The following is a 274,196-nucleotide window of genomic DNA, read 5'->3' as shown; positions in this document are numbered from 1 at the left end:
ATCAAAAGCATATTTTCATAAAGAATGTAGAGTATAATGTCACACCCCAGATGTATGTTTGCTGATCTGCAAATAGTAAAGGAGCATGCACCTTTGGGTGCAAATGCTCATGACAGTAGTGCAGAGCCATGCAAGCTCCATGATTCTGTGTGAGATGGCAGACAGTGAGGAGGGCCAGGCAGGTTAGTAGGTTTAGAAAAAAAGGTGTAAACATTATGTATACGTTTATGTATGGGATACAAATAAAATTAGTGGATGGTTAACAATGCGTTATAAGAAGTTGGATCCCATGGCCACAACCACCCCAGTCTGACCTGTTTAGTACCCAGCATATGCTGCCAAACCAAAGCTTCCCAAAATACAGTGGGTGGACAGTAGGATATCTATTCGTGGTGCACCTCACTCTGAATCTATACAAGTGCTTCTGGTGAGTACCCTGACTGCTGAGACAAGGAGTCCAGGAGGCATGCACACAAGTGACATAGTAACCGTAGTGACTCTGTGCTGACATAACTTGAGTTAACCCACACTTAAAGTGTAGATATGGCCTTAGGTATATTAAATGTTTGGGAGTATGAGGGTAGACTAAGATTCATTCAGGTGTTTAGGGTCAAGGCATTGGAACTGGCCTTACTCACCGTACAGGCTCAGGAACAAAGAGACACATAAAAAAATATTTATTTATTAAAATTTCTTGACTCGAGGGTGTATAACTCATGATTTTAGAATTCTTGTGGTTGTAAAGGTATCTTGGAGTTGTAGATGTGTGTTCATTATATTTTGAAAGGCAAAACTATGAATGGGTTGAACAAAGAATTAGATCAGTCCCTCAGGATAAGTACATTGGCTATTAGCCAAGATAATCAAGGGATGCAGGCCCATGCTCTGCATGTCCTTAAACCGTCCTTTGACTGTCAGATGCTGGGAGTGGACAATGGGATGGTTCAATGTGTCATTACCTGGTCTGATCATTCCCTTAGAAGCACCTGACATTGGCCACTGTCACAAGACAGGATACTAGATTAGGCGGACTATTGGTCTGACCCACGATAGCAGTTCTAATTTTCTGCAAAAATTACAATAGATTTTTTTTCCAGGGAGAAAGACATTATAGGAGATAGTATACTGCCTTTATTGAATATTTAAGAATCAAGTTGTACACAATGGCAGACAGAAAAACACTAAGGGCTAGACTGAGAGGCAAAATAACAGTTACAAAAATGCAATCCCCATTGGTGGATTGACTCAAAACAAAGTTTTGACAATAGGCCAGAAATTCAGTCAGAGTGGAAGTCAGATGATCCAACAGAATAAACATCTGCTCTAAAAATGAAAAGAAAAAATTAGAATTAAAATTTCACGGAATTCAGGGAATCCCAGCAGATCAGACAACCTGGGAAACTGCTCGGAGACTCTATACCAGTGGTTCTCAAAGCCGGTCCGCCGCTTGTTCAGGGAAAGCCTCTGGCGCGCCGGACCGGTTTGTTTACCTGCCGCATCCGCAGGTTCATCTGATTGCAGCCCCCACTGGCCGTGGTTTGCCGCTCCAGGCCAATGGGTGTGCTGGCTTTCCCTGAACAAGTAGCGGTCCGGCTTTGAGAACCACTGCTCTATACATTCAGATACAGTGATAAGGGATTCTTTGTTTCCGAGGGGATATATGTAAAATGTTTCACTGAATTAAATCTTAGGGATTATCTACACTGGCAAGTTAAAGCGCTCTAACTTGCTGGTTTAGGGGTGTGAAAAATCACACATACACATACCTGAGCGCAGCAAGTTTGAGCACTTTAAAGCGCTAGTGTAGACAGGCTTGGCTCCCAGTGCTCGGAGTTAATCCCCTCGTCGAGGTGGATTACCAGGAGCACTGGCACCCGCGGCAGCGCTTTGAACTTTGTAGTGTAGACATAGCCTCAGTAGGTTAGATCAGAAAAGAGGAGCTGAATTAAGTAGGATTGGATGTAAGGAGATTGATCACTTTAGATAAGCTATTACCAGCAGGAGAGTGGGGTGGGGGGAGAGAAAACCTTCTGTAGTGGTAAACACCCATTTTTTCATGCTTTGTGTGTATAAAAAGATCTTCTATACTTTCCACAGTATGCATCCGATGAAGTGAGCTGTAGCTCACGAAAGCTTATGCTCAAATAAATTGGTTAGTCTCTAAGGTGCCACAAGTACTCCTTTTCTTTTAACTAGGATTGGGGTGCCTGTGCCTTTAAGAACTCAGCCCTGTGCCTGTACCTTTAAGAACCCAGCCCTGGTAAGCCCGTGCTGAGAGGTGCTCTCTGTGAGAGGGGAAAATAAAAAAGCCCCTTTTCCCCCCCACCATTTTTGCAAACACTGGTGTCTCAATCCCACTGAGCTAACTGCTATCCCCTCTGCCCCTGCCTGTGCTGCGTTTTGCCCTCTGAAACCCTCTGCCAGGGCCTCACTCCTGGGCTTAACTCCTCCTCCTCCCCCCTCATCCCTGATTTTGCCATTTAGCCCCTCTCCTAATGCTGCCTCCAGCTGCTTGACCCCCCTGACCAGTAAATTTCCACCCCCTGCTCAGACCCTGGCCAACCCCCTGCTCCGATTCGTCCCCTTTGCCACTTTTTAATCCCTGTCAAAAGCAGTCCGCAGAATCTTATAGGTAATAAGGGCAGGATGAAGCGCAGTGGCTTCAGCAGATGAACTGAGCATGCTCAGTACACCAGAAGTAGCACATTACTACGCGGGGCAGTATCCTACACCAGCGCACGGCAAGGGGGGGTCCAGCTCGCAGACTAGAACGGGTGGGCGCAGAGGGCCCGGCCCTTCCTCGATCGATGTCCCCCATCTGCTCGCTACACCTGGCCTGGGGGCCGGGGACTGAGAGAGGCCGCCTAGGGCATGAACACAATTTGCAGATATAACTTAAGCGTATATGGACACCATATGCATAAGTGTCCATAAGCACATTTTAGGCACCTGCGATTAAAAGTGTGACCCTTTAAATTATCCTTTGTGGATAATTTATATAGTACCTTTAATCCCCAAAGCACTTTACAGTCAGTCTTCATAGTGGTTTTTACTAACATGAGTAACCATATTTTCTCTGTCAGAGTCCTGATTGAGTTCCCCTGTGCAGACACTCACCAGCCTACTGGGTTTGGACCTGCATGCTGGATCTGTGTGCTTCTAAACTCTCTTGCATTTGGGCAGGCTCCAGCCAGTCTCTGGTCCTGGCCTCTAGGGCACTGATTTTCTGTCTTATGCCACTTCTGTGGAATATGATCCTATGGGCCAGCTGCCCTAGGTCCCAAGACCAATGCAGAACCCTCCCGCCTAACTTAAGAGCATTCTTCCCAAGCTCCATCCTCAAAGGTACACTGGTTTATAGGTTTGAAACAAGTAACAAACAGACTTTACAGAGGAATTCCTAAACCACTTTACTCAAAGACAAATCAGAAGAGATACAAAATTCTAGGCAAAATAAACACCTGCTTGCAATTCCCGGCTCAGAGTCCTCACCACTCCTGAGCATTCTTCTTTGGGTTTTGATCAGTGCTTTCAGGGGTCCCAGGTCTCCTGGATCCCACTCCTCTAGCTCCATTTTGTCTTCCTGATCAGGGAGTCTCTTTTGACTCCTGCAGCAAGCTCCCATTAGCTGGTTCAGGTCTGGTGCTCAAAAGGTTCCCCAACTCAGCGTATGTCCCTTTGTGGTTCCTGAATCACTCAGAGCCTGTGTTTTTAAAAGCTATTCTAACACCTTGTTTCTTTGCTTCTGCTGTGGGTTTTCCATTGTGCCAACACCAAACTCTGCAGACAACTTGCATCCATCTCATTGTTCTAGGTTGCTTCCAACCTGAATGGAAGGCCATTCAGGTTAATGATTTCTTGTTCACCTGTATAGACTTGGTTGGGAGCTACATGACATAAACCCTGTGAGCAAATAGCTAATTCACTATACACTGAGGCATTCAGTGGTACAGCAGTTCCATAAAATCATACGTTTTACACAGAAATTTTTGCAAACTATCACATGTTCTATAGTAAATGTTTGGAAGAGTGGACTCAATCCTGCAAAGTGCTGACCGTTCTGGCTCAATCCAGCAAAGCACTCAAGCACATGCTTCATCCACGTAAGTCAGTCCCATCATCTCCGAGACTACTCACATGTTAAAGTGCTTTCCGAGATCAGGCCAGACTGCTCAATAACTTGTAGATGCAGACTCTAAATGCCCTGACCACTGAAATGCATTCTACTCTATGAGCTGTTAACGGGTATGTTCTCACTGCAAAGTTAGCCCAGGCTCTTACACAGGCGTTGCGCCTCCAGCCCCCTCTAATTCACACATGCACACACCTCGCCTTTCACAGAGTTTAGTGGAGCTTTCAACCTGAGCTAGCTGACACAGCCGTGGGTGTAAGTTAGAGCCTAGGGTCTGCTTTCACTTGCGCCAGTAACGCACCCACTTTACAGTGAGGATGCATGCTAAATCACGCCTGTGCTGATAATCCTTAAATGCCAAGGACAGGCAAGTTTTCTCACAGTTCATGGGGAAAAATCATACTCAGTTTACTGCAGGACAAAGAATGAAGGAACATGCTCCCAGAAGTCCTAGCAAAACACCCCAGGGACTGGAGCACCAGTGAGTACATGAACTTGAATGTGTGTATGGCTTTCCAGTATGGCTGTCCAGCTTTGCAGTATGGCTGTCCACACTCAGGCTAGGCAAACCTGAGTGCTCAGACCTGGGAGCCAGTCACCCAAACTAACTTTGCAGCAAAGGCATTCTTTAAGGTTATATCTACACTATGAGCTAAGGGTGTGATATCCCTGCTCATCTACCCAGGCACTAGCGCTCATCAAGCTAACATGAATATAAATAATAGCGTAGCCACAGTAGTACAGGTAGCAGAGGTATGGCTGGCCTGTGCCGTGCCGAGTATAAACCCACCTGAAATCAGTGAGTATGCGCTCAGCACTCCTGCTACCACGGCTACACTGCTATTTATACTTGTGCTAGCTTAATGAGAGCTAGCACAAGTATGTGTACATGAGCAGGGGATCACACCCCTAGGTCATGGTTTAGATGTAGCCTCAGTGTACAGCAAAACTACACAGCATTTTAGAACATTTAACATTTAATAATAATAATGCTAAACTATGGTCTTTTGCATCTTCAGAGTGCTTCACAAATAATATCAAAATCTAAATTTGAATTTGGCCAGGATACCAGGGTTAACAAACAAAAAGGTGCCACGGTCTAGGTCATAGGCACTGACTCTGTGGGTGCTCCAGCAAGCACCCAGGGACAATAATTAGTGGGTGCTTAGCACCCACCGGCAGCCAAACTCCCCTCCTTCCTCCCCGCACCCCTGCCAGCAACCCCACTGATCAATTCCTCCCTCTCCCTCCCTCCCATCACCTCCTGCCCGCCGCGGATCGGCTGTTCCGTGGCATACAGGAGGCACTGGGAGGGAAGGGGAGGAAGAGGCAGAGCAGGGATTGGAGGGGGCAGGGAGAAGCAGGGCCAGGTTGGAAGCTTGGGGGCTAATGACCAGCAGTGATTATGATCTTGGTTTTGTATCTCATACAGAACACTAACTTTAGCAGCAAAATGCCCTTAGCCCAGTGGGCTTTATTCTCTTCTCTAGCATATCAGTTTGATGGTATAGCCGAGTGGAGATCAGACCCTAGGCTGGGGAATTGGTTCAGTACTCACTCACTTGGAGATATGCCATTTCCTGCAGCATCAATAATTGCTACAGCAATCATGTGCTTTTTTGTAATCTACCACACAAGTACAGCTGGTGAAATTCAACCCCGTGCAGAGGTTGCTGCAACACAAGACCTATGCACCATTTAAGTCCTACCTTAAGGGTTCTGTTCACCCTTTGAAAAGGAATTTTAACTTGACAGGTCCTACTTCTGCTTAGCTTGTGTAAACCAATAAGATCACAGAATAAGGTGGGGTAATTGAATAACTGCAGGGCATAAATATATATGTGTAAATCCCCAAGGTTATCAAACATGACAAATGATTATAAGTGCCTCAATTTTTGAGTGCCCAATTTAGCACCCACCAGCAGCCAAGCTTTCCTCCTTCCCCCCCGCCCCCAGCGCCTCCCGCCCGCCAGCAGCCCTGCCGATCAGCTCCTCCCCTCCCTCCCATAACCTCCCTGGAACCTGGTTTTTGGAGGGTAGAGGAGGAGCATTTTCTGAAAACCAGGCCACCTTGAGGTGCCTCAAGTTGAGCATCCAAAATCATTAGTTATTCTTGAAAATCTTTGTGTGTGTCTATATGCACAGTACTATTAGGGAGAGGCCAAAGACAGTTTATGTAGTTGATATATAGATTGGATTAAGTGTATAATTGTGTCTGATCACACAGCAATACTACAAAGAGACCAGAAAATATAAAGCAGCAGGAATATGAGATAATAGGTAATTAAGAGTTAATAAAAAAAATTGTTTAGTTACAGTTAAACTTGTACCAAGATATATCTCACCAGCCCAGAATCTTACAAATATGGAAATAAAGTGAAAGTGTCCAGCATTCATTGCCACCTTCACATCTCCCACACACTATCAGTAACACACACACAATCTTCAATAGATATTGAAAAGAAATACATACCCCAATTTGCACTCTCACACAAAGTCTTAATAGTGACCTCATAATCTGTTATATTAACAGATTGGCACAGTGGACTGTCACCCAGTCCATTAATTAGGAAAAATTTTCTTCCTTAACATTGTTAAGGTTGCTGTAAAGACCATGTGTGAGAACAAGAGTTGGGTAATATAAATGAAAACCAGTGACTTGTGAGAATAGTTAATAACATTTAATAATTGTTAAGGAAAAGAAAAAATGAACTTTTGGCAGGAAAACTTGTGACTGGCAGCAGAATGCTTCATTTGGAAATGCTCCCAAATCAAACCATTTTAAGAGGACATCTAAAAGGAAATGATTAGATAGCAGTAGCCCCCTATTCTTACATTTCACTGTCAGCAGCCCTGATCCTGAAAACGGGCAGGTGAATAACCTTACACACGAGTCATGTAATTGAACTCAGTAGGACTATTGATGTATAAAGGTAATCATATAAGCATTTGCATGACTGGTGAGTAAGTTTGTATAGTATGCTTTTAGTTTGTGCAATGGCAGGCAATTATTTTTTTACCATATCAAATGGAACATAAAAAATGATTTATCAATGTGTTTGGTTTTGTTAAACACTTTTTTTGCAATTCTAGGGCTTTGTTTGAAGCTAATTAAATGCAGGTGGTATGGCCAGGTCGTGAGCCGCCAAACAACAAGACAGGAGGTGGGAGTCAGCTGGGTCAGGCTACCAGGAGACCAGAAGCAGAAGACAAACTTCAGATCAGAACCACAAGTCAGTAACAAGAAGCAGCCTGTGTCAGGATACCAGGTGGTCAAAGTGGAGATCAGAAACCAGGAGTCAAGCCACAGAAGCAGGACGCAAAAGGCACACAGTCTGGAGCAAGATTGATCCCAGTTGTTCAGACAGCTTACTGGTCTTGCTGCTGGCTAAAGTATGCCTAATGGGCCAACTGGCTGCTCTGGGATTCCACCAATAGGACCTTGGGGTGGAGCCTCAGAGTGGAACTGGACTTTATGGGTTCTGGGTAAGCAGTTGTCAGCAGGCTGCTAAGTGGTGGGTTGGAGCATGGCAGCTCCTGCAGACCTAGATTCAAGGCCTGTGGGTTATGACAACAGGCTTCCATGTTACAGATGAGGCTTTTCCACCAGCCAAAATATTCAAACTGTATGCTTTTTGGGTTGCAGAAACACTTTTTTCCCCAAGCTTCTCAGGCAAGGGATTGTCTTTGTTTACATTTTGAACAGCACTTGGCACATTGTTGGTGCTTAACAAATAATATAATCAGTAGCTGCCTCAGTGGGTAACTGGAAGTTTCAGCATAGTGCTCCTCTCTATGGCTCTGGCAATCTTTCTCTTCCCCTTGAGGATGTCCTCCCTGTGCCTTTTCTACCTCTTGGCTAATGGGCTCATTAGTCTGTTGGGCTCGCCACAGCCCACCCCAATCCAACAGTTAAGCACAGCTGTTTCTAATAGGGCTACTTCAGAGCAACTACGGTAGTTGCAGTGACCAGAGTGCTGCATCGCTACGTTTCCCACACAGAGCTATTGATATAAATCTGCTCATATAATCTATATTCTCATGTAAAGTTCTCCACTAAATTCTGAAATTAAATGCACCCGGTTTTCTGCCAAAGATCATGCATATTAAAAGGAAAGTTGGGAAAAGAAGGGATGACAGGTCTCTAATCCCCAGGAAAATGATATGCTCAAGTGGATATCAGTAATATGATGCATCCACCATATGCTGATATTTTTTCCTTTTGTTTTACAATCATATTGCCCTATTTTTTAAAATGCCCCCCACTCTCAGTGTTTTGTGGGGTGGGAAGGGACCCATACACTTCAAGGGAACTAATAAACCCCCCATACTGGGGAAAGAGGGAAATGGTATACACAAAGTGCTGTCTAAGATATAAGGCAAATAAACTGAAAAAACTGAGACTTTTTTCCTATAATATCTTAGGAGTATCCTGGTAATAACATGGGTACAACATTTTCAGACAGAACTATGATATCTGAGTTGACTTTGTCCCTTAGAAACACGGGATCCACAATAACCCACATTGCTTGAGGTGGGGGGTTACTTTTTAATGCTATGTAATGCTGAGTCGTTAAAACCAACTCATACAATAATAACAGAGGCACATATTTATAAATTATCCAGCTCTGAATCAGAGAAGCAACAGCATATTTTCTCAATTTCATATGTGAGCTCTACACAGATTACCATTTTGATATTCCTGGATGGGAATGCAAACTAATACTTAAAATTGATTCACATACAGGCTCTCTGGCATGTCTTTATTCATGCCCATCTGTTAAAATGGCAGTTAGCCTACTCACAGTGCCAGCTAATAATAGTTGTTCTGATGAACAAATGTGACATCACATGTTTTATTTGCAGTGTTCTTGAAGCTGCGTTGGTCCCAGGAAATGTGAGGCTATATGCTTAATTATAAAATGGATGTTATGTGCCCATTCTTGTTTTCTTTGAAGCCAGTGAAAATTTTGCAGTGACTTCAATAAGAGCAAAACAAAACCATATATCACTGACAAAGTGCCAATATTTTTATTCAATTTCTCTGCAATCCTGTAAATGCTGCATGTGGAGAAGGATAGGTGTAGGAATCTTGTTAGCTAATGTGTTCAGATTGCTTGATCGCAATCTCTTTTTGGGTGGAGTGTTCTTAGGCACTTTTATGGATTATCTTTGGCATTTGATGTCTTCCAAACCTGCAGGGAGTCTAAGGACTTACAGTTGCTTTTATCCTTTTCTGGTCAGAATTTCTTCAGTGTGCTTTTGTGTTCCTTTTTTACTCCTTCTGTATCTTGAGTCAAGAAATGTACTATTGAACTGGCAAAAAAAATTTAGACGCTGGGGGCAGGGAGAGGGTGAGGGGAGAGTGAAAATGTTCCCTGGTAGTGTGTGCAAGATGTTCCCTATGTGTTGCATTCATATTGCAGCTGAGACAAGCATTTCCCTGGCTGCAGGAGATCACCTTGCACAAAAGAAAATGAAAGCCAGCTCCTGTTCCAGTTATTCCTTTCACAATATGAATGTAAGAATAGTAAAGGATAACTGATAGGCTCAACATTTAAATATCTTCTACCCTCCTGCTACTACTAAGCATATTTATTTGTTTAAATATATTTCTTGGTACATAAAAAAGTCATCTTTCTTTCAAATCAAAGTTAAAATCTAACTAAGTTAAAATCTCAGTGAGGCACTGACCTGAGCAAAATTTGGATTCAGGGCATCCATGAGCCTGCCATGCTATCCACTCAGCCGGTAAGCTCTGGTTTTCATGAGTCATCTGAACATATAACCACACACTTATAATACGTGCACATCTTACCCATGTACCAACCTAGATGACAACAACACCACCAAAAAAATGAATAATAATGTTTCCCCTTTGGCATGAGCTGTCAGCTGCACTTCAGACCCCTTTTAATCTGTCTCTAATACATACGCTTTGGTGACCAGTTTCACTAATTTCATCCCTCTCTAGGTGGTACCATGTAGTCCTACCACTCTTAGAATGAGTGTCTGGGCCACAGCCCCCCTGATTAGCAACGGTGATAACGTGACAGGCCCAACAGTGTTTGGCACCTGTAAATCCTTTTCTTCCAGGAGCCTGTGACCAGTGGCTGATTAAAGTGACTCAAAAACAGCTTCTGCAAAACAGTTATTTATTCACCCAAAGGCATATAAACAGAGAAAAAGGATAAAACAATGAAAGTCCTATAAGCTGGGTCTTACCTAAGCATGATTCTTTCCTTGCAAATTTTAGAAAAGTTTCATTCAGCCCAGACACCCCTACTCCTGGCCTGGGAGAGACTGACAGCACCTGGCAGACTTACTTCCAGCCTCTGCTGTCCACTCACCCTCTTCCTCCTGTGCAGGGACCTTGAACAGTTTAGTGTCCCTTTGATATTAGGCTTAGGCCTGGGCAAAACAGACCTGCTCACCTAGTTGGATCCAGGCAGATGGGTATTTCCAAATTAATAGCTGCCCTGCTCGTCCTTTATGGTCCCTGTTCTCATTGGAGTTACGTTATCTCTGACACTTTTTCATTTCCTGTTTGTTTTCCCCTAGCAGCCTCCTTAGATGTAACTCTATGCAGACAGGCAGAGTAATATCAAGCAGGTAAACTGAGGTGCAACAATATTTATACAAAATAATACAGATAACTCCCTCATTCTCTGCAGTTATCAAAATAAATTTAAATTCACATATTAACACACATTCAGGGAGTACAGTAACAGCATGAAGAAACCCATGAGCCCACAAAAACCCTAATACTAGTGCTATACAAGTCCTACAATGTGCTTAATTAAATTATATTAGTGTTCTTTTAATTATTTAATTGGGATTGTGACCTATTGAGTAGAGCAGATGACTATAGATTAGGAGGCCTAGGTACTATTTCTGGCTCTTCCAGTTAATCTTTTTGTAACCCTGGACACATCATTTTAAAACTCTTAAATCTGCACTGCTGAGCTCATCAACATCAAGACCTGAGTTTGGATCTTTGATCTTAGTGTTTAATATCTTTAAATATGCACTCACAACTTTAAAGTTGGAATTTTAAAATATTGTGGCGTTTGAACATATATAAACATCAATTTTACTTTTCATTTTAGACAATGCATAACTCCAATAGCAGAAAGGAAACAATTCCACCAAATTCTGCATTCTCCTAATCATGCTGAGTAGTAGTATCTTACTCCTTGAGTAATCTAATTGATTTCAGAGGGACTATATGTGAAGGAAAGTACTACTCATCATAAATGTAGCAGAATCTGACTTTTGATTTGTGCCTATGGTGGTTTCATTCTTACGCTGTTTCTTTTAAAGTCCAGAAAATTTATAACAGTGTAAAACAGTTAACTTTACATGAAATAAATTTCAAGCCTATCCTGCTCCTGTTGACATTAGCAAGAGTTCTGCCACTGACTTCAGTTTGAGTAGGATTGGTCTAATAAATGGACAAATACAAGATAACTATAACTTTACAATGAAATAAAATGTGTTGCCACTTTTTTTAAAGTGACTTCAACTGAGAATGATGGAGATTTTCTTGAAAGTGAAGATGCTTCTGTATGGAAACCATTTGTCAACATGCTGTTCAACAAGAAAGGCAATCTTATCTGAGTAAGGACATTTAAATGGCTTGATACATAAAATTAATCTGCATTCATCTCCTTTGCAATACAAATAAATTAATCTACCAACTATAAAAAGTAGCCAAATCTTTCTTACATATTTCTTGCTGATGTATTTAAAGTGCTATATTAATTTTGTGTTTTCTTCTTATTTATGGGCAAATTGTGACTTGCCCAATATGCCTGTGAAATGGAGTAAGGGGACATAATGTGCTCTGTTATTCCCTTATGTGGGTTATGTGACAAGCGTAGAGCAGCCTCTGTAAGATTGCTACTTCCCACTCCATTCAGGTGGGTGGGCAGAGCTGGGAAATGACAGAGCCTTGCCTCTGCCTGGGCCAGCTTACAGACCATCACAGCTAAACTAGTGCGAAAGCGGACATAATCTGATACTGAATAAACCAGTAGCAGTTTACTTTCCCCTGGAGCAAAGGGGGAAACCAGAGAGAATTGTAGCTCTCAAGGATTTGTCTTCACGTGGAGTTATACAAGAGTCACAATTCCCTCCTTGGTTTATTCCTGGGGCAGTGCAGCTACTCATTGCTCTTTACTCAGAGCAGACTGTACAATTACAATCTAGCCCTAAATTATCGGAGGTGAGAGGATTGCATGAACTAGCTCAGAAACAAAAACAGATGAAATGGCACTTCAATACATATCAGAATCAAATAGTTATTCAGTGGCTTTACAAACAGCATCATCTTAAATGTTAATGAGATTCTGACATTCTGTCTTCAACTTTCTTGTTATTCAGTGTTCTGAATAGATTTTTCTTTCTGGCAGGCTTGCAGCTTACCTAAACATTAGAGTCACTAATTAAATTGCTTTAATCATACTGAAATATACGACAATAATTATTTCTTGACAACACGTTTATAGTTTCTTGGGCCAATAAGAACTCCTTGAAAGCCCCTTTAACATTGAAACTGAGTGTTACATTATGTGGAATGGCCTAAAATACCATTTTGAAGACTTTCTCCTGGAAAAAAAAATAGCAAATGTCAAAAATTCATACCTTAAAAGGTGACCTAATGCAGCTCTATCCTGTGCAGTTTTCTGTGCTCCCATCCTGGAGTTTGTCCTTGCTTTCACACAGACATCAAGCAGTCTCTTCACACCAGAGGTTCTCAAACTGTGGTCTGCAAGCTCCATTCAGAGGGTCCGCGGATAGTTCTCTCTAAGGCGCGCAACTGGGTGGCTGCACATTGCAGAATGAAAGGCCACCCACCTAATTAGTGGAGCCATGCAGGCATGGCTCCACTAATTAGGTGCCTGGACCCTGGAGAAGACGCACATGTAAGGGGAGGTGGTGGGGTGAGAAGAGGGGGTGGGGGGAATTTGGGATATGCGGCCAGAGAAGGAGGTGACTTTCCCCAGCTCCACGGTTGTGGCTGCCGGGGAAAGACGGCCCTCCTTCCCAGCCTCAGCTCTGTGCCTGCTGTGGCAGGGGAGAGGGGGCACATCCATCTCATTAGAAAGGTAAGACTACTGATATTAAAATATGAGTTGTGTTTTATTTGTAGAACAAAAGTTAATTATTAAGGGTTTTTTTTATATTGCGCTTTTATCCAAAGCGCTTTACAATAGTTAGCTAACAATACAAACAACATTTGGAAAGATCATTAAGTGGTCTGCCAAGAGCCTCAGTAATTTTCAAGTGGTCCGCGAAAAAAAAGGTTTGAGAACCACTGCTCTAGACATAAAGCAACCATTCCCTGCAATCACATACTGTACATAAAGAAAAGGAGTACTTGTGGCACCTTAGAGACTAACAAATTTATTTGAGCATAAGCTTTCATGAACTACAGCTCACTTCATCGGATGCATTCCTCATGAAGTTGATAGATTTCCACTCCATACGGCTAAATTCAGTGCCTTGCATAATGACAGGTTTCAGAGTAGCAGCCGTGTTAGTCTGTATTCGCAAAAAGAAAAGGAGTACTTGTGGCACCTTAGAGACTAACATTTATTTGAGCATAAGCTTTTGTGAGCTACTAGTCTCATTTCTGTACAGTGGCAATAGAAGCGTAGAACAAAGAAGCATTTTAGTAATATTTTGTATTCCAAACATTCAAAATAATGTTTAATGATTATTACGTCTTTGTCTTAAAGCATAATATTGGATAGATAATGCATGTATAAATCATTTAGGAGCTCACACTTAGCTTTTAAGCTATGAATACACTAATGTGCATATTAGAAACATTTAGGGCCACATTTTAGAACCCTTACTCATGTTAGTGAGCACTTACACATGGAGTCCCACTGAAATCCATTGAAGTTGATCATGAGTAAGTGCTTTCCAACATGAGAAAAGGTTCAAAATCTGTTTCTTATTTATATGTTAACTTATTACAGGGATTTGTAACATACAGTCAATTTACAACCATATTTTTTTGGTTCAGATAAAATATATGATAAGAGACCTGATCCAGCATCCCCTACTTATCCAACATTCCTACTGATTTGCAGTTTAGGCCTTACTAAAGCTAAAGAATCAGGTCTCAAAATAGAAATTAATACAAACAATCTTAATATATAGAGAGAATAAAGCTAAATATAACATAAAGAATGCCATTTATCTATACAGTATTAAACAAGCCCCATACCATAATCAAAACAAAGTTAAACAAAAACATCCAGTTACCTAGAAACAAAATTACAAATGACCAAAATCATTTATGGCCCGATTCTCCTATCCTTGCTCTCTCTGAGTAGTATTCACAGGTAATCAATAGGACAATAAGTGATTTAAGATACCATTCACTGTGAATAAGGGCGGCAGAATCTGGTCATTGATTAGGTAAATCAAATTAAGAGTGAGAATCTGTATATTTTAAAATAAATAGAATATAAGTATCTCTGTCCTTCTTAAGACTCCCATAAAAATATATATCTTATTGAACCTGTTGCTATGTAGAAGGTACACCAGCAACCACACACCACACCACAGAACCACTAACCCAGGAACCTATCTTTGCAACAAAGCCCATTGCCAACTGTGTCCACATAGAATCATAGAATATCAGGGTTGGAAGGGACCCCTGAAGGTCATCTAGTCCAACCCCCTGCTCGAAGCAGGACCAATTCCCAGTTAAATCATCCCAGCCAGGGCTTTGTCAAGCCTGACCTTAAAAACCTCTAAGGAAGGAGATTCTACCACCTCCCTAGGTAACGCATTCCAGTGCTTCACCACCCTCTTAGTGAAAAAGTTTTTCCTAATATCCAATCTAAACCTCCCCCACTGCAACTTGAGACCATTACTCCTCTTTCTGTCATCTGCTACCATTGAGAACAGTCTAGAGCCATCCTCTTTGGAACCCCCTTTCAGGTAGTTGAAAGCAGCTATCAAATCCCCCCTCATTCTTCTCTTCTGCAGGCTAAACAATCCCAGCTCCCTCTCCTCATAAGTCATGTGTTCTAGACCCCTAATCATCTTTGTTGCCCTTCGCTGGACTCTCTCCAATTTATCCACATCCTTCTTGTACTGTGGGGCCCAAAACTGGACACAGTACTCCAGATGAGGCCTCACCAATGTCGAATAGAGGGGAACGATCACGTCCCTCGATCTGCTCGCTATGCCCCTACTTATACATCCCAAAATGCCATTGGCCTTCTTGGCAACAAGGGCACACTGCTGACTCATATCCAGCTTCTCGTCCACTGTCACCCCTAGGTCCTTTTCCGCAGAACTGCTGCCTAGCCATTCGGTCCCTAGTCTGTAGCGGTGCATTGGATTCTTCCATCCTAAGTGCAGGACCCTGCACTTATCCTTATTGAACCTCATCAGATTTCTTTTGGCCCAATCCTCCAATTTGTCTAGGTCCTTCTGTATCCTATCCCTCCCCTCCAGCGTATCTACCACTCCTCCCAGTTTAGTATCATCCGCAAATTTGCTGAGAGTGCAATCCACACCATCCTCCAGATCATTTATGAAGATATTGAACAAAACCGGCCCCAGGACCGACCCTTGGGGCACTCCACTTGATACCGGCTGCCAACTAGACATTGATCACTACCCGTTGAGCCCGACAATCTAGCCAGCTTTCTACCCACCTTATAGTGCATTCATCCAGCCCATACTTCCTTAACTTGCTGACAAGAATACTGTGGGAGACCGTGTCAAAAGCTTTGCTAAAGTCAAGAAACAATCTATTCAGGGGATGCCATCATAGGGCCTAATCACATCAGCCACACTATCAGAGGCTCGTTCACCTGCACATCTACCAATGTGATATATGCCATCATGTGCCAGCAATGCCCCTCTGCCATGTACATTGGTCAAACTGGACAGTATCTACGTAAAAGAATAAATGGACACAAATCAGACGTCAAGAATTATAACATTCAAAAACCAGTTGGAGAACACTTCAATCTCTTTGGTCACTCGATTACAGACCTAAAAGTTGCAATTCTTCAACAAAAAAACTTCAGAAACAGACTCCAACGAGAGACTGCTGAATTGGAATTAATTTGCAAACTGGATACAATTAACTTAGGCTTGAATAGAGACTGGGAGTGGATGGGTCATTACACAAAGTAAAACTATTTCCCCAGGTTTATTCCCCACCCCCCCACACCCCTCACTGTTCCTCAGACGTTCCTGTCAACTGCTGGAAATGGCCCACCTTGATTATCACGACAAAAGGTTCCCCCCCACCCCTCCACTCCCCTCCCCCCCCTCGGACTCTCCTGCTGGTAATAGCTCACCTTAAGTGATCACTCACCTTACAGTGTGTATGGTAACACCCATTGTTTCATGTTCTTTATGTATATAACTCTCCCCACTGTATTTTCCATTGAATGCATCCGATGAAGTGAGCTGTAGCTCACGAAAGCTTATGCTCAAATAAATTTGTTCGTCTCTAAGGTGCCACAAGTACTCCTTTTATTTATTCAGGACCAGATCATCAGCTGCTGTAAACATTCACTGCAAAGTTTAGTATCTTGGGCTTTGATTCTGGTCTCAGATATGGGGTGTAAATTCTGAGTAAGTTTAGAGTAACCCTTCCAAAATAATTCCTTTTGACTCTCCTGCAAAGTGTTGTGTTTATCTGTGTGTCTGGTAATTCTGTTCTTTAGTACAGTTTCAGCCAGTTTGCCTGGAACTGAAATTAGGCTTACGAGCCTGGGATTGCTTCTTGAGCCTTTTTAAAAAATTTGGCATTTTGTTTGCTATCTTGTACAGAGGCTGATTTAAGCAATAGGTTACATACCACAATTAGTAGTTCTGCAATTTCATATTTGCATTCCTTCAGAACTCCTAAGTGAATATCATCTGGTCCTGTAACTTATTACTGTTTAATTTATCCATTTGTACCAAAAACTCCGATTGACACCTCAGTCTGGGACAGTTCCTCAGATCTATAATCTAAACAGAATGGTTCGGGTGTGGTATCTCCCTAATATCTTTTACAGTGAAGACCGATGCAAAGTATTCATTTAGCTTCTCTGCTATAGCCTTGTCTTCCTTGAGTTCTCCTTTAGCATCTTGCTCAACCAATGGCCCCACTGATTGTTTCGCAGGCTTCCTGCCTCTGATGTACTGAAAACAATTTATTGTTTACTTTTTGTTGCTCTTCATATTCGTTTTTGGCCTACCTACTTATATGTTTACCCTTGACTTGCCAGAGTTTATGCTCTTTTTATTTTCCTCAGTAGAATTGGACTTCCAATTTTTAAAGGATGTCTTTTTGTCTCTAGCCATCTCTTTTACTCTGTTGTTAAGCCATGGTGGCACTTTTTTGTCCTCTTACTGTTTTGTTTTTTAATTTGGGTTATACGTCTACTTTGGGCCTCTATTATGGTGTTTTAAAAACATTTCCATGCAGGCATTTCACTCTTGTGACTGGTCCTTTTAACTTCCATTTAACTAGCCTCCTCATTTTTGTGTAGTTCTTTTTTTAAAAGTTAAATGCTACAGTTGTTGGTTTTTTGAGTATTCCACACACACACACACACACACACACACAAGGATTTGCAGAACTTCAGAGAGTACTACTACAACCAGATGTGCAAGGAGAAATGATGATGACTGGATGTTTTATTGACACAGCAAATAAAAATGCCAGGTTGCTGCTGGCATTCATGCAGCAGCTCGACATAGTGCATTGCTACTTCTGGGCCTGAGAAATGAGCACTGATTGGTGGGACTGATTTGTAATGCAGGTTTGAGAGGATGAGCCATGACTGCAGAACTTTTGGATGCAAAAGGCCACATTTCTGGATCTGTTTGCTGAGCTCACCCGAGCCCTCCAGCCCAAGAACACCAGAATGAGAGCTACATTGACAGTGCTTTATTCCTTATAAGCATTTTTTTACCTTTTCTTTGCCTGAAACCTCATTTCCTCCCACCTCTACCCCATTTAAAAATGACATCCATCTCATTTGTGTGTTTGGAGAACTATGGCATTGATTCTTGATTGCTCACTTTACTTGTAAAATTTTACAAAATAAAATTTAAAAAATTAGTATGGCACTATGAATTATGCAGTCTACATCAGATCAGTGTCCTGTGCTCAGACAGAGGAAGAAGAAAGAGTTAGATGTGGTATCCGCTCTTCCATTCTTTGACTTATTGGGGGCTATCACTAAGTCCAGCTTCCCTGGGTGACAAGATAGACTGGAAAGTTGAAGGGGACTGTATGACTACATGGTAAGACTGTTATAGTGCTTTAGGAGTTCACACTTGTTACTGGGTTGGTGAAATCTAGTTCTAGAGCAGTGGTTCCCAAACTTGTTCTGCCGCTTGTGCGCAGAAAGCTCCTGGTGGGCCGGGCTGGTTTGTTTACCTGCTGCGTCCACAGGTTCGGCCGATCGTGGCTCCCAGTGGCCGCGGTTCGCTGCTCCAGGCCCATGGGAGCTGCTGGAAGCAGTGCAGGCCGAGGGACGTACTGGCCGCTGCTTCCAGCAGCTCCCATGGGCCTGGAGCATCGAACCGCAGCCACTGGGAGCTGCGATCGGCCGAACCTGCGGACGCGGCAGGTAAACAAACCAGCCCGGCCCACCAGGAGTTTTCCCTGCACAAGCAGCGGAACGAGTTTGGGAACCACTGTTCTAGAGCATACAACCAGTTTGGGATTTCTGCCCTGCTTCTTGTTAGGCAGCCTTGAGGTTGGCACTAATGTCATCATCTGCGCTAGCATGGCAGGACTGGCTTGACTCTGGCAGAGTTTCAGACAGCTCCTGGCTCACTGCATGGTTTGCATTTCCTTCCAGTTCGCCTCATTGCACACTGCCAGGGCCTCTGCATCAGGCTCCCATGAAGTGTCCACACATATGTAGGGTGCAGGTAGAATCTATCCCAATATAGCATCTAGTTCATTGTAGAATCAGCAGGTCTCCCTCTCCCTCTGATACAGCTGCTGAAATTTGTTCATTTTCACACAGCACAGCTGTTCACCTTTGCTGTGCCCCAGGTTCAATGTCCCCTGTGCAATCTGCACAGAGATGTCTGTGCAAGCAAAACTAAGAAACAGACAAAGAAATACAGACTCTTTTCCCTGTAAGCTGAGGAGATCCATGGACTTCTTTCCTGCTCCAGACAGGAGTGTGTCTAGTAGCTCTCTGCATGTGTGGAGCTGGCATGGTTGTATGCTCACACTGGTGGGCCAATAGGTGTGCTCACCAAGGTAGGAAATCAGGAAAAGGCATTTCAAAAACAGAGTAGGAGTATTAAGGTGGAGGCTTCCAGTGGCTATGACCACAGTGCAGTGGAGTTCAAAATTATGATTGGAGCAATCACTGTTGTAGGGAGAGGGACATTATGAGGCAGCTGTTAGAAAACTTATGAGGGTCCCCAGTTAATGCAGTGTCTACACTTGCACTGCATCAACGAGAATAGGTTGACTGTGCATCCCATTCAGGAAAGTGGTGTTACTGTGTCGCTATAACAAGGTGTGTACTTTACAAGCGTTTACACCTAAATATGTTTCCTGCCAAAGTTAAGTCAAAACTAGTTAACTTAGGTTGACCTAACTTAGTAGTGTAGACCAGGCCTGAGAGAGCATATCTGACTGTAAGATTTGGCTGTAAGAACTGAGTTATTGCACTGAATTATAACCACAGCTCTTGGAATTCCAAAGCACTTCGCAAATTCTTGGGATTTAGGAATCTGATTCTCTTTGGTATACTCAGGACTCAATAGCACCCAAAACATATTTCTATCACTATAAGCATGCATTATTCACTTTCTGAGACAGTTCTTTATCCCCCAGAAATCAATGGCAAAATGTTCCATTAGTACCTCCGAGCACAGGATTAAGCCCACTGCTTTTAATTCAAGTACACGTCAAAAATATTACTGCATTTCTGTATGATAAACTCTAGCACACTTTGACATTTCGGGGTTGCCAAGACATTTCTTACAAAGGAAAGCAAACACCGTCACAAAGATTTGTCACTGTATTTTATTATCTGACCCTCACTTAGATTTTGTGGGCACAATACAGCTATCTTTAGTATCTTACATTATATTGTTAAGAAAGGTTCACTTATTTATTTCAAGAACTAAAGACTGTTTTTTGTGTTTCTAAAGCTAAGAAGACATTAAAGAAATCATTATAAATATGTTGTTCATATTGATCCAAGGAATTATGTTTAATTCAGTACTCCTAATAAGTCGCCCTTTGTCCTCTTATATTTTTGGTGTTTGGAAACAATTTGCTACTAACCCAAATGCACAAACTTTTAGCTCTGACAATGAGAGCTTTAAAATTCCCCAACCCACTTTAAACAGATTCTTCTGGCTCAGTACAGAGAGGTCTGGCAGCAAAAGTAGGTGTTAATTGCTACAGTGAAAGAATAACGTAAAGGGATGATTTAAACTGGTTACTAATAAAAGTGATTTTTGCTACAACTACTTGACCTACACATTTGTAAATTAATTTAATTCAGATAATAGCAACAGTAACAAGAGATAGCACGTGTGGAGTCTTCATATCATTTTACAAATATGAACTAAAACTAACAAGTCCCTTAACATGTGTCTATACCAGTGGTTCCCAAACTAGGGGCACCACTTGTTCAGGGAAAGCCCCTAGCAGGCCGGCCTGTTTGTTTAGCTGCTACATCTGCAGGTTCGGCTGATCGCAGCTCCCAGTGGCCGTGGTTTGCCGTTCTCAGCCAATGGGGGCTGCGGGAAGTGGCATGGGCTGAAGGATGTGCTGGCCGCCCTTCCCGCAGCCCCCACTGGCCTGGTGCGGCGGACCCCGGCCAGTGGGAGCCACGATCGGCCAAACCTGCAGATGTGGCAGGTAAACAAACCTGCCTGGCCTGCCAGGGGCTTTCACTGAACAAGCAGCACCCCTAGTTTGGGAACCACTGGTTTATACGGAAGCTGGGAGTGTGCTTCCCAGCCATCTAGACAGATGTGCTAGCTCTGCTTTAGCTAGTCTGCTAAAAATAGGAGTGTGGATGTTGCAGCACTGGCGGCGGCTCAGACAAGTAACAAGCTCAGATACAGGGTGGGCTTGTTCTTGGGTGGCTAGCCTGAGCTGCCACCTATACCACAATATCTAGATTGCTGTGTTCAGTGTCCAAGCTTGAGCAGAGCTAGCACGTGTCTGTACACGGGCTGGGAGGCATGGTCCCAGCTGCAGTGTGTGCATACCTTTATTTTCCCAGTAAGGGCCCAGCAAACTCAGCTTAGAAAGTATATTAACTTAATTGGTTGTACTTGCTTAGACAGACTCCTACAGAAGAGCACTCAAGACAAAACAAAAGCTATAATAAAATAAGAGCTAATCTTGAAATCATTTTAAATAGCAGTATGGGGCACATAAAATCCAAGAGGCCACATAAACCAGCTGGGAACCAAGCTGACCGATTCTTGGCAAAGCTCAGCTTAGTGCATAAGGACGAGGAAGGAACTGCATTTGCTTGATGGGTGAAAATAGGGCAACTGCTTGGAAGAGTGGGGAAATCCTGTAAATTAACTCTTTCCCCCCATGCCTACCTTAAATGACCCAATGCATAGCCCTGACCTCCTCTCTAAAGGTGGGGCTGCAGCATCTGTGTTAGGACTTACAACCTTAAGGTTACAGTGATTCTGGCAGGAGAGACAGACCATTTGGGCAAGTGGTTCTTGCTGTTTTGTTTTACAACTGAAGTCCAAATTGCATGTGTGTGAGATAGAGATGCTTGATCATTGGAGAGATTTGTGTGTTTTCTCTCCCCAGGCAATTGGCAGGGTGGTATCTTTAGTACAATAGGGTCTTTCACCTCTCCAAAGATGAGCTTCATTTCCGAGCTATCAGTCAAGGAGAGGTCTGTCTGTCAGACGGTTTGTCTAGGGAAGAGACCACCACTGTAGGAAGGCTGGGAGGCAATGAACATGATACTGGTGTTATCTCCATGGACTCAACTGTCATATGGCAGCACTAGGTGTAGTCTGAGGGCAAAAGCTTAACTCCATTTAAGTCAAGGCTAAATGTCACTGACTTCAGTGGAGTCAGGGTTTCACCTTGATTGCTCTGGGAAGGATTAGACCTTGGGTCGCCATGTAAAATTGTATGTGTTGGTCTCTGGTGAGACAGGATGGATTCATCAACCTGTCAAATTAATAACCAGCTTCAGAGCTCAGAGACACTTCTAGGCACTGAATCGAGGATAGAGTTGCACTCAGGAGGGCCATAGTGGATTCTCTAATACTGCAAAGGAAGACAAATTCTGCAGTAACCAAATCATGGAAAAGTGGGGATTATGTCTGCAATGTCAGTTGCAGGATTAATAGTGAGATGAGGAATCAATTTTGTTCTCAAGTGGGTCTCTTTTACACGTTACCAATACAAAACTGGAGTTGTTGTTAAGAGCAGGTTCCATAGTAGCAGCCATGTTAGTCTGTATCCACAAAAAGAAAAGGAGTACTTGTGGCACCTCAGAGACTAACAAATTTATTTGAGCATAAGCATGCATCCGACGAAGTGAGCTGTAGCTCACGAAAGCTTATGCTCAAAGAAATTTGTTAGACTCTAAGGTGCCACTAGTACTCCTTTTCTTTTTATTGTTAAGAGCCTAATCTTACTCCCTTTGAAGTAAATTAAATGCCCAAAATCTTCATTAACACAGAGTAAAGGTTGCCAAATGGTGCTTCATGCTCTTTCAGAATATTGAGTTCAGTTACACTCAAACCAAGGGAAACCAGGACATGAAGAATTAAGGTAACAGAAACTTACATTTCTGAGAGCCAGGAAATAGAGTTAAGGTACATCCCATCCCCACAACGCAACCTTCCCTCTAGCCTCTGGAGCATGCAATGGCCATTGGGAATGGTTCAGTACGGGCAGTGCCATAAGTACACAGAGAATGACTAAAAAAAATGGGCCATTGTTTGTATTGTGTTTCATCGATTTGAATTGCAACATTTATCTGCATGCACTCCAGCTGTGTTCATTGTGTTAAGTGTAGCTGTATTGAATAAGAGGGATTAGTTGCAGAAGGTTGTCACAATTGCAACCTCGGCTGTGAAGAGAGGTGCCTGTAGCTGGAAGAATCAAGAATACCTCATTTCAGCACTGAGTTCAGTATGTTGTGTCAGTAGCAGTGCCTGGGGATCTTCTTGTCATGGGGTGGCATACATGACTATGGTCTACAGGGCTTAGTGAGGAGTAAATGAAGGAAATGGCTCAGAGGGACTCCTCAGGACAAAGGATGGTAACATTTTGCATGTCTGAGATGGTTGGTGTGGTGTAGCCTCAGTGTCTGAGTGCAGGCAACTGCTGTTAGCTATTCATTCCCAAAAACTGAAATTTTCATTAGCAAAGAGAAGGTGTTAGATTGTGATGTTTTGGGCCTCAACCAGACCACTAACAGGTTTGGTCACCCCTTGCCCTGTAACTTTGGGTGCTTTTATGCTGTGCAGCTTTGGTTCAGAGCCAGTAGCCTCCCCACAAGCACAAGATCTCACCTTGGCTTTCACCATCCTAGTTACAGCAACCCTTCCAGTTCTGAGTCTCCCTAAATCTGTCCTCCCCAAATTCTTAAGTACCAGACACTCAGACTGATCCCTTCTTGTTTGTCACCCCCAAAGGCATGAACCAGGCCCCCTCCCCCCAGACACAAGCTTAATCTGGCGCACACACTACACAGTTTGCAAACCGGAGCATTACATGGGATAAAAATAAACAAAAGGTTTATTTAATAGAGAAATCCAATTGTGAGATGAAGTCCTAAGGGAGATCAAATACATACCAGTTACACAGAAAACAAACAAAAATGCAACCTCAACTCCCTTTTCTAATACAAGTTACCTATTATCTCTGAACAGCTTCTCAGCGTACCACCTGCTGCACAGCAGTTCCAGTGTTTCATGGACAGCACTTGCCAAGTGACTGTCCCTCAGGTTTTGGTTGAAGACCTCACTTTCAAGCCTAATTTTTAAAGGGGCTTTTTCCTTCTCTCTCCTGGCGTAGTGACTCGTGGTTATTCAGGGTGTAGCCAGGATTGCTCAACATCTTCCCATTAACACTAATTGACCATCATTTTCCTGGATTGTTCAATGTTAGGTGCTTGGAGCTAGTCTCCTGCAGCTGGCAAGGCAGCCCCTCCCTTCCTGTTTGCACCCTTCCCCACTCCTGGGGAGGAAGCATGGGGAGGGTGAAGTTCCTTCCCCTGATCAGGGAGCAGTGGAGGGAAAGGGAGCCCTGAAGTGCACTCCTTTGGACTGGTTGAGTAACGAGGGGGAGGAATTGTGGGAGATGGGGGCTAGTTGTAGGGGAAAGGCCTAGAGGCACCAGTTCCTTTCCCCCTTAGTATGTCACTGGAGGTGAGGTGCCCAACTTTCCCCTCTTATGGGTCAGTTGTCAGTACTTTTGAGATCCCAGAGAGCAAAAGTCTCTTTTTGAGGACAATTCCTTATTTGCTGAGGGGTCATTGAAATACTACTCTTTTGGAAACCAAGTTCTTCGTCAAATCACTAGTCATCAAACTGGGTTTCCAAAAACATAGTTTGAATAATCCCTTAAACAAAGGCCTGTTCTACGCTTAAAATTTAGGTTGTCACAGCTACGGTATTCAGGGGTGTGAAAAATCCAAACCCATGAGTACCACAGCTATGCTGACCTAACCACCAGTGTAGCCACAGCTAGGTTGATACTTGGGGAGGTGGAGTTCCTGCAGCAACGAAAAAACCCTTTTGTCACTGTAAACTGCATCTACACTATGAGGTTATGTCAGCATAGATATGGCACTGTAGTGTTTGTAGTGTAGATGTGACCTAAGAAGCTTCGTTGCCTAGGCTAATGCTGGCTCCTTAGGGTGTGCTCTGGCATAGTTACGAAAGGGTATAAATTGGCCAAGGTACAGAGGCCCCTACGCTGCACCCTCCCAACCCCCACACTGCTCCGACATCCCCCAGTTCCCTCTTCACTGCTCTGACCTTCCCACCCCACATATTCCCTAGCTCTGCACCAAAAAAAGTTATCAGAATCTGAAAAATTTATGAGCAGCTCATTAGGAGGCTGTGTATCAAGAACCCCTAGACCAGGTGACTCAGTGACTTGCTTTCCTTTGGATGACATTCAGTCCTGTTGTTCAGGAGCATGACTGCATTATTCTAGGTGCTTATTAGAGTCTTTTGTTTTCCCATTTAATTAATGATAATTTCCTTGACAGTACTCCTACAGTAAAATCAGAGTCTACATGTGGATTTTAGAGTACTTTAAAATATTGCTCCTAAACCAGAAATTTTAGTCTCAGGGCAACACTCCCACGAGGAGCCCTGAAGGAAGAGACCAAGCAACATTCATAGTACATATTCTCTGAAAACGCAAGCTCAAGCTCCCAATGCATGCTTATAAGTCAGGTTCACTTGAGCCACCCAGCTTCTGTGACAGCAGACTGCCTGCAAACTTTCTGGCTTCAGTAGAGCCCTAGTCATGTTACAAATGCACATTTCACTCTCTTTGGACCAGCAGTTTGGGTTGACCCATGCTGGACTAGTAAACTTTACCCTTAAAAACCTTTTCAGTATTGCTTCCCTAAAGAAGTAATGGGTGCTATGCACTAAGTAAGATAAACCCTGAGTGACTGAGATAAGTTTGGGGAGGATTACAATTTTAGTTTGAGCCACAGCTATATGCAAAAAAATGTTAGAACAGGGTGATTTTGTAAATGCATGATTTTTAAGTGTGTGGGTGTATCTTTGAAAACTTTTGCTCAGATGAATTCACATTTGGACCACTGATCCTAACCCACACCCACATGAGGCTCAGAAAATTTCAAGACAATCTGAGACAGCTTTTTAAACAGTAAGTGACTCTCAATCTTAGCCATAGCAGAATGACATCTCTGCTGTAATATTAACTCTCCCTTGACTTCAAAGGGAGCAAGATCAGGCTACAGTTGTCTTGAAGAAAACAGAAACTGTTGAAAAGTACCTAACTGTATCATTTACAAGTAGCAGTGAAAATATGTTAGTAATTCACCATAACCTTTGGAAAATATTAAAATACCAAAAGTATTTTATAATATTTGTTCTGAAACTAAGCAAAGTCTATTACTTTTAACTAACACCAAAAATGCCTATTTTCTGGAGAGCTGTTGACTGTAGAGACAAATATGGCAGCCATTATGCACTCAGCATTGGTCACACACTTTAATACTTGTTTTGCTAAGAGAGCAAATGCTGCCCAAGACACCAGGGTTATTCCCCTATTCATTTCAAAATATACCATGGAATCTTTAACTTCCAGAGACCTTGGGTCAACAGCTCATTTAAGGGATGTAATCACTAATTGTGTAGCCTCCCCTCTTCTCTGCAGCATCAGGGAATATAAAATCGAGTTCTGCTAAGAGATTTAAACTCATGACCTTTCAGCCCAGAGCAAGAAGTCTGCCAACTCAGTCACACTGATACTTCTCATTATGTATCATGATGGTTGTTTTTCATTTTGTTTTTTTTTTTACCAGCTAACATTCTTTCATTCTTTAGAGTGCAGTAGTGTGATCTTCAAAATACTGTGATGCACTAATTACCACAATCCTCTATGGGCTAGATCCCCCACTCTTTGTGTATCAGGATATGAACTGGTTTGAAGGGCTAATCACTGTTAAGAGCCACTGAAACTAATTAATTAATAACCATATATAGTTAATCAATGCCAAGAAGTCTTTATTGTAACAGGTATAATAGCAAAATAAATTGTTGCTATTACACACAATCTGTCCCATAAACTAGAAACAGTTTTTCTTCTTTTGCTGCCTTCTCCACCCCCAACCAGTTCAAATGAAGCTTTATTAAAGTAATGACAAACTTCCAGAAATGCAGGTGTACTGCTTAATCATGCTGGGTGGGTGACTAAAGGCATTTGTCACCCACATTACATCCAGGGCACCAGAGATTTTTGGCATAACATATGTTGTAATTGGTAATTACTGCTATAGTTAAGGTTGTGAACAGTTTTCATCCTAACCCTCTGTTTTCATGTACTCATAGTTTTCCAGAACATTTACCTGTTTGGGCTGAAATCTTCCACACTTGGTTTTGGGAAATTTTTAGGAAAATCCCTGCATCTAGTTTGGTACAATAAGTGTGTGAAAAAATATATTTTTCCCATAAACAAATTACAATCAGCTCTTTTTTTCCCCCAGGTAGAAAACTCAAAAACAAAAGAAACTGCAAACTTGGAATGTAAATAGACCTTAGCAAGCAGCAAGTGTTTTGATAGGCTTGAAGAAAGAAAATGTGTATAAAAACAAAGTTAGGAATGTTTGAAAATGTGAGACTGAACATCCACAGCAGAAAACCCCATTAAGCTATTAGCTTTGAATTTAGGGGCAAATGCTCGCTGCAGAGCACAGTCTGAGTAAACTGGAGGTCTGCAGGTATCAGCATGGGGATGCAATAATCCCTCAAAGCCGTAGTGTAGCTATTCAATAGACATGGTTACACTCTCAGGACTCTCAGGGGAGGTAAAAAAAAAATTTCTGTCAAAATAGTTTTTTTAACAAACAACATTTTTGTGCAAATCATCCTTTTTTGTTGAAATTTTCAAGTTTTTGTAAAAATAAAATACTGAAAGGTTTAGTGTTTTGGCAAACTCTCAAGAAGTTGAAAGCTATCCAAGATAAATATTGTTTTAAATCAAAAATCATTTCCTGACCAGCTCCCCTTGGCCCTTAGTCACCTTCACATTTGCTGCACGCTGTCTACACAGGGAAGACTGATGTGTAGCTCAGCCATAGTCCTGGAACTAGTTACCTCACACTGACCCTGTTCCCAACACCCAACTCCAGCACTATCAGTGGAGCTGTGTTTCATGGTGGATTAGGCTGTGGTTCCCAATGGGAAGTCTTTTTGTCCACTTTCTGGTTGTCAGTGAGGAGCTGATTGGTCACATGATGCGGGCTCCCCCTCTTTGTTCCACCTGCAAAGTTGCATTAAATCTCTCTTCTTATTTCCCTTGTATGCAAATAACAGGATTGCTACAGAGCACTGCGGTAATGGGAAGGGTGACTGAAATTGGGAAGGGGTCTGGCCCACACTATAAGGTCCTTGGCCCTCTGCTATGCATCTGACTTAGTGTGCAGCCTTTCTCTCTGGACTACAAGTGCTGCAGAGATCCCTCCTGTACATCCACTCCAGCTGTGACCCACTTTCCCCCCAAGGGTACTTGTTGGCCCTTCACCACCGGGTAAAGCCAATGAGGGGGAGAGAAGTACATTGGGGAAGCTATGTTCTTATATAAACAGGTAGCCTGTAACAAATTAAAATGTTCTGAAAAGGTTTTTATGGCAGTTGCAATGCCAGATTCTGGTCTCCCTGGGATGAGCGTAAATCAAGAGTAGCCCTGTTAAAGTCCAGGGAACTTCTCTGGATTTATGCTGGTGGAACGGACAGCAGTATCTGCCCCATTTTTAAAAAATTACATTTCTAACAAATATACATGCACCAAGATATTTCACCACAAAAATGAAATGCAAGTAAAATAATAAAATACTCCCATAGCCCTTCCTTCATGAGCATGCACAGAAGCTTGTTACATATGCAACAAAATGTACTCTTTAGGTTTTGCCACCCTGTTCACTATATTGTAGACCATCCCGGAGCAAGGTCTGAACTACAGTTACTCATTAGTATGATTTGTTTAGAAAAGTGTCATTTAAAATATTCAAATGTACCAGGTCCTGTATGTTTAATTTCATTGTTTAATCGTCACATAGTTTCCCAACGATGTAGGTGCTGGCACAAAGTAGTGGGCTGCACAGTATTTATGTGCTGCTACTTTCCAGAGCATTTCAGCGCTTGCCAGGCACTTCAATTATGTGTTATTCTTTTCTTGCTGTTGAAGATGTATGTCAAAATACATAGGATACCAGCAAACCCTCCTTGTATGGCACATAGTAACAAAGAAGAACCCCCTCTCCAAAGTACACGTGGTACTTCATTTCTAGGAATCACAGCTTTTACAGACAGCAACTAGGAAAATGGTTTCAACGCCCTATGTAGGGAATCAGGCATACAATATATGTATCCTACAGATAACAAGAATTGCATACCTACAGTTTCTCGGCACCTTGCTTCAAGTGTTCTCTGAGGAATCTAAGTAATGTTCATCAGTTCACAGTTACTGTATAAGATATGGAGTAGGCTACAGCAAAAATTCAAAGTTGGTGCCCCGGCTGTCTCTCCATCAGACACACTAATCAATGTTTATAGCAGTGGCTCCCAAACTTTATTGGTTCATGTACCACCTTCTTTAAAAATTGCCAAGACGTGAATAGATGGAATGTCAAGCTCATGTACCGCAGTTTGGGAACCCCAGCTTTACAGCACTACATTCCTTTTTACAAAACGGGCATTCTCCGAAAAGGAATGTCATTGTCTGATAAAGTTTCTGACCATGTTGCTGTCCAGTATAAACGCACATACTATTAACCAACTGTTATAAAAATGGAGAAAAATAGATCTGTGTACTTACTGCTAAGCACTGAGATCATAATAAAGCAATGTCACACATGTGCTTATGATATTTAGAGAATGAAAATAATTCTTTATAAAGAAATCATTAAGTTGGAGGATAGTGAGGGGAGGGCCAAAGATATGGGAGTTAAGGGGGAAAACACCACATGATAGGAGACACAGAAAGGGATGGAGAGATGGACAAAAGTCATAGGGGAAAATGCTGAAAGGCATTGAGGATAGGCACCCACCTGAAAACTTACACCCAGCAATAGGGGTTTGGGATGGTTTCCCCTATTTTGGTTGTCCCTAAAACCCAGTGAGAGACTGGTCTGCAGGCCTTCTCCCACAGAAGCTGTGGTAGATGGGTGTGGGATAAGGATGTGGTGTCAGTCAATGCGACGTGCATATTTTTGCGTGAGTCTCACCTGACCTGGTATGGCCTCTAGGCACAGCTCACTTTCCTTCAGTGCAGATGGCCCTTGCTTCTCGGAGAAATAAACTCAGACTATAAGGCCAGAAGGGACCATTATGATCATCTAGTCTAACCTCCTGCACATTGCAGAACCTCACCCACCTACTCCTGGGATAGATAGACCCATAACCTCTGGCTGAGTTACTGAAGTCAGAGGGACTGTGCTTTGGATGGCTGCTGGTCAGAATACAGGTGCACACTGACTCTGCTTTTGCAGTGTTTGGATGTGCTTATTTTTCAGGTTTTTGACTAATAAAGTGGGAGGGTATCTTGGAAACTACTCAGTTAAAAATGTGTTCTCAAAAAGGTACCTACATTGATGCTGTAATTCCATCTCTGAGGTTCTTTATGTCAGTACAAGAGCCCCTAGATGGAACTGAAACCTTCTTATGTACAGTTCACATAAGGACAAGTCCTGCTCTCCCTTCCTTCCCAGAGAAGCCCTGATTGCAGTAGAACTGATGCAGTTTGCTGCACAGCTTTGCGGAACCTCCCTGGACACAAGCACAGAGTTGGGTAGGGTCAGGGCTTGCCTACATGCAACTTGTGGTTTAGCTAAATTGATAGAAGCCAGATTTCAATTGCTTTAATAGTGCCCATGGAGGAGTCATCACAGGTTTAATTAGATTGATTAAAAAACCCATTATAGTGAAACTGGTGCAAGTTTGTGTGTAGACAGGCCCTCCCCAGGCTCAAAACCCAACACTCTGCATGTGTGCAAGGAGAATCTTAGCAAAGCTGTGCAGACAGACATCTCCCCACTCATCATCTTCAACAGTGTGGACACTCTTACACTGATTTAAATGGGGCTTATAGTTATTACATTGATTAATATTTGGTGTCACATGGATGCAGTGATACGATTGTGACATGTGTCTTTCATACATGTAATTATTAACAACCTTCTACAGATTCCATTTGTAACTAATACACCTTGTGATCCAGCATTAAGCCTCTTTTCTGTCAAAGGGGAAAAAATCAGAGGAAAAACAAAAGTTAAAAAGACAACAGAAGCATAAGATAAGAGAAAAAAATGCACTCCTCTCTCCTGAAGTCAGTAATGATTGTTGCATTAATATAAATGTCTTTTCCCCCTGCTTGAAAAATTAATAAAGAAATACTTTAAAAAAACCCAAACTCAGTGGCAGCTCGTGGCATAGCAACTCCCTAGATCTTTTAAAGAATTGTCCCTTGAAACATTTTTTCAAATGCTGGCAATTCTGATTTAGGTTATATTGCCCAGACCTGGAGTCAATACAATACAAGCGGTATTGAAAACAATTAATAAAATTTGTGCTTATTAGTAACTGTGATTTTATTTAGACAACTGGCCCTCAAATACCTTATATTCACTTGAAAGAGGGAATATATTTTGCTTTCCTTAATATTATGTACTATCCTAGTGCTTTAAAAAGGATTGGAAACCAAATCAAAACTAATAAGTTGTCTAGCAACAAAGAAACAAACATTTCACTGTGTTTCTTCTGTTACAAATTTCTTCCTTCAGGTAAATGAAGCCAGACTAAAAGAACAAGCAAGATATAACCAGTTAGCTGATCAACCTCTCCACCCCAAAGCACCTACTTTATAGTTGGGTTCTGGGTCAGATCCACATAATTTAATTTTTTCTTTTCCAAAAGCATCCGAGACTCATTATATTAGATTTCTTGGAATATGTTTGACCCGGTAATTCCATCTGTTTAATGAAATAATTAACTTACAATGTAGGCTACTATTCTTATCCCCTTTGACTAATTTTTGCTGCTGAACAAACATACTTTTAGCTTTTCAATTTGATGTAAATGGCAGAAGGCAGAAATGCAAATCTCATCCGTAGAGGCATCCCAGTAACTTGTTTTATTCAAGCACATAGTATTTTTTGTGGGTTTTGTATTATATATCTCAGTGATATGCTACCTTGCATAATGAAGCAGCAAAGAAATTATTATTTTTTTATTTTTTTTTAATGCTAGAGTAAATGTTATCTAACATAAGCAGGTGAGCTCTACTGATTTCAAAGGGGACGGATGGTTTATGGTTAGAGAAGGAAAAGAGATGATACTTTTTTTGACAAGCACAAGAACCAATCCAGCTCCACTGAAGTTGATAGAAAAACTTCTATGGATTTCAGTGGGAGTGGGGCTGTGTCCATAGGTTGGAAGTGGTAGCTGTCATTCATGGTTTTCTCTATGTTGTGCCAGCAGGAATGCATACTCGGAAGGTCCTATTACTGTAGCACATTTCCTCTTTATATATAATATAGGCACATTCGGCTTGGATTTGATGTTAGAAGTCAAAGTTGCAACCTTTTCATTTTAGTTCATCATAAATGTTCATACTTCCCCACCTTCCTTTATATATTTCCATGATGTCCATCATACCAACATACTGCCATAGCCTACAGGTCTGAAATCAAACTGAGTTTCAATCTTAAGCATAATTAAAAATATAAAATCATACAAGACCCTAATATGGGATCAATCATCACAGATTCTTACTAAACCCCAGTAAGAAACTCCTACTACTGGATAGTTACATCTGATGTAACTATCCATCTAAAAACTCCTGAGAAAACCAGCATAGTAACAGTATATTGGCCAAGTCTTCCAATCTGAAAAACAAACCACCACCACCAAAGTGATTCTATTAAGATGGCGGAAGTCAAACAGAAGAAGAAACAGACCTTTAGGAAATTCACCTACAGAGGTGTTGATCTGGATCAGCTCCTCGATATGTCTAACGAGCAGCTGATGCAGCTGTACAGTGCTCACCAGTGCAGGCGTCTGAACCGTATCCTGTGTCGTAAGCAGAATTCCCTCCTGAAGCGCCTTTGCAAGGCCATGATGGAGGCCCCCCCCATGGAGAAGCCAGAGGTAGTCAAAACTCACCTGCACGACATGATCATCCTCCCCAAGATGGTGGGCAGCCTGGTTGGCGTATATAACGGCAAAACCTTCAACCAGGTGGAAATCAAGCCTGAGATGATTGGCCACTACCTGGGCAAGTTTTCCATCACTTACAAGCCAGTGAAGCACAGCGGACCTGGTATCAGTGCCACCCACTCATCTAGGTTCATTCCTCTGAAGTAAATGATGCTTCGGGAAAATGTTTTCTATATGTAAATAAAGAAAATGCTCCTGCCCACAGAAAAAACACAAATGATCTGCTTTCTCTTATTCCTCTGCTAAACAATTTGAACAGTCTCAAGTCTTTCTGTAGATATAAGAAGAATCAAGGAAGTCACAAAAGTTTTACACACGGAGAAATTTACCACAAGAAGACGACTTTCCTTTGTAATCTTTGCCGCAAAATTCTCTCATCCATTTCTAGAGACTCCATAAAACCTGATAATGGCTCAATGGCTGAGTTGGAAAGTTAGAGCAAGAGTACAGTTACTGAAGCTGTCAAAGATCGAGTAGCTTCATAAAGTCAGACCCAATAAGAACTCTGAGGATGTCAGTCCAATCCCCTGTTAATTAATTTTTCAGGGCTTGAGGGGCAGAAGGACCCATGGAAATTTTGACTGCATCTGGCCCACTGAGTCCAGTAAGAGAGGAAGACATAGTGAAGGAAGCACAACTTAATTTAGAACCTATGTCTGAGGAGTCTGTGGCTTTGAAGACTGGCAAGATGCAATCCATACCAAGAAGCATATGTGAAAACACACACACACACACACACACACACAGAAAGGAAAGCAAATTCATAGAAGGTGTAGCAATGGAGAAAGGCTCCGTTGTGTCATGAAGGCACCAGCCAGAACTTAGGAGTGGGCTGGAGCTCCCACAACAGGGGCACTGAGCGGCAGTCTTATTGTGTACAATGCCTTTTGGGCCTCCCGAGCACATAGCGGGAGCAAGCCTCTTGCTACATACTTCACCAGGGTGCCGAAAGTTCCCTCCTAAGTGACTGGCCAATGTCACTGGCTCCACCTCCTACTTGGTAACACAATTTCTGAAGAAGATCATATCTAATTTGAATTGCAGCGGAATGCTCTCCTAGGCTAAATGCAATTAGCCAAGTTACAGGGGCCAACCCTTCATCTTTTGCAAAAAAAAGAGTGTCCTGGGGTCTTTAATGACTTATATTAATTATTTCTATTGTAGTAGCTCTTAGGAGCCCCCATCATAGAATATCAGGGTTGGAAGGGACCTCAGGAGGTCATCTAGTCCAACCCCCTGCTCAAAGCAGGGCCAACCCCCAACTAAATCATCCCAGCCAGAGGTTTGTCAAGCCTGACCTTAAAAATATCTAAGGAAGGGAGATTCCACCCTAGGTAACGCATTCCAGTGTTTCACCACCCTTCTAGTGAAAAAGTTTTTCCTAATATCCAACCTAAACCTCCCCCACTGCAATTTGAGACCATTACTCTTTGTTCTGTCATCACCTACCGCTGAGAACAGTCTAGATCCATCCTCTTTGGAACCCCCTTTCAGGTAGTTGAAAGCAGCTATCAAATCCCTCCTCATTCTCCTCTTCCGCAGACTAAACAATCCCAGTTCCCTCAGCCTCTCCTCACAAGTCATGTGCTCCAGTCCCTCATTTTTGTTGCCCTTCGCTGGACTCTTTCCAATTTTTCATAGTCATAAAAAGTCATAGGCCACCCCCCACTGTGCTGCGTGCTGAACACACACAGAACAAAGAGATGGTCCCTGCCCCAGAGAGCTTACACTGGAAAAAAATGTGGGTTTCTGAGATATCACCTTCAGCAGCACTGTACCCCTAAGAAACAGACTTTGGTATTGGATAATTTTTTTATTCAGATTGCTGAGTACCAGCTACACCTCTTCTTGTAGTATCCTAGGTGTTCCCTGGAGGTCTTCCATCCATGTACTCACCTAGTGCAAACCTGCTTTATTTATGAGCTTTTACATTACCACAGTCCATGGTGGAATTGCTGTTGACAAACACTTCTTGTTAGGAATAGGTTATCTACACAGAACTTCATTATTTCTATAAACAAATTTTCACCCTTTGCTGTCACGCTATAGGCCTGTAGCCCAAGGCCTGGTGAAAATGTGATTCTGAATGGTATAACTGCAATTATCTATTAGTTTATAAAGTTCATTTTAAATATATTTAGGTATTTTTATGCCAGTAGATTCAGCAATTTAAGCAGGTTTTGAAAATGTATTACATACAATAATGAAGTGTCATTGGCCACAGCTCCTTTAAAATTCTGTGTCAATCAAAGGCATCTTTATCTGTTATACAGTCACCATAAGAAAAGACTAAATCCGGCAAGCCCCTACCAGATTTAAATCTATAGCAGCAATAACAGATGGTGAAAAAGGTGTTATAGTTATCAAAATGGCAGAAATTAACAGGATTTTGAAGACTTTGATTGAGTAATTCACTCAGGCTGTGAAGGAGGTTGTGCTGCATCTTCTGTTCCCTCAGGAGTGTTTCTGCACTAAGCAAGAAGACTGCATCGGGATTATTAATTACACAAAATAGCGCGTTGCATCTTTTGCATGCCCACACAGCAACGTTGAACAGCACCTTAGAAGACTGGGACTGCAGAACTACTTGCCCAGTGCATTCTGAGACTCCTGAAGTACTTATTCCATAATGCCTAGCACTGTTGCTGGGAGCAGTAATTGTTGGGTCAGATCCACTGAATTCTAGGATGGAGTTAGGAGGACTGGTTGTACCAGTTGTAGACTGCTCTAGTTCACCAGGATCTGAGCTAAAGATCTCTTCCCTAACATTGCAACCAACTGGTGTAACATTTGTAAGGTACCTGAGATAGCTATTGTGCATGGACACAAGGTGCTATATGTGTTTTGCCACACTCGTGTTACAATCAGTGCTTTTTTTACGATACCTTTTTGCTCAGAACAAACAGAATCCTAAAGCTTTAAAATAAATTAGGCCTGGTCTACACTGGCAAGTTTTTCTGCCAAAAGGCAACTTTTGGCGACGAAACAGGAGAGGTGTACACACTGCAAAGCCACTTTTTGTGCTGAAACGCCTCAGTTGCAGCGCTGTAATAAAACTACTCCGACAAGAGTCATAAGACCTTTTGTGTTGAGGCTTTAGCGCCGTAGTGCCAGTGTAGACACTGTGCTTGATTTTAGTGCTGTCATTGGCCTCCGGAAGGTTTGTTCCCCATAGATTCATAGATACTAAGGTCAGAAGGGACCATTATGATCATCTAGTCCGACCTCCTGTACAATGCAGGCCACAGAATCTCACCTACCCTTGCCTGCGAAAAACCTCTCACCTATGTCTGAGCTATTGAAGTCCTCAAATCGTAGTTTAAAGACTTCAAGGAGCAGAGAATCCTCCAGCAAGTGACCCATGCCCCATGCTACAGAGGAAGGCGAAAAACCTCCAGGGCCTCTTCCAATCTGCCCTGCAGGAAAATTCCTTCCCGACCGCAAATATAGCGATCAGCTAAACCCTGAGCATATGGGCAAGATTCACCAGCCAGATACCCAGGAAAGAATTTTCTGTTGTATCTCAGATCCCACCCCATCTAACATCCCATCACAGGCCATTGGGCCTATTTACCATGCATATTTAAAGATCAATTGCCAATTACCATCAATTGCTAATTACCAAAATCATGTTATCCCATCATACCATCTCCTCCATAAACTTATCCACAATTCCCATCCTGACCACTCTGGTCAGCATTTTTAACTCTGCTGCCCTGATGCCAGGTAAATCACCTTCCACACCTCCCCGTTTAAAGCCCCAGGAATTTTGAAATTTCCTTCCTGTTTGCTCGGCATGCAGAGCTCAAATCACATCTTCCCAGCAGACTATGGCTGTTTCACACAGCAAAGGATGTCCTGCTTGGACCACTGCATAGCTACTGGATCTGATAAGTGTTTGGGGAGAGGAGGCTGTCTAGTCCCAGGAATTTCAATACCTACGGCCAGATTGTGCGCAGCCTGCATGAAAAGGGATATGACCGGGACACGCTGCAGTGCAAAGCAAAGGTGAAGGAGCTGAAGAATGCCTACCACAAGGCGAGGGAGACAAACCGTCGCTCCAAGGCTGTGTCCCACACCTGCCATTTTTATAAGGAGTTGGACGCTATGCTAGGTGGTGACCCAACCTCCACTGCAAAGAGCACCGTGGATACTTCGGCAGGTCTGGAGCCACTGGAAAGTGGATCTAACCCAGAGGAGGAAGTCATTGATGAAGAGGTAGAGGCTGAAGAAGCTGTGGAGCCCTGTGATGCATCTAGTCAGGAGCTGTTCTCCACTCCAGAGGTGTCCAGCCAGTCTCTGCACTCGCTCTCTGGTGAGCCACAAGCAGGAGAGGAAACCCCTGGCAAGTGGTTTTAGTGTGTGACTTTCTGAAGCATGTTGAGGGTAGAGAAATGTAGAAGGCTGGCTTTGTTTCTGTGTGCTGGGCATTTCCTCACACAGCTAGGCAGTATGGCAGAACAGGGAGTTGATGCACTCTGAGATTTCACAGGAATCCTCCATACTGCTCTCTAGGAAACTTTCCTGAAGGTATTCAGCAATCAGCTGCCAAAGGTTCCTTGGCCGGGCTGCTTTGTTCCTTGCCCCATTGAGAGACACTTTCCCATGCCACTCTGCAATCACTTGGGCAGGGACCAAAGCTGCACACAGACGAGCAGCATAGGGACCGGGGTGGAAGCTGCAAGTGTGTAGCAGATGCACCCTTGATTCCCTCCTTACCCTCAGAAGTGAGATATCTCCCATAGTGACCACCGCCTGTGGAAAAGGGTAGAGCAGTGGTTCCCAAACTTGTTCCACCACTTGTGCGGGGAAAGCCTCTGGTGGGCCGGTTCGTTTACCTACCGCGTCCGCAGGTTCGGCCGATCGTGGCTCCCAGTGGCCGCAGTTTGCTACTCCAGGCCAATGGGAGCTGGTGGAAGTGGTGCAAGCCGAGAGACTTACTGGCTGCCACTTCCAGTAGCTCCCATTGGCCTGGAGCCGCGATCGACCGAACCTGCGGAGGCGGCAGGTAAACAAACCAGCCTGGCCTGCCAGGGGCTTTCCCCGCACAAGTGGCGGAACAAGTTTGGGAAGCACTGGTTTAGAGTGTTACCCCCCATAAGTGCCCCATGCCCTTTTCAGATTCCTTTTCTGCAATACACAAGGTCCCTGCCCCTGGCTTCACTCACCATTCTTGGGGTCTTTTGCCTTATGTGTGCTTTCCTAGGTTTACTGAGGAAGTGACAGGTATATTACCAGCAGTGTATTAATGTTACTGTTTCAATGCTCTGCATGTAGTTTGACAGTAGCACTTCTGTTTATTGTTAATTATGTCTCTCCAGGCTTGACCTTGAGAACCAAGCCTCCAACAGCAGCAGAGTGCAAGATAAGAAAATGGCTGAGATGATAAGGGAAGATATTTTCAGGGTGGCACTGCAGTAGTTAGATGCAGAAAGCACTGAACCTAAGAAGTGGAGGGAAAGTGAAAAGCAGGAAAAAGAATAGAACAGGGATGCTGCAGGGAGGCTGATTAAAGTTCTGGAGCATCAAACCGACATGCTCCAGACTCTCGTAGCCCTGCAGACCCATGCCGGCCCACACTCCCCTTCAGAACTCTTTCCCATGAACTCCCCAAAAATCCCCCTGCACATTCCTTTCCACCTTCTTGCACTTCATGCTTTCCACTCCACTCCACCCCCCGCAAGTAGCTTTTCAAATGAAAGCTGGACCTATACTCAGCTATGAAATTCAGCCCCCACCCGGTACCTTCTCCCCCACCAACACTGTGTGCGTGTGGTCTATTTATCAATAAAAGCGAACAATTTTGAATCATAAGCAATCTTTATTTGTTTAGTCGCAAGGTATGATACCTCATGGCATCTACAATCAACAGGCATTTTATTTAGTTCCTTTCATTAGATCCTAGGCCTTATCAATCACAACTGCTTCCTAGCCTATAAAATGTAATTAACCATGGCAGTCCCAATTATAGCAGCAAATGTTACTATTTTTCCTCTTCAAAGCGTTGTCTCAAGGCATCCCTGATTCTTATAGCCCATGTTACACCCCCTCTAATAGCCTTGGTGTCTGGCTGCTCAAAATCAGCAGCCAGGCCTTGTGCCTTGGCAGTCCACCCCTGAGTAAACCTTTCGCCCTTCCCTTCACAAATATTATGCAGCGTACAATATGCGGCTATAAGCATGGGTATATTTTCCTCATTCCAGTCTAGCCTGCCATATAGACATCGCCAGCATGCCTTTAATTGGCCAAACACACATTCAACTGTCATTCTGCACTTGCTCAGCCTGTTGTTGAACTACTCCCTACTGCTGCCTAGGTTTCCTGTGTACGGCTTCATGAGCCATGGCATTAAGGGGGTACGCTGGTTCTCCCAGGATCACAATGGTCATTTTGACTTCCCCTATGGTGATCTTCTGGTCTGGAAAGAAAGTCCCTGCTTGCAGCTTTCTGTACAGGCCAGTGTTCCTAAAGATACATGTGTCATGCACCTTTCCAGATCACCCTGTGTTAATGCCAGTGAAAAGCCCGTGGTGATCCACAAGCGCCTGCAAAACCATGGAGAAGTACCCCTTCCAATTGATGTACTTGGTCGCAAGGTGATCTGGCACATGTGCCATTTAAGTAGGGCAGAGGGAGGCTGAAACCCTTCCCCCAAGTTTCATACCATGATGCTACTTCCTCCTCAGCCTCCTCCCCTCACCAGCTGGGAGCGAGAGAGTGACACAGGCTGCTTGCATTGCTTACTCCTCTCCCACCCGTCCCCTCACCAGCCAGGAGCAACGTAGCTCGTTATTCTCCCACCCCTCCCCGGGATGGCTACTCTTTGCTCAGCCAGTAGGAATGCACAAGTGTATCTGGCAGATCCAATAGCAGGGATGCGAGCTTCTGCAGCACTTTTTTCAAAATAATTTTCCTGAAACAAACAGCTTGTCTGAAACACGCTTAGGGAAAGGAAGCTCTGGGCTTAAGTCAGAAGATGCTTGCTACAAATTTCATCATGATCGGCCATTCACCTTCACATGTTGACATGTTACAAAGGTAGGAACAAACCCCTTGAGACACCAGTAGACACTCAACTGCTGAGGAGGGGGAGGTGGCTGCCGCCCCAGGCACATTCAGAGGATAATTATCCCCACAGACAGCCCAGCTTTGGACATTTCAGGCTGCAAGAGCAGTGCTCAAGTATGATTACCTGGCATCTTTCCTTGCTGTCAAGAAACAAATGTGCTGATGTAACCTTTGGGTGGGCTAGAGTTCACTTCATTTCCCATCTCCAGTGCCTTAAACAAACAAACAAACAAACAACTCCCACAGAAAGTAGCTGGAGACCCAAAGTCCAGTCTCGAAGGATTTTCAGCAAGGATTGCACAGGGTCAACCTCCCCACAACCAAATCCCAAAAGAAACTAAAGAATTTAAATTTAATTAAATAACTTTATAAAATCATATGATACAGAAACAAATAATCTAATTTTATAGCATAACATGGCTATTTTATAATCCAGAGACATTACCTTCACAATAAAGCATAAACATAAATAAAGAAAACAAATTAAAATCTGAACAGTTCAGTCCCCGCAGAAATACAGTGAGACGAAACTGAAAGTTCCCAAAGCTTAGGTTTTGTTCACCTAAGTCTCAGTTAGAGTCTTTGATCACCAAGTCTTATAGTCTGCTGAGTCTAAAACAACATCTTCCCTCCACTTGCTTGTAGGAATCTTCAGTTGGAATCCATGCAGACTCTTCCTTGGCTGAAATCACTGCTAGCCAGTCCGCTAACTGATTCACCAATCACTTAGTTAAATGTATAGATTGAAAGAAAACCGCATTACAAGAAAATACAAAACCGAGAACAGCAAAATAGGAATGACTCTTTCCCCATTACTACCTTTAAAGAAAAAGTTGGTAAATCCAACTAGTTGAGACAATTTAACTAGAACAGTTTGGGTAAAATCAAAACATTCAAAGCATACAATTAAAATAGAAGTTATTTTTCCCTCCCACTTTCCCCTTACTATAATTAGCATTTCCCATGCTTCCCTGTTGAAGGGTTAACAAGATCACTGACCTGCTGCAAAATGCTTCAGAGTTAGGGATAACAGCCTGCTTCCTGCTCCTGGCCTCAGCTTCTCCCAACTCACACTTGACACGTGCTCTTCTGCAAAGCAGCTGCCCTAACTGCTTGTCTTCATGGAGTCTGCCTCCAGCTACAGGAAACCTATTGGAGCAGACCCAAAACTACCACATCCAATTCCAGAAGCTTCTGGATGTGGAGTGCTTAATCTGCCTAGCAACAATGACCCAGACACAACTCACTCCTACCTCCCTCCAATGTGCCTCTTAAAGAGATATCTCACTATTAGGCACATCGGTTACACTGTCACATCACAAATATTGTTTAAATAACACTTAAAACTTTCCCTTAATGGCAATATCCCAGTGTGGCCATTTATGTGTGTCTGTGTGTGTCTTTCCTTTGCCTACAATGGGTTTTGGGTCAGGATACTAGGTAGGGCCATATAGGCTGTTACACACAGATGCAGATTCCTCTGTGAATGCCTTGATCTTACCAAATCTCCCCAGGGTTGCATTTTTCTAGGACCGTTTTCCCAGAACACCTTTTGAGGAGCTGCTGCTCCTTTACATGTGCAGATACAAGCAACTACTACCCTTAAGCAGCCATTTTATAGCTGAGTGTCTGCTGTGCTTTATCTCCTTCTCATCCAACTGGTAAGTAATCTTAGCTCCTGTTTACTTACTCTTTAATATTTCTGAGGGTGGCAGAGTCTCACAAAATTGAGTACTATGCATGAATTTCATTGAAGTGATGTTTAGTGTCTCAAATCCTTCCAACTTAATCCTTTGTATTTATCAAAACTATTTGTAAAAACCCTACAGTGCACATAAGCCCAAACCAATCTGAACAATTAGTAATCCAAAATTTATTATAGATCCAACCTGCTAACATCCTTCATTTAATTACACTCTATATATTGACTTTAAGAGATTTTTTTTAAAGTTTGGTAGCTCATCTACTTTTGAGCCATCATTAATTTGATCGTCCCTTCATTTGTTAATTAATTCACATACTTTCTCTGTAATACTACTTTCCCTTTTGACAAACTTTAAATGTTCATCTTAACCCCTGCAGTTTAGCATCAGCTCATTTATGCCAATGGTGAAAGATCAAGTTACAACACAATCAGAAAATCTTTCATGATGAATTAGAAAGATCTCCAAAAATATAATGCCCAAGAATAATCTAGAGATCATGCAACCAGTGTAATGGCACTGTATTTGATGGAAACCAGTTCAAGCCAGAGGGTGCTGCACCCTCAGCACCCCTAGTTCCAGCATCTATATCTTATTATAAAAACCAGCTGTTATAAAACCCTAGACTACAAAAAAGGTTCTGTATCTGACTGAAAATAGTTCTTAGACCAAGATTACCAGGCAGTGTTTGAAACCCAAACATTGGAGCACTAGGTCATTGAATGTAAAATGAATTAAAAGTTGTAGAACTGATTTTTTTCATTGTCTACACTTAGAGAAATGGAGAAAGCAAAGCACAGCCAGGCTGCAAGAGCAGTGCTGCAGAATAGAAAAACCTTTCCCTGCTGTGAAGAAACAGGCATAAACTGCACCACCACCACAAATATTGTTTAAATTACACTTAAAACTTCCTATTTTTTCCAACTCTCTAATTTTGTAGTGAATCGCAGTATCCCAGTGTGGCCATTTTTTCTGCCATTTAATCCCACTTGTCTGTGGGAGTCTTTCCTTTGCCAACAATAGACTTTGGGTCAGGTCCATAGGCTGTGACACAGAAACACCGATTCCTCTGTGAATGCCTGGATTTTACCAAATCTCCCCAGAGTGGGGCTGCACTTTTCTAGGACCTTTTTCCCAGATACCTTTTGAGGAGCGGCTGCCTCTTGACTGCTACCCTCAAGCACCCATTTTGCAGATTTCTGCTGAATCTCCTCTTCCATCTGGAAAATATTCTTATCTCCTGTTGTACTTACTCTTTAACATTTCTGAGGGTGGCAGAGTCTCACAGACTTGAGTACAATCAGTGAATTTCATGGACGTGATGTTTACTCTATCAGATCCTTATAGTAACACACCAGAAACCTCCTTCCAACTTAATCCTTTGTATTTATCATAACTATATGTATAATCTCTTCAGTGAACATAAACCTAAGCCAATATAAACAATTTGTAAGATTTAGCTGCCAAAATTTGTTTGTTATAGATCTGCGCTGCTAACATCCATAATTTAATTATACTGTAGATGGTGATTCTTTTTAAAGGTATAGACAGTTAATAAAAAAAATTAAATAAATAGATTGGGCTATTTTGGGGCTAGTTTTTAAGTGACTGTGGACTATTGATTCAGTAGACAATAGCCCCGGGAATCATGGTTAAAGTTGCTCCCCCCATCAAAATCTGAAATGGTGCGCCTGTGGTCCGGTGCCAGAATTGGAATGTGTGCGCAGTTTATCGCCTCCTCCACAGTTAGGGAAACCCATTTCTGCAAAGCCATCTACAATGTCACGCACACATTGCCAAGAGTCACGGTCTTTCGCAGCAGGATGCAATTAATGGCCTTACACACTTGCGTTAACGCAGCCCCAACGATCAACTTCCCCACTGTTTGGCGATCAACCGGTAGCAGTCTGGAGTTGCCATACTGCGGTTGCCCCGCGCTTCTCCACTGAGAGAGCAACTCTCATTTGGGTCTCCTGGTGCTGCAGGGCTGGGGCGAGCTCAGCATACAGTTCCAGGAAGGTGGCTTTCTTCATCCAAAAGTTCTTCAGCCACTGCTTGTCATCCCAGACTTGCATAACGATGCAATCCCACCACTCTGTGCTACTTTCCCGAGCCCAGAAACAACATTCCACTGTGTTCAGCCCCTCCATGAATGCCAAAAGCAATCTAATATTACTGCTTTCCATGTTGGACATCATGTCAGGCAACTGTGCCTGCCATTGCCTTTGTAACTTCAAGAATAATTCCACTGCCACTTGTGATGTGCTACGGAGAGCTAGCAGAGCAGTGGAGAGCAGTGCAGGATCAATTCCTGCATATAGATGTGGCAGGGAAAGCAGAAAACAAGGGACTTTGAAAAATGCCATGAACTGAAGACGGAAGCATATGGAATGGTGGGACAGAAAGCAGTGCATCACAGGGCATTGAGCCCGGACCCATGACGTGCTGTGATCCCCTCCATCTTCCCACAAGTCCTAGAGGAAGAGGGGGGAGAGCTGCACTGTGGGATAGCTACCCACAGTGTACTATTCTCATTGGCGATGCAAGTGCCATAAGTGTGAACACACTATGTCGCCAATGGAAGACAATATGAACACACAACAGCGGTTTTCTTTAAGTGCTTTTTTATCAGTGACAAAGCCCTTGGCGAAAAAACTTCCAGTGTAGACATACCCTCAAAATGCTACGTTTTGCTCTATATATCAAGAAGTTAGTTGACATGATCAAAGAACTGCAAGCTGGCAAGGTGTAATAAAGCGGCCTTTGGCGGGACACTACTGAAAGTATTAATTCAGGACAAGTTGCTTAGAGCAGGGCTGTCACAGCCTAAGACTGGGGTTTCTTCACTACTAAAGCACACCAAACCAGCCAAACAGAGAGGACTTCAGTTTCACCCCACTGGCTAACCAGAGGTCATACAAACAATTCCCTCAGACACTCCAGTTTCGCAGTATCACCACCAGCGCCACTCCTTATGGGAATGAATGGTTATGAAAACCAATACCCCAGTAAAAGAAAAGAAGTTCTCCTGATCCCAAAGGACTGAACCCCAGACCCAGGTCAATATACCAGTTAGATCTTACCCAGAAATCACGCTGTTGCCAATTGTTTAGAACCTAAAATCTAAAGGTTTATTCGTAAAAAGAAAGAAATATAGATGAAAGTTAAAATTGGTTAAATGGGATTAATTATATACAGTAATGGCAAAGTTCTTCGTTCAGGCTTGTAGCAATGATGGAATAAACTGCTGGCTTAAGTAAGTCTCTGAAATATATCCACAGCCTGGATGGGTCATTCAGTCCATCATTCAGAGATTTAGTTTATAGCAAAGTTCCTCCAGAGGTAAGAAGCAGGATTGAAGACAAGATGGAGAAGATGCAGCTGCCTTTTATAGTCTCTTGCCATGCGGCCTGTGCTTCCTTTGTTTCAAACACAAGCTGCACACCACATGGCTTGAAAGTCTTTAGGGTTCTCTCCATAGGTATGTCTCTGCATGCCTTGCTGAGTCATAAAGTGTATCTGCCTTCTCTTAAGGGGTCAGTTGTATAGCTGATGGTCCTTAATGGGCCATCAAGCAGGCTAGGCAGTGCTGATGCCAAACTGTCTGGGGTGTCACCCAGAAGCATAGCACAAGTTTGAAATACAGACAGTATAGAGCCAATACTTTAAATACAAAAATGATACACACATACAAACAGCATAATCATAACCAACAAATTACAACCTTTTCATAGACACCTTACTTGACCTCCCTTGTACAAGATTTGGTGCAACTATAGGACCTTGGGTGCAACAATGATTTATACAGTCACAGTTCATGTCAGTAATGTCATACAAGGTCCCATGCCCAGATGGCTCATGGGAAACTTCTATAAGCATTTTCTTCTTGCTTCTGTGAACTGATGCTTAGTATATGCAATGTTGCTAGAACAGTGAATTCAGCAATGTCAAATGACAGTGACAACGAACCAGTGAATTCCTCCTTCCGATAATTAACATGTAAAGGTACTGTTTATGCTGATGGCCAGTCATCTTTATTTAGGTCCCCAAACTAAACTGCATGCCATCCTTGCAAGGTAGGCAATTTAACCATGTTTCAGTTCTGTACCCCAATTGTATTAAGGTCTCAGATGTCCTATCTGAATTTAGCAATAGTTGGGGCCAGCTAGAAGTATGCATCTGTTACCTGCATTTGTGATTTTGAGCCTAGGATGTACATGATTTTAACTTTATTTCCATTGTAGTCCTAGAAGCTGAGCAATAATTATTAAAAAGGGAAAGAAGAATGTTATTTTTATCCTGATAATATTATAGAAGAATGGAGAAATTAGGGAAGTGTAAAATACTCTATATTACTATATGCCACATATCCAAAGTCGGATTTGGTTATGCCATTGAAAGGCACAACAGAATGCCCGAGTTTTGAAAAATCCAAAGCTGAGCTATCTCAGTCCATCTCTGTGTATATGCTCAGCAAGGCAAAAATACAGCCCACATGCACTTCCTGTGTAAGAAGAACAGAACTGTTTATAGTAAGGCCTTGAATATATAGCCAAATCATCGTCAGCAGAACATGGCCAATGCTCAAATAGCGTCTGAGTTAACTACTGTAAAACTCAGCAAAGGAAGAAGAAAAGGAAATGAGATCTTCAACCATGTCAGACTTTTAAAAAAATTGTAAAGTAAAAATAGATCTGAAAAGGAAGGCTTATGTCTCTGAGCTTAAAAAGGAGGTGATCTCATTAGACGAATGAGTGACTGATCAGGAGGTGGGCCAGAATGACACTGCCATGAAGAAGGATGAGAGAAAAGAAAAAAATTAAATGGAAACTTGACAGACTCAAAAACTGGGAGAAATGTCAAGGAGACTGGAATGCTGAATGGAGCACATACATTCAAGAAACACCCTGGAAAATGAGCCATGACTATAGTTTGTCTTCCTAGAAAATAGATTGGCCTAGTGTATACGTTCCAGTGAACATGGAATTCTTCAAAGGGATTTTAAAAAATTGAAATTGAAACTAAGCAGACTAAGGCCCCCAGATCTGGCACCAACTGAGGTCAGGCTGAGAAACTGCAGGTGCATTTATTTGTAGGAAAAAGCAGGATCTGTAGTCTTCATAGGCTGTTTTTGCATATTAAATAGGAGGGTGATTATTTTAGAATTGCTTTTGGCCCAGAAGTCACATTTTGTGCACTTCTATACTTCAGAATAGTTCCAGAGGAAGATGCACTTGTTTGTTTAATGAAAGTCATTCTGTGATTGGACAGCGGTTAGGGGAGAAGTTGTAAATTGTTTTTAATGCATTGAATTTTCTTGGTATAAATAGCTCCAGGAAGCGTATGCAGCCAAAACTTTGCTTTGCTATTGCATATTTCTTACATGAGATGATAACCCATCATTATGTCACATTTATCATCATTGGATTAAACAAGGAAATTAAAGTTTTATTTTCTCTCCCTGATCATGAAATCTTAGAAAACAATACAAGTCCTTACAAGCACGTTTTATTCTCCTCGTCCCCTTTTCTCTTTTTAAATGGGTTCCATAATGGCACCTGCTGGTAATGACTAGATTTCAACATTGCTTCAAACTTCACAGTAGAATCAGCCCACTCGGAGTAAGATCTCATTGTTGTAAACTGATTCCGTAGTACAAAGATCATGTCAAGTTGTGTCCTTTTGTTTTTAATTCCCCCCCCCGGGGGGGCAATTTGTTCCAATTAGTGTCTCAGAAAGCAATTATTGCTGTACACTACTCTCATTGTTATTCCAGTCTGGACTAGTTGACTCAAAATCACAGAATCCCGTGTGTAAAGGAACATACATGCTAGTCCAGCGCATTTTCTGTAAAGAATATCTATTGTTAGGGTTCATTTTCCTCTGTTTTTTTAATAAAGTCTTTCTTTGCTCTCAGATTCCTCTTATCTACGGTGTAGAGGAAGTTATTTTAAAAGCTAGCCTTTCCCTGTGAAATTGTGTAGGTACCTAATGTATAGGAGCAAAAATACTCAAAATAATGTATTTGGATGATTTATCTTTCTTTGTTCTCTCTGGGCCAGATTCTACTCGCTTACTAACATTGATGAACACCTCATTCCGCAAGTGGGCCCACTGACTTCAGCTGGACTACTCATGGAGTACTGTATTCTTTAAACATACTCCAGTTGGGTTTTGTCCCCATTTTCTTGAGTAAAGAACACTCCATCACAGGAACTGTCCATATGTCAAATTTTCTCTAGCAATGTAAAAAATGAGAGAAGAATTATGAACTTAGCTGATTCTGTGTCACAACTTTAAAAATCAAGATGTAACACTGAAGAGAGGTTAGCTACTCTGCAAAAAACAGCTTCTGAATGGAAAACCTTAATGATGTTGTTGAGAACAAAAATAATCTCTCTGGAACTTTATTTTTGACGTTTAACTTTGCTGACCATGAACAACTTCTTTCAAGACAGAGGCTGTATATTTTAATGCAGAGTAATGATGGTTAAGAGACTTATGCCTGTTTTCCATATAAATGATTATGAAAAATATGATTGCAGAAATACAGCTGCTTATCTATTATCTGAAACTGTGTAATACTGCAGATTTTAATTGCCTGAAGTTGCATTTGCCCATAATTTCTTTGGCTGATAACAACGTTTAAAGTTATTTTGTACATATCAAGTAATGAGAATTCCACTAACTGAACTACAGTTTATTCATATTGGACCCTTTCCCATAAATACTTACCAGGAAAGATTACTAAAGAAACCACAAACGATGGCATTTCAGAGCAGTCATTTATGAAAAGGTAAACAATATGCGTCTAATGTTCTGTGCATTTTATACCAGTCTGGAGGACCTGGTGTCCTTTCATCAGCAGCTGGGACAGAACCATATTCCCTTTCATTTTCTTTTTCCATTGAAGCTGGAATCTTTCTGTGGAATATTTTCCTTAAATGCAGATTTTAAGTGAGTCATCGGGTTGTCAAACATGCTGCTTCCAGCAGCTTTATTAGTGAAAGGGGTTCCAAACACAGAATGTGATCCGAAATTCATTGAGATCAATGGAAAGATTCGCATTGACTGCAAAGGGCTTTGGATCAGGCCAATAGTGAGTTAGTAGAAAGGACAATTACATGAAACAAAGAGTGTGGTCTTCTGAACAGAGCCAGATTTTGTATATTGACTCCAGAGGAAGAGATTTGGATTCATCAGAGAAGATGTTTCACCTGAGTCATGGATCAAAAATTCATAGGTTCCAAATGTCACAAATGGCATCTGGCAACCCAAAAGTTAACCTCAACAAGGGATTTGGTGATTTATTATTAGGGGACTAATGTGCCCATTATAAGAACATAAGAATGCCCATACTGTGTCAGACCAATGGTCCAGTATCCTGTCTTCCGACAGTGGCCAATGCCAGGTGCTTCAGAGGGAATGAACAAAACAGGTAATCATCAAGTGGTCCATCCCCTTTCGCCCATTCCCAGCTTCTGGCAAACAGAGGCTAGGGACACTTCAGAGCATGGTTTTGCATCCCTGCCCATTCTGGCTAATAGCCATTGATGGACCTATCCTCCATGAACTTATCTAGTTCTTTTTTGAACCTTGTCATAGTCTTGGCCTTCACAACTTCCTCTGGCAAAGAGTTCCACAGGTCGATTGTGCATTGTGTGAAGAAATACTTCCTTTTGTTTGTTTTAAACGTGCTGCCTATCAATTTCATTTGGCGACCTCTAATTCTTGTGTTATGAGAAGGAGTAAATAACACTTCCTTATTTACTTTCTCCATGCCAGTCATGATTTTATAGACCTCTATCTTATCCCCCCTTAGTCGTCTCTTTTCCAAGCTAAAAAATCCCAGTCTCATTAATCTCTCCTCATATGGCAGCCATTCTATACGCCTAATAATTTTTGTCGCCCTTTTCTGAACCTTTTCCGATTCCAATATATCTTTTTTTGAGATGGGGTGACCACATCTGCACGCAGCATTCAAGATGTGGGCATACCATGGCTTTATATAAAGGCAATATGATATTTTCTATCTTATTATCTCTCTCTTTCCTAATGATTCCCAACACTGTTAGCTTTTTTGACTGCTGCAGCACATTGTGTGGATGTTTTTACAGAACTATCCACAATGATTCCAAGATCTCTTCCTTGAGTGGTAATGGCTAATTTAGACCCTATCATTTCATATGTACAGTTGGGATTATGTTTTCCAATGTGCATTACTTTGCATTTATCTACATTTAATTTCATCTGCCTTTTTGTTGCCCAGTCACCCAGTTTGTGTGAGAACTCTTCACAGTCTGCTTTTGGCCTTAACTATCTTGAGAAGTTTTGTATCATCTGCAAATTTAGCTACTTCACTGTTTAACCCTTTTTCCAGATAATTTATGAATATATTGAATAGTACTGGTCCCAGTACATACTCTTGGGAGACACTACTATTTAATGTGTCTGATAATTTTGTTCTTTAGTATAGTTTCAACCAATTTACCTGGTACTAAAGTTAGGCTTACTGGCCTGTAACTGCCGGGATCGCTTCTGGAGTTTTTTTTTAAAAATCAGCATCACCATGGGTGGTGGGTATCTTGGGCAGGGAAAGTCTGAGCCTCCCCAAACAGCCTGGGGTGGCCCTGCCCACGCTCCACCACCAGACCCCCTCCTGCCGGCTGCTGTTCTCTTTGTGGTTCAGAGGCTGAGGCAGGCAGGCTGGATGCCGCAGTGCGCACAAGACCCCCAGGCTGGGGCCACGCCGTGCTGCACTGCGCAACATCCTGGCACTGAGACTGCACTGGCCACCTAGTGCTCCGAGGCTGAGGGTGCTCCAGCCACGCCGCCTCCCTGCCCAGTGCTGTGGTTGCGGGCTCCCTGACCATGCCGCCTGCCTGTCCACCCAGTGCTGGGGCTAGGGGCCCATGGAGGTGTGTGGGGGCTGAAGGGGTGGGGCTGGGGCCTAGCCTCTCCCAAGGGCGCTGTCATAAATATAAAGGGAAGGGTAAACCCCTTTGAAATCCCTCCTGGCCAGGGGAAAGCTCCTCTCACCTGTAAAGGGTTAAGAAGCTAAAGGTAACCTCGCTGGCACCTGACCAAAATGACCAATGAGGAGACAAGATACTTTCAAAAGCTGGGAGGAGGGAGAGAAACAAAGGGTCTGTGTCTGTCTGTATGCTGGGTCTTTGCCGGGGATAGACCAGGAATGGAGTCTTAGAACTTTTAGTAAGTAATCTAGCTAGGTATGTGTTAGATTATGATTTCTTTAAATGGCTGAGAAAAGAATTGTGCTGAATAGAATAACTATTTCTGTCTGTGTATCTTTTTTGTAACTTAAGGTTTTGCCTAGAGGGGTTCTCTATGTTTTTGAATCTAATTACCCTGTAAGATATCTACCATCCTGATTTTACAGGGGGGATTTCTTTATTTCTATTTACTTCTATTTTTTATTAAAAGTCTTCTTGTAAAAAACTGAATGCTTTTTCATTGTTCTCAGATCCAAGGGTTTGGGTCTGTGGTCACCTATGCAAATTGGTGAGGCTTTTTATCCAACATTTCCCAGGAAAGGGGGGGTGCAAGTGTTGGGAGGATTGTTCATTGTTCTTAAGATCCAAGGGTCTGGGTCTGTAGTCACCTAGGCAAATTGGTGAGGCTTTTTACCAAACCTTGTCCAGGAAATGGGGTGCAAGGTTTTGGGAAGTATTTTGGGGGGAAGGACGCGTCCAAACAGCTCTTCCCCAGTAACCAGTATTAGTTTGGTGGTGGTAGCGGCCAGTCCAAGGACAACGGGTGGAATATTTTGTACCTTGGGGAAATTTTGACCTAAGCTGGTAAAGATAAGCTTAGGAGGTTTTTCATGCAGGTCCCCACATCTGTACCCTAGAGTTCAGAGTGGGGGAGGAACCTTGACATGGTGGCATAGCGGTGGGATTAACCTGAAATCATTTTGAGATCCAGTTGAGATTTTTTGAACTAGAAATACAGATTTTAAAAAGGAAATTTTTTTTTCCTTTGGAAAGGAAGTCCAGAAAGCAGCTGAAACTGAAAGCAGCTTGGTTTTTCTCTGCTTTGTGGCCAAGCAGAGACAAAAGGGGATTATCTTTGTGAATTGCAGGTTTTCTTTGCCTGGAGGCAGGGTACTTAACTCCTGCAGGGAAATTCACAGTCTTCCAACCCAGAGTTTTTTTTTTTTTTTTCTTTTCTTCCTAAAAGTAAATAGGGGGTCTGTGTTCTACCCATTTGCCTGGAGACAGAAGTGGCAGGGTTTTTTTTTTAGGATTTTGATTTTTTTGTTTTACAAGGAGCACAGGTTTGAAAAGGAATTTTTTTTTTCCTTTGGGCTGCTGGTAAGCAGGTTTCCAAGTAGTTGGAGGTTTTTTGCTTTGATTTGGGCCCAGAGCAGAGACAAGAGAATTGTCTTTTTCTGTAGGCTGACAATCACTATCAGAGAATAGGTATTCTATTCCAGCACAGCAAAATTTTACAGCCAAGTTTTGTTTGTTTATTTCTAAACCTTGGATGTAAAGTTAGTTAAAAACAGAGAGGTTAGAATGACAAAATCCACGGCTCGACAAAAGCTGGAATTAGCCAGATTTCAGGCTGCGGAAAAACAAAGGGAACATGAAAGACAGATAGAACTCATGCGGCTGAAAATGGAAGCAAGGGCCAAAGAACTGGAGGAGAAGGAAAAAGAGAGGAAGCATGTGGAGGAGGTGGAGAAGATAAAGGCTCAGCGGAATATCCCAACAAACCCTAGCAATCCTTCTCTAAGTACCACTTCCCATCCCAGAAAGTTCCCCACCTACAAGGCAGGTGATGATACTGAGGCCTTCTTAGAAAACTTCGAAAGGGCCTGCCTTGGGTACAACATCTCTACTGACCAATACATGGTAGAGCTGAGGCCGCAGCTCAGTGGACCCTTAGCTGAGGTGGCAGCTGAAATGCCTAAAGAACATATGAACAAGTATGAACTGTTTAAATCCAAGGCGAGAGTCAGAATGGGGATAACACCCGAGCAGTCTCGTCGGAGGTTCAGAGCCCTAAGGTGGAAACCAGACATGTCATTTACCCGACATGCCTACCACATTGTGAAACATTGGGATGCCTGGATATCAGGAGCAAGTGTTGACTCTCCAGTAAATTTGCCCTTCCTAATGCAAATGGAACAATTCTTAGAGGGTGTTCCTGAGGAAATAGAAAGATACATCCTAGATGGGAAACCCAAAACTGTAATCGAGGCAGGAGAGATTGGAGCCAGATGGGTGGAGGTGGCAGAGAAGAAGAAAACTGGTCGCAGTTGGAGCGGAGACCAGAAGGGACCACCCCAGACCACACCCTATTACCGGGGGCCGCCCAAAGCCCCACCTACCTCCCAAAGAACCCTCCAGACCCCTTATCGTCCCACCACCCCGTTCTCCAGCAACCCTCCTCGCCCCAGTGACCCGTCAGCTGGACGATGTTTTAAATGTAACGAGCTGGGGCATGTAAAGGCCAACTGCCCCAAGAACCTCAACAGATTACAGTTCATTGCACCGGAATCACACCAGAGGTCCACAGGCCCAGATACCTCCCAGATACCCTTGGAGCGGAGGGAAACTGTGAGTGTGGGCGGGAAGAAGGTCACCGCGTGGAGGGACACTGGAGCACAAGTGTCAGCTATCCATGCTTCCTTAGTGGACCCCAATTTAATCAACCCAGAGATCCAAGTGACGATTCAATCCTTCAAGTCCAACTCTTTCAATTTGCCTACAGCCAAGTTGCCTGTCCAGTACAAGGGCTGGTCAGGAATGTGGACTTTTGCAGTCTATGATGATTATCCCATCCCCATGCTGTTGGGGGAAGACTTGGACAAGCATGTGAAGCAGGCCAAGAGGGTGGGAACGGTCACCCGCAGCCAGGCTAAACAAGCCGTGAGGCCTAGGTCTGTTCCGGAAACTTCTATCAGGACCCAGTCAGAGGTGATGGACCTGGACCCCAGGCCAATGTCTGCAACAGCAGTAGTGGATCCAGTCCCAGAGACCCAGACGGAACCAGTCCCAGAACCGGAACCAGCCGAACAACCAACACCAGACCCCGTGTCAGCACTGAATCCAGTACTTGCAACCTCAACACCAGAGGGCCCCACCGAACCTGAACTGGCAGCAGCCGATAACCCTACACAAGAGGCTCAGCCGGAGCCTGAATCCCAACATAGTGCACCAGCGGAGAGCGATTCACAGTCAACAGAAACAGCTCCATCCCCTATATCGCTTCCAGAGGGACCAAGCCTAGGTCCCCAATCCAATGAGGAACTGATGTCTCCAGCACCAAGGGAACAGTTCCAGACCGAACAGGAAGCAGATGAAAGCCTCCAGAGAGCTTGGACGGCAGCACGGAGCAACCCACCGCCTCTCAGCTCTTCTAATCGATCCAGGTTTGTTGTAGAAAGAGGACTTTTATACAAGGAAACTCTTTCTGGGGGACACCAGGAAGACTGGCATCCTCAGAGACAGTTGGTAGTTCCAACTAAATACCGGGCCAAGCTCTTGAGCTTAGCCCATGATCACCCTAGTGGCCATGCTGGGGTGAACAGGACCAAAGACCGTTTGGGGGGGTCATTCCACTGGGAGGGAATGGGCAAGGATGTTTCTACCTATGTCCAGTCTTGTGAGGTGTGCCAAAGAGTGGGAAAACCCCAAGACCAGGTCAAAGCCCCTCTCCAGCCACTCCCCATCATTGAAGTTCCATTTCAGCGAGTAGCTGTGGATATTCTGGGTCCTTTTCCGAAAAAGACACCCAGAGGAAAGCAGTACATACTGACTTTCATGGATTTTGCCACCCGATGGCCAGAAGCAGTAGCTCTAAGCAACACCAGGGCTAAAAGTGTGTGCCAGGCACTAGCAGACATTTTTGCCAGGGTAGTTTGGCCCTCCGACATCCTCACAGATGCAGGGACTAATTTCCTGGCAGGAACTATGAAAAACCTTTGGGAAGCTCATGGGGTAAATCACTTGGTTGCCACTCCTTACCACCATCAAACAAATGGCATGGTGGAGAAGTTTAATGGAACTTTGGGGGCCATGATACGTAAATTCGTAAACGAGCACTCCAATGATTGGGACCTACTGTTGCAGCAGTTGCTCTTTGCCTACAGAGCTGTACCACATCCCAGTTTAGGGTTTTCCCCATTTGAACTTGTATATGGCCGTGAAGTTAAGGGGCCATTGCAGTTGGTAAAGCAGCAATGGGAGGGATTTACACCGTCTCCGGGAACTAACATTCTGGACTTTGTAACCAACCTACAAAACACCCTCCGAACCTTTTTAGCCCTTGCTAGAGAAAACTTACAGGATGCTCAAAAAGAGCAAAAAGCCTGGTATGATAAACGTGCCAGAGAGCGTTCCTTCAAAGTAGGAGACCAGGTCATGGTCTTAAAGGCGCTCCAGGCCCATAAAATGGAAGCATCGTGGGAAGGGCCATTCACGGTCCAGGAGCGCCTGGGAGCTGTTAATTATCTCATAGCATTCCCCACCTCCAACCGACAGCCTAAGGTGTACCATATTAATTCTCTAAAGCCCTTTTATTCCAGAGAATTAAAGGTTTGTCAGTTTACAGCCCACGGAGGAGACGACGCTTAGTGGCCTGAAGGTGTCTACTACGAAGGGAAATGTGCTGGTGGTGTGGAAGAGGTGAACCTCTCCATGACCCTTGGGCGTATGCAGCGACAGCAGATCCAGGAGCTGTGCACTAGCTACACGCCAACGTTCTCAGCCACCCCAGGACTGACTGAACGGGCATACCACTCCATTGACACAGGTAGTGCTCACCCAATTAGGGTCCAACCTTACCGGGTGTCTCCTCAAGCTAAAACTGCTATAGAACGGGAGATCCAGGATATGTTACAGATGGGTGTAATCTGCCCCTCTGAAAGTGCATGGGCATCTCCAGTGGTTCTAGTTCCCAAACCAGATGGGGAAATACGTTTTTGCGTGGACTACCGTAAGCTAAATGCTGTAACTCGCCCAGACAACTATCCAATGCCACGCACAGATGAACTATTAGAGAAACTGGGACGGGCCCAGTTCATCTCTACCTTGGACTTAACCAAGGGGTACTGGCAGGTACCGCTAGATGAATCTGCCAAGGAAAGGTCAGCCTTCATCACACATCTCGGGCTGTATGAATTTAATGTACTCCCTTTCGGGCTGCGAAATGCACCCGCCGCTTTCCAAAGACTTGTAGATGGTCTCCTAGCGGGATTAGGAGAATATGCAGTCGCCTACCTTGACGACGTGGCCATATTTTCGGATTCCTGGGCAGACCACCTGGAACATCTATAAAAAGTCCTTGAGCGCATAAGGGAGGCAGGACTAACTGTTAAGGCTAAGAAGTGTCAAATAGGCCTAAACAGAGTGACTTACCTTGGACACCAGGTGGGTCAAGGAACTATCAGCCCCCTACAGGCCAAAGTGGATGCTATCCAAAAGTGGCCTGTCCCAAAGTCAAAGAAACAGGTTCAATCCTTCTTAGGCTTGGCCGGTTATTACAGACGATTTGTACCGCACTACAGCCAAATCGCTGCCCCACTGACAGACCTAACCAAAAAAAAACAGCCAAATGCTGTTCAGTGGACCGAAAAGTGTCAGAAGGCCTTTAACAAGCTTAAAGCGACACTCATGTCTGACCCTGTACTAAGGGCCCCAGACTTTGACAAACCGTTCCTAGTAACCACAGATGCGTCCGAGCGTGGTGTGGGAGCAGTTTTAATGCAGAAAGGACCTGATCAAGAATTCCACCCTGTAGTGTTTCTCAGCAAAAAACTGTCTGAGAGGGAAAGCAACTGGTCAGTCACTGAAAAAGAATGTTATGCCATTGTCTACGCTCTGGAAAAGCTACGCCCATATGTTTGGGGACGGCGTTTCCACCTGCAAACCGACCATGCTGCACTAAAGTGGCTTCACACCGTCAAGGAAACTAACAAAAAACTTCTTCGGTGGAGTTTAGCTCTCCAAGATTTTGATTTCGACATCCAACACATCTCAGGAGCTTCTAACAAAGTGGCTGATGCACTCTCCCGTGAAAGTTTCCCAGAATCAACTGGTTAAAATCGTCCTTGAGATGTGGAAAATATTGTTAGTCTTTATGTACTTGGTAGTATATTTAGAGATGCATGTGTCTTATTAACTCTGTTTTTCCTAGAGCTCCAGGAAGAAATCCCAGCCAGTGTTTCACCCTAGCTGAGATTTGGGGGGCATGTCATAAATATAAAGGGAAGGGTAAACCCCTTTGAAATCCCTCCTGGCCAGGGGAAAGCTCTTCTCACCTGTAAAGGGTTAAGAAGCTAAAGGTAACCTCGCTGGCACCTGACCAAAATGACCAATGAGGAGACAAGATACTTTCAAAAGCTGGGAGGAGGGAGAGAAACAAAGGGTCTGTGTGTCTGTCTATAGTCTGTCTATATGCTGGTTTCTGTCGGGGATAGACCAGGAATGGAGTCTTAGAACTTTTAGTAAGTAATCTAGCTAGGTATGTGTTAGATTATGATTTCTTTAAATGGCTGAGAAAAGAATTGTGCTGAATAGAATAACTATTTCTGTCTGTGTATCTTTTTGTAACTTAAGGTTTTGCCTAGAGGGGTTCTCTATGTTTTTGAATCTAATTACCCTGTAAGATATCTACCATCCTGATTTTACAGGGGGGATTTCTTCATTCTATTTACTTCTATTTTTATTAAAAGTCTTCTTGTAAGAAACTGAATGCTTTTTCATTGTTCTCAGATCCAAGGGTTCGGGTCAGTGGTCACCTATGCAAATTGGTGAGGCTTTTTATCCAACATTTCCCAGGAAAGGGGGGTGCAAGTGTTGGGAGGATTGTTCATTGTTCTTAAGATCCAAGGGTCTGGGTCTGTAGTCACCTAGGCAAATTGGTGAGGCTTTTTACCAAACCTTGTCCAGGAAATGGGGTGCAAGGTTTTGGGAAGTATTTTGGGGGGAAGGACGCGTCCAAACAGCTCTTCCCCAGTAACCAGTATTAGTTTGGTGGTGGTAGCGGCCAGTCCAAGGACAACGGGTGGAATATTTTGTACCTTGGGGAAGTTTTGACCTAAGCTGGTAAAGATAAGCTTAGGAGGTTTTTCATGTAGGTCCCCACATCTGTACCCTAGAGTTCAGAGTGGGGGAGGAACCTTGACAGGCGCATTCACCTGCTGCCCATGGGTGTCACATTAGCTATCCTCCAGTCATCTGGTACAGAAGCGGATTTAAATGATAGGTTACATACCACAGTTGTCAGAGTAGCAGCCGTGTTAGTCTGTATTCTCAAAAAGAAAAGGAATACTTGCGGCACCTTAGAGACTAACAAATTTATTTGAGCATAAGCTTTCGTGAACTACAGCTCACTTCATCGGATGCATCTGGTCCTGGTGACTTACTGCTGTTTAATTTATCAATTTGTTTCAAAATTTCCTCTATTGACACCTCAATCTGGAACAATTCCTCAGATTTATAACTTAAAAAGAATGGCTCAGATTTGGGAATCTTACTCACACCCTCAGCTATGAAGACTCAGGCAAATAATTCATTTAGTTTCTCCACAATGGCCTTATCCTTTAGCATCTCAGTTGTCCAGTGGTCCTACTAGTTGTTTCGCAGGCTTCCTGCTTCTGATGTAGTTAACATTTTTTTTGCTGTTACTTTTTGAGTCTTTGGCTAGCTGTTCTTCTAATTCTTTTGGCCGTCCTAATTATATTTTTACACTTCACTTGCCAGAGGTTGTGCTCCTTTCTATTTTTCTTAATAGGATTGAACTTCCTTTTTAAAGGATGCCCTTTTGCCTGTACCTGCTTCTTTTACTTTGTTGTTTAGCCATAGTGGCACTTTTTTGGTTTTCTTACTATGTTTTTTAATTTGGGGTATGCAGTAACTCCTCACTTAAAGTCGTCCTGGTTAATGTTGTTATGTTGCTGATCGATTAGGGAACATGCTCGTTTAAAGTTGCACAATGTTCCCTTATAACGTTGTTTGGCAGCCGCCTGCTTTGTGCACTGCTTGCAGAAAGAGCAGCCGGTTGGAGCTAGCTGGTGGGGAACCAGGGTGGACCGGCAGCTCCCCACTCCCCTAAGTTCCCTGTGTGGCAGCTGCCCAGCAGGTTATCAATTGCTAGCAGGTCAGCTGTCCCTCCCCCCACTGCTGTTTACTGCTCCTGCCCTCTGTCTTGGAGCTGCTCCCGGGAGCCTCCTGCTTGCTGGGCGGGGGAAGAGAGGTGCTAATGTCAGGGCGTCCCCCTCCCTATCCCCCTGCACCTTATCTCCACAGAGCAGGGGGAGACATGACAGGGCTCAGGACGGAGGGAGCTTGCTGGCAGCAGCTGCTGTCTCAACTTGCTGCTCTACTTAAAAAGGCAATGTACTTACAGTGGGGTCAGGGTACTTAAAGGGGCAATGCTTGTCACACACAAACACACACACACAGTGTCTCTGTCGCTCTCTGCCATGCTGTCTCCCCTCCCTCCATTCGTGCTGCCTTATAGAGTGTGAGGCTACATTAACAATAACATGTTAACCCTTGACGAGTTACTAAACATTAAATTACGGTATCTTTAAAAAGTTTTCATACAACTTGCAGGAATTTCATTTTTGACACTGTATCTTTTAATTTCTGTTTAACCAACTTCCTCATTTTTGTGTAGTTCCCCTTTCTGAAATTAAATGCTACCATAATGGGCTGCTTTGATGTTCTCCCCCATAGAGGGATGTTAAATTTTACTATGTTATGGTCACTATTACCAGCTATATTCACCTCTTAGACCAGATCCTGTGCTCCACTTAGGCCTAAATCAAGAATTGCCTCTCCTCTTGTGGGTTCAGGACTAGCTGCACCAAGAAGCAGTCATTTAAGGTGTCAAGAAACTTTATCTCTGCATCCCATCCTGAGGTGACTTGTCAATATGGGGGTAGTTGAAATCCTGTATTATTACTGAGTTTTTTATTTTTATAGCCTCTCTAATCTCCCTGAGCATTTCAGTCACTATCACCGTCCTGGTCAGGTGGTCAGTAATGTATCCCTACTGCTATATTCTTATTATTCGAGCATGGAATTACTATCCATAGAGATTCTATGGTACAGTTTGGTTTATTTAAGATTTTTACTTCATTTGACACTATGCTTTTTCATATATAGTGCCACTCCCCCACCGGTAAGACCTATTCTGCCCTTCCAATATATTTTGTACCCTGATATTACTGTGAACTATCTAAACTGTGCAATATATCAACTATGGTAACGTATACCTTCAAGGAAGCAGAATGAAAGGTTCTGTGGGTGTCAGGCTCTGGGTTCTAGGTGGTCAGTCTGGCAGTTGGAGCGGTGGCTGAGGCCAGACAGAGTCAGGACCAAGCTGAGCACAGTGCTGAAACCAGGGTCTGGAGACAAGCTGTGAGTCAGAACCCTGGTCAGAGTCCATAGACAAGCCAAATCAGGATTATAGTCAAGAGTCTGGATGCAGGCTGAAAGTTGAAGCCAGGTTGGAGTTGGTCCAAGGGTCTGGAGGGTCAAGAAAGAGGTGCAGGACTGGAACTAGTCACAAATAGGGTGGGAGCAGGGTCAGAACAGGGTACAGAGGAGGCTGAAGCAGGTTGGAACAAGACTCAGCCAGGGCTGGGGTAGAAACAGGGACAGGATCAAGGGCAGACTGGAAGTCTAGGGAATCTGGAACACCGTGAGGTAGCACGAGGGTTCCTAGCTGAGTGGAGCTGTTTCACAGACTAACTTGTGGCTCTGGTGGTTAGGGTGAAATATCTGTGCCCTGGGTCATCTGACTCAGGCTTTGACCTGAGTAGCATGCAGCATGCCTGAGGGTTGAGTCACTGCAGGTTTTGCTGGAGGGGTGAGTCACTGTAGCTCAGTGAGCAGCGCTGGTCCATCTGCGGGCTTGCTTCACCATAGGAATCTTGTCTGAGTTTCCTTACTTTTGAGCAATTATCTCAAGTGTACTTGGAGGTAACAATTTTTGTCTATAATTATTGCATTGCACACATGGGTTATGATAAGGTGCATGGGATTCATAGCAATTACAATTAGATGGGATAAGGCTGTCTAATCCAAAACATTCTCAGGGTGGTTATAGCTGTGCTTATTATCACTTAAGGATTAATTATATTTAAAGCTACAGGTTAGTTTTTTAAATTTTAAAAAGTAAATTTTCTAATGAGGAATCACCTCACCCACCACTTAAATTTAACTGTCTCTGGGGTAGAATGTGGCAGCTGTCTAACAGTGTGTACTAAGAATACACAACAGATCAGATCAAGAAATGAATACTGTATCCATTTGAAAAGACAGCATCTTGAATAGTGCAGTGCTTCCTAGCAACCTGCTGGAGGATTTGTCTGATGACTCATAGGGAAGAGTGCAACCTATTGAGTCACCAACGCCACTCTCTGCAGCCCTCTGTTTTCCTTGGAGGGTTCCCAACTAAGTACTGAACAGGCTCAACCCCGCTTATTTTAGAAGATCTGATAAGTTCATAGGCCAATGTGGTATGGATTTAGAATACATTTCTGAAAATATGCTATCTTTATGTCCTATTTATCCTCAGTCAAATAGCTCCACTGCAATCACTGACGTTCTTTATTATTGCCTAGATTAGAGCCAGGGATTAACAGACAGAAAATATTCTCAGCATTTTAACCTGGTACTGTGGGTGGGTTATGGGAGATGATTAAAGGGCAGTAAAAGAATTGAAACCAAATAACAGTTTGGAAAAAACAAAGATTTCTAGAACTTGATCACTGAAAGCTGCCCAAATTTTGCTTCTGCAAATTAAAAATTTGAAAGATCTCATCAAGAAAGGAAAATTTTCAGTGATCTTAGTACACAACAGTTACAGAATTAAAGTGGTTTTGTTTTTTATTCACTTGCCCCTAGATTTCCACCAAGTGCTTGTATCGGGAATCCGATTTATGCATCACTAGAATTTTACATTATGTGTTATACTCATGACAGTGTTTTCATATGGGCTGGTTTGATCAGCAGCTTTTTCTATTATATTAATAAAGTACAGAAGTAAATATTTTCCTGTACATTGTTAAAAGTTTGGAAACATCAATCCACTGTATGTTGCAGACTGCGGGGAACAACAGTGTTTGAATATTTCAATGCCTAATAGATAATACTGTCTTTGATGCTGAAAATATTTACCAGTAAATACATTAAAAAATGTTAAGCTTTCCTGACCAACACATCACTGCGGACCTTGGACAACTCTGCCAGCGCACACCCTAGCTGCCTTGCTTTTCTGGAATGTTTCAGCTGCGTTTCTTTTAAGATATAACAATTTTTGCTTGCAAATGGTATTTTCCTAACTTGGTCAGTCTACATACACTGGCTACATCACAAGAGGAAACTTCTCTAGCTTGAGTACTGACTTTCCCCTTACAGTCACTACCATGGAGAAAAATATTTAAGCAATAGAAGGTGAGAGATGCATATGAAACAAAATATCGTGCCTAGAAAGAATAAATAAAAGGAAAAGGACCAGACTTGTCAGATCCATTGCAAGATACCCCCATCTGGATACCAGGGAGAGGCAAACTAATAGAAGGTGACACTACTCACTAGTAAACAACATGCTTCATCAACCTACCTACTAGATCAGGGATGGGCAACTTTTTTGCCCGAGGGCTACATCTGCGTATGGAAATTGTATGGGGGCCATGAATGCTCATGAAACTGGGGGTTGGGATGCAGGAGGGGGTGAGAGCTCTGGCAGGGGCTTGGGGTGTGGGTGGGTGTGTATGTGAGGTCTCCGGCTGGGGGTGCAAGCTCTGGGGTAGGGATCAGGGGTTGGGGGTGCACAAGGGTACTCCAGGCTGGGCCCAAAGGGTTCAAAGGGCAGGAGGGGGATTAGGACTGCGGCAGGGGTGCAGGAGGGGCTCAGGGGTGCAGGCTCCAGGCGGCACTTTCCACAAGCAGCTCCAGGAAGCAGCGGCATGTCCCCCCTTCATCTCCTCCATGGAGGCGTGGCCAGGCAGCTATATGCCCTGCCCCATCCGCAGGCGCCACTCCTGCAGCTCCCATTGGCCATGGTTCCTGGCCAGTGGGAGCTGCAGGGGTGGTACTTGGGGCAGGGGCAGCGTGCAGCGCCCCCTGGCTGCCCCTATGTGTAGGAGCCAGAGGGAGAACATGCCGCTGCTTCCAGGAGCCATACAGAGCCATAGCATACACTGAGCAGGTCAAGCCCCCAACCCCGCTCCCCAGCTGAAGCACTGGAGCAGGGAAAGCCCCGGATTCTGCTTCCTGGCAGGAGCTCGAGGGCCAGATTAAAACAACTGAAGGGCTGGATGCAGCCCCCAGGCTGTAGTTTGCACACCCCTGTACTAGATGGTTTAAACTTCTTGCTAAAGTCAGGCAAGTCTAAGGACAAGTAGCTATTTTTCCACTCACAGAAACAGGAGACTGAAGTCTGTGACTCTTGAGGCCCCATGCTGTGTCTGTTCAGAGAAAGGTACTACACCTGAATTGTCTGCATGAGGTTGGTAGTCATTATTTGCAGCCACCATATGTCTGACATACTTTAGAGCTTAGAAAACAGCTTCCCCTAATAGTGGTACTGTGAGCGACGAGCATTGCAGGGTGACCAGATGTCCCGTTTTTAAAAGGGACAGTCCCGTTTTTGAGGACTTTTTCTTATATAGCACCTATTACCTCTCACCCCCTGTCCCGTTTTTTCACAGTTGCTATCTGGTAATCCTAGAGCACTGTCAGGTACAGCTCAGAGCTCAAAATAAATTCAGTGAATGATCCTGATGCAGGACACCAGGCCTGGATCTACAAAAGTGTTTAGTGAAATAAATGGGTGTTAGGTACCTAATCCCTTTTGGAGATTTGGACCCAGAAGGCTAAAGAGGGGAAGCAATGCTCGGACAAGAAGTCTTTGACTTTTGTGGTCCTCTTGGCCAAGAAAAAGTTGTGTTTGGTCTGGCAATGCTCTCTAAGATTGAGACTCCGAGTCAGCGTCACAAGTCTAATTGCTGGAACAATTTGCTGGGGTTTTGCCACAGCCAGCTGCCCTTTCAGAGGAAGGAGCCCTAGCGGTTCAAGAGAGGAATTGCTGCCACTCCTCATTCCTCAAGTGGGCAGCCACCACCAACATTAATTTTGTGAAGATCCTGGTGGGGGTCAAAGTTAATCAAAGAGACGGGCACGTTACAGTAGGTGTAGATTCCTGAGGCAAAACTTGAGGAATTTTTGGTGCTGATACATTATTAAAATAGTCAGATCTGCTAAGACTAGATAAATCCCCCAGGCTGACAAAGGTGCTAATCACATCTTGGAATGCATGAAGACAATTTACTAGTTTAACCATTTCAGGACCAGAAGGGTGGAGTATCATCCTGCCTCTCGTGGTCAATGGAATAAGGGTCTGAGAATCTCTAATCGGAGAGGACATCAGTTATAGCATATTAGTGTTTCTTAGGTGACTGGCAGTCTCTGTGGGTTTTTTTTCCAGAACATCCTGAGAATGGAGAGAGGTCAACCTGAGGCAGAAAATATTCACAGAACTTGATTAAGTCTCTGGGAAATTGCTGGTTGCCTGCAGCGGCCTCCTGTGCTTTGGCTCTTCCACTCTCTGGATTGAGCAGGTCCACCTCGATAACTCTGCCCATACCCAAATCTTGTGTTAATTAGCAAAAGGACGAGCTAAAGGAAAAATGAGACCTATACGTGCTGGAAGTAAAATGTTTAGGGATTATTTATTTATTTATTTTTTTTGGAAAGCTGGTATAATTGTGTTCTCAGCTAAGGACTAGTCTGAATCAGCCCATTGGAAAGGGTTAATATAGAAAGGGACAGAAACAAAAGGTTTTTAAAGACAGTGATTGGCATTAAACCCAAGAAGGACTTTATCATTATAACAATGTATTTTAAAAATGGTTCCTTTTGGGCATTCACTAACTCTTTTAAAGCTGAAATACTATATAAAAGCTTTTAAAATTAAACTAAATGATATATACTCAGTTTTCTGAACACTGTTAAAAATCAAAATGCATGGTACTGTTCTTAAAATATTCAGCAAGGATTACAGGACCATTTTAGCTGTCTGTATTAAGTATGATATCAATCACTCAACTCTTTGGTCTTACTTAATTGGGTGGTGCAGCTTATGGCAGTACAGCAAAAGCACTAAATAAAAAGGGCCTTAAGTAGTCAATTATACGGAGCATTAAAATCAAATGTATACAGAACATAAAAACTTTAAACAAATATAATAATCTCTCAAATGCAACAAACAATAGCTAGGACAGGAGGTTCAGGCTACATTATTTGGCTCAATTAGATTATATACTATAGCAGTTTTATATATCTTAAAATTAATTACAAAGGCAACAATATTATGTGCTGGCTTTGCTGCTATCTCAGTTTATTTTTGTAGGCTTACTTTTATTTTGCTTTATCAACACAAATTAAGCTGAAACAAGTAATTTCTGCATACAAATACAGCGTGTAGAAGAAAAAGTGATCAAAATTCAAAGTTCATGGTAAAGTTGCATTAATTATTAATATTCACCAGCATTTATGTTTGTTTTCCTGGTGTCAAACTGTATGCAACAAATAAAAGATAAGTGTTATTATGAAAAGTTAGAAACCTTTTATTATTTAATAATAAACTAGATCTTAAATAGTTTTGGCAGGAGAGGTAACCTCCTGTTCAATGGAAAGGACACTATTTGTGATTATTTTCTTCTATAATCCTATTATAAAATAATTTAGATTTTTGGTTTGTCAGTGTGAATAAAGGACAAAAATACTTGCTAAGAAAAGTGCAGACTCATCAGCAAATAACAGTTACTGTTAAAACCTGACTGCTTCATAGATACCAGTCCTTACAATGCTGGCCATCCCTTTCCAGCTTCACACTGGGCGGTACAACATGTGTTGGTAAATGCCAAAGGGTGCACGTACACTGGAGCTTCAGGTGTGATTCTCAGCTCAGGTAGACATACCTGGGGTAGCTCGGATTGAGCTTGTGTTCTAAAAATACAAGTTTTGCCATGGTGATGCTGCGGGGCTAGCAGCTCTGAGTATGATCCTGTCTAAAATCCTAGCTATGTACTAATCTAAACAGAAAAAAACCACAAAAGCCTTGAATTGTCTGGAAACGAAGATTGTCTGTTGGAAAAGCTGCACTGGTTTAACTAAAATAATTTAAAATCAATCTTGTTAAACTGGTGCAAATGCCTAATGTAGATGCACTTAGTTATTTAAATTTTGCTTAAATTTGTTTAGCTTGCATTGGTAAATTACCATGTTAAATTAAACTGATTATGTGCAGATTAAACTGGTTTAAATGCATCTAAATTTTTTTTATTGTGCTTGTGCCTACGAGCCCCAGTCATAGAACAAGCCCCCATTGTGAAAGACGCTGTACAATCACAGACTAAAAGACGCTCCTACATTAGGAATTTGCACTGGTTTAGATCTGTTTAAATCGGTTTAGTTAAACAGTCAACTTTTCTCATGTAGACAAGGCCTAAATGGCAAAAAACTATACGTCCTAAAAAAATAATGCTAACCAGTCATGTCCCTTTCAGGAATTAAAGTGTAAACAGTGTAATTCATTGGATAAACCATGGGACCAAGCTGAAAAGGTCAGATCCAGCTCCACATTCAAGTTTCTCAAGTTCAGCTGTGTTTGGATCCAGGGTTTGCTTTGGCCCTTTATAAACGTAAAGGCTGGCTGCAAAGTTCAGGTCTGGATATGTGCTTTCTAAAATTTGGGGGTGTCTTTATCTGCAATTTGGTTCAGGCCCCCACTTCTATCTAAGATCACGCAAGGAATACTCTGTTAAATGGAAAAGTGAAACACTCTTCTTAGTTGGGCAAGATACAGTTAGGAAGCAATCCAGATGCACACACATGGGGTAAACTTCTGTAAACATGATTTGCACTCCAGCAAAGAAGTAAATGTCAAGGTAAGATTGGCAAGCAACAAGTAAGGATGAGTCATATTCCTCCAATGTAATTTCAAAGATGCTACCTTTTACCCTCCTCAGTACTGTGGTCACAAGACTGACACTGCTTCTGCTCCTTTTTGGGAAACAGGATTCAAACACTCCAGAGAAATGGTTTACAGGAGCCCAAAGTCATTTTTCGCCTATACTTAGTTTTCATTACCAAAATCTGGACGGAGTAAGTTTCCATATGAAGCAATCGATGTAAAATTGTCTAGCCAAAATGTTACACATGGGTATGTGAAAAACAAACAACTTCCCTCCCACCATTCTCAGCCAATATACAGTATTTAAATTAAAATATATAAAGTTAAACAGTTTTGTAAGACACCCTCTTGTTCAGCACTTATGGGCATCTACAACAACCTAAGGGCCAAATTCAGTGCTGTTGATTTGGAGGTAGGGAAATATCTCCATTTTGTAAAGGGGCTGAGGCTCTAAGGCCAAGGTTTTCATAAATGACCACTGATTTTAGGTGACTTAATTTTTGGGTAGGCAAAATGAGATATCTTGAAAACTGACTTTCAGAAATACTGGGTACCTGCAGCTCTGATTGAAATTCTTGGGTGCTGTGGGTGCCCAGCACCCCTGAAAATCAGGCTGTGCACCCATTCTCAGGCAGGTGCCCAGAAATTGTGGCCACTTGTGAAAAGACTTGCACAAATTCCCACATGATGTCTCCAACAGAGCCAAGAATAAAATCCAGGTCTTCTGGCTCCCATTCCTGTTCTTTTACTATGTAATTATCATTCCTCCCTGATGCTAGCAATTAGTGAGTATTTTCCTGCCACCTACAGGTAAAAGGTGTGTAACATATTTTTGTTGTCCAGCTCCTCCCTACTTCCTTCTTGATTGCTAATTTGACTGTAACCTTATTTTATATTTTTCAGGCATGACTAGTTGTTCTACACTGATATGAAGTCCATATATGACAGAGGTGGGCAAACTACGGCCCGCGAGACCGTCCTGCCCGGCCCCATAGCTCCTGGCCTGGGAAGCTAGCCCCCGGCCTCTCCCCCATTGTCCCCTCTCCCCCGCAGCCTCAGCGTGCTGCGCCGCCAAAACTCTGGTCTGCCGCTCCTGCCAGACAGCGTGGCAGCATGGCTGGCTCCGACACGGTAAGGGGGCGGGGGTCCTGGGGGGCAATCGGAACAGGGAGCAGGGGGCGGTTGGATGGGGTGGAGATTCTGTGGAGGCGGTCAGGGAACGGGGGGGCTGGATAGGTGTGGGAGTCCTGGGGGGCATGTTAGGGGGCAGGGGTGTGGATAGGGGTCAGGGCAGTCAGGGGACAGGTGGTTGGATAGGTGTGGGAGTCCCAGGGGGCCTGTCAAGGGGCAGGGGTGTGGATAGGGGTCGGGGCAGTCAGGGGACAGGGAGAAGGGGCGGTTGAGTAGGGTCCCGGGGGGTGGTTAGGAGTGGTCAGAGGACAAGGACCAGGGAGGGTTGGATGGGTCAGGGGTTCTGAGGGGGGCAGTCAGGGGGTGGGAAGTGGGAGGGGGCAGATAGGGCCAGGGGCCAGACTGTTTGGGGAGGCACAGCCTTCCCTTCCCGGCCCTCCATATAGTTTTTCAACGCCAACGTGGCCCTCGGGCCAAAAAGTTTGCCCACCCCTATTATATGATGTGCTCAAGAGGGCAGAACAATAATTCTAATAGTTTACAAATGTTTCAGATGAGTCCATCAATGGTTTATGTAACTTGAATCACCATAATTGAGAGGTAGGGTGATGGTTTCCTTTTGTCTAATTAACAGACTCTGCACTTTCTGTTTCTGAATGAAATATTAGAAAGGACCAAAGATGCAGTGCATTTAAAAGTACAGTAAGCAATTCAGTTGCAAGTTTACACTCCTAATTTATCAGGCTCGTAGAACTTTTCTACTTTTCATTTAGGATTTTTATGGAGATGGGTTTCAGTCTGGTAGATACTAAATTAATTTTATGCTCTTGGCCTGATTGTGCAACCCTTACTCATGCATCTGCGAACATCTGCGAACTCAGTGTAACCGCTTCTATGATTAAGTGCTGTCCTGAATGAGTAAGCACTGCAGAATCTCTCTGTGTGTGTTGTTGTTTTTGTTTGTTTTCCTTTTATGTAGAAAGTTTCTACCTATTCCACATGATATACTCTATATTATGAGACCATTTGCTGTCTGTAGGACTCATCATTAACCTGAGGATTTTTAAAGCATCCCAGCTACAGACAATAGAAGTATGAATAAAACTGATAACTTATATAAAGGGACATATTCCAGCTAGCTCTTGATTATTTATTTATATATTACCATTGATGTGCATGGTAGTACAGATAGGTCACTTATTTCACTTATTGTCCACAAAATACCAGGCCTGTTTTGAATAGAAAAATCACTGCCTTTTCATTCTGTTCTACAGCCTGCCATACTTAAATACAAGAAAGATTTACACAGAACACCCCCATTTTGAAACCTTACGACAACAACCTTTAAACTAGTGATGGGAACGTTTCAGATATGCATCTCAGTGTCGGCTACCTTACTGTTTTGGAAATCTCTCCAGGTCAGGTTTGTTTGTTTCTTTGTTTGTTTTGAGAGATTTCTGGTGCCTGTTGGTTTTGAAGGAACCAGAAATAATCTTAGAACATTGATTCTTGGAGGATTTCAGTTCTCCGACCTGCAGGCAAAACCAGGAGGTGCAAAGGCTGGAAAATAATATTCAAAGCAAGAGAAATTCAGGTTTGGTTATATTCTCCAATTTGGTTCACTCATCTTCACTTTAAAAACCCTAAGCCAAATTGTGCCCTCAGTTAGTCTTGTGCAATGTCACTAAAGTCACTGGGGTTCTATGGGTGTAACTCAGTAGAATATGGCCCATGGTGTGAAGAGCAACATCAGTAGATATCTTTGGTAGTAGTAGGAAAGGCTGCATTGCAGAAGATGCTCTTCAGAAAAACACGGTTGCTTTGCCAGTGTCCACTTTCCACAGACCTGTTGCCTGCACTGACTTTTCTCAGATTTTTAAAAACATAATTGTACTTTTAAGATGTCCTTCAGCAGTCACAGCCACATTCAGTTGTGAGACTAAAGATTTGGTCTCTTTTGGTTATGTGTCTACCAGTAAACATCTTTTCTATGATTTTCACAAATGTATGGCTGCTCTATATCCTTCCAGCTCTTCCTGCTCTAGCACTTCCCACCAAGTCTTACTCTGAAAAGCAAGTCTCCAAGGGGCATTGGCATTTTCACCCTCCTACCGTTTTCGATACTATTGACTACAAATGGAATAGCTTGAATAGGAGAGACTGGGAGAGCGAGCCCCACATCAGAATATCTCATAGCTCAGAACACTCTCCTAAGAGGAGAGAGAAACCTGTTCAAATCCTTTCTTCCAATCAAGCAGAGGAGTGAGCGGAACCTGGCTCACCCAGCTGCCAGGAGAGAACTCTAATCACTGGACTAGAAGTTAAAAGGTCACCACTACCAATGGCTGTTTTGTGTGGAGTGAGGCAGGTGCTTCGCTCCAGGAAAAGGGTTCCTGGCTCTTGATTGCCAGTAGAACTAGGTGCCAATCTCTAAGGAAGAGATGGGACTTAGGACACACCCCACACATTGTCCTCTCCCATTGGCTAGCTTACCCAAATCCTAGCATGCTGCCTTTTGTGGATCGCATTCTTAGGCACCTATTTCTCCCCATTCTTTCTATAGGGAGTCGAAGTTCCCAGCACAGGCTTTCTTGATTGCAGTGCTGTTCCAGTGACTTGTCTATGCCCCTAAAAGTTAGATGCTGTGAAGCAGAGCACTGCAATGCTTAAATCCCATTGCAGAGCTAGGCCTCAGTGTCTGAGGAGAGTAATATGGGAAGGTGGGGTTTTCTTGACTTTTTGGCTATCTGGATTTAGCTGGTTGTTGCTGGGATACAATGGAGTTGGCAGCTGGATTTATGTCTTATGTTTCAATTTGTCTTTTAAAAAAATGTCAAAGTTGTTGAGAGCCAGGACTCCACTACAGTCGCCATGGACCAAACATGAGTGTGTATGTGGGGGGGAACTCTCTACAAGCAACTTACCCTCTCAGCCAGATGTACAAGAGAGACAGAGACAGTGCCCAGGAACAGCAGGGACTTCCCCAGTAACAAAGAGCGGAGGCAACAGCAGGAGGGCAGGGGATGAGGCCCTTCAATGTAACAGAGAAAGGTATAACGCGATCCACTGGCTGGGAGCTGAAACGAGATAAATTCGGAATGGTAATAAGGTGTAAATTTTTAACAGTGAGAGTAATTAACCATTGGAACAATTTATCAAAGGCCGTGGCAGATTCTCCATCACTGACATCTTTTAATTCAAGATTCAATGTTTTTCTAAAAGATATGAATTATTTTGGGGAATTGCAGTGGCCTGTGTTATACAGGCAGTCAGACTAGATGATCACAATGGTCCCTTCTGGCCTTGGACTCCATGAACTTGTGAGGTACCTTCAGAACCCAAGGCATCCTGTTGTCAGAAGACTACATTCTAAAAACTGTACTGTGGACATATTTTTTCCTCTCTGCTGCTTGAACTTTGTTTAACTTTGTTCTGCCCTTTTTCCTCATGCTCCTCCTTTGCTGATCTAAACCCCCTGCCCTCCATGTTCCTCTTAATCTGCAAGATAAAATCATTTACCTTCAGAATTGACTGACATAGCTATTTTAGAATACTTATCCAAAGTGGACTAAGCTAACTCAGAAGAAGGTACTCTATTCTTCTTCCTCTCAGTGCCCCACTTCTGTTTCTTTTTTGTGCTCTCATGCTATTAGCTCATTGCCTCCCTCCATTCCCCCACTTGCCATCTCTTCTCTCATTTTTAAATGTAACAGGAAAAAAGGTAGAAACACCAAGTTATGTGCATAACTACCCTCTAACCATGTGATCGGATTACTGTTAACTCTGTGTGTGTTCGTTCGTTCGTTCTCTCTCTCTCTCTCTCTCTCTCTCTCTCTCTCTCTCTCTCCACCTTGTCTCCTACTGTTTATTACTCCCATTTGTAATGTCTCGTCTTTAATTAAACTTGTCTTTAATTAAAGCAATCTGGGTGGGGCTGTTGTTTACTCTGTGTTCACACAGCACCTGACAAAATGGGGCTTCAATCCTTGGGGAACTAATGCAATATAATTAATGCTCCTTATAAAGCCAATGCAATACTTGCATAATAATCATAAATGAATAATTTACAACTTTGATTTCCTAGTTTTATAAGGGTGTTTTTTCACTGCCCGTCACAGTAGCTCCTCCCTCCTCTAATCTCTTTGTACTCTTCCTTGTCTTATTTTCTGAAGTTGTTAGTTTCCCCATCCTTCCAAATGCACTAGTTCTTAGTGAGATCAGGTGGGTGCGGTAATATCTTTTATTGGACCAACTTCTGTTGGTGAAAGAGACAAGCTTTTGAGCTAATACAGAGCTCTTCTTCTGGTCTGAGAAAGGTACTCAGAGTGTCACAGCTAAATAGAAGGTGAAACAAGTTAAGCATAAAGAGTTAACACATGTTGCAAGAGACCATTCAAGGTGAAGAGGCCAGTTAACGTCTCTACAGCCATAGGACAAAGGAGGGTTAGTGGGTTACATATTGTTGTAATGAGCCATAAATCCAGTGTCTCTTTTGAGTCCATGATTTTGAGTGTCTAGCAAAGTGATGAATTTAAGCACCCAGGCTTGTCTTTTGAAGGTGTTATGCATGTTTCCTTTGAAAATGAGGACTAAAAGATTAGATATGGAGTGATCATTTTGTGAAAAGTATTCACCCAGGGGTGATATACTAATTTTTGTCTTTTATCATTTTTCTGTGTGAGTTCATTTGAGAGTATAGTGATTGATTTGTTTCACCCACATAGTTGCTCTGGAGCATTTAGTGCACTGATGAAGTATACCACATATTATGATAGACATATGTAGACCCGCTGGATCTTGAAAGGTGTGTTGGGGGCGAGGTATTGATCATTGTAGCAGTAGAGATATGTCTGCAGGTTTTGCATCTATTGTAATGGTGGGTCTCATGTTGCTTTGAGTTGATGTGTTTTGGTCTGTGTGGACCTTGCTTTGATGATGAGCTTGGCAAGGTTGGGGGTTATTTGAAGGCCAGAAGAGAGGGTTGGGGAAAGATTTCTTTCAGGAGGTGGTCCCCATTGAGTATGGGTTGTAATTGTTTGATGATACCATGTATGGATTCCGAGGTGGGGTGGCAGGTGACAAGAAGGGGTGTGTGGTTGGTGGGTTTTTTTCCCCTGTATTGAAGCAGGTTTTCTCAGGGTATTTGGATGTCGTGTTCCATGATGCAAGCTACTTCTCTGGTGGACTCTGCTTGTTTGGTAAAGGTGGTTTTAAGAGCATATTCTGTGGTATCTGAGGGCGTGGCTGTGGTTAACAGATTTCTTGGTGTGTTTGGGATGTTTACTGTATCTGTGAATATAGGTATAGTATTTTATTTCCTGTAAATAGTTGTCTGTAGGGTTCCATTTTTCTTAATATCACTTATCTTGTCTCATTCATTCTACAGCTCTTCATCAAGCCTGGTCTCAAACCAATTCTAGTTAATTCTAATTATTCCTGTTGTCCTGGCCAAAAAGAACTGATCTTTCTCTCTATTAAGGTGCTCACACTACAGTTGGGATGCAGCTATTTCTTTCTGTACTCTTCTCTCTCTTTTTCTCTGGCTCTGTGCTTTTTCTTGGTTATGACAGGCATGCAGCTTTTAAAGGTATATTAGGCCCTAAGCAGCACTGTATGTCTTTGCAGCTAGAAAGAGTCATAGAAGTTAAATAATACAAGACATGCATCCGACAAAGTGAGTATTCACCCACGAAAGCTTACGCTCCAATACGTCTGTTAGTCTATAAGGTGCAACAGGACTTTTTGCCACTTTTACAGATCCAGACTAACACAGCTACCCCTCTGATACTTAATACAGGACAGATTATGTCATCTAGGCCAGTCAGCTGTTAGAACAGGTTATTTCCTACAGTATATACCAAAAGGGGGGCTATTTGGCACTGGAATCCATATAAAATTCAGCTTTCTCCATCCTCTTGCTCCTAGAGGTGCCTTCCAATGACTTTTTCTACCCATCATGTACTTCAGATGAGTGATTTTTAACAGTAACCTTACGAGCTAGTAGATTGATTCATCCACAAACTACTCTACTATTGCTCTCTTCTCACAAAGACTTTAGATGGACACTTGTAAGTTATTTGCACTTCTGAGGGACAGGATGCCTCAGGGCATTGCTGACAGGCTACAGAGCCTTTGTCCTCTAGGTCATAAGTTTGAATACAGCCCACCTCAGCAGCGATTAAAAGTTGATCCCCCTCTATAGGATGTTTGGTAGCTTCTCTATGAGAAAACTTGTGGGGGAGGGAGTTCCATTTCTGGCTCCCACAAACTCACGACTCTGCTTTGCTGTAAGCTGTTCAGTGTAGGGACTCCCTCTGACTCTGTGTTTGTACAATGGGGCCCTGATCCTGGTTGAGTCCTCTAAAAAGAGCTCCAGCAGCAGGGACCAAAATCATGTTATGATCAATTTGAGAGAGCCAGCACCATTTAAATTGTCACATGCACAGTAGGAGTAGGCAGGTGGCAAAATCAGACGAAACCACAAACATCAAATCATCATCTTTTTAAAATACATTTTATGATTTGTCAGACAGGCTCTTGGCATTATGGAATAAGTATGTAAATACTGGAAGAATTGCTGTCTGGGCAGCTGGCCTCTAAGTCAGAGCTACACATGCTCTATATAGAACTAATCTTTATTTAAAAAAAAAAAAAATCAAGAACAGACATTCCCACATTAATCAGACCTAGTATGACAAACTGTTTTTACTTGAGATGTGGCTTGTAGGCTTAGCTATTACAGCTGTTCAGTTTTCATCGGGTCTCTAAACACTGTAAAGATTTGGGGCATGGTCCTGCAAGCAGCAGGTGAGAAATCTCCTTTGTGTGTGGAATCCCACTGAGATAAATGGGTAGTAGTGTGCATAAGATCAAGCCCTAAATCATAATTTTCTCCATCGTGTCATTCAAGCACAATAGATTGGCATCCGGGTAATACGTTTTTGTTTCAATAGAAAAACACCTTGTATGTGTAAATCTCTGACCAGGAAACCCACAGGTTACCTTTAAATTAATAAGTGGTTCAGGTTGTTTTCTTAAGAGCTATAATATTTTCCATCATCCCTCCCTCTTTGATTAGACAATGGCAAGTAGGTATTATTCACATATTTTGTTTTTTGGCATGCAGATGAGTCATGAAGTGCACATTACCATGATAAATATTTCATCTCTGTTTCCTTTTACTGTTAACTTAGCTGCATGATTCATGCCATAACACTATTTTACTTGTTCCATTCTATGTTTATGTCAAATCTTGACTTTATGAACATTAATAAGGTTGCTGCAATCACCTGTTCTTACTTAAAAGTCAGCATGAAGTTATCTGCTTTACATAATATTATAAATTCAACCTGGTGTAATTCTTCATGCCATTAAGTCAGTTACTCACATGTAACCAAGAATAATGTTGTATTATGAGCTGCAGAAACAAAAGGGGTTTTCTGCATGATTCTGTCATTGATCTATTGGAATATTTTGAAAGGATTTTTACCAGTCTTTTTATTTTTTTAAGGTAATGCTGTTGCAGGGCACGATTTCAGGCTCTGCAGTGGCCCCTTACAATGTCACTGTAATGGAGCCTGTTATGGCCACACTCACCATTAGAAGTGCTGCCTTATGCCTGCAGGCAGCATTGTAGGAATCTGTCTCTTGCATGTTTCTTTGCTGCTTCATCCACTTTGTGATGGCCTGTCTCTGTCTCCCTGGGTACACCTACACTGCCATAAAAGACTGGTAGCACGGCCATGGCTTGCCTGGGTCAGCTGACTTCGGTTCATGGGGCTCAGGCTGCGGGGCTATAAAATTGCACTGTAGATGTTGAGGACCGGGCTGGAGCTCAGGATCAGAGACCCTCATCCCTCAGAGGGTCTCAGAGCCTACACTCCAGCCCTGCAGACCTGAGCCCTGAGTTGAATTCTGTTCAGTCAGTTTTCAGTTTAAGACTTCTATGGCAGGAGTCCACGGATCACAGGTTGAATTTCCAAAGCTCCATTCAAAAATTTTTAGGAGTCTGCAAATGGAAAAAAAAGGTTGAAAACCATTGACTTACCTGGATAACTGCAGTCATCAGCCCAGAATCATATGGTATGTACTTTGATTCTCTGGTTTTATGTTCATAGAACATGTGCTGTCATATTTTATGCCAGCCTAATATTTGATGGTCCTGACTGAATGCATCCATACTTTTCCATATAGGGCTGGTGTGGATGTGGAGCTGCTGTGTAATAATGTAAGAATACCCAATATGAAATAATTTTATGAGTACTATTTGTGAGCTGGTCAGTGAGGTGAAGTTACTATATATGTGTTATTAGACTTTCCTGTATGAATGAGTCGGTCTTGCTTAATGTAGAGCTGTTGGGAAAACAAGCAGGAAAACACATGGTTATAGGTTAATAGTTTCCCAATAAATATTTGTGGGGCAATTACAAGACCATGGTCTACTGTCAAGGCTGGGAGCCTAGGCATCAAAGGGATAGTAAACACTTACAAGTACTGTCTGGAGAGGGGGTGGAGTTGTTCCTGGAGAGTACAGACCCACAAGGAACCCATACACAAGTCATGTAGGAGTGTCTGAATATACTTAGGGCATTTCCCAGCTTCCAGGGAATGGTGAGCCTTAGTGAAAGACAGGCATGCACATAGACTATTTATTGTTTCATACTGTTTTCTCTGAAATCTTTTGGTTCTAAATAAAATTAATCCTTTGCTTTAAGAAGGCTGTCTGGTTTCTGGATTCCACTGTCATAGCTCATGGAGGGAACAAAACCTAAGTCAGACCTACTGAGGGAATCCCAGTGAGCACCTGGAGATTGTAGGCCAAAACCTGGTCTGAGAGTGGGCGAATCACGATTTCACTCTGACATAGATAATGGCCCAAGGCCTGAGAGCTGAGGGGGTGTGCTCTGAGAGATCAGGATGGGTCAGAGGTCCCTGATTATCAGAGGTGCTGAACGTGTACTGCTCCCATTGAAGTCAGTGGGAGCTGCAGGTGCTCAGCCCCTCTGAAAGACAGGATCAAAATCTATAGAGTAGAGTATGGATGAAATCCTAGCCCCATTGAAATCAACTGGAATTTTGCCCCTGACTTCAGCTGGGATCAGGATTTCATCCTATGCATATTGCATAAGGCAGCCTATATGAAATATCATTTATATTCATTTCATGTAGCCATATATCTGAATACCCTCAATGTTCTTTTCTATCCTTATAGACCAAACCACTAAATAGGATAAAACCTCAGGTTTCTACTTTCACTCAAGGACACCACTTTCTCTTTCTGAGTAATGACTAACTCGACCAATTTATGGCATAATTAAGATTTTTTCTATGTGTAATTGTGATCAATTTTAAAAACATAAGCAAATTTCATAACACTTGAAAAGCTCCCTCTTAAAAATATAGTAGTATTTTTAAAAGGCGAATGGATTATCTGATAGCGTGCTATATTTTAGTATTGTCAATCAGCTGGGAACTAGTATAAGAGTATTGCTACATGGTTAATTGTACTAGGGTAGCTTTAATGCTGGGCCTTTGTTCCACCTTTAACCATGACCACTTAATAACCAATCTATTCACTTTTCCCTCAGCGTGATATTGAATGTAGCATGAGTATGTGCCATGGTTACAGAGAAAATGCACATTTGACCCCTCTTCAGTCTCTCCTGAGTGCATCTTTTGCAGTGCCAGGCCCTGAGCCTTCACTCCTTTCTGGAGCAAATCCCATGTTTCTCCCACTCATAGACTAGGTCCCTGGGCTGCAGCACCTCTGATTATCATGTTTGTTCTACAGATCCAGCTGGGTTTGGCCCTTGCAAGAGACTTCCTTTCAGGAGCTGTGACCAGTAGGTTATGCAGTGACTCAGAACAGCTTCTTCAAAACAAAAGTATATATTTATCCATGGAATATAACAATCAGAGAAAAGGGGTAAAAACACAGAAACCTACACACATCTTAGTCTTACCTAAAGCTTAAATCATCCCAGATGCCATGATGTCTGGGGACTGGGAGTCAGTGATTGCCTGCAGACACTATCCCTGTGTCTTTTGTCTTCCTTGGACTTCAGGGGATGTGTCTTTTTAAAACCAGATAGGCCTGTTTGCTCGCTGTGTCCATAAGCTGGACTTTACCATACTTGGCTAGTGTTTCATGCACCACATGTTGAGTTATAACACAAGAGGATTCCAAGTTTCAGAACTAAACTGGATCTCTAGTAAGAGAACAATTTAAAGAGGTGCTGCAGCCACAGCTAGCATTCTAGCCGTGTACGCACAGACTAACTTCCTGGTGTTTTCTCTAAACTCTTCTCTCCTACATATATGGGCTACTAGGTTTATCCCAAGGACAGGAAGATGTTTACTTTAAAAGCTAGGGGGCCAAAGGACTGCTGACCGTTGAAGACTTTGTTCCCAAGACATAACACTACTAAAATTTGAACACCTCAGAATTAAATTTAATCTACCTTCTTCTTGGAATTTCTATATAAACTTATAGTTTAGAAACTACCTAGATCTGGTTACTTAAGGAGAAATTCTACAATTGCGAAATAATAGATTAGAACTAGAAGAAATGCTCATATGAAACACAACCCAAATAAGCTCCTCCTTTTACTGTACAACATATTCATTGAGAAAACACATCTACATACATTTAAAAATATATATGCCCACAAATTTCTAAACTGTCATACACACCCACACTTATACCCTCATCCTTGATTATTTTTAAAGAAGAAAGGCCTCAACACTTCAGGTATTGCATCTCCGAAGACAAAGTTTTAGGCATAAAATTAAAACCCCTGCAATAGCTCAAAGCAAAACCGGAATTAAGAGGAAACAGGAAGCATACCAGGTTAATCAAACAACTCTAATTTAACAGTGAATGACAAAAAAAGGTTGCAGCAACACACTGAACTTTTACACTTTTATTTATTCAAATTGTTATGAGATTGTGCAGGGAAAGTCAGCTAATCTGGTACAGCTGCACTGCATGGACTGCCCATGCACGGCACAGAAACAATTCATTGGAGCCTGAATCATTCCAGGCTGGTTATAAGACTTGCTCTGAATTCATACAATCACTTAATAGTCAAAAATATTATCATCACTTTTGTGTGTGAACATGAAGTGTTTTGAAAATGTTTCCAGTGCTTGAAATGGTTCTGTAAATGCCAAAGATCTCTACTGCAGATGGGGTTTTTGAGGATTCAGGCCTGAATTCTCAATCACACTAAGAGCCTTTACACCACTCTAGCAGTGTACAGGAGTCTTAGTATAACTGAGAATTCAGGTCAGTGTCTTTGCCTCTCCCTGCTGCAGAGAACACAGAAGGATCAGGTCCAGAGGGGTGGTTCTCCTCTTGCCCCAGAAGGCCACAAGAGGAGTTAGCAGGGAGTTCTCCCCACTTCTTTATTGCTACTATGCATTTCCTTTCTTCTTGAAGTCTCTTTTCCCTAACGCTATTAACAGGTAATTATGCTCTACCTCATTTCCAGTGCACATAATATATAGCAAGCTAGAATGATCTACAGAAATAAACCGTTATTTATGCATTTATTCATTCTATATGTAAGCAGAGTCTGAATGAGTTCTCCCCTGACATCTAGTGATGAGCTGTGGAAGAGAACTTCAGGAGCTGATCTCATTTGCATGAGTACTCCACCCTGCCTAGGTGCTCAGCATGATGGGATTGCTCGCTCAAATGGTCACTTTTGGATGATGTGGGATCCCCAGTCACCTTGTTATTGGGGCAGGAGTAATAAAGAGTTGTTATCTTTGTTGTGTAAATCAAGGGCAGCAGAACTGTACTTGGTATTTCCCGATTGAGGGACGCACCCTCAACTAAACGGCACTCGCTAGGCAGGGGACATGGGTTCCAAATCCCAGTGAGTTGAGAGAGTGTGAGGATAGGTATGTGTATCTTGTGGTGTAGGCCCTGTGTAAGGATTTCAGACACCATTTGACTCTTCCTCTCTTCATTGTGTAATAACAGAGCTAATTTGGACTCCACTGAGAGTCTTGTTACATACCGCAGTGCTAAAATCACTGATAACTAGATCTAAGTATTAGACCTGCTTTGGGACAGTGTCTCTGATGCAAGAGACTGCCCAGTGTGCACTAGCAGTGGGGCTCCCCCATTAACAGCTGAAATCACAGAGCTGTTGTCATAAATATAAAGGGAAGGGTAAACCCCTTTAAAATCCCTCCTGGCCAGAGGAAAACTCCTTTCACCTGTAAAGGGTTAAGAAGTTAAAGGTAACCTCGCTGGCACCTGACCAAAATGACCAATGAGGAGACAAGATACTTTCAAAAGCTGGGAGGAGGGAGAGAAACAAAGGGTCTGTGGGTCTGTCTATATTCTGTCTTTGCTGGGGATAGACCAGGAATGGAGTCTTAGAACTTTTAGTAAGTAATCTAGCTAGGTATGTGTTAGATTATGATTTCTTTAAATGGCTGAGAAAAGAATTGTGCTGAATAGAATAACTATTTCTGTCTGTGTATCTTTTTTGTAACTTAAGGTTTTGCCTAGAGGGATTCTCTATGTTTTGAATCTAATTACCCTGTAAGGTATCTACTATCCTGATTTTACAGAGGGGATTTCTTTACTTCTATTTACTCCTATTTCTATTAAAAGTCTTCTTGTAAGAAAACTGAATGCTTTTTCATTGTTCTCAGATCCAAGGGTTTGGGTCTGTGGTCACCTATGCAAATTGGTGAGGCTTTTTATCCAACATGTCCCAGGAAAGGGGGGGGGTGCAAGTGTTGAGAGAATTGTTCTTAAGATCCAAGGGTCTGGGTCTGTAGTCACCTAGGCAAATTGGTGAGGCTTTTTACCAAACCTTGTCCAGGAAGTGGGGTGCAAGGTTTTGGGAAGTATTTGGGGGGAAAGACATTTCCAAACAGCTCTTCCCCAGTAACCAGTATTTGTTTGGTGGTGGTAGCGGCCAATCCAAGGACAAAGGGTGGAATATTTTGTACCTTGGGGAACTTTTTGACCTAAGCTGGTAAAGATAAGCTTAGGAGGTTTTCATGCAGGTTCCCTACATCTGTACCCTAGCGTTCAGAGTGGGGGAGGAACCTTGACAGCTGTGTTAAGTGGTGGGCTCTGAGGATAGCTTGGTGAGCGGCCAGCAGGGTGGTTGGCAGAGAGGTGTGGCCAGCAGGGCAGCTGGCGGAGAGGGCCCAAGCAAAGCTACATAGAGACAGGTGGAGAGTGAGTGTCTGAGCAGTGGAGCAAGTAAGGTGCCTCCTTACCTTCCCCATCAACCCAGTGTGGGAGGTGAACTCTGCAGATGCACCTCTGAACTCTGGGTCTGCACTGTCCCAAGGACAGCAACTATGAGTGGGGTGCGGAGAAGGGACGGGCACATTAAAGGGACCTTTGGGTTGCTGGACTTAAGAACTTGAGGGGAAAAGGACACTGCACAACTTACTTTGGAGTGGGTCTTTTGCTCATGGTTTATGTTTATGAGCCCTGTTTTCAGTGTTTCCCCAAATTAATGCCAAGTTACTTCCCTCCTTTTATTAAAAGTTTTTTGCTACACTCAGACTCTGTGCTTGCGAGAGGGGAAGTATTGCCTTTTAAAGGCCCAGGGGGTGGTGTGTAATTGTCTCCAGTCACTGGGTGGGGGTTTGAGCCAGTTTTGTGTTGTATTGTTGAAAAGGAACCCCTAGATACTGAACCCGGCCCTTGTTGCTGCCAACTCTGACTGGCAAAAGGGTTACATATATATAAATGGATATATTGATCAGACTCTAGACTTGATTTTTAGTATCCATAGAAACTGAAGAAGGCTAAAAATGACATCACATTTCCTTCCCTTTTGCTGATCTTGAGAAGGATTTCTTAAGCTGTAATGCTACTTGATATTGCTACTTGTAAAGCTGTAATGCTACTTGATATTTAATGAACTTTTTAATATACCTTTTATTCAAACTAGTGAATTTTCTTTTTTTTTAAAAATTAGCTAATATTTTAAATTTTGCATGAGAATTTGGGAGCTGGTTACCTCTGGGACTATAGCTTTTATTTCATAAAAGCAGATAAAAGGTATCTTCTCTTGGTCATTCTGTTCATCTCATGACTGGGATGCTTTCACATACTGTGCTCTGACTTTCTCGCCTTCCGGTTTCTTCACAGCTTACCACAGCTTCTCCCTTCTTGAGAGCTGCTGAAAATGTAAGTACTGATATTACAAAGCTATTTGGCACCTAGAAGTTGTTCCTATGACAACAGAGGTAGAGAGTCATGTGTGAATCCTTCCAGATTTCAGGTGCTGTAGCTTTGTAAACACAGAATAGCAATAAAAATACACTTTACCACTATTATCACTACACATATGAATATATATTCAGTGATGTTATCTGTCATGAAAAACTAAATGTTTTCCCTTTGACACTCTGACAGGATAACATCCCACTTCACTCTGTGAATACAGACTTAGAGACCTTCAGTTGTTAGACACCTTAGTGCAGTTTACTTATATTTGCTCTTCCCATCATCTTACTTTACCATATTATTTAGTTTCAGTTTCTCCTCAATTCCCTGACGAGGGGACAGGGCTCATTCTGGTCAGAAATCATTGGCTCTTTCTCCCTTCCTGCATAACTTTCCTGTGCCCCCTTAGCCTCCTGTGTTAATAGATCAGTTTGCTCATTAATGCTCACCCAACCCATTCTGAGCCACCTATTAAACCCTATCAGGCCTACCTTGGGGGGAATTAATTGGTGTTTACCTGACCAAAGTGCTGGTTTAGCAGTTGATTCCCAGCGCTATGTCACTGATACGTTTGGCTGACTCATGACTTAGGCCTGGTTTACACTTGCAAGTTTTTTTGCCAAAAGACAGCTTTTGATGATGAAACAGCAGAGGTGTACACACTGCAAAGCCACTTTTTGTCCTGAAACTCCTCAGTTGCAACACTGTAATAAAACCACCCTGATAAGAGTCATAAGGCTTTTTGTGCCAAGGTTTTAGCACTGTAGTACCAGTGTAGACACCGTGTTTGATTTTTAGTGCTGTTATTGGCTTCTGGATGGTGTCCCCACAATGCCCATCCTGATCACTCTGGCCAGCATTTTCAACTCTGCTGCCCTGACGCCAGGTAAACCACTTTCCACACCTCCCCCTTTAAAGCCCCAGGAATTTTGAAATCCCCCTTCCTGTTTGCTCAGTGTGCTGAGCTCACATTGCATATTCCCAGCTGACCATGGTGGCTCCATGCAGCAAATGATCTCCTGCTTGGACCACTGTGGAGCTACTGAATCTGATAAGTGTTTGGGGAGAGGAAACGCTTATCAGTCCCAGCTGCACTCCAGCCGTAGGAATTTTGATACCTATGGCCAGATCGCGTGCAGCTTGCATGAAAAGGGATATAATCAGGACATGCTGCAATACAGAGCAAAGGTGAAGGAGCTGAGGAGCGCATACCACAGTGTGAGGGAGGCAAACCGTCGCTCTACGGCTGTGCCCCACATCTGCCGTTTTTATAAGGAGTTGGACACTATTCTAGGTGGTGACCCAACCTCCACTGCAAAGAGCACCGTGGATACTTCAGCGGATCTGGAGCCAGTAGAAAGTGGGCCTAACCCAGAGGAAGAAGTAATTTATGAAGAGGTGGAGGCTTAAGAAGATGTGGAGTCCCATGATGCATCTACTCAGGAGCTGTTCTCCACTCCAGAGGTGTCCAGCCAATCTTTGCAGTCACTCTCTGGCAAGCCAGAAGCAGGAGAGTAGACCCCTGGCAAGTGGTTTTGCTCTGTGAAGTTTTGAAGCAGGTTAGGGGCAGAGAAATGTAATAGGCTGGCTTTGTTCTGTGTGTTGGGCATTTTCCCGTACAGCTAGGCAGCATGGCGAAACAGGGAGTTGATGCACTCTGAGATTTCTCAGGAATCCTCCATGCTGCTCTCTAGGAAGCTTTCCTGGAGGTATTCAGCAATCCTCTGCCGAATGTTCCTTGGCAGGGCTGTTTTGTTCCTTGCCTCACTGAAGAGTGGCATAGGAAAATGTCTCTCAATCATTTGGGCAGGGACCAAAGCTGCACGCAGGCGAACAACATAGGGACCAGGGCGGAAGCTGCAAGTGTGTAGCAGATGCACCCTTGCTTCCCTGCTTACGCTCAGAAGTGAGATATCTTCCATAGTGACCACCGCCTGTGGAAAAAGGTGGGAAAGTTTAGAGTGTTGCCCCCCATAAGTGCCCTGCAACTTTTTCCAATTGCTTTTCTGTAGTAAACAAGGCCCTGCCCCTGGGTTCACTCGCCATTCTTGGGATCTTCTGCCTCATGGGTGGTTGCCTAGGGTCACCAAGAAAGTGATAGGTATGTTACCAGCAGTGTATTAATGTTACTTCTTCAATGCTCTCTGTGTAGTTGGCAACAGCACTTCTGTTTATTGTTAATTATCCGTCTCCAGACTTGACCTTGAGAACCAACCCCCCAACAGCCGCAGAGTGTCTGCGCAAGATAAGAAAATGGCCGAGACAGATGAAGGAAGATATGTTCTGGGTGGTGCTGCTGCAGAGGAGAAAACACTGAACACAAGAAGTGGAGGGAAAGCAAAAAGCAGGAAAGACAAGAGAAGGATTCTTACAACAGGGATGCCACAGGGAGGCTGATTAAAGTTCTGGAGCATCAAACCGACATGCTCCAGACTCTTGTAACACTGCAGACTGAGCAGATGCCGGCCCGCCCTCCCCTTCAGCACATTCAGAACCCTTTCCCATGCACTCCCCAAACTCCCCCTGCACATTCCTTTCCACCTTCTGGCACTTTGTGGATTCCTCTGCACTCCACCCCTGCAGACAGCTTTTCAAATGAAAGCTGGACCTATACTCAGCTATGAAAATTAGTCCCCACCCGGGACCTTCTCCCCCCCCCCCAACAGTGTGTGTGTCTGTGGAGTCTGGGCTCCACTGACTCGCAATCATTCACCCTGAAGACTAACCTCCTTCTCAGGCTGTGACAGGGGAGGCTGAACCAACAGAGCAAGGAGGTCTGAGAATCCGTGCTGCCTCGGCCATGCTGGGGTGATCAGGAGGAGTCTGGTTCAGTCTGCCTTGAGCTTGGCAATGACCTGGGGAAGGACTAGGATAGGAGGGAGTGTGTACAGAAGAGTTGACTGTCGACTGCAGTGGAAAGCATAGGAGAGGGAGCACGGCTGAGCCCACCCTGAGAGCAGAATAGGCAACACTTCCTGTTTTTCGTGGTTGCAAAGAGGTTGATCATGGGGATGCCCCATGCTGTGAACACCATCTGTAGGATCTCTATCTTCAGGGACCGCTTGTGGAGAAAACCCTGCTGAAATGATCCATGAGATGGTTCTGGACCCCTGGTAAGTGGTAGGATGATATCCTCTTCAATTCTGAACTGCCACAGGTTGATTGCCTCCAGGCACAGTGATCTGAAGTGAACTCCCCCTTGTTTGTTCACATTCTACGTCACGGTGGTATTGTCTGTTAGTATGTGAACCAGATACCTGATGTGGCCCTGGAAGGTGTAACATGTATTGAGGATGGCCCAAAGCTCCAGCATGTTGATGTGGAGCAGGGTCTCCTGTTCTGACCACAGGCCTACATCCTCAATGAGTCCAGATGCGCTCTCCAACCCAGAAGGGACGTGTTGGTAATCACTACTTCTTTTTGTATGGCTGGTGTAGAGCAACAACTACAATTTTAGTAACACTGACTTGGTTGGAGAGGGCAGAGTGAAGGGTACCCCTTGACACACATTGTGTGGGGACTCCCACCAGCGCAAGGACTCCAGGACTGATAGAGAAAGATGAACTAACCTGGCTAGAGAATGCAGGTCAATAAACCATCCTGAGCCACATCTGAAGAAGGCAAAGGCACAACTTGGAGAGTTGGGCCACATATCCACTTGCACCTAGGTGGTCCAATAAGCTCAGGTGCACACGAACTGTCATGGATGGTTGTGACTGCAAATGGAGGCACAGCTGTCAAATCGCTTGGAAGCAGTTGGTCTGCAAGAATGCCCTTGATTTTGTGGAATCTAACAAGGCCCCAATGAACTCTGTTTGTTGAGTGGGGGCCAAGGTCGATTTCATGGTGTTTAGAATGAATCTCAAATGGTAGATTTCAGAGTAGGAGCCGTGTTAGTCTGTATCCACAAAAAGAAAAGGAGTACTTGTGGCACCTTAGAGACTAACAAATTTATTAGAGCATAAGCTTTTGAGCTACAGCTCACTTCATCGGATGCATTCAGTGGAAATGCATTTCTAATAAATCTTTTAGTCTCTAGGGTGCCACAAGTCCTCCTTTTCTTCAAATGGTAGAGTAAGCGTAGTGTGGTGTTGACATGGGCAAGAACCTCCTCTCTGGAGCCACCCTTCAGTAACCATTGAGATAGGGGAAGATATGGGTTCCCTTTCTCCTGAGATACACTATGAACCCCACCATGCATTTTGTGAAGACTTGGGGTGCAAAAGAAAGGCAGAATGAAAGTGTTGGTCTCCTACCAGGAACTGAAGATACTTCCTGTGACTTGGTAGAATGGCTACATGGAAGTAAGCGTCTTGAAGGACCAGAGCAGTGAACCAGTCATTCTGAGACAAAGCAGGGAGAATAGCTGATAAAGTGACGATGCAGAATGTCATGGATTTGATGAAAATGTTGAGTCTGTGAAGGTCAAGGATGGGCATCATCCAGCCCTTGGCTTTTGATATCAGGAAATATTGGGAGTAGAACCTGTGACCTCCGTATTCTCATGGAATCTCCTCCAGCACTGCTAAGTGCCAGCAGAGAGCTGACCTGCTCAAATAGCAGTGTCTCATGAGTTGGGTCCCTGAAGAGGGACGGGGGGGTGGGTGGGAAGGGGGAGTGGAGAGGAACTAAAAGGCATAGCCCAATCTGACAGTGTCCAGGACCCACCTGTTGGATGTTATCAAGACCCAGGCATTGTAAAAGTGGGCCAGCCTGTCCCCAAAAGAACGAGGATGAAAAGGGAAGAAGAAAAACAAGTGGAACAGTGCTCTGGGCCAATGAGTCAAAATCGATGTTTAGCAGGCACTGAATGAGGGTGCAAAGAGCAGCCGCGCCCTGAGCTCAAATGCCTCCTCTTGTGAGACCTATCCCTCTTCCTGGAGTAGTCTCATCCTCTTGGGGGAGAGGGCTGCACAAAGATGTGCTGTGACCTGTATAGCTGCTGTTGCAGTGCCCCTTACTGGCATCTCTGTGTGGGTGTGTGACGGGGTGTGCATACCCCACATCAGGCAGGAAAGGGTTAATCCCACACTATGGGCAGAGGAAGTCCCACCCCTCTCAGACCCTGCTGGGCATGCTCCAACTGCTGTCCTAGTATAAAGGAGAGCAGCTCAGCTCAGTCTGGGCTGACTGCCAAGGAGGAAGGGCGCTTGGTGGAGGCCCAAGCTCAGAAGCCGTTACAGCCCTTCCCTGTGGGAGCCAGAGATCCCGAGACTCAGACTGGAGACATGTCGCTTACAGCTGACCGGCAGGAGTTGGAGTCCCAGCGAGTTACCTGCACTGAGGAGCCTGGAGACCCCAATGTCATAGGAACTACAACGTCAGGCAGTACGGTAGGAAGTGGCCCCGGGAGGTGGCATGAGTGGTATCTCCCACCCATATGAGGTCAGCATGTTGTGACTGGATTCCCCACTGATGGACCACTCCGCCACTGTTAGGGCATTGTGTTGGGACCCTGTGGAGTCGGGTGGCCTTGGGTCCCCATACCCAGCCACCACTTCCATTTTGGTGGTGGCCCCTGGATCTGGCCACTAGGCCATGCAGCCCAGCACTGGAGGGCCACTGTCTTGACTCTGGCCACTAGGCCATGCAGCCTGGTACGGGAGGGCCACAGTATTGACTCTGACCACTGAGCCGTACTGTCCAGAGTCCCAGGAGTCTTCGGTATTGTCTTGAGTCCCCAAAGGGTGGCAAGGGTGTGTATGCACTGCCACAGGTAGCTGATGAATCCTTGAAGGAATGGAGGCAAAAGTCTCCAGCTCTAGTGCACGGGGCACGCACCCACCTACTTGGGATACACATCTGCATCTACTCGAAGAAAAAGGTACTCGGTTCTAATCCCACCAGATTCCTGGCTAGGGGAGCAAAACTTCTAGCTAAGCACTGGAATAGGCTTCCAAGGAAGGCTGTGGAATCCCTGGCAGGTTCCCCCCAGTAGAGGTTCCCAAGAACAGATTAGACAAACACCTATCCAGGATGGTATAGATCAGTGGTTCTCAAACTGTGGGTTGAGACCCCCAAAGTGGGTCGTGATCCCCATTTTAATGGGGTTGCCAGTGCTGGCTTAGACTTGCTCGGGATCAGGGCTGAAGCCTGAGCCCCACAGTTCTGGGCAGTGGATCTCAGGTTACAGGCCCCCCGGCTGGGGCTGAAGCCCTTGGGCTTGGGCTTTGACCCCATCCCCGCCAGGGGCAGTGAGGCTCAGGCTTTGGCCCCCCACCCAGGGCGGTGGGACTCGGGCAGACTCAGGCTTCCCACCTCCTGGGGTCATGTAGAAATGTTTGTTGTCAGAAGGGGATTGCGGTGCAATGAAGTTTGAGAACCCCTGGTCTAGATATACTTAATCCTGCCTGAGAGTGAGGGGAATGACTAGATCTCTCAAGGTCCCTTCCAGACTTATATTTCTAGGCTAGATGAAATGTCACTTGACTACATACTGCTTCTAAAAATATTAATTGTATTGCCAAATATATGTACTGCCTGAGTGTTTCCATAGTGTGTTTTATAGTTTAATATGTGAAATATTGTACAACCATCCATTAATTTTGCTATTGACAATGATTTTTGGGATAGAACTACAATATAGTTAGAATATGTTGGGATGGCAAACCTCTAGAGGTTTGCTGTATTCCTATGCCTTACCAGTTGGGTTTGAATGGGAGAACTCCTAGAAGGCCATTGTATTGAACTGCTCGACACATATGCTATTCTTCTGTAGTTGTTAGTGAGCCGGATAGATGGAGACTTGACCTCTTTTTAAGGTAAACATATGAATCTAATCTGGGAGAACATGGGCAGGGAGGAAGGGAGGCAGAGAACGTTTCAGATATAATCAGTATCAAGGAAGCAAAACAATGCCTTTCCCAAGTACCTTATATGGCTACAGCCAGCCTTAGTTACCTCTTGGCAATTCTTGTTTCCTTTGTGTTGGTGCTACAGTAACCCCTTTCCATTTATTTTTGGCATGGAGAGGAGATCTCCAAGAATGAACTCCTTGACCTTCCCAGGTGCCACTCGTTTGGAGTTCAGAAGATTGTTTCTTTTCATAAGTAGTAAATTGGGTTGGGATTTTCTTTTATTTAATAAATATACTGCTCAGCAGCTACTACCACCTTTCTGGCAGTTTTTAATGGTTAAGGATTTTAATATTCTATCTAAATACAGTTACGATCTTATGTAGGGTATAATTTTAATTAATAAAACTTTCAAACAATTGCTGAGGCATAGCAGCCATTTTCTCCAATTCCTGCTATCTGATGTTGTGCAGAGAGTATTACTGAGTAGAATAGCAAAATGATGTCTAAAAGTGGCAGGTTTATTTTTCATGGAAATTAGTTTCCTACTGTAGAAATAATCTGAACATCAGTAGTGAAGTGAATCATTATATAGCCACTGAATTGCTATTGATTTAGTGTATTCGCTGATATAGCAAGCATTGTCAAGTTTAAAGCACTCAGAGAATTTACAGTGCAATCTGAGCAATTTTGCTGCTGTTAAAGAATCAACTGTCTCTCACTTCATGTATTAATATAGCACTAATTGAAGCATAACAGAGTGACAAACTCTAGGACCCTAGACAGACATGCAGGCTCCATGGTTAAGGCAAACACTCTATGAAGGTGCAGCTGAATGCGTCAAAATAGCGGGAGTGTCTACCCTAGGAAATAGCATGCTAGGAAATCAATACCCTAGGAAATAGCATTGATTCAGCAACTGGTTGTCAGTAATCACTTGAGCTGAACTGGTATTTGATTTAGCTGTAAGTGAAGGCAAGGAGAAACTGTGGTCAATACAATTAACCCAAGAGTCAGAGCAGCACTGACCATGGTTTGTCCTAGTTTTCATTATAGTTAAACTGTGGTCAGCACTAATTCAGATGAATGGACCATATACCAGTTCAGAAATGTCCTCCAGAATCCGCAGACAACTTGAAATGCTAGCTCCTAGAGGTATGATCTGTTCCCATTCTTACAGGTGGGTATTGACTTGGAAACCTAATGACAATTTAAAAATGTGAGGATTAACTATTTTACTGCTGATCATTCAGCAGAAACATCCTTCCACGAGTGGATATTAGGCCAAAGGTTGTGGATGGATATACTCCTGGGTTTGCTGGAGTGGGGAAGTAGGAGTTCAGCAAAACGCCCAGCCTTCTAAGGCAGCAAACAATTTCAAGTCATATTTCTCCCTGTCCACGAGAGACAGAAATAACACCTCCTACGTTTTCCTGTCTATCAAAAGCTCCAGTTCTCGAGTCATCTCCTAAAACTTTGAACTGGGAAACTGTCAATACAGAACTCTGCTGCGTGATGAAATAGAATGATTTGAGGACAACATTAGATAAAGTGAATTTAATATAATAATATACTAGGAAATGTGGAATATCAAGGTGATTATTATTAATTTTTAATTCAATAAAGTCCTCCCTTTTTAAAATTTACACCCAGCTGGCTGCAGAATTTCTAGTTTGCTGAGTCAGAGAAACCTGAGGTCTGGTTCAGGTCCAGCTTGCAGCAGAATACACAGCACTGTGGTCACGGTAAATAAAATTCTCTCTTTAAAACTAAAACTAAATTCTGTAAACTTTGTCAAACCCCATGTTGAACTTAGATAAACAGCAGGATAACAATAAAAATGTCATGTCACCCAAGCACTATTTCAGGAAATGGTGCAAACAATGTACCCAGCAACAGCACAAGTATTTTTTCACCTAGAACATTGCAATTTCTTTTAACAAGCAATGAAGTTCTACCTAACAACTTCCAACACCAGCTAATCACACCACATGTAACTTCACTGAATACTCAAAAACCTTGCACTCAGTGGCTCGCTTATGTCAGCACAGTGAGTTTACAGTGTTTACAGGGCCTGATCCACAGCCCACTGAAGTCAATAGAAAGGCTAACCTGTGCAAGACCTATTCATGTTATTGGATTTTATTTATTTTTACGCTATCATAAGAATTTAAGAATGGCCATTCTGGGTCAGACCAAAGGTCCATTTAGCCCAGTATCTTCCGACAGTGGCCAATGCTAGGTGCCCCAGAGGGAATGAACACAACAGGTAATCATCAAGTGATCCATCTCTGTCACTGATTCCCAGCTTCTGGCAAACAGAGGCTAGGGACACCATCCCTGCCCATCCTGGCTCATAGCCATTGATGGACCTATCCTCCATGAATTTATCTAGTTCTTTTTTTAACTCTCTTATAGTCTTGGCCTTCACAACATCCTCTGGCAAAGAGTTCCACAGGTTGACTGTGCGTTGTGTGAAGAAATACTTCCTTTTGTTTGTTTTTAAGCTTGCTGCCTATTAATTTCATTTGCTGACCTCTAGTGCTTGTGTTCTGAGAAGGAGTAAATAACACTTCCTTATTTACTTTCTCCACATCAGTCATGATTTTATAGACCTTGTGATAAAAGAAGGTGGGGGAGGGGCTCCTTTTTGGACACCAGGCCAGCCAGTTAGCTGTAAGCAGAAATGCTGTGTAAGGCTTAAGCCAGAAAATTCATCAGATCAGACCTAGAATTACTTATTTGAAACCCCCCAAATATGTAAATAAATTAGGAATGTTTAACTATATGTGATCAGGTTTATTTTTTTATTTGGCTTGTGGATCTCCTCTGTTATAACCCCAGATGCTTTTGTTTCCTTGTAACCTTTAAGCTGAACCCCCAAGAGAGCTATTTGGGTGCTTAATTTTTGGAATTGCTCTTTTAAAATCTAGCAAAAGCCTGAATTCCAGATTTATTTTTCCCTTTTTGTTTTTAATAAAATTAACCTTTTTTAAGAACAGGATTGGATTTTTGGTGTCCTAAGAGATTTGTGCATGTTGTTGGATTAGATGGTAGCAACAGCTAATTTCCTTTGTTTTCTTTCTCAGCTATTGTGTGTGTGTGTGTGTGTGTGTGTAAGGGCTTGAGGGTACCCCTCAGGGAGGAATTCCCAAGTGCTCCGTCCTGGGCCCAAAGGGTTTTTTTTGCATTTGGGTGGTGGCAGCGTCTACCAAGCCAAGGTCAGAGGAAAAGCTGTAACTTTGGGAGTTTAATAGAACCTGGAGTGGCAACTATTAATTTTTAAAATCCTTGCGGGCTCCCACCTTCTGTCCTCAAAGTGACAGAGTGGGGGTTCAGCCTTGACAGAGCTCAATCATATCCCCCCTTAATCATCTCTTTTCCAAGCTGAAAAGTCCAAGTCTTATTAATCTCTCCTCATACAGAAGCCGTTCCATACCCCTCATCATTTTTGTTGCCCTTTTCTGAACCTTTTCCAATTCCAATATATCTTTTTGGAGATGGGGCGACCACACCTGCATGCAGTATTCAAGATGTGGGCATACCATGGATTTATATAGAGGCAATATGATATTTTCTGTCTTATTATCTGTCCCTTTCTTAATGATTCCCAATATTCTGTTTGCTTTTTTGACTACCGTTGCACGTTGTGTGGATGTTTTCACAGAACTATCCACAATGATTCTAAGATCTTTCTTGAGTGGTAATGGCTAATTTAGATGCCATTATTTCATATGTACAGTTGGAATTATGTTTTCCAATATGCATTACTTTGCATTTATCAACATTTAATTTCATCTGCCATTTTGTTGCCCAATCATCCAGTTTTGAGAGATCCTTTTGTACCTCTTCGCAGTCTGCCTGGGCCTTAACTATCTTGAGTTGTTTTGTATCATCTGCAAATTTTTGCCAACTAACCGTTTACCCCCTTTTCCAGATCATTAATGAATATGTTGAATAGGACTGGGCCCAATACAGACCCCTGGGGGACACCACTATTTACCTCTCTCCATTCTGAAAACTGACCATTTATTCCTAACCTTTGTTTCCTATCTTTTAATCAGTTACCAATCCATAAGAGAACCTTCCCTCTTATTCAATGACTGCTTGCTTTGCTTAAGAGCCTTTGGTGAGAGATCTTGTCAAAGGCTTTCTGAAAATCTAAGTACACTATATCCACTGGATCCCCCTTGTCCATATGCTTGTTGACACCCTCAAAGAATTCTAGCAGATTGGTGAGGCAGGATTTCCCTTTACAAAAACCATGTTGATGCTTCCCAACAAATTATGTTCATCTATGTGTCTGACAATTTTGTTCTTGACTATAGTTTCAACCAGTACTGAAGTCAGGCTTACCGGCCTGTAGTTGCCAAGATCACCTCTGGAGCCCTTTTTTTAAAATTGGTATCACGTTAGTTATCCTCCAGTTATTTGGTACAGAAGCTGATTTAAATGATAGGTTACAGACTACAGTTAATAGTTCTACAATTTCACATTTGAGTTCTTTTAGAACTCTTTGGTGAACACCATCTGGTGCTGGTGGCTTATTACTGTTTAGTTTATCAATTTGTTCCAAAACCACCTCTGTCACTTCAGTCTGGGACTGGAGGATAGATAATGTCACACCAATTTTTAAAAATGGTTCCAGAGGTGATCCTGGTAATTACAGGCCGGTAAACCTAACTTCAGTACCTGGCAAACTTGTTGAAACTATAGTAAAGAACAGAATTATCAGACACATAGATGAACATGATTTGTTGGGGAAGAGTCAACATGGCTTTTGTAAAGGGACATCACGCCTCACCAATCTATTAGAATTCTTTGAGGTGGTCAACAGACGTGCACAAGAGTGATCCCGTGGATATAGTGTATTTGGACTTTCAGAAAGCCTTTGACAAGGTCCCTCACCAAAGGCTCTAAAGCAAAGTAAGCAGTGATGGGATAAGAGAGAAGGTCCTCTCATGGATTGGTAACTGGTTAAAAGATAGGAAACAAAGGGTAGGAATAAATGGTCAGTTTTTAGAATGGAGAGAGCTAAACACTGGTGTCCCAAGGGATCTATACTGGGACCAGTGCTGTTCAACATATTTATAAATGATCTGGAAAAAGTGGTAAACAGGTGGCAAAATTTGCAGATGATACAAAATTACTCAAGATAGTTAAGTCCAAAGTAGAGTGCAAAGAGTTACAAGGGGATCTCACAGAATAGGTGATTGGACAACAAAATGGCAGATGAAATCCAGTTTTGATAAATGCAAAGTAATGCATCTTGGAAAACAATAATCCCAACTGTACATTCAAAATTATGGGATCTAGTAATTAGCTCTTACCACACCAGAAAGAAGTCTTGGAATCACTGTGCATAGTTCTCTGAAAACATCCACTCAATGTGCAGCAGCAGTCAGAAAAGCTAATAGAATTTTAGGAACTATGAGGAAAGAGATAATAAGGCAGAAAATATCATAATGCTACTATATAAATCAATGGTATGCCCACACCTTGGATACTGCTTGCAGTTCTGATCTCCCCATGTCAAAAAAGATATTAGATTTGGAAAAGGTACAGAGATGAGCAACAAAAATAATTAAGGAGGAAAGATTCCTTTTTAATTTGATAATTACTCCAAGAAGAATGTCATAGGAAGAGTCCCATTTAACATGCTTCATAAAGTTGATATTAAATTTTCTATGCATGTTTGCATAAATATATATTATTTAACTGACCGTTTAATGGCTGCTTCAGAGCTGTTACAGTTGGCCATGTACACAGGCAAGTTGGAAACTGTTAAAAAGCAGATAGTGCCCATGATAGTTAACTATTTCTTTTCCTGCTTTCAGAATATTTGTTGGTGTTTTTCAGTTTCATTGTCCCTGAGAGACCACAGCTTCCCATCACCACTTCAGAAACAGCTCACCTGCCAATGCTTTCTGACTTGCTGACTGGAGGCAGTGGCAGGAAGCCACAATTGCTCAGTAAATTGATCTCTCCACATCTCACAACTCTGACAATGCAAGACTATTTGGATAGAAGGAAGCTGCAGTGACTGCAAGCAACCACAAAATGCTAAAAGGGACCTTTCCCAGTTATTTACAATACTCAGAGTAAGAGCAAAACAAGAGCTTTTTTTTTTTTTTTTTTTTAAACAAAACAAGTGCTTTTTAACTCTAACATAAACACAGAAGAACAGTAGTTTGGGAGCAGGTGCCCTAATTTGCTCTAAAACAAAATCCACACATTGCAGATTCAAAAATTCACCCCTGCCTGGGGTCTGGTTTTGTTAAAGAAATTAACAAAAACATAAACTGTGTGGAGATTCTGGTTGTGCTTTTATCTTGAACCTTTTCTTCAGCGTGGTGGCTCCTACAGTGCCTACCTCAGAACTGCTCAGCCCAGAACCTAGATCCCTTCTGTCTCTAGAAAACAGCTCTCACTTCCTTTTGCAGTAAAAAACCTTCTGCCCTGGTGAGTGGCAGAATCCATTTAACCCTTTCCTACTAGAATAAACACCAGTTGAAAGGCATGGGGGTGTGTCAAGCAAACACTGCTACCCTGTTACACAGCAATTTTTTTTAAGAGACAAGCTCCTGATTCAACCTTTGGATCTGTATCAAAACTTTCTCAAAGTTTGTAGCATTCAGATCCAGGGGTTTGGTTCAGATATAAAGGGCAGCTGCAAAGTTCGGTTCCAGATCAGAATTATTCCAAAGCATGGAAGTGTTCAGATCTGTGGCTTTGGTTCTGGAACCAACTCTCTTTGGGGTTTGTTTGTTTGTTTTTTACAGATATGAAAAAATCTGACTTGGCAGCAACCCCTGAATGAGACACTTAGGATCAAGATCTTCATGAAACTTCCTTTTACAGTGGGATTATTGGAAGCAAAACCAAGGCTTTCGACAACAATGCTATTGAAGACTAAAGCCTGATCTTACAAGTAGCTCTATGCAACTGTCTATTAACCCACTGACTTCAGAGGGGCTTGTTTCAAGGTTCACTTAAGAGCCTGATTCTGATCTTACAGTAACTCCACTGAAATCAATGGAGTTGCTGTGAGATCAGAATCAGGCCCTCATGCCTCAGAGTCATTGATGTTAATGGAGTTACACTGGTATAAAACCAGACCTATACTTTAAAGAGAGAGAGACTGTGATGGGACAGAGAGGGGGAACTAGGCCTCAGTGGCCCCCTACTGATGACTCCATTGCTCTGCTGCATTCTTCAGGAAACGTATCTGTGAAGAAAAGAGCAGCCATTTTGAATATCAGCAAGATCTAGTCCTCCAGCAGCCAGAAAGGCAGGGGACCAACAACAGCCAGTCAAGGCCCATCAAGCCAAAATAAAAGGAGCTGCTTGCTGTCAGCAAGCAAGACAGTTCTGAGCTGGAGCTGTAAGAGTGAGGGGGGATTCTTCTTTGGCTGCAGCCAGAGGAACCAGGCTGGGCCAGGGCTGTTACTGACAGGGGCAATGGCTAAGAGAGAACCCTGCTGATTCAATTGGAGAGAGGGAATTTAATCCAGATAGTGTAAGATTGATCCTGAAGAGCAAGGAACTGTTTCTATCATTTGAGTTTGTAATACACCAGAAAAGGCTTTGGAGTGTGTGACCTGGCCAGAAGGCCAAGTCCCAGAAGACCCATGGAGGTAGATTGATAGCCTGCAGGGGGTGATGGTAGCCCAAGAGAAAGGCAAAACTGTAACTGGATGACAAGGAATCCTCAAGAGGTGAGTACAACCCACCACAGAGGCCATAAAATACTTCAGGGAAAAAATTCAAAATTAGGCATCTACATAAAAGTGGCTTGATTTCTTCCCCCCAAAACACTGAACTTCTCTAAACTTCCATCTCTAGGTTTCTCTCATGGCAGTGTTCTAACAAGTAGCTTATAGTATCAATAATTATACATGTATTTAATTAAAGATAGTAAATAAAAATTCATGGATATTTGAGTATACTCAGTTTTTTCAGCTAATAGGCTAGATTCCATGGTCCATTCTGGCTGCCTATTACCACTCTAGAGCACCCAGACACCCAGTTCAGCTGGCCAATTAAACCAGGTTTACAGCTGCTTTGCATGGCTGGAGTGCCACAAAGGACTCCAGTAAACCTGGCCCAACCGTTACAGTTTTACAGGAAAATGTAAAATTCAGGAGCCCAAGCAATATAAGCAGAGTTTAAGGTATATCAAATTTTATGTAATCTAGTAGAAAAAGTTCTGAGATTATTGAAAAGAAATAATCTACACTTCCTGTTCTAATTACACCAGGGAAGACAAACAGCAGAGAATGTGAAAGTTAACTAAAACCAATCCTAGAATTGTGCTGAATTCAGTAGTGGCAAGAACATTGTGAAGCCATATTGGCTTGTACTCTACAACAAACAAGATTTTAAAAGAGTATTACAGGAAAAATTAAAAAAAAAAAAAGCAATATAAACTGGTCACCATTTTCAAATGTAGGTGTCTAAAGTTTGAGAGGCAATGGGGTTGTAAGGAGCACAGCTGGCTCCCAGCCAGGTCGCTAGGCAACCCAGCAAGCTCAGGTGGGTGCAATACACCTTTGTTAAATGACTGCTTCCTGATTGGGCATGGGAGCCAGCAGCCTGCTACTTGAGTAGTCCAGCGGCTGAAGCACAGCAGCTGCTCAACTCCTACCATGCCTCAGCTGCGCTTGCCCTGCTCTTGCTTCAGCTTCCTGCTCCAGCCTCTGATTCCAGCTCCTTGCTCCAGCCTGTTTTCAGCCCTTACTCCACCCTGGTCCAGCCTTGATTCCTGCCCACTTCAGTCTACTCCTTGCCTCCAAGTCCTGGTTCTGACTCGGACTCCTACCTTTGGCTCGGCTTCTCAATCCTGATTTTTTGCTTACCCTTTGGGTTGGTGTTCTCGATCCTGTCTCCAGTTCTGACCTTTTGTCTTGGCTCCTCCACTCTGACTCCAGCTCATCCTTGGACCTGTACCTGACTCCTGAATTTACACTCGCCATTATTTCAAACTGCTGCCACAACTACCAGGCAAGGACCTGGCCCACCCATTGGGTACACCAACCATGCCCTGGCAACCTACAGTTTGAGCAACCCCAAAAGACCAGATGTAGGGAAGGCATAGACCTAATGACATGGAGGTCCCTCCTGAAGTGACCTCAGCAGGAGCCCAGCTCACCCTTGTGGAGTTAGTTGGAGCCTTACAGGAAATGCAGACCCAGGTTGTTGCACTTTGAGATCAGAATGCAGTCCTGCAGGCCCAGGGGCAAGCCCATGAAATGCAGGCACAAGATGCCACAGTACAAGACTGGAATGCTACCCTCAAGATCTAGGTGCAAGCCCAGGTAGCGGCTACAGTCCCCGACCCTCACACCTTCTATCCAGAAGCCCAAGGTCTCCATACTGGACAAATTCAATGTCCATGCCATATTCTGGGGGTTCTTGAATCAGTATTGTCTGCTATTCATTCTGTGACTGTTATCATACTCCAGGGACCAGTCCCGAGTAGGAATTGTGATTAGCCTGCTTACCGGAGATTCCCTGGCATAGGCTTCCTCACTGTTGGAGGTGTCTAGCCCTCTTCTCAAATGCTTGAGGAGTTTGTTCAGGCAATGGCATGCATTTTTTGATTACCCTAATGGAGAGCGCACTGCAGAAGCTGGGCTCCAAGTCCTCTGGCAGGGATCCCAACCCATCACCAGATCTGCAGCTGAGTTTCAATGCCTGGCAGCTGATACCTGCTGGAATGAGACGGCACAAATACATTATTTCTGGCAAAGACTCAATGACGCTTTTAAGGACAAATTAGCTCAGTTGGAACCCCTGCCTAGGGGACCCTGACTGATCTGTGTATTAGGATAGATGACCAGCTAACAGAATGACAAATGCATCACTCAACCCTTGTGGAATCAGACTCCGTCCGTTGCGACTCCAGGCAATCTACTGGAGCCTGATGTGATGCAGATCGACCAAATGTGACCCCCCCCATGTATCCACCAATGAAAAGAGATTGTGCCAGGCTCCAGGAGTCTGCCTGTACTTTGGGGAATCTGGGGATTTTTTTAGTGGGTTGCCTGGCCAAGGACCGATGCTCCTCCATGTCGGGAAATGCCAGACATGGACGAGGCTGGGTCAGTACTCCATTCTTCTTCACAGTAAGCTGCTCTGCTGCTCCAAGAATTTGTCAAGGGTCGTTGGATTCCTATCCTCTGCAAAATCTCCCCTGTGCTCCTTTAGACCATTCATACATCATCCCTCTCTTCGGGGTCCATCACATATCACACCAGTGGTGGCCACCAGGAAAACAAGCAATTCAGGGTGATCTATGCCCTGCATTTGCAAATCATCCTTGATACCCACAACCCCCTAATCAGCTGGTAATCAAAGACATTGCTCTTCTGCTCCCTGCAGTGCCAGTGAGACTGTCTCCCAAGCCCCTGTTCATGGCTGACTGTGCTCTATAGTATGCTCCAACCTCCAAGGCTCCCAGAGAGGCAAGCAGTGGCCCAGTCACACATAAGATTCTTGTCAAATACCTGAAGTTTACCAGGGTGTTCAATAAACAGAAGGCAGATGCAGGGATGAACACCATGAAGTTGAGGGGGAAGATCTTACCACCATTATCAAATCCTCTCACTTCATTGGAGGGATGGGAGAAGGCCATCTGATGACCACCATCTGCTCCCTGGTGCCTCAAACAGGTGGCTGGAAAGCAGAGAGAAATCTGGCAGTCCCTGGAAAGCTTTAGTGCCTTCTTAGGGGCCAAGTTTCCATCTACAGCAAGGCCTCCTCTTACATTCCTGAAGGAGACCCCAGAATCCAGGTATTGAGGTTCTGCCATGGGGGAGTCATGGCACGACATTTTGGCCAGTTCAAGACCAGGAATCTGATTTCCAAGTATCTCTGATGGCCAACCTTATGAAAAGATGTCAAGGACTATGTTAGGATGTGTCACCTCTGCATCCACACTAAAACACCATGCACAAGACCTGTAGGCCTTCTCTAACCCCTTCCCATGCCCTCACACCCTGAGTCTACCCTCTCAGTGGACTTATTGGGAGCAGCTCTATAATGACTGTTTGGTGGTCCTGATAGTGGAGGACCTCCTGATGAAAATGGCCCATTTCATTCCCTGTTGTACCCTTCCATCAGCCTGTGAAAATGCACAGTTCTTCTTGGAACACATCTTCCGGTATCACAGCATGCCAGGTCATATCATTTCTGATCGGGGCGCCCAATTTGTCTCCCAGTTTAGGCAGAAATTTCTCTGCCTTTTTGGACCAAGCGCCTCCTCTCAGTTGCCTACTACCCTCAGACTGATTGCCAGACAGAAAGGGTCGACCAGACAATGGAATGGTACCTCTGCTATTTTTTGAATTTTCACCAAATTGACTGGGTTCTCATTATTTTTGACTGAATTTACTTACAATAATGCAACTCATGCCTTTACCCAGCAAAGCCCATTTTTCAAGAACTTCATTTTTCATCGCTAGTTTCGCACTGAGCTATCAGAAGACCCTTCTGTTCTGGCAGCCACAAACTTGGTCCTTCATCTCTGACAAATTTGTCAGGAGCTCAGAGCATTTGGCCACTGCCAAAGAGTCTTATAAGAGCTATGCTGATCGACATTGGCAAGTTGCCCTGGATTTAAACATCGGAAATAAGGAATGGCTCTCCACCCAGAACTTGGAATCATCCTATCCGTCTGCTAAGCTTGATCACAAGTACCTGAGCCCCATTTAGATCACACAGATGACAAATCCAGTGACCTTCAAATTCCAGCTCCCAGAATCCCTCCGTATCCACACTGTCTTTCAGTCGGCCCTTCCCTGGGTGGATGGCTCCACCACCACCCCTACAATGGCCCAGGAACAGTATGAGGTCCATCAAATCCTCGACTCCTGACAGGTCAGGGATAAGCTCCAATACCTAGTACACTGGAAGAGATATGGACCGGACGAGTGGTCCTAGGATCCCGTAGAAAACATCCATGCCCCCACCCTGTTACAGGAATTTCACCAATGATGCCCTGAGAAACCAGGATTTAGGGTGCTGTTGGGAGCACAGCTGTCTCTCAGCCTGGTCTCTAGGCAACCCAGCAAGCTCAGCTGGGCCCGATGAGCCTTCGCCAAATGGTTGTGCTTCCTGATTCGGCTGGGGAATCAGCAGCCTGCTGCTGGAGCCTTGCAGCGGCAGCACCCCAGCAGCTGCTCAGTGTGGTACCATGCCTGCAGCTGTGCTTGCCCGGCTTTCACTTCTGCCTGCTGCTCCAGCCTTGACTCCTGCCAGCTTCACTTTAGTCATTGCCTCCCTGCCCTGATTCTAACTCATGTCCCACCTTTTAGCTTGGCTTCTCAATCCTGACTCCGGCTTCACCCTCAAACCAGTACCTGACTCCTGGATCCACACTCACTATTACTCTGTACTGCTGCCACAACCACCAGGCAAGGTCCTGCTCCACCCACTAGGTAGGCTGCCCTTGCCCCGCCAGCTTACAGTGGGCCAGGGGATACAGCCCTGAAATGGGACTTAAATTACCTGAGTTTTGTTCCCATCTCTGCTATTGACCTGCTGTGTAACCTTAGGCAAGTTATTTCACAAATCTGTGCCTTCACTTCTTCTCTTATGCCTTGACTGTCTTCTTTCTTTAGACTGTAAGATCTTTGGAGTAGGACTAAATCTTAATGTGTGTCTGCAGAGTGCCTAGCACTGTGAGGCCCTCCAATGATGGTTGGGACATCTAGACATTACTGTAATGCAAATAAATAATAATGATGATTTTAAAACAGGCACCTAAATAGAAGTGGCTTGCTTCCCCGCCCCCCCCCCCCCCCGCAAAGATGCCAAGCAACTACTTTTTATTTACTATTTTAAACTAACAAAACATAACTGTTGACAGTACACACTATTTGCTAGACTAACAGTCTTGACAGAAATATAGAAGAGGAACTGCAAAGTATCTATATCTATATATAATATGTATGTATAAATTAATGTTAACTTTCAAAGGGTATGTCTACACTGCAATGAAAGCGCAGGGACTGTGGGACTTGAGCTCGCAGGCTTGGTCTTTTTAAGCTCAGACTTGAGCATCCATGCTAAATATTGACCAAAGGTTTAGAATTTCTGGATCCAGGTCTCACAGCTGTGCTCACGCATCCACATTGTGCTATACAGACCGCAGTCAAACTAGACTATGTCTAGGGCCTTCCCCTGCTGTAGCAGCTCTAGCCCTTTGTAATGGTGCACTGTGGTAAAACTTGACTACCCATTCCACAGCACTTTACAGGAAGTTGGTGCAGCCTGCCAACATATCCGGCCAATATGTCTTTTAGGTCTGCACATTCCAGGCAATTGGAGCCAGCAACATGGAGGGGTCATCATTTTGAAGAAGTTGTCCTGCTTGGGCTTTCACTCCTGTTCCATGAACCAGGCAGAGCAGCCAGGAGATGCTGGTGGACATTTTGGTGGCATTTTCTGACCTAGCGAAGGCACCTGTCTGAGAAGGGGAATGCAGACATAGCAGACTTGAACTGGCTGATGCTACACACAATTCTCGGTATAGCTACTGTTGCCCCCTTTGTGGACCAGCATTTTTGGAGCAGGGCTACAAGTGCAAACTGGTGGGATCACATCAGCATGCGGACCTGGGGTGTCTGGCAAAGAAATTTCACATGGAGAAAAGCTCCAGAAATGTAGCTTTCTGAGCACCTTGCCCTGATCCTCTAGCACCACAGCACAAGTATGACAGTGGCCATGCCAGTCCAGAAGTGAGTGATTACAATCATCTGGCAGCTAGCTACTTCAGACTGCTACAGGTCCATTGCTAACCACTTTGGTGGTGGAACCGTTGGTAAAGTCATGGCTGAGGTTTCTGAGGCAGTAAAGCATATGATTTTACCCAAAGGTGGTGGACATAAACAATATCCCAGAAGTAATTACTGAGTAATTTTAGAGAATGAGGTTTCCAAACTGCATCAGGACTATTGATGGGACTCATGTGCCCATAGTTTTTCTTCCTCAAGAAACACAAATACATAAACCGCAAACTACACTGTTATGCAGGTCTATTTGGACCACAGAGGCTGATTTATGGATGCCATTGTGGGCTGCACTGGAAAAGTTCATGAGGCTAGGTTTTTCTGTTGATCGGGAATCTGCCTTTAGGGACAGGCCAGGACACTATTCCCACCAAATGCCATCGTCATAAATGGATTAACTGTCCCTGCTGTTGTTCTAGAGGATCCAGCATACCCCCTTCTTCTTTCACTTATGAAACCATATCCTAGTAAGAGGCCCTTGTAAAAGATTCTCGTTAAGTCTAAGATGGTGGTTTAAATGTACATTGAGATTGAAATCCTGCTGCTGTTCACATGTTTGGATTCCAGTGTCATCAATGTTGTCTGTATTATTGTGGCTTGCTGGGCTGTTTACAATCTTTGAATCCAAAAGTGAGCATTTTCTGCCCCTAAATGGACCTACCATGATAGTGTGGATTGTTGAGCCAGTACACTCGGCCAGAAAGTGCATCCGTCACAGTGGGAACAGGATGCACACTGGCAACAGAAATCAGGGATGCTTTGTGCACTCACATTGTGGACTTACATGGACCAATGGAAGAAAAAGAATGGTATATTAATGAATGTTTTTGTACAGCAGTTTTTAGAGTAAATGAAGTACTGACGCTGTATGCTATGAATGGGTGTGTGTGATTGTCATGAATTGTTAATTGTGAATGAGATGATTGCTTATCCAATGTGTATGGGGAGAGGGGGTGATTTGTGTGGCATGACCTGGGGATTTTCATTATGGATTGATCTGAAAAGATGTACTGTATTGAGAAATTGTTTGGATACACAATTCCCAGTTGTGCCTTATCATGTCTTTTTCTTTATCCTTCGAAATACTCATTACATGATGTGATCCAGTGTAGTAGTAAACTTTTTAAATAAAATTAAAGCCTTTTTACTTGTGAATATAGTTGTATTACAAAAAAAATTAAATTAGTGTCTGACAGGACAGCTGCCATTACAACCCCAAAGCATCAGCAATAAACCAAAACCAGTAATAAAATAAAGTGCATAGCACAAACATTTAACAGTCCAAAAAAATAATTCCATACTTTTGTATGGTCCCTGGTCTCCTGTTTCTCTCCCCCAGTGCCTTTCTAATATGTTTAACACACACTTGGTGCCGCTGCTAGGGGTGGAGGACTGCTAGGGGTACATTTGCCCTTTCCAACTAGTTTTCAGTCCCAGTTGCATGGACTATCCAACGTGGTATTGTTCAATAAGTTTTCTTGGTACTGTGGAGCGGATTCAGGAGAGAGTGGAATAAGAGGCTGAGGCCTTGTTGCCATTAGTGAAAGCAGCCTCTCAAATATGTCAGTAGTGTAAGGCCTTGCCTCCTGACGCATCAGGCTGCCAACCCTGGGAGTATTACTTCTGGGGTCAAGGTGGACACATGACCAGAAGCAAAATGTGTCATGTGACCCCCCTAAGAACTCCTCCCATTGCCCTCTACCAATCAGGTTGGGTTCCGGCCACAGAGGACCTCCCAGAGAGTAGATTTGACCAATTGGAGAGGGGAGTTCTGGGGCAAGGTGACCTGCTCAGAAGAGGGGTAATGTGACCCCCCCCCCCAATATCTGCCCCTACTGCCCTCTGCCAATCGGAGCACAGCACTGCCCTGGGAAGTCCCAGTGCCGCACAGAAGACGCCATTTCGTTCCAAGAATGCGTGTTTTAGAAATCATGGAACGGCTGAGAGGAAACATGGACTCCTTCAGCACCCCCATAAGAACTTCGGAGTTTGTTTTAGCTCCAAGAGCCTTCAACTGCCCACAGAGGAAGCGATACATCAGCGACAGTTCTGAGGAGGAGGAGAGAGTGGCCACGGGGAGCCCTTTGGCCCAGCCCTTGATGGATACGCCGGAACCCAACCCTGACACCCAAATGCTCGTGAGGCAGACCAACGAGCGTGATGGTCTCTCATTGTCCACCCCTATGGAGGAAGGCAACCATGGTTCCTGGGGATCACCGGTGGACAAGGTGAACAGAAAAGTCATCACTCAGGGAAATGAACAATTAAGAAGTGACGGTTGAGGATGGGATGTAATGGGGTAGGAACCGAACCGGTGGTTGCATAAATCTAAAAAACAAGCGGTGGGGGCTTACAGCTGTTTCGTTTCCAAAAATCTCTCGACAGCTCGACAATGCCTTCCTAGAGGCCCTGGAGTCCCGGACAGTGTTGCATCAGACAACGAAGATGAACCAGGCCTGCCTTGTTTTTGCTCAACTCCAGTACAAATCATTGACGAAAACGCCGAGGATGATAGCCCTGTGGAGTTTAGGAGGAGACTTGGCATGGAACTAACTGAGCCAGTGCCATGTCATGAGTGTAAAAAAGTCATGCGGTCTATTGTACATGTTGCTGTTTTTGCTGTCCTTAATCACTGTCTTAGGGAAAAGCTTTTCGAAGATTGTGAGGGCTGTGTTGTAGACGTGCGAGGCCAATGGCACCGTGACTGTGACTTCAGAGGATATAAACTGCAAGGTCCAGGACCTGTGTGCTGAACTGTGTTTGGAAAGCTTATTAAACTTTGAGTTAAACATAGGTTAACTCAAGAACATTTAGCACAAGGGGTAACCTTGGTAAATGCTGTGCAATTTGGTCGAGACCCTGACAGTGTTTTAAAGAAAATCACTAAACCCGAGGATGCCTGCTTAGAGCATTATATTGACCGTCCGGTCCACACAAAAAGTTACAGAACCCTGCTTAGGAAAAAGACTCTTTGTAAGAAATTGAAAAGGATTAAGTTAGAGAATGGTGAGGGGACAAATATGCGATATAAAACTTGGCAGCTTGTAAATAAAAATATCTATTCAAAAGGGCTTTGTGACTATCTGTGCTTCTGTTAGAAGGTCTGTGTGGCCCTTAAGTAAGATAAAAGTTTTGATGGAGCATCTCGGTTTGTTTTCAAGGGCCGTATGTCTTTTAAATAAAAAAAATAGTTTGTGAGAACCCAGCTATTGTGTCTTTGTTTAAAGAGACTGATTTACAGCAAAAAGATTAAATGTGTGTAATAGAATCCTGAGGAAAAATAAAAAATGTGTTTAAAATAAAGCAAAAAACCCTCCTATATTAGGTATAAAACAGGGATGTTTGAGATGTGTTTGAATACAATAAAGCTGACTCACCCTGTTGAACTGATGGTTTAACCACACCCCCACTGAATAGCCAGGGTGACTCTATTGAGTCTTTTGAGTCTGTAGATCTAGATGGGAGGGAGGGATAGCTCAGTGGTTTGAGCATTGGCCTGCTAAACCCAGGGTTGTGAGTTCAATCCTTAAGGGGGCCACTTAGGGATCTGGGGCAAAAATTGGGGATTGGTCCTGCTTTGAGCAGGGGCTTGGACTAGATGATCTCCTCAGGTCCCTGGACTAGATGATCTCCTCAGGTCCCTTCCAACCCTGATATTCTATGTGATTACCCACCCTTGTTTCCATCAGAGTTAAATGTATTAGTGATCAGTAATTAAGTTTGATGGGTATACACCCACAGTAAGGGAGGGGGTGGGGATGGTGAGCTCTGATGGATATTAAATGAAATAAAAGCTCAGGAGTGTGTAGAACTATTGGACAATTTAAACATAACCTCAGGAGTTCACAGACGCTATTGAACAGTTTAAATAAAACCTCAGGAGTTCATTGACTGCTATGGGTCAGTCTTTCTAGCAACTCAAAGTCATTGAAAGTTTATATTACTATATTTATATAAATAAACAAGGGTCTAACCCAAAACTGAAATGTTTCAAGGGTTCACAAACCTCCACCATACTTTGTTCTTGCAGCAAATGCTTAGTTTATAAATCAAACATTTAAAAGCTATGAAAAAAACCCCTAAGAATCAAATATTTAAAAGCTATGGGTATTTGTAGAGTGTTTACTATGGTTGTGCTACATCCATTTTATTTCAAAACAAACCTAAACTTTAAGCATGAAAGAAACGTTTAAAAAAAAAATCTTAAGACATTCATTGATACCTGAAAGGTCCCCCCAGTCAGGAGAGGGTACAGTAGCATTAAGGATTGCTGTGTATGGTGATTTACTGTTTAACACTGTAAGAAGGCCCTAGAGTACTCTGATTTACATTGAAACAGGAAAAAGTATTGTAACTTAAAAAAAGAAATCCCAGTTGTGCAGATCACAAAAGGGGGATGTTTGGGGATTGCTGTCTAAAATCCTTAAGTATCTATTAATTAAGAGTTGTAGTGATCAAATCAACGTGCTAACTACAGTCTTTGAAGTTTGTTTTGAAACAAAGAGAATGGTATAAAAAAACCTCAGCTGTTTGGAGATTGTCCTTTTTTATCTTGAACAAAACAGCTGCTGGACTGCAAGACTAGATATGTTGCTTGTTTTTTAATTCTAAAAATGTATAATATTCTTTGTTCATGCTGTCCTTACTAATAATGATACATATCTTTATTGCAGTGTGATCTGTTTAGCAACTTCAAGCTGTATTTCACCGGGGCAAGGTAAAACCCTATGTTTAACTACAGTTGTGCTTAATACTGTTTAATAAAAAACCCAGGTATTAAACAGGGTGTATAGGGGTTTGATGCATTTGGGGAATAATACTGACTAAAATTTTGCTTGTTCTTTAACCCAAAGGCCCAAATATACATGGGGGAAAGCAGAATAACTGTTGGTTGGGTGTGTTTAAAACTACTGGGTTTTTTTATTCTGTGCAAGACAGCAGTATGAGTTTCTTGAAAAGGATTTTGTTGCAAACTGTTGGTTTGGTGTATTTAAAACTACTGTTTTTTTTATTAAACAGTATTAAGCACGAACCCATCCTGATTGGTAGAGGGCGATAGGAGGGGTCACATGACCCACTTACGGGTGGGTGACCCCCATCCCGGAACTCCTCCCTGATTGGTCAAATCCACTCTCCAAGAGGTCCTCTGCAGCCGGAACCCATCCTGATTGATAGAGGGCAGTGGGAGGAGTTCTTAGAGGGGATCACATGGTACCTTTTGCTTCTAGTCATGTGTCCGCCTTGACCTCGGATGTAATACCCCTAAGGGCAGGGGCCTGAGGGGTGAGGGAGTGGGGCCTGAAGGGTCGGGGAGGGGCCTACGTTTTTTGGTTGATGGTAGGCCCCTTATACTACTCATGTCTTTCTGCTGCATTCCGTCTTCCTTCCTCAAGCAATGTTCCAGCTCCAGAAACTGTGCTGCACATCTCTCCTCACATGTTGCAATCCTCTCCTTGCACTCTGCTGCCTCTCTGCACTTTTCCACTTGGCGTGAATCCTTGTCCCTTAGGTACTGTACGTGCTTGTTGGCCCTGTCCAGCATATCCACCATAAGTTCATCATAGAAATGCTTCCTCCTTGACAGCTCTGTAACAGTTTAAAATCCCAGGCTCCTGCTGAACTGTGGCTAGGCTTCAGAGGTGGAAGGGCCTACAGAGATGGAAGGGATTGAAAGCATGCAACAAACAGTACATTATTGTCTTAGCATTTCAAAAAATAGGTTTTGTGCATCCTCAAGGCCAAAAAATAATACTTTGTAAAACTCAGCTCCATTATATCCCCAGAGGAACATTCCGGACACAAATGAGTAAAGCAGAATTAAAAGACTGAGGCAGGCATGGTTTACTACTTAAGGTTTCCCAGTCCCTTCAGGCATTCCACATTCTGGAGGACATAAAAATCCTGGAGTTTCACGAATGACAAAGGGACATTCTGTTCCAGGCTACTGGTGGCAAGTCAGCAATATGCCTATAGCACGATGTGGTCTGCTCCATCGTCTAGCCCCACAGAAACTGGCTCAGGCTCCACTGACTGTGTATCCACTGTGCAGTTTATTTGAGATCCCTCCACCAACACTTTCACAGTCTCATGCAACAGTACTATTTACAATATCCGCTGTGCTATTGGCCCTCCTCTCAGCACCTGAGAGCAACAGAGGTCTCCCTTCCCTGAGGCCTCTGTGAGACTGTGCTCCGCTAGGCCTGTTCCTCTTTCTCTCTCCCCTTGTACTTGCTTCCTGCACATCTTTATCAGTCTTGAGCTGATGGGCTAATTGGCTCATTAGCTCACCTAGCATAATCAGCTAATCACCTTTAATTACCCAATCAGCTTTCTGCAGGGTCACCAATGAGTGTCAGAGTGCAGGGTCACCTGTTAACTTTGTGCACTCTGTTACAATATCACAAAGGTATTCAAGCTTATGGTGACTGAGCAACACATCTACAAGTGCAGCGGGCTGGTGTCCTATAGAGGAGGGCCTTGAAAAAACACCCTTCCCTGACTTGTGACTACCTATCTGATATTCCTACATTGGGAGAAGGTTGAAGCTATCAGCACCCAGGACTGAGTCAAAATTCATGGGGAATCAACAGGATGCTGCATTAATGTCTACATGGATTACTGCCTCCCAACAGCTTACCATACAGTCTGCTCTGACTACATCTCCCCGTGGATGACATGCAAAGACATATGATAATACAAACTCTCAAAGAACTGCACCCTCAGCCCCTGCTCATGCAGCATATTTCTAGACTGTAAACAAACCCCCTGCCATATTTTTGACATTGACTTTTTTTTCACCCATGCACTATATTTCCCCCCGACTTACAGTTTCCTGTTTACAGGCAGTTCGTAACGCTGTGGCTTTGCTGATTTATACGGTGTGGCTTACTAAAAGGGACGGCAATATAAGGTTCTTAGTTTCTTACGTTTAACACCCCAGCACATCTTTGTAAGAATGTGTGAGTATCTAGTGAAAATGTAATGTTAAATAGTTGTTTAGCTGTTGTTCATGCTTCCTGGTCTCCATTTGGAATTCCACAGGCTGTGTGTGTGGACATAATGCCAACACGCTGGTGTACGTTCCACCATTAGCAGATACGTGCTGCTATCTCCGGCTTGTAGTTAAAATTGAGTTGGGCTATAAACAGGAAATCCCGCCCCTCTGTAGATTAATAACAACAAACATGGAGCAAAACACTGCCCAGGCTCCAGCACTATTTCTGCCTCTTCTGTTTCTGATGCTGATTCCATGGCAGGGCTGCTCCTGTGGGGAGTCATCAGACAGCTCTTCCAAGTATGGACTCAGAGCGTGCTGCAGCTGCTCTGGTGGTAAAGCCTCCTTGGGCACTGCTGTGAGCACCAGAGTCACTTCACTAGCCTAATCCAGCACCTGCTGGTCAGAAGGTCACCCCCCTGGTTGACCAGGCTACCGTGAATCACTTGGGGAATCAGTGCTTGGCGCAGTACCCAGCACCCAGTCAAAGTCCTTGCACAAGAGGCAGGATGATGGGACGTTCCCAGGGGTGTGGTTCTATTCCCTGGTTTTCAAGTAATCACTGTTGAGCCACTTAATCTGCTCCCTGCACTGGTCCCCGGTCTGTTGAATCCCCCAGTGCTTCCAGCTTATCTGCTATTTCTTGGTACATGTCATCATTTCTGTGCTCAAGCTTGAGCCCAGCAGCTGCTCCCTATCATGTTCCTCTGCATGACATATGGACTGGCTACAGAACTTGCTTATACACACCAGATGTGTTCATCATAGATCCTGTAATGCTCTGCCAGGTAGGGTGAGGTTTGTTTATATAAGGTATTTTACACATAGTTTCACCTAGTGGCTGAATAGTATAATAAGTTTGGCATTCCATTGCAGACCTTAAAGGGGGTGTTGCAGTATCTGGACCACTCATTGGTCCACCCCATGTTATACTCTGCCCTCTTCTCCCCCTCCCCCATCACATCCTACAGTGCTGTGGCACCTCCAATTGGGGTGCGGTCACACTCTTAGGAGTATCAGCCAGGGTAACAATGTCCCATGCTTCAGGGCCTCTCATGGGTTCCCAAATCCAAAAAGGGTGCATGAGTGTGGAAACATGGATCACCGCACTTGGAGTGGCCTATCAATGCTGCAGTCACTCTGCTCACAGCTCCAAACATCAGCCTTTCTTCCTGAAACCTGAAACTCCTTTCCCAGACTACCAATGTCCTTTTAAACTGTCTCTGCATCTGGTGCATGCCCTGCAGCTGCTGAGGGGCAGGACTTCCCTAGCCCAGTACTATCCCATGCCTTGCTCTGGTTTAGCATGCGGTCTGTAAAGCCCATCACACCATTCAAATTGCTCAGGGAGGCAGATTTTGTAAAGGTATTCAGCCACTTAAGATCCTATTAAAATCAGTGGGACTTAACAGAGCCCAGGACCACATCTGAGTCCTATGGAAGGGAAGCCAAATGCAACACCCCCCTGCCCCCCACAGCATGCTGGATCGATCACATTTTGAGTATATGCACATTTCACTACAGACAGTCCCAAAATGAAGAAAAGGAGTACTTGTGGCACCTTAGAGACTATCAAATTTATTTGAGCATACAGCTCACTTCATCGGATGCTGTAGCTCACAAAAGCTTAAGCTCAAATAAATTTGTTAGTCTCTAAGGTGCCACAAGTACTCCTGTTCTTTTTGTGGATACAGACTAACAGGGCTGCTACTCTGAGTCCCATAATGGCATCTCATGTAGGCTGAGCTTGGGAGAGTACTACTACTCCCCACCCCACCAGTTCAATCGTATATGTAGCTATGTCACTGAAAGGAAATGTCTTTCTATTTCTGTTGCACCTTCAAATGTAGCCAAATCTCCCAGTCTGCAGGGGAAGCTGTCATTTGGCGTTTCTGTCCTTTTTTGTAGCAGATTTTTTTCAGTGATTGTATTTTCTCTCATGGAGATTTTACTTTTGTTCATTGTTCATAGAATCATAGAATCATAGAATATCAGGGTTGGAAGGGACCCCTGAAGGTCATCTAGTCCAACCCCCTGCTCGAAGCAGGACCAATTCCCAGTTAAATCATCCCAGCCAGGGCTTTGTCAAGCCTGACCTTAAAAACTTCCAAGGAAGGAGATTCCACCACCCCCCTAGGCAACGCATTCCAGTGTTTCACCACCCTCTTAGTGAAAAAGTTTTTCCTAATATCCAATCTAAACCTCCCCCACTGCAACTTGAGGCCATTACTCCTCGTTCTGTCATCTGCTACCATTGAGAACAGTCTAGAGCCATCCTCTTTGGAACCCCCTTTCAGGTAGTTGAAAGCAGCTATCAAATCCCCCCTCATTCTTCTCTTCTGCAGGCTAAACAATCCCAGCTCCCTCAGCCTCTCCTCATAAGTCATGTGTTCTAGACCCCTAATCATTTTTGTTGCCCTTCGCTGGACTCTCTCCAATTTATCCACATCCTTCTTGTAGTGTGGGGCCCAAAACTGGACACAGTACTCCAGATGAGGCCTCACCAATGTCGAATAGAGGGGGACGATCACGTCCCTCGATCTGCTCGCTATGCCCCTACTTATACATCCCAAAATGCCATTGGCCTTCTTGGCAACAAGGGCACACTGCTGACTCATATCCAGCTTCTCGTCCACTGTCACCCCTAGGTCCTTTTCCGCAGAACTGCTGCCTAGCCATTCGGTCCCTAGTCTGTAGCGGTGCATTGGATTCTTCCGTCCTAAGTGCAGGACCCTGCACTTATCCTTATTGAACCTTATCAGATTTCTTTTGGCCCAATCCTCCAATTTGTCTAGGTCCTTCTCTATCCTATCCCTCCCCTCCAGCGTATCTACCACTCCTCCCAGTTTAGTATCGTCCGCAAATTTGCTGAGAGTGCAATCCACACCATCCTCCAGATCATTTATGAAGATATTGAACAAAACCGGCCCCAGGACAGACCCCTGGGGCACTCCACTTGACACCGGCTGCCAACTAGACATGTTGTTGTTCTTGTTCAATTGAAATAACTCATTGTGACCTAAAAATGCATGTTTACTCTTTATCATGTTTTCTAAGACAGCATAATGATTCCATAATTTCTTAACTATTTATTTTGCAGGTATAATAGTTTCCAGGGAAAAAAATGAGACTGCTTCTTCAAGGTTATTGCTAGCTTGTCACTGTTGCTGCCACTAAGACAGAAGAGATTTTTGAGGGTTGTGGTTCTGGCTGCTTTAAATTTTTTTATCCCTATTCTCTGATGAGGAGTCATGATCCTTAAGGAACTGAATGAATGAATGAAATGAATAATATGAATAACAGGACAACTAGAAAATGGATGAGATGCAATTTCAGCAAAACTAGAATTCTACTGGGGTATGAAAAGGAGGGCTCTGCACTAGGCTGGTTTTTCAACTCACTTTGAAGAGGAAGAGAGCTTAATTGCTAACCTATGGAAACAAGGCTCATTACTGTTACCCTCATCCTCTCTTCTCTTACGTTATTTGTTAAACTTGCTTGTTACATGTTGTTTTCCTGATTGTACACTCTTCAGAACAAGGACTGTATCTTCCTATACAATTTTATAGCAAGCAACAAAATGGCACCACAGTCTTGACTGGAGCCTCTGGGTGTCACTGTAATATAAATACTTTTTAAAAAAACCCAACCATGTGAAGAACAGCCTAGGATAATATGATGATAGTTCATTACAATCTCCCCAAAGTAGTGGACTAGTTGATATGGGTTTAAAAATGTACGAATGTTCTAGGTCATCTCATGTAATTATTTTTACTTTAATTTGCGTGTGTGAAACCTGTTTTTAAAAAAAGCGAACCAGCTCACTTAATGTGAACTTTGCCTGCATAAATAAAACCATCTGGTTTGCTGGCTAACCATCTGGTTTATCTAAAGATTACCGTCTCCTGAGTATTATTCACAAGCTGACATGTGATCAGCCCTCCACAGTCCCTTGTGGTTTGTACGAGCTTTCCCACGGCATTGTGGTTTTAATTGCTTTATCTGTTTTTCTTTTTGTAAAAAATCATTATTTTAATCTGCATCTTGTAATGCTGTGTGTGTTTGTGTTTTTGTGCAGTGCCTATGATGCTATTACCGAGATTCTGTTGGGGGCAGGTGAAGAGAGGGCTGCAAAAGAACCCTTTGGAGTGCCTTGATTCTGGGGCCCATTCAATGCTGGCTCTTGTCCCAGTGCACTCCAAGGTGGCCCTGAGACTGCTCTAAACTATACCAGATATTAATGACTAACAGAATGGACTGCCTGTCTGTTAGGGACTGCAGTGGCCCCAACCCTTCCCCACCTCTCAACCCAAGGGCTTCAGTGAGTGGATGGCGTAGAAGCCACCTATGGCAGCTGGGGACTCCCCAGCTAGGGGTGTTCACACTGTCAGTGGATAGGGGCCCAATCATCTCCTAGAATCTGGCCCTGTGTTATAAGATTTATTATTAGTGTGCTGAGTATTAAAGGCTGAAGAGTGGGACTAAGTTTCTGCTGTCCCTCTGCTTCATAGTCACAATGTTTTCCACTGGGAGCCCTAGTAATGCCTTGCCAAAAGGGTTCCTCCTCCTCCAGAGTTCAACTACTCCTGTTTCTGGAGAAAATGTCTCAGTTCTCTTCTAGGTCAGACAGTATACGACAGTTCACCTGCCTTGATACTTCTGCCTGATCTGCCATCCTACCACAGGCTGCAGAAAATGTTTTAGTCAAACAACAGATTCAAACTCAGAAATGGAAATGACCTGATTAGAGACTAATATAACTAGAATTCTCCTGTTCTAAACATAACTAATGTGTTGGAATAGACTTGTTGTGTGCACAATCATACTCTAGCATAACTTTTCACCTGCCTAACCATTAGAAGATAGTACTTTTCTATGTGCATTACAGTGAGATGAGTTTTAAGGAGGGACATGGAGAAAAGGTGGTGTTTTTACAGATCATTGTGTGCCAAACCAGATTTGCAATCTTGACATTACTGAGCCATCTGGGATGCTGTGACACATACTACATACTCTACAGATCCCCAAAATGGGCTGCCTTGTTCATGTACACTTTCCTAAATTTCTCTAATATAGGTGTGATGGGTTATCCCCCACTCTGGGGTGCCACCTGATGTACTGGGGTATCACTGAGCCTACCCGTTCCGCCAGCCTGGGTTCCCTCACCCTGTCCTGGTGAGTCAGGCCCTCAAGCCTCGTCTAGCACACAGCCAGATAGGGACACACCCAGCTGCAGAAAGACACAGACACTGAAATCAGCTCCGCATGGGAAGAATCAGCTAGGGAATTTCCCAGCATTCAAATGCACACCCCCTCAGGGGTGCAAACCCAAAATTGTATAGTCTTGCACTGCACAGAAAACTGTACAGCGTAAGCTCATTAAGTTCACTCCCTCCCTCAATATGGAAGAAGATATGCACAGCTTTTTGCCCCAGTTATGAATTTCACAAGCTGGTTTAGAAAAACAAAACAAGGATAGATTTTAAGTGATTACTGGGGCTAGCAAACAGATCAAAGCATATTACCTTTGTATAGGGTTTCTCAAACTGTGGGTCAGGATCCCAAAGTGGGTCACGACCTCATTTTAATGGGGTTGCCAGGGTGGGTGTTGGCCCTGGGCCCCAGCAAGTCTGAACCCGAAGCCTGAGCCCCACCGCCCAGGGCTAAGGTTACATGCCCCCCACCCAAGGCAGAAGCCCTTGGGCTTCAGCTTTGGCCCCACCACCCGGCATGGCGGGGCTCGGCTGGCCGGGCTTGGGTGGGCATGGTCTTCAGTCCCCCCTCCTGGGGTCATGTAGTAATTTTTGTTGTCAGAAGGGGGTCATGGTGCAATGAAGTTTAAGAACTGCTGCCTTAGTAAATAAACAAAAACCACAAGCTGATCTTAACACACTAGATAGGTAGGATATAAATTAGCAAATTCTGACCCTGAGTGATAAATAGGCTGGCAGTTGCCTTGGCTTTCCCAAGTTTTCATACGCAGGCTAAAGATCCTTCTAGCCTGAGACTATCACTTCCCACAGTTTAGTCCTTGCCCCATATTTGTTTCCAGGTGTGTTCTTGCAGGGAGAGTGAAGTACCCTGTCATTGTCACCCTTTTATATTTTCTTCCCACTTGCTTAAAAGCTCTTTTGCTGTGACCTTGGTCAAACAGTTCCCATTGTGTAGAGCTATCTTGGAGAGGTTTCTATTGTACACAGTTCCTGGGGTAATCCTTGTGCTTGTGTGCATTTCCTCAATAAGCCATCAACATTGGCCTTTTTACTGTTGTACCTGAAAGGCTGCTTTTGGGTGTTTTCAACCTCACAACATGTTTGTCAGTAACACATACATAGCCAAACTTCATAACTTCATATATGACAATAACCCATACAATCCAATGAGATAGTAATGTCTAGCAGATCAAGACTTTTATAACGATACCTCTCAAGACATACTTTGTACAAAACATATCCTAATTACATGACAGTGGTGAATATTGGGGTGTCAGGGTGTCACAATAGGGAAGTGGTATTGACATACCTAGTGAACCAGAGGAGAGGAAGCTAGGACCTCGGACAGTGCATCTCTCTGCTGAGGAAAGTTGAGAGAGAGCAACAGGTCTCAGTGTGCTTAGGTGCTAATAAAAGGAAGGAGACCTCTAGGGGAAGCAGAGGAATTGCAGTTTTAGAAAATCAATCCTATACGCTGTATGCAATTCTGTTTACTCTTTGGTTTATGTGAGTACCTAACTCAGATATAGTGGGGTGACCTTCAGGTCAAATTTTTACTACTTTTTTGATCTTTAAAACCAAAATAGAGACTTCTGTAAGGAGGGGTTTTGTGTGGGTATGCACATGTGTGCTTCAGAGGAGAGTCTGAGCTGTGGTAGAAGCCTAACCACAAACTAATTCTACTTCACTATAAACCAAATTAAACTATACCCTTGTATACCAGAAGGGAATTCAAATGCACAGTGTTGCACCATTTCCAGTCAGAGGGCTTGACTTAAGTTTCTATTTACTGATGGACAAAGATTTTAATACAGGCTTATACATTTAATACTTTTTCAAATTCTATCATAAAAATTGGCATTTGTGACTTCCATCCAATGCGATCTAAACCTTTCCACAAGGTCAACCCCATCTGTGAGCAGCTACCAGAATTCACAACAGTCAGGATAATATTTATCTTTACATGCAAATATTTTAAATAGCCTTTTGGAGAAGAGCAATTAACCCAATAGATGTGCATTACACCAAGTAATAAGTAATATTTTCTAAAGGAATAATACAGAAATCTTGTGCAATCCCAAATTGTTTTGACAGCAATGTTTTTAAAAGCTGGAAAGATTCATTTTCCTGGATGCATCAAACATTTTTCCATTGGTCACAGCATTCTTGCACTAATTCAGTTTAGAAGACTTTTCAGCTGTTGTCTGGATGACTATAATCCGTGAAAAGCAAACATTGGAAATAATGTGATCCGTTAGTTAATTATCATTTTATCAAACAAGTACAAAATGTAACATTAGACTATACACTAATATCCTGATGACTAAGGATCATAAGATTTGCTATAGCAGATAAGGCCAATGGTAGACCAAGTTAGATATCTTCCCTCTGGCACGTCTGAGAGGGGAAACTTCCTGAGCCCTGCAGTGATCATTTTTTGCCCTAAATAAAGAATAAGGTTTTTTTTTCACTCATCTGTATCCTAGCATGTATGAAGGAGCATGAAGTCTTTTTACTGGTCAAAATTATCCACCCCTTTAAAAAAAAATACAGCTATGCACCATAGTAGATTATGACCTACTGGTATGTGGCAGCAATTTCCACATGCTGAATACACAGTGTATAAGAAAAGTCTTTCTTTTATTTATTTTAAATGCACCTTTAAATTTAGGATGACTCTGTTTTCACATTATGAGACAGCACAAAAGGAGTGATTGATCAGTTTTTGTGACACCTTTCAATGTTAAATATTTAATTCTCCCCATTCTCTTTTCCCTTTTCCAGCAATTGTGCTAAAGGTATGTGGATTTCCCCTTACTGTAGTGAGTGTTTCCTCTCTCCTTTCCATAAAGATTCATACTGAAAGCTGGCCTTACTGACATACCTTTGCCTTGATACTTCACTGCCTTGTACCTTGTGTAGTTAATTATTTCTACGTACAGTCTGTATAAAATACTATTGTTCTGACCTGGGTATGTTTTACACTCATTTTGCACATGCTGCAAGTGAAGAATCAGGTCTTTCGTTTCACGTTCAGGTCCACTGTGTTTAACTTCCAAATGTTTAACCTGAATATAAGTAAAGGGCCTGATAGAAAGGAATCTCCCGGCGGTTTCCCTCACAGCAATCTTGCAAGTTTTCCCTTCAAGGAGTCACAGTTTAGGTAATGTAGAATTTGCACTGAGTGAGGATTCTCAGTGCTATGTATCCTAGGGACAGAAGCCACAAATCCACAGAAGCAAAAGCTGTTTGCATGGATAGGCTCCAGTGAAAGCTGTGTTGCAACAGATTGGATTCCCCGTGGCTGGTTAGTAGTAGCCATGGAGAAGATCCAGAGGGAGTTAATATTGCATTAACTTAATTTTATGTAATGACTCACAGAATTCAGTGCAGTAATATGAAGAAAGAGAGGCACAGGAAAGACATCATTCAAGTGCCTATTGCTATTAACTCTTAACTGTAAAGATTCAAGCCAAAATTTTCAAAAATGACTAGTGATTTTGGATGCTCAATTTGAAACATATTATCGGGAAGTATTGAGTACCCATTCTTTGAAAGTCAGGCTCATGTAGGATGTCCCAAGTTGGGCACCCAAAATCACTAATCCCTTTTGAAAATTTGGCTTCAGATCCTAGATTTCTAAGAATTCATTAAAACTCCTTTCCCACCAAACTCATATTTACAATAACCCAATGCAATGTTAATTCATGAGAATTTACTTCCCAGCATACACAAACATAGACATCTACAGATACTGTAGGCATAAATGTCTCTCTAAATACCTTTTGCTGTTAGGCTCTAATCCTGCAAGAAATTCCATGCAGGTGGACTCCTGCACCCTCACAGAGTTTTCTATGGAATCAGGACCGTGCAGTTAAGATGAAATGTTTTTCTTTTCCTCCTGATAGAATTATAAAACAACTTCTTATAATTCTGAATGTAAAATCTCTTTCAGATCTAAGAATTTAAATGGTGGTTGTTAGCTATATAACAAGTTTCAGAGTAACAGCCGTGTTAGTCTGTATTCGCAAAAAGAAAAGGAGTACTTGTGGCACCTTAGAGACTAACCAACTTATTTGAGCATAAGCTTTCGTGAGCTACAGCTCACTTCATCGGATGCATACTGTGGAAAATACAGAAGATGTTCTTATACATACAAACCATGAAAAAATGGGTGTTTACCACTACAAAAGGTTTTCTCTCCCCCCACCCCACTCTCCCGCTGGTAATAGCTTATCTAAAGTGATCACTCTCCTTACACTGTGTATGATAATCAAGGTGGGCCATTTCCAGCACAAATCCAGGGTTTAACAAGAATGTCTGAGGAAAGGTGGGGGGGGGGTAGGAAAAAACAAGGGGAAATAGGTTACCTTCTGGGGACACCATCACAGGGCCTAATAACATCAGCCACACTATCAGAGGCTCGTTCACCTGCACATCCACCAATGTGATATATGCCATCATGTGCCAGCAATGCCCCTCTGCCATGTACATTGGTCAAACTGGGCAGTCTCTACGTAAAAGAATAAATGGACACAAATCAGATGTCAAGAATTATAACATTCATAAACCAGTCGGAGAACACTTCAATCTCTCTGGTCACGCGATTACAGACATGAAAGTTGCGATATTACAACAGAAAAACTTCAAAACCAGACTCCAGCGAGAGACTGTTGAATTGGAATTCATTTGCAAATTGGATACAATTAACTTAGGCTTGAATAGAGACTGGGAGTGGCTAAGTCATTATGCAAGGTAACCTATTTCTCAGACGTTCTTGTTAAACCCTGGATTTGTGCTGGAAATGGCCCACCTTGATTATCATACACATTGTAAGGAGAGTGACCACTTTAGATAAGCTATTACCAGCAGGAGAGTGGGGTGGGGGGAGAGAAAACCTTCTGTAGTGGTAAACACCCATTTTTTCATGGTTTGTATGTATAAGAACATCTTCTGTATTTTCCACAGTATGCATCCGATGAAGTGAGCTGTAGCTCACGCAAGCTTATGCTCAAATAACTTGGTTAGTCTCTAAGGTGCCACAAGCTATATAACAAATGTCCTATAAAATAACTTTCCCAGTTGGGTCAGGAAAATCCTACCTGTTCCAGGAGTGATATTTCTAGTAAGGACAGATGAACAACACGTAAATCTTCCATTTAGTAGAAATGAGTCGTTTATGTTGTCATTTACACATGTGCAAAGCAGATACTGACTAGGTAGCATTTTCTGTTATAATGCACAGGTGCAAATGAGTATATAAAGCACAAGGAAGTGGAGAATATGGTACGGTGAGTTCTTCTGGAGGTTCTTGTTGTCTTTTCCTTCCTAATATTAGTTTTATTGCTGCTTTAGGGTGTGTAATGTTCTACAGAAGGGGTTTTCTAAGGGTATGTCTACACTACGAAATTAGGTCGAGTTTATAGAAGTCGGTTTTTTAGAAATCGTTTTTATATATTCGAGTGTGTGTGTCCCCACAGAAAATGCTCTAAGTGCATTAAGTGCATTAACTCGGTGGAGTGCTTCCATAGTACCGAGGCTAGAGTCGACTTCCGGAGCATTGCACTGTGGGTAGCTATCCCACAGTTCCCGCAGTCTCCGCTGCCAATTGGAATTCTGGGTTGAGATCCCAATGCCTGATGGGGCTAAAACATTGTCGCGGGTGGTTCTGGGTACATATCGTCAGGCATGGTCCCTCCCTCCCTCCGTGAAAGCAGCAGCAGACAATCATTTTGCGCCTTTTTTCTTGAGTTACCTGTGCAGACACCATACCACGGCAAGCATGGAGCCCACTCAGGTAACCGTCACCGTATGTCTCCTGGGTGCTGGCAGACGTGGTACTGCATTGCTACACAGCAGCAGCAACCCCTTGCCTTGTGGCAGCAGACGGTACAATAGGACTGGTAGCCGTCATCGTCATGTCCGAGGTGCTCTTGGCCACATCGGCCAGGAGCACCTGGGCAGACATGGGTGCAAGGACTACATTAGAAGTGACTTGACCAGGTCATTCTCTTTAGTCCTGCAGTCAGTCCTATTGAACCATCTTATTGTGAGCAGGCAGGTGATACGGATTGCTAGCAGTCCTATTGTACCATCTTCTGCCGGGCAGGCAAGAGATGAGGATGGCTAGCAGTCCTATTGTACCATCTTCTGCCGAGCAGCCATGAGATGTGGATGGCTTGCAGTCCTTCTGCACTGTCTGCTGCCAAACAAAGATGTAAAAGATAGATGGAGTGGATCAAAACAAGAAATAGACCAGATTTGTTTTGTACTCATTTGCTCCCCCCGCCCGTCAAGGGGACTCATTCCTCTAGGTCACACTGCAGTCACTCACAGAGAAGGTGCAGCGAGGTAAATCTAGCCATGTATCAATCAGTGGCCAGACCAACCTGCTTGTTCCAATAAGAACAATTACTTAGGTGCACCATTTCTTATTGGAACCCTCTGTGAAGTCCTGCCTGAAATACTCCTTGATGTAAAGCCACCCCCTTTGTTGATTTTAATTCCCTGTAAGCCAACCCTGTAAGCCATGTCGTCAGTCGCCCCTCCCTCCGTCAGAGCAATGGCAGACAATCGTTCCGCGCCTTTTTTCTATGCGGACACCATACCAAGGCAAGCATGGAGGCCGCTCAGCTCACTTTGGCAATTAGGAGCACATTAAACACCACACGCATTATCCAACAGTATATGCAGCACCAGAACCTGGCAGAACGATACCGGGCGAGGAGACGACATCAGCGCGGTCACGTGAGTGATCAGAACATGGACACAGATTTCTCTGAAAGCATGGGCCCTGCCAATGCATGCATCATGGTGCTAATGGGCAGGTTCATGCTGTGGAATGCCGATTCTGGGCTCGGGAAACAAGCACAGACTGGTGGGACCGCATAGTGTTGCAGATCTGGGACGATTCCCAGTGGCTGTGAAACTTTCACATGCGTAAGGGCACTTTCATGGAACTTTGTGACTTGCTTTCCCCTGCCCTGAAGCGCATGAATACCAAGATGAGAGCATCCCTCACAGTTGAGAAGCGAGTGGCGATAGCCGTATGGAAGCTTGCAACGCCAGACAGCTACCAGTCAGTTGGGAATCAATTTGGAGTGGGCAAATCTACTGTGGGGGCTGCTGTGATGCAAGTAGCCCACACAATCAAAGATCTGCTGATATCAAGGGTAGTGACCCTGGGAAATGTGCAGGTCATAGTGGATGGCTTTGTTGCAATGGGATTCCCTAACTGTGGTGGGGCCATAGACAGAACCCATAACCCTATCTTGGCACCGGAGCACCAAGCCGGCAAGTACATAAACCGCAAGGGGTATTTTTCAATAGTGCTGCAAGCTCTGGTGGATCACAAGGGATGTTTCACCAACATCAACATGGGATGGCCGGGAAAGGTACATGACGCTCGCATCTTCAGGAACTCTGGTCTGTTTCAAAAGCTGCGGGAAGGGACTTTATTCCCAGACCAGAAAATAACTGTTGGGGATGTTGAAATGCCTATTGTTATCCTTGGGGACCCAGCCTACCCCTTAATGCCATGGCTCATGAAGCCATACATAGGCAGCCTGGACAGTAGTCAGGAGCTGTTCAACTACAGGCTGAGCAAGTGCAGAATGGTGGTAGAATGTGCATTTGGACGTTTAAAGGCGCGCTGGTGCAGTTTACTGACTCGCTTAGACCTCAGCGAAACCAATATTCCCACTGTTATTACTGCTTGCTGTGCGCTCCACAATATCTGTGAGAGTAAGGGGGAGAAGTTTATGGCGGGGTGGGAGGTTGAGGCAAATCGCCTGGCTGCTGGTTACACGCAGCCAGATACCAGGGTGGTTAGAAGAGCACAGGAGGGTGCGGTACGCATCAGAGAAGCTTTGAAAACCAGTTTCATGACTGGACAGGCTACGGTGTGAAAGTTCTATTTGTTTCTCCTTGATGAAACCCCCCGACCCTTGGTTCACTCTACTTCCCTGTAAGCTAACCACCCTCCCATCCTCCCTTCGATCACCGCTTGCGGAGGCAATAAAGTCATTGTTGCTTCACATTCATGCATTCTTTATTCATTCATCACACAAATAGGGGGATGACTACCAAGCTTGCCCAGGAGGGGTGGTGGAGGAGGGAAGGAAAATGCCACACAGCACTTTAAAAGTTTACAACTTTAAAATTTATTGAATGCCAGCCTTCTGTTTTTTGGGCAATCCTCTGTGGTGGAGTGGCTGGTTGGCCGGAGGCCCCCCCACCGCATTCTTAGGCATCTGGGTGAGGAGGCTATGAAACTTGGGGAGGAGGGTGGTTGGTTACACAGGGGCTGTAGCGGCAGTCTGTGCTCCAGCTGCCTTTGCTGCAGCTCAACCATACACTGGAGCATACTGGTTTGGTCCTCCAGCAGCCTCAGCATTGAATCCTGCCTCCTCTCATCACGCTGCCGCCACATTTGAGCTTCAGCCCTGTCTTCAGCCCACCACTTACTCTCTTCAGCAGCCACTTACTCTCTGCAGCCCGCCACGTCTGCTCCCGGTCATTTTGTGCTTTCCTGCACTCTGACATTATTTGCCTCCACCCAGTCATCTGTGTTCTGTCAGTGTGGGAGGACAGCATGAGCTCAGAGAACATTTCATCATGAGTGCGTTTTTTTTTCTTTCTAATCTTCACTAGCCTCTGGGAAGGAGAAGATCCTGTGATCATTGAAACACATGCAGTTGGTGGAGAAAAAAAAAGAGACAGCGGTATTTAAAAAGACATATTTTATAAAACAATGGCTACACTCTTTCAGGGTAAACCTTGCTGTTAACATTACATACATAGCACATGTGCTTTCGTTACAAGGTTGCATTTTGCCTCCCCCCACCACGTGGCAAACAGCGGGAACATTTCTGTTCAGCCACAGGCAAACAGCCCAGCAGGAACGGGCACCTCTGAGTGTCCCCTGAAGAAAAGCACCCTATTTCAACCGGGTGACCATGAATGATATCTCACTCTCCTGGGGATAACGCAGAGAGATAAAGAACGGATGTTGTTTAAACGCCAGCAAACATACACTGCAATGCTTTGTTGTACAATGATTCCCGAGTACGTGCTACTGGCCTGGAGTGGTAAAGTGTCCTACCATGGAGGACGCAATAAGGCTGCCCTCCCCAGAAACCTTTTGCAAAGGCTTTGGGAGTACAGCCAGGAGAGCCGCGAATGCCAGGGCAAATTAATCCTTTCACATGCTTGCATGGTCACCTCTGCTGATGAGCTCTGCATGGTCACCTGCAGCTTGCCATGCTGGTCAAACAGGAAATGAGATTCAAAAGTACGCGGTTCTTTTCCTGTCTACCTGGCCAGTGCATCTGAGTTGACAGTGCTGTCCAGAGCGGTCACAATGGAGCACTCTGGGATAGCTCCCGGAGGCCAATACCATTGAATTGTGTCCACAGTACCCCAAATTCGACCCGGCAAGGCTGATTTAAGCGCTAATCCACTTGTCAGGGGTGAAGTAAGGAAATCAATTTTAAGAGCCCTTTAAGTCGAAAAAAAGGGCTTCATCGTGTGGACAGGTGCAGGTTTACATCGATTTAACGCTGCTAAATTTGACCTAAAGTTCTAGTGTAGACCAGGGCTAAGTGGGTTATCAGAAAAGATTTTGCATGCGTTGATTTCCTGAACTGCAACACCTTCCCTAGTCTGGAACCTTTTCCTCCATCTTGCCATTCATCTGTAATTTCTCCTCTGCTTCTCACTGGGAACCTTTTTTCCCCATGATCTCTGTGAACATGGTTATTTGTGACATAATTTTCTCTCTCATGTTACATACTCTACTCCCTGAAGCATGAGCTTCTAAACTGGAATAGAAGCTAGAAGCTATTTAAGATTTGTATGGGCCAGAAATGGGGAAAAAAAGAAACAAACAAAAGAAAACCCTAAACCCAGTTCTTTCCAGATTCACTATTAAATGTCCAACTGTGTGCTAATTACCACTTTACTTTTCTAACAGAATATGGAAAGGCATATGGTCAACTTTACAAACCGTACCTGTAGCATGAATGTTAACGGCATTTCTAGACTGTTGGCAGAGATTGCAGCAGAAGATGACTATCTGAGTGGGAATGAATGTCACAGGATCTGCAAAAGCAAAATAAAGGTAAGTCTTATGCTAATAATGCACTTGAATGTCTCTATTTAACTGATTATTTAATACTTAAGCCCTGATCTGCACTGAGAATTGCATTGGCGTAGAGAAGAATCCACTTAATACAGGTTGGGAATTTATTTATAAAGTTGCTGGGCATCTAAAGGAAATCCTTTTGCAGGTCATATTTCAGGCCCCAATTATGCAAAGACTTAAACTCTATGCACTATGAGTAGCGCCTTTTACCTGAATGGAACTATGTAATGTGCATAAAATTAGGCACATGTGGAAATCCTCAAATGTTTGGGGCCTAAGAGGGATTACGACTATTCAATTATACTAGTTTAGGACTATTCAATATATTTATTTACAGGCAGAAGGATTGGTTGTTTAATGACAAATTAAATGTATAAATAAAAGTATCAACTATCAACAAAAATCTTTTTCAGAAATATGTATTTATTCAATCTGCAGTTTTATACACATGGATTCCATATAGCAGAAATGTCTTCATACTCATTATTATTGGCATGAGGGTTTTAGTGAAATATTAGATCTTACATTTCAAAAACATCAAGCTCCACAAAAGACACAATATTCCATATTGTCTGAGATGCTATTATATGTGAAAGATAGAGGCAAAAACCCAGATCCTGCAAAGAGCTCAGTGCAGACAGATGGATTCTGTACCTGTGCAGAGTCCATTGTCTTTAATGGGACTTCATGTGGGCACACGGATTTGCACACATGGAGCTTACTGCAGGTTGTACATATCGAAGACACTATTTTGATATTTCTTAGCATATGAAAAATTTAAATGGCAAAAAATACAGCTTTTTCACTACTATTTATTATCTGTGTTATCAGAGCACCAAGAAGCTCTACTCATGGACCCAAACCCCACCATGCTAGGTTCTTTGGGGCAGGGACCATCTTTTTGTGCAACACTTAGACATGGATCAGGGCCCCATTGTGCTGGGGCTTCTAGGTGATACAATATAAATAATAATTTGGATATCTCAGAACAAACCCAAGGAAGCATTATCATTTCCCAACAGCTCCTCAGAACATCACTTTTGAGTTGATACCAAACATAATAAAATTCAGACAGCTGTGGAGTTTTTCCATGATTTGGTGTGAAGCATTTGAACACAGGTCATAACAGGTTCACTAGTGCAGTGCTCTTTTAATATTCACCATGCCCACCTGAGTAGCATTCCTTTATAATGACAGCTTTCAGAGTAGCAGCTGTGTTAGTCTGTATTCGCAAAAAGAAAAGGAGTACTTGTGGCACCTTAGAGACTAACAAATTTATTTGAGCATAAGCTTTCATGAACTACAGCTCACTTCATCGGATGCTTATGCTCAAATAAATTTGTTAGTCTCTAAGATGCCACAAGTACTCTTCTTATTCCTTTATAAGACGTGCACTAAATAGCCTCTAGGTGGCACATGGATTCTTTTGTTTGTCAGATGTCTTTTTGTTCCATTTAGCAAAATGAACTCATACAAGGGGAGAGTTTCAAAGTTAGGAGAAAATCTCTCACACTGTGCACAAACTTTAAAGAACTTGGGACTTCCTCTATTTCCAGACGATGCAATGTCTGTCAAGCTTATATTTACGGAAACATTATTTCCTTTGTGGCTAAGGATAAGGCAGGCCTGTTTCAAAGTTAAAGTAGTAAACAAAATAAATTAATAGAAACAATTACAAAACATTATCCTGCAAAATCAGTGGAAAAATGTAAACTTAAAAGAACCATGTGCCACTGCACCAAGAGCCAAGATCAGAAGGAGTGGTTCTAAGTGTCTGGGATGCTTTACAACTCACATTGTCTTAGGTTAACTATCTCCTGAAATACTTTGGGTTATAGTGCCATTTGTTTTAGATTAAGCATTTAATTCTACTTTGCACCAAGTTTTTGTGTTAATATAGGACACAATCTTGAAAGCTGTTCCATACAGATAAACCTTTTTTACTCAGAGACTGGGCCAGTTTTATATTTTATTCACCACCTCGGTGGTGGTTACTCCTTATATGCTCAGATACTGTGGTATAGATACCTAGAAAACAGCACCTACAAACAGACTGGGGCACATGAAAAAATGTATCGAGATGGGAGAGATCCCACTGATTCCAGTGAAATTCCCTCTCTTTGTAATGTGGAAACCATGCTGGAAATGAAAGACTCCTTCTAACCAACAACTTAAAAAAAAAAAAAAAATTTAGAACAGGACCCATTGTGTGAAAGGGCCCAGGCAGAGAAAACCTCAGATGGGTGTGAGGAGCTGCTGTTGCCGTGTAACACTAGTCAGTACTATTTAGTGGATTATTTGGGTTAGTTTAAGGATAATAACGTAGGTGAAAGCCTGTGCTGTTGTACAGGAGTAATTCATAAAGTGTAAAAAAATAAAAGAGCACAGAGAACTTAAAAACTGGATGGTAACAGACCACAAATCCCAGTGAAGATTGAACCTGGTGATAAACTCAACAGAAAGAGATCTCAACCATGCTTGTAGTGGTTTCCATCATTTCACAGTGACTCAACAGTCGTCCAAGGCTTCAGGATGACATGCAGTGACAATCCTAGAACCTTATTGTATAGTAATACCCAGTTATCATATAGATTTATCTTATAGCCTTTATCTTTATTATGGCGCTGAACATTGGACGACTGGGATTGACTGAGAGACATTTGGTAAGTCAGGGGGCTAGGACTGTGGGACGTGAGAGAGCTGGTGCTGGAGAGAAAGGACCAGGGGCAGCGAGTTATATGTGCCTGTGGTGCTCATGCTTCAGGAATATTCAGGGCCCAGCTCTACCAATGTTTGTGGCCCATTCTCTCCTGCAGCCCTGCCTGCCGCCCCCGCGCACCTCCCACGGAGCATCTACCGGCCCTGCCTTCCACCCCCGGGTAATTTAAAAGGGCCTGGGGGCCCCCAGCCACCACCGCCAGCAGCACAGCAGGGCTAAGGCAGCTTCCTACCCTCCCTTGCTCCATGCCACTCCTGGAAGCGGCCAGCATGTCCCTGCAGCCCCAGCGTGTGTGTCTCTCTGTGCGCTGCCTCGCCCTGAGCACTGACTCCGCAGCTCCCATTGGCCGGGAACTGTGACCTATGTGAGCTGTGGGGGCAGTGCCTGCGGGCAGCGGCGCACAGAGACTCCCAACCCCCTCGCCTAGGAGCTGCTGCCAGAGTGGTATGCAGGTTGCTTTTGGGAGCTGCCTGAGGTAAGCGCCGTACTCCTCACCCTCTCCTGCACCCCAACCCCATGCTCCAGCCCAGAGCCCACCCTCGCGCTCCTTCCTGTACCCAAACTCCTTCCTAGAGCCCGCACCCCCTCCTGGACCCCACCCCAGCACCCTCTCTCCACCCAAACTCCTTCCTAGAGCCCGCACCCCCTCCTGCACCCCTGCCCCAGCCCAGAGCCTGACCCTTCACCCCTCCCGCACCCAAACTCCCTCCCAGAGCCATGGGGGGGGGGTGTGTGTTGGAGTTGGGGGTTACTTGGACCTGTTCTGGGCACCACCCAAAATTATACAAACCTGCCGCCCCTGGAAAGGACGGGAGCCCTGGGACGGGGGGACGCTGCCAGGCTGATGCTGGGAATGGAAGACACCGGCCCTGGGGAAGATGGTGGGATTGAATGATGCTGAGGGGGCTGGTGATGGGACTGGGGGTAGGGATGTAAAATGTTAACCCGTTAACCATTACTCTTACCGGTGAACCGCCTTAACCAGTAGCCCTCGGACCGGCCGGCCGCAGCCCCGGCCCCAGCTGTGGGGGCGGGATTGGCCCCAGCTCTTAATCGTTAACCGTTTAAATGAAATATTTTTAATCGTTTAAACGGTTAACTGTGAAAACGGCGTTTACATCCCGAATTGGCGGACACTGAGAGGAATGCGGGGGGCGCGGGGGACTGTGAGACGCCGGGGAGCTGATGCGGTGGGTGGGAGCGGGGAGGGGGGAGGAGCCGCTGGGCACCGGTGCTGGGACTGGGGGCGCCGCTGAGGCGCGCGGGGCTGTCCGGTGAGGCGGAACACTGGGGGACGCGGCTGCCGCAGGGGGCGTGTGCGCGTGCGCGGAGGCGGTGGAGGAGCTTCGGGTGGTGGTCGCGCCCGGCGCCGGCCTCTTCCCCGGCAACTCTCTCAGCCCCGCCCCGCAGGTTCCGAGGCGCCTTTCCCCCCCTCCCTTCGGGCAGCCGTAAAGCGCGGCGGGAAGGGGGCCGTGTCACGCGGCCGGAAGTCAGGCTGCGCTTTACGGCCTGGCTGCCCCTGAGAAGCGGCTCCGGAGGCCCCGCTCTCTCTTTTGCTGCGGCTGTCTCTGGCGGAAGGTGAGTGTTCGGCAGCTCCGCGATCCTTCCCCTCCCCCCCCCCCCCCCCCCGCCGGGCCGCGCGCCGCTCAGCGCCGTGTCTGTCTGTTGCAGGAGGAGCCATGCCGGCCAAGGGGCCCCTGCAGAGCGTCCAGGTCTTCGGGCGGAAGGTGAGTGAGCGGGCGGGCGGCAGCGCCCCCGGGACCAGGCTGCGCTCCTCGGCCCGGCAGCTGCGGCCCCCGCCTGGTGATCGTGGCGTCGTTTCCCCGGCTAGGCCGGGGGGGGGGGGCGCGACGGGCCTGTGCGGCCCGGGAGCCGCAGGGGCCTCCACGTGTCTCGCCCGAGCCCAGCCACGCGGGGCGGCCGGTAGCCCCAGCCTAGGGCTCCCGCATCCCGCCGCCGAGCTGCCCGGGATGGAGCAGTAGGGGCCCGGCGCCACCGGCCGAGCCCGTCATCGCGATTGGAGCCAGGCCGCTGCGATAGGAGTGAGCAGCCGCACCCCTGTGGCGTGCGCCGGCACGTGTGTGTTCGTCCACACTCTCCCTGCCCCCCCACACGCTCTCTGACACCCACCGCGCCCCCGCCCTCATAGGTGTTAGAAGTGGGGGTGTGGCAGCACCCCCCGATTTGAATTGGTTCCCATCACGTACAGGGTTTACCGTGTGGGTCAACGGCTCTCAGCGCCCCCACTGTGCAAATTGTTCCCGCCCCCTGCTCTCCCCGCCCCCTATCACGCACGGGTGTCACTGTAAAAAGCCGCCTCCACAGGGGAGATGGCAGAAGGTGAAGGTAAGGGCTTCTGCGTCTTTATGATCTGGGCGGCCTGGCTGCTGCTAGTAAATTATGTCATCACACTTCCCATGTGAAGATCAAATTTTATGTTTTCAGCAAGGCTGACTTGCCTATATTAAGTCCCCATCTGACCTAGTACATTTCAGTGGTTTGCAGCAGTGGCTTTGCTTTAAATGAAAAATACTTTTTGAAATTTTGAGTGTCATAATCTAGACTGAAAGCACTGTATGCTAGTCTTTAAAGCAGTGGGTGCGCAGCTGGTATTGTAGGAATGCTATACTCACATATGCTTGCTCTTTTAGAAAACAGCAACTGCTGTTGCTCACTGTAAAAGAGGAAATGGTCTCATTAAAGTGAATGGAAGACCCCTGGAAATGATTGAGCCTAGAACCCTACAGTACAAAGTAAGTACTTTATTGGTTTTCTTTAGACTTTAGTATATTTTTATGTGTGTGTATTCGTTCTCTCTAAATAAATAAATAAATAAAATCTGGAAGAGCAGAAGAGTTTCTTGTCATAAAGACATACACTAGATGATACATCTCATTTTTAGTGGTCATGTAGGCTGTTAGCTGTAGCTTGACTATTTGTAAGTTTGTATACAATTTTGGGAGTTGAGTACTCAGGTTAAATAATAAAAGCATAGAAGTGTATCCTCACTCAAGTCACTTTGCAAAATGGGACTTAAGCTTCTGTATCAGTTAGGTGCTTGTCTCAATTTTACTCTGAGGTATTTTCTCAATTCAGAAAAAGAAAAGGAGTACTTGTGGCACCTTAGAGACTAACCAGTTATTCTCATTAGTGTTGATGGGAGCAAAGCATATATATTGATAGGAGTTAATCTTCCTTAGATCTAACTTCATAAAGTTTACTATTATCTAGTTTGACTCCTCAGTTAATGTCAAAGCACTTTACAAAGTATCATTACTCCCATTTACAAATAGGGAAACTGAGGCATGAGAAGGCGAAGTGACTTGCCTAAGGTCACCCAGTTGGCCAGCAGCAGAGTTGTGACAAGAATCCAGGTCTCCTGGGCAGTGCTCCCCTCTTATCCACTAGCGACTAGGCCACATTACCTCAGTGGTTTTTATTTAATTACCTTAGTGTGTGCACCGTAAATGCAAGGCTTATAGCACCAAACATTTTATAAATCCATACTTAGAAACCTTGCTGAAAACACTGATTGCTTCCTCTTGATCATAAATATGTTCTCATAATATGTGTAATACCCATCCTTGTACTTATTCACTACACCAGTACTGACTTGGACTCTAAATACATTCTATGGGTGGTGTACCTGAGATCACTTATCCACTGACATTTTAAAAGCTCCCGTACCCCAGTCTGGGTCTATGCTGGTTATGTACTGTGTATATATCTTATGAACCTTGTAACCGACACTTGTAATCCCTCATAATCCAAGCCTGACCCCAGATGTACAGTACCTTCCTTCTTAACTTGTTTAAATTTTATTTTAAAAATTAACTTTAATAAAATTTTTATATCTGTATTTCATAGCTGCTTGAACCTGTTCTCCTCCTGGGCAAGGAACGCTTTGCTGGTGTTGACATCAGAGTCCGTGTCAAGGGTGGCGGCCATGTAGCGCAAATCTACGGTACGACTCCTGTACAAGGTCCTTAGTGTGGGCTGGAAGAGATTAAACTACTTTATTAATCTACTTTGAACTACTTATAAAATATTTATAATTTATTAATATCTTGGGGAATAAACACCGTCTACAGTTTAAAGCTTTGGCTATTACAAATGCCAGTTTAATGGGTGTATATTGAACTATATCTGCGTCACCTGCTCTCATTTACACACACGAATGATCTGTATGAAACTGGCATTAGCATTTCCCTCTTCCAGTGCAGTGTAAGTGATTACATGTGATTGGCCATAAATTAGATTTTGGGATGAGGTTAAACAGCATTTTCTAACCACACTGCAAAGTCAAGCAGTTACTTGTCTCAGATAAAATTGCTCAAATAAAAATCCTAGAATCAGAACTTAACTTGTAACTTATTCACGTTGGGCAAAATAGAACATAAATTGCTTTTTCAGAAGTGTTAACGTTGCGCGGCTGCTAGTTAAGGCCTGTATACGTTCATTAAAATGATCTAGCTCAGAAGATGCACAGGAAGCGAGTAGACGTATTAACCCAAATCTTCATCTGTTTTAGTTGACTTTAAAATAACGTCAGGATGGTTAATCTTTGATTAAAGGGGGTAGCTTGAGGTGGAAGGTGTATGACACAAAATGGTTTGATGTGGTTTTATCATTACATTTATAACTATTTTTCATTTGTCAAATTCCTTTCTGCCAACCCCTGCCCAAACCCTTTGCCATGTTTTCTATGTAAACCTGAATTTACTGGATATTATTGTTAACTTGTCTCTTTCCTCAACAGCAATTCGTCAATCTATTTCCAAAGCATTGGTGGCTTATTATCAGAAGTGTAAGTTGGCTGTTTTGATTTTGTTTTGCTAGCCTTTTTGAAGTGTTTAGCTTCAGACATTAAGTGCTATATGTAGAACAGTAATAGATGGAAGTTATAGAATGTTAGTCACAAATATGATCTTTTTTCAGATGTTGATGAAGCTTCCAAGAAGGAAATCAAGGACATCTTAATCCAGTATGATAGGACCTTACTGGTTGCAGATCCTCGTCGCTGCGAGTCCAAGAAGTTTGGTGGACCTGGTGCCCGTGCACGCTACCAGAAGTCTTACCGTTAAAATTGTTCATCCTTGTATCTTGCAATAAATATGAGGAAAAGTTAATAAATGTTTCAAGTTTCTAAATCTAGTATTTGTTTATATTGGATAACTGTTTTTTTCAGGGTTGGGAGCTGGCCTAAAAAAACCCCAACAGGTTAAGTGCTGGTGTCTAGGAATAAAGAAAAGCACTTTGTTGCTGTCAGATACTCATTTTTTTTCTTTGTTTCAAACAATAAAGTCTCCATCCTGTGCTCCATGCATCCTTGACAAACCACTAACAAATCTAGCAGTAGAGCTTCTACAATTGTTAACCCAGGGAAATTAAAAGATATTCTCTCAACCCTCCCCGACCAAATGCTACAAAGCTGTATTAGTGCTGTTTCGGAGCAAGAGGAGTATGTGTCCTTCTCTGTTGAAAAATCTACAGTGTATGCGTGTTTAAGTGCAGTAGCAAACTTCATAAAATAACCTTTGCTATGTGAATTTTTACATTTGTATTCAAGACTAGAAAACTGATTTTTTCCCCAAAAATCATGAAAGCTTTCATATGTTCATCATTCAAGCTAATAAATTCTTAAATATAATTTCTTATAATGCTTCAGAAATATTGAACATTGAAAGGGTTGCACAGTGCTCTGAAAATGAGAGAAAGGTCCTTACTCTGAGATGCTTTGATACTAATTTGGGCACATGTAATGCACCCTGTAACAGTTCAGACACACAGGGGTGCAGGTAAGAATGATAAACTGATATGTGATTTACAAAAAACCCGTGTTATCCGTTTGAAGGACAGACATGTTTGCCTCCCCAATCTACACATGGGGAGTAATTTGGAGGGTGATCTAGATCAGTGGTTCTCAACCAGGGGTAAGTGTACCCCTGTGGGTACTCAGAGGTCTTCCAGGGGGTACATCAACTCATCTAGATATTTGCCTAGTTTTACCACAGGCAACGTAGAAAGCCCTTGCGAAGTCAGTACTAACTAAAATTTCATAAAATGATTTGTTTATACTGCTCTGTACACTATATCCTGAAATGTAAGTACAATATTTATATTCCAATTTATTAATTTTATAATTACATGGTAGACATGAGAAAGCAATTTTTCAGTAATAGTGTGCTGTGATACTTGTATTTTTGTCTGATTTTGTAAGCATGTAGCTTTAAGTGAGGTGAAACTTAGGGTTATGCAAGACCAATCAGACTCTTGAAAGGGGCACAGTAGTCTGGAAAGTTTAAGAGCCACTGTGGAGGTGTGGTGGAGATGTGTGCAGTGCATGAGAGGAGGAAATAGTGGAGATGCTAGTGAGAATTTGCATCTATTTAAGGTTTTTGTGGATACAGACTAACACGGCTACCCCCGATACTTGACTTCTATTTAAGTAGATATTGAGAGGATAAAGAGGGTGAGTGGATGATGAGAGGAAGCCTCATATGAAAATGAACTAGCTGCTCCCAACAAAAGGTTGGAGAGCTGGGACATCAGTCACAAGTGACCAGCAAAAATCATTCAAATTTGACAAACAGGTGGTTAAATACTGAGTAGAGGCCTGATGCATGGAAGCAGCTCTGGATCATGATGAGAATAACTGTTTTGTATCCCATTGTATGCTCAGCAGGAAACCATTTTGGACAGGAATGGAAAAGACGATAGGCTGACCAATAGAGAGTCTAGATTCTTGACCATATCATACTTTAAGCAAGATACTATTTTCTCTCCTTTCCCCATTAGACAGCAGTGGTACTTTGGGGGCTCTTTTGAGGGGTATCTTCCAAAATTTCTTCTTTGTACTGTAGCCTCTGTGATTATTTTTTTTTTTTTTTTTTTTAGAAACATTGGACTTTTGCCCTTTCTTGTATTGAAGAGCGCTTGCAGGGGTTTTTTTAAACCTTAAAAATATATGCAGTCTGGTCTTCCTTACTGCTGCTGGAAGAGCTTGTGGGTGTCTGAGAATGAGGTAAAATACTTTAGGGGAAGGGAGTGAAATTCTTAATTAAAAAGAACAGGAGTATACAGATTAACACAGCTGCTACTCTGAAACCATTGTTAAGATTTCCTTTTTCATAAACTTAGTCATTAATATTAAATAGTATTAGCATAAATTGAACAAAACTTCTAAACAGAATTGATAAGTCCCACTCTCACTTGCTTAGCTTTCAGTCTCTGTTGATAACGTGACTAATTTTTCCGTCACATTTGTGTGTTCCAGAGTGGATTTCAAAAACGCCTGAATTTCAAATTAAATGCAATTGAAAAATCAAACTCTTATTCTTTCAGAAAGAAAGGAAGAGGAATGCAGGAAAGCAACAAGCCCATTTTTGTTTCCTTTTTGCAGATCTACTGTGAGCCACTTGCAACTTGTTTGCTAGACTTTTTTTGTTTTTGTCCTGCAGTAAATGAAGAATATGCCTAATTTCACTTTAGAAGTTTTATTCTGATTTATTATTGTTCTGACTGATCTCTTGTGGGATGTTCTCTGGCTTTTCTTTCCTCTGTCTCCTTTGACCTGCAAAACGTCTCATCACCCCATCTAGGGATGCAGTATTGGCTGGTTAGAACACTGGAGCTCATCCAGGTTTCTTCTTGTGATGAGGCTGTTGATGAATGATGAGCTATTCTAGCTCCTGGACCATAAAAACTCTGCCTCCTCCTTTCTAGGCCTGACTTTTTTTTTTTTTTTTTTTTTCTCTGAAGGCAGAGATGGGGAATGAAACTTGGATATATTATATGGCAGTGCAGAGCATACTGTCTCCACGGCGTTTCTTCAAACCGAGAAGCCCTTAACCCTAATCAAAATGTTTTCTAAAGTGGATTTTGATCTCATGAAAATGTCCTGTTGATCTCTGCAATGATGTCACATCAAACTATTTGATTTTGTTAATAAGATGTAAAATGTAAATGTTACTTGATGTGTACTGGGAGCTGCTAGATGCCAGTTTTATTTTCTGAAATACTACAAGTAAATTGGTGTGAGCTAATTGCATGAGAGCATGGTGGAAATAGGATGTAGTAGTGAGAACTCTGTTTTCCTATTTACTCTATCCTGCCACTTACCTTCACTAGGGGGGTGAGCGGTGAAAAGGATTCTTCTACCATTGATAGTGGAGGTAGAAATGGCATAGGAGCAGCTTTACCAACTCAGCTCTGGCATTAGCCTGCCCCTCCTCAACTAGTCCTTATCAGCAACAAGATGTGTAAGACCAGAAAGGGGTCCCCCAGCAGCAGTGAGGCTGAATTGGAGATGGGCTGGTTCCAGCGTGTCCCTAACCCCATCCCAGAGCTCACTAGCTGCAGGAGCATTAAGCTTAGGAGGCAGAGTAGGGACTGGAAGCTGCTGTGAAAATGTGGATCCTGCCTAGTCTGTGCACCTGGCACTGGGACTTACCAACTGTGGGTGTGGTGCAAGCTCTGAAAAGTTCCATGTGCCACTGGCATCAACAACGTAGGGAGAGCCAAAATTGGGAGTAACTGTACCAGTCTGGCTCTGGCCTGGTGTATCCTCACTGACCAGATTGCCCTCATATGCTGCATGGTCCTTAAAGAAGCTGAAGATGCTCCTTGCTGCTATGGTTTTGCAGTTATTGAGATAAATTATGCTTGACTGTGATACCCACATAGATTGTAAGTGGTTATTGAAAAGTTTATTATTAAATGAGGCTGTTAATTTTGTATATTTGAAGTCAACCAACAAACTTTTAAATACAGAATTTATATGTTAAATTAACTTTGTCATTTCTAATTGTAGAAAGTCTAGATAGAGAACACCTATAAATTCTTTCAGTTTGTCTCCCTGCCAATGCAGGATGGTTACCTAAAGTGTACTCGTGGGCTCTTTTTTTCTTTTCCTCCTTGGTTTTTCAAAGGTCCCAAGCAGTGGGGCATCTACTTATTCCCTTATGCAGGCAAATGCATTTCATTCCTCCTATTCAAGTTAATTTCTCTCTCTCTCCCCCACACTTTTCCATTTCTTAATTTTAACCCCATGACTCTTGTACCACAGTGTACCTCGCTGAATAATTCCTTTCCCTCCTCGGATACTTGTTGGACTGTTACGACCTCACCTTATCTGTCATTCCTCTGTTTCCCTAGTGACTTTTGTTGCTCTTTGCTCAAATTTCTCTGTCTTTCTGGTATAGTCGCCAGATGTGAATGCAGTTTTATAGGTGCAGTTGTATTAGAATTGTAGAGAGGAGGATTATTGCTTTGCTGCTAAATGCCTTGTCGTGTCTGTGTTTTGAAAGCCTAGCCTTCATGGGCCTTTTTGCAGCTATAGCACATTGCGAACTAATGTCGAACATGTTTTCCAGTATGATCTCCTATGTCTCTTTAGCATTATTGCTTTCCAGGTTTCTCAGTCCGAATAAATGTGTGTTCTGGAATATTTCTCTCACTTTGCATTATTTCAAGATTAATCTAATTTTGTTGTGTTCTTCCCGTATTTCTAATATTTCTAAGTTCTTTTATGTTATTCGCCTGCCTTCACTGCTTTTGCAAGGACAAAGAAATAATACAAAGGAAACTAGATACACTATACTGTAAAGTATGGTATTAACATGTCTTTTTCCAACACTAAATGTCAGACACATTAAACAGCGTCTAAACAACAGTAAGAATAACTTCATACATTGGTTATCAATCAGTTGTTGGTTACCCGGTGGATGTTCCATGAGACTTTCAGGACAGAGTCACTGAACAAAATGAAGTTATGTCTAGGCCCTCTTCTTTTCCAAATGAGAGTGTTAGAACTCAGTAAGTGAAAGCTTCAAATTAGAGAAGTCTCCTCCATGTTTTCAGGGTTGTAGTGGTGGGGAAAAATATTCCTTGGGTAAGAGTGTACAGAATTAAAAGAATGCGAGAGCAAGGCTATGGTGGGGACAAGGGATGATGAAAGAGAATCAATACCAAAACAACTAGCTCTCAAGTCATGGCAAAAAGGAATTGCCAACATAGGAACAGTGATGTGAGGAGAGGCAAATAGATATGAAAGTGGAGAGAGGCAGAGGAGTGAAAGACTGATACTGTCCGTGATCCCGTCCATGATCCCCTCCCCCCACTTTCAACCTGAAAATAGGTATATTTTATAATATACAGTGGTATGTTTCATTACAGAGATACCTTATATTCATAAGAATTGGCCCATCTTTCAGCAAATACTTTTCTGAAGATACTGTGAAATTACCAAATCATGAAGGTATTGATATGCACCAAATACTTTGGTCATCTCACTTACACGTAGAGTAATTGTCAAGTAGCTGATTAAATTGTGTCTGTTTAGGATTGAACCTACTGTGATACTTTATATTTAAAAAGAGTAATAGAAATATTTCTATGTCTGAAGCTGTGCAAGTATGATGCATTTATATATAATTTAAAGTATGGGCTTGGGAATGGCAGAATCTGAGGTTAGATTATCTTTACATCTCTGCTTTTGTAAGAGATGAAGAAAGGAAAGATGAATATATTTACAAGACCAAAATAACGGATGTAGAGAACTAGATGGCTCGGGTATTGGTAATAGAATTTGGAGCCTGTCATCTCCGCATTGTTGGCTTGGGTCCGTCTCAGGCTGGTAATGATCAAAGGTCATTAATTGCCAACTATTAACTTCTTTTGGTGATCTGTGAAATTAATGGGAGGTCTTAGTCCACCTCTTAAGAGAGAGGAGTCCATTCTTCATTCACACTAAATGGCTCCCTTCCTGGCAGTGAGCAGAGGTGCAAAGGCACAGATGATTCTTCCAGGTCAATGTTGGGAGCTTATGTTACTCAAAAATTATCCCTTTGATCAATCGTAATATACCACTGTTGTGCCCTAGAAAACATAATGTGAAGTTCTTGCCTGCAAAGTCAGAAATACCAAGGGAAGGTCTTCATTTGGCAGGGGATGAGGTGGGGGAAGGGTTTCACACTGGGGAAATATCTTCATTGATTCCTCTAGAAGATAAGAAGTAAATGGGATAAATGAAACAAAACTGACAGATAAGCAGAACACTTAAAATGACTTTTTACTATACATTTTATAAAATACTAAAATGTGGGTGAATACAGCAAGGAGTTTGTTTTTCAAAAGTTATATTCATTGCTAAGAGTCATCTATAGAGTTTAGATTACTGCAATGCACTCTATATGGGGCTACAGCTTAAATCAACCTGGAAAGAGAAGCAGGTGTAGAATGTGGCAGCACGTTTAGTAAGTAATACATCTTGCCAGCCATACATAACACCAGTGCTCCAGCTCCTGCACTGGCTTCCTGTTTGTTTCTGTGTGGAGTTTAAGGTACTGAATTTGAACTATAAAGCTTTAAGCAGCTTGAGGCCTGACTTTTTGAAATACTGCCTCTCTCTCAGTCAGTGAAGGCACTCAAGCTGAAGGGATAAACAGCTGGTAGGACAACTTCCATTCAAGGCCCTTAACTTCTGAAGTCACTTAGGTCTAAAATAGCCTTCCAGTATGAGATTAGAGACATGCTGCATGTTGTTACTTTTGGGGAGGGGACATGTAATGGGGCCTGCATTGGTGGGCTCAGTACAGCATTGGTTGGGGTGGAAATCTGATAGGAGAATAACCAATCTGTTTGTTTTGAGGAAGCTGTTGGCTTTATCTTTTAAACATGTCAAAGGCACAAAGAGACCACCCTATTTTGTGCGTAAACAATGAGTTAAAGGTAATTTCGAGAAGTACACCTGCCCCGGGGTCCCAGTGCCAATTCTTATGGTTTTACTATAACTTTTTCTTTATTTTTAAATCTGTCCCCTGTGTGAAAGAGCCACAAGGGGAAACGGGCTAATCATGGTATTGTCAAAAGCACAACGTAATTTTTTTAAAGGAAAATATGTTTCTCTAATCTCTGTCTATTGGTGTACTTAAATGCACTATTACTGTACAATACATACCATTCAGTTACAACAATCTTTTGTGTGTTGCTTGTAATCAATAAAAAACAAAACTCCAAACAGCGAATTGTTTTTTTAGGTCCCTATAAGTATACTTTTAAAACAATTTCTCAGTAAATATCTTATTTTCTTGATGTATATGAACAGAAATCATCAGTATTCTTTATTATGTACACACCATAAACACAAATGATGCTTTACATAAAAATAAAAGGTAATTGGTGAAATCCTGTCCCCACTGAAGTCAATGGCAAAACTCCTATTGATTTCATTGGGACAAGATTTCACCCCTTGTCTTTTACACTGAGGAATTTTCAATCAGTAAGAATGGTATGCCAGTGAATACTACACACAGTTTGACCCTGGGTTAAATTAAGACATAATGACAAACACTAAATGGGCTATGGAAAGGCTAGGAGGAAGGGAAGGTACATTACTAATCCAAGCAACCACCTGATCATAGTAATGTACATGTTTTGATATACAGATTTATTTATTTTTAAAATCTGCAGTTCATTTGAAGGGAAGGTTAGGTAGTTCTAGGGGTAGGCTAGATGAGGTAGTGTCTTTCCTTTGTTTACATTAGATTTTGATGAAGAATATAGTTTTCCCTTTCAGATATCTGTGAGATTTTAAAACACATTTTATTTAAAAAAAACAAAACAAAAACAAATTACCAACTGCTGTGCAGTTTTCTTTTGTGACACTATCAGAATGTTAGAAGGAAAAAACTTATTTGCTTCCATTAGGTAGTTAAAATCCAGATAATTTCTTTAATGGAAATTAATTTCTCATTTAAAATGTATGTTGAATTTTTTAATATATTTGTCAAACTACTTAGTGGTATGTGTTACACGAACATTTTTGTAAGTTTGAACTTAAAAGTTTTTTTTCATTTTAATAAATAGAAGGTAGAAAGGGAAGCAATTTTAATTAGCACAGGTTTCAAAACACACAAACTTGAAATGACAACTGTTTGAAAAATCTTTCAAAGCATCATGACATGGCAAAATTTCTTTCCATGTCACTATCCATGAATGTTATAAAGGGTTGATTCAGTCCAAAAGTGGAATAAGCCTTGCAGGTCTAGTGTAAGTGTAACTAATACAGGCTCTGGTAAGGAGTTACCATGCATTACTAATGAGAGAAGCACAGCCAAAAAGGTGTATGCAACATTTCCAGAGCTCCAGAAGCTGGATGTGGTGGGAAGCTTGATATTTCTTTTTTTTCTCCTGTCCCCTATTTTTTATTCCCCCCCCCACCCCACCTTATTTAAATTTCTCTGCTATCTAAATTTATAAAAGATTTAAACACCCAGAGACACATACTTCTAAGATGCCATAATACTCCAGGCCACCAATTTGGATACATTTCATACTGAGAAGCTACACTGAAATGAATATTGTGGGAAAACTCAATTTAATGATACCTTGGAGTGTATTCTTGGTTCATTCTCTGCTGTTCTCTTTGCAAGGTAAGAACTTTTATGCTCAATTTTTACACTAAAAACGTTTTAGAAAGAATTCTCTTAACAATTTAGTAATACGGTTACTTATTTTTCTTTCACTGTAAAGCAAATAGTTCTTATCCTATGGCCTAATTAAACAAACAAACAAACAAACCAGTAATACAGACTTAATATCTTTACATCACACACTTTTACTGCTTTTGAAACTAAAAATGACTTTGTTTTTTTTTAAATTCAGACTACCTGAATAAAATGCTTGAATTTTATACAGCATGATTAGTAAAGAACAGAATTATTTTTCTTGGCTTTCTTGCTTCTGATTATTGTCAAATGTGTTATCAGATTGATGTGGGCTTAATTGTTATGAACAGGAAATGGGTTTGCTCAAGATTTGGACTGCACCTGCAGTGTGTCTGAACATTTTTTATAATTCTAGAGTAAATATTTGGCAAACTGATTATAGAAACTCCCAGCTGCTGTCATCACACATGCTAATAATAGATACCATAGACAGCTTAGAAAAATGATTCCTGAGGATAACAGAAGTTTTTCAAGCATTGTGACTTTCACATAGCTTGAAAGTAAAAATATTCTTAAAATGAAAGTAAATCTGCATGAAATCTAGAGAGATTTAAACATATTGGACTAAAGGTTTAGAAGTATTATGTTCAGAAAAGCATTACAGGGAGCTGCATTGAATCCTGATCCTGAGAGGTTCTTAGCACCCTGAGCTTTAGTCTGATAAGCATTAGTCTGATCCTGCAAGGTGCTGAGCATTCACGACTTCCACTGTCGATGATGGGAGTCAAGGGTGCTTAGCACTTTGCAGGATCAGGCCCATTGGGAATTGCGGGTTCTCAGCACTTCTCACAATCAATTTCTGAAGACGAAAAACATCAATCACTCAGAAGAAAAATGTTTCTATCTTTGCTGGCAGGGAGTAACTTTGCTGGCAGGGAGATAGGCTGCATAAATGCTTTCTGGAAAACTTACTGTAATTTGTCCTCTTCTAAAGAACAAAACTCACTCTTGTTTCTTAAAACCAAAGTCAGGTCAACATTTGTCTGCATGCAAAATGCGCAGAAGGAAATAGAGAAAAAAATGGTTTAATTCCATTACTTTTTATCCAACAGAATCCTATTGCGAGTTTTCTCTTTTGAGAAGAACACCGAGGTGAGTGTGCGTTCCTCATTTGCAGAGTTTTAAAAAGCAAATATTGGTGAAATCAATAAGGCTTGTCTGATAGGATGGAAGTATAGGAAATACAATATAGCCCCATGCGGAACACCTCTAACTTTTAGTAACTTAGACATAAAGTATTTCTTCTGTTTAATAACTCTTCCCAAAGAGCTGGTGATTAAACGTGCAAATCATTTTTTGAAAAACAAGTGCACCTCTTTAGCAATCACAAAAAGATGGTGTTCCTCAGGGGCTCAAGTAAGTTCACAGGATGAGTATCTTATGTGACTATTCTCATATCTGATAAAATGTACATTAATTAAATACCAGTAGATCATTTTAGTTTCAGGATAAAAATAATAGAATTCTAGTGACACACAGAAAGGAATTTCCCACAAATAAAACATGTTATACAATAAATATTGTCTCAATGATAATTCATTTTCTCAGTCTGAAAAAAGCACTTGCAAGGCAAGTTATATGTAATAATTCAAACCAAACCAAAACTAGGGTATCCTCCTGATCCCATTGAAGTCAATGGAAACTTTGCCATTCAGTAGAAGCAGGATTAGGGCTCAGCTCTGTACATCTAATGACTTGTAGTACATCTAGTGATCACACACTATATTGTACAAAATCTGGCCTGTTAAATAAAACAAAGTGTATTTTGTAGATTGAGGCCATTATTTCTGAAATTAATTTAATTATTGCCTATTGTAATTTAGTTACCGCTGGAAGGTAACCTTACACTTTTAACACCACGACCACTGCACATACAAATAGCACTGGTGCACCTCAACAACACGTGTACTATTCAGGCACCTAATGAAAGAGCTACACTATTTTGTGTCCCATATTATAAGCCCAATTTGCTTATCTCCCCTCCCCCATAAATACCAGGTACCCTCTTGAACAAGTAGCCTGTGTTTGAGAGCAGAGGTCTAAGCACTCTTGAATTTTGTAAAATGAGACTATGAAAAGAAAAAAGTCACCTTTTTAAATGTTAACCCAAGAAAGACCTCTTTGATAATGTGCTGGAAATCAGAGAGAAACACCTCTCCCTAGGGAACCACTTATTCAGGTTGCTCAGGGACCTTTGATTATACAAGATCCTTTTTGTTTTCTTCCAGAAACCAGTTTAATGCAACTCGACAGAAAAGAGATCTCTTAGCAGCTGAGGTAGGTTATACCACAGAAAGAAAGAGGGTCAAAAATCCCCCTCCTTTCCTCAATGGGGCTTTGCTGTTGTCACAATGAGGTCTTTGTAAAGGAGAATGGAAATGGTAATAACAAGACAGGGATGAGGAGGAGAAGCTTTTCCATACCTGCTTTCGTCAAACTTAAATCCACAGCCTCATTCATTCTTAGCAAAATGCTTCATGAATTGCCCAGCCTAACACACCAGGGGTCGGGGGAGGAAGGGTCTTTGTTAAATCTTTTGTGAGAGCAAACAGAAACTTGGGAGTGGCTGTTTGGTGAAAAGCACAATAATGAAACCATAGCCGAACAATTTTGCAAATAGTGTTGTTATTGCGACAACGCTCCTGAGCTGTGCAGCAGGTTCCCAGGGCAGAGCCTGTGCCTCCGAAGACCATTCTGCAGTTCCATTGCTGTTAAGATAACTCAGGGAGGTAGGAGGTCAGGGAGCAGACCTGACAATTATTCCATCTGGGATGAGTTTAAGGTTAGTTTTAAAGTCTCTCACTCTTCTATGCACTAGGATTTTGTTGTGCGTCAGTGAGAGACACAAACCCCTACAAATTACCACCATTTGCCAGTCCTGGAGGAAGCAACTTGTTCACGGGCAGAGGGGCACCCTCCCTCTCCCCCCGGAGTGTGGAGGTTAGAATCTGGGATGCTAGGAAACCACATAAAGTGCTGAGTGCCTGCTTGGGACAGATGGCTTGTCTTGTGCTAGTATCTCAGTGAGCTATACTCCTTGTCCTTCTTCTGATATCTCTGTTGCTGTGTTCCACCCCAGGGATCGCTGTGATGGAGAAAGTAATTCCTTACATGTGGTTTACAATTTTACCTAGTGTTTACAAAGTGCTTTGGGATTCTCTTGAATCAAAAGCTCTGTGTACATGCAAGATCATTTTATGTATTAAAGTAATTGTCCTATCCTAATTGTCCTGCAAAATCCCTAGAATTGAATTAGTCAGACCATTTATGAAGTATTAACACTCTGGTTTTGCTTTTTTGTTTCTCGGATAGACTGGAACAGATTCTGCTGGGCCTCACCTTCATGGGGACCTTACTCAGGGTCAAAGTCCATCAGAAGGTCAGTACCATGTTAGTAATTCACTACCTGTTTGAAAGGATTTCAGTAAAATGCCATCTACCCATCAACTATCCCCTGTTACCAGAGATTGTATAACTTTTGATAGTATTTACCTCCCATGCAAAACCCAGTGCTATCTAATTTTGTTATGGAAACTTGTACTTCTGACTTGCTAAATCACAGATTTAAAAACAACCAGTTTCTAATGTACCTGTTAATGTGGCACCCAAGCACCTAATGAAACAAATCCTTCATTGCTTTACAGTTATTTCCACTCCCAGTTTTCTTGTGTGTCACTTTTGGGCCTTGTCAGGTTGAGTAGGTATGCTGAGCGGGATTGATAATAGCAGTTGTCCATGGAAGACCAACCTAAAGCCTCTTTTAGAAGATTCTAAGTGTCAACCAAACTCTTCAGTTTGTTCAGAGTGAATTGAGGGGTTTCACAGATGATCCATTCCCATCACTGTTATCTAGCATCCAGCATGCAAAAATGATCAAATGGACTGAACACTGACACTTTCTTAAGACAAGATGGAGTTTTTGGTTTCTTTCATATCAATGAATACAAATCATGGTGCATCTAGTGTTGTTAGTTTTAAAAGCATTTCCTTGCAAGTGAAATGGGGGAACGAGATAGTATTCTCTGCCTGGTCTATATTTTCAAATGGTATTTGTATTCATAAGTATTTGAAAAATAACTTTAATATGGAAAGAATACAAAGATAAAGTCTATGTGCTGCCTTAAAAAGGACATTTTACAATTAAGATTAAAATTGTGGGGCAAGGCTGACTACTTTGTATGGTTTTACTTCAATGGTTCAATTCAGTTCCCGTTTTGGTCATTAGGAGCTTTACCATGGATTCTCTGAGGCTGGGTATATGATGTTTTTTAGCCCTGTTTGTGTTGCTTTTTGCAGTAGAAAAAACATAAGTAAAGATGTTCCCCAGCTGCAAAATCCAGAGGAGGATTTTTAACCCTGCCAGCTTCAAAGATATTTGGATCCAGGGTTTTAGTTTGGCTCATTATACAGAAAGCATCTACCTGCAAAATTCTGATTTCCTCTCGCCCCCACTCCCACCCTGCGCCATCTTCCAAATTTGGGACGCTCAGATGTGGTGTTTTGTTTTCGATGCATCTCTCTTAATAAGACCAATGGGAAAAGTATCAGGTCTAGGTTTTTTGAACGGTTGCATATTATACACTTACTTTCATTAAAAAGTTTATCATTTTAGAAAATTGCTAAATTAACTGGAATAGAAAACAACTAATTCTCATGCAATTTTAAGTTCATGACAAATTTCAACTGTTCAAACAGAAATAATAATTTTAACTGATCTTTTTTAGCATAAGGGGATGGTTGGTAGTGGTTGTTTTTGGCTATGTAAAATTTTATATTCATAGGGATTTATAGCCTCAATATACCTTTCACTTGAACCTTTATAAATAAGGAGGAGCTAAGCAGATGTACAGTTTGTGCTGAACTCAGTCAATGAGTATAATATGCCCCTTGTATATTTCTATTGCAAGACTACTGGGATTTTGTTTCTTTATGTGGGAACTTGATCTTTTAGTTACTCGGAGGAGGCTGACCTTTGCTCTCTTGTTAGTTTACAAATCTTCAAACTATCTTCTTACCAAACAATAAAAATATGAAATGAAATAAACATTGAAACTAAGAATGCTGTTGGTTAACTTTTTAGGTAATAACTGGTTCTATTTTAGTTAATAGAAAGATTTCATCCAAATTATTCAGCATGTTGATAAAATTCAGTGCATACTAGAAGGCTGGTATGTTTTCTTTCAGGCTTTTGTTCTCAAGAATGCCTTAATGGAGCAGTTTGTACAGAGGCGGGTGTATGTGACTGTCAGATGTTTCAGGCTCATGGTGAAAGGTGCCAAATTGGTAAGTTTCAGGAATCGGCAACGGAATTGAGTTTCAGATTAGAGTGAGATTTAGGGATGAATTTGTTCAAATAATACCTGTTCAGAGCACTTTTGCAATTGCCTTATAATCAAGCTGTAATTCTAAAAGGAGGCTGGCTCAAATGCTGTATTTCAGAGTGAGATATGGGAGTACAGAAGAGGATCAGATGTTCCTGAATTTTATTAATACCTGTAATAGTATCCCAGTGCATCATAATGGACCATATCTGCTTTTACTTACTTAAATGTGTCACCAAAAGTATCATTGCACTTCCACTTACAGTGCCCTATTGCCCATTCTGAAGACAGGATGTTCAGATATTTTAATGGGAAAAGTTTTGGCAGGTTCAATCTATTGGTAGTAGAATTGGGGTAGAAGTTGTTAGTCCCTATCTTGATTCCTCAGACTCTGTAGAATATATGCAACAGCAGCCATGGAGGGACTTTCTAAGGTCAGGACTAGAACCTCAGCTGGTGTCAACCAATGTAGCTCCATTGAATTCAGTGGAGCTGCACTGACTTTCGTCAGCTGAGACTGTAGGCCAAAGCAGCTGTTGAAACTGAACCAAAGTCTTAGCCTTGGTTCACCCTGAGCCCATACACCAAACACTGACCTAAACCTAATATGATATGATCATCCTCTCCTTTGTAGAGTTTGTGGATAATGGATTTTTTTTGGTTCACTGGCAATTTCAACAAGTTGAGAACAAAACTCATTTTGTGTTAAACAAAATGTTTTATTTGAAATAAAACGTTTCAATTTCAACCATTTTCAGATCTATTTAAATTTTAAAACCAAAATTAAAGAAAATTTCAAAACAAAATGTTTCAAAATGAAAAAATCATACTGTTTAGTTTAAAAATATCAAAATAAAAAGTTTTGATTCCCCCCGCCCCCCAACAAATTGGTGACATCAACATGAATTCATGAAATGATTCATTGAATCTGCCTTTTTACATTAAAAAAACGTTTGGGTCCAAAATTTTTGCCCAGCTCTACTCATTGGTCCATTCCTAGTTATAATTTAAAGGTGAAATCCAGGCTCCATTGACATCAATGGCAACATTTCCATTGGCTTTGTTGGTCCACAGTTCCCCCTTAAGAGTTTTAAAACTTGTCTTAATCTCATTTCTTGAATGATAAATAAAACTAGCTTCTGTGCTGATGTATGCTTATCTACTATGCATGTAATATCTTATTTTTGTACATGTCCCTGACACTTGTGTACTTTTTTTGTTATTTTGCTTTTTATAAGCTCATCTTATTTATTCTCCCCAGTACCTAATGATGGTAAGGATCGAGATGGAATTTGCAAATCATGGGGGCAGTATCACTTTGAAACATTTGATGGCATCTACTATTATTTTCCGGGAAATTGTTCCTACATTTTTGCAAAAGATTGTAGTGCTCCGGAACCTCAGTACACTGTATGGGTAAGTGTGTGAATATGGATTTTGAAATGAAATGCAAAATATTGATATAACATAGAACTTGTGTTATAGCATAACAAAAAGAACAGAGACAGTAAATGGATCAAAAGGTAGTTTATTTCCTTTTTAGATTTATAGAATGTGCTGATCAAAAATTCTGTAAGTACAAATGCAATAACAAATCTCTGAAATATAAAGTAAACTGTATTATAAAATGATCTCTTTAGGCAAACATGGAGAAATTTACTCCTGACTTCAAAACAGTTTACTGTCTCTTTCATTAGCCCCAGATTGAATCATTTAATGTTAGTGATCAGTGCTCTGATGTCAAACGTTGAATAGCATCATTTGTTACATACAAATGAGGTTAAGACTGGTAATATTCCAAAGATAGTAACTCTGATAACTGTGATAAAGAAATTGTTTCCATGACACATTAGTAAAACTGCAAGTAGTAGTTATAGAGACAAATGTGAATTGAGGAGGTTTTGTGAAATATAGAGATTCCACTTACGTTAAATGTGGTTTGACCAGGACAGGTGGACTGGACTAGTTTTAGGCATAGATGACCACATAAGATTTCATATCAAAGAGGCTGCCAGATATCCCTGGTGTAAAGATTTGAAAAGAGGTTAGGAGAAATTGATTAGGAGAGGAGATGTTCACTGAGCTAAACTTTTATGCTAGAGAATATGTTAGAGTTTTTTGGGTCTGCATATCTACCTTGGGCAGGACTACATGAAAAAACTTGTGTTGGTACAGTAATGTCAGTTAGAGGGGTGATTATTATTTTTTGATGACATTTCTGTGCTGGCAAAAGCATTTTGTTGCTGGTATAAGTTGTTGACACTGTCCTGCCAGAACTCTCAAACCAAGAGGGACCAAGCAGAATCAATACTTGGATGGAACACCTCCAAAAAACCCCCTACTTTCTGCAGGAAGCCATGCTGATGATTCAATAGATGCTAGTGTTTTTTCTAGGTCAATATTGAGAGTGGCCATATGGTGCTGGGGCTATTGTGTTGCTGGAGGTCCCATCTCCCAGAGGATACGTACCTTTGGGCAGTAAAGGCCCACTCGCACTTTTCATAAGATATGTACCAAACCCATAACTAGGTAATTATATTCTTCCTAAATTAAATTCTCTGCAGTTTCAACTGGACAAAATATTCCAGTTCTTTTTTCTGTCTTAAGCTACTGTGCAATGATGCCGGGTGCTGTTAAAAAGTTAGCGGAGGGCAAAGTGGTCTTCTAACCATGTATATACCTGTATTAGTAAGCCCTTGTATTGTTTAAATATTTATTTCTAAAGTTCTTTGGGGTCCTTCAGTGAGAGGTGTGTAGATATGTAAAAGATTATATGTGTAAATTTATTAAGAGTTGTATGTAAATATTGAGCAGAAAACCACATTTGGTGTTAATGCATCTGTGTGTTTTTCTCCTTTCAAGGTCCATAACAGTCCCCAGTGTGATGGTTCGGTGTATTCTTGTCTGCGGTCAATCAGCTTATTTTTTGCAAGCCAGGAAGAAATAGTTATTGTGGGACAAGAAGTAAAAAAAGAATCAATCAGGTAAATGAACTGACTGTTTCTGGAACATCTTATCACAGAAATGAAGTATTGGCATTAGGAAGTTATGATTCTTTCACCAAATCTAGCTGTGCTACATAGTTATTCCCAGTGATCTACACCTGGTTCTGAGTGCCCCGGTTAGCCTAGCCAAGACGTGAGCAGCCACACTGCAAAGGTTCTGCTTGAGGTATTGTGTCCTCATTGGTGCTACATTCACCATTGTATGTCACTATGACTTCTGGGAGGCATATCCCATGGTTCTTTGTGCTGCAGCTACACTCTGAATTTTTCCCTATTGAATTGTGGGAGAACTTTGTCTGTCCTTCTGAGTGCAGAGGGAGGAATTGTGGGAAGGCACTTGAGTGATTTATCCTGCATCCTCACTGCAAACTGGGCTAGTTACCAGCCTGAGTGAAAGTGGAGCCTACGCTCTAATCTACACCCATAGCCACGCCAGCTAGCCTGGGTTGAAAGTACCACTAAACTCAGGGGAGAGGTTTTTGTGTGTGGATGGGATAGGGACTAGGGGCAATACCAGGTAAGAGTTTGGAATAACTCTGCAGTGAAGACATACCCTCAGAGGTCATACGGTAAGACACAGAGGTTAATAATTATAAGTCAAATTCAGATTTGATTAAAGGAACTTAACTCTATTGAAATGTTTAGCAAGTTGTTCATTCACACCTGTCTGAGTTAGCCTGTTACCTTTGCTATTTTCAGTGGTCGGCCTGTACAAGGCATCTGATTTCTGATTCTTCACGTCTGTCCCTTGACTGAAAGAGTTTTTCTACACTGGGAAAATGCGTGGTGTTATTAGTTAACTATTGGATTTCTTTTTTAAAATGGTGTTAGCTAGTCTTGGTTAAACCTTGGTCAACCCTGATATTATTTAAAACATGAGAGTCAGTCACTGTCCAGGCTGAGTGCATTGCCCCATTGTAGAGAAGCCCAAATTGAGTTCATCAGGGTCCTTAAGTTCCTTATGCATTACCATTTTGAGACCCAAAATAGTGTTTGAGATACGCCAACCCCTGAACTCTACCTGGTATACCCTTCTTCGTATCAGATATAAGTGTGAGTAGATCTGGTGTTCTCACATCTGAGTTGCTACACCTGGTAGCTACAAGGATATTGCCATTAATCCCAAAAGCAGCAACCTTTGAAGACAGTGATTCTGCAATACTAGAGTCTGATGGAAATCCAAACATAGCTGTCCCCATTTACTGGACAGAGCTACAGCCATGTTGGAGGATATACTGTAAATGGCTAATAATATTTTCGGTGCTATTTAATCTTTGGTTTGAATAGCAAGGGTCTTATTCTACACATGTTCAATGCACAGAATGTTATTGGCTTCAAAGGGAGTTGTCTGTATTGAAAACTTGAAGGATATGGCTCCAAATTACCCTGTCATTTACTGATATTTTAAAAAGTTTTTGGGCACATCTACCTGTTGCTTCTTCTGTTTACAAATGAATTAAAAGTGCAGTTAGACTCTAAAAAGGAACTGTATAAATGACTTAATGGGTCCCATGCTTAATGTCTCTGTCAATGACTCCATGTCAAAACTATTCAGTTTACAAGTAAAAACATGTCTTTCCTAACACAGCAGTGCTGCAAATGCACTGTGGGATTTGAAAGTCAAGATGGGTTCTTTCTGGTTTACGCATCAATTCTATATTGATTGTGTATGTGCCAGAAAATAATCCATTTCACTGAACTGATTGCTCAAAGTAAGAGGAGTGACAGATACTGAAAACGTATTTTTGACAGAAAAGTAAACAGACCTTCAGGTCACATGGGGAAGAGATCTGATGAGTTAGGTGACATTTTATGTAGTCTTCTTCTAGTTCTAGCCTCACTTGTCATGTTTAAAATGGGTTATTCTGTTTTTCCAGATTGACATTGCCTCAGACAATTGGAAATGTTTTCATTGAGAGGCTGGCCGACTATATTCTGGTGAAAACTACCTTTGGTTTTTCTCTTGCTTGGGATGGAAGCACTGGTATTTATATTAAACTGACAGAAGAACATAAAGGGAAACCTTGTGGCCTGTGTGGAAATTATAATGGCAATAAATCTGATGATCTGATAATACAAAATAGTAAGTGAAGAGATCCTTTGTAAAAAAACAGATTCTGTGGTCCTGTTGTCTTATAAATATGAGGATGTGCTCTAAAAGGTTGTGTCTATTATCCATTTTAATTTATTTTCAGGCCATTTGAGTAGACTATATAGGGTCTGCTCCACTTTCCCCAGTCATAAATTTTAAGGAGTAGGGCTAATTCAACAAAACATTTAAGTATATGCTTAAGTCCTTTCCTGTTCAGCAAAACACTTAAGCATATGCTTAATTTAATTGATAAACATACTTTTTTAATGACCAAAATACTATTGTTTTTGTGAAAACAAAATGATGTAAAAAAACCCCACCCAAATTAATATTTGGAAAGGGCAGTGGCTCAGCACATGGATCTACATAGTTATTTTAAATAATATGTTGCTGTTTTATTGGTTGGTAAAATACAGAAAGTTGAAAAACCTTGTTGAGGAAGTTTATTTTTTTCCCATTGTTACACCTTTATTAATATACTTTGCTGTGGGGGCAGATGGTACATTTTAAGAAGATGAATAATCCAATGGCATCACTGTAGTCCATCTGAGAGAGCGAGGTTGTGCTGTTGATTTCAGCAATGGTGCCAGAGCTGGAGAAAGTTAAGAGCTTTTCTCCTCAACTGAATAGTATTTTCTCTAGGCAACACTTTATATTGGCCATTGTCTACTGTAGATAATATTTTACACACACCCAAGTGAAAAGAGTTCTATGCTGCCTTTGTTTAGAGCAGACACCAGCTCGCAGCTGGTGAAACAAGAGGAGGAAGGTTGGGAACACGAGAGGAGCAGTTTCTCCCAAACAATCCCTGATATAAGTAAAAGTAATAATGGTATTTAACCACTACAACAAACTACAGGGAGAGTTTAGTTTCTCACATTGGCTATTTTTTTAAATCACAAGTTTTATCTCAATAGTACCCTGATTTTTCTCCCTCTTTCCATATCTCTCTTGGGTGATAGCCGGGTACTATTTATTGTGCCAGGAGAGTGAGAAGCAGTTTGCTGTGTTTATGTGTGTGCGCATAGCCTTATTTTCTGCCCAGTAGAAACTGATTGTATCCCCTCCTCAGTGCATGTATCAGCCTCCAGTTATTCAGTGACATGGTACTGTTTGTTTTGTTCCAGACATTTGACGTCCGCGTACCAAAGCATCGTACATTATCTGGCCAGTTAAAACTAATGATTATTTTAAAAAATCATTGATTCACACAGAGTTAAAAATGTAGTTTCAATGTCTCTCTAGTTTACTGTTTATCATAAAACACTGCTTTTTGTCTCCACTTTCAACATTACACATTTCTAATGGCACTATAATCTGGCATCTGTAGTGGCAGAATTCCTGTTTTTTAGAAGTCAGAGAGTTATGGATCACATTAAAAATTAAACCTGAACTGAGTTTATAACACTGCACCCTGACACTGTGTGTGCAAACGAGAAGCAATCTGTTGTGATATTTTTCACAAGAATAAGATGTGGTGGGTTTATAATACTTATAAATTGCAACTCAGTCTAAATGTTTCCAACTCTCATCAATCCTTTATGGTATTTCCATACACCAGCAGTGTAAGGTGAACTGTTCTTTGTAGTCTGCAGACTGATTACTCTCATTGGCCCCAGCTACACTACAGCTAGAACCAGATCTGGGGATCTGTTGTCGACATGACTGTCTTCCAATATGGCAATGCAGTTCAGAATTGTAGGGTCTCTGAAAGTGGACTAAAGTCTTGGACACAGTTGCAATGAGGTCCCTGACTTGGTTATGGCTGTAGTGTTGCTGGGGCATTAGACATACCTCACAATCTACCAAAGTAGTAGTAGAAAGTAAATTTAAGAATTCAACATTTCTAATGATAGTAATGATAAACTGCTAAATACAGTGGGACAAGTGGAAAAATGGGACAATGCTACAATCCTAAAACTATTCAAGATACAAAAATGAATCCAGATGGGGATTCCCCAAACAAAAAAATGAGAGAAATTGAAAGGCATGCTACAGATTCTGAATACTTAAAAAATAGTAGCAGAATCTTATTCTGTTTTTTGTTTCTTTTTCTTAATGGCCACTTTAAACACCATCTCTTTGTTGTTACTGGGGCTTTTTTTGTTTGTTTTTTGTTTTTGTTTTGCTTTATATGACACCTTACTCATTTTGATAGATCTGCCCAGAGGAGGACAATTCTAGTTAACAGCAACTTTTGAGGTTTCAAAATTTGGTTTTGTTCATCACTGGAACAAAAGCAAAGCTTTTAGAATGTTGAATATAAACCAGAATTTGTCAGAATGTCTTTTTTTGGAGTATAACCCTGGGCTGTTTGATTCAGGAAGGTTTTCTAGGTACAGAGCTTGTGTGCGAGGTGGAAGTGGGAGAGGAAGTAAAGAGATTGAGACTCAGAGACTGGATCTCTTCTGACCAGAGAGCTAGAGACTCATTCTATAGCCTGAGTCAGAGGACACTGGCCTGGCATGTAGGAGAACTATGTTTATGTCCCTGCTTTACCTCCATCAGATTCTCCCACATCCCAGGCCATTGTCGAGACCCCAGGCTATATAAATTGTGAGCGTCTCTCTCTCTGGTTGGAAGTGACCAGAGAGCCTCAGTGATCAAAGAAACATTGGTGAAGAAAACTTTGTCAAAATCAATATGTCTCCACAAAACATTTCTGCTTTGCTCAAACAGCATATTTTGACACAATTTAATTTTGTCAGAAATGTTCTGACCTGCTCTGAATTTTGACTTAGGGACTTTAATCCAATATCTTGTGTGTCCTGAGCTGATTTAATCTGGAGGCAATGTACACAGACTTTGATAAAGGGAATTGTAGATGCATCTCATTTTAGTATCCCTGGCTTCTGACCTATTGATTGGTATTGGTATCAACTGCTGCTGTGTCCCACAAGGTAGAGGAAATGCACCTGTTTCAGTCTTTTTGCACATTTAAGAACTTGAAGTAAATGTGGTATGCAGTGCTTAGAGCAGGACAACGGGAATCAGAAAACCTGGGGTCTCTTCCCTCTGACCTTGATTTGTTGCTTGGCCTTGAGCATCTGTTTCCTTAGCTGTGGAATGCTGTTCTATTATATACTGGTTCTTATGTCTCCCTCTTCACCATAGTCTCTGGTACCTTCCAGCAGTGCTTTAAGTGATGTGACTAGCTTCTGTCACATGTGGTTTGTTCTTTCTCTCATCTTCTCTCAAAGGGGGAGTTGTGTATGTAGTGCAGTGTTTTGTTTTGGTAGGATTTTTTTTTGAGGGGGCGGGTGAGGGACAGGAGAGATTATTATACCCACTGTCCCCAAAATATATAGAGAGATCCTTAAATAAAATGTATTAAAGAAGTGCCAAAAACAAACAAATCCTCATAGTAAGAAATCTGCCTTTGACTCCTTATGAAGTTACCACAACCATATTTCCTGAAAAACTAGACATTTCCTGTTAATTCATTTTAGAATTTAAATACGGCATAAAAGGTGAACTGAAATTTAAAATAATTTTGCAAAGATCCCAAACTAATAATTGAATATATCTTATAGTAAGTACATTTAAATTGTTCGGAAAATAATTCTAATGTTTCATTCGAGAGGTTCCTCGGCTTTTGTGTTGACAGAAAAACCTTTGTTCTTGTGGAAAATGATTCTGTTTGATGTTTTTCTGAAGTAGGTGAATATACAGAAGACATTGCTGTATTTGCAAACAGTTGGTCTGTACAAACCCCAGATGATGCAATTTGTGTGACTACTGCCTCAGATTTTTCTAGTCCATGCTCGACTGACACAGAGTCCTCTGAGGTAAGTTGGTCAGTGTACATTTTCATATTGGATGTGTTATAGTGATTCACCTTCTCTAGCCTGTTTTATGTATTTCCAATCATTTTATAGTAAAGTGCCCAGCCCTTCCCAAACCAAAATACTTATGGTTCTGCACAGACCTGAAATTCAACACAAATGAAAAAATCATGAATGATTGACTTAAAATTAGACAAAATATTTTAAAAGGCAAACGTTGTGGCACCCATTTAATAAATCATATTTTCTAACCAGTTATATAGGTGCATAAGAAATGAAATATAGTCATCTGCATGTTCTTTATTGATAATACATGAAAATAAAAGGAGTACTTGTGGCACCTTAGAGAATAACAAATTTATTATAGCATAAGTTTTCGTGAGCTACAGCTCACTTCATCGGATGCATACAGTGGAAAATATAGTGGGGAGATTTTATATACACCGAGAACGTGAAACAATGAGTGTTACCATACAGACTGTAACAAGAGTGACCATGAAAGGTGAGCTATTACCAGCAGGAGAGCGCGCGGGGGTGGGGGGACGACACACACGACGGGACCTTTTGTAGTGATAATCAAGGTGGGCCATTTCCAGCACTGTAGGAGGGGAAATAAACATGGGGAAATAGTTTTACTTTGTGTACTGACACATCCACTCCCAGTCTTTATTCAAGACGAAGTTAATTAGCAATACTAATTAGCAAATTAATTCCAATTCAGCAGTCTCTCGTTGGAGTCTGTTTTTGAAGTTTTTTTGTTGAAGAATTGCCACTTTTAGGTCTGTAATCGAGTGACCAAAGAGATTGAAATATTCTCCGACTGGTTTTTGAATGTTATAATTCTTGACGTCTGATTTGTGTCCATTTATTCTTTTACGTAAAGTGCTGGAAATGACCCACCTTGATTATCACTACAAAAGCCTCTCCCACCCTTGCCCCCCCGCTCTCCTGCTGGTAATAGCTCACCTTTCATGGTCACTCTTGTTACAGTCTGTATGGTAACACCCATTGTTTCATGTTCTCTGTGTATATAAAATCTCCCCACTATATTTTCCACTGTACGCATCCGATGAAGTGAGCTGCAGCTCACGAAAGCTTATGCTCTAATAAATTTGTTAGTCTCTAAGGTGCCACAAGTACTCCTTTTCTTTTTACGGATACAGATTAACACGGCTGCTACTCTGAAACTTGATAATACATGAGACTCTTTAGACTCCTAAAGGACTTTCACACAAAGTGCCTGATACTGATCTCACACTAGTGAAGATCAGGATTAACTCCGCTGCTATCAATGGAACTACAGCAGTGTTAGAGAACATGAGGGAGAACAACATAAATAAGATCAGAATCAGAAAAAATATAGTGAGTATATCAAGCATGTAGAGAAGAGATTGGTCCAAAGCAAAACACTGGCTCTAAACACTGAAACATTGGGAATGAGAAGATTTAGATCAGGCCTGTCATTAATGTAGCAACCTTTCATAAGAATTTTTGAAGAGCTGTATAGGATGAAATTAAAAGAACAATGGATTAAATGGATCTGCCACTGGCCTACTTACAGGGTTATTCACTGCCACATTGCAGTGTGGGTTTAATTCCCAGCCCTGATGCCTTACCCCTTTATTATCTGAGGAGTTTAAAGTACTGCAGGGGAAACATGCTCAGCTCGTGGGTGGAAGAGGATGCTTTTTGTCACTTTGGCCAGGTTAGCTGTAGCGTTGAGGGGCTATAGAAGAAATTCAGTCCAACCAAAACTGGTCTGGGAAGAATAGGGACTGTGATATAATGGGCAAAAGAGTGGAGATAGGAGAAAATGGGGGAATCTTCTCATTCTAAAAGGGATGTAATGGATACCCAATTGTATCATGTATTTGGAAACAAAAGTACAAAGAATAATATTTGTATCATGAAGTATATGATCGCTGTTATTTACCTGATTTTTTTTAAAAAATGCACAGGCCATATTCTTCAAATGCCAAATACTCCTACAGTTTCCTTTTCTCAGCTGTCATGAAAGCATAGACCCTTATTCGTATATTTCTAGCTGCATGAATGACCTTTGCAGGTAAGAAAGATGGTGTTCTTTAAACATTTATTTTCATTCTTTGGAATACTAAACAATAGCCAGACTGGTTTTAAATAGTGGAGTTTTTCAGTACAATTTTATTTCAGTAAAGTAATTTCCTCTCCACATTCCCCCAATCTCACCTCCCAGTGTCTCTCTGTTTAATCCCAATAGTCGCTATAATCATAATAAACAGTGAGTCAAATTCAAATCTGGCATAAGATGTTGCTACTCTCATAGACAACAATGAGTGTTGCACCCTCTAATGCTAGGGATAAATTCAATCAATTATTTCTCCCTTAATTTCAGAGTCTCAACCCTGGAACATCTACTTCACTTTTTTTTTTTTTTTTTTAAAGTCTTGTTTGCTAATACCATCTGCATTTCCAACAGTGCTGGTTTCTGTTAGACCTTGTGAGATCATTTACATTAGAAGTGATTCTCCCCTCATGTGTACGGAAATGGAATAACTGACAAAGCAATATACCTCAGCTTTTTCAATAACAATGATATTACTAACAAATAATCTTAGTGACATCACTATCCATGTTATTTGTTGATATCTTTTACTACTTTGCCAAAGTGCATGTCATCAGTTATTTACTTTCTGCTTTCCTATTTATTTATTTAAATGGGGTACAGAAGGAGATCAGTGCAATGAATTGAAGGAACTCTTGCTTCCATTATACTTCAATATGTAACAAATGACTGGTATTTGATTTTCTCTTTTGCTTTACAATGGAGATAGCAAGATACAGGTTTACTAGAGTCATAGAGTTTAAAACCAGAAGGGACCACTCAATCATCTAATCTAACCTCCTGTAAACCACTGGCCACCAAAACACCTGCACACTAAACCCAACAACTGAAATTAGACTAAAGTAGACACAGGAGACTAGACTATTCTGTGTTACACACAGACAATAGGAAGTAGCAAGATGAACCAATGCCTGGGGCCCCCCTGCAATGGCAGGGAAATGATTAGGCAAGAAAGACCTTGGATCTAAAAATGTTTTCACTAAAGCAAGTGGAAAAACTCCCATTGACTTCAATGGGAGCAGAAGCCAGGCAGGATCTGAATTTTATTTGTAATGCCTATTTACATTTCAGTGACGTATTGCACCTTCTCGTTTGCAATGGAGAACAATGGAAAGCAAGCTTTCAGGATGGCATTGAGTTAATAAGGCAATATGCAGGAGGCTTTGATTAAAAAAAAAAACATTCACACGTGTGATGTGAATGGTGTGAATATTCAAAACTTTGAGTAAAGTTTCTGTGTCTCAGGATCTCATTAATTTAGGCTTATGTTGTTTATAAAAGGGAACTCTCATCTTGTAGGTTAGTGTCAATTTAAGAAGTTCCTTCTGGTGCCGTAGTTTATATGCCAAGTCACTCTATTAAGACTCATTTAATTGGATTAGATGAGGCAAACTGGAGAGAGACCAATCACTGTGGAGTTTTGAAATGGTGACTTTGTAACAGGTATCTTGAAAGCACCAAAACACATACACAATGCGATATAGTCTTAAAACAACTAATTTTGTAAGCTTAATCTTGTGCTGAAAGACAAATAACCCCCCAGACTATATATTATAACCTTGCCTATCCCATAGATGTCTTGTTATGACAAGTCTATTTTGTTACAAAGTCCTTCACAGTGAACATCTGTTACTGTTTTTTTTAAAGTGAGAAGTTGACTGTCTAATCTATTTCTGACTCCTGTCCCTGGAATATCTGAGCAAAACCCAAATATTAATGAATGTGTCCTTTGAGCAACCTGATGAGGGAGGGAATATTATCCCCATTTTGCAGATAGGGAAGTGAGGTACAGAGAGTGACTTTGACCAAGGTCACACAAAAGTCTGTGACAAAGCCAGGAGTAAGACCCAGATATCCAGAATTGCAGGCCATTGCCTTCATCACAAGACCACCCTTCCTCTCCCAAATTGTTTCTGTTAATGAGCATTGCTAATCTTTTGTAATAAATGTTACTCATTCTTTGTTGTAACATTAAAATAAAGCAAAAATCTTTTGTTGTGTCAAACGATAAAAAATGCAAAAGCATAATCAGTATCTCTAGTTTCTTTTTTAAGTGATGCTATTTAAAGTCTCAAAAATCGTAACCCCTTTAAACTGTGCAAGGCCAACTCTGTGGAGAGTTCTGCAATGTCGCATAGCAAATATTTATATGAGTATTAAATGTAGGATTTAGTGATCACAGGATTATTTTACTGCTTCAGAGCGGATGATGATGAAACTTACTGCCGAGCAGTGACAGAGTATGCTAGAGCATGCTCACATGCAGGCTACCCCGTGCGGGAATGGAGGGAGGATTTTCCTGCCTGTAGTAAGTATCAACTTTTTTTATATTTATAATGTTTTATTAATTTTTCCAAATACACCAAAATAGCAGATTCAACATAAAATACAAAGTAAGCAAAGAGAATTAAGATAAAAGGAGGGATGGGGAAGATATCTATCTATCTTCAGGGTCAACCTTAATCAGGGACCTCTAACATGCCCAAATTGCTTTGAATTTTTCAGAATGCCAGTTGTTCGTTAGCTGCGAGGTCAGCCTTATCACTGAGCCAGGCATCGACATTTGGTAGGGATAGACTGTTCCATTTTTGCAGGATTAATTATTTTAGTGACCAAAGCTGCATATTGGAGCCATGCCACTAGGTAACCTTCAGGTATCAGGAATATATCCAAGTCCAAAACATGAGGAGGGCTCCAACTTAGCATCCAATATAAAATTGGTCCTTCAACCCACCTCATACCAGAGATTTTGGTAAAGGAGCACCCCCAAAACATGAAGTAATGCTGTGGATTTCGAACAGCAGTCAGTATATTTCTGAGACCCATTACCATTAGTCTGTGTCATAGGTGTAGTTTGACTGCTATGTTTGGGGGAAGCGGGGCAAAGCCAGACACACATGCACACGTGCACACTAAAGCCAGTTCCCTTGGCTCACTGGATCTATCTCCCTGCCTGGAGTGGTACCTGGCCTGCCGGTGGTGGTGGGGATGGGACGAGACGGGCTGGCTTAATGGAGGAGCCCCAGATGCTGCTGTCTGCTGTGGGGACCTGAGCATGGGAGCTACGGCCACGGCTGCTGCAGTGATGTGGCAACTCTGGTGCCTCCCTGCTAGGGCTGCTGTTGCTACTGAGGGGACACCACATGCTGGCTCCTGCTCCCCCCCACCATTCCCATATCCCCTTCTATTCCACATCACACCCCACTTCCCTGCCCCATCCCCTCCCCCATCCCTTTCTCTTCCCCTGCCCTATTCCCCCCCTTCCCCACTGTCTCTTCTCCCCACTGCCTTCCCCTAAGCCGCACCCTACCCTCCTTGCACTGCTCCATTTAGGCACTCACTCTTGTACAGGAAACAGATGGGCACTATGACCCAGGAGGGCAACATCCAGCTGCCGAGGTAGCAACCGCTCCCCACCCTGGCCCAGCTGCCTGGATTGCTCTGCTTGGCCTACCATTGTGGGAGGCTCAGTGTGGGAAGGACAGAGCCCCGTCCCCCTGTAGGCCGAGCAGAGCAAGCCCTGCAGGGCAGCTTGGCACTTGTGGATATTGCGGGGGGGGGGGGGGGAATGGCACATGATTCCATGTGACCCCCCCACACCTCACCTTTGTTTGGGGGTGCAGTGCCCCTCCTGCACCCCTCCAAACTACACCCATGGTCTGTGAGGGGACCACTATATTTGGAAATGTGTCTTTTGGTGAATAAGCTGTAGTTTCAAGTCTGTAGTTGCTTTTTTAATGTTAGGTACAATTGTATTCCATTGAGTTGGAGATAGTTTTGTTTCCAATTATTACTAAAGCAGATTTAATATTTTAAAAAATGTTATATTCTAACATATGCAGTGTTGCTTTGGCCATGATGGTCCCAGTATATTAGACAGACAAGGTGGGTGAGGTAATATTTTTACTGGACCAACTTCTGTTGGTCAGAGAGACAAGCTTTCGAGCTACACAGAGCTCTGCTTCAGGTCTGGGAAATGTACCCAGAGTATAATAGCTAAGTACAAGGTGGAACAGATTGTGTAGCATAAGTAGTAAAGACATATTTCAGGGGACCATTGAAAGTGAAGTGGCCCATTAAGCACTCTCCAGTCAAAGGGGAAAATAGAATAGAGACACTGGATTTATGGTTTATTACAGCATTCTATAAGCCCCCACTTAATTTCCCTCCCCCCTTATGACTGGAGAGGTGTTAAGGGACTTTTAAAAGTAGATTTATGTAACAATAATTATACCAGGAAAATTGCATAACTATTTATTTGGTGAGATGTATTGCGTTTCAAAAAAAACCAAATTACTGATGAAGGTTTTCTAACTTATAAAGGAAGCATAATGCACTAATGTCCCGCGTAACTTGTACATGTTTTAGCTGAAAAGTGTGAAGACAGTTTTGTCCATCGGGATTGCATTAGTTGCTGCCCCCCAACCTGCACATTTGAAAAGGATTGTCTTGGCAGCAACCTCCATTGCTTAGATGGCTGTTACTGTCCAGATGGTAAGTATCTAATATTGTCACACGGCATATTAACATTAAACTAATGCCTGATAACACAACTATAGTGTCATAGACTGCATGCTTAAAATTAAAAATCAGAAAAAAATTATATTTTACAAACATAAGCTTCTATTTTAGTTTTTAATATATCCATACTTTCTTTCCTCCTGCTAATGTTTTATGCATTGGTTGAATTATTATATTTTTCAAAATACAGTGCAACTATGAATCAGACCATATCAGTTAAAACTTGGGTGATCTCTTGGGTGAGCTATGCAAATATAAAAGTTACATGAGTTTTAACTAGCGTATCTGAATTTTTCCTAATTGTTTTGAGTTTTCTAAATAGTACAGATATTTTATGCTGTGTTCAGGAAGATTATCCTCCTTAAAGCTAGACTCAACAAAAGACACGATGTTGGACTGTTGGGAACAGCCCTGCCATGGCAAGGCTGTGGACTATGTGACCCCCCACTAGTCTTCCATTTCAAACTTGTATGGTTCTATGGGATCATTGCGGGTATTGTACATGCACATTCAGGGTGAAATTCAAGCTGCTTCAAAAGACCTGTTCAAAGCCCTCAACCACAAAGCCCCCCTGGTAAGCCCCTTTAAACCAGTAAGTGGTGCATCTTGAGTGGGCACCTTGCTTTGGGATGAATTTAATTCAGTGCTTAATTTATAATGAAAGAGGTGCTGGGGCTCAAGCAATTAGGTGCCAGGGCTCAAACAATTTTTTTACATTCCTAACTGATGCAGCAAGCCCTGAGGTGCCAGAGCTTTGAACTGCCAAGCTTAGAAGTGTCAGGACTCATCCCTGGCACAAATTAAACACTGATTTCACCCTTTCACTGAATTGAACTTTCATGCTGCAGAGTGATCAGTGAAGCACAAGATTGGCCCAGCATTGAGGCACTGGTCTGGGATGTGGGAGATTCAGGTTCAATTCCCTGCTGTACAATGGACATCCTGTGTGACCTTGGGCGAGTCACTTAGGGCAGGTCTACACTACAGGATTAAGTTGACCTAAGTTACGCAACTCCAGCTATGTGAATAACAGCTATGTGAATAACATAGCTGGAGTCAATTTAGCTTAGGTTGACTTATTGCAGTGTCTATACCATGCTGGGTCGATGGGAGAAACTCTCCCATCGACTTACCTTATGCTTCTCGTTCTGGTGGAGTACTGGAGTTGCCGGGAGAGTGATCGGCAGTCGATTTAGCGGGTCTTCACTTGGTGACCCCCTGGGTAACCCAGCATCGATCCATGGTAAGTGTAGATATGCCCTTAGTCTCTCTGTAGCTCAGTTAGGATGGCAACTCACGCATTCCAGCACATCCAGGAACAGCATGGTCCTGCCACCTTTTTGATTCTGTCCCCACTGGTATGCTGTGCATGTGAGGTCACACCATGTAGAGCAGTGATTCTCAACATTTTTCTTTCTGAGTCCCCCCCCCGCCATGCTATAAAAACTTCACAGCCTATCTATGTCACAACAACTGTTTTTCTGCATATCCAGTAGATTAAAAGACAGGGCTGGTTCTGGGGGATAGCAAGCAGGACAATTGCCCAGGGTCCCAGGGGGCCCTGCAAAGTTAAGTTGCTCGGCTTGGGCTTCAGCCCCAGGCAGCAGGACTTGGCTTCAGCTTTCTGCCCTGGGCACCTGTGAGTCTAATGCCAGCCCTGCTCTCTGGTTTATTTTGACGGACCCCTTGAAATCTGCTCGCGGCCCCCTAGGGGGCCCTGAACCTCTGGTTGAGAACCACTGATGTAGAGGACACCATTTTAAAGGGTGAGCCACCCTGCCCCCACTGGCACAACTGTGCATGCATGGAATGGTGGGATGAGGGTAGGGATGGTGTGGCACACTCTTCAAAATGACGCCCTGCATCCATGATACCAGATAAAATCATGTCTGGTTTTGTCTCAGTACTGGATAGGGGACAAACCATTTAGAATCTGGACTGTCTGACTTAAAACTGGGTGAATGGCCTGCTTTGCCTCAGTTCCCCATCTGCACAATGGGGGTCATGGAGAGGAGACGGGCACTGCTGGGATAAAACCACCCACTGAAATATCATGAAAATGGTGTCCCTGTGACCAAGTGAACATACGGAGTGAGCAGCAGAGCCCCAATATTCCTATCTTGTTTTCAGTCTTTTATTTTATTATTTTTTTTAAACAAAAATAGGTCTCGTTATGAACAATGGAACTTGTATCTCTGTGTCAAATTGTCCTTGTATTTATCACGGGAAAGCCTTCTCTGTAGGCTCAAAAATTGAACAAGAATGCAGTCACTGGTATGTAACCTCTAATCCACAATTTCCACTTTCATGTATCCGCTTGCCTATATTTAATTCATTGTATGATGTTTACCAAGTTACACTACATTTTTCAAGGCTATTCTATATCTGTATCTACAATCTGTGTTCTGTATCTAACTAGAATACAGAGAAAATGTATCCTAAATGAAGTATGAATTTGTGACATGTCTTAAGACTTAGAAAATCAATTTTTTTAAAAAACCTGAACAAAAAGCATGTTCTGTGTTTTGTGCTTTATTTAGTACTTGTACTGGTGGCGTTTGGAACTGCACTGAACATGACTGTCCAGGTAACTGCATTTTAATGATTCCTATCACCAGTATAAGGATCACCAGCAATCTGAGGCTCATAGTGGATCACAAGCTAAATATGAGTCAACAGTGTTACACTTGCAAAAAAAGCAAACAGCATTCTGGGTTGTAGGAGTGTTGTAATCAAGACATGACAAGTAATTCTTCCACTTTACTCCGCACTGATTAGGCTTCAACTGGAGTCCTGTGTCCAGTTTTGGGTGCCACATTTCAGGAAAGATGTGGACAAATTGGAGAGAGTCCAGAGAAGAGCAACAAAAATGATTAAAGGTCTAGAAAACATGACCTATGCGGGAAGATTGAAATAATTGGGTTTGTTTAGTCTGGAGAAGAGAAGACTGAGAGGGGACATAACAGTTTTCAAGTACATAAAAGGTTGTTACAAGGAGGAGTGAGAAAAATTGTTCTCCTTAACCTCTGGGGATAGGACAAGAAGCAATGGGCTTAAATTGCAGCAAGGGTGGTTTAGGTTGGAAATTGGAAAAACTTCCCAACTGTCAGGGTGGTTAAGCACTGGAATAAATTGTGTAGAAAGGTTGTGGAAACTCCATCATTAGGGATTTTTAAGAGCAGGTTAGACACACACCTGCCAGGGATGGTCTAGATAATACTTAGTAATGCTATGAGTGCAGAGGACTGTATTAGATGACCTCTTGAGGTCCCTTCCAGTCCTATGATTCTGTACCAAATAAGTGGCCCAGAAGCCGCAAAAGATAACAGAAACAGATATGCTTTAGGAGTTTGGGATGATAATAAGAAAACAGGAGAGATTAAAGAAATGGATGCAGAGAGCAGTGATTAGACCGCTGGTGTACTGATTATCTGACCATATCATTCTACTGTTACCTTGTGCTTCCCCCAATCTTTTTGATGTATGCAACTGTTGTTTCTTGTCTTAGACTTCATGTTCTTTAGGGCAGGCACCATCTCTCTATTGTGCTTGTACAGTGCCTAGCACAATGGGTCCCTGATTGCAGCGTCTAGATATTATCATAATACAAACAGTGATAAGAGCACATCATCCTGGTGCTCAGCTTAATCTGCATAGAACAACAGGTTAATTTTAATATAGGCCTCATTTCTAAGGCCTCCATTGCTTTGGACAAAGTTATTCAACACCTATTCAATAACTCCTGTACCTCAGGGACCAAGATCTCCCTTGACAGTTACATTTCATAGAAATGATAAGACTCAAAATCAGGAGGTCAAATTCATGAAAGTGGGACAGAGCTTTCCAGGCAACTGTCTCTAGACTATGGAGCTCCCGGTGGAAGGATAAGATGTAAGATGTGATACTTCACATGTATTAAATGTGGCACCAAACATCATGATGGCTAGATAGATTTAAACTAGGCTGGATAATGTGCTTGAGAATATATGGTAGGGAAATATTCCTGCATTGCCTCTTTTCCATCTCTGACTCTATGATATGGCTATGATATGATATGCTATGTGCAAATGAACATTCCTATTTATTGAATGTTATTCTTTCTCTCAAGCTGAGTGCACCATCGTAGGTGATTCTCACTTCACAACGTTTGATGGTCGTCATTATACCTTTCTTGGGATTTGTCAGTACATTCTGGTAAAAGGCACTGGGAAAGACAAATTCACAATCACTTTACAGAAAGCTCCATGTGGTCAGGTAAGGTCACACTTGAATTTGAGATGATAAATGGGTACATACAAATTTCAGGTAATCTTAAGTAGCCAGCCAAAGTAAATTAACCAGGCACGCTTAGTAGTAATAATGTCAGAAATAAAATTGAAACAGTTTTTCTGCTTTTTACATTGAGGAGCTAAATATAGTTTGATCATGATCTGTGTTTTATTTCAATTACTGCTGTTGGCCTTTGTAAAATTAATTGCTGCTTTTCTGGGATTAAGTCAACAGACCTTTTCATTCATGCATGATTACACAGGTATCTACATATTTGGTTACAGCCTGAGCAGGTGTCTTAGACAGAAAAACAGTTTTACTGACAGGACTGATAGGTTTAATATACTGCCAGACAGGTAAAAGAGATTTCTTAGCAGCCTGAGACACTTAGTGGTTATTTTATAGGATATCACATTCCTTGGAACAGTATGTTTAAAAAATCCACAAAAATATTAGAACACCCATCAATATCAGTTTGTGGCTGAAGAGTTCAGGATATGTTATTGGTCTGAGTTAAGAGCAACCTCAACTTTTCATTTCATTCTTTTTGAAAAAGTCAAATACTTGACAGTATTTTAACATACTTTTGGATGAACAAACTGATATTTAATTCAGTGTTAATAAAACACTCTTTGTATCTTTCTGTCTGTTGATAAAATTCATTTTCACTCAGAATCTCGACCATGCCTGCATCCAGTCTGTAACACTAGTTCTTGAAGATGATAGGAGTAAACAAGTGACTCTTACCAGGGATGGTGAAATCCAGTTTGGCCCTAGCCAGGGTTTTAACTTCAATGGTAAGAAAAACATGGATTAGAGTTCACATTCTTGCCTTCATATTTTCTAATGCTTTTTATTATACTTTTGTACAAGTAAATAATTCCTTGGGAGACCCAAACCATGAAAGGTGCTAACTACTGTTAAAAGACTTAACCTTCTTAATTTTAATAACCTATGGAATGCTGTGTATACTTTAGAAATACTTTATGTAGGGGTGGAGAATCCCTGTGTTATACTCCCAAGGACACCTACAGATGTCAGCCATTCTGATTTTTTTGCAGGATTGTCTTGATGCTGAAGGGATGGTCCTTCTTAATTAAAGTTTCTTGGAACATGTTGCAAGCCAAAATGCAAATGAGGCACAATTTGGTTTAATGGCATCTGCATCGGTTTGAGAGCTAAGAATGCTCTGATACTCTGTTGACTCTGATACTAATTTGCTGTGTGACATTGGAAAAGTTAGTTCACCTTTCTGTCTCAATTTCCCCACTTTTAAAACTGTGAAATAATATTTACCTGCCTCGGAGAGTTGTTCTGAGGATTAACTAGTGAGATTCTAGTGTCTCGGAAGTTAAGGTTGAAGCTAGCATCTGATTATGTCCACTTCTCAGACAAACTTGTTAAGATGTTTGTGAATATGTATAAGTAAGTTAGTTGGTTCGGGAGGAAACCCCTCAGCAGAATATTTTAATTATCAAAGACAAATATATGAGGCAAGGAATTCAAAAGTCAAGATGATGCATAAAAAAAATCCACCCCAAAACATTAAAGCTTAAGCACAGGAAAGTTTGGCAATGTAGTTAAGAAGCTCTACCTTTTTAGCCTCACTACCTTGTGGAACATCCTTGTAAGGTACATATTTGTCTATGACAAATATCTTGGTATTACAGCCAGGATATATTATTAAACCCTGGATAGCTGGGTGTTTTGGCTATCAGCTAGGAACATTTTAAAGTCTTATATACTGAAGTGTTTTGTCTGAAGCTGTAGGCATCTTAAACCATTTTCACTGCAGTTATGCAAAATAATGTTATGTAAATTAGCTGCAAAGGTATACTGCGTTTAAGATGTCTGCAACTGCAGGGAGCCCAACCACTATGGATAATAATTGGATACAATGATTGTAAAATTTCCATTGCCCACTATAGGGGTTTTATTAGGAAGGTGGACTGGGTCTTGGATCGGGCTTTTGTTTGTATATGAAATGTTGTAATAATAATAATTAATAATAAAGTTATTAGGTAGCATATTCTGTATAAAGACTGCAATGCACCTAACAAACCTCTGTTAATTAATCTCACAACACCCCTGTGAATCAAGAAAGTTGTACTATTCCCATTTTGCAGATGAGAAAGCTGAGGTACAGAGATTGAGTGATTTGCCCAAAGTCACACAGGGAGTCTTTGGCAGATACTGGAATAGATCCATACTCTCCCTTAACTCTGTCCTCAGTGGAACTGTTGTTGTTCTCACCAGGGGCATGATGATGTTGTTGCTGTCTTGTCAAAGAAGGGAGAATGGTCTCTGGTCTAGTAGCTGACATGTACAGGAAGGTGATGCATACATTTTTATGCTGATTATGGTACACTGTAGTTGTGGCATTGGGTTCATTTTGTCAATGTTGAAGATGGTTGTCACAGGGTTTGGGGGTGCAATCCAAGCCAGTTAGGGGTTGTGTCACCATGTGCTCTGCAGCCCTGGGTGCTTTAAAATGTTTTGCTGCTGTAGCTCCCAGCCTGGAAGGCTCACAGCTAGCCTACAAACATGCAGGTCACACCCTGTGTGTGTGTGTGTGTGTGTGTGTGTGTGTGCTAGACAGCCTTGGTTCAGCACTTCTGACCTCAGCAGTCTGTCTGCCGCCACACTCTGCCTTCCACCAGCCTTGGTTACAACCAGCAAGGTGACCCCAATGCACTCCCATTCCTGAATTTCTCCAAAACCATGTGCCCTGAAGTGTCCAGCCCTCTCCTGGACAACTCAGAGAAATAATAAGGTTTGTTTGCTCCTTTAAAGAGACAAAAGCACATTAAATCTTATTAACTTCACTGGAATAAATATATCCTTCCCTGCAAACACAACACAGAGTAGGTTTATAATGAAAATAAAACATTTAGTAACAATAGGACATCGGTTAAGTGATGCCAACTAAAATAAATACATTTAGATATGGATACAAACAAATAAAAGTGAAAACACGCATCTAGAAGTTTAAAACCTAATCTAACAAGGTACAGGCTTTGTTCAAGATGATTTTTCTCACCAGTCTTCCTTCTTCCCAGTGCTGGCTGACTTTCCCCCAAGTCATGATCTTCCACAGAAGTACAAGATGCTGATTCTCTATGTCTTCTTAGTTGAAAGATCTCTGCCTAAGCAGGTGTCTCACCTATATTCAGATCCCAGAAACTTTAACGCTCCCTCCTTTGGTTGAAGGACCCATCTCTATCAACTTTCAAGAGCTCTGTTCCCTTGTCTATCTAGTGGTGGATGCCAGAGATGGCGCCTGTCTTTGCTTATATCTTCCAAAATTCAATGACCTTGTTTCAAGAGGCAGGGTGACCTCATGCTATTCTTCCCTTCTTGTGGTCTTCCCCTCCCCTGTAAGTAAATGGGGTTTCAATTGTTTTGATTCCACCATGCTTGATTTATATAGGAGACAAGTGAATAGCTGCGACCTCCCCTCCTGTCTGGGAGAGGCATGTTTCTCCTTTTGTTTCGACATAGGCTGTAAAGCTTAATACCAATGAGTATCCATAATTCCTTATATGGTGTTAATACATACATTTTACAATGCTATTAATCGCTGGTGTGTCATAGGCTTTCATAAAACACCTCACTCGATACACTTATAATACTGTAATATTGTATACAATCTGTTGATTCAGTTGCTTATCACTTAAGGTTCAGGCCCCCTGTCTTTATATCCCAGATAAAGTTTTTCTTTTCTGCTGGAAGCTATCTCCTCCCTCCACTTAATAGTTTAGTTTAACTAATATGTAAATGTGCCTTCCTTGTCTCTGCCTGACAACAGGGCTGGTCAGAGAAGCAAATACATATTCATTTGTCTAGGGCAGACCTGTTTGCCCACTCCACCTGACATGCAGGGTTTAAACAGCATATATCCATAACTCTTAATGCACACCACGTACATATATTGCACAAGAATATTAATGATTAGTGAGTTATTAATTTTCCAATGGAAAATTACATGACACCTTATAGATACCGATTATAACCATAGTCAGTTGGGCGTAGTGAGTATGTCAGGCCTGAGAAGAGTTGCTGACACAGAGTAGTGAACCACAGTTGGGCCTGTCATAGTGTGGTACACAGTTGTCTCCATTAGTTTTGGTGCAGGGTGGGCAGGGATATTCGGAGTGTTCTGAGGTTGTGTACGTCCATTAATTGCATTTCTATACTTTTTCAAAGTTTTTTTGTTTGTTTTTAAAGTTGAAACATTTAAAACCATAGGGCTGGTTTCTGTATGGAAATATTTCAACCAAGGAAAAATGACTTACATTTTTTTTTCTGTTATGTGCAGGGGACATTGAAATTCGGAACCTGTCTTCTTTGTTTGTGCAGCTGAAAACTAGATTTGGTTTAAAGATTCAATTTGCTAAAGATGGGGAGAGACTATATATACAAGTCAATACCAGCTGGAAAAGAAGAACACTAGGTCTATGTGGAACTTTTAATGGGAACTTAAGAGATGATTTTCTGTAAGTTTGTTTTATATATGTCTAGATTGAATTTAATAACAGGTGAAATATTCAGATAAATTTAACCAGTTGACACGATCATTTCACTAACACTTTCATATTCTGGTAAACCAATCAGTCAAAAACACTTGAGTTTAATTACAAGAATCTCAGCTACTTTCTTTTTTAACATTGGTTCACTCAATACCCTATGCGGTGGTTATTTTTCTGTCAAGTTCTTAAGAATCAAGGTGTTTGTGATCCCCCGCCCATGAGATGCATCAGTTTTACAGAGACACAATGTTATCTGGTGATTAGAGAAGGAGCCTGGAAGTCAGGATCCCTAATATGAAATTCTGCCCTATTGAAGTGAATGGAAAAACTCCCTTTGACTTCAGTGAGATGAGGATTTTACCTCTGGACTGTATTATGTGTAAAATAGTGATTATAATTTATCTACTTCACAGTGAAATTGCTTAACTCACTAATGTCTGCAAAGTGTTTTGCGATGCTTGGATGCAAGACAATATATAAATGTAAATGATTATTTATGACAGTGCAATCATAGAAAAAGAACAACTAGAGATTTATGTAATATACAGAATACATTTAATATATAGAATATAGCTGTATTGTGTTTCTCTAGTTTGTATTTAAAATGTAGGCTCTGAACTGATCAAGGGATTGTTTTAGTCTGTGACATCTTGTCTGTGATTTGAATTGGCAGAGGTCAGATCTGTGTCTGCCAAGATCATGATCGCGCTGTTATGTTTGCCAGAGAGCATATTAGTTAACATACTTATCATTAGTCAAACAGAAAAAATCCATTGAGCAGCTTGGTTGAGTTTAGCAGCATCTTTATCCTCTCTGCTAGATTTAGTGACAGCACTCTACAGGAATTACTACAGGGGTTTCAGAGGACACAGAGATGATTCATTCCCAAACTGAGTAAAGCAAATATTTAACAGAAGTCAGGTTTTGTATCGTTGTTTAACTCCTTGGCGCCGGAGGTCAGATTTCCTTGCATGAAGTCCAGTGCTGGCAACGGATTTACTGGGAAACACCAGCACAAAAGGATTAACAATTTCTTTATTTCTTGGTTGTATTGGGGTTGCAGCACCAGGAAGGTAGTGAGAAGTCCAGGTGATGGGATCTTGAGTCATTTCATGGCTCTCTGTTGGTGGGATGAAGTTGGCATACTCTTACCAATAAATAAGATTCACTCTTTTGCAGATTCACTTTTTTTTTGTAAAACATTTTGTTCTCATTTGATTTATGGATTAAATAGGATTTTTTTTTAACAAAGGAAAACAGCCTTTCTGTGACCATACTGACTTATTTCTTGACCATGGCATGGCAAGAAACTACTCTGTAAATCACTGTATGCCGTCCTCCTTTTTAAGAAGATTAACATGTCATCTGTGTATTGAATCATGTTATTCCTGGTATTTCCTGGTAGCTCCTTTGCATCCAAACCATCAGCACAGGGCATTAGAGCCAGGAAAAATGCAGTATCCAATACTGCTACCATCCTCCCTTGATTTCCAAACACTTTATTGCTTGATTTCTTTCCTTAAATGTTATTAGGATTGGCACAACTTTAAACAAGAAGAATCCTTAATCACAAAGGTTATCCTTTCCTCTTTCCTTTAGTCCTACTTCTGTACCTGGGATCAGCAACCTTTGGCCCGTGGCCCACCAGAGTAAGCTCCCTGGCGGGCCGGGCTGGTTTGTTTACCTGCCGCATCTGCAGGTTCGGCTGATTGCGGCTCCCATTGGTCGTGGTTTGTTGTTCCAGGCCAATGGGCGCTGTGGGAAGCGGCACAGGCCGAGGGATATGCTGGCTGCTGCTTCCTGCAGCCCCCATTGGCCTGGACCGGCGAACTGCGGCCTGTGGGAGCTGCGATCAGCAGAACCTGCTGACGCGGCAGGTAAACAAACTGGCCCGCCCCGCCAGGGGGCTTACCCTAGCAGGCCACTTGCCAAAGGTTGCCGATCCCTGTTCTATACCTTCCTGAAAATCCTTCAAACTCTATCACAATTCTTTATAGAAAGTAGATTTGTTTGACATATTGAATACGAAATTAAAACATCATTGAGAACTGGCTATTTGTCAGCCTTTTTGATACTTCACTAAACACGTGAGTTGTAGCAGTGGCCAAATTCTGCTCTCACTCATGGCTCACCAAATGAATGCAGTTGCTTCGGGTTGAAGTGAGGTTAGACATTTTTGCATCAGTAAAATATTAGCTGAAGCTGAACCTGACTTTTATTATACCTTTATGAAGGCTAAAAAATGTGGAGACTGCTTGTTTGAATGGTGAATTTGCTTCTTGTTTGAGGTTCTTTGACTTGCTGAGCCAGTAGAGACGGCAGGACTCATTTTGATTCATTTTCTCAGAGGAAGCAGCTTAAGTTTATATGCATGTCCACAACAACAGTTAGTGTCTGTTACTTAGGTTGGGGCTTGGGCCCTGGGGTTACCTTGGCTATCACAGGCTAGAGTCTATGGGCCATGTGATTGCTCCAGCAGCTGAGGAGCTGATGAGAGAAACTTTTATTTTAAAAAGTTAATGCCTTTGAATATGTTGTGAAAAAGAATATTACACATTTTATACTTAGACCTGGACTTTGTCCTTCCTTTTAAGATCATTTTTTTACAAAGTGATTTGATTTGCATTTAATAATAAAATTGGTCAGTTATGCAACGTTTTTCTTTTTAAAGACAGGCATAAACATAAACAAATTCCCGTTGAAATCCACAAAAGTGTACTTTAAGGGTAGATTTTTTTAACAGCTCTCCACTTTGTCAAAACTTGTCTCCCTTGATGTCAGTAATAAAGCTGACTTCAAAGGGAATCAGGCCAACACTGAATGCTTTTGAAAATCCCTCCCTAAATTTATATTCCATATTCTCAAATTGTCATTCTTTTTGTACTGTGTTGGATTTTTCTGGTTCAAAATCCATACATTGGATTTTTTCTAGTTCAAAATCCATGCAAGTGGCCCAGTGGTAGAGCAGGTCTTAGGAGACTTTGGTTCTATTCCCAGGTCTTCTACTGGCCTGTGAGGTGATCTTGGGCAAGTCACTTCACCTCTCTGTGACTCAGTTTCACTATTTGTAAAGTGGGGATAATGCTACTGCCCTCCTTTTGTAATGTACTTAGAGATCTACTGATGAAAAGTGCTAAATAAGAGTTAGTGGTTGTTATTATTTGCTGGAGCAAGCCTGACAAATGGAGGCAGGAAACCCGAAAGAGGATTCATCTCTCATATTTGTTTTCTTGGTTTTAATGTTATAAAGAATTTATAAGACAGAGTTGGCAAAGATGTTATAAATGTTTGTAATAATGCAAAGAACACTGGACAGGCCTTGATTAAGTATACTTAACTTTCCAAAATGTTTATGTACCTATACCAGGCACACTGAATAGACATTATACTTTCAAAGGTAGTATTTGCCAGTTGTAAAGGAAAATGTTTTCATGAGAGTTCTGTTCATTTCATTCCTTTACAAAGATTCTCAAACAAAGTGCATAGACAGGGTAATTCCACTGTGGTGTGGAATCAATGGATGTGCAAGAGAGATCTGAACAAATGCAAAGACAATATTAATAACTAGTCTGTGTGAGAAGCCCTTCTACCAGGCAGTGCTGATCTTTTGCTTTATCTTTCCTTCTCCCTTCAGTTCTCCAGCAGGGATGATTGAAGGAACCCCTCAGCTTCATGCCAATGCATGGAAGGTTTCCTCAGCTTGTTTTGCGCCTGTCAACGTTCCTGTGGTTGATCCTTGCAATGTTAATCAACAAAACGGTATGGTCCACTTTTGGAATTTTGATTTAGATTTATCTTAACCACATTACTAGAGCAGGATTTTGTTCTCTCTATGCTGCCTGAACGTCATTGTTCCTTACAGATTATCTGTGGGTATTAGTGTAACTTCAGTTTTAGACACACACTGATTTTTTTTATTTTTTTTTGCAAACCCTTTCCTTTGGTGTGTTTAATGTCCTTAATATACAAACTGAAATAACTATTGGCATATGCAAAGGTGATTACTTAATTTTGGATGTGCTTATGTTTCCTTTTAAGAAATATAAGCATATTTTGCAAATTTGAAGGCTGTTAGGTCTCCTCTCTGATACGCATGTGTAGCTCACAGGGGTTGTGCCTTATCCCCAGATATAATTTGGATTTAGTATTTTTAATGTTTTTGGGTATAATCTTCAAGTCCTTAATCAGGCCTTACCTCCACTGAAACCAATGGAATTGAGCCCTGAGTAAAGACTACAGGACTGATCCCAGAATAATCTTCAACTTTTAGGAAGCTAGTGAATCCTAAGGCGTTTTATATCTTCAGGGCTGGGCAGTTTTCTAGAGTGCTGTGGTTATCTGTGGCCAATGCAAGGGGGCCACTTTAGGACTTTTGTTTAGAGTCATCTCCCCAATTCCCCCCAAGATACCCTCTCCCTTCCTCTGGCCTGCCTGAAAGATTGCCCTGCCTCCCTCTGCTGTCAAGTTCCACCCCCTGTTTCATACAGGAAAGCGGTATGGGTGGATGATGCAGAGCAGCGGTGGTGGCTGGCGATGGATGCCATCTAGTATAGCACACAGAAGGACAGTGGTGTTGATGTGGCTGGCTGGGGAGGTGGTAGCTGGAAAACAGGAAGCTTGTTATCAGAGAGCTGAGCCTTCCTGGCAGCTCCAGGACAGACTACAGGAGGGTTTAAGAGGTGGGAAGGGTCAGGGAGAGGTGTGGTTGGTGGCAAGAGACAACAAAGATCTGAGTTTGATTTGCTCTTAGCCTTCATATTTGAGTTCAAAGGACAAGTATCGTCATCTTTAGGAATCCAAGGATCAAAGTACTGTAGAAGAGGTCCAAGTGCAGCAATAAGCCACATGTGGTGGGCTGGCATAGGTCTCAGCCATGCAGTTGGAATGGTCATCTGTGGTCTTTTCTGTGGCAGCTATTCCACCATGTAACAGCCAAGCATCCAGTCACCTGCTTCTCTCTGTTTCTGTTAATGCCATGAGATAAAATGAATGAAAGCATGAGACAGGCTCAGCATCAAAGCAGAAATAATGGAGCATTTTGTGCCACATAAGAATTTCAATGGGAAGGCCAGCAAAAAGTCAGTAACTCCAGGAAGCACTTTGTGGCATGTGGAGAGAGCAGTAGTCTTGGAACGTTTGTGTCCCGAAGCTCCAATTTGTAATAACTGCCCAGCCTGCATGTCAAGAAAAGTTTGGCCATTGCAACCTCCCAAAACTCTCAATGACTTTCTTTACGCTTTTGAAATGTGTTCTGTTTCCATTTACATGTTTCCTTCAGCTCAATATAGATTTTTATTTAGTTAGGTATTTTTATTGAAGCAAAGTTCATTGCTGAAATATTTACGTCAGTTACAAATAACAGTATTTTATGGAACTACTTTATGTAGAAGCTTTTATTGCACAGTTGTATGAATTGGTGTGTTGTTGATACTCTTTGCTATTTATTTTTGATTGCTATATTATCATGAGTACTGCCAAAAAAGAAAATGTTGCCTTCCCTTAGTTGGCTATGCATCCCACTGTGATATCATCAATCAAGAACTTTTTGCTCCATGTCACCCATACGTCAGTCCAGGATTATACTACCAGCTGTGCCGTTTTGATGCCTGTAAATGTGGAAGCAGCTGTTTGTGTAATGCACTTGCACACTATGCCTATATCTGTGGCAAGCATGGAATTGCTATTGATTTCAGAGCTCATGTTTCATACTGCGGTGAGTAACATTTGCAAAAGAAGAATAGTTTTAGAAATGGGGAATGATGAGAAATTCTTTGAAATAGAACAAATCTTTGCTTTGCATCAGAAGCTAGAATCCTGCTTTGGGATGTTGAAACACAAACATAATGCACAGCAGCTGCAGCTGCAGTGCCTAGGGTGTCACTTTTTGGAAGAAGGGGAAAGTGGTCACAGCGTGATATGGAAGGTAGAGCAGGGACTTGAATCCAGATCTTTCAAATCATTGGCTAATACCCTAACCACTGCATCATTCTTCCTCTCCCCTAGAAACTGAAATATATTGAATATACTTTGAAACACACAGACTTTTTCAAGGATTTTTCTTAACAAAAAGGCATCCTGAGTTTAATCATTTAAAGCCTCAAAATGAGTGAAGCCAAGAAATTTCTAACACACTTGAAATCAGAGTTGGGCTGAGGTTTAGCTGAGAATCACGTGACTAAACCCCAGCACATCTCTGTGGCAATTTGGGACAGTACATCTTACTGTGTTATCTCACACTGTCATAAATGTATCTCAGTATATTTATTGCAACCTCATAAGATGATGATGTTTCCCCCTTAGCTCTAGTGTGCCGAAGTGGTATGCTGTATCATCGGTGCTCTTCTTTTTGCGGACACTCCTGTTCTTCCCTTTCTGCCCCGCATGTCTGTAATGACGACTGTGCTGAAGGATGCAATTGCCCTGATGGAAAATACTTTGAAGAATCAATCAACTTTTGTGTGCCAGTGTAAGTCATATTACATTGTTTTGAATATACCGTGTTTGTCGCTTTGCAGCAAGACTTAAAAATAGAACTCTTTCTTGCATCTCATTTTGTGTTCCCCTTTCTCCACCACTATTACTGAACCAGTTATTGGCTGCTGATAGTGTAATTGGTGACGGATGGCCAACAAGACAAGTGATTTACTGGTTCAGTGTCAGAAAATTTAAAGTAATGCACATTGGAGGGAAACATTTAAACTACACGTACACCTTACAAGGTTCTAAATTAACTATATCAGCTCAAGAAAGAGACCTCAGTGTCACTGTATACAGCTCATTGAAGACCTCTGTTCAATGCACAGCAGCAGTCAAAAAAAGCTACAAAATGTTAGAATACATAAGGAAAGAGATAGTTTTATATTATTTGCTATCATAATGCCCTTATATAAATCAATGGTGTAGCCTCTCCTGGAATACTGTTTGCAGTACTGGGGTCACCCAGTTTTAAAAAAAGATTTTGCAGATCTGTAAGTGGTTCAGAGAAGAGCGATGAGAATGTTCAAGGTCATGGAAAAATTCTCATATGAAGAGAGATTGAAAAGATTGGGATTGTTTACAGTAGAAAGGAGACAAATGAGAGGCGATGTGATAGAGGTGTATCAAATAATAGAGAAGGTGGATCTTTAACGTCTGTTCTCCATTACACATAACAGAAGCCCAAGGAGACCTTCAATTAAATTAAAAGTTCTTTTTATTGATTGTGGGAAGTTCACAATCAATAAAAAGAAGTACCTTCACACACAGAATGTAATTAACTGTGGAACTCATTACCACAGGAAGTCATTGAGGCCAAGAACTTAATAAGATTCAAAAAAAGGACTGGAAGTTTATATGGTTATCAAGAATATCCAGAGTTGTTACAATTAATGACAATAACAGTTTTGGAAAGGACAGCAAACCTTTTGGTTTTAGCCAATCTCTACCTATTAGAAACCAATGTGGGAAGCTGATTACCCCACAGCTGCTTTCTGAGTGGCTCTTATACTGTCTTCTGAAGTGTCTGGTTCTGGCCACTGTCTGACAGGATACTACACCAGATGAAACTTGAGTCTGATTCACTGTGGCAATTCCTATGTTCCTAAGTCAGGCTGCATCCTGCCTTACTCAGCCTGTAACCAGGAAGAAAAGCTACTTTCTGTGAGGCTGCAACACACAGAAACAGCAAATAAGTAATTTGAAGATCATTACAGGATATGAGTGAAATCCTGGCCCAATTGAAGTCAATGGCAAAATACACATTGACTTCAATAGGGCCAATATTTCACCCCTTAATTTTTGCCTTAGGTTAAGCTTGCACTGTAAATATAAATAAGCAGGTCAGTTAGAGAATTAAACTGCGTGTTTAGTTAGGATCTGAAGAGTAAATATCCTTATATCCTATTTCATATAGTTTTCATACCCATATGCATAAGCTTTGTTTTCACAGATCTAGCTGTCGTTGTTATTACAAAGGCAGAACCTTCCAGCCTGGGGAAATCCTGCCCACGCAGTCAGGCTCCTGGTAGGTTTTGGTATTAAGTGTTTAATCTTTGACTCACTCAGGCCCTGATCCTGCTAGTAGAATTGTATGAACAGACCCCTATGCCTGTGTGGTTCTTAATTCAGAATCAGGGCCTAACTGCTTCAAGATCCGTGTTTATTTCAATGTTGGAAAAGGAAATCTTGAAAGAAACTGGATTTAATATATTCTTAATAAAGAACTCATAAACCCAAAGAAACAATTCATCCCACCACCACTCAATATTCGCCACTCGCCCCAACTTCACCGTGCCCCGTTGCCCCCTACTTGCCACAACCCATCTCACCCTGCAGCCCCTCCCAACACTCCTCAGTCACCCCACAGCCAGCCAACAACTCAACCTCACCCATCTCCTCTGGGATTTTCTTAGCCACTCAAAGTTGCCCTTTCTTCCCTGTGTCCCCCCGGCTCAGCCCTCCACTCCCATTCTGAGCTCAGGTGGCTCCTCCTGATCCTGGCTGTCCAGCTCCACTTGCTTCACACTCACTTGGCCCCATTCTGCTCAGGTTTGGTGTGGCTGGCAAACTTCAATAAGTGGTGTTGAGAGACCCAGGGTTTAGGCTGATCAGTTGGGTGTGGCCTCCCCCCTATTATGACAGAGAGGTGGCCACGCCAAACTTCAGTGAATGGGGTGTGACCCAGCGCACTAGGCCGCAATGCTGCTGAGGTTTGGCTCCGTCATGACAGGGGGGTGGCTAGGCCAAATTTAAGCGAGTGGTGTTGCACTGTTGTGCTGATTAGTCCCCCCCACCCCAGTTGTCTCCTGTTATTTCTCAAAAATGGGGGCCTATGCACATGCACAGTAGGCCTGTATCACATTACCAATACCCTGAGACACCCAGTTCCTGAATCAATATAAATAAGTTACACACAGAATTGTGGACAGATTTAGATTCCTAAAGTTTAATGATCATTTCCCTCTTGATTTAGATTGTTTAAATTAGGTAGTGTTTTTGAGTGCTATATAATTGCTAAGTTGTTTTCTCACGTAAACAGCAGTTGTGTGATTTATTTTTTCCTGGAATAAAGATGGTTTGTTTTCTTTACACCAGCCAGTGTTTGAATGGAACCATGAAATGCACTGAAACTGCTACAACTGCAGGTGATTTATATTCTTGTCTTATTTTACAGTTTCACAGGAAAAATATTTGCTGTCGAGTATTCATTCATTTGCTTTTTTATATTCATATACATCTCATCAGATGCTAAATATCACCACTATTTATGACAATTATTTTTTCAGTCTAGAGTTACTTATCTTGATCTAACTGACTTTCAATACAACTTGTATTCCTAAGTCACTTAAGCAGAATTTTTAAAGGCACCTCTTGTAAGACATAGGCCACAATTTTCAAACATGGGTGCCTAAAATTAACCCCCCAAATTCCATATTAAAACATCTAAAGGGAAGAAACCTGATTTTCAGAGGTGCAGAGCAGGTGAAATTTCAGTTGGATTTCTGCTGGAATTTGTGAGTGTTCAACACCTCTGAAAATCAAGCTACTTTATTAAGGGCTGATTCAAAGCACACTGAAGTGATTGGTAATTGACTATAATAGGCTGTGGAGCAGGTCCTTGGTGCCTTGCTTTAGATGCCTAACTTTAGGCACTGAAGTTTTCAATTTTGGACCTTAGTTAATAGATATTCTTAATGAAATAATTACATAGAATATAAACAAAAATGCAAATTTTCACTTTAACTGCAGTTGAACACATACAAAACGCATTTAGTTTAAATAGTATATTTTATTAATTACAATATTTTTAAAAAGAAATTGTGAACTAAAAGAATTAGAAACTTTCAGTGCAAAGGAGAAGCTGATCTCATTCAATTTGCATTTTACATTTGAAGTTCACACGTGCCCTGAAGGAAAAATCTACTATGACTGCAGATATTCAGTGCCTGGCTTACCAGCAGCTGGTGTGAACTGTGAGATCTCCTGTGCAAACCTTGCCATGAACTTCACCTGTGTGCCATCACCTCCATGTGCAAGTGGTTGTATCTGCCCCCCAGGGTAAGTGTAAGTCAGAGTGTTTAGTAGAGCCAGAGGGACAGGAATACTTTTCCTCCACAGGGACCCCCTGCATACTATCTTTGTTTTTTTCTTCAGATAGGTCAATTCGTAAATTGCCTTCTTCTGTTTTGCTTGCAAACATTTGAATCTATCATGCTGTCTTTTTCCTGGGATGTAAAATAGTGATTGTCATGGTTACCTGAATAGCTGTATCACTGACCCTTTCTGTTATCTCTGTGAGTGCACCCCCCCACAGGTGCTAGGCCTCATGCCTTATCTTTTCTTCACAGAATCCTGCTGCTCTCCCAATCTTAGATCAGGTCCCAGGCTACAGGACCCTGTGCATCAGCTGTGTGTACCCTAACTAGTCTGACTGGGAAGCTAATATAATAAATATATTTATTTAGCAATAGGAACAAAGCATAACATAAGAGTAAAGGATTTTAAAACAACAAAAGGTCTCCATTTATTTCTGCCTCCCCTAGAGCCCTAGGCAGGCCAGTCTTACCCTCTGGGGGATCTGTCTGGTGATCTCCGCAAGAGGTTGAGCCAGAGCATCAAAGAAAATGGTTCTTGCGTTGTCTCTCAAGTGTTTGGTGCAAAATGTATATCCAGATCCACTCCTGCCCCCCTTCTTGGATGCATTTCTTGAAAATCATGCTATTGAATTAACTCAACATACGGATGCAATACACATCACAATATCCTGGTCACAATACAGTATTAATTGTACAGGCAGTTCCAAATCTGCCACACTGACATACAGTTGATATATGTGTACTACAGATATAAAATGATGTGACTCTGTTTACCTGTTTTTATCACCATAATCCATCTCAGATTGTGTTGGATGAAACTGTGATGATAAACATTAAAATCTTGGTTGATTTAGTTAAAGATTAAGCATTCACTTTGTTGCATGGAAAATAAATTAATATTTAATGCATAATTAGTGGGAAATTATGTTTCTGTATTTCCTTGTACTGTTCAGGCATGCAGGGGTCAATTTGCTTTTCTAGTCCAAAGTCAGATAGAATAGAATAGTGTTATCTCCAAAATATGAGGGTTAGAAATTATTTCTGTTTTTACAGAAAAAAATGTTATTGATATCCAGTTTAGATGGAGTGGGACTTAAAGAAAGTCCTGGGAAGGTAACAGACTTATTATAGATTTGCAATTGTAAGGCACTAGTACTAGCCTCAGTTGATATAGTCAGGTGTTAGGAAGAGATGTTGAGGAACAAGAAATAATAATGAACAGAGGCTAATCTTTACCCCTCCTTCTAATTGTGAACAATTCTGTTTAATTTTTAAAAAGAAAACCCCATTATTAAAGACTTTCTCCCTGCCATTGAGATAAAAAAAACAATAGACTAGTTTTATATCTTATGTGACTGAAGAACCCCTTAATGTCAACTGGCAAATGGGTACAAGAATATCCTGATTCTGGTATGTATGTTCTGGTCTCAAAGGAAAGCCCATGTCACACTGGTTATTAATATTTTTGTGAAATATAAGTGCAAGTAGTATGAAAGCAGTAATGTGTGTGTGTGTGTGTGTGTGTGTGTGTGTGTGTGTGTATACATACATACTGAAAAGCTTTAAAATCTTTTCTAAGGTACTGGTCACCATCAGATGTGCAAAATAGCTTTTCTATCAGATAAGAGATATGTGTCCATCTGTCTGGTTGTTTAAATGTAAATTTAAGTATTGTCTCATTCACAATACCTGTCTGAGCTGAATGCAGAATTTCAGATAGGAACTAACAGGTAGAGGAACATAGCTGGGGAAGAGAACGTTATCTTGAGATGCACTTCAAAGGTTTGCTGGGCTGTATTTGGGGAATAAAGAAGATACTCTGTCATCCTGCTCCTGTTTACATTTAGGAAAATGGGATCTCAGCCAGCTGAAAATGCTGAAAAGGACTTTGGGTGAGATACACTTCTTTAGACAGGAGGTTAACCTATTAATTAAGTTTAGTCTCTTGCAAGTGTGTTATGATTTTGTTTTATATGTACCTGAGGACTGAAAAAGGGAAAATATAGTACCTATCTGTGTAACCCTTCTGCCCGTCAGAGTTGGCAGCAACAAGGGCCGGGTTCAATATCTAGGGGATCCATTCCAATAACACAATGCAAACCGGCTCGAGCCCCCACCCAGTGACCTGGGACAAATATATACCACCCCCGCTGGGCGCCTCCAAGAGGCAATACTTCTCCTCTCGCAAGCACATAGTCTGAGTGTAGGAAAAGCCTTTTAATAACAGAGAGAAACAATGTGGCATTATGTTGGGGAAACACCACCAACAGGATTCATAACACAACCCATGAGCAAAAAAAAAACCCACCCCAAGCAAATTGGGGCATGCCCTTTTCCCTTTGGTTCTTGAGTTCAGCAACCCCAAATCACCCAAAATCCCAAAAGTCCAATGCCCCAAAAGTCTCTGTCCCTGGTCAGGGCAGCCCCAGAGTTCGAAAGTTTATCTGCGGAGCTTTACCTCCCAACCTGGGTGGAAATGGGATGGGGGTAAGAGGCACCTTACATGATCTGAAGCTGACCGCTCCATAGCGGCGCTCCGCTCCGCCAGCCGCCCCATGAACTCCTTTGCTCAGCTGCGCTCCGCTCCACCAGCCGCCCCACGAACTCCTTCGCTCAGCTCCATGGCCCACAAGCAGCTCCTGCCATCCACAAACTGCTCCGCATCGAACTGCTTCACCAGCCGGTCCGCAAGGCACTCCAGCCGTCCTGCAAACTGCTCCACAATATATCTTCAGGCTCCCCCACTACTTAACACAACACTCAGTGATTTCAGCTCTTAGGTGAATTCAGCTTGTAGTAGGGGAGCCCCAGTGCTGGTGCACTGTCAGCCCAAAGTGAGCTCAGCAGCCTACAACCAAACTTCTAATGAAATCAAAATTAGCTCTGATATTCCACAGTGGAGAGAGGAGGAAGTGCAATTAGCATGTAAGGTCCTCACCAAGGGGCCCATGCCACCAAGTATTAATACTTGTCCCCAACCTCTCTCCATTCACACAGTTTTGGAACCCATGACCGTTGCCTAGCAAGTGCTACTTAGTTGATGGTGAATCCCTCCATCATAACAAAAGGCCACGTACAGTTCCAAGCACAGTTCCCATAATCAGGGTAATAACAATTTATTCTTCCTGCCCCAATAACAGAGACACTGGGGATCCCACAGCAGCCAAAGTGACCATTTGGGCAGCTATGGTCTCATTCTAGGCGTGGTGGGTGTGCCTATGCAAATGAGATCAGCCCCTGAAGTTCTTTTCCAAAACTTGCCACACCTCACCACCAGATGTCAGGGTGGAGCTCATCCTGACACTGCTTACATCTATAAAAGGGGGAATAAGGACAACACAGGGAACTATAAACCAGTCAGCATAACTTCATTACCTGGAAAGACAATGGAGCAAATAATCAAGCAATCAATTTGCAAACACCTAGAAGAACAAAAGGTGATAAGTAACAGTCAACATGGAATTGTCAAGAACAAATCATGTCTACCAACCTAATATCCTTCTTTGACAGGATAATAAGCCTTGTGGATAGAGGGGAAGCAGTAGATGTGATATATCTCTACTTTAAGGCTTTTGATACTGTCTCACGTGACCTTTTCATAAACAAATTAGAGAAATATAGCTTAGATGAACCTTCTGTAAGGCAAGTGCACAACTGGTTGGAAAAACATACTCAGAGAGTACTTATCAATAGTTAACAATCAAGCTGGAAGGGCATATAGAGTGGGGTCCTGTAGGGCTCTGCCCTGGGTCTGGTTCTATTCAATAGCTTCATAAATGATTTGGATAATGGCAAAGAGTACATTTAAAGTTTGTGGACGATACCAAGCTAGGAGGGTTTGCAAGTACTTTGGAGGATAGGATTAAAATTCAAAATGAGCTGGATAAACTGGAGACATGATCTGAAATAAATAGGATGAAATTCAATCAGAACAAGAGCAAAGTATTACACATAGGAAGGAATAATCAACTGCACAAATACAAAATGGAAATTGCCTAGGAAGGAGTACTGCAGAAAAGGATTTGGAGGTTGTAGTGGATCACACACTAAATATGAGTCAATAATGTAATACTGTTGCCAAGAAAGTGCACATCCTTCTGGGATGTATTAGTAGGAGTGTTGTAAGCAGGATGCAATTCTTCCACTCTACTTGACATTGATAAGGCCTCAGTTGGAGTATTGTTTCCAGTTGTGGTCACCACACTTTAGGAAAGATGTGGACATATTGGAGAAAGTCTAGAGGAGAGCAACAAAACTGATTTAAAGTCTAGAAAACATGACCTATAAGGGAAGATTGAGGAAATTGAGTTTGTTTAGTCTGGAGAAGAGAAGGCAGAGTGGGGACTTGATAACAGTCTTCAGGTACATAAAAGGTTGTAAAAAAGAGGAGGGTGATAAGTTGTTCTCCTTAACCACTGGGCAAGGTCAGGGCAAGAAGTAATGGGTTTAAATTGCAGCAAGTGAGATTTAGTTTAGACAGTAGGAAACACTTCCTAACTGTAACGGTAGTTATGCACTGGAACAAATTACCAATGGAGGTTGTGGAATTTCCATCATTGGAGATTTTTAAGAACAAATTAGAAAAACACCTGTCAGGGATGGTCTAGATAATATTTAGTCCTGCCTAAGTGCACAGCACTGTACTAGATGACCTGCTTAGGTCCCTTCTAGTCCTATATTTCTATGATTCTATGATTTGTTTCCAATATCCTCACTACTATCTGCTTAATCTCTAATCTTTGATGATGATCTTATTCTTGTTTTCACTATAAATATATCTCAGTGCTGTGGTGTTAAGCAAAGGGATGGTTCTGAGCTGAATCTTACAAGCTGTGTGTATAATGTTCCCTTAGACTCAGCAAACCTGATATTTCTGTGAGTAGCCAGTGTCGGGTTGGCTATCGCAGGGGATTGCTTCAAAGGGACTCAGGGACTGGGATGCACCTGTTGTTAACCTGCAAGGCAAAGTAAAGGCTGGCATAGCCCAGAGAAGAATGCTTGAGTGGCTAACAGGCTGCTGATGTTAGGGAGCTAAGTACAAACAAGACTCCCTCTTCTTGGAAGCAGAGGGTAACAGGGTGACTCATCACATCTTATTAATTCATTTGAAAAAAAAAACAACCAAACTCATCCTTAATGCTGGTGATGATACTGGGAAAACATTACTGTGAACTTTGTTTAAATTTTTAAGTGAAGGATCCTCAGACTGATTTGTAGTGTGGATGGCATCTATTTTCATTTGCATGAACCACTTCCCCACTCAGCCACAACAGCAACTACAGCAGTTGCTTTCCTAGAGCATAATATCAGGAAAGCATGTAGTATATTTTAGCTGTTCTTTTATGTAGCTGAGCAGCTGGAGGTAAGAAGGCAGCACAATGTGATCAGCCAGCTCTCTGGACCACCAGAAAGTTCTCCAGTGACCGGCAATATTCTATTGACCAGAGCTGAAAAACTGTGCTTTCGGTGGTTAGTTTAAGCTCACGTACTTGGATTTTCACTTTAAACAATGATTTGTTCTCTATTTTGAAGGATGGCAGAGCATAAAGGGAAATGTTATGTTCCTGATAGTTGTCCATGTACCTGGAAAGATTGGGAGTATCTGTCCGGAGAAGTGATAGCTACACCTTGCTATACCTGGTAAGTGACTATTATGTTTTACATATTTCCAAAATGTCATTTCCTGATAATAAAGTGAACTTTATACTTAATACAGAAATTTTGTAACTACATTGAAAAACAAGGTGGTACAGGAACGGAAATATCAAGAAAGAGAAACTGTGAAGAAGAATACAGGAGAAATGTTGAATCTAAAATCATGGGTGAGGAAGCTGGTCGTTTGGTAGCTCAGGATACAGTTAGGATGAGCTTATATGCTATCCTCCAATAAGGCTTGGGGCTATGTGCAGGGCAAGGTACTACATAGTATGAGTAAGGATACCAGAATCTGTCTATTAGTCAAGACCATGAAAGAAAAAAAAATGGTTCACAAAAAATTAAAGGAAATAGAACAGCTAAACAGCTTTAAAATATTTTTAAAATTGGAAATATAGCACGTGGATTCCTTTCACAGATCTCCCACCTGGCCTGCATTGGCACACACATAACTTTGTATGCCCTAACTCACATGTGGAAAAAAATATAACTGAGGAACACAACCTGTTTGCACTTGCTTTGTAGTCAGCTTGCATACACATAGAATATGTGTTGGAAGGGACCTCAGGAGGTCTTCTAGTCCAACCCCATGCTCAAAGCAGGACCAATCCCCAACTAAACCATCCCAGCCAGGTCTTTGTCAAGCCTGACCTTAAAAACTTCTAAGGAAGGAGATTCCACCACCTCCCTAGGTAACGCATTCCAGTGTTTCACCACCCTCCTAGTGAAAAAGTTTTTCCTAATATCCATCCTAAACCTCCCGCACTGCAACTTGAGACCATTACTCCCCGTTCTGTCATCTGCTACCACTAAGAACAGTCTAGATCCATCCTCTTTGGAACCCCCTTTCAGGTAGTTGAAAGCAGCTATCAAATCCCCCCTCATTTTTCTCTTCCACAGACTAAACAATCCCAGTTCCCTCAGCCTCTCCTCATAAGTCGTGTTCCAGTCCCATCACAAATTAGTGACTGTGTGAAAATATTACTAGCAAATTGTATGAGCGCAGAAAATTAATTACACGTGCAGAAGCAGAGGCTCTGGATTTTTTTGCTGTCATTTACAACAGGCAACTCCATTTAAGTCACTTCATGTAACTGACAGCAAAATTTGGCCCTCCAAATATAAGCAACTTTGGGGCTCGTTTGACACAAGGAAATCCATTGATAGTAATAGGAGAGTTCTGTGTATTGAACAAATGTAGATCCTGTCTCAAAAATGTATCAAAACGAATCATGAACAGAAAGTTCTTAGGTTTCAGAGTAACAGCCGTGTTAGTCTGTATTCGCAAAAAGAAAAGGGGTACTTGTGGCACCTTAGAGACTAACCAATTTATTTGAGCATGAGCTTTCGTGAGCTACATTAGTGTTCTAAGAATCTGGCTTAGGCATTGTAAAGTGGTATCACGGTGCTGGAGTTATCCATGTTGCCGGTGCACCCTGAGGAGCAGGTAGGAATGCTCTTACATGCCATGGAATCGGTAGGGTGTTCATGTTCATTTTCTGCACATCTTTATCAAATATGTGGGTTTAAGGCCACCCTTTTGCCACTTCTGCAACACTGGCAAGCCTACAGTTCTGGGGCAGCATGCAGCACAACTCTGGGCTAACATGGCCATGCAAGTTTCCCCCTTCCTTGTTTTTTTTCAAAGTCAAAATAAGGAGACTAAGAAAACTTCTTTGAAAAATAAGGGTTTGAAAGGAAAATAGCCTTTCTATGAGACATTATGGACTATATTACCTTTTCCTCATAGTGTTTGTCGACGAGGGATATTCACATGCACCAGTTATCCTTGTCCTGCTGTGTGTACGGTTTACGGGGATCGACATTATTATACTTTTGATGGGTTGGAATATGATTACGTCAGTGACTGCCAAGCTTATTTAGTGAAGGTAGGAGAATTTGTTCACACATTGTTTTTATATTCCATATATTCCACTGTGTTTTTTAAAAAAAAGAATAAAAAATAGAGAACTGGACTTGCAAAGGGAGCCTCTACATTTTTTCAATACCAATAGTTGTTATTTAGAAAGAGCCTTTAATAAATAGCATGCAACAGAGATGTAAGGGAACTTTGGGGGGAAATCTATAAAGAACTATCCTATAAATGGCTTTTTGTGCTAACATTATTTTGAATATGATGATGGTGATTTTTTTTTATATAGTGGCCAAAGTGTACATAGGTGCTCTAAGGACAAATAAAAGACAGGACCTGTCTCTGCCCTTCCATGATAAGGGAAAACAAATCAAGGAGATGTGTAGACTCCACCCTCATCAAGCCATCCCCACAACTGGAGTTCCCATTGTGCTCCTCCATCTATATCTTTCAGATTTAAGCTCTTTGTAGCAAAGGTGGTCTTTATTTTCTGTACTCAACCTTGCTGAGTAAGTTGTCAGCCTTAAAACAAATAGCAGGGCATAGGAACAGGTTAAGATTGGCTAACCATTATTTGCATCCAGCTAGAACTGCATCTAGCTAGCTTGTTCTAAACCAGTGGTTCTCAACCTATTTATCATTGTGGGCTGCAGGTTGAGAACCACAGCACCCCCATAAAAGCGCCCCACAGTCCCCTATGCCCAGCGCCCCCCGCTCAGAGACCCCTCCACAGAGTGGGGCCAGGAGCGGAGCCCTGGGCACAGGGCCGGGCAGCCGGACGCCACACCCTCACAGCGTGGGTCTGGGCAACCAGACCCCATACCTCACTGTGTGGGACCTGTCAGCCTAAAACCTGGGGGTGTTGTAGTACCCCCACAAACCTCCAGTTCCCAGTGCCCCATCCCCCCTCACTACCCAGAGTACTCTCCCTCCCCACACACCTGCCCAGAGACCCCACTCTCCCGCACCCTGCCCCTCTGCAGCACTCACCAGCTTCCCTGCTGGCAGGAACACTCCAGCAGGCTGCAAGACACTGTCTTCCCCTTAGCCAGCCCTGCCCCCTTTCAGATCAGAGTGGCAAATTTTGAATTTTTTTTAGCACACAGCTGGGCCCCGGATTGAGAGAACCATTGTTCTAAACTAACTATATAGGTAATTGCTTTGCACTATATCCTCTGTGACTCAGAAAACAATGAAAAGTGACAATGTAATTTCAAAATGACAGCTGTATTGCTCTCCCAGGGTATGTCTGCGTTGCAATTAGACACCTGCAGCTGGCCCATGCTAGCTGACTCGGGCTTGGGCTGAAGGGCTGTTTCATTGTGGTGTAGATGTTCAGGTTTGGGGTGGACCCCTGGCTTTAGGACCCTGGGAGATGGGAGAGTCCCAGAGCGTGGGCTGCAGCCTGAGCTTGAATGTCTGCTCTGCAATTAAACAGCCTCTTAGCCTGAGCTCCCAGAGCCCAAGCCTGAGTCAGCTGGCACGGGCTAGCCATGGGTGTCTAATTGCAGTGTAATCATACCCAGAGACTGTTTTCTTGTTAGAGCAGCTAGCATGGAAACTACTGTGCAGCTAGATACAGCTTTTGCATTTGTTTGTTTGTTTTATTTGTTTTATATCACATGTTCATTTCATAAAATACACTTGGTTGGCATAGTTTCTAGGGGCCTGATCCACAATGCCCAAATCGGTTGAAGTCTTTCCATTGACTCCAATAGGATCTGGATTAGACCCTGAATGCATGTGTCTAATTAAACTCAAGTGTGCTGATTTAACAAAAACACCACAAATTCCTTTATTATGATTGGCTGGCAACTATATACTAATGTTCCTAATAGCAAATATTTATGTTACTTGCCTATTTTGTGTAAAAATACCATTACTGACATTTCTAAATGTATCCTCCTGTTATTAAAAAACCACTAATTATTTCTTCTTCTTGGTTGGTGCTGATGGTGGTGCTTAGAAGTGAGAATCTGTTTTTGGAATTCCAGTAATGTCCTATAAAAGAATATTCTTACTATGCCAGTATGTGACCTAGTTCTTCTAACTCTCTGATAAAAAGCCCAGCTTCTCAGTCATTATTATTCAAAATAACATTTCATAGAAACTTTACAAAATCGCCATAACTGTGTGAAATAAAACAAGATTATCAAAGTAAGAACAATGTGAACTTACATTTTGGGGATCTATGGCCTGAAGTTTTTATGTCTGTTTGTAACGTACGATTCAAAATAATGATTTACAATCCTCTTTTCCCAAAAGCCAAAACAAAATCACTCTCAGCTAAACTCCTGATATGCATCAGGGCATCTTCTAACTAGAAATAATAGTTAACTTATTTATAATACCATCCTGGCATGCGTGAGTTGGAAAACTAATAGCCATCTCTTAATCTGTAAATCATCCAGCCAGATAGGTATATAGCCTAATCTTTACTAGCCTCTTTACCTTCAGGGGGCTGTGACTATCTTGCTGATCCCTCACATTGTCCAGTCCAGTTTCACCTGCCATTCTTCTTCATATTAAATATATATAAAATTTGGAAATGAACCACTGGGAGCATATGGAGTTCTAAAGTTCAAGAATGAAGTTGGCAGTCACATAATCAAGGCATATGGCACATTGCCTGCAGTCCTTTCATCCAGTGAACAAGATGACACAAGTGATGAAAATGCTGCCTATGTAGATTTGTGATATCAGTACTATCCTTGTTGTGTTGGAGACAGGTGCAATGGTAGGCCTACCTAGAAGCCTTTCAAACTCTGTTTTTTTTTTAAATTAAGATATGCCTGGTTCACAATAGCTAATTTGTTCATGGTCCTTGGGTTGCACTGAAGTGCTGAAGGATTTCACCACCCCTGCAGAAGGATTGTTTACTACAAGCCAGGCGCTATATGATGATTGCTAGAATCAATAACATTGCTATTTGTTCAATTCTGTCTATAAAATATTTAGAGGCAGTGAAGAACTGATTTGTTCCATAATTATGATGATGATGGTGATTTATCGGATAGTTTCCGTGTGTCTCCTACTGAAAGGATGGGTGGTTTCTGCTTTAAATATGTGTCCCGGGGATTAGGTTAAACTGTTTTATTTCCTATTCATTAAATCCAGTTGATTTAGCTGGAACTCTGAAGTATATGTGCTATAGATACTCCAACTGAATATTAAAGTATATACTTTGTCTATCATATTTAATAAACATCGCTTGTAATGTATATCGGTGTGGTTGGCATATTACCTGTGGGAGCGTGAACATGTGGTCCACATGCTTATCCAGCCAGGACCCAGTCTCCTCCCTCTCAGTTCCCAGACACAGTTCGCCAGAAAATAACAGTCCAGAGTCCAGTCTGCAGGCAATTCAATGGGTATATTGGGGCTAAACAAGCAAGCATATTCCAAAGCCCTTGATACCCATTTGGCTATCTCTATACGCTGATAAAGTTTTCCACTTCCCCTCCCCCAACTATATTTCTATATGCCAATAGAACCGTCGTCTTCTCCTAACCCCTAGCTCTGCACGCCTATGGAGCTCCCTCTTCTTTTTCCCCTCTTCTAGGCAAACTTAATTATACTTGTAGTGCCCCTCCCCTGGTACCACCCCTTCCAATATGTGGTCATGTTCCGTTCTGGGGAGTCTTAAGTCTGGGATCTAGAAGACCACCTCTTTTGTACCTGATGGAAGGGCTAAAAAGCAGTGTTACTTTTGGCCATGGTTCCTCTTTTGCAGACTTTGCATCTCCTCCTTACACCCTCCTCTCCCCTCCCCGCCAGCTGCTTGGTTACCATAGCAACCCCTTGTTCTATTAGCCACTTATCTTCAAGGCTACTGGCTTGGGGGTGGGGGGGAGGAAGAGAGGGTGCAGCCTTGTGCTTTCACGTACATACTCTTACTTGCTTATTTAGCCTATTTAAACTAAAAGCAAGGCCAGAAGCAAAATTATTATTATTTAATCTTTACCCTATTTACTTCACATTCTCCTAATACCCAGCCTCTAATTCTGCACGTTCATTCATTTGTACACATATAATTGCCATATTACAGACTGGTAGGTCTGTGCTTTGTCCACTTGTCCACACTACCTCCACTACAGAGTAGTTCCCTAAAAAGTAACATTATGCTTATTCAGCAGCATATTTGATATAATAATTTCAAATGATAATTCTAACTTGTTGCTCTTGGGGAAGAAGTGAATGGAAACTATTTACAGTAGAACCTCAGAGTTATGAACACCTTGGGAATGGAGATTGTTTGTAACTCAGAAATGTTTGTAACACTTAACGAAACAGTATGGTTGTTCTTTCAAAAGTTTGCAACTGAACATTGACTTAATACAACTTTGAAACTTTATTATGCTAAAGAAAAATGTTGCTTTAACCATTTGAATTTAAATAAAAAAAAGCACAGGGTTTCCTTACCTTGTCAAATCTTTTTTTTTTTTAAACTTTCTCTTTATTTTTTTTTAGTAGTTTACGTTTAACTATACTGTACTGCATTTTGTTTTATTCTCTCTGCTGCTACCTGATTGAGTACTTCTGGTCAGTTCATAACTCTGGTGTTCATAACTTTGAGGTTCTACTGTACTTTTTTATTGTATTACGGTAGCCTTCCAAAATATCATTTCCCATTTTCTGCAAGGAAAAAAAATCACCACTTTAAAATGTACACATTAATTTGACTGGTTAAACAGCCTATTCTGAACCAGAATTTCAAATAGGTTAGCTGTACACTTGCACAGCTGATCTGCACATGCATTTAACATGAGTACACATTATGGGCAACCAATGGCAAGACTGACTTATTAGAAAATCTGGCGCTGTGTTTGTCATTCCAAGAGCAACATGTGCTCTGTAAAAGGGAAAGAAGGATAGTCTGATATTTAAAAACTATGTAATCATTTTGTCCCTTCTCTTAATACAACTCTTTTTTTTTTCTGCTGAGAAATAGGTCACTTTGCTCCTGCTAGTTTATAAACTGGCATTAGAATACAATACTGGGAACTGTTGCTATCAAATACTTATTGCTGTGTTCTTTACTGACACAAGGCTGAGTTCTTGAGTTTTATCCTGAATCTACTGTAGCTGTTTTCTCAGTTGATAGGAGAGTGAGTTGTGCCAATCCACTTAAATGGCTGATGCTGTTTGACTTGGCATTTAGCCTTTCTGAATCTGATGCACTGTGTTTAAACTATACACATTATCAATATATCCTGCTGTTAAAGTTTAATAAGATGCACCTGCTTGTGTTGTGAGGGGGGAAAAGGAAACACATGTAATCTTTCAGCAACTTAGGACATTTTAAACCACAGACTCAGTGTAATTATTATCAGCACTTTTTGTTTAAGATGACACCAGGCAAATGAAAAGGCTTTCTATAAAAGTTTCAAAAACATATTCTCTGTTGGGTAAGAAAAACATGTGAAAGAATTGAATGGAGCAATTTTTTATTTTAAAATCAAGGAGGTCATTATTTCTCATTAATTAGTAACATCTTTCAAGACATTTTGTTTCATGTAGTATATAACATTATGAATTTAGTGCACGTAAAGGTTACTGCACTTGTGTATGACTTCTTAAAGAACGTGTCTATTTTAAGCCCTAACAATTTAAAATCTTCCTTAATTAACAAATCCTTTCAAAGCAGAAAATCTCTAGTCTGTGCAGATCGACTAATCTTTTTCACTTCATCGTAAATCAAGTAAATTGCTCATTTTTTGCAGATCTGAATCTTGATGAATTCATGCCAGCCGAGTGTTATAGCGAAATAGAAGATCTTTCCCTAAAAGCATAGGAAAGTAAACCCAGTGCTATTTTTCTACTGTAAAATAACTGAGGTTGTCTAGACTATGTGTTCCTTAGTTGTTTCATTCCTGGTTGTTTCCTGGTACTTTTGTATTTATGTTAAAATGGCCACTTGTGTGGTATATATGTAGGGCCTAATCTAATTAGTGCATAACTGCCTCTATAGCTGCTTTCACTCCTGAAATTCAATCTCATCTTCAATAGTGGTTGCACAATGCCAGTGTGTTGGCATTTTGCAGCCCTTCAAGGCTGTCCTCTTTGGAGAAACAGAGTTCCACATTCAGTGATGTAGGAGAGGTCATGTGCCCCGCTGATGAATATCAGCCAAGGAAGAATTTTGAAGGGTCTGTGTAGCCTGAAGATCAGCCTGTCCTTGAATGAAAGCTCTGTGTTAATACTCAGAGCCTGCTTCAAAGCCCAATGAAGTCAGTGGGAGTCAAGCTCCTCTTTTATATCAATTTTTGGAAGTCCTGCAAGGTTCTTATTAACCAAGCCTATAGAGATGTCCCTCTCTTTTTTAGTCTTCACCTGGGAAGCTCAATACCCAGATAACTTTGGCTTGTACCTGTTTTTCCACTTGTTCCATCCTCTTGGTGAGCAGAAGATTCAATTACAGCTGGCAATGGGTTTATGCTCTTGTTCCATTTTCTCCAGATCAATGATTTCAGACTCAATTACCTCTACGTGCCTTTCTGTCTCCACCATCTTGCTTTCCAGACTATTACATTATGCTGTGAATGAATCACTTTTGTTCTCCAACAAAGGAAAGATTGCTTTCAATTTGTGCAGATTAGCATGGAGGGTTTCCAGCAATGGCTGGAGCAACATTTCTTGCCATGAGACTGGAGTTACTGAGGAGGTGTGGTGTGATCGACAGGTTGGGACCAAATGATGGGTCCTTGCTATTCAGCAGTGACCACACAGCTTGAAGAAAGTTAACTTTTTCACCATTGGTTTTTGCTTTTGGTGTTATAATTGGGCATGCAGGTGTACTTTGGCAATCCTTAATCTACATGTTAATTTGTTCCCTGTCTGAAGAGCAAGACCACCATAAAAATGGCTAGTTGGAGTTCTGATAATACTGCTCGCTTCTGGTGTGTCAGGTTCCATAGACCATTAATATAGCACTCCCAGCCATAAATAAAAATAACCTTGTACACATCTGTCTTAGAGTGATCACTGTGTGTGTTGTCATTTCACTGCTGAGAGCCCTTTACCATATGTGAACTCAAAGCATGTGAGTCAGGTTGATGATGTTAGTGTGGGCCACATTTTATGGGCCACCTGGAGATGCTGCTTTAGGGTTGACCATGTGGGTGAGACTCTAAGAATGAGTAATGTAGGAGCAATATAGGAAAATGTTTAATTCTGAATTAAATTTGTTATGGGCTGAGTCAGAAAAACTCCTCAGATCCTACCTTTCTGAATCCATAGAAACTAGACGTTACAGTATAGCAGTCTGAATGATCCAATTTTAACTTTTTTTGTTATAAAAGTTGTAATGAAGTCTAGGACTTGTAGTCATTGACAATGTTTTGTGGTACTTAGAAATACCTTATATGTTACTTCGGAAAAGTAACTTGCTGTCATAATTTCATTTCTACATTTTTACCTTACATTTTGCTTTACTAAGGAACAAAGCAAAATCTTCACAGTGGCAAGAAAATTAGCTACCTCTAAAAAGTAGCTGTTAATACTAAAACCACATTTATGGTCCATTAACAAAAATAATATATCACATACACTTTATAATACTGCATGCTTCCATATAAATGAAAATTTAAATATTTAAACATGCAATAAATCAGTACATCTGTAACTGTGCTGTTTAGATACCTTCTGTATCTCAAAATAATTTATACTGCTGGGGATCGTATCACTTGGTAACAGATACCCACACATTCCCAAAACCTTAATCTAGGGAATATCACATTTTTAATTAGAAAAGGATTGTTGTAATGTAACCTAAGCAAATGCCAAATCTGATACACAAGCAGGGCAAAATTAAATAACGAAACAAAGGAGAATCTGTTTAAATGATTTTATGCATACTTTTTCTTAAAATATGAAAAAAAGAAGAAAAAAAATCCCTGCTATATTTCTTTTAACCTGATTGCATCATTTTGGTTTTGAATTTTTGATTTAATTAAAATAGAGCATTCTTTTAGAAATAAACTTTGGAACGTATTAACTGGAAAGATTCCCTTGTCATAGTACCACTCTGAACTGTCAATAGAGTCAGATTCGCTAACCAGTTGTTAGACTTTACACATGCTTATGCTAAAATAAAAACCCTGCACTACAAGAAAAAGCTCCCAGAATAGGAAATCAGATGAAGGTCGTAAAATGGTATATTTTGGAAGTCACTTCTGGGGAGGATATCCTGAGTGCATTATCAGACATCTGAAAATGGTCAGAGGGTGAGTTAGAAACTGCAATAATAATCCTCTCCATACAGTATTGCCACAGCCTTCCCACCCACCGCAGTTGCTCCCTGCTCCTGCCCTTCTACTCAATAATGTTATCATTCATTATTCTGCCAGTGCCAAAGAGATTTATCAGATAAACTCCAGAAAGCACTGATTTAACAAACAAAATTAGACTTAATATAGACATAGAAAATGGCGAGAAAAAGGCATGTGTGGGAAGCGAGAAATGTAACAAAAGTGTCATATTGTTTGGTTGATATTTAGCTTGCATGTTAGTAGTTCCAAATGTTATTTATTTTTAAAATGTTTTTTTATTGAAGTGAGTTAATTTTTGTAGAAATGTGTGCAATATCACTGCTCTGTTCTCCATTTTCCTTTTCTGGTGCTCTCCTCCATGATGAGAACCCCCTTTTCTTCCATATATGCATCCCATCTCCAGTTCTGAGCTCTTCTTAACCATTTCTCAGAACTTGTGAGGCTGTGTGTATCAGTGCCATCTGGTGACTCCCAATAACAATGCACACAACTCCTGCAAAGCCTTTTGGGGGCCATTAGCATTGTGCTTCAGGTAGGCAAGAAGTTAAAATTAAACAACAGTAAACAATGTGTGTGTGTGTTTATAGAAAACACAAAGGTATATAGGCCTTAATGCTTAAGTGCTTTGCTGGACTGGGGACAGAATGCTCTGCATCTTGCAGGATTGAGGTCTTTCCGAATAATAGATTAGCAACAGTGCTTCAGGAGTTAAACATTAGGTGCCTTGCAGAGGGGTTTTAGAGCACCGCATCACAATAAATAACAAATAGTAAGCCTGGGCTTTCATGAAGTATAAAAAGGGGAAACGGCTAAGTTTGTCCATACTATGCTTGTGGCATCCCCCTGGAGATAGCCGATAAGAGTAAAACAAGTTCTACTTTTTTGCAGAAAAGTGCAGTTTTCAACATTTTCAAATCTCCATATTTTGTCTTTCAAGCATCATTATTAAAAAAGTAGTAAACTCAGACAAAAATAAGTAAAATGGGACTTGATTTACTATGTGCCATCTCCAGTCTGTCCCCAGATTCTGTAGGGAGTCCAGTGGTACTACCAGAGGGCATGCTGGTGCATCATTAAGAGTGTAAGCCTAGATATTAGGATCTGGAAAAGATGGAGAGACGGTATGCCTTTAAATCAGTTAATTACTGAGTGTCCCACTAATCCTGGTTATCTGAGCATGTAGCTCTAAAGCAGATGGATTTCAATGATTTCCTCACCCCCCCCAAAAAAAAAAAAAAAAAAAAGACAAACCAAACCAAACCAAAACCAACCTTCACTTCAAGTCATCATTTATTGGGCTGGATTTTCTGAGATGAGCGTCGTGTTCTCGTTAGCTGGCACTGATAGCAGCTGAAGATTTGTGACAGAAATAATATGTAACATTCCCAAGCATTATTACAAATTTGGGAAGTGGTAGCAGTTTATTTTTCTTATCTCAAAGGCATGGAATACAGTACAGTTGAGAAGTCTAGCAAAAGAACATTCTGAGAAGTTAGGACTGACAATTAGTTTTTGACTGAGTGCCCAGGTCCGTGACACTCTGCCTTCCATGTTGCTTAGCAACTCCATGTTATCACAAAGAAACTGATATTAAGTTGGAACAGGCTGGATATGGTAATTTACGTGGGAAGATCCTAGTTTCTCTTGAAGTGGGAAAAGCATTTTATTTCTAGTTTCTATCTATCTGGTTTCATATGACAGATTGTAGCACATCCCTCTTTGTGGACATTTTACCTAATAAGGTAAAGAGTAGCTGTGCTTTGGAAAGTGACTATGTAAAAATGACACCTTGTTATTCACTAGATCTGCTCTCTGTGTATACTCAGACGTATCGACCAACATCAGTGACAAAAGTAGTTTTTTATAGTAGGTTACTGAGAGTGAGTCTGATTATTAATAATTGTTGATTATTTGTATTACCGTAGCACCTAAGAGCCCCAGTCATAGACTAGGACCCCATTGTGCTAAACACTGAACAAAAAGACGGTTCGTGTGCTGAAGAGGTTATAGTCTAAGTTGGACCCCTTTCTTTTTTTTGCACCATCCATGGAATTATTTACTAAATTGCAGTTGTGCCTGGGCTTTACCCCCTGAAAGTAATAGGGTGGCACATGTGCCACTGGTTGCTGACTTTGCAGATCATGGGACTACACAGGTGTAACTCAAGGTGCTGTGTGAGAAGGAAAGAACCCAGCTACTTTCAGATCTGTGGAGGAGTGGCAGGGCTGGCAATTAGAGGAAAAAAGTCTTTATTTGTTAACTGAGCAAATCTGATACTGAAAGTTTTGTGACACAATAAACATGGAGCCCCACAAGGGGCATTTTTATAGTGGGGGCCAGGGTCAGTGTTTGAGTGGCTGGAGAGGTGCATAAAAGGCTTAGGTTTAAACACAGAATGTTCTTTCTGAGGTTTCTGGTTTATTTCAGTTTTGTTTTAACTGAAACAATACAAACTGGCCACTTCTGGCTGCGTTTCTGCCATGCAGCTTTCCATAAATGATCTCTAATATATAAACCAGCAAACAGGAAAGTACTTATGAGTCCTTAAGGCTCCCTGTCCTGGCTTTTGGTCAGCAAATCTGCTGTCTCTCTCATGGGAGTAATCCAGTTCCTCACTGGGCTGGTTGTCATTGCAGGGTTAACTTGTTTTATAACTTGTGTCCCTCCTAACTCAAGTCCTGTTCATATGCAAAAACCCTTTAGAGTGGTGGTGCCTTTGACTCGAGGTGGCTGGCCTCTCAGGGTATGTCTACACTGAACACTGCAGCAAGGAACGTACCTCCTAGCCCAGATAGACTGGTGCTAGCTGGGCTTGAGCTAGCATGCTAAAAATAACAGGGTGGATGTTGCAGCTCGGGTGGCAGCCTGACCCTCTTGGTCTGAGCTCTGGTAGCTAGCTTGAGTCTCCACCAAAGCCACAACACCCACACAGCTATTTTTAGTGCACTAGTGGGAATCCAGCTAGCACAGATTTGTCTACCCATACTGGGAAGTTTGTGCACCTGCCTGCTCACGCGCGTGCGTGTACACACACACACACACACACACACACACACACACATGCTGTTTTCAGTGAAAACATCACCTGAGTGTTAACTTGCAGTGTGGTTCCTCTCACTCAAGCCAGGTTAACATGAGAGGGGTTCCTCGAGTTTTGATAATTTGAGTTAATTCTGTATTGATGATATAGCCTTTAAGATCCCGAACCTAATTAGAGCCCATTGCCCCTAGGTACCAACAAGCTAGCAGTGCTTCCCTGAGCAGACTCTTGCTAGAAGTTAACCCCAAAACCACACAAGCTGTGAGCTGGCTCAGTGGGGTCTCTTCCTAAGGGCACCACGGGACTGGGTGTTATGTGGGGCTGTGAAGTGTCTTCCAGTGAGCAGCAAAAACCTGTATCCCCTCACCACACAGTCACTTTTCAGATCAGAATGATACTTTGAGTTGTGCCACTTGTTATTTTTATTGATTACAAGACTGCTTCCCATAGCTGCCAAGTTCTCTGCAGTCCCGCAGGCAACATTTCTCGCTGGTGAGAAAAAGCAACTACTGATTCACCCTTAAGATTTCCTGAGCAGGGTGAGCAAGCGTGTGTGGGGAAAACAGAATCTATCCCCTGCACGTCTCAGAAACCAGAGGGACCTGGGGGGAGCCAGAGGACACCAGGGTATTAGAGAGAGTTGGGTTGTTGGGACAGCTTGCTGTGAAAGAGTGTGTGGAAGGGGGACGGTGTGCATGGCTGTTGGGAGGAGAGAGCCTGGAGAATTATTGGGGTGAGAAAAACCAGAGCAGCCTGAGGAGGTGGTTGTCAGTGGATGAGATGGGAAGAGAAGCTTGGGGAGGGAGTTGCTGGGGCCAGTGGTAGGGACTGGAGGATTGTTAGGGGTATGGGGGCCCTGGGTCAGTTACCCTCACTCTGCCCTAGACTCTCCCCATTAGCCTCCTCAGTTCTGTCCCCTTCCTGTTCCTGGCCCCAACTGTCCCATCAGCCCCCTATTCTGTCCCATTTCCCTCCCTTTCAGATGCTGTCTCTGCTTCCCAAGGGCTCCATGCTGGCACACCAGCAAGGGGGATCAAAAACAAAGCAGAGGCAGAAAGGCTACCTGAAAAAAGCACCAGAATCCCCTCTCCCACCTCCCCCAGTGCCTGGGAGGAGGAATTGTAGGTGTTTATGTGACAGATCTGAATGTGTGAGATCTCAGCAGGGATGTGGGTTTGTGGGATAGGGCTTTCAGATGCAAAACTCCTTAATGTCTTGAAAGGGTAAAGAATCCATACTTTGTTTGCTTACTTACTAATTTACATAATTCAGTAATTTCCCCATCCTTAGTACACATTAGTAATGTTTTACTTGAGTCCCATGTCTTTTATCTAGTCTGAACTCAAGTAGCTAACGCAGTAAAATACTTCAATGAAAGCAGATGAGTCTTCTGAGATTTTGCTGCATCACAACATATTAAGTTAGTCATATTTTCTGAGAATGTTCAAGGGAGCAAAAATGAGGGTAGTTGTATGTACAAAAGAGGCCTCAAGAAGTTGTAATAGACAGTGTCCAAATGGAGGATGTATGACTGGGTGACTCAGTCAGGGGTGGGATATAGAGCTTGTCATCTCCAGGTTACTGTTTCATATCTAACACGGGCTTGTAATGAGCATATGCCTAGAAGTGATCTCACACCAGTTTGACTTCACAGGAGTTTCTCCTGAATTACACTGATGTAAGCAAGATCAGAATCAGGTGTCTCAAGCCTTCACTGTTTGAAGGCTGTTTGGTGGCCTCTACATAACTTATGGGTAAGGCTCAGTTTATGTCATGGAGGTCATGAAAGTTACGAATCTGTGACTTCCAGAGACCTCCATGACACTTTCTGCTTCAGCCCCTGGGTCCATGGGACTGGAGCTGGCAGCCAGCGGGCCCTGCAGGGTTCAAGCCATGGGCGACAGCCTCCTCAGGGTTCCCCTGCAGGGTTCCAGCGACAGGCGACAGCATCCTCAGGGTCCCTCTGCAGGGTTCCTGCGACAGGCAACAGCCTCCTCAGGGTTCCAGCAACGGGCGACAGCCTCGTGTGTGTGTGGGGGGACCCCCGCAGCTCCCAGCCACCACGGTGGCAGGAGAAACCGTGGAGTTGCAGCAGCAAAAGTCACAGGTCATGGCTTTTGTGAATTTTTGTTTATTGCCCATGACCTGTCTGTGACTTTTACTAAAAATAACCATGAGAAAATCTGAGCCTTACTTATGGGCCTCAAGTCATATGGACAACAGACAAACAAAAACAGTGACTCTTATCAGCACACTTGTTAGCAGTTTCAGTAGTGGGGGATTGAATCACCATGGAGGCTGAATAACCCTCTCTCATCACCTCTAGACCTAGTTTCTTTACTGCCACATACTCTGGGTGTGGGCAAAGGGAGTTCTAAAATCAAAAGATGGACAAAAACACATACGATAATTTAAAAATCTTACGATTTTTCAGCTAGTCTCATGATTTTTTGGGATGTGAGTCATAATTTTGAATGTTTGTGGTGGGCAATAATGAGATTATCTACCAATCCGTGACAAATGGTTGGTAGACTTCTTGTTTTTGAAAATGCAATAGCAACACGTTCTCAGACTGCATACTTTTAAAAAATTCGTTTTCATTGCTGTTTATAACATAGCTAGACTTTGATTACCATATTGTGCTAAAATACATTTTTTTCTGTGTACAATCAATTTTTAAAATATAAACCAAACTCTTATTTAATTAAAAATCTAATTTTAGGCTAGGCTAATCCTCAAATTGTGAATAAAATCCTCAATAATATAAAATGACTGGAAGATGCATTTAATAGTTCTTTGTGTTTAACTCTAAGCTAATCAAAAGAAGGTATGGTACTGGATTTAAAATCCCTTTCTTTGATTGATACCTCTTTACATGGCTTTTCAGTTTAAGATGTTTAAGCTTGAATTTATCTGCTGAAGTGAAATGTAATTGTATTTGTAAATAAAATGATTTTTTCTTCATGTTGCAGAGTACAGACAACTCAAATGTATCTGTAATCGCCCAAAACAAGAAGTGCTTTGACAATGACATTGTTTGCTCAAAGAGCGTTTTGATCTCTGTTGGAGACACTGAGATTTATTTTAGTGAACCTTCCGACAAACAGGTTAGTTATTCTCTTTCCTTGTTTGGATGACCCTTTCACGTACATATCTGAAACATGCAAATTTAATTTATTAAACTGAGTCTCATTCAATCTAAAGTATCAAAAACTTCCAAGTTTGATGTAGCTTGGGTTCCCATGAAAATTCTATTTCTTCACTGCTTTTTCTAGCCCCCTTTCCCTTTCTCCTTCCACACCCATATTGGTCCCACTGGGAAGAATGCTTCGCTGCTGCTCCTCCAATGGAGCCAAGGAGTTTTTGAATTAGTTTGTTTCTGTCCATGTGCTTTTGTGACGGAAGGCAGCATCTGAGCCAAAATAACTACAAATAAAATAAAAATTCTTAAAACAAAACAGCTGAGGCAATACTCTCTAGTTGCTCGATAACATGTTAGGGTTAAGCTATAGTTTAAAATACTCTTTGGGCTAGTTATTAGGCTGTATGTCTTGGTTGTATGCGTTATAGAATTGTTGTTGTAGATCTTTCACAAATATCCATTTCTGACAGAGGACCGCAAGGGGACAGGAAAAAAACCCAACATATCAGCTTTGGAAGGCTGGATATTATACAGTGGTACATTTTCCAGAACAGGAAATTACAATCCTGTGGGACAAGAAGACAACGATACATGTCAAAGTTGGACCTCGATGGAAGGTGAACCAAATTGTAAACTTGATATTGTATACAGTGTATTTTATATTACAAAGAGGTTCATTCATACTGAAAGAAATACAGTGTGGGGTGGAAATATGGGGAAGACCTTGGAATTCAGGGCCTTGAATTAACATTTTATCTTTGGGCACTTTTGAAACCTGTTTTAGATCACAGAGCAAAGATGGATCCAAAGCAGAATATTGGATATAAACTCCTTGAATTTGGATTTCCCCCCTCACCCCCCCCAGATATGAACCTCATGGCTGAGGCCATTATGTGGTCACAAGTTCTATGACTTTGGTGGTCTCACTCTTGGTGTATATTTATCAATAATCTAAAACCTTGACACAATTTAGCAGAATTCAGCCCAAAACATTCTGCTAAGAATCTCAGCTGGTGTGTTGGAGGTCAAGTAACAGCAACATTTACAGCAACAAATAAAAAATTGAATGCTGGCTGCTTACACTATTCCTGGATCAAACTAGCACCGTCATTCTTTAACTCTCATAAGCAATAATATAATGAAATGATCTCAAATTGAGAAAAATAAATACAGGCCAAATTGTGATTTCACTAGGAGTTCTTGTGGAATAAATTACTATTTGGCATAAGCAAGTGTGTCAGAATCTGGGTTGAAATGAATAACAAGTACTCGTACAGTGTGAGGGTTACACTAAATATTGACAGGTTTCAGAGTAGCAGCCATGTTAGTCTGTATTCGCAAAAAGAAAAGGAGTACTTGTGGCACCTTAGAGACTAACAAATTTATTTGAGCATAAGCTTTCATGAGCTACAGCTCACTTCATCGGATGCATTCAGTGGAAAATACAGTGGGGAGATTTTATATACACAGAGAACATGAAACAATGGGTGTTACCATATACACTGTAACGAGAGTGATCACTTAAGGTGAGCTATTACCAGCAGGAGAGCGGGGGGGGGGGGGAGGGGCGAAGAACTTTTGTCGTGATAATATCTTTGCTTGTCTTCTAATCATAGGAGTGTTACATTGGTAAAGCTGTTTTCAGTCAGGTTATTTTAGTAATTCAAAGATGTTTCAGGTAGTAGCACGAAGCACACTGTCAAGCATACTATCACAGATGGTTTCAGTGCTCCAATTGCAACTGCTGACTTCTGTGGAATAATCAGTATTGTCTTTGTTTTTAATTGACATCCCAGGCAATACATTCAACTGCTCTCCTGTGACATTCGGGAGTTAGTGTGCCCCAAATTAAGGCAAGAAGAGATTGAGATTATACAGTTGTAGAAGAGTCAGCTCAGTATATTACATACTCACATTTTGGGATTAAAATAAACACGGGCAAACAACCCAGCCAGGGAAAAGGATCTAGAAAAGAAATAGGAGACACTCTCTGAGCGCCTACCAAGCTGTTCTCTCAGGGTATGTTTAAATTGCGGTCAGAGGTGTGACTTCTGCACACGTAGACCAACCAGATATAGCGTTGATCTAGCTATCGCCAGTAACGATAGCAGTGAATTTGCAGCAGGACAGGCTGTACCAGCCCACCCAGTTTCCTGGGTGTATACTTAAGCAGCTAGCCCGTTGCTGCCAGTGCTGTTCTATTCTGCTCTTGTTGTTCAAGCTGGCTAGATCAAAGCTAGCTCAGCTTTGTCTACACATGCTGCAGTCAAATCCCCGACTGCAGTGTAGACATACCCTCAGTTTCAACCGTGAATGCACACCCTCAGAAAGGGGTTCTGAAGGGCTCCCTCAGCGAGAGGAGTTATAGTGCTGATACAAGGACACCAATACATCACACGCTTCTCCCCCTCACACACACCTTTCTCAGAGACTTCCGCTTAAGCAAGAAAGGGCCTGCAACCGTGGGACCTAAAGAAACAACAATTTATTAGAATGAACCCAAAGCACTCTGGAGTCTGAACGTCCATCATCTTGATTGTATTACTGAACAGAAAAAATAAGTCCTCTTCTTTATATATTCATTACTAGCGCATGCCCCAATATTAAGAGTGCTACAGGTGACTGGCTTGCACATAACTGTAAATATGAATGCCCTTGCTATTCTAACTTGGATATAGGCTGAAGGTCTTAATGATCATTATTTAGTCAGGCTCCAATGGTATGAGGTAATGTATCAGAACTTTTGGTTTTTGACTTGGATCGTACAAATGTCAGCTTTTAGAGGGCGTTTTGAAGAGACCCCAGTCCCTTTATTCAGTCAGAAAGTAAAGATACGTTCTGGGAAGCAGAAAATAGAATAAAAAATAAATATAATGTTCTGCTTTTAAAACCTTTAGTTTGGAGGTCTAAATATATTGGCACTTCAAGTATCATCAAAGTGTGGGTCAGGGTTATAATCACCCTGTAAACTTGATATTAAGGCAACATTAATTTAGTTTCTTCTCCCTTAAAACTATTTAAGAAGTAAAACCAAAAATGTTTGACCACTGTCAATAATCAAACTGTAACTACAAACCAATCAAAAGATGTTTAAAAAATTTCAATTTATGTTTTAGGGTAAATTAGCAGGCTTGTGTGGAAATTTTGATAAATACACTTCAAATGATCTGACTACATCAAACAACATGGAAGTGAGAAATGCTCAGGTTTTTGGAGAGAGCTGGGCAATAGGACAGGTAAGTAACATATCTGTTCACCAACTTAGAAATAAACAGTATGAAAAGTTAATTACTGTATACACTCACTTAGAGTGCTGACATTTTCCAAATTGCCAGTCAAATCAATGCATGGGAGGGACATTTGGATACTTATGGAAGAATCTTTGTCTATAAACTTTACATGTGGTATAAAGATACCCCTGTATCTCAATAAGTAGATGATGTTGAGTTTAAGTGAAAAACCAAACCAAGTCCATTTGGTTGTCTGCAATTTAGTACATAACCAGCATTGCCTGGTAAAGTTAGGAAAACCTTATTAAAAGGTCATCTCCCAGCTAAAGCAGAATTGTTCCTGATAGTAATTTTCTAGTATTTTGTCCAGACTAGTTTTAAAATTCTCAAATGATGGAACTTCCATCGTTATTTCACAGCCTAATATATCGCCCCAAAGGGAAATTTTCCTAAATTTTCCCTTTCTTAATTTTCTTCAATTACTACTTTGTTATAAACCTGTGTGTCACTGAAATAATTTCTTTCCCTCCTTTGTGTTAATGCCCCCAACATTTGTAGACTGATATCATGTCTCTGCTTAGCCAGCCTGTACATGCTTTACTCTCTTTAATCTTTCCTCACAAGGAAATCACTCTAGTCCCCCTCATTATCCTTTCACTTTGTCAATATCTTTCTGGTAATGTGGTGGCCATAACTGAACATAGTATTCTCTGTGCAGCTGCATCAGATGATCAGAAAAAGAGATCATAACGTTCTGCTCCATGACATACTGCCTTTGCTTACACAGCCCAGCTTGCTCTGGCTATTTTTGGAGCTGCATACTGTTGCAAAGTCATGTCTAATTTCCTGTCTGTGACCAGCACTAGGTGTCTGTCACCATTGCTGCTTCCCAGATTTTTCTTTCCCACCATGTGTACATGCTTTGGATGAACTTGCCTTCAGCAAGTTGCATGTCCTTTTGTTAAACTTTCCTGCTCGTTTTGTTTTTCATTTTGAAGGAGGAGATTCAGAAAGGGAGTTGAGTATCTCAGTCATTTTTGAGTTATCATGATGATCTCTGGCTCTTTGTTTTGTATGAGTTAATCTGTTCCTACTGCTGCTGCTTCTTCATTTGAATTTATAGGGCTAAATCATCCCTAGTGTGATGCCATTTAAAGTCAATGGCAAAACACCAGGGATGGATTTGCCACATGATGTTCTGTTTGTAATATTACAATTGGTTGCCCTGGAAACGATTACACTGTGTCACAAATAACAAAAATTGTCTTCATGTATGGAACATGAACATATGAGTTCTTAAAAACAAAAAGCAAAGGTTCTTTTTTATGCAAATGTTTTCAATTATAAAACACAGGAAAGGAGGGGGCAAACATATTTGCTGTTTAACATTGTTTTCTCTGCTCCCTGGCAATGGGAGTTTTGCTATATCCCAAAAGTAAGTCTCTTGTAAAACAAACAAACAAAAACAACAACCAAAAAAAAAAAACCCAAAAAAACAAGAACAAAAACATATTTCATATAAATAGTTTAAACTCATTTTGTGTTTTTTTTAAAGTGTAAAAGTCCAAATGAAACCATAAAGCCATGTGAAGTGCATCAGAGCAAGTTCCCCTATGCCAAAAGGGAATGCTCAATTTTGTACAGTGATGTTTTTGCCCCTTGTCGAAATGTGGTAAGTTAATACTTTATTAACTATTCAAAGATGAACATATTGATTCTGAATCTCTGGTAGCAAAATATTCAAGAGGAAGTAATGAATTCCTTGTTACACTACAACTCAATCTGAATACTGTGGAAGACATTGACTCAGGCCCTAGTGCTGCAAGGATATCTGTGTGAGTGGACTCCTGTGCTTGTACAGAGCTCCTTGCAAGATTGGAGCCAACGTCTGGATCCTAAAGCTATAGGACAGTTGGTGGGATTTTCAATATTATTAGATGTCATGGACATGACCCTCTTTCAGATAACGGAAAGTTTTGAGTTACCAGTTTGGAAAATCAAGTTTCTACTGTATTAGTGTATTTGTATGTGATACCTACAAATTTCTATGTTGTTAACTAAGTTTAAGACTATTCACATGCATCAACGGATTCTGAAAATTTGAAAACCACAAGCGTTAAATGCACATGATAGGAGAAGTTGAAGACACATGGATAGCTTTATCTCAGGTAGTCATTTGTCCTGCTCAATCTTTATATGAGGATGCTGGGGGAGAGAGTGAGAAGATTTGGACGTCAGAGCCATGACAAAGTAATTGACTGGCAATTAATCTTTTTATCAAATGTGTGGTGTCTTGGCTTTGCTGGTACCTGGCTGATAGGGGCTTGGATTACTGCAAGTTGTCTAAGGCTCTGTCCAGACAAGGTGGAGATGATGCAGATAGCTTGAGGAAAGTGTGGCAAGGGAAGTCTCTGATCCCATTAATAAGGGCGTTTGCTGAGCCTTTATCAAATAGTTTGTAATCTGCATGTTTGTCCGGATTTCTGATTGTATCTGCCTTCTCAGGTGCCTTCAGTTACCAAAAGGACCTTTTTACAGCTAGTTTGTGCTGCTGCGGTTTACTGCTATTGGTAGCTGAACTACATAGATTAAAGCTAGTTCGAGTATGTCTACACGTGCAGGAGCTGGAACAATTTGTGGGGGTGCTGAGATCCATTGAACCAAACTGTAAATCCTGTAAATGATGGAAACCGCTTCAAGCCAATGGGGTGTGCTCCTAGTTCCAGCACCTATGTACACATGCTGCAATTACGCCCCTCAGCTGCAGTGTAGGCATTGGTGCTTGCCACAGACATAATGAATGGTATCCCTATCAGAAACTGAATCTCTTGACTTTCAGGGCCTGGTGTAAAGGACTACCAGTTTCGGTAAAGCAGGCATTCTAGGTTATTGATTGTGATACAATTTCTGTAGACCTAAAATGTGTCACCAATGATTGATTTAAAACTACTAAACTAATCTCCCCACTGTTTAATATTTCCATCTTTTAGAATTGCAGTAAGAATTTTTTATGATGTTTAAGGTTGCCTCAGTCCGACAGAAAGGGTTATTTTACAATTCAAGTTGCAGAAATAATGCAACAGTTTCTTTCTTTTTAAGTTTTAGAGTTCTGAATGGCATGGGGAAGCAAAGGGATGTGTGGACTAATGCAAATCTGGGGAGATATAAGACAAATGAGAGAGAAAATCTTGAAAACACAGAAATATTTTACTTTTGTTTAAATAACAACAGCTCCAAAAATGCAGTCACATTTTCTCAGACGTTCTATTTCTTGCCAGCAAACTACACTGATTTTTTTTTTAAAGTAAAATAAATCAACTTGTAAAGTCACTCAGCAAGCTCTTCCTCTCACGTTGTTATCACAGCCATGGTCTTGATATTGTTAACGTAAAACTACAGATATTACACTAGATGGCAGTATTTGCCTTATAAAAATAGAAAATCACTAATTTTGGCTAAATGTTATAGCCATTGCAAATGTTCATAATCATTAAATAGCAAAAGTGTAGGCAGGCGTACCGCATGAACTTTGATATACACTTTTAGTTTTCTAGACAAGCAACATTGTTTCAGGCAACTTGAAAATTGTTCAGTGTTCTTCATCAAGACTTCAACACCGTATTGGGGGCCTGCAGCTGTACAGTACTGCTACTGTTGGGAATCACACCGGGTGCAATGGCAGGCCTCCCTATGAAGACAATGGTGTTACTGTGTGTGTGTGATTGTGCACAGGGGATGTGGGGACACTACTGCAAGATCAGTCAGTGCTAGTCTGTGTGGACAAATCTAATTATACCTATGTTAAAAGACAAAGTACTTTACCCAAGCATTAGAAAATGTTCAGATTTCTATGACAGACTTTGAGGGTTGAATTCTGCTTTCTTTCTAGACACAGAATTCCATTAGAAACTGGTGGGAGTTTTGGTGCAAAGTGATGGCAAGGTGGGACCCAGACATTCAATTGCTTTTTTTCCCCTTCACTTTTCAGATTGATGTGACTTCATTTGTCAAAAATTGCCATACAGACACATGTAATTGTAATCTTGGTGGGGACTGTGAGTGTTTGTGTACAAGCATTGCAGCTTATGCTTACAAATGCTGCCAGCAAGGTGCAGCAATTCACTGGAGATCTCCCTCTGTCTGTCGTAAGTACATGATTGATCAAGTCCCCAGAAACCACAATAAAGAAACACTGGATTATCTGACCTTTTAATGATCGATTTTTCTGTTGACACATAAGGAACAAGAAAAGATTAAAGTTCTCATTGACAATACAAATGATCTGAAGTGGGATAGGAGAAGCTACAATATATATGTGCTTCTGCTCTAAATTTTTCATGCAGTCCATGCATTAACAAGTTAGTCTTTTAGAACTGGATTTACAGCCCTCTATAATGAAACTGGCTATGATCACAATATTTTTGTATAATCCATCAATGGCTATTAGCCAGGATGGGCAGGGATGGTTTTCCTAGCCTCTGTTTGCCAGAAGCTGGGAATGGGTGACAGGCAGCGATGGATTAACTCTCCTGTGGGCCCGCGACTAATAGATTTGTGGGGCCCCCCCATACAAGTCTTTTTCCTAATTTAAAACAAAATGATCACAATTATGGCATCGAGGCTATTAACGCTATACTAAACTTGCCTTTTAATTAACATAAAGCCATTTTGTGGTTACATTTCAGTCTTAAAACATGTAGAATATAGTTAAGTTAATTCAAAATAGCCTACTTCTTACCTTAGAACAGCTGTTATATTGGTTTCTTTATGGGAGGCAGTTTGGTTGCAGGAGGGGGCTCCAGCCTGGGGCAGAGTGTTGGGGTGCAGGAGAGGGTGAGGAGTGTGGACTCTGGGAGGGAGTTTGGTGCAGGAGGGGATTCTGACCTGGGACAAGGGGTTGGGGTCCAGGAGCGGGTGCGGGGCCTGGGAGAGAGTTTGGGTGCAGGAGGGATTCTGACCTGGGGTTGGGGTGCAGGAGGGGGTGCGAGGTGTAGGCTCCAGCTGGGAGGTGCTTACGACAGGCAGCTCCCAGCCGATGGTGCAGCAGGGCTCAGGTGGGCTGCCTGCATGCCATGGTCCCACACAGTTCCCGGAAGTGGCCGGTTGCTGGCGTGTCTCTGCGGGGACAGCGTCTCTCTGCGCACTGCCCACAAGCGCTGCCCCCACAGTTCGGCCAATGGGAACTGCAGGGATGGTGCTGGGTTCTGCCTCTCTACCATGCCCCCCTGCCCCCGTAGGGGCTGAAGAGATGTGCCAGCAGCTGGCTGCTTCTGGGAGCAGTGTGGGGCCACTGCATGCAGGCAGTCTGCCTGAGCCCTGCTGCGCCACTGGATTTTTAGCGGCCTGAAGATCGCAATCGACCGGCAGAGGTGCCAGGATCGATCAGTCGATAGTGATTGATGGGCTGGTGACCACTGAATTGCATGTAATTACGGATTTATTTTTGCGGGGCTCCCCTTAGCCCGAGGCTCCAGGCTGCAGCCCCTAAAGCCCCTGTGTTAATCCGGCCCTGGTGACAGAGGATGAATCACTTGATGATTACCTGTTCTGTTCATTCCCTCTGGGGCATCTGGTATTGGCCATTGTCGGAAGACAGGATACTGGGCTAGATGGAACTTTGGTCTGACCCAGTATGGCTGTTCTTACGTATACCTGTGTCCTTAAAGTAGCCTCCATGTTAGAGTATGCTATTTTTAAACTCGCATTGTGAGTTTGCCATCAGACTCGACATATTTTACATCTAACTTCACTATGAAAAAAGAGTTCTTCAATGGACGACTCAGCAACGGGTAGGTGGCGCTTTAAAACAGCAGTGCTGACACTTCTAATTGAACACAGGTGTGTGTCTATTAATGAAATCCTGTGGAAATGGAGCCACCAATTGAAACACATTCAGGAACACAAAAATTTCTTTGATTAAAGTGAATTACCATGCTGTGACCTTGACTTATGGTGTCTCAGTGTTGTTGACAGATACGAATTTTGTTGATGGTGTTTAATGATGTATCTATTTTGTTCTCTTTCAGCTTATAATTGTGAATATTACAACCAAGGTACGTAGTATTTATGTAAAGAAAAATATTTCTCTATTGGATGCATCCTCATCTCTCAAAATAGCTTGATGAATGTATTTATTATTATAAACCACACTGTTTCTTGCCATACCATATGACCCTCTATATGCTAGAAGGAACCGTATTTTGAAACAATAGTTTAAATATGGTTATCCTCTGAATTAGTTCTGTGCAGGATTTAGCTGCTGTTATGGCCAGTGCTAGAACTTAGGCTTGGGCATGACTTTTGAAAACAAATTTAAAAAATGTTTTTCAAACCTTGCTTTCTCTAGTATAGCCAAGATCTCTGTGTTCTGTGCCACAGAAAAAACACACAAGCCTTATTTACAAAGACATGTTTCAGAGTAGCAGCCATGTTAGTCTGTATCCGCAAAAAGAAAAGGAGTACTTGTAGCACCTTAGAGACTAACCAATTTATTTGAGCATAAGCTTTTACTCAAATAAATGTGTTAATCTCTAAGGTGCCACAAGTCCTCCTTTTCTTTTTTACAAAGACTTGTTACCTACAATCAATCTCTCTCTCTCTCGACCTCCTACATACATATACTATGTATATAATATATGTATGTAGGAGGTCAAATTCTTCCCAAGTCAGTATGGCTTGATATTTCTCTGGTTAGTGGAAGTTAATGGTTTCTCCATACTTCTGTTCCATTAATATGTAAGGTGTCTTGAACTATGCACCAGCAGCTCAGCTAGTTAGCAAACTGACACCTGTGGGACTTCCAAGGGTACTGAGACAATGGTTACAGGGATACAGGCCTCACAGTGATTAGCTAAACCACTTGTGTCTGTCATCTGGGATGTAACTTGAGACATCCTGCTGTAAAAACACAGCTCTCAACCATCTAAGCAAAGAAAAATCTCTGTTAGCTGTAGTACAGTGGTGCTAGAGGTTGTCTCCTTTCTGGGCCTCCAGCCCCTGCAGTTGGATTGCATAGTAACAAACTCTTGAGTACATTAGACATTCTCAACCATTAGAAGGCAGCAGTGACATATGTTATCCAGAAATATTGCATGTCCTTTGCAATATTTGCCCTTCCATGCTAATATCATGATGTAATTGTACTGCTCTCTTGTAATCTGATCCTTTATTCAGAGGCAGGCTTTTTCCCTGCTTCACCAAGCCTGGAGTAGAGGCAGACTAACATTTCACTGGAAACAAGTGTGTGTGTGTGTGTGTGTGTGTGTGTGTGTGTGTGTGTGAGAGAGAGAGAGAGTGTGTGTGCACGCGTGCAGCCTTTGCCTTGTCTGCTTGCCATGGTCTTTTAATCAGAAAAGTCTGGGTCAGGCTGAATTCAAAGTAGCTTTTGCCTATTTAGTATTGCCAGGGCTCACACTACATTTATACATAAACCTAAAAAATCTTCCCCTCCTCTACGCCTTACTTCATTATGGAAGATATCTAACAATATTTTCTCTCTACATGTCCCATCTATTTCATGGGACTTCTCCTATATGAAAGCCATGAAAGCTTTTTTGACGTAAACAGACAAGCATATTATTAAGGGATTCAAACTACTGACACATTAGTGTACAAGCTATGTGGTTTCATGTTGTTATATATGCTTATTACCATTTTAACCTTCACTGCAGTGAACTGCCTTTGTAGACAGTGAAATTATAATTGTGTTTCTTACAAAATGAATAATATCAATATATACTGATCTCTAATGATACTATATTAAAATGAATCTAAAAAGATAATTCATTCAGTGTGAATTATAGCAAAACTGGAGATCTGAGCTTGTTATAAGCTTTATGAATAGTTCTCACTCTTAGTAATTATTTCCTCATTATAAAAGTTTTTGTGCATGGGTACATCCAGACAGGGATTGCTCTGACTCATCAAGAGGTTCTACTAAATCCCCTGCTTGCACTATTTTAGCTTGCACTATTTTAGCTTGCACTATTTATGTCCTGTTTATTTTATCGCTAGTGTTTCTACTGGGTGATATTCTGTGATATATGTTATGCTGGATGATAATACTGTTCCCTTCTGGTTTAAAAATCTAATAGCCCTGATCCTGCAATTTGCAATGTATAGGTGGACTGCTGCACCCATGCAGAGCCATGTTAACATCAGTGGAGCTCTGTTCATGAATTGTAAAATGCAAGATTGGGGCTTATCAATTTACTTCATATTAATAGGATAACAAATATTTTCTGTGAAAACATCATAGTCCTGGTACTTTCAAGAACGGTTGCTTAAAATGACAGATATATTCATAACAAACTTCACCTTCATGACTTCATCTCTTAGAACTGCATGGCATGCTTCTTGGATCCTGGAACCAAGACATTACACAAGAATTGAAATCTTGGCTAGATTCAATGGTATCATTGCATAATGGTGTGACATTACCCAGGGTACCATCTGGACTGTTGAACAGCTGTTTCACTTCAACCCTTCAACCTGGGGTGGCTTTTACACTGGTTCACTGTGAGAGCAGCCACTCTTGGTCTGCTCACAGACAGCCTCCAGCATGTAAATTACTCCCAGTTATACTGTATGAGTGCTATAGCCAGCTACTCTGCAGAGCAACTCCAGCAAATTCCCAGTCCTAGATTCCTCCCCCCAAAATGTGCATCTGAACTGCCCAGCCCTCTCTTGGACAACACAAGCTCATATTAAAGTCCGTCATTTTATTAATAGAAAATGATATGCACAAATCCTGTTATCTCCAATGGAGTTTCCCAAACACACTGGTCTACGTAAAACAATAAAACAAGTTTATTAACTACACAAAGATAGATTTTAAGTGTTTAGAAGTAATGAGACATAAAAGTCAGAATTGGTTACAAGAAAAAGTAAACGCACAGTGACTCACTGAGGGGAGTGGGCAGCTCATGCCTGTTTTGGCAGCAGGACCCAGCTGGCTCTATCCTCTAAAGGGGCCCATGGAGCACAGTGCCAACTGGAGCTCCTCCCGCTCCGTCCCCCTGGCCAGGGCCTCTTGCTCCCACAGGCTTCAAGTATTTAAATACCCGTGAGTGTGGCCAGCCAGGTGTCCAGGCCAGGGCAGGGCAGCAGCGGGGAGAGCATGCAGGGTGTCTCCAGTGGTCAGGGAGGGGAGGAGGTGGAGAGCAGCAGGCTGCTGCTGTGGCAGGGTGAAGCTGTGCCCCGGCGAAGCTGTGCCCCCCTTTCCACTCCAACCACAGAGGAATCCCTGTGCTTGCCCAGACACGCATTGCATCCACACCAGTGCCCTAGATACAGAGGCATGAACAGTTACAGCTTAAATGAGCAATATCGGCTCCTGTTTGGGTCCCTGGAGCAGTCCAACTGAGAGTCGAGGTTCTTCAGCCCTAGTGCCTGGCATGACCTCTACAGTTCTGTCTTTTCAAGCAGTTAGGCACTTGCAGGTTTCCAGGCCAGGTTCAGTTAGTGTGTCTCATGGAGGCTTCTCCTACAATATCCTTGTGATCCCCTTTTTGGGTCAGGACCACCAGTTTGAGAAATGCTGAGTCTTAAGGGCTTTACATGTTTATATTTTGCCATTTTAAAATCCATATTCATGGTTGTTACAACACCATGACATTTAAGATTTAAATATCTGAAACCGTGAAATTCAAGATTTTAAAAATGCTATGACCAGGAAATTTACAAAAATGGACCTTGAATTTGGTAGGGTCCTACCCACAGGACAGGGCCTGGCTCCTTGCTCCTGCAAACAATGCACACAATCTCAGAACAGCTCAGGTTTGGCCTGGCTGCCCTTCCCTTCTGATGGAAGATGGTGCACAGGCAGGCCAAGTTTGAGTGAATGATGTTGTGACCTGGTGGATCATAGTGTTACTACTTTTTGGCCTGAGTGGCTAGCCAAAAATTCAGGGTCTTGCAGGCTGTTCCAGTTATGAGGAGAAATTGATGATGCAGTCTGGTACCTTTGAGGCAATCTTGTTTGTTTTCAAAAAATGTAGAAAGTCCTGTTTCCCTGATCATAGGAGGAACCAAAAGCAAAAGGAGATAATTTCTTTGCTTACAGTCCCAAACCTGCTAGCCAGCACCAAAACCAGATGCCACCTCTGTAGACTTCTCTCAGTGTCATGCACCAGGCTTGTCCAGGCTGTGTCTGGTTTACTGCCTCTTATCTCTCTGTTTTTTGTCTTGTCTCTTTCCAAGTCTGTTCCTGTGTGTTCCTTCCCTCACATCCTTACCCAGAACAATACCCACTGAACCTTCCACCCATGTAGTTCTAATTCCTGGGCAGATTCACATCTGCCTTTATTTTAGATGGTTCCTGCTACGAAGGAGCGTAACCATTTTTTACAGCTATCTTAAATGGAGGGCGGTGGTTATGCCCAGCAGCGTCAATTACATTTTGTGCAACCCACAGCAATAGCAAGAAGTGAAACCTTGTTAAAAATGGTACATGTTTGTGAACTTTTCCACCAGAGCAACATCAGCATCAAATGTTCGCCTCATCAGTGTTCCTGTAGTTGACAGCTGTAGGTCAGCAACTTGAAACTTCATGTCTACTTCCATCTGGCCTTACTGGATAGATGCAGAGGTCAAATTCAATGCCCACTGGGGAATAGTAGTATTACAGTTCTTTAATTATTTTATTCCATATTTCATCATCTGTGTGTAAATATGATACCTTCAGTTCACCACCAAGAATGGGGATATATAGAAGAGGAAATTTCATGAAGAACAAACCTGGGTTACTAACTAGTAAGTGCAGTTATTGAATATATCCATACTTTCCTTTCTTGCATCTCACTTGTTTAGAGTGTTTGTATTCTGGACAGGAAGTGAACTGGAGCAAGGGAATGTTGTACCTCTTGCATAGGGTATGTCTACACTGCAGCAGGGAACATGTTTCCAAGATTGAGTAGACAGACACATGCTAAAGCTCTGCTGAAAACAATGGTGTTGCTGGGGATAGCACACAGCACAGGCTAGCTGTCTGAGTACAAACCCATCCAGTCCCAGGTACATACATGGCCAGCCTAGCTCAAATTGCCACTTGTGCTATGCACAACTACACTGCTGTTTTTAGTGTGCTAGCTATATCTATTTACTTGAGCTAGGAAGCACACTCCCAGCTTCAATGTAGACATACTGGTTTTAGATGCTGTCTTGGACTGAGATCACGTTGAGGCACATGGCCCCGTTCTAAGTAAACTGCTTTTAATAGTTCCTGGGTTTTCTTACCTTTGTGAACAATTCCAAGTGTGGGAAAATAATCATGGCAATATATGCCACCAGTCGTTGGTGGTAAGTACCTGAGGTTTTGCTCTTTTATATAAGTAAATCAATAGATTTTTCAATTTGATTTTGTTTGTTTGGTGTTTGTTTCACTAGGCCTTGGAGAAGGACCATATATTTTGGCAAGTTATGGACAGAATGATACTGTCATAGGAGCTAACATTACCAGCAGAAAGCTATTTCCTTTGCCTAGAATCAGTACATATGAAAATGTGGGATTTAGTTTTATGATAACTCCCGGCCTTTTCAAAGATAAAGACTTATGTAAGTATACTCAATATTACAGTAATGACAAAGACTAGTTTTAGAACTATATGTATCAGTTACTCTGTTACTTATTTCTAAGTTTATTAGTTGTCTAAAGTAAGCTACAATGATTTTTTTTTAGTTTGTCCTTCATGGAAAGGAAGAAATGAGACTGGAGTAGTCAGTTGCAAAACTGATTTTTCCGTACAGTTTCAAGAAGAAATATAGTGCATTTAAAATACATTCTTGGAAAAATTAACTTAAGGCTTTAATGCTAAATTTTGCAAGAATATATTTTAGAAATGCAGCAAGGTCCAAATGAATAGAACAGTTTTTGTAAGGGAAATTTAAGTATCTTGTGCAACTAGAAATAGAAGTGGTTTGCATGGGTAAATATGAAACATTAGATATTAAAAATGTTTACCAAAAGTGTTTGTGTCCCCAGTTATAAACAAACCACCTATGCTAGGCTTATTAATTTCTGTTTGTTCACGCTGTGTAAATAATTTTTAACACTTTCTCTGTCATTCAAACCTACATAGTGACCTATGTCACTAAAAATGTTAATATATAAAAGTATTTTTCCTTGTCTCAATCCCTTATATATCCTGCACCACTGAACTCAATGGGAGATTTGCCATTAACATCAGTGGATGCAGGCTCCTATCTATCACAGTTTGTGAAACCAGTATCTACAAAAGGGCCATCTCTGTCCTGATATTTCAAATAATGTTTAAGAGAAATTGAGATATATTGGCAAGGGAGAAAATAAGTTTTTTGGATGACTTTTGAAAATAAATGGAAAGGTGATGAAGTAGAAGGATGAATGAAGTCTAATGAAATTCTCCAGCAGATATAAAATAGTACAGGTAAAATGTTGAGGTGACTGAAAGCTGAATTAAATCCATGTAATATGTGGACATTTTAAAAATTACTGTTAGGGATGAGATAATATTTCAATGAAGTAAGGAAGCTGCATATTTTTACCTATGTTATTTGAACCAAGCCTTTTTTGAGCTTCTCAAATGTTCAGAGAAGTGATTTCTTCACTTTTGATCTGTTCAGGACCAGAACAAGAAGTGATTAAATACAACTTTCCTGATGGCACTTCTGGCTGTGACTGGATGTAAAAGTGCCTGAAATCTAAGGAGAGAAGACTTTGTTCTCACAAAATGTGTACCCTGATTTTGCAGCCAAAAGCAGTTTGGACAAATTATGCTTACATAATTAGAGCTAGTGGGAAAATTTCTGGTAAAACTAAGAAAATTCCAATTTGGTAGAGTGAAAGATTTAACTGAATATAGCACGGATTTGAAGAAACTTGTGTCAAAACACAGCAGAGCACTAGGACTGTCTGTCTCCCTGCCTCTCCCCTAGCTCCAGGGATGGGCAGCACCTCTCAGGCGCCCAGAGTTGGTAGCTAGGTAGAGGGAGGCATAGTGACCAGGCTCTCAGCCTTTCTGGCAGCTGGTCAGAAGGCTCTTGTCCTGGAGGGCAGAAAAATCCTGTTTTGGTTTTCCCAAAATGAAATTTTTATTGAAATCCCATTTTGTGAAAACTAGCATGTTTTTTAATGTCCCATCTCACTTTGTGACAAAAAATTTTCTCAAAAAGGAATTTCCTTTTTTCAATCAGCTCTATATGTAGCTGAATTTTCAGATTTTTATATGAACTGAATCAAACTGAATTATGGGTCAGTATTGCTATTTTCTACAGAAAAATGGGAGAATTTTTGTGAAGAACAATAGTTTAGACATAAACTTCTCAATAGCTAATGTGTAGTCTGTTGCCTCTGGTTTTCTGGTGTGATAATCTTCTCCTGATTTCTTTGTATTTTTTTGGTGACAGCTCTGTCTCTTGTTTCCCTTGAGTCTGCTGAAAGACCAAACTACTTCTTGTATGTCCATGACAATGAAACTGTTACTTTGGAACAGTGGTCGGCAAGTTCTTCATTTCGTAGAAGAGCTACATTCTTCCATCACCAGGGCCTCTGGATTCCAGATTATAGTGCATTTGAACTTCACAACAAGAAAGGCTTTTTCATTATATTGACAGCTTCTGGGATTAAAGTGTCAAAGTATGATGATTCAGAAGAATTCAAACATACAAGTAGCTTTAGCATTGAAGGTAAGTTGTACATGATCCCAAAGAATACTGTACAGTTTTGTTCGAGTTGTCTTAAGAGGGGTACACATGAGTGCATCATCTTCATCAATAGTAGCAAATATTGGTACTGATTTCCCCTATTTGTTTTTGAGTTTTTTCCCCTCTGAGTCGAGATGTTATTGATTTCCTGTTTTTGTGGTCATGAATATTGCCTTGACAGCATAATTCAGTCATTGATAATTGATTGATAATTAGTCAGATTGATAATTATTTTTATAGGGCTGTCGATTAATCGCAGTTAACTCATGTGGTTAACTCAATAAAAAGTAATCGCGATTAATCTCACTGTTAAACAATAGAATCCCAATTGAAATTTATTAAATATTTGTGGATTTTTTCTACATTTTAAAATATATTGACTTCAGTTATAACACAGAAGACAAAGTGTTCCGTGTTCACTTTATATTATTATTTTTGATTACAAATATTTGCACTGTAAAATGATAAACAAAAGAAATAGTATTTTTCAGTTCACCTTGTACAAGTATTGTAGTGCAATTTCTTTATCATGAAAGTGCAATTTACAAATGTAGGGGTTTTTTTGTTACATAACTGCACTCAAAAAACAAAACAATTTAAAACTTTAGAGCCTACAGGTCCACTCAGTCTTCTTGTTCAGCCAATCTCTAAGACAAACAAGTTTGTTTACATTTATAGCAGATAATACTGCCCGCTTCTTATTTACAATATCACCAGAAAGTGAGAACAGGCATTCGCATGGCACTTTTGTAACTGCCATTGCAAGGTATTTACGTTTAGCCAGATATGCTAAACATTCATCTGCCCCCTTCATGCTTCGGACACCATTCCAGAGGACATGCTTCCATGCTGATGATGCTTGTCAAAAAAATAATGCATTAATTAAATTTGTGATTGAACTCTTTGGGGGGAGAATTGTATGCATCCTGCTCTGTTTTACCTGCATCCTGCCATATATTTCATGTTATAGGAGTCTCGGATGATGACCCAGCACATGTTGTTCATATTAAGATCACTTTCACTGTAGATTTCACAAAATGCAAAGAAGGCACCAATATGAGATTTCTAAAGATAGCTACAGCACTCAACCCAAGATTTAAGAATCTGAAGTGCCTTCCAAAATCTGAGAGGGATAAGGCATGGAGCATGCTTTCAGATGTGTTAAAAGAGTAACACTCTGATGCAGAAACTACAGAACCCAAATCACCAAAAAAGAAAATTAATCTTCTGCTGGTGGCATCTGACTCAGATGATGAAAATGAACTTGCATTGGTCCACACTGTTTTGAATTGTTATTGAGCAGAACTTGTCATCAGCATCGATGCATGTCCTCTGGAGTGGTGGCTGAAATATGAAGGGACATACGAATATTTAGCATATCTGGCACGTAAATACCTTGCAACACCAGCTACAACAGTGCCATGCTAACGCCTGGTCTCACTTTTTGGCGACATTGTAAACAAGAAGCGGACAGCATTATCTCCTGCAAATGTAAACAAACTTGTTTGTCTGAGTGATTGACTGAACAAGAAGTAAGATTAGAGCCTACAAGTCCACTCAAAGTTTTACATTGTGTTTTATTTTTGAATGCAGTTATTTTTTGTACATAACACTACATTTCTAAGTTCAACTTTCACGATAAAGAGATTGAACTACAGTATTTGTAATGGGGAAACTGAAAAATACTATTTCTTGGTTTTTTACAGTGCATATATTTGTAATAAAAACAATATAAAGTGAGCACTGTACATTTTGTATTCTGTGTTGTAATTGAAATCAATATATTTTAAAATGTAGAAAACTTCCAAAATATTTAAATAAATGGTATTTTATTATTGTTTAAAAGCGCGCTTAATTGCAGAATTAATCATGATTAATTTTTTTTATCGCTTGACAGCCCTATTTTTTTAATTTGGAAATGAATTTGATGTGTTATAACAAGCAAACAAAAGTTCGCATATTGTTTAGTGAGCTATAGATATTTTTTCTGTTTGCTGGGTGAGGCAGTAGTATTGTTCCTGAAATCAACAGCACATTTGAGTATATGTACTTTTTCCTTTAATACTCCAGTATTTTTGAACTTTCTAGAACTCCTTGGTTTAAATACTCACTTATAAGAACACTATCATTCATTTGGAAGTTTTTGGGAGTCCATACTTCATTTCTACTATCGACTTGCTATTACTGTAATATATATCCTAGAAAAGACTATCAATCTATAAATACCATGCTTTCCTTCTTTCTCAGATCTCCATGCATCAGTGCCTTATAGGAGGATGTGTGAATGGAGATATGAACCTTGTGCTAGCCCCTGTTTTAAAACATGTAGTGATCCTGAAGGAGTAGCATGTAAATTTCTTCCACCGTAAGTCTGATTGAACTATATATCTCCAATATAATACTATTATATAGAATGCATATGCTATCATTTTTAATAATATATTATAATATATACTAATCTTTACTAACCAAAGGTTCACTTCAGTGGAGTTATAAGAGGGTTGAATTGGCCTCTTGTGCCTTGTAAAAGCAGGTGTGCACATGCCCATTAGATGATTTTACTTGATACATGTTCATGTTTATCTGTGGGTAATGGTCCATCAGAATGAATGTGGAATGACTCCTTGTCAATCTCCTACTGGCTGCATCAGGACTTCAGAAGTGTGTGTGTGTGTGTGTAAGCTATACAATGGAGGGGTCTCAGGATTCTCTGTGTGGCAGGGGCAAAAAAAGGAACCTTAAAAACTGTCATTTTGTCAAACTGAACTAAGATATTGTAGATTTGCCACTTTTTCTAATGTGATTTTTTTGGGTTTTCTTAAAGGGTTGAAGGATGCTTACCATATTGTCCTAAAAATATGATCGTTGATGAGGTGACACTTAAATGTGTTTATCCAGAAGACTGTAAGTACTTTCTGCAGCTACCAGTAAAGTTTTTTATTATATAATTTATTTAGTGCTCATGACCAGTGCGATGGGTTGGACCCCCCCGCCCCTCCCATCTGGGATGCCACCTGATGTACTGTGGTTTTACTGAGCCTCTCCTGCTCCACCAGCCTGGATTCCCTCTCCCTGTTTTGCTGAATTATGCTCTCCGGCCTTTTACAACACACACACACACAGTTAGGGCCACACCCAGCTGCAGACACAGACTGAAGTCAGCTTTGTGTGAGAGGACTCACCCAGCACTAACATGCATACCCCTTTTGGGAGATAAACCCAAAATAATGCTGTCTTGCACTGTATAGAAAGTGCTGCACAGCGCAAGCTCCTAAAAATTCGCCCTCTCCCTCAATGTGGAGAGAGATGTGCACAGCTTCTCCCTCCCCCCCAGCCCCCGATATCAATTGCACAAACTGGGTTATGTTATAAACAAGAAATAAGTTTATTAACTACAAAAGGTAAATTTTAAGTGGTTATAAGGGATACCAAACAGATCAAAGCAGACTACTTTAGTAAACAATCAAAAACCGCAAACTGAGCTTAACACACCAGACAGGTAAAACATTAATTAGCAGATTCTAACGCTGAGTAACAAACAGACTGGCAGATTCTTAAGGCACAAGTTGCCTTGGCTTTCCCAGGTTTTCATTAACAGGCTAAAAATCCTTCTAGCCTGGGACCATCAGTTCCCACAGTTCAGTCTTTGTTCCTCAGATGTTTCCAGGTGTGTTGTTGCAGGGAGAGTAAGGTCCCCCCATAATGTCATTTTCTCCCTTTTATATCTTCTCCCAACTTGCTGGAAAGCTCTTTTGCTGTGATGTGGGTCACACAGTTCCCATTGTGTAGTGCTATCTCTGAAAGGTTTCTGTTGTACCCAGTTCCTGGGGTAACCCTTGTGCTTGTGTGCATTTCCTCAATAAGTCATCAACATTGTCTGGCCTTTTTACTGTTGTACCTGAAAGGCTGCTTGTGGGCATTTTAAACCTCACAACATGTTTCAGCAACACATGCGTAGCCAAACTTCACACACGACAATAGCACATACAATCCTATGAGATATTATGGTCTAGGAGATCAAGACTTTTAGAATGACACCTCACAAGGCATTACTTTGTATAAGTCATATCCTAATGACATATATAGTGGTGAATCCTGAGGTGTCAGGGTGTAACAATCAGATTGAAAGCTCTAGAAAATAAAGCCCATATACAGAGAGAGGGAGAAGAAGAGGGATATGCATGCTGTACAGGCAGTGGCTGCACAAGTTTTTTTATGCTTCCTGCAATAGTGCTACCTCCTTCGCTCTGGCCCCCCTGATATGTGCATCACTCCACTCCAGTCCATCCAGAATACAGCTGCTAAAATCCTCCTCCGCATCTGACCATGTTGAACACAAATTCAGTTCCTCTTCTGTCACTTCCATTGTGTTAAATTGAAACGTCTTGTCCTTGTTAAAGGCCCAGCACAACTCTGCCCCAGTTATACATCGATCCTGTGTTTTTACCATGACCTCTTGTTACCTCACTGCCAACCTCCCTGCATCATTTGCTACATTTTTTGAGTGGTGGTGGGGGGTATTTAAATAGCCCAGTGTCCTGGATGCTTAACTGCTGGCGTGTGGCTATCACATCATTCCTCTATTTGTGGATAATGCAGTGATTAAGCATTATAGTCCTTTTTCTTCCATTTTAAAATAAAGTCTTTGTATTTTGTATTTTTAAACTAGTTATGTGATGTCTAATAATTACTAATACAAAGTAATCTATTATAGTGCATTACTGTCCAAAAACAGAAAAGAAAACTGTATATTTTTAATCCAAGGTCCCAAATATTCTGCTATTCTGTGTTTGCAAAATTTGCTACAGAATTCACTCCTTGCTGCATAATTGTGCTCCAGAATAAAAGCTTTCAATTAGCATATAATAAAAAACCTTGCTTTTGGGTTTGTGAAGAAAACCTTACAAATGTGAGTTGTGTGCAACTAATGTCGAGTTGTCCTCCAGAGTCTGCAGATATCCTCAAACAATGCCTTTGGGGGCATACTGTGGTTATCTTTTCAGGGAATTTAAACTGTCTAAGAATAGACTGGTTTATATTTAGATTGGTACCCAGTGACTGATAGATGTTGCTGTTTTGCTCTTTCTTTAATACAGAATAACAGTGAAACATATGTTTTCTTTCCAGGCATACCTGTGACACCTACAGAGCTGGCAGCTGGAACAAAAACCCAGAGGACAAGGCCCACTGCATTAATCTTTCCTACAATTGTTACTACAGAGAGATTTCCTCAGATGCCCCCTATATTTGTTACTGCAGAAGCTGAAGCTGAGCCAACTCATACAATTGTAACTACCAAAATAACCACAAAGATAGACACAACTTTAAGAGGAGCAAACACTACGGCAGAAACTCTGTCAGACTTTCATTCACTGGCATCACCTCATACAACTACTTATTTAACTGATTCATTACCCATTTCAAGTACAATGCAGTCTTCCAAAGTAACCCACAGCACAGCAAGCCTGTCTGTACTGCCCAAGCCTGTATCTTCAACAGATTTTCCAGCTACTCTTCAGACGTCAGCAGTCACATTAAAAACATCCCTTACTGCAAGTCCGACAGTGTTTATAACCTCACCCATTACAACTGTGGCAGTTCCATCAACATCTGCTTTTACTCTGCTAACTGCAAGTCCTCGTTCTAGACATTCTACATTACCAATGCCCACTTCTTTAGTGGTAACACCATTTTCACTTGAAGCAGGAACTGCAACCCCATCTACAGCATTAGCAAGTTTATCCCCTGGACCAGCCTTTGCCACTACTGAAATACCTACAAGGATCTGGGGAACCAGAAGACCTTCCACAAGTCATTCACAACTGCCAAAAACATCCACAGTATTTCCTTCATCTGCTTCATTAACTGGAAGAACATCTTTTTCAAGTCCCACATTGTTTACAAGCTCACAAATAATATTAACTGCATCTACTTCACCACTATCTACTATGACTGAAAGAACCAGGTCGACTGTGGGTCAACCTATAGTTCACCCAGCTTCTGTTTATGCCCCAACTTCAACTGTTTTTCAAACTCCCATGGCTATTTCTAGATTTACTAGCTTTGAAACTAGTCCTCCTCAGTTAATCACAGCTTCATACATGGTAACAACTCAAGCCACCTCCCAAACTACTTCTTCATCTTTAAGAACAGCTAGTTCTTTAACTAGAACTTCAGTACCTACATTTTTATCTTCAATGGACATTTCAGTGACTCCCTCCAAACATATAGTTCCATTAAGCACAGACACTGTTTCTACTATCCCACCTCTGACTGAAACTTCATCTCCAGTTGCTTCTCAAATCCCTACAACCATGAGAACAATGTGGTCTTCTTTGAGTCCCCTTGTAACACACACAATGTCTACATTAATGCTTCCTCCAATTACATCCCCCAAACCCAAAGCAACAGGAGAAGTCACAGTTGTCTCAAAGAGTCTTTTCTTTGGACCTTCTACTACTTCAGCATCTCTTCTATCCACTCCTCAAATCTCTGAGATGTCTGTAACAAGTAAAATCTCAACAGAAAGTAAAGATGCACTACCCACTGATGCATTTCCAATATCAACTATTTCTAAAAGGTTGACTGCATCCATTAGTTCTACAGCCTTCCCTTTCAGTACACCTGTATTACCCATAAATGCCACATTAGCTACTTATCAAATGGCAAGAACCACTTCAAAAATAACAGAGTACCCTATCAGTCCACATTCAGATTTCAAAACTGCCTCTGTGGTAAGAAGTACAGACACTTCTTTAACTTCCAGAGAACTATCAGGAGCTAAACTGTCTTTTACCAGTCCATCCACATTACTTACAATGTTGTCATCATCAAGACCATCTGTTTCACAAGCCTCTGCCATGACATCCCATACAACAAGATCTTCAGTGATTCCCACAGTAAATAGGACATCTGCTTTGATATCAAATATAACTCTTACCCAATCACCCATTGTATCCATGGGTACACAAGAAACCTCAAGAAGCCCACATACAGAACTGGCAACCTCTCCCGTGGGTATTTCTACATTAACTTTAGGCACAAACATTTACATAAGTCCTTCAGCAGTGCCTAAAACTTCATTTGCAGTACCACATTTATTAACTTCTAAAACCCCTAAAGTCACTTTGGAAAGCTATTCCAGTATATTCACGTCTTCACCCCCTTCTGAGACCTCCCATGTATCTACTGTATCATTAGGAACAAATATATCATTGAGTCCTTCCACAGAATATGAAACAAGAACTTTTGTACCCCCTGAAATAGTCACTCACTCCACAGTGCCATCTGTAGCGCTGACCATGAGCACAGCTTTGAGTACTACATCCTTAGTGCCAACTTACGTCACTATGAAAACATCAGTTAGTCCTTCAAGAAGTTTATTAGTTACTCCTGCCACCACCATAACCCCTAGTGCTCCTGCAAAATCCACTGAATCTTCTGTTACTCATATTGAGCTTTACAAAGCCTCTAGTTCAGTGCCAATTCCTGCTACCTCTCAAACACATATGTATCCTTCACCTGAGACTTTACTGGCATCTGCACATTCCCTGGTTTCACTGAGTACTAAAGAAATGCTAAAACCTATAGTTATGAAAACAACTGGTGCCGTGACTGCATTCTCAGATCTGAAGATTACACCTTCTGCAGCTTCAGACCTTAAATATGCAACCTCCATTGGGAGAACTGCAGACACTATAGAAAGTAGTCAGACTTCACATGTACAAAAAAATATTACTAAGACAAAATCTACAACTATTGAGAAATCTTCACTGCTACACTCAACATTCTCTTCTGTTCAGACTACTTCCTTGCCCAGTCAAAGCAGCATAACTTCAGGAAAATCTGTCTCTATTTCTGAAGTCTCAGATGTAACGCTGTCAGATTGGTCCAGAATTCCACCACAAAGAACAATCAAACCTTCCTATAATCTAACAGAACCAGAGCAAGTGGGGATTGGAGAATCACAGAGCACCACTCTAACAGATTCATCTCATTTCAGTTATGCAAAGGTACTGTCTTCTACCACAGAACCTGTGGAAACACAAACTTCACTGACAGACACAGACATGATGATGAGAGTTACAGCTGACAATGCTTCATATGGCACAATGATACATACACTGATGTCATCTTCCTCAGATTGTATGGTATGATCAATTTTATCTACCCACGGTATACTCTAGGTATATTGCTTTTTAATCTGTTTTTCTCTACCACTGGGATGGGAGAGGTTTTAAATTGGATAAAATATTTTTCATTTTTCTCTCTCTGTTTTACCTGCATATGGTCTCTTTATTTTTCTTTGAAGATTGCCTGCACATCCATGCTCTTGGGTGCACTTAGTGTACTCCACACATTGGCTGTTACTGAGGAACAAAGCAGGGTTATGTCTCCTTATATGCTTGTGGGCATGAACACTGGTTACTGTGAGCAAGTGTGCATCTGGACTCAGTAGCCAATGCTTTCTACAGGGCTCCAGTGCAGTGGTGCTGGAACAATTTTTATAGTGGGGATGCTGAGAGCCATTGAACCAAACTCTAAACCCTATATATAATGGAAACCGCTTCGAGTTGGGGGCTCTGCAGCACCTCCTCACCCCTAATTCCAGCACCTATGCTCCAGTGAGGGGTGTGGGTGTGTGTATGTATATATGTACCCAATGCTGTCGGTGTATGAAAGCAGACCCCTGGAAATACACTGATAGGCGAATAACCTCTTTTTCTGAGGTTATTGGAACAAATACAAGGAGCCACAAAAGAATAAAGTGCCTCCAACATCTTCAGTTACTCTGTCTTCAAATGATAGAGCTCTTTTCCCAGTTTCAGCAAAAGATCCGTGACCATGTCACAATTTCAAGGATTAATTGGAATTCTGTGTTTTTGTTGATTTTATTGTTGTTTGTTCTTTTTTATTGTCTTTAATTTATTTTTGCATGTATTTGGGCACCATGGCAAATTTCTGCCTTGTCCTGCTCAGTGTCCTCAGAGGCAGATTCGGGGTTTGTGGGGCCCTGGGCCAGAGCAAGTGGGGGCCCCTCCCTACCCCTTCTGCCTGCAGTCCCCCCGCACCCTCCCCAGCGCTCCCACTGGGGAAATGGCGTCAGGGCATGGGGGCTTGCTCCACCCCTCCCCCCCGCCCAGCACTCCTGCCGGGGAACTGGGTCAGGGTTGCCTTCCTGCTCCCTGGCAGGAGCGCTGGGTGGGCGGGCGGAACAGAGCAAGCCCCCGTGCCCCAACCCTCCACCCTAGCAGGAGCACTGGGTGGGCAGAGCGGGCTGGGGGCTAATCTGCCACTGAGTGTCCTGGGGGATGTGGGAGAAGAGTATTGGGAGTCTCTTTCCTTTCTAGCCTAGGAGCATGCAGAGTATTAACTTGGTGGATTCTTTGGTGATAGATGGAGACCCATCTAGCACATCCAGTTGACCTCTTTAACCTTAAATGGGCATGGATAGGTCTCTGTGTGCTTTCGGATGTTCAAAAGCAAAAGCTGTAGGGAGCTCATGTTGTAGCTAAACTCGTGTGGTGTAAGAATATTCTTGTCCATGTCTCTGAATTTAATTTTTGAATATACAGAATGCAATGCTCATTCCTATTTTTCCTTTTTACATAACAGCCAAGATACATTGAACCTGTAGACAGATGTAGCCAGTATGTATGCATTAATATGGGATGGATGTTGTATAACGTTTCAAGGAACTGCCATAAGAACGTGGAGAAACCTGACTGTGGTTTTCGAGGAATGCCAGTTCAAGTTAACAGTGATAGTTGTTGTCCAGAATGGGAGTGTCCCTGTAAGTCTTTGTATTGTTTATGTTACATTCTCAAATGTGAAAGATTAAAACTTGATTATGTAAACATCAAAATTATAAATTAAGGATTATAAATTCAAGAGGAAGGATTGTTTTGTGGTTATGGCACTGGCCTGAGACTCAGAATACATGGTTTCTATTCCTAGTTTTGCCACAGATTTTCTGTGTGAATTTAGGGCAAAATACTTAATCTCTCTCCATCTAAAAATTGGGAATTCAGTACCTCTCAGGAATGCAATACCACAGTAAAAATGCAACAGAAAAGCCTTTTCTTAAAATAAAATACATACATTGGAGAGAGAGAAATATTTTGTGGGAAAGCATAAATCAGCATTATTTTTATAGATTACTTTGCTTAATTTGGTGATTTTTTTTTCCTTTTGGAGTTTAACATACAGATTTTTAACTATACTGTGTTGTAAATCAGGCTCCAGAACTATAACTCCAATGAGGCAATGTGCCACAGTGGGAAAATACAGTTTAATATTGAACTGTCTTGAAATGAAATGTCTCAGGTTAGTTCAACCAACCAATCAGAATGAAGCATTTTGATTTTGGGAATGTCAGACCATTCTGACTGAAAATATTGAGATGAAGCATTTTAACATTTCTATACTGAAATTTCCCTTCCATGAAAAATGTTAGAATATCAGCTTTTTTTCCCCAAAAGAAAAATGTTGAAATATCAGAATTTCCTGAGGGATGGAAATTCCGAATTTCACTCAACTCTAACTGGAACTCTAGGCCTTGACCTCAATAGATGTCTGTCATTTAATTTAAAGAGTGTTGCATCAGGCCCTAATTCTGATAATAGATGCTCCAATTTTATTATTTTTTTTTTAGGGTATACCAAAGTTGAGCATTAAAATATAGATAGTCATACAGATGTGTATCTATACGACATTCTTGAGACCTCCATGTTGCAGCCACTGACTTTTCAGCCATAGAAGAATGATCGAGTCTCCCTTTTGACCCATGGAACAGACACTCATTTCATGTAAATTGTCATAGCTCCATTCACTTCAACAGAGCGATGGCAATTTGCAACTGCAGAGGTTCTGTCCTTGTATACTCTTTAACTGGACAGAGTTGTTGCTATTGAACAACATAAGGTTCTTCTCCTCTTGGCTCAGTGTGCTGTGTGCACAGCAATTCCAGCTAACAGTGGTGGGTTTTTGTTTTTACAAAAGAGGCAACTATTGCCAAAAATAGAAGATTTTTAAGACATTTGTAGAGTTCAGTTTTGTGGTACCCTCATTAAATGTCAGTTCTTTTTTAGGTCAATGCTCTGTACTGTCTGAACTGAGCATTATTACATTTGATGGAAATAACATAGCCCTCTATAATATGGCTTCCTACATTTTAGTCAAGCTCCCAGGAGAAATAATTGTTGCTCATATTGAAAAGTGTCCCACTAATCGGGTAAGATGTTTGCATGCTATCACTTCCTCAATAACCTTAGTAATGTTGAATTCTTTTGGTACGTGTGTGTAAAGGCAGAACATAAATTAATATCCAGTTCACAGTGATAGCCAATTTAAAAATTGTAAGTTTTTTATATTTCAAAGCACATGTTTTATTGTACCTCTTGGGAAATGAAACAGACCTCAGGGTAACTAGTAATTGTTGTATTTGTTATAAGGAAATGAAACTGTAGTTTTCTTTCTTATTGTCAGATATTCAACTCAGTAGGCTAGATCCTCAAAGGGTAAATCAGCATAGTTCCATTGAGGTGGTGAAGGGAAGTGCAAATTATATATCCCCTTCCGCGAGACTGTAGCAGTTGCAGAATTCAGTCCCATGAGAGGAAGGCAAGAGATGCCCATATCACTGTCTTCCTCCAGGGATTTTGCTTGTGATGCTAGGTTCAAGTTGCAGCAGGATCTCCACAACAGTTCTTCTGGGGCAGCAGATGCCTGAGTGATATGGTTAAAGCCTCCACCTCCCCTAACACTTCTAGAACTGCACTGGCTGGATGCGGGTGTTGGGGGGACCTTGCACCAACGCTACCTCTCTCTGGGTTGACTTTCTGCAAAACCCCAGCCAGGGCTACCTTTCCCAATGGCCCTTTCCAAGAAGATTGGCACCAGCTGCCTGGGGCTCGAGAGGAAAGGGAGTCCTGGCCCCTGGATAGCAGCAGCTCCTTACCCTGGAGCTGCTCAGCTCATCCACAGCAGGATTTGGGCACCAGCAGGGGGCATCTCCCAGTCTGTAGGACTCCAGTGAATGGGCAGTGTAGACTCCTTGTCACCCAGCCTGTGGGTGCTGATCCCCCTCACATGATGGGTGGTGGGTTTTTTCCCACTGGACAGAGTAGGATTCTCTTCATCTGGGCCCCTGCTTGTCCAGCCAGTCCCACACCTCAGTCCTTACACTTCCAGTCTGTTGCCCAGTCTCCTGCACTCTGCACACACACCCAGCAACCTGTAGCCTGCAGCCCCCTGAGACTCCCAACAATCCCCACACCCCCTAGTTCTCCTCCCTGAGCCTTCCTGGGTGAGCTCATTGCTGTTGGGCTTCTAGCTCTTTGGTGGCAACTCCTCCACCAGTACCTGGACACAGTGGAGTTGAAGCATGGCTGCAGAGTGAGTCCAGTGCAGCAGTGGTGGGTGGGGCACAGCCAGTCTCAGAGTGGCAGACGAAGGCTGGGCACTAATATGGAGCCAGGCAGGTCACTGTGCTTGTGGCTGTGACCTTACCTTCGCTGAGCAGCTGGGTAGGTGGCGAGAGCACTTCCCTGGCATTCTGGCTGGGTGCCACTTCCTGCTTCTTGTAGCCCTGGTTGGGGGCCTCCCCTGCCCACTGGCAGCACTGCCAGATTCACCCACCATTACTGTTCCCTGTGGAGGGTACTGGGGCAAGTCTACAGAAATCTTGCTCTCAGAAATCTGTTGCTCTCATCAGTTGCCTAATCTGCCTATAGCTAGAGCAGCCTCTAGGTTAAAAAAAATGTGAAATAGTTGTGGGTGAGGACAAAGTCACAAAGTTCAGCCACCAGGTTTGCTGTGACATTATCGGGGATACTGTTCCTGACGGCTTGTAGTCCATCTTTGTGTGGAATATTGGTGTAGAGGGCTTCTACATCCATAGTGGTCAGGATGGTGTTTTCTCCCTGGTCACTCATTTTCAGACCTAAAAGTCGCAATTCTCCAAAAAAACCCCTTCAAAAACAGACTCCAATGAGAATCTGCAGAATTGGAATTAATCTGCAAACTGGACACCATTAAATTAGGCTTGAATAAAGACTGGGAGTGGATGGGTCATTTCACAAAGTAAAAACTAGTTCTGCATGCTATTTTTTTCCCCCTACTGTTACTCACACCTTCTTGTCAACTGTTTGAAATGGGCCATCCTGATCATCACTACAAAAGGTTTTTTTCCCCCTGCTGATAATAGCCCACCTTAATTGATTGGTCTCATTACAGTGGGTATGGCACACCCATTTTTTCATGTTCTCTGTGTATATATCTCTTCCTACTGTATTTTCCACTGCATGCATCTGATGAAGTGGGTTTTAGCCCACAAAAGCTTATGCCCAAATAAATTTGTTCGTCTCTAAGGTGCCACAAGGACTCCTCTTTTTTTTTTTGCCGATACAGACTAACACGGCTGCCACTCTGAAACCTCTAGGTTAAAGTGACTCAAAAACAGCTTCTTCAAAACAAAGCATTATTGATCATTCACCCAAAGGTACAAAGCAAGTAGAGGGAAGGATAAAAACAATAAAGGCCTACGTACATATTTCCTTACTCTTAATCTTTCCTTGCGGGCCTTGTGTGTTTCAGCTAGCCCAGTTACCTCCATCTTTGGGCTGTGCAAAGGAGATGGCCCTTGCTGCAGCTTCGGCTTCACCCTCTGGCCATTTCTACACCACAGCCACTGCAGTGGCACAGCTACAGCGTGATAGCTGTGCCAGGGTGGTGCTGTAGCATAGAGGCTTTTTACATTGATGGAAGGGTATTTTCCACCGATGTAGGTAATCCTTCTTTCCAAGAGGCATTGACGTAGCCGCATGTACACCAGGGTTTAGGCTGACCTAACTACAATGCTCAGAATATGAAACTTTTCGAAGCCCTGAGTGATGAAGCTAGGTTGATCTAAATTTTTAAGTGTAGACCGTGTTTCTCTGTGTCTCTTTGCCAGTTTGTCCGATCTCACGGACACACCCTGGACAGCTTCTGGCCGCTTACTCAACCTCCCACCCCTTTTCTAGGCCTGGGGTCAGGGCTGTCCCTAGCTATACTGGGGCCCTACGCAGCCCTCCTGCAGGGGGGAGGGGGTTGTGGGGCCCCAGGCCTCCATGTGGGGGGCTGGTCCCAGGCCTCCTTGGGGGTGGCGGGACTGGCTTGGGGGGGCAGGAAGGAACCGCCCCCCAACACTTACCTGCGGCATGGCTGGGGCCCGGTCGCTGCGCTTCCCGCCGCCGGTGAGTGCAGGTCCGGCCCTGCTGCAGTCCTCAGGGGCAGGAAAAGGCGGGGCAGGGGCAGGGTGGGGGTGGAGGCTTTGGGGAAGGGGTGGGGTAGGGGCTGGAGCAGCATGCAGCTGCGCAGGGCACCAGGAAACTTGGTGCCCCAAATTTCCTGGTGCCCTATGTAGCTGCGTACTTTGCCTATGGGTAAGGATGGCCCTGTCTGGGGTCTGTAATGGTTAAGTGTTCCCATTGAGATATCTCTTCTCAGCCTTGGCAAAATAGCTGTGTCCTAGGGTTGGGAAGGGGGAGTAATCTCTTCACTACTGTGAAGTTGGCAATTGTGTTTGAGTGTTGGAATGCTCTTTATCTAGGTCGAGGTGTTGGCTTTCCTGCTTGATTCCCCAATAGGACCTTTGGCTCTAACTCCAGAGCAAATAAACAAACAACACAGAGGCATGCACCATATTAATAAACATATGCTTTGGGACGAACAGGAAGTATATGTTCCCATGTATAGTGAAAGTTTAGCTAGCATTAAGATTTCAGGAGAAGGACCCTTGGTGCTGAAAATGACTAATAATTTGTCATAGGAAAACAGGAGGAACGTTACTAATATCCCTGTATTTCTAATCTACTTTTTAAATGTTTTTCAGAGTGCAAATTCAATAAGAAAACTAGTGAGTATTTTGTTAATTTTTAAGTATACTACTTGTTATTTATTTACTTGTACATGCTAAAATAAATACTATCCGTAATATTCCCCCTTCCTCCAAACTCTTATTTTGGCATTTTTCTTACAAGGTTTCACCTGGAGGCACTTCAGGGCTCTGTTTTAAGAAATTAAATGTAACGACACCTACAAATAAAGTACTCATCAACCGCTTGGCAAGAAAGGTGAGAATAATTGTTAATATTCAGCATGTGTATATTTAAAGGGTAATTTACACAGCGCTACTCGGTTCTAGAATGCCGTAAACCAGTCTTTACAGTTTATGAAGTGTAGGAGCAGGGTTACTCCTGTGGTACAGCTCCATTCTTTCCTTGTTGTACTGCAAGAGGAACAACAGTATTATTTTATAATATTTTTTGTATAAATACGCTGTTGGCCTTCCGAGTTATCCCTCTTTCATGAATGATTTAGAAAAAAAATTCATAAATATTAAATCTACCAAAGTCTTCCTGCTCTTCCTTCATTCTTGATCTCCTATAGCACTGAGGTCAGCTGCCTCTCCTCTTTATTGCTGGAAGTGGTGTTTGTCATTCTGTAGGTAGCATAGTTCCTCAGCATGATTTTAGGGGACACTCTGATGATGGAATTACTATCTTTCAGGTAGATATTGAACTAAGACCCTAAGCAAAGCTGTGGGAATCTTTTGTGATGAAATCCCAAACCAAGAAAAATGTATTAGTTTTTGGTTGGTTTACAAAACCAACATTTGGCCCAGTTTCAAAGACTTTTGAAGAAGCACCAGGGATTTGATCATGTTGGTGGAAACTCTGAAAAACATGTTCATAATAGATGTTCAAAATGGAACCAGAATAAAAACTGTTCCTAGACTTGTTGGGTTCCTGATCTCCAGTTCTATGTTTAGTCCATTATATCTCCCTGCTAGTCAATAATAGGTAGGAAGAGAGAAAAAATGAAGAAAGCAGGATGAGTTTCTTATTTGGGCAGTTGAGTGTGGGAACAAGCAAGATTTCCTGTTTTCATAATTACAAAAGATTCTTCCTTCATCATTTTCTCTCATTGCCTACTTCCTTTGTGATTATAGGAGATGGAGGTTGACTAGAAATGCCATGATTTGCACACCCTGATTACCTCTGACAAATGTGATGGAAACAATCTAAAACAATAAAATATAAATGCTATTTGCTATTTCATTAAATGTGTTTCTGGAATTCTGCTGTTCATTTTAAAATATATTTGGTTTATTTAGGTAGTAGTGGATTCTGTAATTCAACCTTTACCTTTCTCAAAACATGGACTGTGTATTCAGGATACTGGTGCCATGTACGTCATTAATACACCTGCTGGCATTAGCATTAAGTGGGCTCATGTTACAGGCATTATAGATATACAATATGGCTTACATTCTAACACATCTACCAAGACAGAAGGACTTTGTGGTAAGATTATCTTCTCTATTAATCTTTGTTTGTATTATATTTTTTTCACTAAAGTTTTTTATTTTTTTAGTCTTCTCTCACTTAAAAGTTGTACAATACCCCACTTCTTAATGTCGCTGCCAATCAAGATCTATCAGCCATTATCTGTTGTCGTCTTAAAGTCCTTCAGATATGAAACTCTCATTAATTTTAATGAAAATTCTACCTGATCTGGGTTCCCAGGATTGGATCCATAATCTATCAATGAATGTTACTTCTGTTTCAAAGCACCTGTTTAAATAATATCAGGATAAATAATTATCACTACATTTTATGTATTTATCTCTATTTGAAGTGCACCCCTCAAAAGCTCTGGCTGCATGTAAAAATACTAATGAAATCCACTGAGCAAAAAGAACCAAATTTTGTGCTCAGAAGAAACCACCAAGGAATGAGTTGAGGTAGAGGCATTGCATTCAATGGGCTTTGCAAAGGGATGTTAATGCCTGAAGGGCTTTCTCCCCCATCCATTGTAAAGAAAGGAATGGCCTAGCCCTGGGATGATGGGAGCAATTACCAAATCTATGGGTTTGGCTAAGGAGCTGATTCCCTTGTAGACGCAGGAGCCAGATCCAGGCCTGCTATGGTTCCTTAATCCACAACGGTACCTGCTTATGGACAGGGCTTTTTGGTTTTCAGTCTTCAGAAAGACAAGCCATAGGAAAAAAGAGCAATGCAAGGGGAAAAATAAAACATGGTAAAACTATCTGTGGCATGGTGTTGGTGCCTCATGAAGTACTGAGTGCATCCCTAAATTGATGTCTTACCAGGCTCTTCGACATAAGAGGCACATGACAGATTTAATAGGGAAGAGAACAAAAAGTAAAGATTCATAACTAATGTGACCTATAAATTTGTTATTGACTTGATACAGCAACTCGACCATATAACACATTTAATTTGGATATAACTTCTGCAGAGTGTAATGAATATTGATGTGGAAGCACATAAACACAACAGCTGCAGGAGAAATATTTGTTAAAACTGGGATCTTGTGGTTACAGCAAAAGTGTTCTAAGAGTGAGGACACTCTGTTCCTCAATTTCTGAAGAACTGATAATTAACAGTTGCTAGTGCAGAAAATCACAGGAACAGTTTTGAATAATATAGCTCTTTTCCCCCCCAATTCTTATTTTCCTATCTGGAGTCACAGATCACAGTTTTAAAAGCTTTCCTCTTCCCTTTAGCTCTTTGTTGTCAAATTCAAATTGACAGGATAATATTATAATCCTAAGTGTAAAGAGGTATTTTAATTTTTGTATAAATACTGCTCAATACCAGTCACAATGTAATTTAACAATTACTGTTCTATATAACTCATGAATTTTATTTGAACTTCAAATTATTTTATTCTTTTTAAAAGAATTAATTTCAAAATAACAGACCAATGTTAATTCCACCAGATAAAATATATAGACTAAGCCAGTGGTGGTGAGTTATATGGACCTATGGTGCCCAAGCTCCAGGAATATTCAGGGCCACCATGCACCTTCCCCAGAGCGTCTTCCGGCACTGGGGGTCCTCACCTGGCGCTGCCACCACTGGCAGCATAGCGGGGCTAAGGCTGCTTCCTGCCTGCCCTCTCTCCACGCCACTCCCAAAAGCGGCTGGCACGTCCCTGTGGCCCTGGAGGAGAGTGGATGTGTCTCCGTGCACTGCCCCGCCCCAAGTGCTGACTCCGCAGCTCCCATTGGCCTGGAACTACGGCCAATGGGAGCTGCAGGGGCGATGCCTGCGGGCAGTGGCGTGCAGAGAGCCCCCCCCCGGTCTCCCTACCTAGGAGCCTCTGCCAGAGGGGTGTGCGTGTCACTTTTGGGAGCTGTGCGAGGCCATACCCCTCACCCTCTCCCGCGCCCCAACCCCATGCCCCAGTCCAGAGCTTGCACCCAAACTCCCTCCCAGAGCTTTCCCCCGCACCCACTTCTGCACCCCACCCCGCTGCCCCAGCCCAGAGCCCGTGCCCCACACCGAACTTCCTCCCAGAACCCAACCTCTGCACCCTCTCCTGCACCCAAACTCCTTCCCAGAGCCCGCCCCCTTCCTGCATCCCAACCTCCTGCCCAGCCCGCTCCCCATACCCCGTACCCAAACTCCCTCCCAGAGCCTGACCCCTCACCTTTCCCGCACCCAAACTCCCTCCCAGAGCCCAAACCCTATCCTGCACCCAAACTCCCTCCCAGACTCTTAGGCAGGTGTGTATGTGTGGGGGGGGACTTGGACCCAGACCCGGACCCGGACCTGTTCATGCATGTTAAATCACATTTTAAATGAGACTTTGGTGTTTAAATTGTATGAAGCAAAATTTGTAGAGTTTGATAATGAAATCATCCAGCTACTGCAATTGCACCAGAATAACAAATTTGTTTTACATCCAGACATATCAGGAAGATCTCAAGACACAAATCATGCCTACCAGGACTTTAAAAACACGTAAACACCAATTAAAAATCCATTATGACTCAAGAGGAAATTAAAAAGTGCTCTATGGCCTGGGAAGAAAAGGAAACAACCAAACAAATTAGATGATAATAAAAAGACATAGGAACCCCAGCTGCCCATTCCCCAATCAAAAATATTCAGTGTCACCTTGGGTGTAGAGAACTCTGCTACTTATTTGCTAAATCAAACTCCATCCATACAGATTCAAATTCTCCCATTTTATTGTTGACTTTGTATAATATATATTTATAGGAAGGTATTTTAGTGATTTCAAAATACCCGTCTTTGAGTATGGAAATTGCATCTGTTGTCTCTCCGTACAATATCAAATTCATGAGAGAATAGTGAACATTAATTTTTAAAATATGTTAGATGCATCTTTCTGCACTGAGAAATCAAGTAACACAAGTATTTGTGGTAAAGAAGGCAATTTATTCAATTTTTTTAAAATTACTTTTAATAACTTCTAGCGTTTAGAAATGTTGAGATAAATCCAAATAATGTGCCAGATTATGAGCTCTTTCCTGCCCATGGTGAGTTCCACAGTTCAGGGCACCTGTTTCCCCTTAGTGGTTCAGCAAGAGCTCCCATTCTCAGGCTTTTGGACTACCTGGCCGTTGCCTCTCTTCGATGGAGACACCCATCTGTCTCCCTTCTGACTGGGGTATCTTCAGCCTGGACAGTACCCTTCATTATTCCGAGCAAGAGACACTGCCTAAGCAAGCCTGCTTACTTTCTATTCATCGGGTTAACAGTGTAACTGTCCACAGTTATAAGTTACCACACAGCACTTCCTATGCAAGCCTAGTTTATTCTTAGTGTAAAAGCACTACAGAAAAACATATTAAAACAATAAAAGAACCTATACAGATGTTAATACTCTTACCAGAGATTCTATTCCCACCACCTTCAATATGGGTTCTGGCAAGTGAGTCTTGAAACCTTCCCAAAGGGGTCTCTTGTGGTGACAAGGTCATAAGAGCCTCATTTCAGAACTAGCACACTCGTGATATGTTTAGTTCACCCTTTATACAGTTTAAGGGTCTTTCACCTGGCATTGCCAGGAGCAGGTAGTTAGCAACAAATCTGAAGTGGGTATTTGCATTCCCCTCACCCGCAACTATTTCCTAGGAAATCCTTTATACTTTATATGCATTGTCCTAAACTGTGCTTTGAAGTTCCTCATATCTCCCAGAGATTGCATTAATCTTATCTTCCTGCTAAAAAAAAAATTCCATACAATTCCACAATAGTATATATTTGCATTTTTAATACAATGAACTCCAAAGATGTTAAACTTAATTCAAGAAGGTTTGTCCAGGATATTGCAGTCTGTCACAGTGAGCTGTTATTTGCATAAGCACTCTTATTTAAATTTATAATAGAACTTGTGGAATTAGGTCCTACTCAATGTGAGTAAGAGTGTCAGAATTTGGTACAATCTGAGTGAGTTTGCCATTCTGCCTGTGACATATTGTAGTATCAGTTCGGTTAATCCATGTCTGAGAAAGTTTTTAATTGAACTGTATGATCCGTCTGTCTAACTAAAATATTATTGATAATAAATACCCAATAAATAGTACCCAATAGTACCCAATAAAAATTAAAACCATATTTAGGAAATTCTAACTTTTGCAAATGCAATAGACTATTGCAAATAAACTTGTTTACAAACTGATTTGATCCAAAGTTAACATTACCTTATCATTTGCACTTTTCTTTAATTGAAGAACAAATGTTCTATATTTATTCACCAAATATGATGCACTGTTTTAAGGTGTGTGCAATGGAGACCCAGTTGATGACCTCAAGATGCAAAATAGGACTATAATTACAAATATGGAAGAAATTGAAGCATTTATTAAAAGTTGGGAAATTGAGAAATCAGTTGATGTAGCAACCAGGAGGCCAGTAAGAAATTGTACTGAAGATAACTGCACTTACTGTATGGAGCTGTTAAACAGAAGAGTTTTTGTCCCATGTCACAAAAAAGTAAGTACAAAGAAATAAGGAGTTCCAAGTTTAAAATAATTAAATTTATAATAATAATATAATGTATAATATTTATTTTTATGTTTCACTTGCTTCCAGAGCTTTGCCAAGATACTGACTGAATTAATTCCTCCTCCATGTGCTCATGAGTAACCTCAAATGGTCTCCTGGTCCGCAGATCTCTGAGAGCTTGTCTTCACTGCATTGTTAGCTTGAGCTGTACCTCAGGTTTTGCCCCTAATCCAGCTCCTGTCTATCCACACACATCTCTAGCTTGAGCTAATTGGTGGTGCTATAAACACTAGCTAACCAGCCTCGGGGGCGGGGGGTAGATGAGGATGTGCTGAAGCTGAAGTGCTGCTGAAGCTTGAGCTAGTAATGCAGTGGGGATATTGCAGCTCAAGTTACAGCAACTCATCAAAAACAATGAGGAGTCCTTGTGGCACCTTAGAGACTAACAAATTTGTTTGGGCATAAGCTTTCGTGTGCTATAACCCACTTCATCAAATCAATGGAGTGAAAAATTCAGTTGGCAGGTATAAATGTACAGCACATGAAAAGATGGGAGTTGCCTTACTAAGAATAAATGGACACAAATCAGACATCAAGAATTGTAACATTAAAAAACCAATAGGAGACACTTCAATCTCCCTGGACACTCAATAACAGACTTAAAAGTGGCCATTCTTCAACAGAAAAACTTCAAAAACAGACTTCAACAAGAAACTGCAGAACTGGAATTAATTTGCAAACTTGACACCATCAAATTAGGCCTGAATAAAGGCTGGTAGTGGCTGAGTCATTACAAATTATAATTTTCCCTCTGTTGATATTCACCCCTTCTTGTCAACTGTTGGAAATGGGCCACATCCACCCGATTGAATTGGCCTCATTAGCACTGGTCCCCCACTTGGTAATGAAACTCCCACCTTTTCATGTGCTGTATATTTATACCTGCCTACTGAATTTTTCACTCCATGCATCTGATGAAATGGGTTATAGCCCACGAAAGCTTATGCCCAGATAAATTTGTTAGTCTCTAAGGTGCCACAAGGACTCCTCGTTGCTTTTGCTGATACAGACTAACACGGCTGCCACTCTGAAACCCAACAACTCATCAGCAGCCTGTGTTGCTTCAGCATGACTATTCTCACTGGAAGTAGCCTGGCTTGAATGGAGTAACTTGAGTGTACTAATGTGAGCTAACAATAACAGTGAAGACAAGCTGTGAATGTGTGGACCACCATGTCACTCCTGAAAGTACCATGCCATACTTGAAAAGAACATATAGGAGGCAGAGATTCCATAGCATCAGCCTAACACTGAAGTATTGTTCAGAAAGGGTAATGTTTAGTACATGATCAAGAAGCATGTTGCTCAGAGTGAAGGCCTGATGGTTCTATTGAAAGTAATAGCATCCAGTTCTGACTTACAGAAGCATCTGAGTCACATAGACATTAGCCTAGTCACTCCTATACTTGTAGGTAATGCTCAGAATGAATTTGTTAGTCTCTAAGGTGCCACAAGTACCCCTCATTCTTTTTGCTGATACAGACTAACATGGCTACCACTCTGAATCCTATACTTGTGATATCCTTACAGATAGTGTTTATTTTCAGTACTTCTAGTAATGACATAGTTCAATACATCAGCTGCCACTAGAGGTAGCTGGTGTAATGCAGGCAGGTTAGGCATGGTTTGCAGGGGAAGAGAAATAAGAAGTTTTGAGGAGAGGAAATATGACCGTACAACCTTGCCCACTCCCAAGGGCTTGCCGACATGGTGCACCAGAGGGATGTAAATTGTAGAGCACTCTGAAGTGCTGCTCTCTAACTGCTCCATGCAGAGGTGACTGGTAACTGCTGATGGTGGGGAGGCAGGGGTGAAAGTAACTTAAGGGACTTACCGGTATGCAGGACTGTGGTCCTGAGCAGGCAGGGGTTCCTTGGGCAGAAGGAGTGGGGCCTTTAAATCCCCAAGCCTTTAAATCACTGCTGCTACCCTGGGGCTCCAGCGGTGATTTAAAGGGCCTTGGGCTCTGGCTTCAGTAGCAGCGGCTGGGAGCCCCGGGCCCTTCAAATCACCACCAGAGCCACATGGTAGCGGTAGCTGCGGTGGTGGCCGGGAGCCCCAGGTCCTTTAAATCACCACCGGAGCCCCATTGTAGTTGTAGCTGTGGCAGCGGCCGGGAGCCCTGGGGCTCTGGCAGCGATTTAAAGGGCCTGGGGCTCTGGCTGCTGCTGGGAGCCCCGTGCCCTTTAAATCGTCGCCGGAGCCCCGGGGCTCCCAGCCTCCACTACCCCAGGGCTCCAGCAGTGGGGCTCTGGCGGCGATTTAAAGGACCAGGGGCTTCAGCCGCTGCTTGGAACCCAGGGCCCTTTTAAATTGCCTGCTTGGGAAAGCTGCCCCCTGCCAGTACGGTTGGCTGTGTACCGGCTCTTGCTGGTATACCGGACCGGACTGTCTTACTTTCAGCTCTGGGGGGAGGAGGGAAGGCACAATTTAAAGGTTCTGGTGGTATGCAGCAGTTCAGAGCAGGCATTCAAGAGACAAATGAGTTTTGATTTCTAGAGCTACTTTTGATGTCATGTTTTACAATAATATGTAATAGCAGATGGAGATTGTTCTAAAAGAGAGCTACACATGAAGAAGCTCTGGATTGCTCTGGCATATTCTATCAATTTGAGGAACAGAGATATTTTCAAACCAATCCCTTGATATGATCTTTTAGAGCTCTTGTGGTAATATCAGCACCCAGTAATTATGTCAGGAATCTGTTCTAATTTAACCATATAAAATTATTTTTCCTCTCTATTTGAATCTACTCTCTCTTCTGGGTTTACAGGGAGACTTTGGCTGTCTTAGGCATCACAAATACCAGAAATCTCATGCTAACCCTCCTGGTAGCTATGATGTCTCTTCTGGACAAATTGGAGAAAGTCCAGAAAAGAGCAACAAAAATTATTAAAGATCTAGAAAAACATGCCCTATAAGGAAAGATGGAAAAAAATGTGTGTGTTTGGTCTGGAGAAGAGAAGACTGAGAGGGGACATGACAGTTTTCAACTACATAAAAGGTAGTTTCAAGGAGGAGGGAGAAAAATTGTTCTCCTTAATCTGAGAGAACATCCAGGTTTTCTCACCCCCCCCCCCACACAAACCCACTCTCCTGCTGGTAATAGCTTATCTAAAGTGACTTTAGATAAGCTATTATTTTAGATAAGCTATTACCAGCAGGAGAGTGGGTTTGTGTGTGTGGGGGGGTGTGTGTGTGTGTGAGAAAACCTGGATTTGTGCTGGAAATGGCCCACCTTGATTATCATACACATTGTAAGGAGAGTGATCACTTTAGATAAGCTATTACCAGCAGGAGAGTGGGGTGGGGGGGTATTTTTTCATGCTTTGTGTGTATAAAAAGATCTTCTACACTTTCCACAGTATGCATCCAATGAAGTGAGCTGTAGCTCACGAAAGCTTATGCTCAAATAAATTGGTTAGTCTCTAAGGTGCCACAAGTACTCCTTTTCTTTTTGCGAATACAGACTAACACGGCTGTTACTCTGAAACCTGTTGAACTGTAGTAACTGCAGCTGCTACCAGCTGGGTCTCAAATCACTGCTCTGGGCGCCACCTAGTCGGGCTCAATGGGAGAGCTCAATGCTGGTGCCTTTTCCAGGCACATCACCCTCAACCGTGCTTGGAAGAAATCTGGGGGGCACGTAACGCTGCATTTCCCCCCCACCCCATGTGTCACTTATGGCCCCATGTAGACTCCATGAAACAGGAATACGTTAATGCGTACTTTTAGAGAACATCAGTGGGGTCTATACTTTAGAGCACTTTACAACTCACTCCCCTCTGGTGCGCATTGCTGGACTGTGCTGACAAGCCTCAAGACTTCTTTTACATCTGGTGCTTTCTCAGAGTAGGAGCAAAGGTCCAGATTCCAATTCCTAATTTTATTTTTGTTCTTTCCTACCTCTCCTCCTCTGTGGTTTGTTCTGCCCTGCTCTGCCCTTCCCTGTAAATCTCCTTGACTGTAGACCAGCCAACTGTGAGCAGCATCATGGGCAGCTCAACTCCTTCCTTCAAGCTCCAGAGACATTTCCTGTCTTTTCCCCTGCTCCTATCTGAAGGGAGAAAATGGAGGGAACTCTGATTGAAGGAGTGGGCTGAGGAGAAAAATTGAGTGACATTTTAGTAAGTGTCATTTGAAGAAACCTGACAGGGGCAAGAGAGGAGGGAGCTGTGGAAAGCAATTTGGCAGCAGGAGGGAAAAGGTGGGGATAGTCTTTGCTTCGTACACTTTGATGTCTTCAGCTTCTAGTAGTTGAGAGGTAGGTCGGGTAGTCAAAATATATGACAAAACCATTGGGTTCTGAACACCACTCCTCACAGAGCTGTCAGGAGCGCCGATACATTGAATCTGTGTGGTCCATTTCTGAGCTGCATCAATGTTTGACATTGTGTCAAAGCCATGAATGCTTGGCCAGCCAGAATGAAGTTTATTCTCTTATGTGCACATGAAAGTGGCAGAGCCAGAGAGGATAGAATATACTGTGTGCTTCATAGAAGTTAAATGAAACAAAATTCAAAAAGTCAAGAAGGATCGGTAACAAAACTGCCCAGTAGTGAACACACAAATGTGGGGAGAGTGCAGAATCATAGAAATAGTCATCAGAAACAGAAAAGGTATTGACTTCCTGTCAGTCAGGGATTCCTGATGATTCTTTTCCCTTACAGTGGTAATATTTCTTGTAATTAATTAGCAACTTTGATTACAAAAAGCTGTTCTCATTAAATCTCAATTAAAACGTAATTCTAGGTTTCACCACAAGACTTTTGTGAGAAGATGTGGATCAACAATACCTACTTTTGGAATTATGAATGTGATGCACTTTCTGCATATGTGGCTTTGTGCAACAAACATAATATCTGCATTAAGTGGAGGACACCAGATTACTGTTGTAAGTAAATAACACCTACTCTATCTCCAGACATAATTTCCTATCACTGCAACATTTCTGTGTCTTGTATACTAGCCAGCAATTTTTTTTAACACATTATTGCTAGAAGATTTACCCTTTCAGTCACGGTTTTGTTAAATCATGGTAAAATTTCTTAAAACTCTAAAGTTATGCCTTTCATTAAATATGTTATAACTTAATTCTAATCTTGACTGAATTAGTCATGTGTATTCCTGAAGCATAATTTTGTAATTTATGTTGCTAAAAATGTAAAAAATATGCTTTTTATTATATAAACATTTTGCTCTTACTACATATTTTCTCCTTTGAAAATAAGAAAATGAAAGCAATACTTTGGTTCCTCTTTGTGTGTGACTTGTAGCTCTGGGTTGTCCTGATGGCAAGGAATACCAGCCTTGTGTGCAACCCTGTGCAGCCAAAACATGCCTAAATAAATGGTTCTATGAAGAATCCCCGTGCTCCTATTTAAGAGAAGACTGTGTATGTAAAAATGGAACTATTCTCCATAGAACAGACTCTGACCTCTGCATACCTGAAGAAAAATGTGGTAAGTAAAGCTGAGCAGAGTGGCTGAGTAGGTATGTTACTATAACCCACTGACTGGTGGGTTATATTGACATCTCATAGTAAGTTATGTACCCTATCTTTGCCCAGTCACCAGAGAATGTGAATCTGTTACAGCCCGAGGTATGGAGCTTTGCTCTTTAGCTCAAGCTGTAGAAATTCATGCTTTCAGCTGTGGAGGTCCTTGGTGCAATCGCTATTGTTGGTCGAAGGACCATTACAGTAGGATGTTCTTTCTGTGTTTCTACAACTTGTTCCCTCCCTTAGCACACCCAGGAAGGAAAACAAGGAATAGTTCCTGTCCTCTATATTGAGTGGCTTTGTGTCCACCCTTTGTTCAAGAAGTTTGTAATTTGCAGGTGCTTTTGGGCCAGCAGCTGTTCCTGCCAGCTTGTTCTGGGGGGGACTACGCTTCTAGGCTAATGGCTTTTTGGCAGTCCAGGTTCCTGGGGTCTGCAGCTCCAGGGCACTCCACCAAGCAGACTGCACCAGAGTCGAAGAATTTAAAAATGTTTGGCTTTTGTTCTGAGTTGAAACAAAACTAAATTTAGAAATACTGGAATCCTCCTTGACAGTTTTAGTTATAATCCTGTGTTAACATTCAGACTAATTACCACTGAGTCATACTGGAAAATGGATATAATTAGCTCCATTACCTGGGGTTTTTAGAACTCAAAACTGTGGTAACTTAACCTGGTTTTTTAGGCAGTGTCAGGAACAAATCAATGGGGACACAGCTCCTCTGTCTGATAAATGATTGGTACAAACAAGAGTGATTTCACTGAAAGCTCCTTCTTTACTGAGTCTCATGCACATATACAGATACATATACAGGTTTAGAGCATCCCAGATTATAGTTACCCAAAGTTTCAGATGGTTTCCAGTGATCAACAGCCAGGCTTTCAGGGGCTCTCCTTTTGTCCACCTGCTTGGGGAGATGTCAGTCTTTGCTCAAAGAAAAGCTTCCTTGAACTGTTCCAAAGTGTATTTTTGTACTTAAATTTTTATAGCTAATTTAAATAGTGCACATAACTTATAGGCACTCCGAGTGGGTCACCAATTTTTTTAGCTTTAGCAAATTCCTCATTTTTTATTAGCAAAACATTTTTAGTATTTGTAGCTATAACAACAACAAAACATATGTTAGGGGCACTTAAAATCAAGGTTGGCTATTTACATACTCCTCTCCATTTTCATGGCTGGTTAACTTTCTGTCTCATCCTCCCATTCTAATTAGCAAAACTGCAATCATGCAGCTATTTGGCCTTGCCTTTCAAAGTCCTAACAATTATTTTTAATGATATGGTATTTGGTTTTCAGCTAATAGTGTCTGGATACACAAAATGACTGCATTTATGTTAAATTTAATTCTCCCACAAAACAGCCAATGTGTAAAGGGAATGGTAGTGTCTATTTGGATCAAATGGTTTTGAATGCCAGTCACGGGTAGGAAGCTTAGGCTGAAGTTTATCTTGTGGTATTGTTTTTGAGTTATAAATAGATTCAAGGAAGGAAGTGAGGTTGGGCACTTACTCAGGGTTTGTGGCTCTGTGAGCATGAGGTAGAAAGATTCAGGCCATTCAAATCTAGGTTATGACAGCAAATGCTTCTTAGAGGACCTAAATGACACGAAGAGGTATCAGAGAGACAAGCTGAGTGAGGTAATATCTTTCATTGCACCAACTTCTGTTGGTGAGAGGAGACAAGCTTTAGAGTCACAAATAAAAGATATTACCTCACCCACCTTGTCTCTCTAGTGTCCTGGGACCGACACAGCTATAACTACACTGCATACAAGGACGTATCATTAGAGAGGTAACTTCTGATGTAACTGGGACCCAGACAATTCAAGGCTGTAAAGTTAGTCACTGACTCCTTGAATTTATCCCAGAAGGAAAGAGGAAGTATGTGCAGAAACTTGAACTCTGGTGTTATGCATATCAGCTATCATACCATTCAGTGGAGCTGGCATTCTATACCACCTAGAGTTTCTGTTAATAGAATAGATCAATTAAATTAGTAATTTTCAATGTATCAGACTCAATCATGTTTTAGAAAACAATGCAGACCTTTCAATTAAATACTTGATAAAATATTGCATATCCTTTCATGCCATGAGGCTTTCCAGCTGACACGTTATTTGTACTAGTCTGGAATAAAACTGTTCTAAATACATGTTTCAAGGATGTAATATTTTTCTTCCTTAGCATGTACAGATAATGAAGGACAGCCTCGTTCTGCTGGAGAGGTTTGGAATGGGTCCATTAAAGGGTGTTGTATGTATAACTGTTTGGAGAATGGAAGTGTTATTGCTATAGAACCTGAATGCAGTGAAGACCCACTACCAGTCTGTGAGCGGGAAGGTGAAGTTATCATTAATGTCATTGAAGAGCGGGCTTGCTGTCCAAAGAAAGTTTGCGGTATGTATGCAGCCAAACATATTTTCCATAACAAGAGTGCTAAGGAGGTGTTTAAACATTTATTGACATGGATTGATTTGCAGGCAGGGTTCAGGGTAAAACTTTAAAAAATGCCTAATTGACTTAAGAGTGAAAACCCTATTTTCAAAAGTGACTTAGGGTATGTCTACACTGCAACTAAACATCAGTGGCTGGCCTGCATCAGCTGGCTTGGGCTCATGGGGCTGAGGCTGTGGGATTGTAAAATTGCAGTATAGACATTTGGGCTCAGGCTGGACCCTGACCTATGGGGCCCTCCCCCCTCGTGGGCTCCCAGTGCTTGGTCTCTAGCGCAAGCCCAAACATGTTTAGTTGTAGGCACACCTGTAGGCATGTAGGACCGAAGTCTCTCAGAAAATCAATGGGATTTAAGCTCCGAATTGTCTTAGTCGCTTTTGAAAATGGGACTCAGGTTTCTAAGGCTATGTCTACACTAGAGACCTTACACCAGCCCAGCTGTACCACTGCAGCTGCACTGCTGTAAGGTCTCCTTTGTAGCCGTTCTCTGCCGATGGGCAAGAGCTCTCCTGTCGGCATAATTAAACCACCTCCAAAGAGCGATGGTAGCTATGTCGGTGTGAGAGCATCCCCCACTGACAAAGCGCTGTCCACACCAGCACTTCTGTCGGTGTAACTTATGTCAGTCAGGGGTGTGTTTTTTCATACCCCTGACTGACAAAAGTTTTAATGACAAAAGTGCTAGTGTAGACATAGTGTAGGCTAATTTTACATAGGCCAAACTCTCCTAAACAGTTTGCAGATTATTCCTATCTTGGAAGGGATATGATAGAACAGTCCTCACACTTAGGGTAATGCTGAGCTTTTAAATAGAAGAGTGTGGACATGTCTGCATGAACAATTAACCACAGCAAGCTGGAGTGTGAATCTACTCTGCATTAGCCTGCCGCAGGGTAACTACCTGTGTGGACCCTTTTGATGCAAGTTAACAGTTTGTTAATGCTCTTTGAGCGAGTCCAAAGAGGACTAGAGCAAAGTGCTCTACAAGCTGTTAACATGCATCAGCAGAGTGCACATGGACAGTTAGACTGCAGCAGGCTAGTGCTGGGTAGATTCACACCCCAGCTTGCCATGGTATAAATGTTCATGTAGACAAACCCTAAGGTAATTCTCCCTAGTTGTTGCACATTACGTATTCTATTGTGCAAATAATAAATAATGGTATTATTGATAACAGTACTGGCGATAGGCCGAAACACAGATTGCTGTCTGCTAGTGCTAGGTTTATTATGTACACAGAGTAGTCCACAGTCCCTGCCCTGAAGAGTTTAAAATCTAAATAGATAAGTCATAGGGTGAGATAAAGGAAATGTTATGACTGACCACAGTTTTGCATGTGGGAGCTGAGATAGAGAGACTTGCCCAAGGAAACACAAGAAGACTTTGGCAGAGCCAGGAACTGAATCCAAATGTCCTTGATCCCGTGTCCTCTGCCTTAATGACAATACTGTTCTTCATCTTATGTAGTTAACTATTTTATTTTCTATTTCCATCAGTGAGCTGCCAGCACAGTAGAATGCCTTGTTAGAATCTTCATGATTCTACATGTTTGCACCACTGCTTCTAAGTGAATCATGCATTGGCATGTTACTGTTTTCCCAGAAAGCAGCTTAGTGTCAGTTGATGGCCAGATGCTAGCTTTCTGTCTGTCCATGTTTCTTACCAAAAGAAGCATGGGTCTAGTATTTGATACATTAGTTATAAGATGCTTTTTTTAATGTCTTAATGAAATATTTTTGTGGAAATAGAGGGCAAATGGCATAGCTGAACTGGTATTTTCACTCTCTAGATAGCTACCTGTAACCACTTGCCAGTTATCAACCAATGTAATCTCTATTCACATTCATACACATGTGAATATTTGCATATGCCATATTTTTTTTCAGAATGTAACATGACTTTGTGTGAGGCTATTATTCCAACATGCAAAAATGGTGAAAAATTGATGGTAGGCTATAGCACCCTTTCCTGCTGTCCACAATACCAATGTGGTAAGTGATATGTGGAGACAAGATTAAAAGCATATTTTCCATCCCTACATTATCTGGGGTAATTGTACCAAACGACAATTCTGCCTGTATTAACAGATCACCATAAATAACTTCTGAGAAATGTTTCTACTCTCTTCCTCAGGTTGTTTCTGCTCTGTTCCTTAGGGTTTATACTTTTTTTTTTTTGTATTTCTTCTTTCTGTCAGTTTTGATTTACAATCAGTTTAGTTTTGTTTAGATAAGAGAAGAGAAAATGAAAAAAAGAAAGTAATTAAGGAAAATACCTTTTTCTATTGTAGGATTATTCATGTGACTTTTTATTAGAGATACTGACTTGTCTTTTATGTAGAATGTGATCCCTTAGCATGTCCCAATGCTCCCCGTCCGGAGTGCAGAGAGGACCAATTTATTGTTGAAGCAAAACAGGAAGATCCTTGTTGTTTCTCTTATCTGTGTGGTAAGAAGCCTTTACTATTCTAGCTTTCTTGTTGGTAGACAGGATATTATAGCGCAGTGGTTCTCAACCTTTTCTCATTTGAGGACCCCTAGAAAATTTTGAATAGTGGTGCCAGACCCCTTTGGAAATCTATTGTCTGTGTATATATAGGTGATTCTGTTCAGTCAGTTTTCAGTCTGTCTTTTATGGACCCCTTAGACGTATCTGCAGACCCCCGGGGATACTTGGACCACAGGTTGAGAACCACTGTTATTAGGTTATCTACAAATAAGAAAAGACAGGTCTCTAGTTGCATACTTGAAAAGGTTGCCTGAGAATGCTGTCACAGGATTGGCCTGGGCAGACACTTGGCTATAAATTCCACTTGCATGTATTGTTTTGCAATTTAGGACCTTTATTCCTAGGTTACTTTTTTAAATATTACTGCTGAACTGCACACTAAAGAATGATGCCATTTTATATACAAGTACAGAAATTGGGCTTGTCTGAAAATATTTGGACATATTTCATTTATAGAATTATGTGACCTTTGCCTTCAATCTGCAGCTTCGTTATTATTGCCCACTGACAGTCATTTTTTCAGTCCATGTAGCAACAGTCTGAGCATAAATCTCAACACCAGACAAAGTAATAGGTACATCCATTACTGTATCATTACTTTCAATTATCTATTTTGTTTGAATGTGTTAGTCAATAAAAGTTTCTTAGATACCCAGATGGCTGGCTGGCTTGCAGGCAGGCAGGCACAGTAGAAGAACATGGGTAGAATAAAGAAAAGGAGTACTTGTGGCACCTTAGAGACTAACCAGTTTATTTGAGCCACAAGTACTCCTTTTCTTTTTGCGAATACAGACTAACACGGCTGTTACTCTGAAACCTGTCATGGGTAGAATAAAGCTCATATGTAACAACTTTCTGATGATGTATTTTAAACTTTGTATTTGGTTTATTCTTTTTAACTTTAGTTTGTGAATCTTGCATTGAGCCTGTTCCTTTATGTAATGAGGGGGAAATTCTCACAGTAGATCTTAGCACCATGCATTCCTGTTGTCCTCGTTACCATTGTGGTAAGTTTAGCTGTTTTTAATTTAAAGGTTTTCCTGTATCTGGTAAACATTATATGCTGTGTATTTTTTTCAGCTGATTCAACACTTTCCATCTAAAGTTGAATTTATCCAAATGTTAAAAATATAGTTTTATAAAATGTTCAGTATTGTATAATGTCCTACGTTATTACAGTATTCTGGCATCCCTTTCACAGGTTGTCCTTAATAGGCTCTGAAGAAGTTTCAGTTTTCACAGATATCCCCATGCATTAGCATTGCAACAAGGAGTGAAATGTTGTTCACTACCATTGCTGAAGTGACTCGGTGCCTCTGGTCAGCCAGCGTCTACTGACACCTTATCTAGCAACTGTTTACAGATATACAGCTAGAGCACTCCTGTAGCTACTAGTGATTTTGGGTGCCTCAATTGCTGGGTGCCCAACTTGAGTCACTTTCATGGAGCAAGATTTTCAGATGATTCGCGTTCAGCAGACTTTGAAAATGTAAAACCCTTTAAGGAGATTCAAGTTGGGCATCAAAAATTGAGATAACCAAAATCGCTAACTTTTGGAAATCTTGGCCTGTCTCTCTATTTATCCCTTGTACAGTGTCAAGAATGCTGTTGGACCTTAACAAATATTAAATCATAATAACAAAATTCTATGAAAAACCTTCAATGTTGTTAGAATAGTTTATCTAAGGAAATATGAGCTGAAAACATGTTGAGCCATGTCATTTCCCCCCATTTAGTTTGTGATGAGAACCGTTGTTCAGTGCCTCTTCTGAACTGCACAGCTGACATGCGACTGGTGAAAGAGAAAGTACCTGGACAGTGTTGTCCAGGCTGGCACTGTGGTAACTATTTTTCATTCTTCTACTAGTTACTTATTAATAAAAGTTAATGTCTTTTGACTGATACATTTTTGTTGCTCTCTTCTCAGAATGTAGCTGTGAAAATTTTACTATACCAACCTGTAAAGTGGTAAGAAAATTTTCTTTAGATGTTACTTAATAACATCCAGTATTCCCCCCGCCCCTTACTTTTTATGCGCTATTGTTTCTGTCCCTTCCTTGAATTTGTCATCATAGGCTATGGGATTGGGGCTATCAATACTGCCTGTCATATATTTGCCAGTACATGGATTATAAAATGGGGAGGTGTTGAAACACTGTCTCCTATCTTCCAAATCCAGCTTGTAACCCCCTATTTTAGATCCTGTGTTGCTACCATCAATCCACTGGAGAAGCTTCATTTTGTGTTTTTTAAGCAGACCTAACTGAAGGGAAGAAAATGTAATCTTACTTTGTTCAATACTGACTAGGATCAACATGCTTAAAATTTTACCAGTTACAAAATTAATTTTTGTTATTGAAAGAAATCAACTTTATGAACATGCTTTGTTTCTAGAGGAATGTTGGCTTGTTTTGTTAATTATATATGTTTCCTATGAAAGTTATTAAACATCTTTGACCTTTGTAACGTATGAGAGTTTAGATATACTGTCCTCTTCTCTCATTTTCTATTTTGTTTTAAACAAAATAGTTGCTATAACCTGGAAAATGCGTGATAACGAATGATGTAACTCTGAACTATCACTGTGATGAAAGGCATACTTTTCCATCACATGCCCTCCCCCATATGAGTAGAGCCCTGCCTGGATACCAAATTTATATCCACAGATGCAGATATCTATGGCAGCCATCCCTGGTCGTGAGTGTGTCCAGGAGCATGCGAGCCGCTTGCACACACTAGCGTGACCAGTGACAGCTGCTAATGAGCCTGGTGCCTGCCCCAGTGGGCAGGGCTGGCCAGTACAGCCATGCTGATGGAGCTGCCCAGGCAGGGCACTGGTTCCTGGAAGTGGATGTCAAACATGCTGCAACCTTTGCTGCTGCCGTTCCTGATAGAACCCTGCAGCTCTGTGGATATCTGCTTTATATCCACAGATACGATATAAATTTTGTATCCGTGCAGGGCTCTACATATGAGGAACATGTAATGTGGATATAATGCAAGAAATGTAATATAGGTCATAACAGGCCAAATTCTGAATCATTTGCAAGAGATGTACGGTGGTACAGAATTTTGACAATACACTAAAGTCATGGAGGAGGTTTCAGAGCTGTCAAAGTGGTATTTTATGACCAGATATACCTTTATTATTAAAATAACCAGGATTTATCACTTGAAAATATATCCAAAATAAAAGAAAGACAGATTTTTTTAAAAATAAACTAATTAAAACTGAGACAAGGTGGGTAAGGTAATATTATTTTTTCAAACCAACTTCTGTGGGTGAAAGAGGCAAGTTTCATCTCAAAACAAAGGTCTTCTTCAGGTCAGTATTAATTCAAACTGACATTCAGCTGCACTGTCATTATATTCAGACCAAAAGGAAGTGTACCACTTAGCTGTTGTTAACAGTAATACATCTGGCAACCATACTGTCTATTGTAATGGATTGTGATTTTCTCTTTCTCAAAGCTTAGGCTGGAGTGGCAGTAGTTTTGTATGTTTTAAGAGAAGGGTGTCTCTTGTAAGCTTTATAAGTTGTGTTTGATGTATTTGACTCTGAAACTGTTTCTTGCTACACAGGGAGAGGTTCAAAAAGTAGACGACAGCATTTACAGTGCTTGTGGATGCATGCAGTACATCTGTGGTAATTTTTTTTTCTTTTTAACCTTATTAATTTTTGTTTTACTAAACAAAAGCACACAAGTAATGCAGCAATGGGCCAACACTGGCCTGCTAAAGTGACTTTATATCTACAGTGTATAATGTCTCAATGTTAATTCTAAAGATAGACATTTAATTGGTGAAAGGCTACACTTTTGTGATTTGCAGACTAAATATATGTAGCATTAGATTAGCACAGTGTTAAATATTAGAGAAATGCAGAAAATATGAAGACTTACTTCAGCCCCAGGCCAGGAATATAATTGACATTATGTAGTGGTACATTTTATAGCTTTTCAAGGGTTGTTTTTTTTAAGCGGTGTTATGTTGCAGGGTTTCTTTTCCTTCCAAATACTAGGAAAGTCCCCATCCCATCCAGTTTAACAATTAAATTCCAAATCAAGTGTAAAACATGGACACAAATCTTTCATGTATGTGCTGATACTGAGCTACCAGCCCCAAATATGGGATTGATGAGTGGGAAAAATCTACCCCCTACCCCCCTGTCTTGGGGCAGAGGGACTTGGGGGAGAAATGTTTGGTTAGACTGCCGGCAGAATACATTATTCCCAGAAGGGAGATTAAGGGGGGAGAGCCCATGCCTGAGAAATGCCCCCTCACCCATCTCCATGGGTTAGGAGGGACATAATTGGTTGGACCAGAAAAAGGAATGTATTGCTCCTGGAAGAGAGGGGGAAGGTGGGGAGCACATGCCCCAAAATGCCAGACCTGGGCGCCAGATTGTTGTATCCCATTGGTTAGCCAGGAGGGAAGAGTGAGAGCTGATTGGCTCCTGTGCCCCTCCCTAAAATAATTTAAACTTTTCCTTAGCCTTCAGGAGCCCCCTTGGCTCTTCAGCTGCTCTGCCCTTCCTCCCCGTCATGTAGATAGGGAGCTGTGTTTCCAGGCTGCTACGGGTGTGACTGATCGCCTGGCTATGGGATATGGGAGGAATTTTTTTCCTGATGAGCCAAAGTGGCAGAGATCTGGTGTGTTTTTTGCCTTCCTCAAAGCATTATGGACCTGCAGTTGGGATGCAGAAGAATGGCATTTGGAAGTCTGATATTAAAGGATAATATAGGAATTTTCAGTTTGTTTCAGCTTGCAGCTAGTATCCAGTATGGATAAAAGCTAAAAGGGCTACGTCCCAGAGGCAAATGAGACCTGGGATTTTTGCTGGTGGACCTTGTGCCTGTAAGAAGGGGAGGCCTGAAATCTTTGCAGACCAAGGTCCCTGTGTTGGTACTCTGCTCAGTTTGTAAGGTAGGAGGTGAGGATGAGAGGAGGTAGACTGAAGGGTCTACCCTGGGTTCTTGGTTATCTGGTGGGAGCCCTGTAATCTTGCACTGGACCCAGCTAAATGGCTGATGTGTGAGATGGATGGGTGTATACTACCCCTATCCAGCTGTAAGTCAATACAGTTGTAGGCTGTTGCTTAAAATCCATCCCAGTAACTTTTTCTTTTCCCTGTATGTCCTGAGCAGTGCCCCACATGCTTGGGAAGAGCACATTGCCTCCTGCCTAGGAAGCTCTCCCACAACTAAATACACCTCTACCCTGATATAACGCGACCTGATATAACACAAATTCAGATATAATGCTGTAAAGCGGTGCTCGGTGGGGGGGGGGGGGAGGGGAGGGGAGGCATGGCTGCACGCTCAGGTGGATCAAAGCAAGTCTGATATAACGCGGTTTCACCTATAACGCGGTAAGATTTTTTGGCTCCCGAGGACAGTGTTATATCGGGGTAGAGGTGTATACACATCTGAATGTGGCATATTTAAAGTGCAGAGGGTAAATTCAGCACTGATTTTTGTCTCCATAGAACTCTATCAAAGTAAGTGGGATTGCACTGGATGTAAAGGAACATAGAATTTGTCCCCAGGATGGGAAGTCAAGGGTCTTGCTTTGAACGATGCCTGCTTGCAGCAGTAAACTTCAAAATTGTCACAAAGTGCTGGATCTTGTCCTAGTTGTTTGAATGAGATTCTGATAATTTGCTTAATTGAAAACATTATCCTAATGACCCACTTCTTCTTTTTATCATTATTATTATTATTATCAGAAAAGGATGATGTATGTGTATTCCAAGAAGTAACTGTGCTGAATCCTGGACAATCTATGATTCAGTATTTGGATGAAAATCTTTGTTACACAGTACAGTGTTTACAAGAAAAAGATCACAGCACAGGATATCATGCCATGGATTTTACAGTTGTGAACTGTTCCCAACAATGTGATGCTGTGAGTGTTTTTAAATGCCATTCTGATGTAACTTGTGAACAAAAATGTCCTAATTACAGATTATGACAATTGAATAGAGGAAGCTTAACAATACATCTATCCAGCAAATGGAATAATAAGAACTTGGCTTAACGGCAGTACCCTTGTGTTTGTTGGGTGGTGGCCTATGACAAATATTGCTTTAGTGAGGTTTTTTTTATTTAAGTTTTATAAACACATTTTTCATTTTGACGTTCAGAAGTTGCCAGGAACAAAGAGAGTTTTTTTCAAATTGCAAGTCTGTTATTTAAAAATAATAGTTGCATGGCAAAAAGCTATAAGCAGCAGGTAAGAAATCTGTGCATATTTTAGCAGGCTGTGTGTGAAGACAGCACAAGAAACTAGAGAAGTAGTAACTTTGATACAGTATTCGCCACTTGGGTTCCAGTTCAGTGGGAATATTTACATTCAATTCAAGTCTTCACTCCAAAGTATATGACAAACAAGACAGATAAGAAATTTCATTGCCTACTGTACAGCACACAGCAGATATACTTTGCCTGCTCTAGTGTTCAGGAAATTGAAGAGTAAATGAAAGTGCAGGCCTGAGCAAAAATATAGAATAATATTGGGGAATCTGGCTAACAGTTAGGCTGCAAATGGCTTGCAAGTTGTAAGTAGAAATGGACCTGAACTGCAAAATTTCAGAAATGGATATTGATCTCTATCCGCTTTCTGAAAGTTCATGGAGCATTCAGATCTGGGGTTTTGGTTAGGGGTCTTCTCTTAGGGCTTATCTACATGGTGCTGCAGTCTGGACTATGGGGCTGTGATTTGCAGAGCCCTCTAAACTGCCCCATGTAGACTGCTGACATGAACTAAAAGGTCAGGGACTACATTAAAGTGAACTCTGTACCTTTTAGTCCATGCCAGTAGGGTCTACATGGGGCACTTAGAGTGCTCTACAAATCACACCCTGTGGTCTGGACCATGGTGCTGCATAGACAGCCCTTAGTTGTGAAGTATTTAACCTTTAAAATGTAGACACTAGCTTATTTCTGCTAAAGAATTTTAAACCATTCCTCTGACTACATTTTCTCATATTTGAACATTACGTCATATGGGACATAAGACAGACTTTTCCAGTGCACTCTGCAAGGCGCTATTCTTGAAGCCCACTCAGAAACTTCAGCTTATATAGGAAGGAAACTGTTGCCCAATTATTTAGTGATACTTCTCTAGTAAAGCATATGTGTATCCTATGGTGTACATATAGATAGCCAGTTTGCTTCTTGTGGAAATTATAGATGTTGAGCTATTGTAATTGCCAATAAAAAGTCAACAATTAATACTGCCACGATATGAAGAACTTTTAAAGTTTGAGTCTTAGGCCTTGTCTACACTACTGCGGTAAGTCAACCTAAGTTACGCTGCTCCAGCTACATGAATAAAGTAGCTGATGTCGACGTAGCTTAGGTCAACTTCCTGTGGTGTCTAGACTGCGCTGCGTCAATGGGATATGCTTTCCCATCAACTTACCTTAATCCTCATTCCGGTGGAGTACCGGAGTTGATCGGAGAGCACTCTGCGGTCAATTTAGTGACTAAATCAACCTCCACTGCATCGATCGCAGCAGCGTCAATCCCCGGTAAATGCAGACATGGCCTTAGCTATCTTAGAAACAAAGGGTAAGATTCTCACCCCATTCCAGCCCCTTTAGGCCAGATAAAGGGGCTGGAAAAGTGTAAAAGGGTCCTAAAAAGCCAAGTATCCAGTTAGGAAGAATTCCCTTGTAAAGCTGCCTTCCAGGGACCCCTTCGTAAGCCTGGGTGTGTAGCGGGTGTGCCAGGAGGCAGGCTAGGAGCAAGAGGAGTGTGTCGAGTGCAGGGCCACAGCACATAGGACTGTGGAGATTTTGGGCAGTTCTGAAAACCATAGAATGTCCCTTGGAGGAAGCCGTAACTGAAACTGGCCTCCAGGACTGCATAAATTATGCTGGGGTCTCAGAGCAGCTCAGGATTGGAAGGATGCAAAGGTGGCTTAATACCACCTTAATCCACCTTCTCAATGGGCTGTGAGTTCTGTGCTACTCCTCTTGGAACAGAGGATATTCTCGATGAAGAGATGTCCGCTTTGGGTTCACTTTTCTTGCTGTTTTGACAACCCCCCCAGGGCACATTGTAAAGCTTATTGAGTTGCTTAGGCTTTTCCTTGAGGGAGGTTGCTTGAGTGGGTTGAATTTCTTTTGTAGGAAGTGGAAGAAGATGATTTTTGTAAATATTAACATTTTCTAAGTTTGATGCTTTTGAATTATTATTCGCACTTCCAGAGGCTTCAGTGGTCACATATTGCACAAATTTAAGTAAAAATGACAATATGCCATGGGGACACTTTCCCTTTTCCTTGTGGGATGGGATTCCTATCCCATGGTGTCACTTCTTTACTCTTTTAATAAATGACACATTTTCTTTTAGATTTGATTCCCAGCTTTCTTTCTTAGCCACTTGTCTTCATTCTTGCAATCTTATGTTGTAAATGTGTATCATAAAAAGTAAATATATCTCACCAAAATAGATCTCCTGTATTGTTTGTTCATTTTGGTATGTCATGTTTTAATGGTCAAAATGGACTTCATTCATTTAACTAAGAATATAGAAAGATTTGAAAAAAGAAAAGGAGTACTTGTGGCACCTTAGAGACTAACCAATTTATTTGAGCATAAGCTTTCGTGAGCTACAGCTCACTTCATCGGATGCATACTGTGGAAACTGCATAAGACATTATATACACAGAGACCATGAAACAATACCTCCTCCCACCCCACTCTCCTGCTGGTAATAGCTTATCTAAAGTGATCACTCTCCTTACAATGTGTATGATAATCAAGGTGGGCCATTTCCAGTACAAATCCAGGTTTTCTCACCCCCGCCCCCTTTTTTTTTTCCCCAAAAACCACACACACAAACTCACTCTCCTGCTGGTAATAGCTTATCCAAAGTGACCACTCTCCTTACAATGTGTATGAAAATTCTCACCCCTAACCCCCATACACACACAAACTCACTCTCCTGCTGGTAATAGTTCATCCAAAGTGACCACTCTCCCTACAGTGTGTATGATAATCAAGGTGGGCCATTTCCAGTACAAATCCAGGTTTTCTCACCCCCGCTCCCTTTTTTTTTTTCCAAAAACCACACACACAAACTCACTCTCCTGCTGGTAATAGCTTATCCAAAGTGACCACTCTCCTTACAATGTGTATGAAAATTCTCACCCCTCACCCCCATACACACACAAACTCACTCTCCTGCTGGTAATAGTTCATCCAAAGTGACCACTCTCCCTACAATGTGCATGATAATCAAGGTGGGCCATTTCCAGCACAAATCCAGGTTTTCTCCCCCCCCTCCCCCCCCACAAACTCACTCTCCTGCTGGTAATAGCTCATCCAAACTGATCACTCTCCTTACAATGTGTATGATAATCAAGGTGGGCCATTTCCAGCATAAATCCAAGTTTAACCAGAACATCTGGGGTGGGGGGGGGAGTAGAAAAAAACAAGGGGAAATAGGCTACCTTGCATAATGACTTAGCCACTCCCAGTCTCTATTTAAGCCTAAATTAATAGTATCCAATTTGCAAATGAATTCCAATTCAGTAGTTTCTCGCTGGAGTCTGGATTTGAAGTTTTTTTGTTTTAAGATAGCGACCTTCATGTCTGTAATTGCGTGACCAGAGAGATTGAAGAGTTCTCCGACTGGTTTATGAATGTTATAATTCTTGACATCTGATTTGTGTCCATTTATTCTTTTACGTAGCAGGAGAGTGAGTTTGTGTGTGTATGGGGGTAGGGAGTGAGAAAACCTGGATTTGTGCTGGAAATGGCCCACCTTGATTATCATACACATTGTAAGGAGAGTGGTCACTTTGGATGGGCTATTACCAGCAGAAGAGTGGGGTGGGAGGAGGTATTGTTTCATGGTCTCTGTGTATATAATGTCTTCTGCAGTTTCCACAGTATGCATCCGATGAAGTGAGCTGTAGCTCATGAAAGCTTCTGCTCAAATAAATTGGTTAGTCTCTAAGGTGCCACAAGTACTCCTTTTCTTTTTGCGAATACAGACTAACACGGCTGTTACTCAGAAAGATTTGAGGAACAGGCAAAGACCATATGGTTTATCAGAAAATAAAGTTCTAAGTTTATGTAACCTCTCAGAAATAGAGATGGGCCTAAATCAAAACACCAGATCATATCCCTGCCTAACATTTCGGAGAATTTGGATGTCGATACACATCCAAACTTTGTGACTTGGGACCGTCTCTATTGAGAGAGAACACAGACAAGGAAACCCCCACACTCACTTACAATTAGTGACCTATGTGTTAAAAAAAAAGGTTCATTTCATTTTTTTTTCTTTTTAACAGCATCAAATATACATTCCTTCTCCCAGTCATCATGTTTGTTGTGGAACCTGCCAAAATGTGTCTTGTGCTTTCTATACTGAAAATGGAACACTATCTGTGCATGAAGTAAGTGCCTCTGGACGCTGGAGGAAATAACAGTATCAGTAGCACATATGACTTTATTCAAGTATCTAACTGACATCTTCTGGCTGGTTCTTGTATTATCATTTCTCACATTCCTACTTTTGGTCTGTCAGTAGGGACAGTTGTGGTGTTCAATATAGCTATATCCACATGGCTGGCTGTCTTCAGCCAGCAAATATAGGGGAGCAGAGAAGTTGAACTAAACACCTGGGGCTAAATCCATAAATTGCCTAAATTGGCAGATAGGCATATAAGTCCAACATTTAAGCTTCAGTGAGCCCTCAGAATCCCTGCTTGCCTGCTGCCTAATGCTGTAGGCACCTAAGTTCCCTAGGCACCTGACATTTTCCAGTAAAGTCCCCTAGGTGCCTAAGTTATCACCACTGTGCATGCACCTACGCCCTGCCACTGCTGAACAGCTTGACAATATAGCTCGTGGCTAAGCCCTGGTGAGATTCTCAAACGAGGCTTTCCCCCCTCTTGTCTGTGGGGCCCGATCAAGTAGGCATTCTGAGAATGCAAAGATTCCTTTGGCCAGAGAAACAAAAAGTGAGAGTGACTCTGAAGCCTAGTGGTTTGGCCACTTCTCTGGGATGTGGGAGCCCTAAGTTCAGATGCCTCCTCCCATGAATCTTTAGTGTTTTATACAAAGTGGAACAATTTGAACAGGAGATCGTGCAAGCCGCGCCACCAAGAATGCCCAGTTGCTTGGTGGCTAGGGCACATACCTCCGATATAGAAGACTCAAAATTCAAGTTCTGCTCTGCAGCAGGGGATTGCAAATAGGTCTCCCACATCCATGCAAGTGCCCTAATCACTGGGCTATTGGCTATCATGGGGTCATTCTCTTTGGTTTTTCATGAGAAAAGGCTGACCTGGCCTAGTCACTTAATTCCAGGAGAGGGTTCACAGCTGTGAATCCCAGGTTTAGATAGGTGCCTCCCTCAAACCTGGACTTAGGCACTTGACTACACTGGGTGGCAGTGTGCCTAAAAGTTAGCATTGCAAAGCCCAAGTGCCTTTGTGGAGCTAGCCGTTGGCACCCAATTTTCAGGAGTGCAGAGCACCCACAACGTCAGCTGAAGTCAATGGGAATTGTGGGTGCTCAGCACACCTGAAAATCAGGCTCCCTAAGAGACACTGGACATATTATTGATGTCAGGGAAGCTCTTGTTCAAACACTTAAGCAAACTTGCCAACTTGAGATGTAAAGAGAGGATTGGGTCAATGGCTACTATTATGGTTTTTGGTAGAGGCTCAGAACACAAAACAGTGGCTGCCTTCCAGTGATTGGTGTTAGTGATTCCTGTACTATATACTTTTTGGAGAGGTTGTAAAGCATTTTGGGGTCACAGGTGTGATATAAATGAAAGATTTAATAATATTAAGAAGATTAATATTCATATGTTCCTACAGCTCATCCTTCATGGTCACCTGCAGGATATCAGGAAGGGATTTCACCTTTTCCCAGTGTATTCTGGGTTTGGGTTTTTTGTTTTGTTTTTGTTTTTAGTCTCCTTCCTCTGAAGCATCAGAAATGGTTGGAGATGGGACACTGGACAGGGGGGCCAATGCTCTGAAATGGCACTGAACAGTCTGTCTCTCACATGCTTAGCTGGCTGGTTCATGCTCACATGCTCAAGGTCGAACTGATGGCCATATGTGGGATTGGGATGGAATTTTCCCACAGGTCAGATAGTCAGTGACCTTGAGGTATTTTCATTTTCCTCTGCGGTTTGGAGTGTGAATCACTTACTGGGATTATCTATGTATATCTGGCATAATCAATTCCCTGCTATTGGAGGAGCCTCAGGCACTGAAGCATCTTGGTCCCTCCTATTCTCTTCCTGTGGACCATAATGCGTTGATCTAATTTTGGTGGCTGGGTTTAATGTGCAGGTGCTAGGTGATTTTGGTGGCCTGTGATCTACAGGTCATCAGCATAGACAATCTGGTGATTCCTTCTGGCCTTAAACTCTATGACTCTTACTGATTCTGAGTCATAATTCAGTTTCCACTCTGATTCACAGGGAAGTAAGTTGCACCAGCCCTTTTTCTGGTGCAGGCTCTTTTCCTTCCGGCTGGTGCATTGGCGAGGAATAGAGTGCAGGGTCTGTCCACTATCTTAGTGGCTACATGTGGAAATAACACCTTTATAACTAAGCAATATTCTAGTGTCAGTGCCGCTGTAACTTGCTGTCTGTTCTGGTATTTTTTTTTGTATTTGTAGGAGGGAAGCACCTGGGCCTCCAATTGCACCCAATATGAGTGTGCAAAGACTGCTGTAGGTGCTATGATACTGGGATCTAGTGTTGTCTGCCCCCCTTTTAATGAGACTGAATGCACAAAGGTTTGTACTTTGTGATTTTAAATCGTAATAACTAATCTTTTGTTTTGGAGCTTGGCATTCATTTCAGAACCATTATGGGTCTGACAACCATATTATACTTTCCACAGAATGATTAATCTAAAAAAAATTTGGTAAGTAACAACTTTAAAATGAGCAATTAATGTTCTTATGTACTATTCTTCTGTTTGTTTTTAGGGTTATATCATACATCCCAAACAATGTGCACTTTTAAAATTTTGTTTGATTGGTATTAAGCTGCACTCTTATAGGGTTCTTACTCCCTTTCCTTTTGTCTGAGCAGAGAGTTCTGAATAGGACCTATAATTCACAGAGTTTATAAACACATAAATGAAATAAGCTGTTTCATGCCACTTAGCAAGTTTGCAGATAAATGTGCAGCAGCAGAGTTTCAAAATGCCATAAATTGAACAGAGATTAGAAACACTTCAAGAGGCTTGCTGACTTTGTGCTCTGCGTGAAACAAATAGCTCTGGTTCATGAAGATTACAAATTACTTAGTGTACCTACCTAAAAATTAACATATATAAACCAAATAACTATAGTTCAAAGATACTTCACACACACACACACACACTTTTTTGTTGTTGTTTAGGGAATATAGGTTTCTAGCTTTTATCCTAATTAATTATTCTGTTTTTTGTACATTCTAGTTCTTGCACTTGTGGCTGTTCAAGCAATGCTCCTAAAAATACATTGCAGTATCTGTCCTGAGTACTGATTTCAAATTCTGCACAAGATCTATAAATGTGTTACATGCTATTTAGAAAGGGCACAGAGCTACTCTCCTGTCTATCCCAAATAAAGCACCTTATCATAAAGTAACGTTGACACCGTTAAAAACATTTTCTTATTTCCGGAGCTTTTTCATCACATTCTGTTAGGGTCTTTATTTAATAATAATGGCCAAGATTTTCCAGAATGTGTTCCTAAAATTATCCTTCTGAATCAGTTCAACCTGATTTTCAGAAGTGCTCAGCACTGATTTCAAGTGAGAGTTGAGGTTGGTCAGCAGTTTTGAAAATCAGGTTAGGTTAATTTAGGAGCTAATATGGATTTCGGAAGGTAACCTGAAGTGCTCGTTTTTGAAAAATTGATCAACATATTCAGTGATTTCTCTTTAACAATATAGAAAACCAATACTGTAAGTTAAAAAAAATATTTTGTACGGTATTAGTACAAGACTGCTATCCCATCCACTCTCCTGCTTTATCTGCAATTTTTGTAAATGTATTAAAAGTGGACAGTTTAGCTCTTATTTATGCCAGTTCCACATGAGAGAGATCCTTTCTTTTTTTAATTTAAAGAGGAATATCTCCTCTTTTTGATATGTTTTCTGCATTTCCGCTTCAGTCCTGCCTACAATACATTTGAGAAGAAAACCATAAGAAAAGTTAATTATAAAATGTGAAAGGAAAACCAAAAAACTAGAATGAGGGGATGAATTAGAGCTCTGAAAATATATTACATGAGGCAAAATTATAGGTATTCAGTAGTAAATAGCTATCTAATTGGAATCTTCACTGTGCTCATTTCTGTGGTACATGAGCAATGTAAATTCTTTTGAATCTTGAACAAAATTACATTTTACTCATATATGGAATTTTTTAACTATCCAAGTAACTCCCAATGTTAATTGAGCCATCAGTGGGAGAATGGATGGTAATGTCTGAAGATGACTGCTCTCTTGAGTTAAAAGAGACCAGCTCAGATATGCTCAATCATAATGGCAAGTTCATTTTCAAATATTATATTTCAAAACAGCTTGGAGATTTTGACCCAGAGCCTTTGCTGATGTGAATTTTTGTAACTTCATTGACATCGGTGATAGTGCACCAATTTACACCAACTGAAGATTTGGCCCATTATGTTCTAAATGTAATTGGATACAGCAGGGCATTGCATTGGGCACAGTCTTTTTTGATATATTTCCCCTTTCTTTTCCTAGAATGGAGGCACTGTGCAGACTTATAATGATGGCTGCTGCAAGACGTGTAAGTGAAGAAAGCTACTGCAATACATGCTAGTTTGGCTTTGGTTTTGGAGAGCAGTGTTTTTTTAACTCAGTTGCTGGGACATAAGGAAGGAAAAAGCATGCAGTCCCCAAATCAAACAAAATTGTTATAGTTCTTTAACAACTGTTTATTGAAAAGCCTTGCTTCATATGGCTGCTGATATGGTGATATTTAACCTTATCCTTCTGGAGTATAACCAAATCTCTCCAAAGACAGCCTGAGGAAGATGAAAAGTGATCCCAATTTAAATAATGAAAAGATTGGTTTGTTGTTAAGATTACTCCAAAACTATACATATACATATTTATAGTGTTCTCTATAAAAGCTCAGAACAAATTTTCTAAAATTGATACCTATTTTGATCATATTGAAACAAATTGTATAATTATGGGTTTATTCTGTTTTGTTCTTTTATGTTTTCTAGGGTCAGAGTGCTGGAATACAATATTTTTTAAATTGAAAAGTTAACTCTTTCCATCTTGGGAAATGCATTTAAATCCAAAATATGAAAAAATTGTAGGGTGTAGAGCAAATTATTATTGATGGTGATAAAAGGCACAAATCTAAACCAAATGAACACTTGTGCTATGTAGCTATATATTCACATTCTATGAATGTGCATGTTTAAAACATACAGGTTCTTAATTATGGTGTAGTTATGTGACAGATTCTGATTTCTTTTTACTCCAGTGTAAAAACAGACTGAGAACAGAATCTGGTCCTGTGTAGTTCTGAAGAACAAAAAGCTTTGTTATTTAGACTGTGATTTCTAAACTACATAAAATAAAACCCTTGATTCTGTATAAATAGCGAATAAAAGTAAAAAATAGAGCTGCTTGGAAAACACCATTTTTTTTCTTCAGAATTAAAATTTTGGGGCATAAAATGCCTTTGAAATCCTGAATTTCATTTTTTAAAATGAGCTGTAATCAATAATATCGCATAAGAACACACAAGTATAGTTTCATATTGCACTGTGTCATATTTGTGACGGTCAAAAGTACAATATGTAGCTGCATATGTATACCTGTATCTCTCTTAAAAGAGCGGCTGCATAAAGGCATATATTTATTCATAGTTATCAAATAAAATTATATTTAGCATACAAGGCCCTGAAAATCAATTTTTAGGAATGTGGATGGAATGTTGTTCCTTCATATACACAGCAAAGAAGCCAGAAATGATTGTAGCTTAATCTAGTACTTTTTTCAGACTGAAAAACAATAATAATATTAATAAAAAAAAACCTGCACAAGGATTATGCTAGCGTCTTTCAAAGGGATTATTCCTTTACTGGTTGGAGTAAAGTTGCAAAATATTTCACTGAAGCCATACAAGTTGGGTGGGTTTCATTTAGAGAATGAGACTAAAGTATTAATGGCTACAAATATTTTCTGCCTTTTGCAGTAATCAGGAAAGATTTAGCTTTCACAATATTCTGTGGCCTCAGGAAAGGCATTGTTATACTTCAGAAATATTTGCTGAGGTGGCTGCTAAGAACAAAAATACAATACATACAATTACATGCTATTTTATTTTTTATTTGTTTTTGTGTTTTCAAACTAAAAGCATGTGCCCTGGGGTAAAGCCATTAAAAAGACAAATTAAAAATAGAGCTTGCAACACCTGGGGGTTGTAATGGGAACAAGTAATCCTTTTGAAAAGAGCTTGATTAAGTGCATGCAAAGTGAGTTCATATACTTAATTCTTACCTTGCCATAGTCATGAAATACCCATTGCAAAAATGTGGTATGCCTGGAAACACTGTTGAAGTTTTCTCTTAACCAGGAAAGTACTATGTGTAGGGTGTTATCAGTGAGATTTTCAGCAACTGCAGAATTTCTAAATTTGGAAGGCAAACAGAGAAGTTCATTACTTTTTTACCAAAAGAAAAATCGTAATTGGCAGTGTAAGAATTAATGAAATGTCATTTGTGTAAAAATGTTTTTATTTTACAAGAAACTTATATTCCTAATAATTCTGCCAGGTTCTGGATTGGGTGTATTACCCTTTGCCATTAGCCCTGTAGTCTCTACTGATAGTATAAATTGTGAACCAGGTATTATTATTTTTAATAATGTATTTTCTTTTTTATATAACATAATTTTTTTTACGTAACATAATCGTTTGTAGGGATATATTTATACATGACTATCAATGTAATATAACCAATTCCATACTGGTATTAGGCCTGATCCTGAGAGGTACTGATCCCCTGGAATCTTCCATAGAGCAGAGATCCTCTGTAGGATCCTATTACTCAGTGCTCAGGATTAAGCCTATTAACGGCTGGAATGTGCTGTCAGTAGTAGATCAAAATGCACTATGTAACTTTTAGTGTGCAGTAGCACAGTTCACATGGCTACTTAGTGCACAATGAGTGACGCACTGTAGATTTACACCGCTTGCTTGCTGCACACTAAATCACTGTTTAGACAAGTCCTTGCACAGCAATTTTGGTAAGAGAGTACAGTGTTTAGTATACCAACCAACATGATCTTGATTCTGCATAGTATTTGTCAGAGGATAGCATGGCATCTGTCCCCTGAAGCCAGAAGAGTCGTGCTTTACTCCTGACGTACATACAAGATCCCCACTGGTCCGGTAGCTACTCCACGTGTGTCACTGGATTGCTCAGAGCTTGCTGATCTTACAAAACATATGTTCTTCCTTTCCTGTGGAGCAGGAATGGGATTGTGCTGAAAGTGAAGAGGGACTTTGTTGGTTAGTCCCACTTAATTTAGATGCTGAAGATGAAAAATGATTATGTGGCAACACAGTTATACAGTGACTTCTGATTTGGTTGTGAGATCGGTGTAGTAAAAGTATATTGTATAATAGATACAGCTAGCACAACTTGTCTTGTGTCCTGTGGTATGGGGGTTTTGTGTAACCTTTGCATTTGTTTCAGTATCATGGTTTTAGTTGTTTTGTGTCACAAGTATCCTTCTTAATATTTGGATAGCTTCATTATCCAAAGGCTAGAAGAAAAATCCACAAAAATACATAACCGCAAAAAATGTAATATTTTCATAAACCTCTATGCACATTTGCTATCCTGAGTACTACTAGCTCCAGCTACGGGAGTAGTTTTTAGTACAAAATACCCCACATACGTAGAGGAGATGTGCATATCTCCTACTAAGATTTCCCAAAGCCCTGTCAAATCTCTCCCATAATCAGTAAACCTGGACCCTAGTCTGTGTGCTGCATATTTAAAGCTGGTTTATCTTCTAATGATGGCCAGTTCCAGAAGTGTTCTAAGGAGCAAGAGCAAGGATATAATTATTTAAAATATGTCTTTTAAATAAATATAATTAACACTAATTTCAAGTTAGTGTCTGTTATTTTCATAAGTTCAGCCTTAGCATTGATAGTGTTTGAAAAACAGCATTTTGCCCTTTTCTATTCACTGGGTTTGTCTTTGCTATGTGGGTTCAATCTTCAAAAGCTTTACAACATAACTATTAAATCACTCTAACATTTCAACAGTTGTAGCCTCTTTATATGTTCTATGACTATGCTGATTAATGTCTTCATATATGATAATTAGAAAGTATGGTATTTTTTTCCAGGTAATGTTTATTAATATATTCCTGGTTTGTCACTGCCTAATGATTTAGATATGGAAATAATATTTTACCATATTATTAATTTAAAATGTAACAATTCATTTTAAAGAATGAATAAACAGAGCACAATGTATATTTAATGAATAAACATTTTCTATATGTTATCAGGTAGAAAGGAAGAAAGGATTTGCCAGAAAGTGACGGTCAGAACAACCATAAGAAAAAGTGACTGTATAAGTCAGAGGCCTGTAAGTATAGAAAACTGCTGCCTTTGTGTTTCATAATGAGCATGAGTCATACTAATAAAACAAGTATGAAAAAGGATTGCAGACATCAATATACAACAAAAAAATGCTGTTATCATCTCATCAAGCAGACCTCTCACCCTGGAAATGTTATTCTACTCATAAGTGTGGGTAAAAATTAATTACTTTTGCCCATACATGGTCAGAAGTGCTGACCCCTTCTACCTGGAATAACATCTGACTTCAAATGAAAAGTACACAGTATAATTGCGTATCACTGACAAAGTCACTGACCTCTCCATCATGAAATAACATCCCTAAAGAGGAGTTACACAAAAAAGGGAGTATAAATGCTTCCACTTATAAATGATCATAGAATATCAGGGTTGGAAGGGACCTCAGGAGGTCATCTAGTCCAACCCCCTGCTCAATGATGGAAACATATTCCTCCTTAAAGAGCTCTCTGACATAAATGTTCTTCTCTCTTCCACGTGACAAGTCTCTCTATATCATACATTGATGATAGCCTTTATGGAGATCATTTAATAAGACATCATACCTCTCTGCTTTGGTGAGGTCTCGGGTATAAAACCTGTTACGTGCATGTGTGAATGTGTCAATAATATAGTGGAAAAAGGAGAACCAGTTGACATAATTTATTTAGCCTTCCAAAAGGCCTTTAACAAGGTCCTAGACAAGAGGCTATTAAAAAAACCAAATAGTTGTGGGGTGAAAAGCAAAGTATTATTATGGATCAAAAGTTGGCTAGTACGTAGAATGCAAAGAGTAGGTTTAAGTGGTCCATTTTCATTATTGCAAAAGGTTAACAGCAGGTGTCCCACACTTCCATACTACGTCCTGTGGTGTTTAATATATTTATTAATGATCTGGAAAGGACTGTGAATAAGGGCGTAGCAAAGTTTGCAGCTGACAGTTATTTACGTTAGTCAGGGTCAGAGAAGACTGAGAATTTCAGAGAGATCTACACAAATTATGTAAATGGACAACATGATGGCAAATGAAATTTAATGTAGGCAAATATAAAAGTAATGCACACTGAGAGGAAAAATTTAAGCTACTCTTATAAGGTTCTAAATTAACTGTATCAATCCAAAATAGCTCATTGAAAACCTTTGCTCAATGCACAGCTGCAATCAAAAAAAGCTAACAAGGTATTAGGATGCATAAGGAATGGGAGGGAGAATAATCCCCCAAAATATGTCTTTAAATCAGTGATGTGGCCTATCCTGGAATACTGTGTACAGTATAGATCACCCCATCTCAAAAATTGTATTGCAAAACTAGAGGTGGTTCAGAGAACAGGGACAAGAATATTCAAGGTCATGGAAAAACTTGCAGATGAAGAGAGATTGAAAAGAATGGGATTGTGTACATTAGGAAGAAGACAAATAAGACAGACATGATAGACGTATATACATTAATGAATGGCGTAGAGATGATGGATTGGGAGCAACTGTTCTCCCTGTCTCATATTACAAGAACTAGGGGACTATCAATGAAGTGAAAAAGTAGGATATTCACAATCAATAAAAGAAATACTTTTTCATACAATGTGTAATTAAGCTGTGGAACTCATTGCCACAAGAAGTTGTTGAGACCAAGAACTTAACAAGATTCAAAAAGGGATTAGACATTTATATGCATATCAAGAAGATACAGAGTTATCATTCAAAACCTAATCTTTGGAAGGGATATTAAAGCTTGTGCTGGAATAAATTGCCTATGGAGGTTGTGGAATATCCATCACTGGAGATTTTTAAGAGTAGGTTAGGCAAACACCTATCAGGAATGGTCTAGATAATACTTAGTCCTGCCATGAGTGCAGAGGACTGGACTAGATGACCTCTCGAGGTTCCTTCCAGTCCTGTGATTCTATGATTTAGGGCTTAAGCCAATCTCTAACTATTCAAGCTCGGGATGAAACCTATGTGCGGGCAATTGTGGAACAAATTGCCTACTGCAAAGTTCTAATGCCATCCTCTGAAGTATCTGGTTCTGTCAACTGTCAGAGACAGGATACTGGACTGGATGGACTACTACTCTGAATCACTATGGCAATTTGTATGTAACGTATCTATGGATGTTATTTCATGATTCTGTGTATTCTACAACTGTGTATCAGCATTCTAATCTGCCCCAGCACAATAGCAGATCAGAAAACTCTTTATATGCTGTAAGTATTGGATGAAATCCAGGTCCCATTGAAGTTGGTAAAGTCAGGATACCACTCATGGTAATAGAGACCTTGTCTACACTTGCAATGGTTATAGGTTATGTGTAACTACGTGCTGCAGTGAAAAGTAGGCTGTGTCCTCACTGTGATGTGTAGTTATGTGCGGCAGTGAAAGGTTCTGCCGGGGGAAGACAGCGGGGAAAGTCTCCAGCAGCTGGGAGGCAGTGGGACACATATGGGAGGCACTGCTTGGGTGTGTAGAGAGCCATGTTGGGTATACACCCTAAGGCTCTAGCGTGTCTTTACTTGGTTAGGAAGTGTTTCATGGTCTACAATGCTATTTATACCTGTGCCAGGGGAGTGTGCAGTGTATGTACTATGTATGCTGCCATAAGTGTAGTCATAGCCAAAGTTCAAGTCCCAAACAAACAATACAAAAAATGGCAATTTGATTCTGTGGCACAAGTACTTTTATGCAACCTCACTACCCCATCCACCCACCTTGTTTCTTGCTCACCTAACCTCTGCTCTCATACTTTCAGATATATCTATCAGAGTGATAGTGTGGCTAAGGACAGTTCTCTAGCTGCCAGCCATATTGAAAGAGGAAGGAGAAAGCTATCACACTAGTGTGCTTCCGCTCTTGATCCCGCAGAGGGATACTTAAGATTGACTTTTCCACAGGTTGCTTAGATTAATCCACCAACAGTAAAGGACACAGCTTTAGCTGCACAGTTTAAGAGTTATAAATATATTCATCTATTTTAGGAGTTTAGTGATGGCAGGACAAGTTTTTGAGCTTAAACAGTTTCTCAATCAGGTTTAAATTCTCAGAACTAGAGAAGGGAGAAGAAAATCTGAAGATTCTCTTCTTAGGTTATAGGAAACTCTGTGTGGGGTAGGGTTTTGCTCTCACAGGAATAATATCCCTCTTTAAGGGCCTGCTATCCAGAGCCCAATGGAATCTTTCCGTTGACTTCAGTGGGCTTTGGATCAGGCCTTGATTGATGATTACCATGTAGATCCACCTGGATATAACTTAAGTCATCTCTTATATATTATCTCTGTATCTGTCTCATTACCTTCAAAAGCCTAGATGCTCTTCCACAACAGTGCTAGGCCAGGAACAGGGAGTGGATTGCTTGGAGAAGAACGTAGTATAAAGTAAAAGTTAGTGGTAAACAGCTTTACAATAAAGCACCACATTTTGTTCAGGCTCAGCCAACATATGTGGTCACGAGTACAAAACAATTCCACATTTAGAAGCTGACTTCATTTAAAAAAGAAAAGGCAAGAACAAAGAGGCTCACCTCAACTTAGAATTGACATAACCATTTAACATAGTTTTGTATGTGATAACTTTCAAATGATTTTTAATAGGGAAAATAATTATTACGTATCAGAATCCTTTACAAAATCCTGGATATTTTTAGGTGTAAAAACAGATTCTGATTGCAGTTAATTTTAAAATGTTTTGTTTCATCTTGTTAATGAAATTGATAATTTCTCTTTCTCTGTCACTAATAGATAAATGTGGCTTCCTGTGAAGGGAAATGCCCCTCAGCTACAATTTTTAATGTCAATATCAATAGCCATTTAAGATTCTGTAAATGTTGTCGTGAAAATGGAGTACAGAACCTGACTGTGCCACTATACTGCTCAGGAAATGGCACTGAAGTGATGTACATCATCCAAGAGCCTATAGACTGTTCATGCCAATGGAATTGAACATCTGATGGATTCCTTGTATCTGATTTCACAGTGAGAATTGAAGTTGGCTTCCTATCATTGAATTATATTTTTTTGGCATTGGACAGACTGAATAAATACTATATAGAAAAATATATTTTATCCGTAATGTTTCAGACAGCTTGGTTTCTTAGCAAATTTAGTAGAAATTGCATAGAAATATTACAGCAAAAACATTTTCAGACATTGGCAAATATACATATATAATTTCTTTTATATCAGATTATTAATTTGACAATTATTTACTTCTCTCCAATATGCTGCTGAAAACTAATTTGATTTTTAAAATTTAAACTTGATTGAATTGGGCCATCTGTATCCAAAAGTTAATTTTTGTGAAAACTTTTGCTT

General features: G+C 41.7%; 3 protein-coding genes, 1 long non-coding RNA gene and 1 pseudogene across 10 annotated transcripts; 4 read left to right on the top strand and 1 right to left on the bottom strand.

The window, feature by feature from the left end:
• Positions 1–32,788: 32,788 nt before the first annotated feature.
• LOC144259478 (small ribosomal subunit protein uS19 pseudogene) lies at positions 32,789–33,282 on the top strand (annotated as a pseudogene).
• Positions 33,283–87,017: 53,735 nt separating this feature from the next.
• On the top strand, positions 87,018–105,905 carry LOC144273911 (uncharacterized). 7 transcript variants are annotated; one of them, XR_013347816.1, is made up of 4 exons: positions 87,018–87,492; positions 90,607–90,698; positions 94,791–96,671; positions 102,261–105,905. XR_013347816.1 is itself a non-coding variant. In XM_077832633.1 (3 exons), exons 1-3 carry the CDS (start codon positions 87,193–87,195, stop codon positions 95,739–95,741), a joined length of 414 nt encoding a protein of 137 aa, XP_077688759.1. In that variant the 5' UTR covers positions 87,018–87,192; the 3' UTR covers positions 95,742–100,982. The 7 variants fall into 7 exon arrangements, 1 of the variants encoding a protein (XP_077688759.1); XR_013347814.1 differs by lacking the exon at positions 102,261–105,905 and having other exon boundaries at positions 94,791–95,054; positions 95,736–100,982; XR_013347809.1 differs by lacking the exon at positions 102,261–105,905 and having other exon boundaries at positions 94,813–100,982.
• Positions 105,906–122,952: 17,047 nt separating this feature from the next.
• On the bottom strand, positions 122,953–129,281 carry LOC144273926 (uncharacterized). The gene is made up of 3 exons (XR_013347818.1): positions 128,782–129,281; positions 124,965–125,054; positions 122,953–123,625 (listed from the first exon to the last, which is right to left on the bottom strand). It is a non-coding gene; the product is annotated as an uncharacterized LOC144273926 (long non-coding RNA).
• Positions 129,282–129,297: 16 nt separating this feature from the next.
• RPS16 (ribosomal protein S16) lies at positions 129,298–132,970 on the top strand. Its single transcript, XM_077832619.1, has 6 exons — positions 129,298–129,394; positions 129,488–129,543; positions 130,468–130,569; positions 131,684–131,780; positions 132,576–132,623; positions 132,755–132,970. Exons 2-6 carry the CDS (start codon positions 129,496–129,498, stop codon positions 132,898–132,900), a joined length of 441 nt encoding a protein of 146 aa, XP_077688745.1. The 5' UTR covers positions 129,298–129,394; positions 129,488–129,495; the 3' UTR covers positions 132,901–132,970.
• Positions 132,971–141,170: 8,200 nt separating this feature from the next.
• Positions 141,171–273,824, top strand: OTOGL (otogelin like). Its single transcript, XM_077838230.1, has 57 exons — positions 141,171–141,249; positions 142,377–142,416; positions 143,553–143,601; positions 144,637–144,703; positions 146,509–146,607; positions 147,907–148,061; positions 149,508–149,629; positions 151,528–151,733; positions 155,403–155,530; positions 157,486–157,592; positions 159,833–159,939; positions 162,000–162,125; positions 164,318–164,426; positions 164,693–164,739; positions 166,261–166,406; positions 167,095–167,218; positions 170,740–170,917; positions 174,585–174,709; positions 176,454–176,663; positions 177,251–177,416; positions 178,878–178,952; positions 180,023–180,072; positions 180,823–180,985; positions 186,556–186,663; positions 188,429–188,567; positions 202,834–202,988; positions 203,485–203,620; positions 206,120–206,239; positions 207,789–207,905; positions 210,222–210,378; positions 212,260–212,286; positions 217,619–217,786; positions 219,617–219,895; positions 222,161–222,278; positions 222,738–222,817; positions 225,041–228,063; positions 229,529–229,706; positions 231,004–231,146; positions 234,789–234,812; positions 234,937–235,029; positions 236,073–236,262; positions 240,518–240,732; positions 245,557–245,698; positions 246,081–246,266; positions 248,491–248,703; positions 250,647–250,751; positions 251,101–251,208; positions 252,174–252,275; positions 253,005–253,109; positions 253,196–253,236; positions 254,851–254,914; positions 256,997–257,175; positions 261,580–261,684; positions 263,933–264,052; positions 266,019–266,068; positions 269,830–269,905; positions 273,624–273,824. The coding sequence occupies exons 1-57, from the start codon at positions 141,171–141,173 to the stop codon at positions 273,822–273,824; spliced, it is 9,945 nt and encodes a 3,314-aa protein (XP_077694356.1).
• Positions 273,825–274,196: the final 372 nt, after the last annotated feature.

This window comes from Eretmochelys imbricata, chromosome 1, assembly GCF_965152235.1.
Source record: "Eretmochelys imbricata isolate rEreImb1 chromosome 1, rEreImb1.hap1, whole genome shotgun sequence".
Taxonomy (NCBI): domain Eukaryota; kingdom Metazoa; phylum Chordata; order Testudines; family Cheloniidae; genus Eretmochelys; species Eretmochelys imbricata.
This window is presented reverse-complemented; position numbering and strand designations above follow the sequence as displayed.

Coding starts and splice junctions, on each gene's coding strand:
- OTOGL (XM_077838230.1), top strand. CDS start 141,171: ATGAATATTGTGGGAAAACTCAATTTAATGATACCTTGGAGTGTATTC. Junction 203,621..206,119: donor AAGTTGGACCTCGATGGAAG/GTGAACCAAATT, acceptor TTTATGTTTTAG/GGTAAATTAGCAGGCTTGTG. Junction 234,813..234,936: donor CAAATTCAATAAGAAAACTA/GTGAGTATTTTG, acceptor TTTTCTTACAAG/GTTTCACCTGGAGGCACTTC.
- RPS16 (XM_077832619.1), top strand. CDS start 129,496: ATGCCGGCCAAGGGGCCCCTGCAGAGCGTCCAGGTCTTCGGGCGGAAG. Junction 129,544..130,467: donor TCCAGGTCTTCGGGCGGAAG/GTGAGTGAGCGG, acceptor TTGCTCTTTTAG/AAAACAGCAACTGCTGTTGC. Junction 132,624..132,754: donor GGTGGCTTATTATCAGAAGT/GTAAGTTGGCTG, acceptor ATCTTTTTTCAG/ATGTTGATGAAGCTTCCAAG.
- LOC144273911 (XM_077832633.1), top strand. CDS start 87,193: ATGGGCAGAGGAAGTCCCACCCCTCTCAGACCCTGCTGGGCATGCTCC. Junction 87,493..87,875: donor CTACAACGTCAGGCAGTACG/GTAGGAAGTGGC, acceptor GCACTGCCACAG/GTAGCTGATGAATCCTTGAA.